Genomic DNA, 288,358 nt, shown 5'->3' with positions numbered 1-288,358 from the left:
ATTGACATAAGGCTTGTAAAAATTATTGTTCATGAAATTAGGAAATCTTTCTCTTCTTTTAATCTCAGTTTCAGCCAATGTCAGGTGTTTGTTCTTCTGTTTTTATTTACATGCAGCGCAGTGTCTAAATAACCAGACAGAAAAATAAAAATGCATGTTGACTTTGTACACATGATTGGTTTGGATTATTTTTAAATCAGATATATTAAAAGTCTACATTTTGTGAATAATATTAAATAATAATACATTTTTCTTCACCATTTTAGACTGTAAGTGATTGGACATTTGTTCACAAATTTGGATACATTGTTACTGTTGCTACATACATACATAACATACTGTTGCTCTTAGGCAAAAATAAACCTATTTGTAGAATCTTGCAACAAGGCGATTCCATTTTAAGAGTATAATTCATTGAAAAATCTAAGATTAATGATTTAATAACCTTAAAGAAACCTTTTGTTTTTCTTGTTCATCTGAGAAATCCTTATAGGTTTTACATGTTATTAATTTACGTTATAATTTAACAAACTATTTCCTCCAAACAGTTCTTATAATTTTTTACATGTCTAGACCTGCTTTAATCCTGCCCTCAGAATATTCAGTGTTGTGTTTCTATCATATTGATAATAAACTATACTGTATAAATATTTAATATTTATGAGATTTCTCATTCTGATCATTGTTTTTAATATGCCTATATAGGCCATTTAGTATGAAAAAAATTGCAATATAATAATAACATAAATAAACAAATTTATGTTTGTCATATATTTGCAGATCTACTAAATCTTTCAATTTTTCCAGAATGTAAGATGTTTTTAAGTCATTCTGGCATTTGACTCTGAAATAAATAAACCTGGAATTAGAATGCCTACAGATACCAATTTACATATAGACATTTTTGTTGTATACAGCACATAACATGTCGTCAGTGTATTATAGTAATATAATATCAATCTCAAAAGAGAACAATGTCTACACTTAATAAACCAATTCAATGCATGGAATATACCAACCTAGTTTAGAATATGCAAACCCTCAAGAGTGTCAGATGATTTTACTGGCCCTCTGATTACAGAATCCATTAAAATAGTAGGTCATTCAGTAAGCAGGAGTTAGGGGAAAAGCACTTATACTCCCACACCTATAATGCATGGCTGCTAAAGCTTTTATCTAAGTGGCTCATCCTCCACAGTCCACATTATTCCAGTGAAAGAGCTGTTAAGTGTGGAATGTGCTGCTCATGACTGTGTCAGACCATACAGAATGAACACAGAAGGAGCAAAGTAAGAAAAGTTTTGCAATAGTTTGTCATAGTCAGGTGTCATTAACTACAGATGGATAAAAGGAAACATTAAATATGCCTGCAGTACAAGCATGGATAAACGGACAGATATATATGAAGAATTAATTATCATTAATGCTTTAGTCCTTGGATATCATTACTTCTGTTACAGTTACTGGATATTGCTGCAGTCAAACAATTAGGCTTTTGCCTGAGATGAAAGCATTAAACGTATCACTGGTAAATAAAATCTATATGAACAGACACAGCAAATAGACAACAAATCTGTTTGATTTTTTTTTTTATATATATCTAAACCCATGGTATAAATTTGGTTTCACTTGTCTGTGTAGCACTTAAAAGTATGTCCCTTAGTGTTTAATGCTTTGTTTTTTTTTGTATTAAATGGAATCATGCCTCAAATGTTTGTAACTTTGGTCAACAACATTGGCAAAATGAACAAATATACATGCATATATTATGTTATTTTTAACTTTGAGATATATGAATCCAACCACTGCATAGCCAAACTGCTTTTCATGCTATATTACAGGGCAGCTGAACACACTTGGAGAAACATGCTAGGAGACCTCTTTCACATGCTAGTCTACAGATGCATATGATTGGTTAGCATTGCTCAGATCATTAGAGCAATTCCATCTGTCCCACTGTAAAGGTGTAATGTAAAGGGTCACGATGCAGCTAAGACTTTCCACACATGGCCTTCCACATTTGTTTAGATGATTTGATTGTTTTGTGTAGTGGTGTAACTATGAGTGAATAATTTAAATGACTAACCTTTGCCATTTAAGAATGTCCTCAAAGGGCTTGGATAAAACTTCCAATTTTCAAGAGACAGTATGATTTTAGCAAAGATCCCAAACATTTTGTCCTATAAAGTCCTTGGTTAAATGCTGCTGAAATGAATCATGAAGGGGCTGTTGCTTGGTTGAGTAGCTTCTTGTTACATCAAATAAGTACATATCTCTTGTGTCTGAATAACTACAATTTATCGTTTTTGGGATTCTGCAAATAAGATTATCACCCAGTGAATTCTCGTCTAGTGCATATGAAACTTGGCTAGAAGCACTGTAATGGCCCAAGGCATTTACCTAAAGGGTATATGAGAATTTGCCATAACTTCTGACTTGCTGCATGAAATGTGTTCTGTTAACACACATCGCCTTAACTACTTCTATTATTTTACCTTTTCAGCCAAAAACCAAAATCTTTGTCCATATTAAATAGATATTTTATAACACTAGATGACTATACATTACCCTCCAGCATTCCAGCTCCCTTATAATGTCCCTTTCTATTCCCTGTCACGATTAGCATATTATACTAATGAGCCTATTATCTTAATGATGCTCCATTTAAAACTGCAAGAAGAACACACACACACACACACACACACACACACACACACACACACACACACACATTTTCACAATTCTTTATTGGTATTTCAAAGTAGTAGGCATTGAAAATAAAATAATACCTTAATTCATTACAATGTTTTATATATATATATATATATATATATATATATATATATATATATATATATATATATATATATATATTGAATGTCTTCTTATGGTTAAACACAACGTCAAAGAAATACAGAAAATAACTTTGAAAATGTCTTATTCACTGTAGATTTGAAATGACATTCCTTAGATATAGTCATAGTATAGTAAAATAGATAAATGTTAGTTTTTAGATTAATCTTGAGCGAAAAATGCAAAGAAGAAAGCAATGCTCCAAAGCTGTAGCGTAATACATAACTAAAATACCTCTGGATATACAGTATATTGGATATCGCTATGGGGATTACGGCACTGTGACCAAAATATAAAGATGCTGTTTATACTACCACTAGGAACTGCAATAGTGCGCTAACAGTCTCAGGGAAAGGGGGCTAAACTACCACACTTCTTCATGCCAAGCTCTCAGAGAAAGTTCTTAGCTCTCACTTTAGGCCTACCTGACATTAACTTAGATCACGATTTAGCCTAATATCGATACACATGTTCATTTTTCAAAAAATAAACAACTATAAAGAAAGGTGCACAGCAAAATCCACAGTGTTCTGTTATCCTGCATGTCCATGCCCATTATCCATATTTGGTTATTCTATCTGGATGCAAATGAGAAATGTAAGATGTAAGCGTTCTATCATAAATCAAATGTTAAATTGCTACACTGTGGGTGTTAACACTGGGGACCTTGCTGAGCAGAGGCTATTGGGAAATACTGTAAATATGTATGAGGAAGTATGATGCAGAAGTCTACACTTAAGTCTAAAAGCCCATGTATTTTAGTTAGTCCTTATTTCAGCTTTAATGCACAGAAATTCCATCTATTTATATCCTCGATTCAGTCATTAGGCCATACCTGACTTTTGGCAACAAATACATCATCAAACATGTCTCCTACTCTTATTTGTATATTACACATGGGTCCAAATCATCCATCAAGATTGACAGTCTAGATGAATTTTGAGCTCTTTGAAGCAGGAGATTAGGCTGCTTCTTGTTTTAGCACTGGGGGGCTATTTATTCACATGGATGAAAGAAGCAGATCTATACAATCCCCAGACACACACAGCCAAACTACCTTATAAACCGTTATAAATCTATTGGCCTTGAAACACGCGTCCATTGTTTGTACCCGGGCTCCTCCCTCCTGAAGCTGAAGAAGACTTAGAACTGTTCATGCGTATAGAAGCGGTTCGGTATCTCCCTCCGTGTAATATAATTATACGAAAACACGGAATGTATTTACAATGTCAGATGATCGGGATGGCAACGCGGTCAATCAAGACACCGCGACGGATTCCAACAGGTGATCTCCGTGCGTCTGACTCGTATGTCTCGTAGTGTCCGCGCACTTTATCTCCGGGATGCCTGCGTCCTCAGCGGCTTCTTGATCCGATCGTCTCGCGTTCACGTCGCTTTTCTGCACCGCCGTGGGTCTCTCCATTACGCAGTGCCTGATCGCCGGTTTGCCTCGCACGGCTTTGGGGCGGCCGCTGTCGCGCTCGTACTCCTCCTGCGCTCTCTGTATCTTGCGCTTCCTCATCTTGCTCTTGTGCAGGTGGAACGTGGCGAGGGAGACCAGGATGGTGCCGGCGATCATCGACAGGAGCACCAAGAGCACCATCGTGGACGAAAACGAGCGGAAGAGCGGATCGGTGGGGTCGGCGCACGTGCCATTGGCGCTCGTCGTGCCATTTGAGGTGCACGGTGGGATCGAAAGCGCCAGGCTTTCGGAGGACCCGGGGCTCATTTAGTCCGATTAAAAAAAAAAGCGTATTTCCCGTCTACAAAAAATAAAAAAAAAAAAGGAAAAAGCAATGAAAAGAAATGATGTGAAGAGAGCTGACGGCGAATTTCCACCCCTTGTGTTTCACCGTAGCTTCAATCTTGCGCTCATTCCTCAAGCACTGAAGGATTTCAAGTCAAGATTCCCTCGGGAGGCAGCCTAAAATAGATCCATTGAAGAATTGAATAAAACGGCTAATGTGCCTAAGGAAAAAAGCAATGAAATTTCAGAATCACTTAGTCGAGAAGAATGGGCGAAAACAACCCATAAAAAGAAATATCCACAGAACATTGAACATTGCCTACATATTGTATTTCTGTCCAACCAGGAGTAGTGGGACTAATAAAACCTCTGCAATAGTGCCCGAACTTTATAATGAATAATAAATAAATCAGGATCCTTAGGCCTGAAGCTTTATTGGTCTGCTATAAATTATAATCATTTCCCTTGGGTAAATGCAATCTTAAATAAAAAACAAACCAAAACAAAAAAAACCCACCCGATTTGGAGGAAGCAGCTTAATTTGTAAATGCGGCATTCCTGCCTGAGACTGAAGTGGTCTCCAGATGAGCTACAGAATGCAAAATGTATCACAATGTACACATCTAACACGAATTTCAATGTGAGCTACGACAACCAACACGGTTTTTTTAATCAGAACATTATATTAGGTAATAGAAAATGCATTTACCTTCCGCAACTGTGAGCCGTTCCCGAGGCGAGGACTGGCCGCGTTTGCAAAATGTGAGAAAGAAATATAAAAGGAAGCGGAAAAAGCGGCCAATCCCGCACAGATCCCGATGACGTATCGATAACCCCAAAAGGGCACAGTATCCAGCAAGCTCATTCATGCGTATTTCTACCACGCATATGCTCCGGCTTTTGCTCAGATCTGCAGAGCAAAGCTTGCAACGAGCTGAAAAAAGAGGAAGACACGACGCGCTTTTGTCGCCACTCGTGTCACGGAAAGCTGCGCCCGATCCGATCCGATCCGATTCGTCCCGTCAGCTGAGTCGGCGAGAACTCAACACTTACACGAGAACAATAGGCGCATTTGAATTTGAGTTAGATTTCCTCTCAGGACTCGACGCGCGAGTGGGAGCTGTTCAGTGCTGAATGCAGGGGAAATGCAAAATCGCTGTGTAAAACAGGGAAATTGGGGTGCGCGTGCAAGTGTTTAGCCCGACACTGATACGGTAGCTGACTGAGTTTCCACTTAATGAAAGGGTGTTCCGAGTTGTCGAGTTCACAGCCTTTGTCAAAATGGCTGAAAATGGCAAATGCATGCGTGCTGAATGAAATCCAGACTGCATAAATTGACTGAACTCATGTGATCCAGTGGTGAAATAAAACGGGGTGTACTACTAAAATACTAAACAAAAACTATTTTTTGGCCCAAAGTTCATGCAAGTGTCTACTTGAATGATAATTGGCAATTCTTTCATTCAGCTTTAGTAATTGCTACAAACTGGTCAGGTTCACAGTGGCACTGGAAGTGCCTACATAGAACACACACACACACACACACACACACACACACACACACACACACACACACACACACACACACACACAATGGTCCAATTTATAGTCGCCAATTCACCTACTGGCATGTTTTATACATTGGGATAAAACCAGAGAACCCAGAGGGAAAATAACACATGGGGAGAACATGCTAAGCACTGCAAAGACGGCGACAAACCAGGGATTTTGGAACTGTAAGGATACAATGTTACCAACTCAATGTTACCACAATGGCACCTACAGAAACTTGGTTTCTGTTTTGTTTGAAAACAAAATAAAATACAAGATTTGTAGCATGCATAGGAACAATAAGTTTATGTGTGTGTCACACATAAAATAAAAAAGATAAAAAAAATAAAATAAACAAGTAATTGCTTCTCCCACCTCACAACCTTAAGGCAATTGAATAATTTGACAGCCCTTTCTCTTCAAAAAAAGAGTTGAACTTTACTTCACACTTGAGATCTGCACCAGCAAGGGCAAATTTGTATGCATCGAAAAGCTCTCACATATCCACCCCATTTACAAGCCTGTGCTCCTAAACCCTGACCTGACTAAAGCAGTAAGGTAGTGATGACTCCAGGGTCTGGAGGCCAATAGCGAAGTGCTGACTGTTTATTGGTGGAGATGAGCTCTTCAGTTTGCACTGTCAATGTTTTAGCACTGATCTCACCATTGCTGAATATAGACCACTATCTGCTACAGTGCTGCACATGTAACAGGTTTTTACAGTACCTGAATTTAATTTACACTAATTTCACAAATTTATCTTCACTGAATTTTTAATACATATTGTTTTGATGGCAATATAAATCATGAATAATGTAATGTAATATGCGTTTATCAGTTTGGTATATCATTTTCAAATAAAAAAGAGCTGAATATTTCTTGGGGATATTTACTGACTTTCATAATCATTTTAATGTTTCTCAGGGACAGTTTTAAATGTACTGATATTCACTCCATGCCAATGTCTTTATTGGTGAATAAAATTAAAAGGGAATGTGCATCTTTTTCTCTGCAATCCATATTTTAAATAGAAATTATAAGATATATTATTAGGGTTGATCTTATATTAATTCTGATCAACATTTGAAAGAAATAAGTCATTTCTTAAGCTCAAGAGATATTTCTTATTTCTTATTAATAGACAAGTGTTGTGAATAATGCCCTTCTTTCACCCACCACAGTAAAATGCAAGGCAGCCCACACACAAGCATACTAACTGTAATGAATCCTTCTAGCATTTAATTGATGCTGGAGTGAAGCTGTGGGGATGTGTGCTCATCCAGCCCCAAGAACATTAGTGAGTTTAGGTGAGGAAGCCTGAGGTGAAGTCAGAGTTCTTGTTTGTCAAGGTGTTCAGTGGAGTTGAGGTCAATATGTGGGTGTGCACTCTGTGCAGTTGGGCTGACCAAACTTAGCAAACCATGTCTTTATAGATCTTGCTTAGGGGCACTGTCATGCTGGGAAAGGTTTAGGCTCTGTAGTTCCAGTGAAGGAAAATTTGCTACAGCATACAAAGAAGTCCTATACAATTACTGTATACTGTAGTTGGATACTTATACACTTCATGGCACAGAAACTCAATGGGTCTGAGAGTCAGGTGTTCGGTTGGCCATATGGGTATATGTGGAAATGCCCTAATACATTTCTGAGCTGAATATGCAGATGGATAAATGATAGATGAGAAACAACTAAAAAATGTCTGAACTGGGTCATATCACAAATTACAATTCTTATAAATCCACAAGAACCTATTAATATTTAGGATGGAAATGATTGATATATACATCACCAAATGTTCTATATAAATGTATATAATAAAATTAACATTCTTTTATAAATCTTACAGACTTAGGGTTTTGCACATCAGACCACCTGCATCAGAAGACTTTGCAGGTACCGTTTAATTATTCTTTTTTTTATTTGAATATGTAGCTTTCACATCTCCTGCAAGTGTGCTCTGCACTACAGCTGCTGTTTCAATGTACATGAAAGCTTTAAATGTGCTCCTAGTAGAACAGTTCTGTTCTGGATATTGTCTGTGTAGCTCATTAGACCTCAGCTATATCTGGTGACGTGTAAATTATGAGCTTGGAAGTCATGTAAAGAACCTAGATTTATTTTTCTTCATATGTTTACACTTTTATACAGTGCAAGTTTGGAAACATCTAGTATTTTATTCTTTTTGAGAGACACATGCATGTCCTTTTATTTATATGCAAAAAACTAGGTCATTTAATGGCATAAAGATTTACTTTGAACCAAAAACTTTATAAATGTACAGATGTTAAACTTTACCTTCATGGAAAAATCTTCCCTTAACATGAATTACATCTTTATAAACTATTTTTATCTGGACAATGTTCAAATATTCAGCTGAAATACTTTGGTATGCCTCTTGTACAATTTGCCAAATATGTTCTTTGCTATATGGATGTTTCCTTCTGACCTTGTGATCCAGTTCATCCAAGAGCAATTCAAAAGAATTTAGATTTGGTGCTTGGCCATTCAAGATAAATAACACTCCAGATGATATATTTGCAACCTGCTAAAATCTTCTCAATTGTTCTCTGTCTTACATAAGTTATACTGTTAAAGCCAAACATGTAAAATTTGAATTTATTGCTTTTTGGATTTGTGCTTTTGCCTTTTACCTTGTTTGTTGCATATGAACAAAAGAAACATAAATGTGTCTCAAAAATGAAGGACTAAATGTTTCAAAGCTTTGACAGAGACTGTAGATGTTAACAGTAATATCAAGAGTAATATACTAGGATTTACCACAAGCTAACATGGCATTTATTAGTGTTTAGTTTAGAAATTAATAGAAGGCAAGTATTATCCTGCGTGCAATAATTAGCTAATCAATAGAGTACATATGATGAGGTGATTGAGCTCTGCCACTTATAATCTAAGTAAAAAAAATGGTTTATGTGATATTTCTTTCTAGCATAGAACTTGTAAGAACAAGGGGTTTCTAAATTTAGAAGCACAGCAAGCACAAAAAGTAATATAAAGAGAAATGAAAATGAAATGTTTTGTGGAAAGTAAACAAGGCAGGAGAGTAAGAAGAATATTGCTAACCGCCAAATACGAAAAAACTAGAGCCAGTTGTAACAATAGAAGAATAGGAGAGCTGTGGTAGGTATCTGTAGACAAAAGTATTATATGGCATTTTGTCAGACAAATTCACCAATTTAAGTCAGGACAGCTTAATACAATGAGAGAAAATGTGACAGAAGCAGAGATGAATGGGACAGAGAGTCAAGGTGAAGCAGGAAGAAAGCTGAGAACAGAAGGCAATGTAGGAAGTACAAGTAAAAAGATGGAAGCTAAAGCAAAATAAAGCAAAAAAGAAAAGAAAAAAGAAACAGAATAAAAAGTGACTGAATAATTGGGAGCACAATGAGAAGAACATAGCAGATGAAGCAGATTTACAATGAGAGGAAAGTGACCAAGGGAGACAGTTTCTGGGCAAAGAAGACAGAATGTGATGAGAGAAAGAGAGAGGGCAAGCATGCAGGAGCAGATCCAAGGTGTACTAAAGTCAGCATAGTGAAGTGACTGACATGTGGGGTTGAAAGAACTGAGCAGAATTTGATGAAGGCAAAGTGTAAGGAAGGAAGAGAAAAGGGTATGACAGATCTCTGAAAATGTGATCAGGTTGATGACTGCAACTGACAAAGTACTAGAAATGTCAGAGAAGAGAGATAGAGGACAGCAATGTGACTAAGCAGACTTATGTGAAACCCAAACCAGGTAAGTAACAGCTCAGCCCTAATGAAAAATGGTTACAAAAAAAAAGGTTACAAAAAATATAACATTCTGAGTCATGTAAGAAGTGGGAAATAAAGAATCATAAGATTAATTTAGATCGTTACAACATTGCAAAAAAAAAAAAAAAAAAAAAAGTTGGAAAAATAATAATAATAATACTAAAACCAACCATCCAAAAGAACAGAAAAAATATATCCAAAACAACAATGAGATTTATGTAAATAAAACATGATGTTTACTAATTTGAGCATTACCTGCATGTACATCAGAATAATTTTTAATATGTGCTTGTACCATACTAGTAGGAATAAAATATTATATATATATATATATATATATATATATATATATATATATATATATATATATATATATATATATATAAACAATTCACATAAGTTTTATTTAATTAAAAGTTTTACATTTTTACTCTTTATCAGGTACAATATAGTCTTACATTAAAGAGAAGAAATTATTTGGTTGGATTTCTTTGCTTTTTACAATTATTAGCTTGATTTGCACTGATTGATAAGTGTATGAAACTCAGACAACCATCAAAGATACAGATATAAGTAATGAGATGGTAAGTCTTATTTTTACACATTTCATTGAAATACTAAGTCATGCAATATATGCATTAGCTGTGGTTTGTTCTAGATTGAGCAGCTTTCTAGTGGCTAACAGGTGATGCATATTAAATGCCACAGGGCCTAACAACCTGCTGCTCATTACAACTTGTATGTGAGGCATTTTTTGAAACAGGTATAGATTAATGTAAATTGAACAGTAAATAAATTATGTAAAGCTTATAAAGGCCTGAATTATATAACAGGAAGCTCCTAAAACTGGCAATTAGAAAGAAAAAAAAATGAAAGCAGTTGTTCACGTATTCAGCATAAAATGGTTTTCATTCTCCAGCCAAATTAAAGGTTACTAAAAAGGTTAATAAAAGGCATGCCACAGTTTAAAGGAGTATTTTCAGCTTTTTAATGTGTATCTCTTATAGGCTCTTTTAGTATTTATGAAGAGCTAAATGTTTAACTCAATTGCTGTATATCAGGCCAATTTCCTACTTTCAAAATGTATATTAATATAATTATAATTAGAATATAAGAAACATTTAAATTTTGTGTTACATGCTGAGTTTTGAGTACAAATTTTATGTCCTCACCTCCTCTTTCTACTTTACAGCAGTAATGAAAACATGCAACATTCATTATCTAGCTTCAGTATAATCACATAAGTTTTTGCTTAGTGTTGCATCAGGGCATTTCTAAGCCAAGTCTAATAGATTTTTCAGGTAATATCTTGCTTCTTGGTCAGCTATTTTTGATATTGATTTTGTGTGCATATGAATATTTCTATTGCATTTAAATCCACATCCTGATTTTCTGGCTTCCCCTGAGACGATTGTTACTAATTACCAGTCGATCAAGATTAAACTGAATTAAAAAATTGAGATACAATGTAAATAATATACCAAATAGTCAACTGGCCTGATAATACTATCAATTAAAGCTCCAGGATTACACTCCAGGGGTCTGAAATTCATTAAACAAACATTTGCTGTAATTTCATATTTGATCATTTATGCAGATACATTTTTAGTCATTTTTAGTCATTTCAGCCGATCCTTGATGAAGTCCCACCTCCCACGGCACAGTTCACTGCTGTCACCCTCACATACTCCTCTGACACACCTAACTTAATCATACAATACCACAGCTCCTCACTTGGCACCCTGTCATACACTTGCTCTAAATCCACAAACACACAATGCAACTCCTTCTGACCTTTTCTATACTTCTCCATCAACATTCTCAAAGCAAATAATGCGTCTGTGGTGCTCTTCCTCGGCATGAAACCATACTGTTTATACAGATTCTTCCTTATAACTTCATGGTGTGGCTGATAAACTTTATTCCCTTGTAGTTGCTGCAGGTCTGCAAATCTCCCTAAAAATCGGTACCAGCACACTCCTTCTTCATTTCTTATGCATCCTTTTACCTTCCAAATTTAGTTAAAAACACTGCTATCTCTCCTAAACCTCTCCATGCTTCTACTGGTATGTCATCTGGTCCAACTGACTCCACTCTTTATCCTCTTAATCATTGCTCTCCCTTCTTCTTCACTAATCCTATCCACTTCCTGCTTCACCATCTCCACATCATCCAACCTTGTCTCGCTCTCATTTTCTTCATTCATCAGCTGCTCAAAATACTCCCTTCACCTTCTCAACGCACTCTCCTCACTAGTCAACACACTTCCATCTGCATCCTTTATATCCCCTACTTGCAGCACATTCTTCCCAGCTCAGTTCCACTGCCTGGCCAACTGGTATAAATCATTTTCTCCTTCCTTATACAGCTCCTCATATGCCTTTTCCCTGGTTTTTGCTACATCCCTCTTTACCTGCTGCCACATCTCTTTGTGCTCCTACCTGCTTTTCTCATCTTTCTGCAGATCCCAATTCTGTTTTGCCAACCTCTTTCTCCTTTTAGATTTCTGCACTTCCTCATTCCACAACCACGTCACTTTGTCTTTTATTCCTAGTTACACCTTCTACCACTTCTACCACGCCGGAATTTTTGTCTCACAACCCATTTGTGGATCATAGGCACTGATGACATTAATCATCAACCTTCAACTTTCAGATTCACGTTCATCACCCTATCAGAAACTCTCTTCACCTCTACTACACTGTTATTGTAATCTTCCTTCAGTATCACCCCTACACCATTTCTCTTTGCATCCACATGATGGTAGAACAGTTTAAATACACCTCCTGGCCTTACTCCCTTTCCATTTGGTCTCTTGACACGCAACTTGTCAACCTTACTCTGCTCCATTGTATTAGCTACCTCTCTTCCTTTATCAGTCATAGCACCAACGTTTAAAGTGCCAACTCTAACCTCCACTCTCCTACACTTCACACCCTGCTGTCGTTGTAGACATTGTCCCCCTCTCTTTCTTCTCCTTTGGCCAACAGTAGATCAGTTATATATATGGATAGTGCTGCCATGATAATAGAAATACTAATCTTCATTAGGATTGTGTTAAGACACAAGAGTGAATTCAGACTGCAGCTGTCTGTCTGAGTGTCTCTTAGCAGCATTTCAAGTTCACAGGTAATTACAAAGCGACTGCTATCTATCTATCTATCTATCTATCTATCTATCTATCTATCTATCTATCTATCTATCTATCTATCTATCTATCTATCTATCTATCTATCTATCTATCTATTGTGATATGACTGAAACCACCTGTCTACTGTCTACAGAACTCTTTAAATCATGCAATCCCAGTAAAAATATACTTTACTAAGGTTAATTTGAACAAAAACAAATGTTGCAGCAGAAAATCCGAAATTCAGTTTAATTGCAGTTGCTTTAAGACTTATGCATGTTTATATTTTAATGATCTTAAAATAGAACACATCACTGGTTAAATAAAGACAAATATTTGACATTTTTCAGTTTATCCTTCTTTGTGAATACATGGTTCAGGCACTAAACTCCCACCATGGTGTCTCATGACACAGAGCTGCAGGAAGACTTCCAGTTTGAGATTGACTCCCAATGGCAAGCCTGTGAAAGAAACACATTAACTGCCTTCATGGTTTTTGCATTTGTTTCCTGCTGGTTCAGAGTGTGTTCTGCATATTGTTACACACATGATTGCCACTGGCCTTATTCAGGTAACCCTACTGGAATCCAGATAATCTTTATTTTTTAATTTATATTTATATTGATGTTTAGTGCCCCTTAATAAATATATTTACAATATTCTGTTTTTAACACATTTCAACTCAGATCTCTTTGCCACTATGTTCACTGCCTTCAGACAAGCTATAAAAATCAATGTGCAAAAACAAGATTATTATATACTTCAGTTTCTTCAAAACTCCTGTCTTTGCAGTCTGGCGTGGTAGATCTGTCAGAAAAAAAAAAACCTGGCCTGTAGCTTACCACAAGCTCTGCCTTGAAAATCAGATCTTTGTATTTCCATAGTAACAGACTAAATGAGTGGTCTGTTTTTCTCCCATAGTGAATTTTTTTTCATCACCTAGATATAAAAGGCAAACATAGATTACAGACTGAGAACCTCAAATAGCTTTTAAATATGAATGCTTGCGGCAACTAATTACCCACATTGAGCTCTAATTTGTCTTTTTATAAAGTACTCTCATCATAAATGCTTTTGGCTTTTATTCCCAGGATGATCTGTGGGCAAAGCAGAAGCAAACATCAATTGGCATTCAATCTATCGACCATTTGTCTTTGCACAAATGTAAATGAAATATTAACCACTGTGCATAATAACTGCAATTCATATAGGTACTATATGTTTCTACTGATAGGGTGACTGAAATAAAAAATGAGGTTACAGACAGAACAAAAAAAGAAAAGCAGAAAGAGGAGGATGGCAGAAAATAAAAGATAGATCAGGGCAGGCTGAAATCCTGAGTGTGTGTGTGTGTGTGTGTGTGTGTGTGTGTGTGTGTGTGTGTGTGTGTTTGTTTGTGGTAGGCTCTTAGGGACCATGCCATTAGGCTGACTCAGTCAGGTTCAGCTCATTAATGTGTGGTCAGTCCCTCTAACTGATAAACACTGCAGGGAAATTAAGTGTACTGACCCACTAATGACAGAAATCTTAATCTTGTGTACAGAACGTGAACTGCTACTGTATACTGTACAGCTGTATACTATATACACCTTAAAAGCAAAAAAAACTACTACTCATCCTCCTCCCACTACTACTGCTACTACTTATCACCTCCAGTAACTGCATTATCCTTGTCAGTGTAGTAGGAATACATCCTGATTAGCAGTCGAAACAAAACCACACCCACACACAGTTTCACACACTCATTCACATTCACATTCATTCATTAGAATAGTCAGTCCATCTACCTGCATCAGCATGGCACAGCAAAACTTACACCCCCAATTCCATGAAAACAGAATGATTTGCAAATCTCATAAATCCATGTTTTATTTCCAATAGAATATAGAAAACATATCAAATGTTTTAACTGAGGAAATGTAAAATGTAAAGGAAAAAATAAGGCAATTTTGAAATTGAAGGCTGCAGCACATATAAAAAAAAGTTGGGACAGGGCAGCAAGAGTGAAAAAAAGCGAGGATTCTTTTAAATTAAACAGATGGAGAATCATTAATCAGTAATTAGCTTAATTTACAGGTCAGTAAGATGATTGGATATAAATAATGTATCTTAGAGAGGCAGAATCTCTCAGAAATAAAGTCTTTTAAATCTGTAAAAGACTGTGTATGCAAATTGTTGATCAATTTCAGAATAATGTTCTTCAAGATAAAATTACAAAACATTTGAATATCTCATCATTTATAGTACATAATATCATTACAAATTCAGAAGAATCTGGAAAAAATGTGTGTACAAGGGACAAGGGTGAAAATCAATAGTGGATGCCTGTGATCTTTGGGCCCTCAGGTGGCACTGCATTTAAAACTGTCATGATTCAATAATGGAAATCACTGCACGGGCTCATTAACACCTCCAGATATCATTGTCTGTAAACACAATTTGCCATATTATCCACAAATGCAGGTTAAATCTCTATCATGCAAAGAAGAAGGCATGTGTAAACAGGATTTAGAAACGTTGTCATACTCTCTGGACCAGAACTTATTTAAAATATACTGAAGCAAAGTGGAAAACTGTTCTGTGGTCAGATGAATGTAAATTTTGATTTCTTTTTGGAAACCATCGACAACACAATTTCCGAATAAAAGTGAAGAAGGAACATCTGGAGTGCTTTTTATCAGCCAGATCCCTGATGATATAGGATTATATTAGTCCCTGTAGAATGGGCAGCTTGCAGATTTGGAAAGGCTCCATCAATTCAACATATAGAGGTTTTAGAGCAACAAATGCGTCCCTTCAGTCTTTTTTAGAGAAGGTCTTGTATATTTAATCAAGACAATGCTAACTGCTTACTGCATCTGTTACAATAGCATGATTTTGTAGTAGAAGAATCCAGATGCTGAACTGGCTCGCCTGCAGTCTACACCTTCCATCATTTAAAACCATCAGGGATCAAAAAACAATGAGACACCCATAACGTTTGAGCAGCTAGAATTCTTTATCAGACACATATGGGACAACATTCTTCTTCCAAAACTTCAGCAACTGGTCTTTTCAGTTTCCAGATGTATACAGACAGAAGACATGATGCTACACACTGGTAAACATGATAACTGGTGAAACATGATAACATGGTAAACATAATAACAGTAATAGTAATCATAACAATATTACACTGTATAATATATAATATGTATATTAGTATAATATTATATTATAATATTAGTATATATGTATTTGTTTAATATAATTTTATTTTATTTTGTTACTACATACACCAAATAATATTTACCCAAAGGATATGCATGTCTTCTCTTTTGGACGATTGATAAAAATAACGACAATTAAATCAATCTTTTTTTTTTAATTAACAATCATTATGCTATTTGTAATAATAAATCAGTTACTAAACCCTGTGTACAAGCTTCATTGATTCTTGATGTAATACCCATTTGCTGGACCAAATCCATTCCTAAGACAAATTACTGTAATGGCATATGCAGCTTAAACAAGATGACACATGGGCTGTCAGTTCCTATTTGGTGCAGTGGAGGATGACCCATCAAGCTGCTTCCTTCATGAGACTAACAACATGTCTCAGTGCCATCTCAATTTTCAACAAAACAACCAATTATATAAATAAACTCTGTTAAAGCTGATCCTATTGGAAAAAAATTAAATGTGTGAAGTATCAGTGTCTTTACTGGCCCAGTGAAATTTCTGTTATTTTTTGCACAACATTGGCAAATAGCACATAAAATCACGTACAGTATATCAACAAAATGTGTTAATGTGTAAGATAGGGAAAGAAAAGTTTGTATGCTGGTGTTTCTTTAGCAGAATTTAAACCCAACTCTTCATTTTAGTGTTATTTACTAGTTTAAGTAGTGCAGTCTCTTCAGTGTAATAGCAAATGAAACAATCTGCAGGTTTGTGCCACATTGCAACATGCAATACTTGACCGTTAAATATGACTCACTATTCAATTTTGGCTTTTAGTAATCCCTGCTCTTACTTCATCTCTCCTACTTCATTTCCTACATTATTTCTCACCAGAATTTGTACCAGATTATTTAATGCAATTTTACGCTACTGGATACAGGATTTAAATAAATACTTGCACTTAAGAACTTGCTGTTCTTGAGGGTCTACCATTAAAAAGCTCTAAACCAAAGAGCTACACTGTCTATCACTTGATTACAAATTATGCAATGTTATTCATGCTGCTGTAATTTGAATGGCTATTATTCATTCAAAGAAGGGCCTTGACTCACGTGAACTTATCTATTTTTTGTAATAATCTAAAGCCACCCAGTGAACTCAGTATTTAAGGTTGTGGTTAATAGCATAACCAATTAAAATAATGCTTAGCATAAATAAAATTAGCACTAGATTTAAGTGTTTGACATGTTTTTTGTCTGTAATTGTACTCTAGATTTTCAGTGCACGCTTCTTGTTTGATTCCTGGCCTACATACACTATTGGAATCAAAATCATCATTAGTGGCCTTACTCTAATAGTGCACTGTTGTAATCACTCATTATACTGTAGGTCTACTCAACCGTTATTGATTCCTGGAACCTCGCTCTTCATGATGCTCAGTTCACGGCCCATGCAAACAAATTATTATCCGCTTTCAGAGTGCGTGCTCAGCTGATGACATTGGGGTAGGGAAATCCATTGATGCGTCATCTGCATTATATTTACAGAAGTTAGCAGACATAAGGCAATTTAAAGAGTCAACCATATTGCTCTGTGGATACAAAAGATCATGTTTAAAAAAAATCTCTTTCCAATTTCCTGTTGTACATATGTAAACTCACAGTTTTCTCTATCACTTTGTAAAATCTTGCTAATCATTTACCTGCATAACATTTCTTATCCATGATGAGTTGTAGAGAGCCTTTGCCTAATCTTTGGTCTACTCTTTGCTTACTCTCTGGTGATGTCTGTTCATGTTTTCACCCTTCCCTCTTATTTTGTATTTTGGACTGTGCATTGGTACTGTCAATGAAGCCTCCCTATTTAAAGATCCTAAATAGCCCCCTCCATCCAGTGTGTTGAAAAGTGAAAAGTGGCAGTGAGAGGCAGTGACTTTTAAATCAGCGTGTGAGTTTCTATGATGGGTTTTATGAAGTAAGCCTAAACCCAATATCATGGGTTTAGAAATATTTTGGTAAATGTTTACATATAGATAAAAAGGATACTGAGAGGCATGGAACATTATTTTTTTGTTGCTTTTCTGGGACCTTTGAGCTTGCTTTTCAAATTTCTTATTTTTTCCTCCACTGCACACAGCTATGCATTTACAGATGTGCTTTGTGTCTTCTCTGGGACAATGCATCTTAAGGCTGTTATGAAGTTAGTGTTATTTTCTCCTTCTCCATCTACAAGGTTTGTATTTCCGCTGAGTATGATCCCTATTGTTGTAAAGAAATTGCATTCCTTAAATGTAGGATTCGATCAGAGAACATAAGTATAGAGAAACAAGTTTATGTAATACAGAGAGAGACTGAAATAAAAGAACTCAATATAAACCTGTAACTCCACAGTATTAAGCAAAATTGGCAGTTAGTATAGTAGAATAGTAATGCCCATACTCTTGTTTGAGATAATCTCAAAACAGTAATGTGTGTGTGTGTGTGTGTGTGTGTGTGTGTGTGTGTGTGTGTGTGTGTGTGTGTGTGTGTGCGTGTGTGAATGCACTTCCTGTTGATTCTAAGCATACAACAACTATATTTTAAATCAGGAATCTAAACAGGCACTACATACTGATTAATACAATGTATGGTTTATTATTACGAAATTTCAGACAAGGCAATCTCTTAACTAAAAATAATCAGTGGCTTTTTTTTTGCTAACTAGATCTATCTAAACAAACATTTACATACCACTGCCTTCCTGCAGTTTTCAGCAGCTAGACAATCAAATTGGCAACAGTGCAGATATATTTACATTTAAATTACCTGCAATTTGCAGAAATGTATGACATCTGTAACAAAGCCAACTTTGTGAAAACCAGATAAACAAAACAAATGAGTTGCAGAATATTTTATGAGAATAGAGCACCATGTCTCTACGTTGTATTATCTTTTGAGCGATTGCCACATCTCACCGAGGTGTAGATGTATGAAAGTAGTTAGCAGCAGCTAATGTGGCATCTAGGTTTCCAATATTTATAATTTTGAGGCTCTGGAATACCAGAAGTGCGCGGCTCTCATAAGTCAGCTCGAAAGTGTCATAAACACAAGAATATGTCAACCAGAACCTGTCACCTGAGTGGTATATTATGCCATCCTGACATTACAATTGATGATCGTAATCTTCATGATCAGGAAAACACACATGATCTCTTAGATTACAGTTTTTCTCAGTTGCTTGGGATTGTTTCTCAGTTCAAAAATGTAAATCTTAAAACTCCTTGTTTAACTTCCATGTCATATTGTGCACGTCATAAAAACAATTCTCGTTGCTTTGATCAAATTGCGAATGCTTTCATTTTCATTTAATTGAGTGTGTACAATTGTCTGCTGTTTCTGACATTATCAGATGTTCACGTCATGTTGATCAAAATATATTATACTGGTTTCACCTAAATAGTCTTAACCCTCAAAACATCTCGGCATCGGTTCATTGCATAAGTCTTTGAATCCAAAATGGTTAAACCAGTTGACATCATTTGTCAAGTTTCTATTAAACTTTTGTTTGGTAAATGTTTCTTGAATTGATTAATTGAATTGTGCAGATGAATCTTGAATTTTATTAATGAAGGCGAGTGAACGGCATCAGATTAGCCAATGATCAATTAGTTCTCTAAAACAGGTCAAAGGTGAGTCTTTTGAACCTTCATTTGGCAACAGAGCAAAACACAATTACAATTTCTGAAAATGGAAAAACAACCAAGAAACGAACACACACTGTTACAGTACAGTAAAAGTGTGAAATCTGTCCGGTCTCTTGCAAACAATATAAATCAAATATGCAATCAAATAAATACATTTGTTCTGCTGAAATAAATAGATGCCGTACAGAAGAAATTCTAATTTGTGCATTTTTAATCATTGTAATCCAAACCGTAATTAATATCAAGAAATACTGAAACTGCACCCTCATACTGATAACATGACTAAACATTTTGATGATCCTTTTGTGAACAATGACAAAAGGACTTCTCATTCTGATGGAAATATAATGTTCATTGAAACAAATACTTACTTTTGAGAGATGTACTAAGTATTTTGAGAAAAGCAGGCTTTTGCAAGAAATGTGTTGTGGTGTTTGTACACATTGTTTTGAGAATGCACTTACTGGTTTGGCAAAATTAAGGATGATTCGAGAAATGCTCTAAAGCAACTGAAAAAACTGTAAAAGAGACAGAAACAGTGGGAAAGGTTATGCTTGGTATTAGTTGGATTAAAAAAATTCACCACATCACATCACTTAAGTGGTACATCACCAAAAGCAAGAAAACAATCCTTCTTTTGTTAACGCATTGGTTTACTGAGTTATTTTGGCCAAAGTGCTGCTTTAGAAGACACTTGAATCGTCTCATTAGAAAGGCTAAACCAAGCCCAATTATTGCTACATTTAGTAGTAATTATTGAGTGTTAAGAGTAAAATGGTGCTTCACAACACCCACATAAGATTCTCTTGACCATCATGTAGAGACTATTGAACACGTAGATGCTTGTGTGTGCTTGCCATTTTTCTTTTGTTTATGAACACAAACATTCAGGCTTAGACACAAATACATCTTGGTCTTTTAATCTAGGGTTGAGGTTAGTTACTGTTACGTTGCAGTCATTACACAGCTCCTGAATGACTGAGTGTCAATGAAAAGTGGACAGTGAAACTGAATCATTTCTTCACTGGATGAGAATGTAATATTTGATAAATATAGATTCAACTACAAGGCCCTAATTTGTCATATGCATTACTGCTTTCATATCAACAGTGTCTCTGAGATGAAACAACAAGGAAACAAAAATCTGTGCCCAAAGTTGCTAAAAGCATAAACCACAAACATATATGCATTTGAAGAAGTGTGTGTTTGTGTGTGCAAAGGTGTGTAGTATCAATAGGGATAGTACATACATGAATATATATATATATATATATATATATATATATATATATATATATATATATATATATATATAAATAACCTTAAATTTTTATTTTGTTAACTAGAATTTCCAAAGGCAATACAGGCAGATATTTTGCTGGCCTTGCAAGATCTAAAGTGAGTCCATTAATAAATGTCAGTGAATAAGGCAACAATAAAAAAAAAAAAAATTTAGTGAAGACGAGCTGTTTGTGTAAATGAATATGATGAACATTGAGGAATTAAAGGGTTCTGTACAATTTCACAAAATGGGATACACAAAATATGTTTATGCTTTTTCTTTTTACCTCCTTCTTCTTCATACTTACTTATGCCATTAGATATTTCATCATGTCAAAGAAGTGGTGCTAGCTTTGCAGGAGCGAGAAAACAGTTAATGAGGAAAGTAAAAGATGGCTACTTAAGCGGCGTACCCTCAGAGGAGGTCAGTATGCTGGCCCTGCGATTGTGATGAGATTTGCACACACACACACACACACACACACACACACACACACACACACATACACACACAGAGGCAGCCTCATTAAAACTGCTTCAGGCCCACTGGGTAGCAGAAGGAAATACACATTGCAAAACTACAAAAAAAAGCAGCCTTTTTTCTATTTTGCAAATAACAGATCTGTAATTGAGTATCATAAAGGAGTGCTGAGGTTCAAAGTAAACTCAGGAAGCAGAGAATGATCATGACACAGGCTTCTCAGGCAAAACACTTCTATTTAAACTAGTGAGGCAGATGAAGCAGACTTTTAATTCCATATTCCAAAAATGAAACTCATAATAATTCATCCAAAACTGTTAAACAGAGTTTCATAGTCCCATGTGGCACAGCAATTTAAAGTATATGCATGGCTGACTCAGTGGAGTTAATCAGCTAAACTTATTATCTCAGTAGAAAGCTTTCTTTTACTGGCATGATTAACAGGATCACAAAAACTCCTCACAGGCAATGTAAGAGTGAAAAACAGATGTAGGGATACAAGAGATGAAAATCTGTAAAGAGAGTTTTTCCCAAGGAGGGTCCTCGAGGAGGGACACCAGGTCCGCGATCCATGGTCTGCCCGGCCAATGAGGTGCTACCAGGAGGAGATGGGCTCCTTCCCGGCAAACTCACTCCAAAACTCAGCAGCGCAATCGGGGGGGAAGGCGTACAGACGCAGCCTCTGCCCCGTCTGCAAGTCGAAGTCTCCTGAGTTGCAAACAGATCCACCTGGGCTCTGTAAAACCTCTGCCATATCTTTCCACCACCTTGAGGTGAAGCCTCCATTCCCCAGGCCTCGGCCCTTGCTTTGAAAGGGCGTCGAAAGGGCTCTCCAATTCAACCGTCCCGGGATATAAACAGCTCTCAGACCACAGGAGGGTCCTTCGCACCAGCTTGTATAAGGGGCGAAAACAGAGACCCCCCTGGTGGTTGATATACGAGACCACCGCAGTAATTGTCAATGTGGACCAACACATGGCGGCCCCTCAGGTCTAGGAGAAAGTATTTCAGACCCAGAAACATGGCCATCATCTCCAGGAAGTTAATGTTCTATGAGAGGTGCAGCCCACTCCACAGCCCCTCGCAGAGCAGCCACTCATGAACGCTCCCCACCCTGTGAGGGATGCATCTGTTGTTAACATCACGCGACGACAAGGAGCTCCCAAGAAGGGGCCCTGGGACAGAAACGTTGGTTCTCTCCACACATCCATGCTCAAAGGGCACGCTGCGAGACTTTGATGGTACGGTGTGGATTGCCCTCCTGGGAGAACCCCTTGTCCCGGAGCCACCACTGGAGGGGTCTCATATGGAGGAGGTCAAGTGGAATAACATTGGACGCTGCCGACATGAGACCCAGCAGCCTGTGGAACTGCTTCACAGTGAGTGACTGGCCTTCTCTTACTCTCCTGACTGCAGTGAGGATAACTTCGATCCGAGCGGGAGACAACCATGCCCGCAACCTGGTTGAGTCTTACACCATGCCCAGGAAGGTGGTTCTCTACCATGGAGAAAGGACACTTTTCTCAGCATTCAGTCTTAACCTCAGCTCCTTCATCCAGGCGAGAATGACATCTCAATGCCGGACCACCCGAAGCGCTGATCGAGCCAATATTAACCAGTCGTCGATGTAATTCAGTATGCGAATGCCCGAAGCCGCAGCGGGGTCAGCGCCGCATTCATGCACTTCGTGAAAGTGTGGGGTGAGAGTGTGAGGCCAAACTGGAGGACCCGTTTTGGTAAGCTTCGCCCCCAAAAGCAAACCTCAGGAACCTCCTGTGTGCGGGAAGGATGGCTATGTGGAAGTATGCATGCTTTAGATCTATCGTAACAAACCAGTCCTTGGACTTGATCTGAGACACGACCTCTTTGAGAGTAAGCATTAACCTGAGCCTCATGAGTGACTGGTTCAAGGAGCGCAGATCTAGGATCGGACGCAAACCGCCATCCTTTTTCAGAACAACGAAGTATGGGCTGTAGTAGCCTGACTCCCTCACTTCCTGACCGAGAGCGCGCACCCCCTGTTCCAGGACCAAAGTCTGCTTGGGTCCCACCGTGGTGGGACACACCCTGTTGAACCAGGAAGGAAAGGACCTGAACTGAATCCAGTAGCCACGCTCTATAGTACGCAGGACCCACTGAGACACATCTGGCAAGCCTTTCCCAGGCTCAGAATGTCCCTCAAATGAACCAGCCTCTCAAGGCTGGCCTCCAACCCTCTGAGAGCAGCTGGAGCATTGCCCTGCAGCCTTTTGAAGCCTCCTGAGATGCGGCAGGTCTCCCCATCCGCAGCCATATTAGGGGTGGAAAAAGAGAGAGAGAGAGTAAGCCGCTGGAGGCAGGGGCCCTTAGGACCTCCCCACAGTGGCTCTTTTTGGGCTTCGCAAAGCCTGGGCGGACCAGGCTGAGGCTGCCGCCGAACAGCCCCATGGGAGCGGCGAGGGAGATACTGCTGGAATGTTGCCGACTTAAACTTGGAGGAGCCATCGGGGAGATCTGACAGGGTGAACCACAAATGCCTTTCTGTGGCTACCAGGGCTGCCATGGACCGAACAACGGCCAATGCCATGTGCTTGGTGGCCCTAAGGGTTAGGCAGCTTCTGCTTTTCAACCAGCCAAGCTAAATCGAGTTTGGACATGGCCCACGTCACGACTTCAAGGAGATCCTCATACAGCACAGGCTGTGAGGAGTCTGCGGGCTTGCTAGCGTCCATCATCTCATCCTCCTCGGAGGGAGAGATGTGGAGCACCGCGCTGCTCGCACCGGGACAGGAAGCAGCCGCAGGGCGTGCTTCCCCGAGAGAGCACTCTCCTTGAAGAGCGCTCTCCGGGAGTGGAGCGTGCGCATAGCAGCTACAATGCGAATAATTGACTCCCTCGAGAGCCGATTGAGCATACTCCACTTCCAAACAAACAACGCATCGGTCATCTGAACGGCGGCAAGGATGGACACACAGCTCGAGTTCCCGAATGGGGAACTGTGGATAAAGCACACTTGATATACAGCATGTAGTACTGAATAGAAAGAGTTGTATAGAATGATGGATAACGAATCCACAATTGTCAAAAATTGAGATTGTCATTTTAAATTATAATGAATTCTGAAAGTTAACATTTAATTCACCAATGAATATAAACCTGATTTATTCAAAAATGTGTGTGACTCACAAATAAAAGCACATGAGTCACACACATTTGTTGCTTAACTGGAATAAGCTACGTTTGATTGTATACTATGTCACTGTCATTGTGGTGTGATTTTCTGTTTTCGGATCATCAGTAACAGTGACAGATGCTGCCCCCGAAGGCTGTCATAACTACTTTTCCTGATAACTCATTCAAATTTAGACAGAGCAAATCTGATGACCTCTTAAAAGTTATATCTTAGCCATACACTCTAGATTCAAAATATTTTTCAAAAGTGTGCTACCAAAAAGTCGTCAAGTCAAGTCAAGAAGCTTTTATTGTCATTTCAACCATATATAGCTGATGCAGTACACAGTGAAATGTGTACTGCGCCCTGGTGCTAAATTTACAACATAAAGCTACATAGAGAAAACACAGAGCTAAGGACTCGTAAGTGTCCTCGCCACATGAAGTGCATAGTGTGCAACCTGGTGCAAACAGTGCAGAGAGACAGTGCAAAGACAACACAAGACAGTGTAAGACAACACAAGACAGTGTAGGACAACACAAGACAGTGTAGGACAAATACACAAAATAGCACCGCCAGTAAACCTACTGTATATAATTGAGTACAGGAGTGTACATGTAATTAAACAAAATGTAAACAAAATTGTTTGTGCCGGGGTTCAAGAATTACACATCAACATAATCTAAAAGTCTAAAAAGATTAGCAGTGTTGACCTTGTATAATTTTGCTGTAAAAAAATAGTTAGAGAATATTTTTCTTCAAGTGAGCATTATAATGATGTTGAGGGTTTTTGTTAACCTTTAACAAGGTATTGCTGTAAATTTTCTTCAATGCTTTGTGATACTTGCTATTTTATTTGTCTAAAAAATATTCCATGACTTCTTCCAATATTAAATTATGACTAAATTATATCCCGTTTTATTTTGTTCTATACCTTTTTCCCTATAATAGTCACCTCTAAGATAATTACACTGTGTTACTGTGTGACTTAAACTGTGCTTATATGTACACTCTCAGGAAACTCATACCAAACACAATAGGTTTCTAGTCTCAGAGGATTTAGTTATGTAACAAAAAATGTTTATAAATTTACTTTGACTCCATTCGTCTCAGCTTGCTCAAATAAAATGCGGAGGCTGACTACAAAATGTGCTACTATTTCAAAATGGGAAAATATATGCATCCAGCACTAACAGAAGGGGTTTTTGCCATGTTTGTATGCAGCAAAAATACGTTTTGATTTCATGTCTCAACTACAGCCAGGCACTCTATGTATAATATAGAGTACACGATGCGGCTTTAAATAAAACAGAAGGACACACTAGAGTTTATTTCAGTAAAAGCATTTCATAAACACATCACTGTTTTCTTGGAGCGTGGGTGGTAAGAAGCAAAAGTGGCATTTTTGGCAGTCTCTAGGCAATTACAAATTGGGAACCAATCACGTTTGAATACAAGCCAGTGGAGATCTTACAAAGTGCATGCTGGCATCTACAGTGCTGGGCTGATTTCAATCTGAAACTGCATGAGCATGTTTAAATGACTCTTAGACAAACACAGAAAGCACAGAGCATGCATGTGCAGATTCAGGCAAAGTGGCATGGTACTGGACGAGCTCCCAGTGCTGCAGAATGGCTTTCAGGTGGGACTATAAAGGTGGCCGTTGCCTTGGAAACCAGCCAGCAAGCAAAGTAATGGCAACTGGCAATTATGTACTGTATATCACACATACAAAGCAAACAGCAAATTATTATGGAGAAATCTAATTCAACATCTTTGGATACCCTGGTTACTATTTAATCCCTTAATAATGTTATTTATATGTAGCCCTCTTTCTATAGCAGACATTGTAATTAAATGTGATGGATGATGTTAAGGCAGTATACGATGTAAAGTTCACATGCAGATATAACCCATAAAAAATAAAGGTGTCTTCTGCCCTGATCATTTAATTCCCTCCCCTTTACAAATACGAAATACTTTATCATCTATCTTATACATAAGAAATTACACTACAGTAAGACTAAATAAAACCAGTTAGCTTTGATGCACCAGAAATAGATATTAAGTATCAAGATTTAATTGATTGTAATACTAAAGATATTTCCATGGTAACAGAGCTTGTGCCTGTTTGGTGTCCATACAGCAATCTGTTTAAATCAACAGTTAATTTTAATGGTTTACTTTTTTTTTTTTTTTTAGCCTTTTTTATTGCCTACCCTCGATTACCATTTGCTTACATTCAAGGCAGATATCAGTATTATTTAACAGAATTATTTGCACTGTGTAAAATCCCTATTGATTTAGGTTACTGAATAATTCCATATAAAACATTTGATGATATTTTAAAATGTGATAAAAAAAAACATACAGTATAAACATGGTCTGCAGACAGACACTGATGATGTGCTAAGAAAGAAATAAAAGAATGACATTAAAACAAAAAACAGCCTAATTAAAGTTGTCAGTCTCTACAAACTTGCAAACGATGTGTTGGATAATGATGCAGAGCTAACAATTGTTCTGGTAAAACAATTTTTTAAAGCATTTTAAACATTATATATAATTACGTATAATTGATGTTGAATGTAACATAACTTATACAATAAAGCTTTTATCCCATCTCACACTGTGGAAATCTATGTATTTAAGTGAGAGAGAGAGAGAGAGAGAGAGAGAGAGAGAGAGAGAGAGAGAGAGAGAGAGAGAGAGAGAGAGAGAGAGAAGTAAAGTCAAGTTAAGTCAACTCAACTGGCTTGTATTGCCCCTCCTTCCATATACATTTACATAAGACAACACAGAACTAATGAAGACATAAGCAGGCATACACCCAAAACTACATAAAGTGCACCTACAGCTTATCCTCCTCATGAGGGAGAGGCATATCTCAATAAACTCAAGGTACAATGCTTATAAACCTAATTTGTTCATTCAAGTAAATCTGGGAGGCACATTAAGTGAACTCTTTCCGGATAATGGGAATTGAATAACAGGAGAGTCAATATTTTTCAATATGCTGCCGAGAAATATCTACTTTCTTTTATTCTGGACAGCCACAGCAGTTTCCTTCAGAGAATTTTGCTGTCTGCTTGTTTCTTTGCCTAGTCCTTGCCTCGTGGGGCCTATAAAAGGTGTCCACTATGTCATGCTTCTACTCACATGGCCTCCACTAGATCTGAAAAAAACTACCCTGGCAGGTAGGAAGCAGAATGGAAGATGTAACTTTGGTTCTATGCCTGTATGGACTTCAAGAGCCACATGGACCACTTCAGTTAAGTATGACATAGCATAAATACATACAGTATATAACCATCATAGACAAGAATCACATATAAACTTCTGTTATGTGGATTATTGATAAACCCCATTCCTTTTTCTAATTCACTTCAGAAACTGCACCATTTTTGTCTCAATGCTGAGAAAATGTAATACTCCACAGTCTTGAAAATTTTTATTACTATGATGACCCCACATAAAACTGTATCTAGACAGCTGGATGCAAATAATTCAGTAGACATGCTAAGCTTCTTTTTTTATTTTTTATTTTAGCTTATAAGACAATATGGAAGATCAAGAGAAGAGTCAAGAGCTCAATGGGCACAGGATTTTATACAATTTACAATTTTAGTCAAAATATAATCTTTCAGCAGTTAAACTGGGACTGATGAGTAATCTAAAACTAAATGGAGAATGTGTTTATTGGTGATTTCCTGCAGCAGTTGTGATTTAAAAAAATAAATGGTTAGTGCTTAGTAGCAGAACAAACACTAAGGAGGTTTAGTTGCCAGGCTAGCCAGCAAATAATAACCTTGCCAGGTGTATCTTTTCATCATCCCAAAAGTCAGATTGAGAAATCTTCTCTCTCATGCCTTGTATCTCCTTTACTATCGCAGTGTCTTGTAATAGCCTTTGCTAAATCGCCTCAGTTCACACTTGACAAAAGAGAGATCGTCTAGAATATTCCATCTGGATTTGAGGGCTTTAAGAGATCAAGTGTTCCCTCACAGCTTCTACTGGTTTCCTTAACTGTCAGACACTAATTTTCGCTCTGTTGTTTCACCTGACTTGGAAGTAGGTTTGTTTATATGCGGTTGTGCCCCAACTGGCCCAATTACTCAAGATGATCTGGTTGGATTGATGCCCTCTACATCCCCTTGGATGCCCCTGAAGTATGAAATGCTGTCAGTGGAGAGAAAATCACCAATGATTATGCTTTACAATAAATCGTTAAAACCTTCGCAAAACTGCATTTCTCCTATAGAATGCCTTTTTCAGAGTTGCTTGATGAACTTGTTAACATGTGCTAAATATGTTTTTAATAAAGTAGTGTATACTTTACATCTGTGAAGTTACAGTGAAGAAAATGATAGTGAGGTGATAATGAGCAGCAACCTAACATGATTGTTAAGACCCTGTTTTTTTTGCGAGGAAAATAAATATTGGAAAGCTTTGCAGCTTTACCAAACCATTTACCATTTACCTTTGCAATTCATTAATGTTAATTAATAAATATCAGCAGGATATATTACTGATATATAATCCCAAGTACTGAATAATGTGCTGATATTAATCAGATTAATTTATGTATGCTCAAGTTGTGCATTTTTATTATCTATTATTATTATTATTATTATTGAATAACTATTTAATAAAAAGCAAAACTGAGTACATAGAATGGGCAAATTTCTAATGAAATAGTGAGTAAGAAAGTACCTGTAGCTTATTGCCATGGAAACCCACAATATAATATATTAGAATTATAAATAAACTACAGGTGAGATTCTGGCATATGAATGTGGGGATTGCACATCCTGTTTAAGATGGAATGCAATATATATATAATTTTTCTTTTACATTTGGAAACCCAGCTAAGGCACCTTTTATTTATAAGCATTATCAAAAATCTCTTGAATATTTATTAAATGTCTCTGCTGTCTTCCTTATAAAATTTGTATTTTTTTTTTTTTTGTGATTAGAGTGTAATTTGGTTAGCTGGGTAATAACTCATGCACTCTGAATGAGCCATTCATTAATCGCTGAAGTAACTAAAATGTACAGGAGGTGTATAATAAATATTTAAATCATATTTAAGTTTGGCTCTGAATGGGAATGTAATTAAAAAAATATATTAAATTAATAATTTAATGAGTTAATGTTAATTTTTTAAAATGTTTTGAGTAGGTCACAATTTCTGCAGATGTAAAAAAAATTATCAGTGAAATAATTACCTACAGCTGGTCGGGTAATCAATTAGTGAAATGTTTGTCAAAGTAATGTCAATGCAAAGTGTTAGAAAATACAAATAAGAATTAAATTAATGGAATGTGATGTAGCCACAACACTGTAGACAAACCATAAGAAACCAATTAATTTTGCTGGTGTTTAGTGTTACCTAAGCAGACTTATATTGACCTGTCTTAAATCAGTTGTGAAAGAGTAATTTACATTCCGCCAGGATCTTCTGGATTTGACAGTCACATGAGTATGAACTTTGAATGTAGAATCAGTTACACTACACATTTTGTTGCAAGATTTTTGTCATATTTGCTTGGCCTACACCTAGCATACACCTCTTTGAATAATATTTGTATCTTATTTAGATTTATTTATTTATGCTATATTTTGTATTTTTGTATTTTATTTGGCTAAGATCCAGAAAGCTATTATTAATAGCACCACAAGGAGAAATGCTTGAAATTAGTCATGGAGGACCAAGGTGTCTCAATAACATGTGGTTGGCAATAAACTGTCCAGTAGCACTCTACAGGGAAGGGAGGGATGTGAAGGTTGTAGATCAGAGCTGGGAGTGGATGTGCTTGAGATTTACAGCAGTTGAGTCCTTCGTGCATGTAGGGCGAGTGGTAATGTGCTGAGCAGTGAAGGACTGAGAGGACATAAATTTAGTGGGACAGTTCTCTGGGTGACAACGGGGAAGAACACAGTCACCTACAGATGAAAAAAAGCCTAGACATAGAAAAACAAGCATTTATATTTTGTTTTTTCTAACAGAGAGACAGACAAGACCCATACAAGAACTATGATTTTAATGTTTCTGCTACAAACTCACTTATGTCCGTCATTTAAAGCCGTAAAGCTATAGTAGATAAATTAGGGCAGAAGGAAAGATGGAAGTTCTTATATACATTGAAAGATTATAAAAAGATCCAGATTACTAAAACTGTAATTCATGTACCTATATGAGTACATTAATAAATGTTTATTTACAAAAGAGTAAGATTGCTCTGTAACATAAAAATAATGTTAATAAAGTATTTACTTATAATAGGGTAACCTCCAAAAAGATCAAATCCTGGTCTAAAAGTATATATGTTATATATAACTTTATAACAGTTCTATGGTTAGACATACAGTAAGTAGATATGTGCTTTTAATTATTATAAATATAGAATAAGAAGAAGAAGAAGAGGAAGAACACAGTCACATTCCCAATTGTAAAATCACATTTGATCACATTGAAACTCATGTTCAAAAGAAAGTATTGTACAGTTGTCATCAATACAGTGATTGTGATCAATCTCAAATAGGGTTTTTTTTTTTTTCAACATCATGGTTTCATATGACTGCTTAGGCTATGAAAAGAGCAAAGAGTGGGTAAACAATCTCTTTGTCCAAATATATCATTCAGCACTGTGGACAGGCCATAACAGCCCAATAAATGTTGCTGGTATTTAGTATTGCCTAAGCAGTCTTATATCCCTTAATTATATGCAAAAGAGTAATTTATCAGAACCTTCTGAATATGACAGTCACATGGTTATAAACTTGGACAAAAAAAACAGTAAGAAATGTAAGAACCAGTTACATTACCATACATTGATTGTGATCACCTTTATTTTCTTGACAATTTCTTGGTTTTATGTGACTGCTTAGGCTATAGAAAGAGCAATGGTGGGAACAAGATCTTTTTGTCCAAATATATCATTTAGCAGAGCGGTACACCACAAAGACCATCATCAACAAGTGGAGTAAATGGGGCACCTCAGTGAGATTTGCAAAAACAAATATCCCTTCAAAATTGATAAATTTAAAAATAAAAATAAAAACAACTAACTAAAAGACCTATAACAGCATTAAAAAGCTGCTGAAATGTCTGGGCTATAGGGTAGGGTGGCTAGATGGAAGATGGACAAAAAACATTCAAGCTTCAATAATTCCAAGAGCATGTGGCAAACATTGCCCCAATGCAGCATTTGTTGAGGGGCCTGCACACATGTGTAATTAGGTTATTGTACATTTTATATATTTTTATTTTTTCAATAAAAAATGTTTCTATTTTTTTCATGAGAATTTCAGTTTTAAAGCCATCTGACCTATCACATCATTCTTGTTTTTTTCTTTTTTACATTGCGTTGTTGCAAATACAGATCAGCTGACAACGCTATAGTTTCTAAATATCACTTATGTAGGCATATTAGTAAATGGTTCTGTGCCAGCCTAAGTGCCTGCTTCATTTTCTCCACTCAGCTTTTCACCTAAAAGCAAACTTCATGATACAAAACTGCAGTGGAAGCTGAAATGCTGGCAAATATTTATTTTGACTCAGGATGACACATTTGTAAATGAGCTATTGGAACTTGCTGAGAACTTAAACCCTACTATAGTGGACATTTGATTCCTCTATTTACTTGCTTACAGGAGAGGCTGGAGAAGAGCCAAGTGATTTTAGCACTGGCCAACAGTTACAAGTAGAATTACTAATCTTCAGAAAACAGCTGTATTTGCTAGGCTTCTACAATCTAAATGGAGTAGTTAAGATCAGAATTCATCAAATAACAATTTCCCACAAGTTCTTACCTCTTGGAAGGCTTGGTTTTGCAATCAGAATCAGAACAGACTGAAAAAAAATCTCTCATCTCTGCTCTGATTATGTGAACACAACAAGAGCATCAATTATACAATAGAATTCAGAATGACTATCGAGTATGGTGGCTCTTAGAAATTGTTGGAATAAGAAATATATATACATTTTGCCTTTTAGAAAGAAACTAATATTTTTTTATAGTGCATTTTAAATTCTAATTTGTGCTCTTGTGTAAAATAGCATATTTAGGTCATTCTCTTTACCTTTGAGACTGTAATGCACAAAAGCATACAGGTGCATTCACATTGACAAGGCAATGCGATTCAGAAAATATCACAAAAGTTGCCTTTGTCTAAGCTTTGTTTATTTAAATGGTATAATAGGTCATTAATCATATTACTTAAAAAATAAAGAATTCATAATTTTGCCAGTTTTTGTCCTTCAGTTATGCATATGCCATGGCTATGACAATATTTAATTAAATTAATGAAACTATTCAGCTTTATATAAAAAAAAAACATTGCTCTAATAAAGAATAAAGAGCAGTGTGTAATAAAGCAAAATCACCTGAGGTATATTTTGCTTAGATATTTCATTACTTGAGTACAACTGATTACAAGTTACTTAAGTATAATCAAATTGTTGGTTCTGGTGAAAATTGCAGTAATAATAACATGAATAGTGTTGTTAATATAATGTTATATATGTTATGTAATATAATTGTACTTAAATGGTTCTTATCTGATATTGCAGTAATCAGTTTTTGAAACTGAAATCACCCAAACTGTTGCACTACAGAAGAGCAATCAATCAGGTGTATATGTAGATATATAGTAGATATATTATCAATGTGTATATGTAGATATATAGTACACACAATAAAATGTTATAATTGTCATGATATTTCAGCACTATCACATGAGCCAGTGTGCTATAATACAAAATATGCACAACTTTAGTTTGGCTATATCCACAAGGCTGCAAGCAATCAGAGCTATGCTGCTATTTAGAAAAACAGCACTCATGTTTGTGAAATATTGCTTAAATATAATTCTTTAACTGATTAGCAAAATGATAATAACCCTAGAATAAAGTAAGTAAAATAAAATCAGTTAGATAAAATGAACAAAATGGAGATATTTTATATCATAATGGGTCTATTTGGAACCTTTTGTATATGGTTATTTAAACAAACATTTAAAATGCAATCACAATTGAGAAAAGGGTTATACTGGTGGAATGTAGAGCTTTCTTGTCTAAAAGCAAATATCAGACAAACAGCACAAGGCCACTTGAGTTTACTTTGCCAGAACACTAACATTTACTGTAATTATAGGGCTGCTAAATCTGTCAAAGTACACACCAAATGCACAGATGTAGGAGTAACTGTTAACAGGCCCTTTGCATCCTGTAATCTTGCACTGTTAATCAGTGTTAGTCTTTCGCAAAGACAAATTAAACCTTCTCCATGTGTTACAGATTTTGTCTTTGTCCCTCTGGGCATCAATAACTAGGACATCCGGAAGAGTCAAACTGCACACTTTGTATTGTACATTGGGGGATATATTGCAGTTGGTATTATTAATATAGTTTTGAATCATTCAATGCTTTCCAAATTTAGAGTGTAAGTTGTCTAGAGTGTAAGTTGTCTATGTAAAATTGTGTATTAAATAACGTTAAGCAATAGAAATGAGAACTCTGAAATGAGTGTATGAATTTTATTCTCCCTCAGATTCATTGTTTGGTCGTGGATAAACTGAATTTCTACTTGTTTCTAGGAGTATCAAATGGTCATCCTGATGTGGGTGTAAGCTCTGAGTTAAAGGCTGTCTGTCAAGCTCTAAGTAACTGTTGCTTGACACATTAGAAGTTGGTGGCAGCAGGAGTTTTGCACTACTAAAAGCTAAGAAAGAGTTTATGAAGTATGACTCAAGCACCAGAGGAAGAGGGAGGCTGCTCAGCACGAGCACAGTAGTGGACTAGAAGCATGGAAAATAACACCCAGTACCAAAGCAACCATTTAAATGCTCCTTAACTTTTTTACACTCCTCCAACTTATGCTCGACTGATCATTTTTAGATCAAGAAAGTAAAAAGAATTGCAAATAGTTTAGAAGGTACTGTGTCCATTTTGCTAACATGCCCAAAGAACCCTGGGCTAAATTTCTGTTAGTATTATATGACAAAAGCTGTTCCAGACCATATAGGTGATATTGTGATAGCATGGCCTATCAATATACAAATTGTTAATTTGTAAATGTATGACAAATTGACAGATTTTGCCTAATGCAACATTGTTGGCACTACAAGCCATCACAAGAAGTTCATTTCATTTGTATACATTCTTCAAGTCTGTAGAAACATACAGGATAGTTAAAGACCCTTCAAAGGTTAGTGAGTAATTTGGTGTTTTGATAGTGATAGTGGTCAAATGGGTTGATATCTGGTGACTGTGAAGGCCTTAGGATATTATTTCATATTTCATACTCTCCAAACATATGTGAAACTTAATGTACAGAAAACTTCATAAATCATAAATACTATAAGAAGTGTTAACCAAATATTTAGGTCATTTTTAAGACATACTCCTTAAAGTTTAATTTTGAGTTATAGTTGGTATTTTAATTTAGGAACTGCAACATTTCTTTGCGGATGTGAAGCAGATTAAAATTAGGTAAAGCAATTACAAGAGCAAACTAGACAAAGCTGAACTTTGACACTGAAATGTTTTTTGTATAACACACTATTATTCCTATAACCACGAGTTTCTGTCTTCTATTCTATTCTTTATTTATATTCAGATTTATTCAAATTAAATACTACTTATGTTTATATCAAATCATTATTTCTGTGACAAAATGTGTCGAATTTATTTTATCAGCCCTGTTTTAGCAACATTATTGCACTTAGATTTGAAAGGAATGGCTAAGCACTTGGAGAACATCCAAGTCTTTGAGCTGTGGCCTTCTAAACAATGTATACCTTGTGAGATAGACAAGATTCTAGATGTTTTACAGAATGTTGTAGCCTCACTAACTGCTGCCTTCTGGGAAAATTTGCTTTGTGATGTCCTTTAAATGGAATAGAGGGAATGCCATTACAAAGTCATTAACAATGAAGAAAACCACCCACTGTTAGCCACTCTATCCCTCCTCTGACTCCCAGCATGCCTACCACAAACAAAATATAAGTGGAAATAACACACAGTTAACAATCCTATATTCTTACCCTCTGAAAAGAAAAATGGTTCTGTAAATCGGTCTTTATAAAGTAAGAAACTCTTAGTTTCCTAAATAAGTTTTGCTTGGAACGTTCCAATTTTAGGCTTCTTCACAGAACCATTTAAGGTTCCCCAGGGAGATACAGTATACACTATACAGTACTTAATGACTGGAACTTTTTGCTTTTTCTGGCTTTTTGCATGCATTTGTTCACATTTTAATAATAACTTGCAGGAATAAATTAAATTGAAATTAGACGTTTTTTGGGTTAACCTAAAAATCAAGTGTTTCAAAGGGAATACAGAAGGTAATGATGTGTAGGTCTTCAACCTACTTTCATCAGATTTTGTAAAAATTGGAACAAATACAAGAAGAAAGAGATTTGTAACTAATTTACAGCAACTAAGAATCCTTATAGAAATAAGAAAGTATATGATTTATTATGTAAGGCACATACATAATATCTTATAATAGATTAGAAGTTCTATGATGACATGTTATAGATCTGTCAAATGCAGCAACATAAACAGCTTTCAATGACATTTGTCATAACAAATATGCTGTCGAAAACATCATAGTTACATCATCATAGTGAAATGAAAGAAAATAGAAATAAAAATAACAGTGAGTTCACTTATATCTATCAATCTTTTTTTTAGTTTAATGTCAATATGTTATGGCTTTGCATATAAATATTAACAACTCATTTTATGTGGCTTGTTCCTGGACACATAAATAGGAAACCTTTATATTATTGATGCATGCATTTTGACCCTGAGGGCATAATTTCACTCTGCTCTCGTCTTCTTTGATTTAAACATGGTGTCCCTGGTTGGAGCCTGAGCTCCAGCTACATGATTGTAGAGTTTCCTATAGCTTCTCTGGTTTTCTTTACAAAAACAACAAAGGAAATAAAACTGGTAAATATAATTTTATATATATTTTTTCTCATTTTTGATTAAAAAGATTAAACAAAGAAAGATTATATGTATATCAGTTATTTACCTACCGTATTTTCCGGACTGTAAAGCGCACCCTTGTATAAGCCGCACCCACTGAATTTTACAAATATTTTTATTTTTAACATAAATAAAATAATTGTGTATAAGCCACAGGTGAGGTGTGTTTTTTCGTTTTCGAAAAAACCAATTAAAGTTACAGCAGTCAAAGACCTTGGCTCATGTGAAAAATATTAACAGGATCACCTTCTTTCACCTTAGAAATATTGCTAAAATTTGAAATATGATGTCATTACGGGATGCAGAAAATCTAGTTCATGCTTTTGTTACATCTAGATTAGACTACTGTAATGCTTTACTGTCTGGGTGTTCGAGTAAGTGCCTTCCAATCAGTGTTTGGGACACAGTCTCAGTGTTTAAGTCGAGGTTGAAAACGTATTTATTTAGTCAAGTCTTTTATCAGTAGATTTTTTTTAGGTAAAGGCCTAAGAAAAATCTGGAGGGATCATGAATATAGAGTGTTTGGTGAACTGGGATATTTGTATGCTGTCATCCCCTCACACTCACACTGATTGGAAGGCTGTTCCATAACTTGGGGCTTTATAAGAGAAAGATCAATACCCCTGCTGTAGTCTTCATTATTTGTGGTACCAACAAATAGCCTGCACCTTTTGATCTAAGTAGGCGTGGGGGATCATATTAGTACGGAAGTTCACTTAGATACTGCGGTGCAAGACTGTTAAGTGCTTTAAAAGTTAGTAGTAGTATTTTATAATAGTAGTATTTTACAACATATTTATTTAGTCAAGTCTTTTATCAGTAGATTTTTCTTAGATAAAGGCCTAAGAAAAATCTGGAGGGATCATGGATATAGAGTGTTTGGTGAACTGGGATATTTGTATGCTGTCATCCCCTCACTCTCACACGTTTATTCAGGTTTGTTGACGGTGGTGGGGTGGGTCGTCTCTTATCCCAGAGATCCCTCATGTTGGTGTTATCTTTTGGTTCTCCGTTTTAGCTATGCTGCCATAGCGAGTCTTGCCGGAGTCCAAACTGCATTAACTACATTAACTTTCATACAACAATAAGGACACCTAATAATCCATATCCCTCTCTCTCTCTCTAGGTTGAGTTAAACATGCTCCTGAGGTTCAAGTGACCACTGTTCCTGCCCCTCTTCCTTTCGTGGATCTTCCCACTTTGCCCAGGCCTGCCTCTGGATAGTGTTCTCTTCAACTGGAGGCCACTCTGTGCAGCTGGGGACGGTTTCTCATCAACGCCTTGGGTGGTTCCATGAAATTCCGAAGTAAGAACGGGAGCTTTGAGGATGGATTTGGACTGTAGTTAATGTCAACAGTCTGCTACACTGACTCAGGACTACAGTTTGCTTCTAATCACCATCACTGTACCCCGCAACATTGAATATCTGCAATTAATGGACAAATGGACAACCCAGATGAGGATGATTCCCTCTTGAGTCTGTTTGCTCTCAAGGTTTATTCCTATGCCATCTTTGGGAGTTTTTCCTTGCCACAGTCAACACCGGCTCACTCATCAGGTACAAACTTACATATAAAGAACATATTCATTTTTTTTAATCACCACATTATCTGAGTAAAGCTGCTTAAAGACAATGTTTATTGTTAAAAGCGCTATACAAATAAAAATAAATTCAATTGAATTGAATAAATCTACCTCACCATAAGCCTAGCCCCTACATTAGAGGTATTTACATGTAATGATAAGAAAACAACTATTAATTTTAGTAACTAGTAATTTTAGTAACTAGTAATTTTCTTAGACCAGGCTGTGACACGTAATGCGATTAATGTGTAGTCACATAAAATACATATCCTAGCTTGTGTTGTAAAACATATGCTAATTAGAGTGCAAAAATGTATTTATGCCAAGTGGGCATACTATCAAACATTGTTTCAGTTGAATGCCACATATCACTAGATAAGTATTGTCTGGCCAATGTTTACTTTAACAACATATCATATATTGTAACATCTTCCGTATATCTATGACATGGATAAAGACTCTCTATATATCGTATTGCCATCCAGAAACACATGCCATGTTTCTAACTTGGATGTCAGCATCATGATGCAGATTCTAGGTCAAATCAGATAAAAATAGCACACACACACGCAATCACACACACACACACACACACACACACACACACACACACACACACACACACACACACACACACGTAAACTAGATAAAGTTTTGAAAACCCATTTATCACATATGAGACTAAATACTGTATTATGTCAAATCTAATGAAAGCTATCTGGTATTTGATGTTAACAGATTTATTTGTGTTATTTATTATATAAAATGATATAGTTTAATGTTGCTTAAAAACCATGCAAGTGTGTTAAAATTGTATTTCTATTTGAAGCCTTGCTTATGTAAACTTTGCTTATAAGCAGTGCAGGTAGAAAATACACATTTCTAAGTTTTGAACAATTCATTTTCCACAATAATATTCAAAAATACATCATTAAGAAGATATATTTTTAACAGCATCCACCACTGTGTATCACTGAATCTATGGTGTATTACTGTTCCCCCGAAATGTATGGTATTATGTTGGTGATTACTTGTCAGGCATAATTAAATGACAATGTAGGTCATGGTACCTGGTGTAAGCGCTTGGGAAAGAACACCAGGACCCAGCACCTTTCTTCTGGTCTAAAGCCTTCGCAGTATGTGAGGTATTACAGTATGCCTTTTATACAGTGTGAGTCCAAGATTCCTATATATATTTCAATATATACTCTATATGTGTGTGCTTTAAATTTGATGGATCATTGGTAAGACCTTTTGTCCTTTGGAACAGAAGGAATGAAAAACAAATGAATTCACCTGGAAATCCCGTCTTGAAGGAAAGTGATGCTACTCTGAAAGCCATTATTGGATTTTCTGATAGAAGCTGGATTTTTCTTTATTGTGTCATCAGCGCTGAGAATGTGGCACAGCAAGAGAAACATTACAACAAACTGAGATGGAGACATGATGGGGTGTTAAAAAAGAGGCAATAAACAGGATAAGAAAAAATGGCCAACAGAGGAAATAGAAGGAAAAAAAACATCTGATAGATTGTAAACAAGGACTGAAATGGGTGATAGTAGATAAGGATGCATGGCAAAGAAAAAAAGATGAAGTGTTAGTGATAGAAAAACCTATACAAATGTTATCTTTTGACAGCAAGTTTGCAGTTTCTTTCCTTTTCAGAAACTGTAATTCTGTGCTGCCAGTGTGGTTATACAAGAAATAATCTATTTGTTATGTTACTATTTATTAATTCTACTATCTATTAATGTTATTATCTATTAAATCCCTCAGAAAGTCAGGTACATATGTATGACGTATGAATTTTCTGCTTCTTTGTGACCTCATGATCATGATCCTCAATGTCTCAGTTTGGCGAATCAGAATCACTTGCATTGGGGTCAACTGGTTAACCACTGTCATGTGATTGTACAGACTTAAAAAGAGGTATATAACCAGGAGACTGCTTTAAATTTAAATTATATCTGGATGATCTAGATGGTGTGAATGTCAGGAGAAAGATCCACCTATAAGCTGCTTTATAACAATATCTATTGTTCAAGGCACTTTTAAATTAAAAACTGAATTGCATTGTTATAGATAAAAACCAACTAAAATCAACGAAATGAAAACCAACAAATCAACAAAAGATAATAACAAACATGAATGCACACTTGCTACACATGTAACCCAAATCTTAATAATTGACAAACCCGATTCCAAAAAAGTTGTGAATAAAAAAGGAATGCAATGATGTGAAAGTTTCAAATTTCAATATTCTATTCAGAATACAACATAGATGACATATCAAAAGTTTAAACTGAGACTGTATAATTTTAAGGGAAAAATAAGTTGATTTTAAATTTCATGGCATCAACACATCTCAAAAAAGTTGGGACAAGTCTGGGGACTGAGGAGAAAAGTTGCTCAAGTTTAGGAATAGAAAGGTTGTCCTATTCTTGTCTAATACATGCTTCTAGTTGCTGAACTGTCTTAGGTCTTCTTTGTCGCATCTTCCTCTTTATGATGCGCCAAATGTTTTCTATGGATGAAAGATCTGGATTGCAGGCTGGCCATTTCAGTACCTTCTTCAATGCAAGGTCTTCCTGAAAGAGACGACGTCTGGATGGGAGCATATGTTGTTCTAGAACTTGGAAATATCTTTCAGCATTGATGGTGCCTTTCCAGATGTGTAAGCTGCCCATGCCACACACACTCATGCAACACCATACCATCAGAGATGCAGGCTTCTGAACTGAGCGCTGATAACAACTTGGGTTGTCCTTATCCTCTTTAGTCCGGATGACATGTCGTCCCAGTTTTCCAAAAAGAACTTCAATTTTGATTCGTCTGACCACAGAACAGTTTTCCACTTTTCCACAGTCCATTTAAAATAAGCCCTGGCCCAGAGAAAACACCTGCGCTTCTGGATCATGTTTAGATATGGCTTCTTTTTTACCTATATTTTAGCCGGCAACAGCGAATGGCACGGTGGATTGTGTTCACCGACAATGTTTTCTGGAAGTATTCCTGAGTCCATGTTGTGAATTCCATTACAGTAGCATTCCTGTATGTGATGCAGTGCCGTTTAAGAGCATCCAGTATGGTTTTCCGGCCTTGACCCTTACGCACAGAAATTGTTCCAGATTCCGTGAATCTTTGGATGATACTATGCACTGTAGATGATGATGATGATTTGCAATTTTTCTCTGAGAAACTCCTTTCTGATATTGCTCCACTATTTTTTGCTGCAGCATTGGGTAATTGGTGATCCTCTGCCCATCTTGACTTCTGAGAGACACTGCCACACTGAGAGGCTCTTTTTATACCCAACCATGTTGCCAATTGACCTAATAAGTTGCAAAATCCAAAATGAGCCAATATTAGGCAAGACATTTCAAAATGTCTCACTTTAAACATTTGATATTCTATTGTAAATATAATGTTTGTGAGATTTGTAAATTATTGCATTCCTTTTTTATTCACAATTTGTACAGTGTCCCAACCTTTTTGGAATTGGGTTTGTAAATGTATTCATGCAAATTGCTCAAAGATTTTAACTGGCATATTTCCACGTTAACCTTTTATATAACATTTAACATGAATAATGTGCCCTTGAACCCAATATTGTCTAAAAACAGAAATTCAAGACTTTAATCATCTTATTTTTACTTACTTTTAGCCTGAGCTGCAGACTGAATGTTTTTTTCTATAATCATTCTATTGGACATGACACCAATTGCCAAATATTAGATTACGTCTACGACTAACTGTGAAAAAATATCTGTTCTTGTAGTGTATGAATGACCTTGTTTGCTTCCAGAGCACCATTAAGTGCCGACTGGGTGATTTTGCAACTAGACAATAATACCAAAATCTTTAGGGTGGAATAAACATCCACATTGCTGAATTAACAAGTCAAGTTTGACACAAATTAACCGAGTTAATTTAGCACCGGGTATTTGTTCTCTGGCCATGGCTCAGAAGGCAGTTTTTCTGGAAGCGTGAGAATATTTCTTGATTAATTGAGTGTACAGAGCTTTGCAGAAATAGGGGATGATACAATCTTCCAACATGATTTGATTCACTGGTGTGGTGAACAAGCATTGTAAATTGATCTGGTAGCAAGCTGTCTGGCATGATGAATAAGATGTGCAGATAGCGTTTTGGATTAATGTTTTAAAAGGAAATGCTTTAAAAGTAATAACTCATTGGGTGTCAGATGTTTGTCGTAATTTACTGCCATTTTCTGTATTTAAGCGATAAAGTTTTTTAAATCACAATGCATTTTTATTCTTACATTTTGTGAAAGCTAATGCGTTTGTAAATACCAAAATTCCATATAAATGATTCTTAATTGTTAGATCTTTATTTTGGGTTTAATGTTGATTGAAGGCATAATTGTATTTTTTATTTAATTAAAAATATATTAATAAATTATCCATCATGCTTTATTTTACTTTATGCAATGTATGTGAAACAAATGACTCCCCTTAAGGTGCTGAGGTGAGGATGAGAAAATTAATGTATTTGTACATTGAAGCACATCCTTCCCAGCTCTGTACCTGCCTGTACCTGCCTGGCTAATCAGTATAAATTCTTTTCTTCTTCCTTAGTGTCCAACATCACATACAGCTCCTCATATGCCTTTTCCTTGGCTTTCACCACATCCCTCTTGACAGGCTACTGCATCTCCTTGTACTCCTGCCTACTTTTCTCATCACTCTGTCAGTCCCAATTCTGTTTTGCCAACCTCTTTCTCCTTATGCTCTCCTGCACTTCCTTATTCCACCACTACATCTCTTTGTCTTTCGTTCTATTTCCAGATGTCTCGCTGTCTCGCTTATCACTTCTGCAGTAGTTGCCCAATCATCCAGCACCTCTTCACCACCACTGAGCCCCTGTTTGACCTCTTTCCTGAACCTCACACTACAGTCTTCCTCCTTTAGTTTCCACCATCTTATTTCTTCTTTAAATAAGTGTTCACCACTGCAATTTCCATCCTTTTAGCAAAATCTACCACCATCTGCTTTTCCACATTCCTCACCTTAATGCCATACCTACCCATCACTTCATCAGCACCTCTGTTTTCTTCACCTACATGCCCATTAAAGTCTGCACCAATTACCAATCGTTCATTCCTAGGTACACCATCTACCCCTTCATCTAACTCACTCCAGAATTTTTCCTTCTCCTTACAAACCACTTGTGGATCATAAGCGTTCATCACCCTATCAGAAACTCTCTTCACCTCCACTACACTCTTACTGTACTCTTCCTTCAGAATCACCCCTACACCATTTCTCTTCTCTTTCCATCCACACCATGATAGAACAGTTTAAACCCACCTCCAATACTCCCTTTCCACTTGGTCTCCTGAACACACAACATATCTACCTTTCTTTTATCCATCATATCAGCTATCTCTCTCCCTTTACCAGTCATAGTACCAACATTTGAAGTACCAACTCTAACCTCCACTCTCTTACACTTCTCCTTTCCCTGCCGTCTCTGTAGACATCTTCCTCCTCTCCTTCTCCTCCTTCGGCCAACAGTAGCCTAATTTCTACTGGTACCCTGTTGGCTAACAATTCCTGTGGCGGTCGTTGGTAACTCGGGCCTCGACCAATCCGGTATGAATTTCTGATGCGTGATGCGCATATTTGATTTGGCACGTTTTATGCTGGATGCCCTTCCTAACACAACCCTTCCTATTTATCGGGGCTTGGGACCGGCACTAAGAGTGCACTGGCTTGTGCAACCCTATTAGCTGGGTTGAAAAGCACTGTCAAACTACTAAACTTAAACTATATTTTTCATTTTTTTCTCTTTTTCATGTCTGCCTGAAATGCTAAACACACAATACTCAAGAGACACACTTAATAAGAATGGCATGTTTCCTGTTACAGACATTTCAGCTCCAGACAGTCGCCTGTATCCACAGCAGAGTGCACACTTCATTTTCATCTCACTTAATTAAAATATATTTTGCTCTCTAGCAGGTCTCTAGAAATAAGGTGAAGGAAAGAGCTCAGGGTTTCTTTATATAACACTGCAAATTATAAATTCTTTCTTGAAATCCTTATAATTTCTTGATAAGTTAAACATTTTGCTGTCAGTAGTTTTGTTAAAATCGCAGAGATTTATAGAAAAGTAAGAAAAATTGCAGGAAAGAACAATCATAATCAGATCTTCTAATATGTGACATTTTGTTCTTTCACACATGAAACCTGTAAAATTTCTCAAAGAAAACTATCTAGAACAGATCACTATTTAGAACTAACTTATGGGGTTATATGGTTTTGTATTTCTTAGTAAATAACTATTTCCACAGGACTCACCAATAACTATCTGCAAAATTGTATTTATAATATCAGTTGTGTGACTGTTTATGGACGACACTGTCAAAATAATATTCAGCTACACTTTTCCATTTAATGTAGACATTTAATGCAATCACCAATTTCATTAGTACCATGTTTACACACAGAGTAGCATCGTTTTAGCCAGAGGCATTTTAGAATATGATATTGAAATCCATGAGCAAATTTATTCACACACAATTTTAAGGGTATTATCCAATTCTCACTGAACAAAAGATCACAGATTCCTGTATTATTAAGTATGTTTTAGTAATATATTACATACATTTCATTTCATGCATAAGAGATGAAATCAGAACTAATTTATTTATTAAATATTACTATATGTTATTTACTAAAATCACATTTAGGAACTCAAAAAAAAAAAAACTTGTTTGAAAAAAGACTTTCAGTTATCATTCCTTTAGTCAATATATTGACTTGAATTAAAAAAGTGATTACGACTTTACTTTTAGAACATATTTCAACTCAATAAAAACACTAAAAACATTTAGTAGAGACCTTGCAGTATTGAAAAAGCAATTCATAAGGTGTTTGGCTGCAAATGGACCATGACTTCAGAGGAAGATCCCATTTTATGCAATAAATTATAAAAATAAATAATTGTAAACAAGCTTGAACAGTCTTAATTAATAGTAATTCAGTGCTCTCCTCTCTCATCTCTTTAATCCTATCATGTTGAGACAAAGGGATATGTGTCACAAATTTTGATGTTTAATATTTCTTTTAGAAACTCACTGCATCAGGAAGACCCAGTGCAAGCCTTTTCTTTTTTCCCTTTTTCGTGTTCTCTCTCTCTCTCTCTCTCTCTCTCTCTCTCTCTCTCTCTCTCTCTCTCTCTCTCTCACACACACACACACACACACACACACACACACACACACACACACACACATACTTATCCTTGTGGGGACCTTTCACTGACATTTTTATTAATGCTGCTAATTACTCTTATCTCTATGCTAAAATGTTAAGCATACTTAACCTCATTTAAGTTTTTTCAATACCATTTGTAGGTTTTTGTAAAAGAAAAATCTCCCCACAAGGTTAAAACATACCTACTCATTTGCTAATGAAGTGCCAGACAAAGGAGACCATATTCAAGTCTAATGAATTGTACCATATCTCTATATGGTATCCATCCACTATAAGTGCTTTCAGTAATAATTACACACCTGGATGTCTTCATATTCTTGATTAAGAGTTGAAAAAACTTCTTGTTGGAAAGGATACAAAAAAATCATGCTGTTCGGAATCATCATGTTACTGATGATTTATTTTTTTATTTTTTTATTTATTTTTTTTTACCAATTAGAGATATTTCCCTGGCAACTGATTGGAAATTAATTAATTAATAAAAAAAAAAAAGTTATTTGTTAAGCAGTGCTTCATCTTGCTTGCTAGTCTTTCTATATTTTCTAATATAGACTGTTAGAAAGGCTTCATTTTATTAACTTTTTCATACAAGCGCTATAACAATTACTACTGCCATGTGTCAGGAGTGTCCCGAGGCATGTTGCACAATGCAACATGGAGAACTATGGAGTTCATTATAGGGCTTAGAAATAATAGCTCAAAGTGTAATCCTTTCCTCTGGGAAAATGAATTATAAAATGCAACAAAAGCACATATCCACAGTCAGACATATCATGGTCTAGGTGCACTATAGACTTGTACAATGTGCCTCACCCTAATGAGAAATCCTTTAAAATGTGTAGTAACTTAAATTTTTGTTTTGTAGTAACTTAAATCTTTGTATAAAATCTAGCATTACATTAACTTATAACAAAGTTATAAAATATATAATAAAAAATAACCACATGCATGGCTTCGGTCTAAGTCAACATAAAAACTTCCTTCTTCTCACATTATAAATGCAGAGCAAGTATAAGGGCCTTTAAAGCAAAGGTTTGTCATGTTTGTTAAAACTAGGACATTCAGTTATGATGTCATTTTGTGGCTCACTGCATTTGCCCAGCTCTTTATGGTATCACAAATAAGTGTGTACCCTCTTCATCTTGCAATGTTGTATAAGATATTAACTCGTTTACATTAAGAGCCAATCCTGGGATGAGACTTATAAATTAATGTAATTATTCAGTCTCATTTCCCTTTTCATATGGTTCATAAAAACTAATTTTTTTTAAACTTTTTCTTTTTAATGAAACTTTGACTGTGCAAATGCAATATGACCAGTTTTTAGATAAACATTTAGCACTCTTTGTCAATGCAACCAGTTCAATGCAAATCAGATTTCTCATCATTGACTTTGCTCAAATTGACTTGTTCATTGCCTGCATTCTGCTTCTACATAAAAGACCTCCCTCAGGCCTGATGGGATGCAGGGTGATGTAAGAGGCTGACAGAAAAAAAATACATGTAAAAGATGACCTAGAAAGTTTGTACACAGATGCAGTATGTGTAAATATTAAAAATCCATTCATTTTGGAGATTTAACACTACTCTATAAATTTGATAGCCAGCTGCAGCTTTTGTTTTGTTGTTTTATTTACTGGATATGAAAGTAAGTTTTAAAGTGGTTTGCAAAACTGACATTAAGTTAAGAGGATGGTGAGAATGTATGATATAATTTGTCATGCCAGTGCATGTAACAATTTCATGTTCCTGAGATTATAGTGCAATAAAATTCATTTAGGACATTTTTAATTAAAGCTAAATTTAAATCATAAACTGTACTGACAAAACCATATGCTATATGTTTAATTGGTTGAATAAATGTATTCACCATCACTCCCCCTGAATTAAGGACTTTAAAAAAGACTACATGATATTTTAAGAATTCCTTATGGAATAGTTTGAGAAAATGGGGCACAATCCACATATGCCTATTTGCACTGTTGCCAAATGTAGCTGTCATAATAATGTACTCTGCAGTTTGCCCAGCATTTTGTCCATGACAGCCACAACTGTTTGCAAAACCACATGCTGACAGCTAAAGAGTCTAAATAGTACAATTAGAATAGCTTTACAGCACAAATAAAAAGTTATGCTGTGACATAAATTGTTAGATTTGTTTTTTTATAAAAACTTTGCAAACTTTGATATAATTACATGACACAGCACAGTATCCTGAAGTGTATTTCCACATTGCTTAAAGATTGTTGATTGACTACTTGTCCTTCACTCCTGGTCGAGTGTAAAACAAGATTTTATTCAATGTTTCCACCAATAATGGCATGGAAAATGGGAATACAGATGTATGGTACTACACAATAATAAGAATATAGCTCTCTCACTTGTTTTTTGATCATGAATTTGAAGTGAATTTGATTTATTAACAACAGGCAGTTGCAGATTTGTATAAAAATCTTTGAAAACTAATTTCCCAAATGCACTATAAAATGTAAAATCTGGTCCTGTTTACACCTAACAATTCTGTCCATCTTAGGTTTGAATTGCATGCTGGTTTTATCACTTGTACAAATGTGTATCTGGTCAGATTAAAATCAGAAAGCATTATTGTATATTGTATGTATAAATATATATATATATATATATATATATATATATATATATATATATATATATATATATATATACACATATATGTATTATTGTATAATATGCAAATCAAATTATGTTTTTCATATGTGTTTTATTGTTTTATAAATACTATGGCTATCACATCAAATTTTATGTATTGTTTTTATGTATACATTTCAACAGACCTTTTGCGAATTATCAACCTTAATAATTTACTATCTATCTATTCACATGCAATATTTAGTTCTATGGTTTAAGATTTAAGGATCAGAGCCACACCAAAATAGTAAAATACTTGCTCATTTCTTTCCGCCAGAGATGCATAATACTGTAAAGTTAAACTAAAAAAAGAACCAAATTAGCTTTTTATAATTAATTCTAGAGTACATGGCTGACCCTGAACATGACAGTGGGGAGGTGTGCAATTTATAATAAAATAAAAGCATTTTACTTTATGGCAGTCTGAAACTGTAACATCTTTATTAACACCAGTATGCCATGATGGCTCAGCTCCTGCTAATTTAGCTCCTGCTGATAAATACAAAAAAAAAAAATAACTTGCACTTTCTAGAGTGTGGATACAAAGAACGTGCCAACAGGATGTCTCACTGGTGTCAGGAATAGATGTTCAAAGCATCTAAAAATACCTCAAGAGCAGGCAATATACCAGTAACAGGCTATAAACTTAATTCTAAAATATTATATATATATATATATATATATATATATATATATATATATATATATATATATATATATATATATATATATATATATATATAAATAAACTTAATCGCACATTTAATAAATACTTTTCAAGTTTTTAATACTCTAATCAATTTGGATGCTTAGTATGCAAATGTATATTTATAATTACTGTATGATTAGTTTATTCTCTTAGTAATCTTCCTCTTATTATTATTATTATTCCGCTTCTTCTTCTTATTATTATTATTATTATGCTCAACATAGTGCATAAATATTAGACATGTTTCAAAGGTCATAGATGTTTTTCAAAGAACTTGTTCATGTCTATTTAAAACATGAGAAAATAACATAAAAATACCAGGTTCCTATTAATTCTCTTTTTTTGAACTGATCAATTTACTTATACAAGCCTGTTTACAATTACTGAAACCACCCTAAACATAAAGCATTAAAAATATCCATCATTTCAAAAATGGTAGACATGTTTTTCAAAGAACTTGTTCAAGTCTATTAAACACATGGAAAAAAGAACATAGAAAAAACACATGTTCCCGTTACTTCTCTTGTTTTGCAGTGGGCCAGTGGCTCAAAAGGACAAGTCTGTTTAATGTTTCAGATGACAGGGCAGCTCTTTTAAAAATACTCTTGTAAATACTCTTTTTACTCTTGTAAATACTCTAAATAAAATAAGATTTCAGAAGTATCTATCTATCTATCTATCTATCTATCTATCTATCTATCTATCTATCTATCTATCTATCTATCTATCTATCTATCTATCTATCTATCTATCTATCTATCTATCTATCTATCTATCTATCTATCAGTCATCTGGTATACATCCACCCAGACACGGAACGTAAGCTTTTGACCTGTATCAGCATGATTTTATGCATTGCTTTACTGACACCTTGGCTGGCTGATTAGATACTGTAACTGTAAGAAGGTCTAGGATGCAGTTGTTCATGTTACAGTGGCTGGTGAGTTTACTGTAACAAATAAATAAAAACACATGAAAAAGAAGACAAATAAAAACACAAGAAATGTATTTCCCACTGTATGAGCGAAACTTTCAAATTGTATATTTGAGAACATTTTATACTTCATTTTAATATAATGCTTTATATATTCAAGTGAACACACAATCAACTGCAGTGGTGTAAAAAGTGTTTGCCTGATTTCTTATTTTTTTGCATGTTTGTCACACTTTAATGATTCAGTTCATCAAACAAATTTAAATATTATAAATGACACAACTGAACACAACATGCAGTTTTTAAATGAAGGTTTTTATTATTGAGGGAAAACTAAATCCAAAACTACATGGCCCTGTGTGAAAAAGTGTTTGCCCCTAAACCTAATAACTGGTTGGGCCACCCTTAGCAGCAACAACTGCAATCAAGCATTTGCAATAACTTGCAATGAGTCTGTTACAGCGCTGTGGAGGAATTTTGGTTAATCATCAATGCAGAATTGTTGTAATCCAGCCACATTTTCGAGCATGAACTGCCTTTTTAATGTCTTGCCACAGCATCTCAATAGGATTCAGGTCAGGAATTTGACTAGGCCACAGTTTTCTTTTTTTTTTTATTCAGCCATTTAGAGGTGGACTTGCTGATGTTTTTGGATCATTGTCCTGCTTCAGAACCCAAGTTTGCTTCAGCTTGAGGTCATGAACAGATGGCCGGACATTCTCCTTCAGGATTTTTGTTAAACAACAGAATTCGTGGGTCCATTTATCACAGTAAGTTTTCCAGGCCCTGAAGCAGCAAAACAGCCCCAGACCATCACATTACCACCACCATATATTACTGTTGGTATGATGTTCTTTTTTTGAAATGCAGTGTTACTTTTACGCCAGACGTAATGGGACACACACCTTCCAAGAAGTTAAACTTTTGTCTCATCAGTCCACAGAGTTTTTTCTCAAAAATTTTGGGGATCATCAAGATGTTTTCCTGCAAAACTGAGATGAGCCTTTATGTTCTTTTTGCTTATCAGCGGTTTTGGTGAGCATTTTTGCTCAGTCCCTTTCTTATGATGGAGTCAAGAATACTGACTGAGGCAAGTGAGGCCTGCAGTTCTTTGGAGGACCTCTTTTGAGGTCTTTTGTGACCTCTTGGATGAGTCGTTGCTGTGCTCTTGGGATAATTTTGGTCGGCCGGCCACTCCTGGGAAGGTTCTTCACTGTTCCATGTTTTTGCCATTTGTGAAAATGGCTCTTACTGTGGTTTGCTGGAGTCCCAAAGCTTTAGTAATGGCTTTATAACCTTTACCAGACTAATAGATCTCAATTACTTTTATAGTTATCTTTTACTAATATTTAAATTAGTTTGATGGTCTGAAACATTAAAGTGTGACAAACATGCAAAACAATAAGAATCAGGAAGGGGCAAACACTTTTTCACACCACTGTAATTAAGCAAACTGACTTAAATTTATACCCATTTATACCCATAAAAGAAGAGCAACTGTCGCCAAAAGCATAAAAGCATATATATATATATATATATATATATATATATATATATATATATATATATATATATATATATATATATAAATGCTTTTGAAAATAAATAAATAAATAAATACATTTTAAAAAATGTGTGTGTGTGTGTGTGTGTGTGTGTGTGTGTATTACTGTTATATATACATTTATTACATGTAAGTTATTTACACACAGAATTAACTGCAAGTCCTTCTAGCAAAAAAATCTGCCAGAAACCACTGGGCAACTGATTACTTCTCCACTAATCTCTGTACAAATGTCAGCCTTTCAGAGCATATTAATTTGTTATAAATGACATTAAAAAAACACAGTGCTGCTTATTTTCCTATTATTGTGCTAGGACTGTACTTTCTAAGGAATAGGTAAAAAAAAAATCTAAATCCTACATTTATAAATTATGTTCTGCAGGATTTTTATGATATTAAAGGAAAGGTATTGCTTAGTGACCATGCAAATGATTTTAAATGAGTCTTAAGATTCATATAATTCTAAATATCTTGTAACTCTTTTCTTAGGGATAATTTTAATTTACATATTCAAGCCCTTAGTAAGCCCTGTGTAGACATCTATAGATTTATTTAAAAAGGTTTCATCTAGAATAAAGTCTGTCATTCATACAACACAAGTGAAGTGACATAGATTTGTGCTGCGTTATGTTAAAGGCAGAATTTGTTATGAATTATATTACGTTTTTATGCAAAAATCTCATGTAACCCGGCTTTGTACCTCAGTGTGTTTTATAACAGCTTCGGTGAATGGCTGGAAGGCTCAAATCTTTTGGATAGCCTATGTGGCAAAGAATGAGAACGAGAGAGAGAGAGAGAGAGAGAGAGAGAGAGAGAGAGAGAGAGAGAGAGAGAGAGATAGAGATAGAGATAGAGAGAGGAAGATAATTTTCGACAGGTATAGACATTATACATTCATGCAATTGACTTCTTCTGTGCTGTTTTTTCCAGTTTTGGAGCAGTCTATATGTTTTTTGCTGTTGGTGTATAAGGAACAGCAACAGCAATGTTCACCAGCATCTCAATGAACAATTTATTATAGGTTTGCATGGAACTGTGTGAGTGTGGTCTTCTTTATAATAGAGACATTTTGAAACTGAGGATGAAGAGGCATCACTGTGTTTAATGTTCAAAATCAGCAAGGGATGTGAGCTGCAGCTTCACCATTTACCCAAGCCCTTTATCCCAGGGTCAGGCAATTGCAGATCATTGAAATCATCTGTCAGCTTTCAAGAACTCGGAAAACTGTAAGGCTTCAAACGCATCATGATTACCTAAGTATAATTGACAGTGTTTTTTTTAAAGGAATAGGTAAGTCTATAAATAAAGAAATGAAAGAGACCTGAGTTTGTACAGCGGCTTGCAGCTAAAATAATGAGCTTGTTAGCTTGCTTGTTTGTTGCAATGTGCAACTGAGAGGCAGGCACTGAGTGAGGCATTTGTACAGGATGTGAGCCAGACAATCCCCTTAAAGTTGGAGGCTGTTTTGCACTGACTGGTTCATTCCCTCATTATGAGAGAGATACAACCTGTGAGATATAACCTGACGCAGTTGTTGGCCTTATTGACTGTACAAGCCCATAGTCAACACATATATCTCTCGTTCAGTTAGGGCCCAAGGGTTTCACTGTCAGATTTAGAAAACCATTCACAAAATGACCACATTACGAATGCAAATGCATGCATTAACTACATGACTATACAAGGTGAAAATCTTGACACAGCAAAAGAAATATTTTAATGCTAAGTCTAAACTATAAATAATTCTGGGAGTTCTATTTTACCCTACAGGGTTTCAGTAAGCAACTAAGACTGAAAAGACATAATGCTTTTTCTTCCATAAAACTTGAATTGATTTACAGGTTTGGGCTGCTTATATGTGCTAGCACTTTGCACTGCACTTTGCACTTTGCACTTAAATGCACTTAATCCCAAAAAAACAAAACAAAATTAATTCCCAAAGAACGTTCTTTAATTGGGTTTGGCCCACAAGCTGACCCACAAAATGAGTATTTTGACATAGTGTGAAACAACACATGCCTCCAGCAGAATCTCAAGTAAAAAACATAAATGCCATCAAAATATTTTAGGCAGACTTGTTTACCTTAATAGAAGCAAGAAAGACATGTGTTAAGCAAATTACCATATATATTAAACAAAGAATTACCAAGAGTATTGTGACTGAAAACAATTTGGTGGTCAAATACAAGTACTGGAATGCAAGCTCAATCAGTTTGTTTTTTTTCCTATAGTGTAAAGACATTTGAGATCAAAAGGTGAACTTGATGAAAGATCAGAATTTTCATGGCTCCTTCATAGCACCATTTGTTGCCCAGGTAAATCCTGTCAAATTGATTCATTAAGATACTGTACATAATTTTTTCTTATTGTATCAATCAGTGTAAACCTCTATGCCACTTACACAACCTCGCCATATGGTAATTTGTGAGTCATACTGAGTTTCTACACGGTGATCAGCTGGCAGCATATCTAGCAAATGCATATCCAATACTTTTAACAGTTTCACAGTTTTGGTCATTTTAGCACTTTCTATGCTCACAGCTTTGGATATATTTTAGCCTACAATAATTAAATGGGTCTGCAGCCAGCCTTATTCAGATTGCCTGTTGACATGTGGCTCACTAAAGCAGTTGCTGTTTCACAGATGATTGATGACATACAAGTCAAACATATGCTGTTGCCACTAAAGTGACAATTCCTCCAGTTCATATGAGTGAATTTTGCAGTAATACAGTGATGGGTGACACAGAACATAACTATTTTCTTCAGTGTGGATCTATGGGTGTAGATATAGATGTAAAGCACATCTAAAGATAAAAGCTGAAAAATAGTGTTTTGTTCAGTTGCAAATATGGCAGACTAAGAACCATCCATACTCTGCATAACATGCCATACATCTGGATAAGGGTTCAGTGTGTTGAGGATTGTTTTTCAGGGTTTTGTCTGCATTACAAATTATTTGCTCACCACTTCTCGCTTAAATCATCTGCTGTGCAGTTTCCAGATGAGCCAATTACACTGCTTGTCAGCAGAGCAGTGCAGAGGCGTGTCCACATACAGCTAATCAGATCACCCCAAAATGGAAAACAAATTATCTGACAACATGTTGCAGTATGCAGAGAAATGATATACGCCAATACAGGAAAGTCTTCCACTGTACTGTAACTAAACTATGATAGATAGATAGATAGATAGATAGATAGATAGATAGATAGATAGATAGATAGATAGATAGATAGATAGATTGATAGATAGATAGATAGATATAGATAGATAGATAGATAGATAGATAGATAGATAGATAGATAGATAGATAGATAGATAGATAGATAGATAGATAGATAGATAGATAGATACAACTTGATTGTCATTGTATAGTACAGTTACGCAGCAACAAAATGCAGTTTGGCATCTACCAGAATTGCAAAATAGTGCAGATAAATATGTAGCTTTATATATAAATGTGTGTGTATATATAAATATTAGGTGTGCTATATAAAATGTAATTAAAAACTCTCAATAATAAAATAAAATGTATTAATCATAACAAATTTCTGTCTCCAGTGTTTGATTACAAGCAATATATTATTGTCAAGTATAATTCAAAATAAAAAATTGTCACATTGTGGAAAGCTTGTAAAATATTGCACGGGTGATTCTTAAAATGTTCATCAGTGGTAATGTTTGAGGCGTATCCTTGTGTATAGGACATTTATGATGATATTTAATCAAATTTATTCTATTTAATTCCAAGTTCATTTGGAGTTTTTTTCTGCTAGCTGTTGAACATTTATGCGATGTTAAACAAATGTAATGTTTCTCATGACAGCACTACACATAGTGAGCTTTTAGTGAATTGCCTATATATAAAAGGCTCCTTGAGAAAATGAATATTAATTAAGCAGTATATTCAATATGAACTGAAGTGAGACATTGTTGCTTAGGCAACCACTACATGCTCAGACACATGCATATAAACCTTTGACCTCGGGGTGTGTTGTGATTTGACGAATCTGTTGCTTGTTCTTTCTGAATATTTTAAATGTTTATTTCCATCTAATTGTTCTTTTACAACCATTTAAATATAATCAGACAAATTGTTCCACATTTGCTGCTCATATTATTACACTTTTTACATTTAATAACAATGACGTACTTCTTGGATTACAGGTCCTGAGTTAGTTCTCTTTCATTATTTAAGAAAGCTTTCCTGTTGTCATGGCAACTCTATCACCCCCACAATTTAAAAAATATTTGAGTCATTCAGATATTCAATGCACATTCATTAAAGTAATGATAAACTTTATTTATATTTATATTATATAATCATTATACTATTATATCATATATTGTATAATATAATCACACATTTAATCATAACATATGAACATAAATAAAATGTTCATAGGCTAAAATAACAATAAGTAAATCCATGCTGCAACAAAAATATGTGTTTACTGACATGCTGTAGCTATAAACACGATTCTATTTTCAGCAGATGTGAGTAGAGTAAAACTGCAGAGGAGGGAGGCGACCTTGGCATTATTAAAGATCTATGGCTTCTGAATGCTGCCTCAGTAGATTTTCTATTCTGCAGTACCACACTTTCTCCCGTAAAGTAGTTCATACAAAATCTATGGTGACTGTAAGATGTTAAACTGAGCCATGTCAGTTTTAAACACCAGACTGAGCAGTTTAATTAAGGGTGATCATAAGCAAACATCCTAGATAATACAGTAGTTTTTTCATACCACAATCATAATAGTACCAATGACACTGAAACGTTATAAAATTTGGTCTTGACAGTGGGTATATCCAAGGAGATCAACGTTTCACTAAATTGAGATCACTGAAATACTCAAATTAGCATCAAAAGGCATTACATGTTCAGAGTCACTGAGATCACATTTTCCCCAATTTGGATGTTTCACCTGACTGGCGGATCAGAATATTTTGGAAAAGAACATCCCATTTGTTTTGAATCAGCAGGTGTAAATGTATTCCTTATCAAGTGGATCTTGAGAACATGTCAGGAAGTTTTATTTCAATAAAAGATTATCTAACTTTATCATACTGTACCTATCACATTCATTGCATTAAATTATGCTATTTATTTTAAAAGAAGGATTTCTTCATTCTTAATAAATTCATTAAAGTAATTTTTCATTTATTGAGAAGCCTTAGATGGGCAAACTTAAACATTTTAAATATCTTAAGGTCTTTTAAATTTTCTTTTTTTAAATTGATTAAGTAGACAATTGAAAATATAAAAAAAGGACAAAGAACTTTAAAAAATCCCAGCTATGGGCTCATACTTTTTCTTAATTTTTAAATCTCAGGTGATAAAGACTTCATAGTCCTAAACATTTAAATATATCTTTTTCACAAATTAGTCTTCAACACATTAGGTTTAGATCCATTATCTACTTTTTTCTACATTCACTTACCTAATCAGGGAGATTATACTGATATCATAATTGGTTCTATCAGCACCACCTGGTGCCATGGATTTTCATCAAAACATAAATTACATACACATAATTACTATTTACAGATACAGAGTACCAGTGTGTTTTTCAGTAAATTTAAACCCTGACAGCAAGAATAGAATTGGCACAAGTATTGATTGATCTAATTAAATTCAGGATGATTCTGGGAGATACACCCCTGAAAGCTTCTGAAAAATCTGCACATGTGTACAGCTGAATATGTAGGCTGTGTGTAAGAAAAATGTCTTTTAGGGTAGTCTGTTGAATTATGTAAAAGCTGAAATTAAGATTGAATTACATTTTCATATTCTCTACAAATAAAAAATGAAGCTCATGCATTTTCCATACTACTTGGCTAGATTAAGCCGAGAAGAAAAATGAATAAAATGAAAATCTTAAACCAATATATGCTTTCATGCATTCACTGTAACAGTTTTGGGGCAGTGTTGAGAAAGTGTGAAACCCCTGATTCAGTGGCTGCAATTTAGCACCCACTAAAAACACAAAAATAAAATAATGAATGTACAACTTTTAAAGTACTGACTACATGATAAGCATGATTTTATTATTATTTTAGCTTCTTTATGAAGATATTGTAAATATTACATAGCAAATGACCTCAAACAAGAAGAAAAAAGCATTTAGACCATAACACTTTTAAAAGATTGTTCGAAATGCATGAAATCCATATGCATCTCTAAAAATCATCCTACTTCTGCATGCTAAAAGAGTTGTTGGTTTTGATTTAGGAAAAAAAGGTTATTTATGTGGGTGTGGGAAGAAGCATCTCAGAGATTAAGCCTGAGATTTCGAATAACTGAATGTGCTGAATTCTTCATGGATGCTGTTTATGGAAACAGAAATGATATTAAACCTTCTCTGAACTCAGCTGCCTAAATAAAGTGGAGAGAAAGGCATGTACTGATGTGCTTGTAGAATCATTATCATTTAGGTAAGACCACATCTAGACTGTGAACATTCTTTCTTTCTTATTTAGCCATTTATTTTAAATCATATTATTCAAGATGTATTACATAGCTATTATAAAAAAACCTAATAGGCAAGGTATGCAGTTATGAGAGTAAAGAATATGGAGTAGTAAGAGGATTCATTATGTTAGCAAATGAGGCAAATAACAAATTTCACTTTCATGCACAGAATTAGTCATTTGTAATAGTCTTTTTGCACATTTATGGTTACTGGAATTGTTTAGGATAAAAAATGTCATGTGAAACCACACATTTTGTTACACAAATTGTTTATTAAGCTGAAAAATATATTGCATCATATGAGAAATCTGAATTATTGAGAATGAAGCTACAGCATACTGATGACTATTGCAAAAATATTTTAGAATCCTAAAAATATTTGCTAGAGAGAAATATCTTTTTATTTGCAATGTGTGTATGCTGTCTTGCATAAATATTAATCCCTACTGCTGTTGAGTTCTTAAATTGTTTTTGGCAGAGCAAGTTACTAATAGACATACGTTATTAGTTAAATGGAGTTTATCTTTGTGTAGATGAAATGTAACATGGTCTTAATATAAATACATATGTTCCTGGAAGGCCCCAGACATTGTTTAAGAACATACAGTATTTAAACTCATTGCATCCTGAAGACCAAATAATCACCAAATAAGACTGGAAAAGTGTTAGTAAGGGATAGTTTAAAAAAAAAAGAAATATAAAACCGACTTTGAACATGCTGCAAAGCAAAATTAAATCTATAATTAAAAACTGGAAAGAATATGGTATGTGTGCCTCTGCTAGAGACGGCAATCTGCCAAATATAAGACACTGGTAATAAGGACATCAGTAAATAAAAGGCCAAGTACAACTCTGATGGATCTGGACAGAGCCATAACTCAGAGAACCTAGAAAGTCTACACATTTCCGCTTTTTTGCAGTAACAAAAAGAATTCCTTTACAGACCATATAGTGCCATATGAAATCTTGTAAAAATTGTGTTTCTTTCATAATTTTGGCTTTTCTTTTGACCAAAATCTATGGAAAAATACATGGAAGCCCAGCATTACTTACATGAGGAAAACAACATGCCCAAAGTAAAATATGTTGGTAGTAGCATCTGTAGCACTTTTCGTGCTTCACTATACATGAAGGCATATATTGCAGGTATTAAAAACCAAAAGAACAACAACAAAAAAAACATTTTGTGCATGAGAGGCTCAATCTTTGTCTTGAATACAAAAATGCTTTACCGTTCATCCTTTGCACCTTAGACTGTTAGACATATTGTCCAAATAAAATTGACCTATTGAAGTCTATTTCAGTTTCAGGTTGAAACTGCACTAAATACAGAAAATTTTAAACGGGGAATATGAATGCAAAGCTTTAAAATGGAATGTAAATAAATGATTATATCCTATAGATTTAATTTTAAGGTAGTGATCATGGAGATTTAAGGCAATAGAATGAGACTTTGTTATCCAAACAGAGCACCAAACGTTTAACATCACATCATATGCATATGTTTTATTGTCTGCTGAACCATGAGCAGTGAGCAAACAAAAGATCAGGACAAGCAAGATGAATAGCTCTAACTTATGCAACTCTCTCACTCTTACTCAAATTCATCGCCTGGGAAAGATCCACAAATTGCAAAAATGAAACTCAATTAAATCCATACTCAAATTTTAAATCTGTTTAGGTTTGCCTCTCTTTGACTTTCCTATCACCATCACTCCCGATCTCTCTCTCTCTCCAATCTTGCTGCGTTTATCAAGTTGCACAGCCTGCAGCTCACGGGCCACTTTAAAACTTAATCTAGCCTGTGCCAATCCTCTATCATCCTTTGCTAATAACCATGCTGTCCTAGACAATGTGCCTGCTCCCCCATGGCACAGACAGATAATATTCTTTCCTTAGCCTTCAGGGAGACAGCCATGGATGAGATGGAGTAGTATACTCTCTCAGTGCCAGGCCATAGAAGAATGATAAGCTGAATGTAGAGCACAGAGCCCAAGTGTGACCATAACAAGTGATCAGATAGATCAGAATAAGTAATAATAATAATAATAATAATAATAATAATAATAATAATAATACCTACTTCTATTAAAAAAGAAAACTTTGTCAGAACACAATGTAATAATATTGTAGGTAGACTATTGGTGACCTGATAAATGTTCATTAATAAATTATTTAGAAGCAAGCAATACATTGTTAGTAGTCATTTTTTAATTCAAATAAAATATGAATAACTATCTCATTAATCACATTTACATTTATGGCATTTAGCAGATGCCCTTCTCCAAAATGACTTACGACTTACATCATTCTCATACAATGCTGTAGTTCATTAGGTCAGGAATTAACAGCACCATCAAACTACAGTACAGTATGAAAAGAAAATGATATAAACATAATGTTAAATCAAGATTAGAATTTTTTTCTTGTCTTTGTTTGAAAACAGCAAGTGACATTTATAACTCCATTCGACCACATGTGTGCGAGGACAAAGAAGAGCTTTAATACATGTCATCTCTATACCTTGGAGATAGTGGATCCAATCATGTTTTGCTAGAGGCTTAATGGAAGCCTAGTGCAAAGGTCAGTGTCATAAGAGCATTAATAATTAAACTAAAGTTTAAAATACATTTATTTGTGGTATTCATATTACGGTAACAAAAACTAATTAAAAAAACATCTAATAAAGATTTAATGAGGATGTAAATTATTTTGAATGTAAATTATTTTCTCTGTCTAGACTAATTAGTAAACTATGTATTACTTACTGCATATATTACCAAACCTCAAATAATACAAATATATAAAAATACAAATTAATAAATATACAAATATATATAAAAAAATCTTGTGTACTGATATATTCTTTCTTGCTATACAGCACAGAAATAATTATTAACATGATACATTCATATCTGCCATACTCATATAATTAATTTGAACGTGAATGTTCATGAGCTTTTACACACTGCTGAGAGAAATCTTAGAATTTTGGTCCTTTTATTTTTTCCTTAGGTACTAGGTTAATATGGAGGCCATCCAATTATGCAAAATAAAATCTCTACTGTATGGGCCAATTTAACATTATTGATATACGCAAAATGTTACTGGGGCACATATACTGATTGTGGCACACCTTTGGCCTAGAATATCCACTGTTGCCCTTTTCTTTTTATTGGCATTTATTCAGTCTGAATAACTCAATAACCAATTATTCTGGTCAACATTGAAGTGGATCCAGAGTCTTTCCATGGACCATTGGTCAGGACATACCTACAGTTACACACTCATTAGGATAAGTAATGCATTCTGAAAACAAGGTGCTTCTGTATAGACACTGTATACAAAATAGAAATTTTTCTGTAGGTGATAAAAAGTCCTGAAACCCTTGTCATGGAGAGTTAATACACAATGCAGAGATAAACATCTTAATTTCCAATGGACATTTATAAAGCATATATTTTATGCTTTATTACTCTGGTTTTACAATCACTACCAAATCTGTTCCAATACTTTTGTTCACATTAAAAATGTTCTTAATTGTTTAACACATTTATATGTAAGTATTTGGACGTAAAACCTAAAATTAAAATGATCTATTGCCTCATTTTCTTCTTTTGATGTCAAACCTAAATGTATAACCTTGTGTGTAGTAAAAACAGAAAGAAATGGAATTGCTGTTCCAATAGGTTTTGAGAGAACTGTACACCATGTTTTATTCTGTTTTAGTGAGTGTAAGGCAGGACCTGTTTTTGCTCCCTGATTTATGATTTTACATTTTGTGTGCTGATGTGAGCATTAAAAGATTTAATAAATCAGCTCAGCAACATTAGCAGTGTCTGCTATTTTACTTACTATTTATTTACAATATACAGTGAGGAAAATAAGTATTTGAACACCCTGCTATTTTGCAAGTTCTCCCACTTAGAAATCATGGAGGGGTCTGAAATTGTCATCGTAGGTGCATGTCCACTGTGAGAGACATAATCTAAAAAGAAAAAATCCAGAAATCACAATATATGATTTTTTAACTATTTATTTGTATGATACAGCTGCAAATAAGTATTTGAACACCTGAGAAAGTCAATGTTAATATTTGGTACAGTAGCCTTTGTTTGCAATTACAGAGGTCAAACGTTTCCTGTAGTTTTTCACCAGGTTTGCACACACTGCAGGAGGGATTTTGGCCCACTCCTCCACACAGATCTTCTCTAGATCAGTCAGGTTTCTGGCCTGTCGCTGAGAAACACGGAGTTTGAGCTTCCTCCAAAGATTCTCTATTGGGTTTAGGTCCGGAGACTGGCTAGGCCACACCAGAACCTTGATATGCTTCTTACAGAGCCACTTCTTGGTTATCCTGGCTGTGTGCTTCGGGTCATTGTCATGTTGGAAGACCCAGCCTCGACCCATCTTCAATGCTCTAACTGAGGGAAGGAGGTTGTTCCCCAAAATCTCGCAATACATGGCCCCGGTCATCCTCTCCTAAATACAGTGCAGTCGCCCTGTCCCACGTGCAGAAAAACACCCCAAAGATGATGCTACCACCCCATGCTTCACAGTAGGGATGGTGTTCTTGGGATGGTACTCATCATTCTTCTTCCTCCAAACACGTTTAGTGGAATTTTGTTCTATTTTGGTCTCATCTGACCACATGACTTTCTCCCATGACTTCTCTGGATCATCCAAATGGTCATTGGCAAACTTAAGACGTGCCTGGACATGTGCTGGTTTAAGCAGGGGAACCTTCCGTGCCATGCATGATTTCAAACCATGACGCCTTAGTGTATTACCAACAGTAACCTTGGAAACGGTGGTCCCAGCTCTTTTCAGGTCATTGACCAGCTCCTTCCGGGTAGTTCTGGGCTGATTTCTTACCTTCCTTAGGATCATTGAGACCCCACGAGGTGAGATCTTGCATGGAGCCCCAGTCTGAGGGAGATTGACAGTCATGTTTAGCTTCTTCCATTTTCTAATGATTGCTCCAACAGTGGACCTTTTTCACCAAGCTGCTTGGCAATTTCCCTGTAGCCCTTTCCAGCCTTGTGGAGGTGTACAATTTTGTCTCTAGTGTCTTTGGACAGCTCTTTGGTCTTGGCCATGTTAGTAGTTGGATTCTTACTGATTGTATGGGGTGGACAGGTGTCTTTATGCAGCTAATGACATCAAACAGGTGCATCTAATTTAGGATAATAAATGTAGTGGAGGTGGACATTTTAAAGGCAGACTAACAGGTCTTTGAGGGTCAGAATTCTAGCTGATAGACAGGTGTTCAAATACTTATTTGCAGCTGTATCATACAAATAAATAGTTTAAAAATCATATATTGTGATTTCTGGATTTTTTTTTTTAGATTATGTCTCTCACAGTGGACATGCACCTACGATGACAATTTCAGACCCCTCCATGATTTCTAAGTGGGAGAACTTGCAAAATAGCAGGGTGTTCAAATACTTATTTTCCTCACTGTATATACATTACACATATAAAGCTTGGATTTCTACAGGACATGTAGTGGGGGGTTTCAGGGCTTTTTATTCAGGCCAATGTGTATACCAAAATATTGAATTTCAAAATTGATGAATCTCATAGACTCTTGTGTAAACATTTAATTGTATTTTAATTGCAATTTTCTTAGTCTAAGTTTCACTTGTAGTCCTTAGTCAATAGTACAAAAACTGTGGTACAGAAATGCACCTGTCAATTGCAGTATTGGCTCCTCACTTCTCTTTAGTGATTTCTTCCATTAAAACCACCTTAACTAATTTTTAAAATGTCATATTTCAAAGGTTTGAGAACTTTCCTGACCCCAAGATTATTCTTGATTGCACCATCCTCCCTTGTCTGTCAAAGTGATCCGTACGCCACATACAAATCCCACTGCAGCATGGAAAATGGAACATTTTTAAGTGAGCAATTTGCTTAAGCATTTAATATTTGCTGAATTACCCACTGTGGTAATAACAATCACTGTTGACAAAGGTTTTCTTATTAGACTTTTTTATATGCAAGTGGCATTACCACTAGGACTGATTGCTAAACAAAAAAAAAATATTTTTTAAATTAATGTAGAAAAATATGACTGTGAAGACTGCTGGCAAACTGCATTTGCTTGAACTATGGGCAATGACAAGGGCAGTAAAAAATATCATTCAACTGTTTTAATAATTCAGAAACTGACAGCTTATCAGTTGTCAGGCAAGAATGTTGCTATAGCCCTGGGTCACATCCACAGCTCAGTGTGCACCAGCTAATCATCTGAAACATGAAGTTTTAATATCTTCATGTTCAAAATTCCACAGTGACAAAATTCAGTAAATATAGGTTTGTGAAGAAACACAAAAGTTCTGATGTTTATAAATTTAAGCACAACATTGTAATGGGTATATTTTAGCTATTATCATTTTTTAAGACTATTCTTAATCAACTAAGTTTACATGAAAAGACTCTAATCATACTCTCAGCACACCATTCCATTAATAGAATAATATTAATAAGTCAAACATTGATTTACATCCATTAAAATGATTATGCGCCCAAAACCTTCTTTTCAACTACTTCAAAAATATCATGCAAATAAGGCCATGGGTGTGGTGACAATTTAGGGTCAGGAGTTTCTTCATCATTTACAACTCTCAAAATGTTCTGCTTGCTGTTGAACTGATGCTGTACTGTATGTTTGTAGTAGATGCCACCAAACGGGAAACAAAACAAATTCAATCAGAAAGTGCCGTCTACTCTGATTGGTGGCTTGCTGTGTGCTTAACCAGTTAAGTTTTAATTAAATTTTATCCAGTAAGAGATTTGACTTTGAAATGTAATGAAGTTAATGTAAAAGGGGAATTTCTATTTCCTAAATGGAAATACTTCAGTAAAATACAGATATGCTAAAAAGCTACTTAAATACAGGACGGAAGTACATTTACTGTCCATCACTGTTATTAACTACTGGTGACAAGACTGTAATTGGTGCTGCTCAAAATTGTGGAATAGTTTAACATTGTCCTCCCCCTACAAAAATCCTTTTTTTACCACTGACTCATCGTGACTGGACAGCTGAAGTGAAAAAGACAAAATGTTTTACCCCTTAATTCTAAACTGTTGTGTTCTTGGCACCCATATGTTCTTCTGCTTGCTGTTGAAGATCTTTCACCACAAATTTTGATGCAGAAATACATTTCTGTACACTGTAGTAATAAAAAGTGATTTTTATTTGAGTTACTACATCCTGCCAGTTCAAACTAATTTTTCTCTGACCTCTCTTATTGACAAGGAATTACCACTCACTCGCTCACTGAATGTTTTTTGTTTTTTACACCCTTCTGTGTAAACTTGTGTATTGTGTATAAAATTCCCAGGAGATCAACAGTTTCTGAAAAGGTCAAACCAGCCTGTCTAGCTCCAGCAACCATAGTTTAAAACCATATTTAGCATAGTGGGTTTTTGCTAAATGTATAAATCATAAAAATTTATTTTCTAATGATTTCTAATTTTTTTCTAATTTTTTGTAATTTTAAATTAGATAAATGTCAATGGGTAAATATAACTGTGCTGCTCTGCTCTGCTATCCAGAACCACACAGGAAAGACTCTTTCTATCTCTTTGTCTATTGATTCTCTTTTTGGCTTAGAAAACAATCCAATTACCATATACGTCTCACTGGAAAATTAACATAGTGCGCTTTTAGTTGTCCTCATGCTGACTTAGAAAGTTAAATGAGGCACTAGGAATACTGAAAGAAAGAAAAAAAGTTAATATAGGCATATCTCTCTTTTATCTTGGTATTCCAGTGCTGGGCTGCCATGATTTCAAGGTGCAATCTCTGTCTTGCTGGCAGAGCCCCTGAATGCACAAGAACAAAGGGGATTTTTCTTGTGGATGATTACATGTCAGTTCATATAAAAAAAGGTATGAAGACCCTTTCATGATTTTAGATCTAAATAGGTATTCAATAGGCAGAGCACACACATGAGAAATTGTAACCTATGCAGCACACATCAATATATTGATAGGGCATGTATTGATGCATCTCATATATATATATATATATATATATATATATATATGCAAAGTTTAAAGGTTTGTGCAGATCTGCCAGGTTAAAGTACATTTATTATTTTCAGTCAGTGAGATTCTCAACCTTTAATCCAGTATAGCAGAGACTGACATTTTAACTCAATACACAACATGTATGGCTTTGGTGAAATTACAAAGTCATGTCTTGTACATACTGAGCATAAATGAATAGAGTTTACATTGAATTCTATCTTAATTTTCTTGTCAATGTAAATTATATATTTGTTGCTTAGCAGGCATTCTCGAGTCATGTTTTTTAAAGTTACGTGCTTTTTAAAGAGTAAAAACAAATGTAGAAATTAATTCTATAATTTATAAGCCTTTATATAATTAAATTACAGCTTAACAGATCAACCATGATATTATTACATGAATATGTATTATGTACCTTTAAGTTATAACATACATTTATTTATGATCTACATGTACATGACAGACCAACTGATGGTTGTCTATAGAGGCAAAGTCCCATTACCAGAAATAGAATAAGCACAAAAAACCTCTAGCTAAATTACCAAATGTGAAGCCACTGTGTTCACATGTGTTGAGTTATATTTAACAAGCTTGTTGCTATGGTCACCATGTTCACCCTGCCCTCCATGGCTGGGTAAAGATGAAGAAAATTAGTGGTCATGAGAGGGTGACCTCACTGAAAGAAAATAGCTCAAAAGAAATATCCAGAACACAAAATCGTAATGATGGTTCTTAATTCAACCTAATATAACGTTAACTTCAGGTGTAGACATGTGTTGTTCACAACAATCGAAAGGTATGCTATGGGAGGGAAGGAAAGATCATTTTCCTTTTGCTTTTTATAGGTCATGTATTCCACAGCTTGTCATTATTTCCTATCTCTGGTAATTGTGTGGCAGTAAAAGTGTTCATTTAGACCTCCTGATGGAATCACACTGTTTTTCTGTACTATTCCCCTGACAGATTGAAACTATTATGCCACAACAGTGATCACCAGGCTCTAATAATTACAATGTGATTATGCCTCTGCTGCTACATGATCTGCCAACATGACAGATATACTCAATTTTGTATACCTAATTCCTGGACATGGTTTAAGCAGTGTCCTGGTGCTTCAAATGGTACTATTGCAAATACATAAACAAGCCACTATGCTAATGAAAATAGAGCATTTTACACTTATATATAAATACAAAGTTCTAATATTAAAATTGAAGCGTGCATGCTTTATTGTAAACAATATTGGTGTGGCTGTAACAGATGCTAAGTATATTATTTGTTTGTCTATAATGTAGAATGCTATGCTTTGAAAAAAAAGTGACTCCATGCTGCAGTAATACAATGTACATATCATATCTCAGTGCAGAGTCAGCTTTAAATTCTTACACATACTGTACATTTTCACCTAGTCAGTCAGTTTATATCTGAGTCCCTAAGCCTGCGTAGGGCAATGAAAGCATGAAATACCTGTCCAAATATATATAAATCTCACTACTGTTGAAAACTATAAAACAGTTCTTAGATACAAACTAGTGATTTATTAAATATCTAGTGAATTATGAATGGATATATAAGTATATACTGTAGGTTTATTTTCTGGTAAAAAACTATTAGACAGAAAAAGTTAGAAAAGAAAAATATAGCAACCACAAAGACTTATTTTTTAAAATCTATGATCATAAAAAAAAAAAAAACACTTCAGTGGTTGCATATATAACTACTGTACTTTGAAACCTGCATAACCTCCTGAGGTGGTGAGGTTTAATTAGACATCTTCTGGTGCCCACGCATTCCCAGCTCTTCCAACCAGCTCAGAGACTTGCACAATAAATGGTTTGTAGATTTTACAGTGCAGAAATATGTATCAAACTGTTTGTGGACTCGCAATACAAAGACTCCAGCCTTAATATTGAGGTTTAAACAATATAGCAACTTAGCAGAGAGCAGAATGAGCAAATGAGGTGGAGTTAGCCTTTAAGAAAATACAATGCAAAAAGTATTTGCATAAAGAAGCTGTCACATGGGGATACAACTAATCTTTAAAATACAGCACTTAAAAATCAATTGATTACATAAAAATTAAGTGCATACTTTATCATAGAATAAGTGACTAGACGATAAAGACGATGTTTGCAATATAAATTCTTTATTAAGATTTTCAAATCTTTTTTCAATTTCAATTTCAATTCTTCATCGCAATAATACGTTTCCTTCTCTTTCATTACTAAAGTCCCACTTTTAATGGCAGGTTTCCATGGTGACAAATAAAAAGTGAGAAGAAATTTTGGGTGCTCTTATTAAAAGTTATAAGATTAATTACTGTTCACACTCCAAGAATGTTAAGTAGCATTTCTATCCATATCAATCAAGTACATACATATTTTCCAACATATGAATACATTGCTAAATGTAACATGCCCTGCCACAAGTGTAGCATTAGATTTCTAAGCCATTAAAATAGAAAAAATTGTGCTGCGTTAGGTACAAAGAAAGAAATTAAGAATACATAATATTTTAAAAGTAGAATGTTACAAGGTGCACTACAAGAGTAAAGCATTAGATTTTGAGAAAAAAATTCAGAATGTTGGATTAACACATAGTATGAGAAGATGGCCTATCACATCACTTGCTTTTAATTTTTTTATTTTTTTAATCAGATTCATCACAATATATTGCATTTAAAAAATACCAGCACATTTGGCCACTTGTTGGCCTGATTGCAAATGCCACTCTTGCTCACACTATTTTACTCTTCATCTTCCTCGTGTACTCTCTGAGTGTTTTTGTGTGGGAAGTTAAATATGTATTTTTCCTTACCTCCTACTTTTAATCTGCTAACACATACGCCTCTGCTTTGGTACACAAAAAACTCTAAGTAGTGGGAGCAAAAATCAGAGCCCACTTTTCTTATGTACAGTTTCTATTATCTTTTGCCGCTTACACATATCCAGCCCCCAGCTACTGTTGCACATGGGGCTTGAGGCACCTCTAGAGGAACCGAAGAAGAGTAGGAGGGCCAAATGAAAGAGTGTTTTGTGTGGGTACAGAGTAGTAATCACTTCAAGACAAATGTGTCAGTAAACAATTGAAATCCTATATCAATCAAGTTGTTAGTATCATAAACCTTTATAAATGCTATATATTTTTTTATTTATAATTTCATACAATACAATGATACAAATATTTAATATTTCTTTTTGCATGACTAAAGATCATGTTGCTAAAAACCTTCATTAATGAATGCCTTATTTCAGAGACTGGTTTCCTTTTTCACACAGCCTGTTGTTAAAAGCTCAATATAGCAATTCACTTCGCTGATAAGAAGAAAGTAACACAATTTATCGATTTCTCATTTTTACTGTTTCACTGACTTGCAGAAGTGCCAGAGGAAAAGAAAAATGTCTTGATTAATGCATTTTGCTTCAAGGGCATCACCAGAAGTGAGAGCAGAGCTTGTGTTTTAAAGTCCTGAAACGGGGAGTTTTTCCTTGTCTTAGTCGCAACCGGCTTGCTCATCAGGGACAAACTTACACTTATCAAGAACATCTTATTCATTTTATAACCGCATTATCTGTGTAAAGCTGCTTTGAGACAATGTTCATTGTTAAAAGCGCTATACAAATAAAAATTTATTGAATTGAATTATACCTCATAAAGCAATAAATAAATAAATAAATAAATTCCATGCTATCTTTTAATACCTGTATATTGCACTGGTGTTGGTCATACGTCCTCAAAGTCTTTTAAATAGATTGAAGGGCTCAAATTATACCAAATGTAATTTTTTTTTTTATTTAGTTTAGTAATTCTCACAAATTTTAAGTGTTTTTTCATCTTTCAAAATGTATGAACATTAAACGTCTTTAAGGCATATATTAAACTAATAGTGTCCACAAATGTGTACATAAAATTATGAAGGAGAGATAAAAGAAAAGAAAAGCAGAAACAAATCTGTTTAAAATAAAAAATATCATCTACTGCTACATTTAAACTTTTCAGCTTAAACTTGCGAACTGTTTGGTATTACAGTAAACGATCTATTCAGTAGACATTATTGTAAAATGTTATTCCTAAGGGAAATATATGGCTGAGAGCAAATAAATTGTGAAGTCAGACATGTTTAACATTTCATGAGGCACTGCAGCCTAGTCTAGCCACCATTCACCTACTTAAAGACTGTGGGCATGGCCTTTTAATTATGCTGCTGAGCTCCCTGCCTGTCACACTGAGAGTGACTACACTGATAGAAGAGATTTTGGCTTTCACCTTCCTGCTTGTATTAGTCTGCGATCCCTCAGGCTAGTCCAGCACTTTGTGTCATATTTTTATGTCCCACTAGTTAATAGGTGAATCCAGATAATGCCTCAGAGACTTTTTGATTTCTTAGATGGCAACACATCATTGTCATGTCCACCACTGATAACTATGAAGTCCTGAAGGAGATAAAGTCTTGACATGCTACCCCTCACAACAAATTAGAGCAAAAATCAATTTCTCTAGTCAATTTAAATTTTCAGATACCCCAGTCAGTTCCAGAACATTGGGTTCAGCAAAGGCTTCCTCGTGTGATGCAGCTTCAATAGTAGATTGCAGTAGGGCTGCTTAATTAAAATAATTTATAATTAGCAATTAGAAAATGTGTCTCAGATAATCATCAAGGAAAATTAGAGGGTGCTCACCCTAATGTGTCACTATAAACTTCAGTAAAATGAGTAAAGTGTGGAAAAGTAATTTTCTGCATTAACTAGGACACTTATTCAGGTCATTCTGTCACCCTATTGAAGCCTAATTCTTTTAAATATAGAGCACAATAGAACAGTCCAGAAAGCATAGAGGATTTAAAGCGATAGTTAGCCGCATTGTGAATTGACATTTGTCTTATGGGGAACTGGACATCCTGTCATAAGACAGGCAAAACTTCCATAGATTACCCTCTTGACAGAACATCATCTTGGTGATTGCTATCAAAATTTCAGGCAACCAAATAAAGGAAAGACATAAGCAGACAATTTTTTATCAAAATTGTAAATTGTAAATGTTTCTACAGACATATATTGTGGTCAGAGGCAACCGGATGATGGCCACAAAAGTAAAGCTGGAAATGTAACAAGAACAATCCAAAAAAACTGTAAATAACTGTAATCATTTATTAGCTGTGTAAAATGATCATATCATTTCTTTGGTTAATTTTTTATTTTGTTAAATGTTTCATTTACATGACAAAGTGGTTTATTTCTTTATATTTTACACACATAAAAATGGCTATTTAAGGGTTAGACTTTCTACTTAAAACCTTAAACCGTTAAGGTTTCCTCAAGAGGCACTAAGTGAGAATGTAAGTCATTATTCATGTTGCATATTGGTTACTTATTGAAAATAAAATATTAATCTCCACAATCTTCTATAATGCAATGTTAGCCTAATGCTTTTAGATATAGCACACACTTTAAATAGCAGGGAGGATTTAACGCTACTGCATCTACAGATAAAGAAATAGAGGTAGGCTGCATTGTGAAATGACGGGTGTATCTTGTGGGGACTTAATTGGATGGCCTGTCATAAGATAGGCAAATCTAACTTCCAAAAATTACCTTTTTGACAGATCATCATTTTGGCAGTTGCTGTTAGACATTTGTGTGAACAAAAAAAGTTACCGATAAAGAGAAGACATAAACAGGTCATAATCCTGAAAGCAAAATTTTTTTTAATCATATGGAGCTTTATATTAGTCATCTACCCTAAAATATTTATAATATGCAAAAAATTATAATGATATAGTATCCAACTGGTAAATACACTGTATTGTAAAGCCACATATTTTAAATGTAGTATATAATTAATTTTATCAGATGACTTGTAATTGGTTTATCTATCTAGCTTTTTATTTTTTATTTTTTTAGCCAAATATACTTCAATGCACATTAAAATGATTCAGCTTTTCCTAGATAGTTCTGGTGCTTTCTTTCTTCTTACTCAACAGAATACAGCGTTTTGTGGTAAGTAAAACCTGGCTTGTGAAAGCATAGTCCATTATAGTGGAGGGAAATCTAATAAAGGCTGCTGCTCAGAGACCTTGCAAACTTAATCTAGTCTGACATGTCCCTCACTGCTTTTTGGACATGCACACAGCATTCTGCCCTTTTCTTGTGTCCAGGTAAATGTTCGACATTGATCTCTCACCGGATATAAAAAAAATGACTTAACTCTTCATATTTTGTGATTAATCAATCTAGAATAAGGAATTGTAGGAAGCTGAATAAGTTACATTTTTGGAGACATTCTGATAACTAAATTTTAGTTGTTTAAATTGCTAGGTATTGTAATAATTTCATGTTTGATCACATAAAAAATGTAATACCACCTTCCATTCTATTTGCCCATAGGTTTGCACTTATGAGCCAATCTTGATATTGAATTTCATGGGTATTTGGACACAAGCCAAGCTAACTGTTGTACTGGAAATGTTAAGACAATGATATGCAGCATAGCAGAGGCAGAGTAGGCAGGTTTCACTGGTTACTGGCACTATGCCACTGAGCTATGCCCTCTGTCTGACAAAACTGTCCAATTCATTTACAGGCACGGTGGCAGTGAAATTAATTAAGCGCTAACCAGTTCCAGAGGGTTATCATTTCCCCAGAGACAAAGGCATTCGATCAGCTATGACCCCAAGTACTATGCAGCATAACCTTGCTGCAACTCTCCGACTGCCTTTAGGTGCGAGACAGATTGCTAACACAGCAGTAGGTGTGAGATTTATCCTTGGAAATCTACCAATTCAGGATGTAAGCGACCTGTTTTGCTCACTGTTGAGTCTGTAAACATGATTTTTCTAAAAATAATCACACCTTGGATATGTAGACTACTTAAAATAGAACTACCAATTATGACAGAAAAAAATTTACATGTCATGATAAGTAGTCACTTGGACAATAGAGAGACTGATTCCTACAGAGAACAGCAATTCTTGTTTCATTAAATATTCATGTGCTGAAGCTTCCTTGCCCAAAGATATTCAAACATGTTGAATAAGCAGTGCATCCGATTCCTCATTAATATCAAATTAAGAGGATGCAATCTTTTTAATAATTTATAATGTTCTAATGAGCATAATAAAAAAATGTTTATATCAATATATGTATCTGTGTAAAACTAGTCAATAAATATTGCAATATACTGCTTCTTTTTATTTCCTCAATCTTCCTCCATTATATATTTTTATTACTTTTTTTCACACAGCACCTGAATAGTAAAATTCCTCTTTAGTATCTCATTAATATATTTTCTGAGCCTTCTTTTTCATTCTTGTTGACCTCATAACTTTATATGTCAACCTTTTCCTCACATATATTGGTTTTCTTTCTTTCAGGCTTAAGTCCCACTACAGTTACTGCTAATGCACTTCTACTCTACACAGCTTCTCCTCTCAAGGATGCATCTCAGGTATGACCTGTTTTATACTTGGCACAGTGTGTGTGAACAGGCTGTTATTGCAGTGTATCAAGGCCACTGAGAGTCCTCAGGTGGCAGAGTCATTTTCTAGGTTGAGGTATTATCAGCAGATAAGTGCTTGGATGGAAGATTTGTCTTCAGAAAAATAGGAGTTTTCAAGGAATGGCAGTCTTGAAAAGAAAAATAATTGCAAGAAGTCATTTTAAAAACTATGGTGACAAGAAATAACTTTAAGATGCTTTAGCTAATTACAAACAAATTTAACAAAGTTTACAATGATGGTAAGTGCAAAAAATGGCATGCTTTGATAGAATTATAATTTAAATGCATACACATTGGTATTATTCAGCAGCAAAACAGCTATAACCGGATTATTCACATTTTATGTACGTTTGCCCTATTTGTCTGGTGTCATCTGAAATGTGTTGAATTACATGGTCCTGAAATGTGTCTTTTTCTCCCTCTAATATTCTGCCAATTGTCTTTCCATTGACCAATGAATTTTCATAAATATTAACTACTGGATAACACAAGCTGTTTTTGGAGGTGCTTTAACCCATCTAGCTATTATAATTCGGCCCCTGTCAGTGTTGCTCAGATCCTAATGTTTGCCCATTTTTCATCTTTCTATTTCCCAAGCCTTATCTCCCACCCCTTGACAGGTGCCAGTGTAACAAGATAATCAGTGTTATTCAAGTTGCCTGTCACTGTTTTTAATGTTATGGCTGAAAATACAGAAAGATGGTATTTCAAATCCTTTCAATTACTATACTGAACTCAGATTTATTTAAGCACTTCCTCAGGCTTTGTTTGCTTAGTAAACTAAAATCTCTTATTGCATTTGCACAAGCCACACACTGACATTAGAAAGTGTATACGTGCAGAAAATTGCTTTCATTATGCCCTACCTTGGTTGTGTTGACATAACTGATCTGCTTGTGTCCCACTGAACTCTTATACAGGAACCCCTTACCTAACAAAGAAAATTACTTTGTTTGGTACTTTCTTAAAAATTACATTACTGCAGGTCTAGCCAGTTTTGCAGACAAATGATCAGGTGTATAAGTGTAAAAAATTAATAGATGCATAATTAATTAGTGATTAACATATTATTAAGCAAGTCATTTTTTTAACAATACATTTTACATTTACCGTCATTTATTTACATTCATTGCAGACATCCTTATTCACTTACATTACATAACTCAGTTACATAGGCCACTCTGTTCAATTTAAGGGACTGTTCTGGTACTGTACACAATTTAAAATAGTCTATTGCTGGTGGTAACATTTGTGAAAGACACTATACCAGGGACACATTGGTTACAATAAAAAAAAACATTTAGTATATTAAATGTTTGGATTTCAATTATAATCAGGGATTCAATTCCAGATCCTTTACTCTATAGTAGTATCACCTAAAACATATGTCCACCAATAATTAGTTATAAATCGTAGAAAGAAATGCATTGGATTGATCGCTATTATTTAGTTTTAACCTTCTTTGCTCTTCAATGTTTTTATTATTAATTATTTATACTATATGCAAATGAGTTGGATTATTATGTACACATGTATTTTTTTTAAGTCTTTACAATGGAAACAAATTGCACATAAAGGATCTGGATCCAGCTATTTACGGTGCAGCTTGGTTACAGTTTTTTAACTTGTAGAATAACCTTTAACACTAACACTGGTATGATCTAAGTGATTTTCTCATCTATTTCTCACCTAGCTCTCAGAAAGGCTGTTCATTTACACTCTTTCCACATCCCACCTTACTGAGGTGTGTTTAGGTGTATAATACATTCAGTGTGAGCTGATATAACAACTAACTCTGAGGTTGGCTTTATCTTTAAATATCAGCCTACGTCTGCTGTAAACAATGGAACCATGTAAGGCATGTAGCTCTGCTGTTTTTGGGTTCAGATTAGTTCTTTTTTATAATGTGTTTCTAAAGTCAAATATATGAATTTAATAGAAAATTCTACATTATCTCTTCACTGCACATTGATAGTTATATTATTAAACATATCAAAAGCCACAGTAAGTGGAGATTGATAGGTGCAAAGGCATAAATATCATCATTATTTAATGCTTTACAGACTTTACAGAAAAAATATATTGTTTAAGGGCAGGCATCAGTAAGAAGTATTCTAAGATGCACTACAGATATAAACAAGGTGCTTGGGTGATCACATTGGTTAATGTGCTCAGATTGCATGAACATGTTTATGCTATTGTTATCTTGTGCTCTCAGTTGAACCTTTAGGTCAATAACTATTAGATTCTTGAAGATGATCTTTGAAGTCTCCTGCTGCAATCCAAAGCATGATTAGTAATTGGTTTTCTAATTAAACAGAAAAAACAACAATCAATGCCAGTCTAGCCAATCAAGCCTGTACTGAAATTATTTTATGTTTGAGGCAAAGATGCAAGTCTTTTGTCTTGGCTTCAGAATGCAGATCTGAGTGCAATGGCAATATTCTTTGCTAAAGTATGCATTGAGGCAAGAGGCCTTGATTTCCCATGATACTAAAGCACTGAATGGAGAAATTACATTAGCTTTTCTCACAGCTCACTAAATCAGTAACACCATTTCATTTCACATCCATCTACTGCTTTCCTCTTGCATGTCTGTGGTAAAATGTGCCTCAATCAAAAGAGCATTGTCTTGAATTTAAAAGGGATGTGTAACATTAGTAGCTAACATTATATGTTAACCTTTGCTGCATGTTGCTTTTTTCCTTTTGAACTGAGGCGCTTTTATGTATCATTGTATGACAGACAAGGGTGACAGAGGACACAAAGTGGATGGATTGTGGATAATGCTAAAGTAAAAAAAGTTATATCCACTCAAAAGAAGCTATGAAGCAGTAGAAACAATACATTACAATAAAAAGTAGAGATATCAAAATAAAAGAAAATGGAATACATTTATGGAACCTAAAAGAATGTATGTTCCAGCCTATCTTTTAAATATCCTCTACGGCCAAACAGATTGGTGCTTAAAAATTATGAAGGAAAAGCAAAGACAAATATGTGTCATTTCCTGCCATCCCATCATTGTTCTTAAATGTCCTTAAAGTATTTTCTGCCTCAGATGGAATAGAGGACTTTTGGCTAGCTTTTATTCTAAATAGAGGTCAGCCCATAACAAAAATGTATTTAGCTCAAGTGCACTATGTCCTCTTCCCTGCTTTACTGGAATACACTCAATTCATCTCTGCCACACACTGTAATCCTTCATGATAATGTTACTAGACACCCGTTTTCAAAGGACTGCCAATTAACTTAATTGAGCCGATGAGAAAAATGCACCAGTTTACTGCTGTTGCCAGGAAATGAGGTGGTCCAAAACAGACACTTTATTTCACTAGCTTTCTCCAGTATCCATAACAACTAATGTTATACAACTATTTTATACATACTGTATAGCGTATACTGACTACAATATTAAATCAAATTACTATCCAAAATCATGCTTTCTGCTTTACTTGCCTTCTTACACATTCAGATCTAAAAATGCCACATGCTATCTTGTTATGTTTAGACAATGTATTTCTGTTGTTTACATTTTTTTTTTAAGATTCAAAAAGTGTTTGCTTGTACTTATTATGTAATTCTAATTGATATAGTATAATAGCATTATTACCTGTGATGCCTACAACCAACACTATACTGTATGGCCAAATTCATGTGGACTGATGAACAATATCAGCTCATTAAACATCCAGTCCCAGATGTAGTCAACCTTTGATTTTATAATAAACTCCTCTGGGAAGGTATTTCCACTTGGTTTTGGAGTGTGCCTTGTGCCCATTCATATAAAAAAAGCATTAATTAGTAGAGGAAGTCTGTTGCGCAGTTAGCTTTCCAATTGATCTTAAAGGTGTTCCGTGGGGTGAGAGATCTTTAAATGTCACTAGAGTTTTTCTTCAACAATCTTGGCAAATTATGTCTTATTTGGCCTCACTTGCACAGAGGCTGTATCATGCTGGAACAATATTTAAATAGTATTTTTATAACCAGCCCTGATGATTTCCTTTATATATACATATACTTGTTTTGAGTTTATTTGCATTGTAATTAGAATTAATGTATTTTAGATGGATTTTGAGGAAGTGGTCAAGAGGAATTTAAACCAGCAGTCAAAAAAATAAAGTAAAGGTAAAGGTAAACACAATGGCAAGACTGCAAAATTACATGGTGAGAGTGTCTGTGCATATGGACAGTCTCAGTCTCGTCTTGTGGTTAGTAACTCACTAACTAGAGCTTGGAAATGGGTATCGGTGGCACATCCCTTTGGTTAAATAAAACATTATGTGCTATATTTGGGTCTAACTTTATTAGCTGCGTTGCGTATTTCATTTGAGTAAGCCAATGAAAATTTAAATTTGCCATTTACCAATTGCCAAATCACAATTTTAACAAAGCATGAAAACTGTGCATACTACTCTCCTAGACCAAAATCACCTCTTATCTGAAGACTGAATACCTCTTATTATATCATTTATGGAAGAATCTACACCATTCAAAATATTTATTAAATATATCTCCACAGAAATGTAACCTCAAAGAAATCAACTTTCTAATTTAGTTTTTTTGGATGTGTACAACCACAGAATACTTTTAGAAGGGAAACATTCTCTTTCTTAACTTTCCTGTACACATTGAAACTCTCTGAGGGCAAACCTATCTCTGTTGTACCTGTTTCTTGTCCACACGGTGTCTGGTACAGAGCATGCAATCGATTGTCCTCAGTTCACAAACTGTGGAGAGAAACAAGACAGAAACCTTTTCAGCAAGAGCAGCAACATGCATCTACCTTGTGTTTTTCTTTACACAATGGCAAATCTGCAAATAGTTCAGTTTCTTTTAAAACACATATTTTATACCTCATATCAAACAACTTCTGCTCTGATAGGCTAAAGGTCAGACAAACTTCTGATTTCTAAATTTATGTTTCTTCAGCATTTTTTGGACAATGTATCATTAATTAACCTAGAGTTCCCTGGAGGTCTAGTGGTTAGGATGCAGCGCTCTCACCGCTGTCGCCCGGGTTCAATCCCCTGTCAGGGAACCAACCCCAGCCATTAGGGTTGCACAAGCCAGTGCACTCTTAGTGCCGGTCCCAAGCCCGGATAAATGGGGAGGGTTGCAATAGGAAGGGCATCCAGCGTAAAAACATGTGCCAAATCACACATGCCAATCATGAATATGGATGATCCGCTGTGGCGACCCCCAATGGGAGAAGCCAAAAGAAATTTTAGCCTTAATTAACCTTGATACATGTTTTACTGGTAAACATATCTATTCTTCATGTTTTTGATGAAGTGTATTAAGTTAATTTCTCTGGGACATCTTGTCTTGACAACTTATTAGAATGGGCATCTTTAGTTTTAACTAATTTTAAAATTATTTTTACAGTGAATTCGTGAGGTGTCTGCCATGTTTGCCCTGCTTCCTAATACTTCTCTTCACAGTCACTGTCAGTCTGCTCAAATATCAAACCTACAGGCCAGCTGCTTTGATTGACAGTCTGTTCAACTCTGGCCATCACTGGATTTAGTTGCAACAGTCCAATTACTGGACCCAGGCCAACCAGAACCTTAATCCCACGGCTGACTGCTCGGGTACTAACATCTCACAAACGTCACCTCGTACCGCAGGCAAAAGACTGATGCAATAGAAAGGACACCTGGAGTCATGGAACAGATCCAAATCATTAGAGCGCACACTTACCTTAACTGGTGTTGTCAACACATGTGGTGGTAAGATGACCTACAATACATGAGTAATACTTTCCTCACCTAAAAAAAACAGAATATTGCTTACTCTAACCTGAAGGTTTCATTGCTGTAACAGTTTGGGAAACTCAAACATATAAAAATAAAAGTTTTTTTTATTTTTGTGTTCTATCCCCTCCTCTCCCTCGACAGAAAAAAATGTACAACACGATGCAATACAGTACTATGCAATAGTCTCAGGTACCTTTTATTGTATGAGTAGCAAATAGCTATTTTAATTTCCCATGTTACAGACATTTTAGGAGAATAGCATAATAAGCAATAGACCACCCAGCCAGTCTGGAATTTCCCTGTGGAGATAAAAGCAAGTGAGTCTGCATTGTTAAACTGTAAGACATTCAAATTTTATTATTTTAAAAGCATATATGCTTTACAGACTATTTTAACATAAGTCATTGCAAAAGGGGGTAAGGCTTGGCAGATCACCTCTCACTGTTTGAAATATCGAATTAGCCCTCAATCCCTAGATTTATAACTACCATTGGAAAATACAGAAATCTTAAACACTAACTGTAAATGTGGAAATGCTTATGAGCTTGAGTAAAATGATATGCTATTCCTAAAATATTTATGCTAGATATAGCTATTAAATAACATAGACTCTAGAATGTCAATACAGTTTGCAGTAGTAGTAGTTACTGCATTATATAAACCCTTAGGACAAAATGGTGCCCTGTCTCAAACAAGCAAAAGTTTGCATATACCGCATTTTCCGGACTATAAGCCGCTACTTTTTTCCCACGCTTTGAAAACAACTGGGCATAAAAAACACACTTCACCTGTGTTCTGAGCTGCACGGCATCGGGAGAAAAGCTTCACCGATGGTGATTTTTAAACGCTCGACGATGCCAAAAGATAAACTCCCGAGAGAAATAGTTGTGAAAGGAAGGAGGAAGACAGTAAACAATGACTTTCTTGGTAGGCTACTGTTTAGATACAAGTTGTGTAATAGACACTGTCTTTCGTTAAAGCCTGTGTAAAGTTCATTAGTTTCAGTGTAGAAACTTATAGACAGGTGCGGCTTATTTATGTTCAAAATAAAAATCTTTGTCAAATTCAGTGGGTGCGTCTTATATTTGGGTGCGCTTAATAGTCCGGAAATTACGGTAAGTGTGCATGGTGCCCTGTCATGGCCATTAAGCAAATAATTCCCCCTTGTGACCAAAATGTCCGTTATTGAAGATTATTGAATAAAGGAACAAACGAATAAAGTAATCAATAAATAAATAAAGTACTCAATTAATGAAAGTGAGTAAATGATCCAAAAAATGGGACATGCTTCAGGTAGAATAGTTCGCTTACACAGCACCTCTCAGGGATGAGAGGGATAAAAGCTAAATGCTGATCTCATACAGCAGCTATATTATTATTATTATTATTATACACGTGAATTTGTTTATGCATATGTGTGAGTGTGTAAGAAACCCTATATCACTTGTGCAAGACTGTCACCACTCTGTCAGTAAATCTTGCCATTCACATGCATATAAATGTAAAGGTTCATTCTTGATCGTTTTTTCCACTCATCCACCTCAAATCCCCATGGGATTCTCCTGTCAAACTACTGACGGCCACTGCATCAGCATAGTTGTGGTGGAACATGCATTTTCCTTTAACACAAAAAAGCAAAGCAGGTCATTCTTGTGTGCTTCTGGTTAGCTGGAGGCTATTTTTATATGCGGTAACTAGATGCTGTCAGTGTATGAAAAGTATTAACTATACCTCTATTATTATTAATTTTTTTTACTATTATCATTTAGCACCTTATCTTCCTTTTTGTGAATGCATCCTAAAAGTTGAAGGTGCCTGCTGCCTATATATTGAGGATTTGGGAAGTTCTGGTTAGTCTTCAAAGTTATAATTCTGCTATTGTACAATACCAAGAAGGTTAGTAGTAGTGATAACATTTCAGATATTCTATTAGTACTTATATGTTGTATGAGTATGGTGACTGAAATTGTGGTATAATGTCAGTTTTACAATAAGGCAAAATATATTTATACCATGACCCAGACATTGCGATTTAGTAGGACATCATCATTAGCAAGTGATTTGCACCAATAGCATCTAAACTATGTGGTCAAATGTTTGTGGACATCTGACTGCTTTTATCAAAACTGTTGCCACAAAATTAGAAGCACTGAATTGTACAGAATGTCCTTATATGCCATAACATTACTATTTCTCTTGACTAGAACCAAGAGGCTCAAACCTGTCCATTATGATCCTGCATGACATTGTCCTTATGCACAAAGAGAAGACATAGAGACAAGGTTTACCAAATTTGGCCTGGAAGAAACTCAAGTGACTTGCACAGAGCCCAGACCTCCACCCTACTGAAACTGTGGGATTAACTGGAATGCTGACTTTGCCTTAGGCCTCATCACCCAATAGCAGACTGACATTACTATTGCTCTAGTGGCTGAAGGGCAAAACCAATAATCCTGTTTCAAAATCTACTTCAATGAATTCACAACAGCAAGGAACAATCTGGAGAATGAGATGTTCAAAACACATAAATATTTTGATGACACAATTTCTTCTTTTTCTAGGCTCCATTATGCACATAATGTCAGCTTCTGTTTAGATATTTGTAAAATGCAAAAACCTACAAAGTACACTTTAAAAACAAATATTCTGCCTGTTAGGGAATATGTTTAATGTATGAGGCCCTTTACCTTTTTGAAAACACCAAAATGAGTTTTTATTCATGCTGGGGGAACAGTGCCTTTTGATTATAAATAAAGTGATGGTGCAATTTCAAATGTGGTCAAACGTGTGTTTTAGAACACCACCACCAAGTGGTGACAGTCTGTAAATGCTAATAATTCTTGTCTGGTACCAAGTGCATGTTCTCTTCAGAAGGATATGTCATCATCTTTAAACATGTCGAAGCTTTATATTATGCTTCCTTTCAACATGCATGCTGCCACAGATTATGCAAGAACATGCAATTACACTAGAAACAAATATAACAAAAATACTATTATTTGTACAGCTTTTCAGGTATACATTTGACATTTATTTATATAACTATAGAATAGTTTTAGATATTTCCTATTTATTATATCAGTACAGGTTTTATGCTGTTTAAGGGGCAGTCTCTGGTTTAGTTGTTTTCTTTGACGTCACATATCCTTGAAAAATGATGGAATGTGTAATGGAACCAAGTCCTGAGGTTTTTGCTGCTTGTTTATTCTGCACCACAGCAGCAGCAACCATGATAAAATCAGACCAATAAGTCATGGCTGGTCACTCGTCAGAGATGTCATTTCAACACGCCTGACAGAGAATTAATCATGCTTACATAAAGCACAACCATGACCAAGAGCTACTGCAGCTATAATTACAGTTTATAAAAGAGTGCATCACAAGAACAAATGGAGAAAGTTAAAGTCTATTCTAAAAAACCTTTAGTTGCTTATTCTACATTCACTCTGGAACAGGGTAAATCTGGACTCATCAGAGCACTACTACTATTTTCACTATTAAACATAGCCATGAGTCATAATGTTGTTTACAACTTGATTTCACCAAATGTTTAAGTGATCGCTGATCACGATCATTCCAGATTTTTTTCTGACCACATTTCTTCCTCGAAGCTGATGGTTCCCCACTGTCCTTCCAGTTTTTAATAATCATTTGTTGGACAGTTCCTAACACAATTTCAGTAGTTTCAGCAATCTGCTTAGATGTTTTCTTTGCTTGATGCATGCCAATAAATTGACCCTTCTGAAAAAAGATTAACATCTTTTCCACGACCACAGGATGTGTCTTCCGACATTTAATTAATGAGAAGCTGCTCACTGCATCAGTTATGCTTAAATAACTTGTTGCCAGCTAAAACATAATCATTCATGCAGTAATTATCTTACCTAATTGCATACTTAAATCCAGGTGGTGACTTTTTTTTTTTTTGGACAGCCAGTGTATTTCAGAGGTATTGGTAACACTTGAAATAAATTTCAATGAATTTGCAAATTTATATCCAGAAATCCAGGAAATAAAAATAGGAAAAAAATATTAAGGACTAAGCACATAGGAATGATGGTGAAGAACCAGGTCGAAAACTTATGTCCTCGAAGCTCCAAATATTAAAAAACGGCATATATGCAGTTCTAACCTTTAATAACAGTAATAAGTCTCAAAACGTTTAGCTTCAGAATAAAAACAAATGATGGAATGACAAGGGCACCATAAGAAACATTCAGGTTGGTTTTTTTAGCATTTGTGAAGATCCATACTCATTATGAATGGGATCTCTTGGGCAAAAATACACTTGGCAAATCAATACCTTGATTATTTAAATAGAAATTAAAACTAAAAGAACACAACTTTGTAATGGTCTTTAACAAAATAGACTAATGCAGAAACAGCGACTACAGGGAGATGCCCACTATTTCATTGCAAACCTGACCAGCATAAACCGCTTACTAATGAATGAATGTTGTAATGTTTAATGGTATAAAAGATTTCAGGACCCAATGTTTCCAAATCGAAATAAACTTTGGCAAACTGAAGACAAACGAATGAATGAAAGATTGGATGATTTAACATCCTGATTGCTATTCGACAGTATGTCATATGTCTCATACACCATGCTGGTATATCGCAATATACACAAACAACAATCAGGCAAAAAAAAAAAAAATAATGTTTTCAAGTTCAAGAATACGGTTTAAAAAGTTTTTAGGTGCAAATCAAGTGCTTTTAAGGCTGTTAGTTAGTCAGTTAATAAAACAAGATATCCCTGTATAACTGCCTATATTGTGTACGTGTTGATATGCAGGACAATTAATACTCATAGCATAACAGCATCAAAAGGTATTATGTCTACTCATACATACATACATACATACATACATACATACAAACTTTAACATTTTATTAGGTTTAACCAAGAGGGAAAAGACAAACAGTATTTATTAGTTTAAAGTCTGTTTTATATAAACACAAAAGCATTCAGTGATTTTGCAGAAGGTCAGCTTTACACAGAGTGCAGTTGAACTGTTCACTAAAAGCCTGTAGTAACACTGGTGCTGCCTCTTCAATCGTGACATCCCGGCCGAGCTCTTGGTTCAGTGAGGTGACTCCTTTTCCCTTAATTCCACATGGCACAATGTGATCAAACCAGCTCATGTCAGTGTTACAGTTCAGTCCCAAACCATGAGAAGTGATGTATCTACCACAGTGAATACCTGAAAATATATAGGCAGATTACAATTATTTGATTAGGTTCGAACTTAATACACTTCTGTGTAAAACAACAGAAAATATAAAATAAAAAATAAAAACACAATTACCAATTGCACATATTTTGTTATTTCCAACCCAGACACCAGTGTCTGGTGAGGTGGAGGCTTCAATTCCAAACTTGCTACACATCGTAATCACAGTTTCTTCCAGTTTATGCACATACCACCTCACACTCTTCTTAAAGCAGCCCAGGTTAAGAATAGGATAACAAACCATCTGTCCTGGCCCATGAAAGGTTATAAGGCCTCCACGATTTGTCCGAAAGAATTCTGCACCCAAATCCTTGAGTCTCTGCTCCTCTTTAGCAGGATACGGGGCTCTCCGAATGCCAGTTGTATAAACAGGATCATGTTCACACAAGAGTAGTGTGTTTGGAGTTTGGCTTGAAGAATCAAAATGTTGTCTGATATATTGTTGCTGGATCTGTAAGGCACTGTGGTAAGCAACTCTTCCCAAGTTCACAATTTTGACTGTGGGTTTTCCAGGCGACATCATGATATTAGACTTGCAGACCTCCACCTTCTGCTGTCTGACCTGATAATATACTGTTTCATAAAAAATAAATGAAAAATTAATTATACGCATTTTTACATCAGGTCTACAACTTTTTTGTTTGTTTTTGCTAATTCAACAGTAAATACTATTTGTCTGTGTGTCCTACATAAAATTCCTAATCAAGAAACATTACCACAATACAGTTAGATACACCATCAGCAAACATGTGTCTGAATGTCAGTTAAAAACCTTTTAACCTTCAGCTTCGCGTCAGCGCGGCCGATATCCCATTGTTTGAAGCTGTTAATGTTTAACAATAGAAAAAACAACTAATAAGGCTGGTAGAATATAGTGTTACTAAACTAATCAGACCACCCACTAAAAACAAGTCATAGTATGTATAGCCATGTATCTTGGCCCTGAGCTTCCACTATCTCTGCAGGTGTGTTGGTGACATGATTGATGGAAAATGTAGCCAATGAGTGCAGGATTCTAATGAGATATATATGTACACACTATTCTGCACAAACAGATGTTTCCACCTTGTGCAAACTAGGCTTTGTTTACAAAAAGACACGAAAAAAAATTTGACAGTCGCAAAAGTTGTTTTATCTGAGATTTGCACAAAACAGCGATGAGGAAAATATTCTCGGGGGAGGAGTAACAACAGTGACCTGGTGATCTTCATGGGGATGGAAAATCTGAGCCTATTTTACATCTGTGAGTTACAATATATCTCCCTTTACAATTGTATGTGATGTTATACGTTTTATGGTCTGTTTGGAGAAATACAGTGTGTGTGTGTGTGTGTGTGTGTGTGTGTGTGTGTGTGTGTGTGTGTGTGTGTGTGTGTATTTTTGGGCACACTCCTGTCCATTCAAATGGATAGACATCAATATGAATAGGCATGACTGAAAAAATTCAATACAGGAAATGTATATCCCAGCACTTAATCTTCTATAACTTATAAGTCCAAAGTGTCTTCTTTCCAAAGATATCCTGTCTGGAACTGTTACCATTTACATTTAGGATGGTCATTTTAAGCTGCGAGTCCAAAAAGCGGGGGTAAAGGATAACGTTAATATTAATTGTTTTGTTTATAGAGCTGTTGTATAAATGCGGTCATTTTCTTACAATTGTGAGGTTATAATGAATATCAGTACAGCTGTGATTACATAAATTCAGTGTAATTAAACTTGTGTAATTATTCACTCAGTCATTCAACAGTCACTCGATTTGAAAAATGTTTACATAACGTAAGGCTTTAATTGTTTACATTCACTGAAGATGTAGAAACTCAACACACTGTAACCGATGCAGAAAATCGCAGGTGAAGCGGTTTGTTAACCAAACACTTGTGTTACCATTTAATTTCACTTCTCGCATTAAATCAAATGTGCTTAAATAAAATCAAAGCAAAAAATACTCAAATGTAATGTTCAGGGAAACAGAGCACTGAGACTGACCCAGCCATGTGTTCAGAACATTAGCGCCACCTAGTGGATAGACAGGCATAAACTTGAAGGTCAAAACTACTGGTCCAAATACTTCTAATCAAATCGCAAACCAGCAATTACAGCCTGTCTGAAACTGGATATTATTGTAATTTCCACTATAAGACATTAAATATTAAAAATATCGTATCATAAATAACATTAGAAGAGAACTTCACAGACGGCGCTTTATTCATCTGCATACAATAAACATTACTCTTAGTTTAATAATAATAAAAAAGATCTTTGAATTGCGTTACCTGCTCTGTTTAATCCATTATCACTTCGTTATATATAAATCCTACTAGTGAAAATACAATTCTTTAAATCAAACGCTCATAAATGAAACAAGTACATAGCGATTTTTGCCAAAGACCCGAAACAAATAGCAAGAGGCAAAATAGCTACTCTATCTCAAACGCAGTTTCCGTACGACTTTTCGTATTAGTTACATTGGGAAAAATCTTTTTAAGCTATCAGAACTGATTTCACTGATTTTGCATACATTTTTTTTTTTTTTTTTTTTTAGTATTGTTACCATAGATTCGCCACTATCGAATGTGCGGGGATGAAATCATCTTCTCGTGGTGTTTTATGGCGGTTTGGCAGAGCAACGAAAGGTGCATTACCGCCACCTACTGATCTGGAGTGTGGAGCGAACACCGAATAGGGAGAAGAAAAAACAAAAAAACAAAAACCCTTTAAAAAAGATTACGGAAATAAATAACTACCTATATTCTGTCTTTAGTCCCTGTATTCTTAAGGTACTCAAATAACAGTTCAAGAGATCTTGATTGCCCATACTCGCATCCCAACAATACCTTCAAAGAGATATTGCCCACTCCTATTAACCCTAATTCGTGGATCAACTGGAACCTGTCCCTTTCATATGCAGGACACTTATACAAAATGTGTCTCACTGTTTCCAGTTCCCCACACTTGTCACATTTACCCGATTCATGCTTACCTATTCTAAAGAGGTCACTGTTTAATGCAGCGTGTCCAATTCTTAGCCGTGTGACGATAACATCCTTCCTCCTATTTCCCAATCTTTTCCTCTCTTTCCCAACAGTCCCCTGGATCAGGAAAAGATGTCTTCCATTTGTCCCACTGTTCCATACTTCCTGCCATCTTTTACCCACTTCAGATGAGATCACTGCCTTGAATTCAGCTCTACTCAACGCTACATTGATGTCTATCAGGGAATGATTCAGTGCGTTCTTTGCTAGCATGTCCACCATTTCATTACCACCCACACCAACATAAGCAGGTGTGACCGGTCACGTTCGATTCTGACCGGTGCTCGTGATCTCTGCGTTGTGTTGTGGAATGACGAGTCTTTACAACTTTGTTGCAGCAGTACTGGAGAGTTTATTGTCACCAACACTCAACAATACTGGATGGAATACAGAAAGAAACAAAAACGTACCTGCTTGGTCAGCTCTACCACCTGCACAAATCTAATTGCAGCCATTAGCTCACTAGCATCACTAAGCCTAGCCAAAGCACATGCTTATTCGGCTCGCTATATTTATCAAATAAGACGTTTAATCCTCCCCATCCATCCACAAATCACTTTACATATCACATATTACATTAATAACACTTAACAATAACATTTGAACATGTTATGAGTAAAATTCAAATGTGTAAAACTTTTTTTTATAAGTAATCCCAGGAGAGCACCGCTAACAGCTTACCTCTCCTCAGTATGCACAGAGTAAACTGAGGAGCAGCACGCGCTTCCAGAATGACGTCATGACATAGCACAGCTCAATCACAAGAAAAAACACTTCCGCCTAAAATAGAACTAATTAATTTACACATGACATAAAACAAACAAATTAAAGCAAATAGAACAAACAGGAAGGATTATTAGTGAAATGCATATATTATCATTGTAAATATACATGAATGAAAATTAACATCAGTCACACAGGCACCCAAAGAAAATTTACCTCCACCCTCAGCTGCCAAATTCTGAACAGACTTTGTAAAATTTCTAATATTAAGTCTTGCCTCGATTCGGATTTACCGCTTCTTAAACTAGTGAGGGCTGCCATCAAATCAGTGCAGATCACCGTTCTTTCTGGTTGGACTTATTCTATCCACTGTAGGTGTAGTAGGTTGAAAAATATATATGTATATATGTTAAAATTAAAGAGAAAAAAGGACACCCCCTTTAAAATTTTGTGTTGTTCATAAATGATGCCTTCAACATTTGTTTATTGATGGGTAAATTCATTGTTACATTCTTTGTTGTGGGTAAAGAAAATGTTGCTGTTATTATTGTTTCCTGTAGAGGGCGTTTAGCGCTGTTTAACTAAGGTACTGCACCGGGCGTTCAGAGTTAATTAAACTTTGCCGGAGCTTACAGCCAGTACTCCTGTCTCACAGCGTTTTATTTATCATTCTACAGAGCCAGGCAGAAGTGGTTAATTCACCTCACCCATTCAGGCTTCCCAGCCCTGATACGGGTAACAATTTCTAGTATGATTGCTAAAAGTTCTGTAGCAAAAACAGACACCTGATCTGAAAGTCTTTTTGCAATCTTTTTCTCAATAGCAGGGATATATACTGCTGCTGCAGTCCTTTCAGATTCTGGGTCTTTAGAGCCGTCCGTAAATACCTGCAGTGCACCATAATATTCTCGAGTGATGTACTGCTGAACTATTAGTTCAATTGGCACATTCTTCCCCGGATTACGCAATAACTTCGTAACTCGTAGATCTATCACAGGGTTATGAAACAACCAAGGTGGAATTGCTGGTGGAGCCACAGAAAGAGCAACTTCATGATTTTTCAGCTCCAACTTATCCACCTCCTTCCTTACTATCCAACCAAAGCTTGTTATTTCCCTGCACTCATATTCCCAACATTCTCTCAAAATCAGTCCAACCGGATGATTTTCCAGATGACCCTTTACACCGTACCAGTACCTCAGTCTGAGCTTGAACCTGCGTAGTTCTAGGGGCAATTCTCCCATTTCCACTTGTAGTGAGGCTATCGGGGATGATCTAAATGCACCACAACAAATCCGCAAAGCCTGATTTTGTACGACCTCAATCTTTTTAAGTAGTGTCCTGCTCGCAGAACTGTATACTAGACATCCATAATCTATGTTTGATCTGATCACAGCACAATAGATTCTTTTCAGGGACTTTCCCCCATCCTATTCCTGACAAGCACCTCAAAACATTCATTCCTTTCCTACATTTGTCTATCAATTTCTGAATATGCGTTCCAAAAGTTAATCTAGAATCCATCCACATTCCTAAAAATCTTACTACCTTAACTTGGTCCAATTTATGACCGTACGCGGGGATGAAATCACTGGCGCGTCTTCTTTATTTCTCTCCCACTTTTGGTGACGTTTTCTTCGCAGGCTTCGTGGTATAGTGCCATCTATTGGTCCGGAGCTTATGTTTCTAAATTATTATGACTAAAAACTTGTATGAAACCAGCGACAGGGATGAGCCTTTGGAGGACAATGCACTAAAAACTTGTGTAAACTGTGAAGCAAAAAAAAAAAACCGATTAAATTGTAAAAGAAATTTCAATCTATAGTAAAATTTAACCTACAAAGTGTATTATTCGACCTGGGTTTTAAAAATGTTTGTAGGAATAAACTAGACTCGGGCTGAACAAGTGAAAGTCTGTAGTTAACAGACAGAACTGAAAGCACGGCGTATACAGTCCCGTTGATGTTAAAGGGGGCAGGACTGGTTTAGTCGCCCAGATGCAAAGGGTGTGTGAATTGTTTAGAACTCCGATGCAAAAAGGCGTGGTTTGTTCGTCCTCTGATGCAAAAGAAGGCGTGGTTTGTTCGTCCTCTGATGCAAAAGAAGGCGTGATTTGTTCGTCCTCTGATGCAAAAGAAGGCGTGATTTGTTCGTCCTCTGATGCAAAAGAAGGCGTGGTTTGTTAGACCTCTGGAGCAAAAGAGGGCGTGGTTAGTTTTCAAAGTGGAATAAGCAGCTGAAAATGGCGGCGGCGGGGTGCGCCGGGTCTGTCAGCGGACTCGGGCCGCGGGCTAAAGCGAGGCCTGAAGCTGTTCCTACTCACCGTCATGTGCGCTGTCTGACCCTGGAGGAAGCTCGGTGTCCGGTTTGTTTGGAGATCCTGCTGGAACCCGTGACTATGCCGTGTAGACACTCGGTTTGCCTGCATTGCTTTAAGCGGACGGTGGAGTGTAGCGGGCTGTGCTGCCCGTTGTGCCGGCTTCGTGTGTCCAGCTGGGCCCGAAATAAACAGTCCCGAGAGAAAAGCCTCGTCAACACCGAGCTGTGGGAACTGGTGCGACAAACTTACCCGGAAAAATGCGGCCAGAGATTAGAGCAGAGGGCCCGAGTGATGGCTTCAGAAGGTGATGTAGATAAACAAGCTTTTTTTTAAAAAATTAAACTAAAAAAGGTAATAGCATAAATGATAAAACTGTTTGTGCGAGAAATACACTCGTCAGCGAAATTACTTTTTGAACACGCAACGTGAAACGGAATGATTTCATTTAGGGCTGAAGAAAAGAATCGACTCCCCAGTTCGTCGAGTCAAATGAAAGAGTCGAATCTGAAGTATCGGGTTAAATTGTTTATCTGTAGTTGTTTTAGGAATGACTGAAATAACGATAATGAACATTCCTTATCGGTTATAATATTAAGACTACTATAATTATGCAATTATTGCTAAATAGTTTTTTTTTATCGTTTTGTGTATTTGTAATAGAGGAACATGGATCATGTTTGTAAACACTCAGCCCACTGTAGTTCAGAGTCGGTTACAGTGCACTGGTGTGTGTGCTGGATGTTTTAGGGTAGATGATCTACCTAGTTTTATGGTCAGACAGATCTAATTAACGTCCCTCACGTTACACGCCGCCTTTTCTCCTCCTGTTTACTGTACACCAGCGCACGCGCTTCCTCAGGGCCATTAAACACAACAGCACAAGAATCTGTCACTTCAGCAGAAACCTGAGCAGAGGCCTGCAGCAGGCTTACAGGCCTCACTGCTGAAATTATACTACTTAGCCTTTCATCTTAATCCTACTTTTAAACTCTATGCAACAACAATGTCAAAATTCATTTTTTTTGCCCACATATGCACACATTCTTAAAGTTACTTGAGCACTATATGCATTTCTGCCCAGTTTAGAAATGCATTTGATTTTAGACTTAAAAAAGCCTTAATTCATTGAATTTTCGTGATTAAATAATAATTCTTTTGGATATGTATGAAATTCTGGGTTTTTTTTTTAAGCATGTCCACAGTAAAATTCATATTTGAATTCTATTTTGTTGAAACTGTATCAAAGTTTGGTGACACATTTTTTGGAATATTTAGTTTGCTAGTTTTTTTTGCGATGCAGTATTGATTCAGAGACATTTCTACACTTTGCAGTAATCAATGTGGTAGACTCTAAGAAATTCAGGCATTCTCTCTGTAATCTGTGTAAAAGTAATGTGTAGGTGTTTTCTACTTGCTTGTCAGCTTTGAAAGCTCTCTTTCTTGCATAATATTCAGATTAGTCTGTGTTTGTGGGGCTGCGTCTTTGGAGAGAATATTTAGGAGGAACATGAAACAACCCCCACAAAAACAACAAACATTTAACACAAAAGACATGGTTGTTGCAATAAGTAAATCAGTGTTATGTCTTCATATCTTTGTGTCACAGAAAGGCTCTAATGTGTTTTATTGTCATGTCTTCCACAGATGTTTTCTGTTCACCTATACAGATATGTAAGCCTGGAGATGATAAACAGAAGAATAAGGTTAGTAGACGTCTGTAATCATAAGCTGTACCTTTGTGTAGCTGAATGGTCTCCTTGTTTTAGTTGATGACAAATATTAGATTAGATACAACTTTATTGTCATTACACATGTACAAGTACAATGTGTTGTGTATATATCATGGATATAAATATCATGGATAGATGAGTGAGTTATAGGTTACATAACATGCATATAAAAACCCACTTAAAAATATCAACAAAGTGACAGTAAAACCATTGTGCTTCCAGGTGATGAATCATGAAGAAACTGAAGAGCGAATGAAAAAAGTTCCTTGCCGTAAAAAGGGGGACTGTGGACTGCAAAATTCTCAGAATACCGTATGTTCTTTTTTTTTTCCTTCTTCCATCATTCATTCTTTCATTAAATAAGAGGTTCTCAAAGGGTGTGGTGTTGTCTCATTTCTCCAGAGTTTTAACCTGAGCCCTAGTTACAATCTGGGAAGAGTTTCTTATTTCCCCGTTATCTTAAATACTAAACGGAGCAGAATGTATAAAAGTCAATATTTTTTGGTATTTAGTAGTTCAACGTTTTTAATAGAGCAGTAAAAATGCTCAGTTGAAAAATCAGTCATGCTCTATTGAAAACAAAAACATTCATACAAATAGTTGTATTTTTCAGTCTTTAGGGGTGTTGTCAGACTCTGAGAATGAAGAACCGATAAGAATGAGAACCAGACATGCATCAGCATTTGTGCGCAGATCAAGGGTTTCCCCAGCTTTATGCAGAAGGTATCAACACAATTCATTACAACATTTCTGCATTATACTACAATGTCTTACATAGTGTGTGGAAATAAATCTTAATATCCCCATGTTTTTTTAGTTCTTACAGTTCGTTCAACATCAATGTACAAAGGAGCCAAAGTTGTACTGATTCTGATGAAGGAGGGAGAAAAGTTGTTCAATCTCACCTTTCTTTACAAGAAAAAGTATGACTGAGCATCTGCAAAATTATTTTAGCACTAATTCTTGTCATGCTGTGATTCAGTTTATGCTATTTATAGGCAGAATTGTATATTTTCAATCTGTGGTGTTCTTATAACAAAAATCCCTATGTTTTTCTTCACTATAGGCTAGTGTCTGTCATAGTTTTAATGCTGGAATACTCCTTTCCTCTGAGAACAGTCGTTCCTTCTCAGCACCGGTTCTTCCCCTTGACAAGCGGCAACACTGGCGTTCCATTTTGGCTTCTCCCCCCTCTTTAGTGCCTCACACTAAACCTGAGCGGTCTGTTAGCCCAGAGAGCAATGACAGCATCTCGGAGGAGCTGAACCACTTCAAGCCCATAGTTTGTTCACCGTGCACACCACCAAAGAGACTCCCTGATGGCCGGTTAATGGAACCCACCATAGTAAAATCCACACCCAGGAACCTGACCCATGGTCTACAGAAAAACACCAGTTATGAAGCTAGCCCTAGCATCCTTCAGAAGTGGAAGCAGGTTGAGCTAGATCGGCAGCGTGTCAAGTTAATGTCCAAGGGGACCATAACCAGTCCAGTGGTAGACGATTACAGCTTTACACGGAGCTCTGAAGAAGACCAAGAGAACAAATCCTGTAACTGTGGTCCCATGGAGAAAGACTTGCCTGGACAACATTGCACTTGTACTGCCAATGCAGACTTTTCTAGAAAGCAGAGGGAAAAGCCTTTACTGCGAAATAAGCGGCAGTTGATTTTTGATCAGTGTATCAAAGATGATTGCTCACAGTCAACAACTGCACCTACACAGATCACACATTGTAATTCTGATACTCATAAGCAATGTGGTGCATGTGAGCCACACTGTTCACCTTCAGGGAGAATGGAAAACTTGAATTCACCCATTCTGGACAAACGTATTGGAGTAAGTCATAATCATGGTAAAGTTGACCTTCAGGACTTAAGGAATGAGCCCACTGTAAGAAATTGTGTACATAAGAGACCTACCTCAAGAAGGGGCAAGAAGAGGAGCCAGAAGACCAAACATTTGGAAGAGACTAAGAGGATAAACTTTCCAAGATAGAAAGCTGTGATAGCTGTGAAATACAGTATAGACAAAATGATTTACATGTTGAACGGATCCATCAGGAAAGAATGGACAGAGAACTGGCACTAAAGCTACAAAGACAGTTTGACAAAGAAGGCCAGGAGCTCGAAAGACATAGGACGAGTTCTGATAAATATCCTCTACGTTCGTGGATTTGTGTAGATAGTAGAGTAGCTCGTAATCCACGCAGGTCAGGAAGGATTTCCAGAAGGATAAAACATTTTAATTAAAGTTTTATTTCAATTTATTGACCTGTTTGTCCTTATTTGTAGGACAGAGAATGTTGATATGTTTGGAATTATCTTACCTAATGGGACAACTAGGTTTATACTTGTCATTTCATTTTTTCCCCATGCTATATCTATATTATACCAAATAACTGCTCTTTTCTTAGATGAAATGATTGCAGAATATTTGCTCTTATATTTTTCCTCTAAACTTGGCACTACCTAATCAACAACCAGACAATTTCTGTAGGACTGATTCTTCTGAGGCATTAAACATAAATACTAAGAAATATGCTGAGTTTGACAGTTCACTCTGAATAATCAAAAGCATGTATTTCTGCCCAATAGTCTCCTACAGTACTTGTCTTAAATAAAATTGATTTGGATGGCACTATGAATGCTTTACATTACTCAACTTGTTACATTTACTTGTAAACAGTGTTCATGTCTTATCTTGCTTGGAAATTCTTTTTTTTTTTTTTTTACTTAATCTCTAAATTTATTTATATTTAAAGATTGCCCCTTGTCAAATTTTACATTTATTTGTCACGTACACAGTATGATGTCTGCACAGGGTTTGCACAGTGTGCATTTTTCGTATCATCTTCTGTTAGAGTTTGACGATTTATTTTACGGTTTTGCAAAGGTTTGGCCAGCTTGAACTTTAAGGAAACATATTGCACTATATGCTTAAATGAGCATACATATAATGCATTAAATCACTGTAGACTTATTTTAAATTTTTTAAGGGTTTATCATCTAATCATATTTCTCTTTTATGCTTATTTTTGGAAACACAGTCTACATTTTTTCAGTACTGTATCAGATCTTAATAATCTTTAAAAAAAATAAAGGTTTGAATATATAATGATGCGGATGTATGCAGAGAGGGTAATAGATAAGCCTTTCAAATGCATTTCCCATGCATGTTTAAATTGCATTTGAAAACCGTGTGAATAATGGGACCAAATGCAAGCATTTTTCTTTTGTCATTTTTCTTCTTTTTGTTTTTGGACAATATTCAAATAATGTGACCTTTTGGGTCATGCAATTATGTTTTTCGGTTCGGTTTAACACTATTACACATTACAATGTTAATGATTAGCAGTCAAGTTCAGGTAAAGTTTGTTGCATATTGAAGTTCACAAATTGACAATTTTACAATTTTTGTTTGCACAAACAACTGATTGTTTCCAGAAAGATGGAAACATATGGACATAAATAAAGAATATTGAGGTAAACAAATTATAAATACCAAATAAAATACTATTTTCTTGCTTATCTGTGTGGGTTTCCTTTGCATTTGCTTGTTAACAACAACAAAGTCCCTAAATAATTTTACAGTTTGGCAGGAATGGTGACCAAAATAACCACTTTTTATAAGTGTGGTGCGCAGAAAAGCATCTCCGGACGCATGAGAAGTCTAACATTGATGTATGTGTTGTAGTAGCAGAAGGCAAAATTAGGTTGCAAATCTCCCTACAGTGAGTGCATGAAAATTCCAGTGTTCAGAGGATTAGCAGTCTGACAACAAAAAAAAGATTTTTCAACTGTACTGTAAGTGGTGGTGTTTTAGTAAATGGCTAATATGTGTAGATATTGGTGCACCTAATGATAGCAGTTGAGCCTATATAGTTTAAAAACAGTGATGTCATACTCATAAAGGAACCCATTAAATACTGTCAACATCTAATGAACAAGAAGACAGTATCCAAAATAATGTGTGAAAAAACAGACAGGAAGTAAAAGCAGTACATTCTTATGTTTCTTGGCGTCGTTTCTTGGCTGTTTAGTCTATTTGAGGGTTAGATTTAGTGCTTTATAAAAAATATGTGAAGGTGTGCATCTTTGAGACCCACTTCCGTGTGTGCTTTTGTGCGTCTTTATATCAGTAAAGTTGCTCACACGGATATGTGATTCCAAACATGCCGAGAACTGTAGAAACTGTAAGGCTACAGAGTCCAACTCTGTCATTTGAGCTTGAGTTTGACGTGTCCGGTCGAAGACAATGTGTACGAAAGCTTGGAGAAGAATGTAAAAAATATAAGCAACCGGAACGGCGCATTTCTGGTAACCTGCTGCAGGCGGAAATCAGGCAGCCCGAGCCACACGCTGTGTGCGTGGCCGACGAGCTTTCAGCCAATCAGAGTGAGCCAGGTCATACAGAGGACCAGGAAGAGAAGATGGCTGCAAAGAATGGAAAGAATGGTCTTCTACAAAAAGTAAGAGTTAATTATCACGTTTCAAAGTTCGCCTGAAAACTTGTTACCGCTTTTAAACGTTGATCTAATCCTAGACATCTTTTTTCTTTTATTACATTGTGTGTTTGTGAGGGCAGAGTGATGTGCAGTGGCCGTGAGCGTGCTAACAGCTAGCGGTTTAAAACGGAAGCGTGTAAGAAAAACATTGGCGTTCTTGAAAATAAACCTTTTTATTTTATCAGCACACACAAAGGAGTCAATCTGACCTGAGTAATTTATAGGCACGTACGCATTAGAACGACATTTGAAGCGTGTAGGAAGGTTTGATCTGTGGGAAAATAATGCCAGATGGCGCGCGCGCGCTTCTCTCTTTAATGAAATAGCGGTTTAACTGTACTCATATAAGCATTATTGGTAGAAAATCCCACACCAGGATTTCTAATTCAATTAAAACTAAAAGATAGAATTTGTGTCTTTGACACTTGAATCTCCTTTTAGAAAAAAAAAGGTAGATGCATGATGCATTTGATAAAATCAGTCATGTCATATGTTCTATGTGATGCCTGGCATTTCATTTAGTATGTTAAAGTGTGTGCTGTTTCGTGGATATAGGTTGGTATAAACGAACTTGAATGATGCATTTTTCATATAATAAATTGTACAACTCTGCTGGAAAATCTCATGTGAATTCTTGCATGATTTCAGTGGAAAATTGATGAAAAACCTGTCAAGATTGACAAATGGGACGGTGCAGCTGTGAAGAATTCTCTTGACGATGCAGCGAAAAAGGCAGGTGCAACTTTTTTTTTTGGAACTGTCTTTGCATTTAATAGTTTCATTCATGCTTGACCTGCTGTCATTTCTTTCTTATAGGTACTCATCGAAAAGTACGGTTACGTCGAGAACTACAACCTTGTAGATGGGCGTCTTTTCATTTGCACCATCTCCTGCCTTTTTGCCATTGTAGCCTTAATTTGGGATTACCTGCACCCTTTCCCAGAGTCTAAACCAGTCCTGGCATGCTGTGTCATTTCATATCCTTCACTGCTTTATCAGATATATTTACAGTGTTACTTATTCACTTTTGGTCCAGCTTTGCAGCTTTTTACATATAATGCTTTTTCATTATATCAGAATTGAAAAGTGCAGTTTTGTTCTGCATTATTTAATTGATTTATCTTTTTTTTTATTTTTTTTTTTTTATAATTTGTCCAGATTCAATACTTTTACTGTTGTTTCCTTAATAATTTCACACATATTTCATAATGATGGGCATTTTAACCTTGTATACCTCGTACAAAGAGAAAAACATCTTTCTTATGGCCGTCCAGAAAGACCCAACTGGAATGGACCCGGATCACACCTGGCAGCTTTCATCAAGTCTTAAAAGGTTTGTCTTACTTTCTTTCTTTCTTTCTTTCTTTCTTTTTTTTTTTTTTGGTCTCGTTCAAGAATTTAGTTGCTTATTTGGGAATGTGTACCAAATGATGAAACTCTTGGAAATCTTTTTACAGGTTTGATGATAAGTACACACTGAAAGCAACCTTTAGAGATGGAAAAACCAAGCAATTTAGGTCGACTGAGTTCACAAAGTCAGTCAGTACATTCTTTGATGGAGAGGGAACATTGGTGATGGACCATTATGAAAAGTGTGTGTCAAAGCTTCATGATACATTGGCGATGGAGAAGAAAACCAAGTAAATTTGAACAGAAACTTATTGTGCCAGCAAAGCCCTACCACACACCGATTTGGGGTGAAGGTGTGATGTAATGTCAAACATTAGCCTTCAGTTACTAAATTTGTTTAACGATTGTCATAACTGTTTTCAATTGGCATCACAGTGTTTCTACCTGAAGGTGCGGTTAGAGTAAATGTCTCAGTTCAGCATTTTTGTGTGAAAGTAAAGTAAAATGTTTTTCACTGGTTTCATTTGGTGATTACCTGATCCTCACGATAGGGAAAATGTAAGAGTTAAATATTGAAATGTTTTTCCTAAGCAGCATCTATTATAGGATGGTTTTGTTCCAGTTTTGACATCCTAGAATTCAATTACAGTGAAAATTATTTTTTTTCTTATTATTTTTTCCCCCTCCCCCTCTCATACAATATATATTGTTTTGCTTAAGAATCATTAAAATGATTGGTGTCAATTTCTTGGATCTTATTTTCCCCCCTAAACATCTGAAAGACTGTTTACTCCAACAGCTGGAGTTAGAATTGTGAATTATTTTCATTTTATTGCTTCACAGGTCAAATAGTGATCATTCTGATATCTATTTAAGTTATATTCATACAAACTGTGTGTGTAGTCTCGATGGGTTTTGTGTGAGAACGTTAAGGTATGAAAGAGCCCAGATTGTGACACACAGCCATGGTTTTAACTTTGTTTATTTTAATCTCAACCAAATAATAATCAAAATTTTTTTTTTAATATATAGTTAGACTTGTACATCTGGATACAGTTTTTATTTGAATGCTAGTTACAGAATAGCTGCAGTCTGTCATTAAATCCACTGCTTTAGGTATTGTTGTGTTGCTGTTTTACAAAAAAGAAAAAAGCGTACAAATTAATAAACATCTCGTCTTTTTATATATATATTTTTTACTGTGCTTTCATTATATCTCTTTACTGTTCATTTTTTAATTAGATTTTATTAGACAGTTTATTAGCTTTATTATTATTAATAAATTATTATAGCATTATTAAAACATTATTTAAAAATTATTTTTTAAAATGTTGTTTACAGCATACCCCAGGATCCACAATTCATTCTAAACTTTAAAAAAATTTGTCATAATATTAACCAGGATTAAGAAACATTCTAAAGAATACTATTTAGCTGTTAGCTTCATCTTATACTCTTGTCTTATTTTTGTAAATTGTTGAGAGATGTCACAAATACAGCGTGACAAGTAGATCTTCCCTCCTTGTACTGGTATACTGTAAAATGGCATTTTCTGTGTGGATGTTGACTGTGTATGTGTGTGCGGGTAACAGTGAGTAGTCTGAAATGCATAAATACCATGCAATGTTTTCTCATAATCCTTAATCCTTAGTTTTCAATGTTTATTGCCACAAACTTGAAAAGTTTTGTTTTGTGGGTTTAGTTATACACATGATTGGTTTATTAATTATTATTCACCTCACCCTGAATTGCCAGCTTTTTTCTGACAACCTTAATACTAAATAAACAAATAAGCATTTCTTATTAAAATAAATTGAATCATGTGATAAAATATTGTTCAGCCTCTGAGACAGAAAAAATATTACTATTACTGAAATGTACTCTAGTTGATAGAAGGTTAATAATCTGGATGTATTTTATTTTAACAAATGCTATTACATTGGCTGTAATTCAACTTATTACTTTATTCACCTAAAATTAATTTTATTCTTTAAAAAAAGATGTTGTATATGTCACACCAGATAGCTTTAAAATGCAATCAGTGGTTGTCATTTGTAACATGCAAAAGTTAGCAGCAGACTGCCATTATGCCAGACTGCTTTCAGAAATGGTTCATGAAACACACAAAAAAACGACAAAAGAAAAAAATAATACAACCTGGTACATAAAATGCAGAGCAAACATTTAATACTTGACAACCCATGAGAAAGAAAACTGGAAAAAGGTGAAAGGGATACAAACAAAGGAAATGTGGGAAAGATGATGAGAATATGATATCGGGACCAAATAATCACATTTTGTTTGGTCATTGTTTTAGCCGGCTTTGTTGCTGAACTATTGTGTGTTGTGAAATACAGGGCTTGAGCTGAGCTGAGCTGCTCCAATTTAATCACAACCAACTGCAAATCTTTGCTTTATTTCAAAATCAGGATAATAACTCTTAAGTCAGTTGTCTAAGACTTTGTCATATGCAGTCTGTAAATCTGTTTTCCTCTGTGATTAAACACTGACATGATTCATTAGGTATAAGCAGAGAAATGTAATGTAAAACAACTAAAAAGGATGTACAGAGGAGTGAATGATGTTTAAGGAATAGTGGTTCCATGTTAAGATCTTAAAGCACAGCATCTGGAAATGAGAAATGGAAAATCTTTTGAGTCGGTTTAGGATACAAATTTAGGTTTAGGGAGAAATTATTAGTAAACCTATTTACTGTAAGTTTAGGAATTGTAAATTGTTTTTAGAAGACATCTTAAACCTTTTAAATACTGAATGTGTAGTACCTGTATCTGCGAGGGCAACCATGGTGTCCCACCATGTATTCTTGGGCATAGCAGTGCTTTCGGCAAAGCCTCGATAGCCACATTTCCAGCTGTGAAAATCTGTATTGAAAGCTGGAAAACAATAATCACACATTTTATGCAAGCAATGTATTAATAAAAACATAAAATTCTTCTAACACAGTCCTAATAAGCATCATCTGATCATTTACTGAATAAAAATGATCGTATGCCTTCACAAGCTGAAAGTAGCAACATCGTGAAGATGATCAATCCCAATGTTTTCATGATCTTTAGCCAAAATGTACAATCTGTGGCATCCTAGTTGTTTCAGGTGTCATTTATACACTATTGCACCCATAAATGGGAGGGGTGGGAGGGGTGGGAGAGGCTTAGTAATAAATCCAGTCCTATATTTTATTTAGAAAATGAAATTTGCAAAGTTGCAGAAAAAAAGAACATGTTTCAATACACACAAAAGTCTTGTGAGTAAAGAGGACAGAAATTAAATATATGTTGATGCATTAACTAATTATAATTAGCCATCCTGGGGCTTCATGTCAATCTGCTCTACAGATTAGACAATATAAATGGTCATTACATATGGTAAAACAATTCTACATAGATTTTACATGATTCTTTTTAAACATCATATACTGTCTGATTTATTTTTTTGCTTAATATTCACTGTTTTTGTGTTAAACTGTTTAAACATTTAGTTTAAATATTTCGTTTCTACTGTTAAACCTAATAAACATGCAGTGGTGCTGCTGTGGTGGACGTGAGGCTTCGTCAGCAAAAAAGTTTCAGATTCCACAGCAACAGCAAAAGAGGCACATGCAGTCCCTTGTGACCAGATACCCCTTACATGTAAACAAGGTTGGAAAACATAATAGTGGTAAAGTGGCAGAGTTAATCATGAATTTTTAGTATGATTTTTTTATATTATAAAAATATATATATTTGGTGCAAATAGGTTGATCAAAAAATACATTAAAAGACCAAGGGTCACTATGTTCCTCATTATTATTATAATTATGGAAATTATTTTGTTATAATAATAATAATATCAACAATAAAAAAGTAGATGATGATGATAATAAAGGGTATATTTAAAAATTAAATAATATATTAAAAATATTAAATATGGTTTTATTCATGTAATGAATACCATTCAGGGTGTCATTCTGCCTCATGCCATATATTCCTGTAATCCACACTGATCCACTACAATGCTGGCTGAAATGAAACAGATATTGAAGTCCAAGAAAGAAAAGAATGAAAGAAGACATTTTTTCATCTATTATCCAATTGCATTTGTAGGTCAGATCATTTTGTTATATATTTTCTTTTAATAATTACTGATAAGAATCTTAGATGTGTGCAATCAAAAGTAAATGCAGTGATACAGAATTTTTTTGGCAAGCAGATAAAGATCGAGCTATGTTTGCATTCATGTTAAAAGGAGGATATAAATTATGAATAGTTTGCAATGTTAGCTTTATACACTCAAAGTTGTCAACCCTCTGGAGATTTTTGTATTTGGTTGATAAAATGCAAAATGATAAATGGGCTAATGATTTTTTGTTTGTTTGTTATGCCAGAAACGCATGTATAGTTATAAGTTAAATTAAAATTCAATAATAAAAAAAAATTCATGTCAGACACGAGCAGAGTTCTTGAGGATGCCATGTGTTTTTTTATTACTGACCTTAACTGCTTTTTTCAAGAAATTCCGCAAGGGGGCGCTTGAATAAATGTACGGATAGCAGCGCCTGCATCTGCCTGCAGGGGAAAGGGTGCACAATTGCATTTGGTGAGGTGTATTTAAAACATGTCTGGGGGTATATCGGTAGAAGAATGCTGAGAATAGTAATAATTTCTATTAAATGTGTTCAGTTATCAGCATGTATCAGAATATAACACTGGATGTACAAGCTAATTAATCAGATGCACAGGTTGCAATCAACCTCCCTGATCATTTCCATATATTGTCTTGCAACAACCTGTAAATGGTTTAGAACAGAAATGCCTAAATAAAGGCATGCAGGCAAAGTTGGCCTGTAGTGATATTTAATTTGGCCTGCCATGCCATAAATGAGAAGAGAGGAAAAAAGGGGGGAAAATATGCTATTTGGAAAAAACTTTTGAAAACTAAGGACCAGCATTTTGACTCTCATTAAAGGTCACTGAATAGTCATTAAACTCTACTGTACAATAAATAGTTTCTCTTTGTATAATTTTAATACAATATTTAATTTTAATACAATATTTATTTAATTTTAATACAATGCAAAATATATTTTTGACCCAGTCAAACTCAATCAAGTTTGATTTTCTTAGCCTTTTATAGGAAAAGGTTTGTGCGCCTCTGGTTTATGCACACAGTGACCATTTTATCACATACACCTGCTCATTTATGCTATCAAATCACTCTGCAGATAGCTCTACAGACCAAGAGCTACAGACAAACATGTTTCACACACGAGACAAAAGGTCACATCTGAGCAACTGATATATCGGCATCTCAATATAATCATGAAATATCATGAATAACACCATAGGTACCGCTGAGGAGTAACATAACTAATCATACTGTATTTCATTTAGCAAAAAGTCATACAGTACAGGATAATGATGAGGAGGAGGAGAATATTATTCACCTCATCCTGAATTGCCAGCTTGGTCCAAAAACCTTAATACTAAATGAACAAATAATGAGCATTTTTATTAAAATAAATGGAATCATGTGATAAAATATTGTTCAGCCAATTACTATTACTGAAATGTACTCTAGTTGATAGAAGGTTAATAGTCTGGATGTATTTTATATTTCATTTTATTAAATGCTATTACATTGGCAGTAATTCAACTTATTACTGTATTCATCTAAAAATGTTGTGTGTCACACCAGCTTTAAAATTCAAGAAGTCTATGTCATTCGTAAAATGCAAAACTTAGCGGAAGACTGCAAGTTTGTAATTTGAGTTTAATAGTGTTAATCTAATCATCACTGCCATTATGCCAGACTGCTTTCAGAACTGGTTCATGAAACACACACATACAAATAAAAGTCAAAAGAAAAGCTAATGCAAACTGGTCTATAAAATGCTGAGCAAATATTTAATACTTTACAACCCATGAGGAAGGAAACTGAAACAGGAGAAAGGGATACAAACAAAGGAAATGTGGGGAAGATGATATTGAGAATATGATATCGGGAAATACAGGGCATGAACTGAGCTGCTCTAATTTAATCACAACCAAATGCAAATCTTTGCTTTATTTCAAAATCAGCATAATAACTCTTAAGTCAGTGGTTTAAGATTTTTTAATGTCATTTGCAGTCTGTAAATCTGGTTTCCTCTGTGATTAAACACTGACATGACTCCTTAGGTATATGCAGAGACAAATGTAATGTAAAACAACAAAAAAGGATGTACAGAAGAGTGAATGCTGTTTTAGGATTAGATTTAGTTTCATGTTAAGATCTCAAAGAACAGCATCTGGAATTTAGGATACAAATTTAGGTTTAGGGAGAAATTATTTATATTTTAGCTTAGGAATTGTACATTTTAAAGATAAAATTGATAAGTCCAGCCGTGAAATTCTGTATTTTAAGATGGAAAACAGAACCATCAACACAGTCCTAATAAGCATAGTCTGATAATTTACTGAATAGAAATTATGTAGATGCATGTAGAAGATGATGATGATGATGATGATGATGATAATAAAATGATGATAATGGTGATGTTGATGATGACAACTACGACGATGATGATTATTATTATTATGACAATAAAGATAATGATGATGATGATGAAGATGATGATAATTATTATGAAGATGATGACGATGATGATTATGACAATCATAATGATTATGACGACGATGATGATGATGATGCCACAACAAACTTTGTCGCTTGCAACAAATGTGTCAACCTCAACCGAGCCATACGAGGTGACGTCATTGCTTTAAGCGCGAGCCTCAGGTTGTAAACAGAGCGCGTGAGAAAGTGAGGGAGAGCGCGCGCGCTGAGGGATCAATGCGCGAGATTTCTTCCCACCCAGCCAGTTACTCAGGGGTGCGCTTGGGAGGAATGGCATATCTCATGGCAGCTTTCTCAGTCAGCAATACTACTGTGACCAACTCGATCATAATGGTAAGAAAAACAACCAGTGTTCATTTCTGTGGCTGTTTATTTGTGGTTAGATCAGACCGTCTGATGGGAACCACTGTAAGATACCTGAACCGGTGAAACAGTAGCTGTTCGATTGTGTCTCTAGCAAATGAACTTAAGTTACCTCCTCTGACACTAGAAATAAAGAACAGCAGTGCACCTTGTAGAAGAAAATGCGAAGGAATTAGTATAGTGTTACAAAATTTATTTATTAAATATATATTATTTTATGATTTAAAGTAATTATACTACAGAATAGGACTTTAACAAGTGTATATAAAAGCTCCCAACATTATTAGTGTCCACTTACACCCTGAAACAATCCATTTGATTAAGTTTATTTTTCATTTCCACTGTAAATGATGTCCACTTAATTGGTATATACTATAAGCAGAAAAAAGACAACACCTCTGCTTTTAGAGATGGCAGTAGATTGTTTTCAAATAAACATCTAAACATGAAATTTATTCGTGCATAAGCAATAGCCTGGATGTTTTCCTTCTGCTGAACCACAGAGAACCTTTGGCTGATAGTAACCCTGTGACCAGAGGGACAGGGATTAGACACCTGCACGTCTCTTTGTGTTTAGCCGTCCACAGTTCCCTGATAGTGTTCAACACGATTACTGCACACACCTGAATCGCAAAACAAAGGAGAATGATTTAAAAAATTGTTTACCCGCTATTAATGGCAAAATTTAAGGCTTCACAAACAATGTGACGCATAATGCTTATGTAGTCATACTGAATATAGGAGAAATATTATAGTTATAGTACAGTACAATTATTTCCTCTGTATAATAGAAGCTGTTTTTCTTTACCTTGTTATTATGTTTCTTTTCTTTACCTTTTCATTATGTTATCTCAGAACGCCAACGGACCTCCTGATCTCATGCTTGACACCAGGACAGTATGTGTTTCCATTGATGATGTAATGACCAATCAGACTGGCAGCCAAGAGACCCCACTGTTACATGCACACCTGAAAAAAGTGGAGAACAGCCTAACAGAGGCACAGCGCTTCTCATACCTGCCACGCAGACCAGCGGTCAATATTGAATTCAAAGACCTCTCATATTCAGTCTGTGAGGGACCATGGTGGAGAAAGAAAGGTATTGTAAGATTTCATGAATAAATTCAAAGGCTTGACTTAACTTTGCCTTAAATCATTAATTGAAAACATCAAATTTTTTCTACATATTAAAACAAATTTTTATTAATAGTTTGAATATTGAATCATTATTTGCATGAACTGAATTTGCACACTGGAATGTGAGTGCAAAAACCTTTCTGTAAAAATTAAGTTGACATCATTCTGACTGTATCAATCAATTTATCATACAACCATCAAACAATACTAGTAATCAACGCTCCATCAGTGGCAAATGCATAATTCTACATGTTAAATTGATAATCTTGACATCACATGTAATACATATTTGTAATGCCAGTTATGAATCAGCTGGAAGAGTAAGATAAAAGTTATTTATTTATTTGTTTTTAAAAAACTCTACGGGGCTTTAAGTGAAAATTTGTTGTCAATTGTCATTTTTTTTGTACAAATCCATAATCCAGTTTGGGTGGTGTGATCTTGCAGTATGTACTAATCAAAAAGCAGTAGTGGACAGGAAATCTTTTTTTTATTTCTCTGTTTAAGTATATTTTTCAAGCATCTGTAGTTTATCAGAGTATTTTCAAACTTTCACTGTTCATTACTTTCACGCATTACATTTTAATGCATAATATAGTACTCTTTTAAAAGTCATTTATTTATTTATTTACTTTGTGAACCACAGAACTTAAAGGTTGAAATGATTATGTTTGCACTTCTTGAAAGTCGAAAGTATGCTCTGATCTTACAATAATCAGCAAGCAAGTTTATTTTTATTTATTTTTTTACTTGAACTACATGAATCCTGTAGCCAACCAAGTATTGCTTGCCTAGCACCTGACCCATACAGTAATTCACCTGCTTTTATACCTGCAGCTTTATGGGCAGCAATGCAAAATAATGGTCTATATATGCTAACGTCTAATATATGCTAATGGTCTTTATATAATAACATATTAGGGAAGCCTGTTGGCATTTTTGCTAGTACACCAACATGCATTGATGCTTAGACTATGACTTTAAAATTATATGTAGTTTGTCATGATTATTTACACCCCTTTCTTATAATCTATTTTTAAACATAACACCTGCAAACAATGGCTGCTTCAGGATGAGGGGTTACAATGATTTAGTTATGGACATATAGGTCACTTGGATGTCTGTTTGTTAGTACATACTGTTTTTTTTTTTTTTATGAAGTAAGTAATGTGGTAAATGTAGCTTACAAAGACATCTAGCAGAGCTGGTTTACAGCCCTAGTGAGTGGCTAAGCAGGAGAGTATACATTGTGGTATAGCACAAAGAAAATCAGGCCATGTTTAAAACATTACAAAAACTGTGAGGTGACAGTGAAGTCTTGGCAAGTATTAGCTAAAATCCTTGAAGTATAGATGAAAATAGTACACAATTTGCCGTATTTTGTTGATATGTATTTTTTCTTGTTCAGATATAGTGTATGTACAAGAGTCATACTATTACTTTGTACACAATCGTGCTGTTTTAAAATATTCATGAATGTGTCCCTGTTACTGGTTAGCTCACAGAACTGGCTATACAGTTTGTCTCCTCTTTACCATTCATCAATTAAATTTGAACTCTTTCTTTCTGAAAGCCAGTGTGAAAGTACTGTCTGCATATTAGGCATGATGCCCCAGAGCAACTATAGAGCTTGTACAAAAACTGTTAGAAATGGAAGCATGATCAACATGTCCTTTCATTGGGTAATGATTCTAGAGTGAATCAGGCTGATCCTGTTGTACTGTAGTTAGAATACACTATGACTATATGTACATAGAACGAAGTGAATAAATGTACATAGAACTATATGGGAATAATATTAATGGGTTCTTGATTTGGTCCAAAACATCTAAGACATCTGTCCTTCACTGGTTCTTCATCCCTAACTGACTGCAACTGTATCCAATGCCTTTAAGCTGTCTAACAAATCTTTGTAATCCATACTTAGTGGAAAGTGAGATCTGGCAACAGTATTGTCAGCGACCCTGATCCATGCTCTCAGCTCAGTTGGTAACTGTCGGTCAACAAACTCTATTAACCCTGGTTATGAGCAAAGAGATTGGACTGGGTTTCTCCAATTAGGATGAAACTATTAGCACATATGGAAATAAGAACAGAACAGATTGATGTGTAGGAAGGCCTTTTTGGTTGCTAGGTAAATTGATGTTTAATTGATTGAAGTGTGATATTTTGTGGCATGTGCCTTTTATAATACAGTCAGATAAAGATTAGTTCTTCAACAAACATTTTGTTTTTTTGCAAATGCAAACATGCTAAATGTTGCTCTAAAATTGCCCCAGGTTTCGGCCTTATGTTCAGGGGGTTAGTACTTCAGATGTATAATGTGATGTTGTTGGATTAAAAAAAGAGATTAATATCAGTAACAAGACTATTAAAGGCCTTATATTCTGTAAGCCTACACTCTGTAAGCCCTCATTCGTCTTTAAAAGTATATTTTCCAAAAATTGCTTTCATGCTTCTGTTAAAGGTACCTAGAAACAAAATGCTCTCAATGGTCACAAAGTTAAGAAATATACAGCACTAAATGTAGCATCCCACCACTGATCCCAACATCTTTGGTCTACATAATCTAGCTTTTTTCAGCACAAGCTGATTCCCCTTGTTTATTTCTGAGAGAAAATGCTGATTTAAGAGCTGGACGTGCTGATCAGTGACACAACAAGCATATGTGACAAATGTTTTCACTTTTTCTATTCATTTGTGAGACTTTGATTTGGGATCACACCTCATTTGGGGCCAGAATGAATAAAAGATTTGATACAGGGAACCAGATGCCATAAATAGCAGAGAAATACCTGTGCCAGTTTTACTTAAACATTAGAATGTCCAGCCAAAGAGTGCAAGTATGTTTAATAACTCATCCAAAAAAGTTTTCATTTACTTTTGTAAACAATAATGTCTATGTAAGTTATGTTGGAATGTTCTGTGTTTTGCAGTGGTATAACACACCTCAATGCTCTAACTATACTATACAATAGTACTATAAAAACACAGACCCTGGTATTGCAGGGGTTTCAGTGTAATTCTTCTTAATGTAGCCCTTCTGCACAAACACCACTCCACTGTTTATTACATATAACATGCTGCTGGTAGCTACTGAGACTGCCCACGTATGTTCTGTTTTACTGCATAGTTGTTATGTATGGTGATGTAAGATTATGAATGTTCAAACCCACCTTCTTTAGCAGGTAGGATTGGAATCCCACACTAAACAGGACAGCGAAGGTCAGAGATATTTGTTCATTGCTTGTAAGGATTGAGAGTGCAAATCCAATTAATTTTGCAGCCACTGAAATCAACTATATTAGCAGTTTGAAATACAGTTTTACAGAAAAAAAATACAGTTTTAATGGCAGAATGTTAATGAGAAGAGTAATAATTTATCATAGCACTATTGGAATTTTTGGGGAGGTTTCCCACCAACTGCATGTCATTTTAATGTTCACTGTATATAGAAATTGAAAATAGTCTATTCATAATGCTACGAGCAACATACATACTGTACATATGCATGCATACATACAATGTACATTTTAAAAACCCATCCAAATACAGAGTACAGAAAATGTACATTTCAGAAAAGTATTTAGAAATGACTCAGCACTCAACACCTTGGATCAAATTCAGACTGCTTTGTTAAATTGGACAAAAGTAACTGGATTAGTAGAACTAGAGGGGGAAATGCAGGGGTCATATGACAAGTGAGAATGAACATTATTCTTTAGGAAAAAAGGCAATCATGCAAAAAATTTAAGAAACACAAAGGGTGTATAACAAATGCTTCCATTCACCACATGCACAAAGAGCCACTTATGTAAGTAGGAAGTGCTAGGTGAATATGTTTTTATTCAGGTAGAGTCAGACATTGGGGGAAAACCAACATTCTGCTGTAATCTCTGGGAAATGATTCTCACAGGTACTCACTGGCCTGTTCTCTTCATTCTTAGGTTACAAGACCTTGCTGAGAGGCATCTCTGGCAACTTTACCAGTGGAGGTCTAGTGGCCATCATGGGGCCCTCAGGAGCAGGAAAGTCAACACTCATGAATATCTTGGCAGGATATAGGTGAACACAACAAATCCATATCTCACACACACATACACACAAGCCTATTCACCATATGCTTTATGTGTTTTATGTATGCAGATGTGGGGAAAATGTTCTCTGCGGCTTTGTGAATATTAGAACAAAGAGCAGCAGAACCATTTTAGCTTTGTAAATTCCCTTTTCTGAATGGATTATCAAGAGTTAATTATATATCTCTGTGTGTGTCATGTGTTTATTTTTTTAAAGGATAAACGTAAAGGAAAATACGTGATCAAAGAATACTTTGTTCTCCACTGCATAGATTAATATCACTGCAAATTTTTATTTCAAATAAAACAAGTTGCGTTTGAGTTTAGATATTATATGGTCCAAAAAATATATGCTTTATCTTTTAGGGAAACAGGCATGAAAGGAAATATCTTGATAAATAGGCAACCCAGAGATCTGAGGTCCTTTAGGAAAGTGTCTTGTTACATTATGCAAGATGACATGCTTCTACCACATATGACAGTCCAGGAGGCCATGATGGTAAGGAGCTACTAAAAGCTTAGTGTGCTTTCTGTGAAAATCTTTGTATGTAGCTGTTTGTCTCACATTTATTGTATATGTGAAGAAAACCAAATCAAAGAACATAGTTTCTTGCAGAATGTCTATATTAAATACTATTTGTGCCACATTAGATTAGATTAGATTAGATTAGATTCAACATGCTGGGTAGCTACCATTTAGCTCTCTATGGTTAAAGATATAAGGGTTGGAGACCTTAATTGGTATTTCACAGAAGCAAGAGAAAGTAAACCATAGTGAACCATAGATTACCAAATCAAATAATGGTTTGTTGTTAAAAAGCCTCTGAAATCTGCCTCAGGTGTCAGCTAATCTGAAACTCCAGGAAAAGGAGGAGGGTAGGAGAGAGATGGTAAGAAATAAAAACTCTTTACACATTAACTGTGTTGTCTGATGGAATTTAGAGCATAGAACTGTAATTGATCATATTGGATTATTTCTGTGATCTCTTTGATTTAGATTTTCTTCCTGTGATTTTGAAGTATAAAATCTAATGTGTAACTATGATTTTTGAAATTAAAATAGTATTGTGAGACTAAATATCAGCATAGTTACAGCACAGCTTGCTGAGTCAAATAAGTGGCCCAAAGCAACTGTTCTACATTCCTAAAGAATGATTTTTCTGTAGGTGAGTGAGATCTTGACAGCACTTGGCTTAATGGAATGTGCTAAAACACGCACATCAAACCTCTCTGGAGGCCAAAGGAAACGCTTGGCCATTGCCTTAGAACTTGTCAACAACCCACCTGTCATGTTTTTTGATGAGCCCACAAGGTGAATTCCCTGAGAAACACTCACTTATAATATGTAATAGCCTTTTATTTTGAAATAGCAAAACAAAAATTACAACAACAATGACCACAGCTTGTTTTTATACAATATATAGACAAAAGTTTGTGGACATCTGACCATAATTTGTATGTGCTTTTTGAACATCCCATTTTACATTTATGACCCATTTGTTATATTAACCTCCACTTATCTGTGAAGATCCACTAGATTTTGGAGTGTAGTTGTAGAGATTTGTGCTCATTTACTTTTACAAGTATAGTTTAGTAAAGTCAGGTACTAATGTAGGATGAGCTCTTCTACTGCAACTGCTGTAACCCATATCTTCAGGTAGCTGGCTTAGGCCTTCTAGTTTAAGTCAAGGAAAATTGTATGCTATTGCATTGTCCAGAGACAATCTATACAATTGTGTGTTTCCAGCTTTGTGTTATCAGTTTGGAGAAGAATCACATATAGCTGGAAAAGTCAGGTGTTCCAATACTTTTGTCCATATATTGTACATGCATGTGTATGTGTGTGTGTTTGTATGCCATGTTCTGTGTAGTTTATGAATGAATACTTCAAAACTGATGACTGATCTTTAGAAATAGAAAAGCTGCTTCTGACTGCTTCTGGCTTTTTCAGTGGACTGGATAGCTCCTCCTGTTTCCAGGTGGTCTCACTGATGAAAGCTCTGGCTCAAGGAGGTCGAACAATTATTTGCACTATTCACCAGCCCAGTGCCAAGGTTTTTGAGCTCTTTGACAAAGTAAGCTATAGAGACTTTGAGAGTAAGTAGTAGATGTGTAGCTTGTAAATGTAGAAGTGAGGTTGTAATAACATAAAACAATATAATAGTATTATTCTATAAGTTAGTATTTTATAAGTTAGTAAATTCCTTTAGCATTTTATCAGTATTGGCAGTTCTGGCTTACTAGGCAAACTGTGAAAAAAATAAGACAGAAGCCTCCCTCACCCCACCTGCCCGATTTCTCCTCCAGTTCTTTAGGCTTCTAAGCAACACAAACAGAAGAGACGATGATAGTAATATAGTACAAGATGCCCATTCTGATAAAGTTAAATGCCTGATGCAGTGACATGAAAAACAACTTTATCTCACAATTTGACAGCTGTTTTTAAATTGTTTTACAGCTTTATGTTCTGAGCCAAGGTCAGTGCATTTATCAGGGAAAAGTATCAAACCTAATCCCGTATCTAAGGGAGCATGGCCTCAACTGCCCTACATATCACAACCCTGCTGATTTCAGTAAGTACAATCTTTAGTGTTGAGGTCATGCCATATTTTAAACAGTGCATGTTGTGTGTGTTCCACATGCTGAAAAAGATGGGTAATAGTATATATGAAATCTTTTCCCTCAGTAATGGAGGTGGCCTCTGGAGACTATGGTAACCATATGCCTCAGTTGGTAAAAGCTGTCAATGAGGGCAAGGGTGAGAAAGATTACAAAAGTGAGATGAATGGTGATGGAGCTCTGAACTCCTTCTTCTGGCATAAACCATCTGATGAGGTACACACAATGCTGTTCCTATAAAATGCAATAAAACTTTTAGTCTGGAAATAATAATCAGTTTAACTAAACAAATGGGCTAATGCAAGCTCATTTAAATAATAATTGTGTTATTTTTTGCTATATGAAAAAAATCTATTTTTTTCTCTAGGACTCCTCTTCCACTGAAGGTTGTCATAGCTTCTCCGCCAGTTGTCAGACCCAGTTCTGTATCCTCTTTAGAAGAACGTTTCTTAGCATCATGAGGGATTCGGTAAACATAATTGCTGATCACTGCATAAATGTAGTAACATAATATTTGAACAAAGACCATTTCATATTGATTCAATATTTAACATTTAATATTGCTAGCTAATAAATCAGGCAATTTAATTAAATAAATAAAAATCAGTCCAGAAACAGAGCCCTAATTATCGTAAACAGAGTGCACAAGGCTATAAACTCAAGCATGCTTTTAGTTATTAAATATACAATAACTGTGCCTGGTGTAAGCCTATATATCTTTGCATTTTTAAAACAATGCCAACATTTTAATATATAAATGAATTCCAACAGTTAAGCTTTCTTTATGTTACCTTCCAACAGGTGAATATACACTATTCACTATATACACTATTGACTAGCTAAGTCAAAACATGCCCTTTTAAATCAACTCTTTATTTCAGCACTCACCAGGAAGATTATACTTGCAAAAGATGATGTTTAATATAAAACATACAGTGCGTTATACTATATCTCTTAATTAACTTATTTTATTAAATAAGCATACCATTTCTTTAAATAGTTATACTTAAACAGATGACATCAGTACAGAAGAGTAGAAGTATACTTATGAGATCAGACTGATTAATCTGTATGTTCAAATAGAGGCTTTATAATATAATATTATATTCTATAATATTATACTTTTCATATTGCAATTTCTATTAATCACTCTTGCATAATATATGAAAAAAATCATACAATATTCTTTTTTTTACTAGGTGTTAACCCACTTGCGCATCACCTCTCATATTGGAATTGGGCTCCTGATAGGGCTTCTGTACCTTGGCATTGGAAATGAGGCCAAGAAAGTCCTCAGCAACTCTGGTTTCCTATTTTTCTCTATGCTCTTCCTTATGTTTGCTGCTCTGATGCCCACTGTGCTAACCTGTGAGTTCATTAAATAGCAAAAACCATCTTTCTTTCTTTCTTTCTTTCTTTCTTTCTTTCTTTCTTTCTTTCTTTCTTTCTTTCTTTCTTTCTTATTTGTTTGTTTGTTTGTTTGTTTAACGGTATATTTCCTTTTAACTTGCATGTCTGAAAACATAGTCATTATCTTTTATTTCAAACAGCATTGATGTTTTTGTATCCTGAGTAATGTTAATTGATATATAATGTATTTTTAAATCTACATATTCTCAATCTGCAAAATTATTTCCTTAACAGTATAATGTATAGTCTCATTCTTGTCTAATAATAATAATAAAATAAAAAAATTATGAAAATATTTTCTTTTGTATTTTCAATCCTAGTCCCTCTGGAGATGGGTGTCTTTTTGAGAGAACACTTAAATTACTGGTACAGCCTGAAGGCGTACTATCTAGCAAAGACTATGGCAGACGTCCCATTCCAGGTATCGTGTCTTAGTTATGTTACTTTTAGAAATGTCTGATAGTTGACAAATAATGGCTATAACATTGCATTTCCTGTAGTTGTTGAAAGGTTGGATAAACTTGACATTTTCATGGTGCAATAAGAACGAAAACAGTGGGCACCATGGCACTAACATGTTATTGAAGCTCAGAGGGGATTTGCAAGGGTCAGAGAAGGGTGCTCCAATTTTGGAAAATCCAGCAGCAGCATTATATAAGCAGGATGTGCTTTTCTCTAAAACCAATATTCACTAATGGGTACAACATTTGTGAACATAAGCTGTTAAATTATTTTTTATACAGCAGTTTATTATTATTATTATTATTATTATTATTATTATTATTGATATTATTATTACTGTTGTTAATACTTATAGTATTAAGAAAAACAAACATGTTTGTGAAGATCTACAAGAATTTGTAACTCTCTAAAACAATGAATTGTAACTACTGTATAAGTGATTTTTACTGATTCTGGCTTATAGATTGTATTCCCAGTGGCATACTGCAGCATTGTTTATTGGATGACCTCTCAACCATCAGACGCTGTTCGTTTTATCCTCTTCTTGGCTTTGGGCACACTGACATCATTGGTGGCACAGTCTTTGGGGCTCTTGATTGGGGCAGCATCTACATCATTGCAGGTGATTCAAAACTTGGATCTCCTTTTATTGACTAATTCTAATTTTATGGTAATTACTGATTTGATAATGCAGTGGGTTTTTTTTTATATTCTATTTTTAGGTGGCCACATTTGTAGGGCCAGTGACTGCCATACCTGTTTTGCTATTTTCAGGATTTTTTGTCAGTTTTGACACCATCCCAAAATACCTCCAGTGGATATCTTACATTTCCTATGTCAGGTAAGAAGTATTGCATTTAGTCTTAGTAATTGTAGTGTAATTATTTTATACATAGTCTTTATTAAGAATATTTTTATTGGAAAAGTAATGTAGTTAGATTTATAATTATTTAACAATATATAGTGAATTACACTAAATATTTTGTTAATCAATAATAGTGTATTAAGGTGATACTGTATCATGGTTTTCTACGATCCAGTACTAGGGTTAGGGTTAGGGTTAGGTGTGTTAAAAATAGTATGAGTTTAATCGCTCGAAGTATCATTGTAAAATGAAAGTCTGTTAATGCATTCATTCATGTAATGAGACTTTTGGCGGTTGTTTATTACAGCTGTTTTGTGGTTTTTACAGGTATGGCTTTGAAGGAGTTATCTTGTCTATCTATGGGCTGGACCGCGAGGACCTACACTGTGACAAAGATGAGACATGCCACTTCCAAAAATCCAAGGCTATTTTAAAGGAGTTAGATGTTGAGAATGCTAAATTGTATATGGACTTCATTGTCCTGGGCATCTTCTTTGTCTCCTTGCGTCTTATTGCCTACTTTGTCCTCCGCTACAAAATCAGTGCAGCGAGGTAGACGACAGGACAGCAATAACTTTAAGAAGATTCTTGTCCTTAGGAATGATGAGCAGAGAGAATGCATTGATTCTTTCTTCAAACTGCAAAAAAGGCTGATATTTATGTGGAGGTCCTTATAGGACAAAAATACACTGAACAGTGTAGACTACTCACCTTTGGTGCACTATTTTGCACACCACCATGGATTTCCATAAGGATTGACAGTGTAAGCACATGTGCATGTGACAATCTACAGTTGGTTTGAACAGTTGGACTCATATCATGTATTTTTGTCATGCTGTGCAAATTGTGTCTAACATTCAGTTTGCTTGTGTATGATGAATGCAACCCTTAATAAATAGGAAACAACAATCATAATTAGTATGTAATTCTCATAAACAGGAAAGGGCTTTACATTTTTAAGAGTTGGACTATTACCTCTATACCTCTAACTTTATAGTGCTGCAATGCTTTTTAGACTTTTTTTAGACATGCTTAATTAATGAATTATGCAATAAAAAAAATCTGTGTATCACATTACACTATTTGTGGACATACATAATTTTTAAATGCACTGGACGCTCAGTTAAATTGTTGATTCTAATCTTAAGTATGCAGGCTCATACACTTTATATACAGTAGCTCGAAGAGATACAAGGTCTTTGTTACTTGGATAGGGGGAACTATGTCTACTGGGATTTTTTTTTTTCCAGGCAGATACCGACTTGTTATGTTTGCTATTTTCAACTTTGGCCTTAGTAACATCCAAAAACAAGACTTAATCTGCCTTGGTTCTAATGTGGCCCAAGTGGGACTGAAAAGTGATTTGTTGTACATTGCATCTAATGCATTATTTTATAGAATTCACAATTATAGCCATGCAATCTTTCATTGCCACTGTTATTCAGTGACTCAAAAACCATTAATATCCTTAGTAAGGCAGTAGTACTTTTATTTAACAATCTTCATAATGGGAATTTGACTACTGTACAACTTTTTAAACAAAGCTCAATTCACCTTGAAAGCTTATCTATTACATTGTGTGCACAATGCACCAGATAGATGGTTAGAGGTCAAGAAATAATCAAATACACAAGATTATATGTTGTGCTCTCAATTTGCTATCTTGAGTTTTTAAGAGAATCAGGATTAGACATTAATTCGACAAAAATATTAGTAATAAATCAGCCTCATAAGGGTGGCCTAAAATATACTGATCCACAAAATATTTCTTGAGTTGCTTGAAAAACTTTTGATATTTATATATTGACATGATTTATTCTGATGTCACTATGTATAGTTTTTTTTTGTTGTTGTTGGTATTTTAAATTATACACCCCTGCTAATATCACAGATAGACTGTATTAACTTGCCATAATAAGTACATGTACATATGTTTTTGTCAGTGTACTGATATTCCACATACATAATGTCCATGTTGTGTTACAGCAAACTGTTTTATAATGTCAAATTATGAATTCGTTTCAGTACTTAAAGCTGTAACAAAATTGGCATTTATTTATCATCGACTTGCCTGTGACACAAATGCATATGAATAAATATAGAGCAACTATGAATATAAGCATATCAGCATATATTTGACCAAAAATATTTTGATGGTTATATTTATTTCACTCTTTAGATAGACACACTATACAATGCATTATAACTATTAATGAATAAAAACAAAGTTGTGGCTAAACAAAACAAATATAAAAAAAAAACATGAATGATTAGCCAGATGTTGACATTCATTTGCATTTTATTAGAAAAAATAATAATATCTGTGTTGCATATGCATATAAAGAAGAAAAGTTTACTGTGGACCTTAATGTGGAAATGTTAATTCAATCATGGATTTGACACATTTTCATGTGAATGTAAAACTATTTTATTTTAATAGGTTTGTCTAGGAGGCATTATCATGTCTGTCTTTTTTCTGTGTATATTGGCTGCATATTATTTTAGATTTTTTTGTTTATTTAGTATTCGAACAAATCACTTCAGGTAAATGGGACAGCATCGTAGAAGTTAATTAATTCTTCAGGGAAAAGCATGTAGCTTTTCTTTGAGGTTTACACTAGAAAGATCAATACGAAATTTCAATTATTAAAAGATTATGTTTTAGTAATAGGATAATTGATCCTCACAAAATATTTCTTGAGTTGCTTGCATAAAAAAGCTGCAAAAAATAAACAAACTTTTAAAAAACATCTTAAAAGGGACAATTTATGAGGTCATGATTCATTCTGACTTAAAAATTATATGTTTAAAGCCATTAGTTTAAATCATGCACCCTTGCTAAGAACACAAATAGTTTATTTTAAATTGGTATTATAATTCAATTGATTTCAATAAATGTTTATTTGTATAGCGCTTTTAACAATAAACGTTGTCTCAAAGCAGGTTTACACAGATAATATGGTGATAAAAAATTAATATGTTCTTTATAAGTAAGTTTGTCCCTGATGAGCGAGCCGGTGGCGACTGTGGCCCAGATGGCATAAGGAAGAAACCTTGAGAGGAACCAGACAATTATAACATATTATACATAAAATAATACATGTTATGAGTTTTCCAGGGTACTGACAATCCACATATAGAATGTCTATGTTATTTCACAGCAAAATATTTCCATCAACCTGCAAATACGTATCTGTTAAAAAAAAAATGTTAGAATATGTGAAATGTTGTATGATTTATAATGCTAGATTTTGTTTTTTGAAATTTTAATACAGAGAACTTCATCAAGACTGACATTTTTATCCTAGTGAGTTTTCTGTGACACAAATGTATAAACATATTATTTGTATCAACATATTTTCTACCAAAAATGTTTTTTAACAGGATATTGCATGTTAATAGCACATTTATTCATTATTTAATATGTGTATAAAGCAATGGCGGGCCGACTGGGCCAGCAAGTCCTACTCCGCTGGTCTAAACTGAAAAACACTGATACTTACAGTACAGACCAAAAGTTTGGACACACCTTCTCATTCAAAGAGTTTCTTTATTTTCATGACTATGAAAATTGTAGAGTCACACTGAAGGCATCAAGGGCTATTTGACCAAGAAGGAGAGTGATGGGGTGCTGCGCCAGATGACCTGGCCTCCACAGTCACCGGACCTGAACCCAATCGAGATGGTTTAGGGGTGAGCTGGACCGCAGAGTGAAGGCAAAAGGGCCAACAAGTGCCAGGCATCTCTCGGGGAACTCCTTCAAGACTGTTGGAAGACCATTTCAGGTGACTACCTCTTGAAACTCATCAAGAGAATGCCAAGAGTGTGCAAAGCAGTAATCAAAGCAAAAGGTGGCTACTTTGAAGAACCTAGAATATGACATTTTTCAGTTGTTTCACACTTTTTTGTTATGTATATAATTCCATATATAATTCCACATGTGTTAATTCATAGTTTTGATGTGTATTACATTTCTAATAGTCTGTTAATTACATGGCTTTTCTTGTTGCAGCAACATACACAAGTGTAAGTTAAGGTTAAAGTTCCAATTCAATCCTTTATCAGCCATCAAAGGTATCTGCCATACCTTCTTCACAGTCAGCACTGCAGGCTCTTGTAGTGTAAAATCCATGTTGCTTGAAGGTTGTTGCTTTAACCATTTAGATTGCAAGTGGCTGATTCTAAGGCCATCTAGCAGGCGTCCAAAAACAGCTGCATGTTCACAGAATTATAGCATTATGGAAAACAATGCATGGAAAAATGAAAGGAAAATCCCAGGGTCATTTTATTAGGTTGATAATAATGCTTCTGCTAGAGATTATGTATGCTGGTGGTGAAAAGAGAATGGTTGAATTGTGTTCATTGGGTTTCTTGCTTTAGTAATGGCATTCATTCTTGTTGCGAGATACCTGTCTCTAATGCAATGCTCTCTTATACTGCGTTTTGTATAATATTGATGGTTTCTATGGCTGTAGCATCATAATGATGGTATGACACCAAGGTTGGACACCACTGAAGGCTTAGGTATGGCATGCATTGGCTGCCAATGGTATAAAGCAACTTCTTTTTATCATTATATGATGATAATGATGATACAATTTTTATTATTATTATTATTATTATTATTATTATTATTATTATTATTATCATTATTATCAATAGTGGTGCTTGAAAAGCATCACTATTGCAATCTTGCAGACTTCGTTAGAAATAATAATTTATTATTATTAGTAGTAGTAGTATTCATTTGTAAACGACTTTAAAAAGAAGACATAGAGAAGAGAATAGAGAATGGAGAAGGCTTTGGTCAGATATCATGTCCCGCATGTGGCCCTGTAGCCGGACACACCCTTGGGCTAAACTGTTTAAACGCAGCTTTCTCGTAAAATCTTCTCGCGATATTACCCGAGAATCTCGAGCCGCAAGCTGCCGGTTCTGTATTTAATTTCAGCTAACGTATTCACGCTTGTTAGATACCGACTGTCGGAATGTTTACCTGAATGATTTCGCATTGCTGAACCCATCTGGCGCTTCTACAGGGTACATTAACATCTATTTCAGCATAAGGGAGGCTGGGAAGACCACCATTCAGTTTCTGATTGTGTTTTTGGTCAGCATGTGGTCAAATAAAGACGTCGACGCTAACGCCAATGATCTGGTGAGCACAGGAGATGACACTTTAGACAAACTGGTTAATCAGTGGATCATCTGGGACCAGGTTGGTGTTGATTTTTTTTATCAGATCACTTCTGATTTCTCTTTTTTCCCCATTACATGTTAATAAGATAAGGGATTTGGGTCTGACTTGGTGGGCATCCTGTATAACGTGTTATAGTTTGCTTATAGTTTAATTTTAATTTTTTATTTTTGTAATGTATTATCAGGAGTTATAGGGATGACACAGCATAATTGGTATAAAAGTGAGTGAAAGGAAGTTTCAGAGCTCCAAAAGAGCTGAAAGAGCTAAAATAAAATGAAGTGCGTGTTGAATTTGTGCTGTCTGCAGCATTTTCTGTATAGTACAGGAAAGTACAATGTGTACCAGTCTAAGGCTTCTAATACACTTTTATTCTTTGTTTGCATACATGCAGTATAAACAAACCCGCTTCATCTTTTATAACGTTTAAATACATTTCGATTTCAGTGAAATTACATCTTCACATGATGATGTAAAGGTCAGCCTTACTAATATAGTGTATGACATCAGTCACTTTCTATTAATGTTCTTTCTCACCAGGGGCCAGGATTTTTATATGGCTTTTGGCTGTTGTTTTATTACAGTAAAAAAAGCTCTGCTTTTGAATTCTGATGGCACATACATGTGCAAAGACTTTCTTTGGGTTTCAATAATTTGAAAAAAAGGTCTGCTTCCTAATCCCCAGCTAAATTCAACAAAATAGGTTATTATTGATATGCACATGGAGGCTATTATTCAGACTTTTAAATTAGTCTGCAGTCTAAATTCTGCTGCATGGGAGTACATCTGCTGCAGCTCATTTGATGTTAAATGAATGCATTCACACACACTGAGTGCAAGATCAAGGTCTAGGTCATCAAGCAAACTATAAGCAATTGCGTAAAGGATTCTTGAAAAAACAGCATTTAACTAGTCATACATTACATACTCGTATTTATTGAAATCAATGAAGTGACAGCACAGGTGTCAGAGTCTACTAGATCTGTCTGCAACTTTCATGCCATAATTTAATGTTACCCCAGACATAACCGATGAATGTACTCGAATCTGCAATTGTGCAGATTATATTGTGACATTAAAATGTATTGTTAAAGGAATGCTCATTAGATGTTTACATAGTCATACACAACTTTTACAGTCTGTTTGAAATGTGTCACATTTTTTTAACTCAAATAAGCTCAAGTTATCTCTTGAATCTCTGTGTCATCTGTCGCCATGTTTCTGTACCTGAGGATTATTGGAGATTTAGTTTCAGATTTTATTCTTAAAATGTGTTTAAGATTTACAGCTAGAAATGTGCTAAATGTTGTATTACTTATTATTATTGGCCTGATATGAATGGAAAGTAAGGGTAATCAATATATAAATATAATCTGATTAAGCACATTTTTATTATTCTGCACCCACCAGGAGGAAAAAGCTAAATTGTTTGTTTAAATTATTATTAACAGATTTGCATGCTGTCCCCATACTACAGGCCGAGTGTCCCACACTCTATCTTTGTGTATAAGTCAGTGTCTGAATAGTTGAGTACTGTATACTGTATTTAGTACTGCAGCCATATTGTGTCATGTTAAATGTCATGTAGACCCATGGTTAGATATGCAATGCAGCTCTTTGAGATGTAGAAGCAGCTGCACATTTTGTCTATTATGGGCTCATATCTCTATTTTCGAAATAAATCTCTGGAGGGGTCCCAAGCATAGACACAATAGTATAGTATCGCAATGCCTTATATCAAACCTTATACAGCCAGAAAATATAAATAATATGCTAACCTCCCACTGCTTTCTGTAACAGTCTCTCTGACTCTCTCTCTATCTCTGTCTGCCACCACATATTTATTTTTCTTGTGGCCTTGCTTTGTTTATACTTGACTTATAGTTTGCATTTCATTTAAGTTACATAAATAGATATTGTGGGAATTTGTCTTAATTATACAATTAGGGCGTTTATGATAATATTATTTCTTATGAGAATATAAAAAAAAAAAAACAGTACATTTTTCCTTAAAGAGAAGTTTTAAAACTAATCTTAGATTGTAGTATCTATTTTTCTGCTGGAGACTAATACACAAACCTGGTCATATTCTTCAAGGTTATATATAACTGATTAAATGTACTGATATTAGATCTGCACTGTTATTTTAACTGTATTTTATTTTTAGCTGGCTGTATTTTATGTTAGCTTTGCTTTGACATTCTTACTGTACAGTCAGTTCATAGTCCCAACATTACTGGCCTTCTGCTCTTAGCTTTATAATAAACAAAGGTTATGTAAAATGTCTTTGTTGCCCACTGTAGGCATAAAGAACTGTAAACAGTTTTCAGGTTAAAATAAGTTCAGTGATTCACTTATCATTGTAGAAAATCCTCTAAACAGCCTACTTTTTTTAGGACCAACTGTTAAATTATATATGTGCTTTTTATGCTTTTGGTAGAATGCAGCCACACAGGCACAGATTAAAAGCCTGGTCCAGGAAGCTCGTGTAGAAGAACTCAGGAGGAGGCTGTGCTCAAGGATGACCTTTGGAACAGCTGGACTAAGAGCAGCTATGGGAGCTGGATTTTCCCGTGTGAATGATCTTACTGTTATCCAGTCAACACAGGTTCGAAATTGACATATAGACTGTGTGTATGTATATATATATATATATATATATATATATATATATATATATATATATATATATATATATATATATATATATATATATATATATATATATATATATATATATATATATATATATATATATATATATATATACATAGCTGATATATGATATATATGTATAATGAGTACACCCCTCACATTTCAGCAACCATTTTGGTATATCTTCTTAAAGAACAATGCTATAGAATGAAACTTAAATATATTTTAGAGTAGTCAATGTGCAGCTTTTATGCAGTACAGATTTACTGCCCTCTAAAAATAACTCAACATAAGTGTCAACAATGGTGCTCACACAAAATATTATCATTGGGTACTGCCTTAATCCTTCTGGGAATGGAATTCACCAGAGCTGCACAGGTTATCATGTTCTGCATCAGAATGTATGTTCTGCATTGGAATCCATGTTTTTTCCCTCACTGAACTGCAGCTCCCCAGTACCAGCAGCACTCATGAAGCCCCAGACCATGATGCTACCATCACCATACTTGACTGTAGGCAAGATGTAATTGTCTTGGTTCTCCTCACCAGGGCATCACCACACATGCTGGACACCATCTAAGCCAAACAAGTTTATCTTAGTCTCATCAGACCACAGGACATGGTTCCAGCAATTCATGCTCTTGAACATGTTGTTGTTGGCAAACTGTTTGTGGGCTTTCTATTGAGCCAGCTTCGGAAGAGGTTTCCTTCTGGGACAAAGGCCATGCAAACCGATTTGTTGCAGTGTAGTGTATGGTCTGAGCACTGACAAGTGGACCTTCCGCTTCTGCAACCTCTAAAGCAATGCGGGCAGCACTCATGCGTCTGTTTTTTGAAGTCAGCTTCTGCACCTGACGCACAGCACGAGGACTCAACTTCTTTGAGTGACCCTTGCGAGACCTGTTCCTGAGTGGAACCCATCTTGGAAAACCTCTGTATGACCCTGGTCACTGTATTGTAACTCAGTTTCAGGGTGTTGCTGATCTTCTGATAGCCTAGGCCATGTTTGTGGAGAGCAACAAATCTAATACTAAATCCTTAGAGGGTTCTTTGCTATGAGGTGCATGTTAAACATCCAGTGGCTCGTATAAGAGAATTGTCCTCAAAGCACCAAATTTTAACCGCTTTAATGCAAGATACTCAAATTTGTTTGGTTCTGTCAAACAGACAAACACATGAACATGATGAATAGGATGTGGCTTTGCATATTTACAGGATGTACAGCTGTTATCACTTAGGGTGTACTCACTTTTGTTGCCAGATATTTACACAATAATGGCTGTATGTTAAGTTATTTTAAGAGGACAGTAAATCTGTACTGCTATACAAGTTGCACATTGACTACACTAAAATATCTGTTTTATTTCTATAGTATTGTCCCTTGAGAAGATGTGAGGGGTGTTCTATATATACATAAATACATAGACACATGCACATATATATGTGTATATATATATATATATATATATATATATATATATATATATATATATATATATATATATATATATATATATATATGCAAACTGTTACTATAGTGTTATTACTTCACTCTTTAAAGGCATAAATAGTTTAATACAAGGAGTTGAATACAGTTCTAGTATTGGTCTGGAGCTTTGGCAGGAAGATAGTCTGGTGATGTCTATAGGTTTCAGACTTCAGTACTTTAGATTTTATGCCTGGCTATATTTTAGCAATATAGCATGCAGTCCAATACAATAGGTTTCTATGCAATGAAAAACTAACGCGCACACACATGCAATATCATTTACAAAAAGTACAGTTTAAGATTACGTAAATCTATTTGATCTAAGCTGTATAATTGCAGTTTCTATTTTTGCATGAGTCATTGCAAAAATTATTAACTATTATTATATAACTATTATTATTTTAGTTTTTATTTTCTGTGTCCACTAATGAAGGATCACTTTTGTTTTTAAATTTGATTAATAGTGTCAATAATTTCAGTGCACTACTGTGTTTTTAAAATGTGGAAAATCTTTGACCTTTACTTTTTTAGCCTGAATATGAATGTTCTTTATATCCATGTCGCATACCTAAAATGTCTTTTTAAATTTCATTATAGGGGATGTATGTATACTTGACTAAATGTTTCCCTGATCTGAGAAGCAGAGGTTTGGTGGTTGGATACGACACACGGGCACAAGAGTACAGTGGCTGCACGAGTGAACGGTAGGCAACTATGCAAACATTCAAACTTTTCTGTTTTTAATTTATAGGTTTTAGTTTATGTTAATTATGTTTTAAATGTTTTATGTTATAGTTATTAATTTGGGCATTATTATATACCTTTTAATGGCCAGAACTCATGACTTAATTCAGGACAGTTTGTTAATGGCAGAGAAGTGAAACTGATCAGTGCAATCAGTGCAATTTCTGACAGCTGGATTTAAAGTATTAAACAGTATGTTATCTTTAGTCAAAGCTGCAATTTCTGATTCTGTGGTTGTGATTGGTGCCTTTAAAGAATATTTCTTACACTATGTTTCTGTGGAACAGACCTTTAAATAACACTTTATAGTATGATGTATTGTGACTGTTTATTTTGATCGCTAGCTAGTGTTAAAATAATGAGCTTATGCACACATAAAAACATTCAATAGCATTACACATGGCAAGGAACCAACATAGGCTGGTCGGACAGCCAGTAAACAAATGTTCCATGTAAGTGATTGGCAATGTGGGGATCAAACACTGCTGGATGTGCAATTCAAAATACACAATTTACAACATAGTTGTGTTCATTTTTTCTTCATTGGTTTCTGTTGTTTTTTTTTTTTTGCAGGCTTGCAAGTTTGACTGCAGCGGTGATGCTCAGCAAGGATATTCCAGTTTATCTGTTTTCAAAATATGTGCCTACACCATTTGTGGTAAGACTGTTTTAATAAGAAATTTGTTTTGATTTGTACCTAAAATGCATAGTCTACTTAATATTTATACTTATTATTTTTACTTTTACTGAATAATTTAACCTTGGCAGCCCTATGCTGTGAAGAAATACGGAGCTGCTGCAGGTATAATGATCACTGCCTCTCACAACAGAAAGGAGGATAATGGATACAAGGTAAACTGTGGTCCTAACTATAATTTTTACTAACCATAATTTTTGAATGTTTTTTAACTTGCTATACTGTATTATTTACTACAAGTATACTTTATTGTTAAAAAGAATACACTGACCAGGCATAAAATAATGACATTATCATTTTATAATGAAGTGAATAACACTGATTAGCTCTTCATCATGGCACCTCTTAGTGGGTGAGATATATTTATACAGCAAGTGAACATTTTGTCTTTCAAGTTTATGTGTTAGAAGCAGAAAAAATGTGCAAGTGTAAGAATTAAAGCGAGTTTGACAATGGCCAAATTGTGATGGCTAGACAACTGGGTCAGAGCATCTCAAAAATTGCAGCTCTTGTGGGGTTTTTCTGGTATACAGTGGTTAGTATCTATTAAAAATGGTCCAAGAAAGGAACAGTGGTGAACCGACGACAGGGTCGTGGGCGGACAAGGCTCGTTGATGCACGTGGGGAGCGAAGGCTGGTCTGATCTAACTGATGAGCTACTATAGCTCAAATTGCTGAAAAGGTTAATGCCATTAATGCTTGACCGGTCACAACTGTTTTGGCAGCCAAAGAAGGACGAACACAATATTAGGCAGGTGGTCATGTTATGCCTGATCAGTGGCCATACATTTATGCCTGGTCAGTGTGTAAATGTTTTTATATATATATATATATATATATATATATATATATATATATATATATATATATATATATATATATATATATATATATAAACTTTGGTATTCCAATTCCTTGCATATTCATGTGTTATAAATGTGTGTGTGGTCAGAGTATAAGGTGTTTTTGTATTTATTCATTTTTTACAGGTATACTGGGAGAATGGAGCACAGATTTCTTCACCACATGATAAGGAGATCCTGCGTTGTATAGAACAAAATGTAGAGCCCTGGCCTGATTCTTGGAATCAAGACCTAATTAAGAGCAGCTCATTAAGGACTGATCCATTGAAAGACATTTGCTGCTGGTACATGGAGGAGCTGAGTACACTCTGCTTCCACAGGTACTTCTTAACACCACTGCTAAAAGAAAAGGAAAGAAAAGGTATTATATGTAGTATGTAGTTATTGATTATTATTTTTATTATTTGTAGAGAGCTCAACACACAGACTCCTTTGAAGTTTGTGCATTCATCCTTCCATGGAGTTGGACATACCTATGTCCAGAAGGCATTTCAGGCATTTGGCTTTCTGCCCCCTATCCCTGTACCAGAACAGATGAATCCAGATCCAAATTTCTCCACTGTCAGCTGCCCTAACCCTGAAGAGGGAGAGTCCATTTTGGTGAGAATATAAAATGAAGATAAGATAAATGTGAAGACAGTTGGGTCTGTTAATAAGTAAGTGCTGTTTCAGTTGGCACAAATATTTATTCAGAAGCATAAATTTCACTATACAGATGTAAACAAGAAACGCCTCAACATCTGTAAAAGGCTTCAGTCTCTACATCTGTAAAATGAAAGAAAAAAACAGGGTGCGCTGTCTGCCGTCTCTGTCATCTCTTTTTACAGACACATAAATAAAACAACCCTAAATGCCTACTTTTAATTAAACCAACTCGCTAAACAAATATTCTGGTCTGATTTCTTCGGTATCACCTTATTAAATGTCCGTGTGGAAACATAGCAATTGTTCCGTTTGGTGTCCTGATTTACATATCAGCTTGATGATTGACTTATTTTAAAATACCATAATTACTTTAATACATTTGCAAGAATAATTAGTTCTTTTTAACATAATAATTATGTTAAGTTTGGTTTCACTAATAAAAAACATACATTTGCATAAAGCATTCATATTCATCCATGCCCATGTTGATTAGAGTATTAAAAACGTGAAAAGTATTAATTTAAGGTACATTAAGTACAGATAAACATTGTGTGATCTAATCGTGAGTTCATTATTGACAATCATGCGATTAATCATGATTAAATATTTTAATTGATTGACAGCCCTAATATTACCAGCATGACACTAAAACAGTTAGTAATAATGACTACTTTTTTACTTGAGTGCATGTCAGAGCCCAAACTTCTTTACTTTAACTTGAGTAAAAAAGGATAGTCGGTACATCTACCCAACTATTTTAAAACATGATCATCTGTACCTACTTAAGTGAATGATGTGTGTACTTTTGACACCTCTGGAACTTCAGCCAGTATAAAATCACAACTCTAAATCCACCAATAAAACTGGCATTGTGCTGCAAATTAGACTGATAGTTAAGCAGGCGTATCTGACACACCAAACCGTTTTTGTACGTTCTGGGCATGCATGAGTTACCAATATCAGCAGGTGGCAGTAATATATATTCCGCATCCAAACGGGGTAACCGGAAAAGCTAGCAAGCATTGTTTCCACCTGCCGCGATCATCACTAACAGATTTGTGCAGTTTTTCCAATTATGTCTGTTGCAAAGACAAAATCAAGAATGACAAGTGCGTTCTAATTTATTTCTCTTGTGCTAATTCGCTAAGTTATATCTCAGAGTTCTCTTTCTTTCCGACGAGCTCAGCTGCTGCTTAACATGCAGAATCGTCAAAAAACTGCTGCCGCCGTCCAGCTAGAGCCAACAGTGCGGAAAAAACAACAAAGATGCCAGACACTTAGCTTGGCGTGTCCTGGGCTTTAAGTTCTTATCATTCCTTTTTTTAATCTAGCTTTATATATTTCATTGGTTGAATATGATGCTGTTTGTGGAGAGAGAATGAGAAGAAGATTTAGAGAGAGAATAAGAATGAGTGTTTGGAGAGAGAATAAGAATGAGTGTTTGGAACTGTATTTTTAGCAAATCTTTAACCAGCTGTAGTTATATAAATGTTTCATTTAAACAATTTTTTGTATCACGTCTTATTAAAATACTATTAGATTTTATGAGAAGGGGGATAAAGAAAATCGTTCAAACATATCAGAATCAAATATCGGCCATCGGATGCCGTGATCTCAAAATATCGTCATTGTCCAGAGAAAAACTCAGATCGGTCGACCTCGAATTATTACAATACACAAACAGTCCAAAATACTAATGATAACATTTTGTACTTTTCCTTCATCTTTTTTTAATATAAAATGATAAATATCTAAATCAGATATTTCATAATGTCCAGTGTCCTTTTCTTCTTCTTCTTTTGGCTGCTCCCGTTAAGGGTTGCCACTGCGAGTCACAAACTGTATAAATATGATGCTACTTCATTGAGCCTTTTTTACCATATTTAGTATTTATAGCACATCTTACAATATCATGTTGAAATAATTCACTTCCAGGAGCTGTCTCTTCGTCTTGCTGAGAGAGAGGGAGCGAGGATTGTGCTGGCAACAGACCCTGATGCTGATCGTTTGGCTGTTGCAGAGCATTGTGACAAGTCAGTCATTCTTGGATTTAGGCATGCAAACAGAAACTTGAGATTTCAACTAATAGATACTATACTTCATTTTCTGCTTCTTAATTCTGCTTTTAATATCTCATTACTAATCCAATCTATCATCTACTTACGCGCATAGTCATGATGGAGCATATCCTTATTTCCAGTGGTGAAAATGAAAGCTACAGTACCGAAAACATTCTATATACTTGCACTTCTAACTGGTCTGGTAAAGACCCACATGGGTGTGATTGGCAGCTGGTCACATACTTTTAGCCATATAGTCAACAAACTAACATTTCCAAATACCAATATTTTTGTGGAGCAGATATAGCTGGAAGGTTTTTACTGGGAATGAGCTGGCTGCATTGCTGGGATGGTGGATGCTATTTAACTGGAAGGAGACTCACCCAGATCCAGCTGAAATTGAGAACGTCTACATGCTTGCCACTGCAGTCTCCTCCAGAATCCTCAAGACCATGGCAGAGATGGAGGGCTTCCAATTTGAGGTTGGTGAAAACTATAAAGTAAAGCTAATGTCAGAGATGGAGAAAACCTTTGTCTTGAGTCCATGTATGATGGGCAGTGGCAGGCCGTGCATTTGGTACCTGGGCCTTCAGTGGTGACTTACTTGACTTAATCCACCTCCTAATACCACCACTATCATGCCGCAATTATAGAAACCATCAATACTGTACAAAAACGCAATATAACACTGGGTGGCATTACAGAGAGAGAGACATTTCACATATGGAGGGTGAATACCATTTTACTAAAGCAAGAAACCCAGTTAAGACTTAAAACCTCTACACTACAACCGCAACTGTGCACTCTATATATATATATATATATATATATATATATATATATATATATATATATATATATATATATATATATATATATATATATATATTAGTGCACAGTTGTGGTTGTAGTGTAGAGGTTTTAAGTCTTAACTGGGAGGTCTATATGAGTTAGCCTTTTTTATGCCTATGGAGGAAGAGAAATTGATTTGGTTTCGGTCATACTTAAAATACATTTTGAAAAAAAAGCTAGACATCTTGAGGAGAGGTCGGCCAACCCTGAAGCTAGCTAGCTTGTCTCAGCCTGGGAAAGTGTTTGTTCTCCACTTCCAGACCAGTGAATACGTGCGGTACCACTGTCTTACAGCCTCTAAAGAGCGGTGCAAATTATGAGTCTGCATCTCTGGTAAATAGGTTTTTTTTATTTTTTTTATTTTAATGTTTTTGTCATGTTATTGTGTATATATATATTAACAAATACAATGAGGAAAAAAAGTATTTGAACACCCTGCTATTTTGCAAGTTCTCCCACTTAGAAATCATGGAGGGGTCTAAAATTGTCATCGTAGGTGCATGTCCACTGTGAGAGACATAATCTAAAAAAAAAAATCCAGAAATCACAATGTATGATTTTTTAACTATTTATTTGTATGATACAGCTGCAAATAAGTATTTGAACACCTGAGAAAGTCAATGTTAATATTTGGTACAGTAGCCTTTGTTTGCAATTACAGAGGTCAAATGTTTCCTGTAGTTTTTCACCAGGTTTGCACACACTGCAGGAGGGATTTTGGCCCACTCCTCCACACAGATCTTCTCTAGATCAGTCAGGTTTCTGTCCTGTCGCTGAGAAACACGGATTTTGACCTCCCTCCAAAGATTCTCTATTGGGTTTAGGTCTGGAGACTGGCTAGGCCACGCCAGAACCTTGATATGCTTCTTACAGAGCCACTCCTTGGTTATTCTGGCTGTGTGGTTCGGGTCATTGTCATGTTGGAAGACCCAGCCTCGGCCCATCTTCAATGCTCTAACTGGGAGAAGGAGGTTGTTCCCCAAAATCTTGCAATACATAGCCCCGGTCATCCTCTCCTTAATACAGTGCAGTCGCCCTGTCCCATATGCAGAAAAACACCCCCAAAGCATGATGCTACCACCCCCATGCTTCACAGTAGGGATGGTGTTCTTGGGATGGTACTCATCATTCTTCTTCCTCCAAACACGTTTAGTGGAATTATGACCCAAAAGTTCTATTTTGGTCTCATCTGACTCCCATGCCTCCTCTGGATCATTCAAATGGTCATTGGCAAACCTAAGACGTGCCTGGACATGTGCTGGTTTAAGCAGGGGAACCTTCCGTGCCATGCATGATTTCAAACCATGACGTCTTAGTGTATTACCAACAGTAACCTTGGAACCTCCCAGCTCTTTTTAGGTCATTGACCAGCTCCTCCCGTGTAGTTCTGGGCTGATTTCTCACCTTCCTTAGGATCACTGAGACCCCAAGAGGTGAGATCTTGCATGGAGCCCCAGTCCGAGGGAGATTGACAGTCATGTTTAGCTTCTTCCATTTTCTAATGATTGCTCAAACAGTGGACCTTTTTTCACTAAGCTGCTTGGCAATTTCCCCGTAGCCCTTTCCAGCCTTGTGGAGGTGTACAATTTTGTCTCTAGTGTCTTTGGACAGCTCTTTGGTCTTGGCCATGTTAGTAGTTGGATTCTTACTGATTGTATGGGGTGGACAGGTGTCTTTATGCAGCTAACGACCTCAAACAGGTGCATCTAATTTAGGATAATAAATGTAGTGGAGGTGGACATTTTAAAGGCAGACTAACAGGTCTTTGAGGGTCACAATTCTAGCTGATAGACAGGTGTTCAAATACTTATTTGCAGCTGTATCATACAAATAAATAGTTTAAAAATCATATATTGGATTTTTTTTTTTTTTTTGGATTATGTCTCTCACAGTGGACATGCACCTACGATGACAATTTCAGACCCCTCCATGATTTCTAAGTGGGAGAACTTGCAAAATAGCGGGGTGTTCAAATACTTATTTTCCTCACTGTACTTTTCCAGGCTAAGACAAGCTAGCTAGCTTCGGGGTTGCTCGACCTCTCCTCACGATGTCTAGCTTTTTTTTCCAAAATGTATTTTAAGTATGACCGAAACCAAATCAATTTCTCTTCCTCCGTAGGCATAAAAAAGGCTAACTCGGATGTATTCACTTGGCTGTACCAGTTTCCCTCTGACCAACCAATGAGAGAACGGAAAAATGCTGACACTATTCTAATATTGGCGAATTTGAAATCTGATTGGTTAAAGAAACAAAGCTATTTCTAAAGTAGACGATGGAAGACTTTAAAGGCCCTGGGCAGATAAGATTGACATGGCAGCAAATAGAGGCTGAAATCTGATTGAACATATAATCTAACATCCAAATACACGTACTGGAATCAGTGCAGCCAAGAGAAACTCTACGAAATGAAGAGAATAAACTGTTGGGAATAAATTAATACAATTTAATGGAACAAATATTAGAATTTAGGTCGTAGATGTAGGTCAGTGCTTCTGATAGGCAAGCAGGGAGGCTTTGCTGGCCCTGACCGCCCACCACTGATGATGGGTAACTTCCACATCCACTGGGGCATATTGCCTTCAGTGTACATATATTTTCATATAAATTTACACCTCGCACAATGCCCTGCATTTGGCTCTGTTTAAATTTCTTGTGTATTCTTGTATTACTCACCATATTACTGCCAATTGTTGTGTTAGTAAGGCACACACTCATAGTTATATAACTGCAATTATATATGTATAGTTCCAACGGTCCAGTTCCAGCATTCTTCGTAATGTTAAAAAAAGGTAAAAAGCTGTGAGAGACTAATTGAATTGCAGTTATTTCAAGAAAACCAAAAATTAAACATATATAGATTAAATACGTATTTGTTAAATGTATGCACTTTTGTCGATTGAAAGGCTGCCTGTGTCCTGTTCCATTTGTCCTGTTTGACGTTTCACCATCTCAGGAAACACTACCAGGCTTCAAATGGATTGGAAATAAAATCCACGAGTTAGCTAAAACAGGAAAGGAGGTCATTTTTTCCTTCGAGGAGTCCATTGGTAAGTAGACATGCAATACTGAAACCAAATACCTATAAAGCCTGAAGTATATTTACCATATTTCACTTGATCATGTAATATCTTTGTTGTTAGTAGTTCAACAGTAAAAGAATATTGATTCACCAACAAACATGGCTTTGTTCCTACAGTCCCTTTGATGTTATTAAAATAATACCAGGGTCAAATGTTAAAAGGATGTACTAAGTATATAATAATAACAAAATAACAAAATCTGTTATAAGTAGTTTTAAGTAAACTAAATATGTTTATCACTGTGGTCTTAACCTGAGAATTTTCGAGCATGTAACTTGTTTAGTACTTTAGTTTCAGTTCCTATATAAATTGCTCTGATCATTTTGAAATTTTAATTGCATGACATGATTGAAATGATTGTTGTTGGGTTAAAATGAATGCTTTAAACAATATTCACACAATTATTTAAATTATGATTATTTTGTATTTTTTAAAATGAGATAATGTTATTTTTTTGGGTATAAAACTTAAGTTAATGTTTCCTGATTATTTAAATATAATAATAATAATAATAATAATAATAATAATAATAATAACTATTATTATTATTATTAATATTATTATTAATATTATTATTATTATATAAACTCTACGGTATCTAGTATCAAATCTCCTGTACACAGTAATCCTATTTACCATGTCTAGTACAAATACCTAATATTGTAAGATATCCTGAGATTTTAAAACTGCTAATTAATTGTTTAGCATGGGGCAGGTTTAAGATTAAGAGCAAGGGCAATGTCTACACACATTCTTGTTACAGTAACCACTCTCACGTGATATAAATGCCCCTGTTTTAATGAAACATTAAGAATTAATAATCACTAGTTGCACCACTAGATGTCAGCATTGAACTACTAATTCTACACTTAGGCAGGCATTTATATTTTTTATGCTGGATGGTGGCTGATCACAAGAGTTGAAGTATTTGACACAGTAACATGTTCTGCCAGTATTACACATCAGACTAATTTCATAAGTTTCTGTATAAAATTGTTGACAAGAAAGAAATAAACATATATGTATTTTAGGTAAAGAATTAATAATTAAATGCTGACATCTGGTATAATGAGGGGAGAAACTTTTGACCCATTGTAAATCGGATATATAAACAAAAGCTGCAAAAGCTGAGCTGTTCTTCAAAACGCCTTTTATACACAAATTAATTTAACAATACAGTAATGAATGGTGACAATTTTTTTGTTTCACTGTCTTTAGTTTGTTTGTCTACAACTGCAATTGTGCTTATTTTACTTAACTTTGCTGTGCTTGTGTTTGGCACCAGGCTTTCTGTGCGGGAAAATGGTCCTTGACAAGGATGGAGTTAGTGCTGCTGTAGTTGTTGCTGAGATGGCAGTGTATTTGCATACAAAGAATATAACACTTAACCAGCAACTTCAAAACATCTATGAAATGTGAGTCTTGCTCCTTTTTTCCAAATGATTTATTTATGTTGAGTTTGCTTTCCAAGAACATGTTTATTGAACTATAGAAAATAATGCAGAACAAATAAAATGCAGTCTACTATACATAATCAGAGTTACCCAATTAATCCTGTTTTTTTTGGGTAATCAAGCAATATGCATGTCTTTAAACATAATTATTAAATCTCTAATCCACTAAGGCAAAGGTTTTGATATGCTATTCATTTTGATTTAAAATGCAAAATGTCCCTATTTGTGTGAACAAACTAACAAACTTTTTTACTGTTTTTGTTCCAGTTATGGCTACCACATTTCCAGAACTTCCTATGTTATCTGCAATGACCCCCCAACTGTGAAAAGAATATTTAAACGTTTGCGCAACTTTGAAAGTGAAGGCGTTTACCCAAAGAAGTGTGGAGGATACAGCATTACACACATCAGAGATGTGACTACAGGTTATGACAGCAGCAAACCTGACAGAAAATGTGTATGTATACTCTTTATATTTTAATGTATGATACAGGGTATGGCGTTTCCTCAAAAATATCTTCAAGATGCACATGAATACAAGATGCACCTTCTAATCCAGTCTGCTTAGATGAATATTTTTAACATACACATGGGTAAGAGGCAATCATCACTGCAGATTAATGCAAATTTTAATTTGATGCATTGTTTGATAATGAAATGTTGTAGCCCTCACAGATCACAATCCAATTAAACACATATTTTCTTTGCATTGTTTTCTACACAAACCTGTCATTTGTAGATCTTAGAAATGGAAGGTCTTATTGTATATATTACAAATACCGAATGTATATTCCTAAAGAAGCATATTAACAGATAATACATTTACAGTTGTTTTTGAGCCATCTATGCTAAACCCAAAATAATAATATATACTTGTAGCACCTGCTATCGCAAAGGTTTTTAGCTGTAATTCTGGTAGTGCCACACAAGTAATCGCTGCATTTATAATATATGTATGTGGGGAGTAGAATATAGGAAAAAGATGTTCAGAACATTGTGTTCAAAGGACTGGTGAGGAGAACCCATGCATTAGAAATGTTGTGAATCTGTGTTTGCATGTCATATTTACTTAGGTTCTACCATTGTCCAAAAGCAGCCAAATGGTCACATTCACATTTCTGAATGGAATCGTTGCCACCCTTAGGACTAGCGGGACAGAGCCTAAAATCAAGTACTACACCGAATTCTGTGCACCACCTGGAAAAAGGTAAATGTCTATAAGGGTCTTCCCAAACTGTGTGCACTGTTATTTTTTCTTCTTTTTTCAGCTTCTCCCATTAGGGGTCACCACAGCAGATCATCCGTCTCCATACCCTCCCCTGTCCTCTACATCTGCCTCTTTCAAACCAACGCACTTTTATTTCTAAAATAAGGAATTTTTCAGACTTAATTTATACACTATATTGCCAAATGTTTGCGGACACCTGGTCATAAGTATGTTTTGTGCTGTTTAAGCATCACATTCCACATTTAGTCACACTTCAGTCCCAATTTGCTCTTAAAATTTTCTTCACTTTTTTTGACAAGATGCTCCACTAGATTTTGAGAGTGTGCTTTTGAAAATGTGTGTTCATCAGCCACAAGGGTGATAGTGAATTCAGGTACTGATGTAGGTGAGGGGACCTGGGGTAAAGTCAGTGTTCCAATTCATCCCAAAGGTGTTTAGTCTGGATGAGATCAGAGCTCCATTGCAGGCCACTCAAAATACTTCAATAAGCCATGTAAACCATATCTTCATGGAGCTCTCTTTGTGCACAGGGGCATTGCCATGCTGGAACAGGTTTGGGTTTCCAAGTTAAAGTTAATGCAGAGTTTTATTATAGCGCATCTAAAGACAATTGTCTTCCTTCAGCTTTGAGGTAACAGTTTGGAAAAGAACCACATATGGCAGGAAAGGTCAGGTGACCCAATACTTTTGTCCACATAGTGTAAATACAGTATATGCAGTTTGCATCTCTGATACAAACTGCCAATTGTTTTCTTATTTTGTTTTATTTATTTATGAATTTTTTTTTGAGGGGGTGAAAGACTTCTCTAACAAACAAACCAATTAAAATAATACATTTTTATTATATTTCAAGAGATATCTCAAGTCTTGAAGAGGATTTAAGTAAGGTGACATCTACTCTGCTGGAGGAGTTCCTGGAACCTGAGAAGAACAATCTGATCCACAGATCAATATAGCTGTGTCATAGCAGGAGCAGTCAAGCAGGCATCTTTGTGGGTTCATTTAATCTTAATGTAATGTTAATGCCTGATATGATATATCTTACTATGAAATGTTGTTCAGCTTTAATTATTTTGTTATTGCAAAGGTCTTAAGAGGTGAACCATTACAGCAACAAGCATGCCTCTTTCCGCTTTATGATTTATGTATCCTGACTACTAGTGTAATTCTCCTTAAATGTCACTTTACTCAGTAAACAAGGCTTTATCTATGTCTTAAAATTAATTATCAACAAGAAACAAATCAGTTTTTTTTAATATGTCAGTTTCTGTGTTCTAAAGTAGTGTCCTTTGGTCATCCCCAACCTTTCACCAGAATGCTGCACTGAAAATTCATTGATTGCTAACATTATACAAACTACTGCATTGCATATTTCTGTTATATAGGTAAATAAACATACAGATGTGATTACATTGTCCCAAATTCTGTTATCAAACGGTCAAAATTAATCTACAGCTAAGGCCAACATTATCCCAGATGCTGTTGGTGACATTTTGGTGAGATTAGTAATTCTTGGACAGGAAAGATCTTAATTTTTTTGTAGAATATAAATTCTTAAACAATTCAGAAAAAGGGAAGGCACCAAAAGATGCTGTGCTTGCAGCTCACATTTTTTGAATTTCACATTTGTTCATTATTTGATTATTTATAATGGTGTTCTCTGAAGTTTTATGTTCTTTGTGTATGTGTGATGAACAGTAGTTCATAAGACTTTTGCTGCTTTCAATGTACTGAATTTTCTTTTGTAGTATTCAGATTGCACTACAGATATCTATTTTTTTTAAATACATATTGCCAAGAGATGTTGATAGGATGAATATTTATTTTGTGTAACTTTACATTACACCTATGGGCAGAAAGCATATGAAAAGAACATGTTATATGAAATACATCACTAAGAAAGAATATTTTCATTATGCTTTTATTCTATAGATGAGTACAAATAAGTTCAACTGTAGTGAATCTCCAAATATATATATAATATAGTCCATTTGTTCCATTCACCAATTACATTTCTGCCTAAGTGAATTGTATTGAATTAAAAATATACAAATCACACTGGAGTCAGTGTTGCTGTTTTCTTTCTTTGTACAAACTCAACTGAAAACTTTCCTAAAACTTTACCTTTACCTGTTCAAACTTTACCTGCTCAAAACTGTTTGTTTTTGTAATTGCTAAATAAATTGTCAAAATAAATCTACAACTAAGACCAAATGCTAAACATAATCAGTATATTGTATTACATTGTTAATATTTACATTTTATTTTATTTATAATATTTTATACACTTTGTTATACAAATGTAAAAAAAAAAAAAAAAGAAAAACTCAGTACGCAAAGTCAGAAGTTTTTCATCTGGAACTATTAACAGTGTTGTAAACATTTTACGCCTGTGTTTGTACATTCTAACACGCCTTATTTAAGATTATTACACTTATTTTTATTCCATATATTAATGTTTTAGAAGGGGCGGCACAACAAGAAATTCTGTACTCAAGATATTGCGCAAAAGTTGTTGTCCCTTACCACTATACAGTAACAAGCACACATTGCATCAAACACAAGGGAAATAGTGAAGTTAGTCAGAGATATTAAATGTGGCAGGCAAGTCTAAAGTTTCTCAGTGTTGTTTCCACACAAGGGCAGTCGATCGTTGGTGGAGTTCCAATTTTTGTCTCATATAAGAAGAAAAGCCAATTGAAAACGAACAATCTCAACACCTTCTGTTGTGTCATAATTTGTGTTATTCCAGGGCTTCACCGCCTGTCCATCTGTATATTTCGAGCCAAGAGGGTGAACCTGAGGAAGGAGATGCTAGTGATGTGAAATTCTTCAAATAAAACCATGTGAAGAATTGTATGTATATATATATATATATATATATATATATATATATATATATATATATACACACATATATACTTTACATTACACCTATGGGCAGAAAGCATATGAAAAGAACATGTTATATGAAATACATCACTAAGAAAGAATATTTTCATTATGCTTTTATTCTATAGATGAGTACAAATAAGTTCAACTGTAGTGAATCTCCAAATATATATATAATATAGTCCATTTGTTCCATTCACCAATTACATTTCTGCCTAAGTGAATTGTATTGAATTAAAAATATACAAATCACACTGGAGTCAGTGTTGCTGTTTTCTTTCTTTGTACAAACTCAACTGAAAACTTTCCTAAAAACTTTACCTTTACCTGTTCAAACTTTACCTGCTCAAAACTGTTTGTTTTTGTAATTGCTAAATAAATTGTCAAAATAAATCTACAACTAAGACCAAATGCTAAACATAATCAGTATATTGTATTACATTGTTAATATTTACATTTTATTTTATTTATAATATTTTATACACTTTGTTATACAAATGTAAAAAAAAAAAAAGAAAAACTCAGTACGCAAAGTCAGAAGTTTTTCATCTGGAACTATTAACAGTGTTGTAAACATTTTACGTCTGTGTTTGTACATTCTAACACGCCTTATTTAAGATTATTACACTTATTTTTATTCCATATATTAATGTTTTAGAAGGGGCGGCACAACAAGAAATTCTGTACTCAAGATATTGCGCAAAAGTTGTTGTCCCTTACCACTATACAGTAACAAGCACACATTGCATCAAACACAAGGGAAATAGTGAAGTTAGTCAGAGATATTAAATGTGGCAGGCAAGTCTAAAGTTTCTCAGTGTTGTTTCCACACAAGGGCAGTCGTATCGTTGGTGGAGTTCCAATTTTTGTCTTATATAAGAAGAAAAGCCAATTGAAAACGAACAATCTCAACACCTTCTGTTGTGTCATAATTTGTGTTATTCCAGGGGCTTCACCGCCCTGTCCATCTGTATATTTCGAGCCAAGAGGGTGAACCTGAGGAAGGAGATGCTAGTGATGTGAAATTCTTCAAATAAAACCATGTGAAGAATTGTATGTATGTATATATATATATATATATATATATATATATATATATACACACACATATATACCTTACATTATACCTATGGGTGGAAAGCATATGAAAAAAAGTATTTATATAAAATACATCATTAAGAAATAATATTTCCTTCATGCTTTTATTTTATAGATAAATATACAAATATATTATATTTGTTCCATTCACCAAATTAAATTTCTCCCTGTGTGAATTGTTTTGAATTAAAGAAATAACTATGCAGTCAGTGTTAGTGTTTTTTTTTTTGTACAAAATCCTTGGAAGCACATTTATGTCAAATCTTTCCTCTCGTGTGGTCAAAATACGTTCTTGTGCACTCCTCTCAAGACAATCTGATTTCTAGACGTAAGAATTTCATTTAACTTTCACTTAGCAAGTGCAGATTGTGTAAGATTATTGTGATTGTTTTAAGATTTGTTAAATGCATGTAAAAAAACGATTCCAAAAAAATTGGGACACTGTACAAATTGTGAATAAAAAAGGAATGCAATAATTTACAAATCTCATAAACATATTTTATATTTCATTCACAATAGAATATAGATAACATATCAAATGTTCAAAGTGAGACATTTTGAAATGTCATGCCAAATATTGGCTAATTTTGGATTTATGTACATATAAGGAACAGCTGGAGGACCAATTTGTAACTTATTAGGTCAATTGGCAACATGATTGGGTATAAAAAGAGCCTCTCAGAGTGGCAGTGTCTCTCAGAAGTCAAGATGGGCAGAGGATCACCAATTCCCCCAATGCTGCTGCAAAAAATAGTGGAGCAATATCAGAAAGGAGTTTGTCAGAGAAAACTTGCAAAGAGTTTGAAGTTATCATCATCTACAGTGCATAATATCATCCAAAGATTCAGAGAATCTGGAACAATCTCTAGGCTTAAGAGTCAAGGTTGGTAAACCATACTGGATGTCCGTGAACTTCGGGCCCTTAGACGGCACTGCATCACATACAGGAATGCAACTGTAATGGAAATCACAACATGGGTTCAGGAATACTTCCAGAAAACATTGTCTGCGGACACAATCCACCATGCCATTCGCCGTTGCCGGCTAAAACTCTATAGGTAAAAAAAGAAGCCATATGTAAACATAATCCAGAAGCACAGGAGTTTTCTCTTGGCTAAGGCTCATTTAAAATGGACTGTGGCAAAGTGGAAAACTGTTCTATGGTCAGACAAATCAAAATTTGAAGTTCTTTTTGGAAAACTGGGACGACATGTCATCCGGACTAAAGAGGGTAAGGACAACCCGAATTGTTATCGGCAGTCAGTTCAGAAGCCTGCATCTCTGATGGTATGGGGCTGCATGGGTGCGTGTGGCATGGGCAGCTTACACATCTGGAAGATGCGATAAAAAAAGACCTAAGACAGTTGAGCAACTAGAAGCCTGTAATAGACAAGAATGGGACAACATTCCTATTCGTAAACTTAAGAAACTTGTCTGTTTAGTCCCCAGACGTTTGCAGACAGTTATAAAAAGGAAGGTATGCCACGCAGTGGTAAACATGGCCTTGTCCCTTCTTTTTTGAGATGTGTTGATGCCATGAAATTAAAAATCAACTTATTTTTCCCATAAAATGATATACAGTGAGGAAAATAAGTATTTGAACACCCTGCTATTTTGCAAGTTCTCCCACTTAGAAATCATTGAGGGGTCTGAAATTGTCATTGTAGGTGCATGTCCACTGTGAGAGACATAATTATAATAACTGAGGGAAGGAGGTTGTTCCTCAAAATCTCGCAATACATGGCCCCGGTCATCCTCTCCTTAATACAGTGCAGTCGCCCTGTCCCATGTGCAGAAAAACACCCCCAAAGCATGATGCTACCACCCCCATGCTTCACAGTAAGGATGGTGTTCTTGGGATGGTACTCATCATTCTTCTTCCTCCAAACACGTTTAGTAGACCCAAAAGTTCTATTTTGGTCTCATCTGACCCATGACTCCTCTGGATCATCCAAATGGTCAGTGGCAAACTTAAGACGTGCCTGGACATGTGCTGGTTTAAGCAGGGGAACCTTTCGTGCCATGCATGATTTCAAACCATGACGTCTTAGTGTATTACCAACAGTAACCTTGGAAACGGTGTAGTTCTGGGCTGATTTCTCACCTTCCTTAGGATCATTGAGACCCCACGAGGTGGGATCTTGCATGGAGCCCCAGTCCGAGGGAGATTGAAAGTCATGTTTAGCTTCTTCCATTTTCTAATGATTGCTTCAACAGTGGACCTTTTTTCACCAAGCTGCTTGGCAATTTCCCCGTAGCCCTTTCCAGCCTTGTGGAGGTGTACAATTGTGTCTCTAGTGTCTTTGGACAGCTCTTTGGTCTTAGCCATGTTAGTAGTTGGATTCTTACTGATTGTATGGGGTGGACAGGTGTTTTTATGCAGCTAATGACCTCAAACAGGTGCATCTAATTTAGGATAATAAATGTAGTGGAGGTGGACATTTTAAAGGCAGACTAACAGGTCTTTGTGGCTCAGAATTCTAGCTGATAGACAGGTGTTCAAATACTTATTTGCAGCTGTATCATACAAATAAATAGTTTAAAAATCATATATTGTGATTTCTGGATTTTTTTTAGATTATGTCTCTCACAGTGGACATGCACCTACGATGACAATTTCAGACCCCTCAATGATTTCTAAGTGGGAGAACTTGCAAAATAGCAGGGTGTTCAAATACTTATTTTCCTCACTGTATTTTCTGAGTTTAAACATTTGATATGTCATCTATGTTGTATTCTGAATAAAATATTGAAATTTGAAATTCCCACATCATTGCAAACTGTTTTTATTCACAATTTGTACAGTGTCCCAGCTTTTTTGAAATCGGTTTGTATATTCACACATCTATTGTAAACCTGATGATTGCACTGATTGTTATTTAGTTTTTAATTTAGATAGTTTGGTATTTACTGTGTTTGATAACTGTAATAATAAGCAAGTTTTGGTGGTAGTTCATAAGGATTTTAGTTAAAGAACACATTCAGATATTGGTATTTTAATTCATGCAGCTGTATTCTTCTTCCGGCTGCTCCCTTTTGGGGTCGGATCATCTGTCTCCTTACTACTCTGTCCTCTACATCTGCCTTTCAAACCAACTACCTGCATCCAGCATTGATAGTGTTATTTTTAATGTTACAATGTTGACAAAATATTGGATTTAAATTCTGTATGATTTCCTTAGTGGTAATGTTTTTTTTTTTCCTTTTTTTTGCAAGATACACACACACACACACACACCCACCCACCCACACACACACATCCTTTAAAGAGATACAGATTAAAGATTTCACTTACCCACTTCGACAACTTTTGGATTTTTTAAAAGTTTTTCGGTAGTTTGATTTCAGATTCTCATGATTAATATCTTCCAGTGTTCAGTAATGACAAAATACAGTCAATAATGTTTTATGTTGCAATAAATTTAGTATGTTGACAAACAGCAAGTAATGATTTTGGTAATGATTTTACTTAGTAACTACTGTGTTACAAGAGAGTTTTTCATGATTTGTCATATTTTAAGACAGAATAGATAATGATGACCATCTTCTTTAGTAGCTCTGGTTTTCAAAATATTTTCATACAAATAAAAAAAAAAACTGTTTATAAAATAATTAACAAGCAAGTTTTAAATTAATTAGACTAAATCAACTGCTTGGAATAAGTGTTTTAAAGCTTATTTTAAGACATTTTGTTCTTTTCTAGCACCTAGATATGTTTTCCTATTTCAATAAATGTTACCAAGTGTAATTATCTTACTGAACTGGCAAATAATTGAACTTGATACTAGTCTGTATCTTCTTAAATTATCCATTTATTTCTCATATTTATACAGTTATTTATTACAGTGTTGGTAATGCTATATAACTAATGTCAAAATGAATATACAATTAGACCAAATGCTGAGCAATAACAGTTTATTGTTTTGCATTGTTAATATTTATTATTTATAACATTTTCAATATAATATTTTAGACACTGGGTTATACAAGTCTTAAAAAACTCAGTAAGCAATGTCAGAGGTATTACTTCTAGCAATAATAGTTTTGTAAACATTTAAGTCTGTGTCTGTACATTCTCACTAATGCATGCCGTATTTGAGCTAGTTTCATTCCATATATTAATGGATTTAGTAGTGGTGGCACAACAAGAAATTCCATACTAAAGAAATTGCGCAAAGCTTGCTGTCCCTGACTACTGCAGTAGCGAGCACACATAGCATCGAACACTAGGGATATAGTGAAGTTAGCCAGGGTTATTAAATGTGGCAGGCAAGTCTGCATAAATTTAACCCACTGTGTCTTTGAACGCAAAGATGCTCTGATGATGTGAAAGTATGAAATAATGATTAGGACAGCTTGAGAAACATGAGAAACTGTTAAAACATATCCATACAGGTTGTTTAAAGTGATATCTATGCAAGACAGCTTTACAATATCCCAGTTCAAACAATAAAGCTTTTCAATTTTGTTTCCACACAAGGGCAGTCGTATAGTTAATACACCGCCAATGGTTGTCTCTAATAAGCTGAAGAGCCAAGCGAAAACAAGCAATTTCACCACCATTTGTTGTGTCATAATGTTGTGATAGTCCAAAGGCTTACAAATGGCTATATATCGATCATAAGCCATAATTGTTAGACAAGTAAATTCACAAAAAGCATAGGAATAAATAATATACATTTGTGACAAACACCCTTTATATGAAATAATATGAGAATCAGAAAAAAGGTCAAAAAGGATTTTAGGATAAAAAGCAGAAGCACCACATATTCCATTTAGATACAAATTGCATATGAGCAGATACATAGGCTCATGAAGTGATTTGTCAAGAACGACTGTAACAATCAGTATCGCATTTACAAACAGAGTTACTATATAAATAACCAGACCAAAGGAAAAGTAAATGTGTTTGTTTGTCCTTGTATCATTTAGCCCATGAAGGATAAAAATGAACTCTCCAGAGGAATTGTCCATTATTTATTAGCACATTTTGGTACAAAATCAGATGCTAAAAAATAAAAGCAAAATTATCTTTACGGTTTCTATGTCTACTACAGAAGATCTCTACATGTTTTAATTTATATGCCTTATCAATTAATAAGTATGCACACATATATACAGAATATTTTCTGAAGCGTGGCATGTGTTGCTTATTATTTATGAAGTGATGAATCTCCCTGAAGGCACAATTTAAAAGTGGTCCATCTGGATTTATGACTTATGTTTGTGAATGTAGAAGGTTACAAAAAAAAAGGATCCCATAGCTATGTTTCCCAGAGTTCCTGAGCTCCCTGAATGGTTATAATGATGAAAACTATTATATTGATGATGTGTATGTTGAGTATCATATGTGCTAATAAATATCACAAACATGTTTCTCAATCATATTCAGGGCCACTTTGTGTAGTAATATCTAGTTGTATTGCCAGATATTCATGCTAAGCTTAACATAATGCTAATAGTTGTACCTAATACTGGGAAGACTATCACCACTGATGGTGATGGTCATGGCACATAACAAAGGATTGATGTAATTGGGCAATAATTATATACTGTATATTCACAGTTGTTTGGCAAAGAAAATACACCCTCCTTGAATTCTATGATTTTGTATATTAGGATGTAATAATCATCATAAAAATCATCTTTAGTTTGTAGCAGGACTTAGAATTAGAAAATACAGCCTCAGATGAAAAACACATGACATATTACATGCCATTATTATTATTATTATTATTATTATTATTATTATTTTTACAGCCTTACTCCTTTCATCGGTATTAAAAGGCTAAGTAGCAGCCAGTTGCTGCAAATCATATGCACTCAATTAGTTGATCATCAGCAAGTGTGACCTCCTCAATAAAAGGCAAAGTTTTAGCAGTCAGCTGGTTTAAGGTTAGCTGACATTTAGGTGTGTGTTAACACAATGGCAAGGAAATACTTCAATATATCAATGATCTTGCTGCTTATTAATCTGCAAAGGGTTATAGGGCCATTTACAAACAACTTAAACCTTAATATTTTATAGTGAGGAAGATCATTCACAGGTGAAAAGCATTTAAGACAGTCTTTTCTAGAAGTGGATGTTCCAGTAAATCCACCTTTTTTCTCTAAAAATAAACATGCCAGCATGGCTTAGGTTTATAAGCTGCATCTTAACAAACTAAAATACTTCTGAAACGATGTCCTTTGGACTAATGAGACCAATGTGAATATGTTTGGCCATAATGCACAAGGCCACGTTTGGCAAAAACTAAAAAGCATATCGGCGCCAATCCCTCATATGCAGAATCAAGCATGGTGATTTGGGTTTGTTTTGTCGCCATATTACCTGGGCAACTTGCAGTCAACGTCCAGACCTCAACTGAACTCAAATGCTGAATGTTAAAAGGGCTGTTCAGAAACATGTGACCACAAGCCTCAATAAGTCCTCTACAATGAGACTGTGTAGAATCATAGACATACAGAAAGCAATTACTTTGTTATTGCTGCTAAAGGTGGTTCTAAAAGATACCAAAATATAAGGTATGTTTTTAGTTTTTCATGTTTGTCTTGATTTTTGTAAAAATAATGACACGGTGTAATATGTTGAAGTGTTGTTCACCTGAGGTTATATTTTAAATTGAAGGAAAAACCTTTACAAATTAAAGTGCAATGACAAAAAAACCAAAAAAACCCTACAGTCTATGACTCGAATCTGTGAGTTATGCACTTTTGCAGCTAAATTAAATGTGTTATGTGATTTATGACAATGATAGAAACCGCAAATGCAGTTTTAGAATTCAGACAGTAAGGAATGAAAGAAAGACAAAACACTTCCCTCTCTCACCAAAAGCAGGGAGGAAACCCACACTCAACAGAAATGGCAGCCACACCCTTAATACTGGTAAACAAGACAACACACTTATGCACATATATTAACAACTGTATAATACAGTTTATAATAAGCTAAGCAAACTTAAAATGGCACAAGGGCAAACCCAAAGTCAGAATGGGTGTAGGCCAATCACGGGTTATCACAAGATATGGAAAAGAATAACAAAAGAATGAAGGGAGCTCATGATTCCCGCTAGCGACCTGACTTTATAGGTTGCCTCCTGTTGATGTCATTTACTGGAGGTGGGTGCGGGAAAGACCTGGACTGGAGTCTCGGGATGGCACTTGCACAAATAAAACACACACCACAAACAAATACAACCCACAAAATACTGAGGGTTGTAACATTAAGATAAAATTTACAGTTACTTTTTTAAAAGCAGGGTAGGGTGGAGTATTCTAGTGTTGTTCAATTAAAAACTTGTTTTTAATTAAAGGAACATCTTTTCAAGTTAAAGTGCAAAAAACTTTTTATTTCCCTGAATTTCCCTGAAGAAGTCTTTTTGCTGTGTTGCTTTCCCTGTGCTCTGCATTGTAGCTCTCTGGCTATGTCCCTGCACCCTGCATAGAAGACAGCGGTTGTTGACATGGTTGTTGACTTTAGGAGATTACAGATCAGCCATTCTCCACTGAACATCGATGGATCCTCTGTAGAGATCTTTAAATTCCTTTAAATTCATCTGGCGAAGAACTTCACCTGGTCACTTAAGACCAGCTCCATCACCAAGAAAGCCATGCAGTGTCTCTACTTCCTGAGAAGGCTAAGGAGAGCCCATCTCCCTCCTCCCATCCTAACCATGTTCTACAGAGGGATCATCACAAGCATCCTAAACAGTTGCATCACAGCCTGGTTTGGGAACTGCACCGCCATGGATCGCAATACCCTGCAGTGGATAGTGAGGACAAGTGAGAAGATCATTGGGGTCTCTCTCCCCTCTATCACGGTCATTTACACTATATGTCTCATCCGCAAAGCCAACAGCATTGAACACCCCTCACACACTCTTCATCAGGCACCTCAACACAGAACTGAAACTTTTTATTTTATTAATCGAAATCGTCTTGCTACATGAAACATCTGTAACACAAAGAATAAATTGACTAAATAGAGCATAATATGTTGTTGTGAGTATACAAATCTTCCTCTGCCACATACATTTTTATTTTCATTAATTTTAAATAATTTCACATATGATAAACAACTGCTAAGTAGGTCATATATAAGAGTCACAATATGTGACATATTGAGAGACTGTGTAACAAATTTTATACTTTAGGTTAAGTGATGGAGCCATAATTATATCAGGCTGTCTGTGCAATAGAGAATTTATATGAAATGATTATTGTAATCAGACAATGAATTGATTAGGTTTTAAAATGATGAATGTTATAAATGTTAAATAGATTTTACACAATATCTTTCTTTCTCTTTAATATTGAAAGGGGAATGAAGTAACCACAAATTATGAAAAATTTTAAGCAGATACTGCCTTCAAAATATCCACAGTACTTCCATCACACCACACCATCAAAAAAGTGAAAGAACACTCTGTACAGATAACAGATTAAAATGTATAAGTAAAAAAAAAAAAAGATTAATGAGAAATTTAGTCAACATCACATCTGACATAATTAATTAGTGAATATTTTATCATCAGTGTAAGACAGTAATCAGTTGAGTGAAAAGATGATTACAAGGATTTGGTTTGCAAAAGGCAGTAAAATTGTCACTTTATCTCAGGTGATAAGACAGTAACTACGGTGAATTATGCAGATAATCAGAAGGATATATCATTGTCCATTGCAAGCCTCTAATTATGCAGTAATCTTTTTCAAATGTAGTTTAAATAATAAATGTTGGGGGACCAGGCTACCTGCATGTTTTTATTCACTTTAAAAGTAACCAGTATTTAAAATGCTTCTGATTCAAATAATTAAAAAAAAATTATATTTGCAGAACACCATACAGTACATATCAGCTGTGTAGCAAAGCTTTAAATCTATGCCTGTATACTTTTACAAGACCTTTTCTTATCTGAGTTAGTTTAAATCCATATATTATTGGGTTTAGGAGAGGAGGGACAACAAGAAACTCAATACTTAACATGTTGCGCAGAGCTTGCAGTCCCTGACTTTTGCCATAACGAGCATACATAGAGTCAAAGATCACAGCAATAGTGAAGTTTGTGAGTGCCATTAAATGTGGAAGGCATGTCTGCATGAATTTTGCCCACTGTGTCTTGGACCTTAAAGAAGCTCTGATAATGGAAATATATGACACAATGATGAACAAAGCTTGAGATACATGATATACCAGTAGAATGTACCCATATACATTATTTACAGTCACATCTGTGCAAGACAGCTTGACAACTTCCCAGTTAGAACAATAAAGCTTGTCAATGACATTACCACATAAGCGAAGTTGAGCAGTGAACATCACCCCAACAAAGGACTCTAATATTGAGCAGAGCCAAGAATAAATTAATAATTTAAAACATTTCCGAAATGTCATAATTGAATGATACTCTAAAGGCTTGCAAATGGATATGTATCTGTCATATGACATGACTGTTAAACACGTGAATTCACAGAAAACATAAGAATAAATAAAGCCTACTTGTGAGAGGCACCCTGCATATGAGATAACATGATATTCTGCTAAAAGGTCAGCAAGGATCTTTGGGTAGAAAGCAGAAGCTCCAAGTATTCCATTAAAAAACATATTGCATATAAATATATACATAGGTTCATGAAGTGTTTTATCAAGAATGACTGTTAAAGTTATTGACAGATTTATAAACAGAGTCATACTATAGACAATTAGACCAAATGCAAAGTAAATATGTTTGTTTGTCCTTGAGTCATTCAATCCATGAATCACAAACATGTACTCTCCCGAGAAATTTTCCATAACTTCTATTTCATATATTATATGAAGACAAGAAACGAACCACAAAGTTTTGAAAAGTCCAATGAACATAATAATAGATCAAAATAATCAAAACGAATCCTCTGAATGGTTCACAACCTTTTTTATGCAAAAGTCTCTGCAAGGATTAAAGCATTCGAAGCATAGTCACTGAGTAAAGTTATGTTGTCTATCCTTTAGTCAGAGTTTCTGATTCTCTATCTTATATATAGTTTTTTTTTCAGCAAGGCACATTCTGTTTACCAATGAGCAGGTGGATTATTTTCCCAAGAGGCAGAGTGTGCTTAATGTGATTCAAACTAGAAGCTCCATTAATAGTGCTGGCAAATGACCAAGTTTATATTAATAAGTACAATGATGTAGAATAATACTGTATAATAACTATTAACTGTAGAATAATACAATAATAATTATAATAATAGCATATATATATATATATATATATATATATATATATATATATATATATATATATATATATATATATTATCCCAAGCAACCATTTTATTATATGTTCTCAAGGGACAATACTATGAAAATGAAAATTGTATATAATTTAATTAATGTGCAGCTTGTATGCAGTGCAGATTTACTGTCCTCTAAAAATATCTCAACATACAGACATTATTGTCTAAATAACTGGCAACAAATGTGAGTACACCCTAAGTGAACATGTCAAACTGTGTCCAAAGTGTCAATATATTGTGTAAACACCATTGTTATCTAGCACTGCCTTAATCCTCCTGGATTAATCCTTTTTATTTCACACTGACAGTTATTGTCTTTCATTGGTTGTTTAAGCAAAAACCCTGTCCATCTTACAGGCAGTTCATTAGAAGTATTTAAGCAGGTCAGCCTGGTAGGCTTGCAAGCCCGCCATGGTGTGCAAACAGCCTCCAGCCTGCTGCTGTATAAGCTATGCCCCCTTAAAGCCGAGAAGGTCCGAAGAGGCTTGGTGGGCAGCACTGAGGTTTTTAGGGATGACGCAGCACCAGAGGACCTGGGGACCTGGGGAATCGTCCCATAGCTGCACTCTTTCAGTCCCACTACATGTCACTGACATAGATATTTTACCTCAGAATGATATCACAGACCATTACCTCATATTGTACACATTACCGGTAGAGCAGATTAGCTGCGTCTCACTATGTTATCGACCTGGTAGGACTAATTCTCCGACCACTAAGGACAGCTTCACGAATAACCCGCCTGATTTATTTCAAAAAACAAAATTGAAGGTTTTTAGAAATGCGAATAAAGACAGTATGATCAGCTACAGACAGGCGCTAAACACTGCTAGAGCTGAGCACCTGAGCAAACTCACAGAAAACAAAAAAACAATCCCAGGTTAGTTTTTAGAACACTGGCTAAATTTACAATAGATCAGGTATCTGAATAAATTATTTCATCACAGTTTAGTAGTGAGGACTTTATGAATTTTTTTCATTCAGTCCCACCTAAAGCTCCACAATTAAATGTATAGGACAGGAAGAGCTGTATTATTTTAATACCAAAGCCAAATCAACATGTCTGTTAGATCCCATTCCAACTAAACTACTGAAAGAAATGTTACATACAGCCGACGAGCCTTTTCTCAATATTATTAACTCCTCACTATCTTTAGGTTCCTAAACCCCTTAAATGGGCATAGATTAAGCCCCTCATTAAGAAACGCAGTTTAAATCCAAATTACAGACCCATTTTAAATCTTCTTTTTATGTCTAAGATTTTAGAAAAGATTGTATCTGCCCATTTATGTTCCTTCTTACAAGAAAACAATATATTTAAAGAGTTTCAGTCAGGTTTTAGGCCACATCATTGCACAGAAATTGCTCTAGTTAAATCACAAATTACCTGTTTTTAGCTTCAGACCTAGGCTACATCTCTCTGTTAGTTTTGCTAGATCTTAGTGCTGCATTTGACACTATAGATCACGACCTTCTCCTGGATCGCTTACAGAATTACATCAGCATTTAGGGACAGGCATTAAGTTGGTTAAAATCATACCTGTCTGATTGTTACTATTTTGTAGATCTAAATAGAGAACTATCAAGCCTAATCCAGGGTAATATGGGGTGCCACAAGGTTCAGCTCTAGGACCCCTGCATTTCACAATTGTATTACATGCTTCCCTTAGGAAATTTTATCAGAAAGCATGGGATCAGCTTCCACTGATATGCTGATGATAAATACACATCATTCACCTTGTTTCTTAAATTCTGTAAAGCTGCTTTGAGACAATGTCCATTGTAAAAAGCACTATAGAAATAAACTTTACTTGACTTGATAAAGTAGAGAGTGACATTGGGACTCAAGAGACATGCCGAATAAGGGCTGCCCGAGGATCTGGACACCTCGGTGTGCAAATCCAGGAAAAAGGGCAGGCCCCAGCACGGAGGCAGTGACCTCGATCGCAGGAAGTGCTCATCCAATTTATTTAGCGGATGCTGGTACTGTTTCTCTGCTGTTGAGCTTGGACACAGCATGAGTAACTACCTCCAAGAGCTCCTCAATTTAGACTGGCTGTGGAGGCACGTCCACAGGTACATCCAAAATGGTGTCTGCCTCAACCCCCTCCTCTGAGGAAGAAAGGTGGAGCACCGCACCCTCTTCACAGGGGGAAGAAACCACCAAAGGGCAGGTTTCTGAACCCTATGAGAAGGTGCTGGAACTGGCAGGTGAGAAAGGAGAAAGGAACAAGCCTGTCTCTATTCCCTCTGCCAATTCCATCTGCAAACCCCATGACCTCAACTGCTGCTTTGCCTCTGCGAAAGCAGGGCCAAAACCTTGATAAGCAGTTGCAAGAGCGCCCTCTGCGAAGAGCAAGGACATGCATCTGCAGTGCAAGCAACTGAGCATTTTCTGCTCACAGACAAGCTACACATGTTTACACCTGTGTGTATCCTTCTGTGGTAATGCGGGAGCTAGGAGAAACACACAGTCTGAAATTCCGCTTGCCTTTACTTACTTGCTTTTCCATTTTTCTTGAAATTTACTGACTTACCGATTCTTACCTGATCTTAGTAATGCGGCAAACAAACACACACAGAGCGCTTCCTGAACAAATAGAAGCTAGCCATCTCCATGACATTTTATAGCTTTCTGGCACTTTTCCGCTGGACTGATTAAATCCGTGGTTCAGAGCGTGGTCACGGAGAGGCATTCTAAAAGCATTATTGACGCAGCTCGAGTTCCTGAAGGAACTAGTAGTAGGTTTTTAATTTATTTAAAGTGACTTAAGTATATATTAAGGTGAAATGCCTAAATTTTATTTTATGCAATAGCGTTCTTCCTGTTTGAAGTAATTTGATTTTTAGCACAATGTACTTTATATATACAGGGAGTGCAGAATTATTAGGCAAGTTGTATTTTTGAGGATTAATTTTATTTGAGGATTAATTTGAACAACAACCATGTTCTCAATGAACACAAAAACTCATTAATATCAAAGCTGAATATTTTTGGAAGTAGTTTTAGTTTTAGCTATTTTAGGGGGATATCTGTGTGTGCAGGTGACTATTACTGTGCATAATTATTAGGCAACTTAACAAAAAACAAATTCATACCCATTTCAATTATTTATTTTTACCAGTGAAACCAATATAACATCTCAACATTCACAAATATACATTTCTGACATTCAAAACCAAACAAAACAAATCAGTGACCAATATAGCCACCTTTCTTTGCAAGGACACTCAAAAGCCTGCCATCCATGGATTCTGTCAGTGTTTTGATCTGTTCACCATCAACATTGCGTGCAGCAGCAACCACAGCCTCCCAGACACTGTTCAGAGAGGTGTACTGTTTTCCTCCTTGTAAATCGCACATTTGATGATGGACCACAGGTTCTCAATGGGGTTCAGATCAGGTGAACAAGGAGGCCATATCATTAGATTTTCTTCTTTATACCCTTTCTTGCCAGCCACGCTGTGGAGTACTTGGACGTGTGTGATGGAGCATTGTCCTGCATGAAAATCATGTTTTTCTTGAAGGATGCAGACTTCTTCCTGTACCACTGCTTGAAGAAGGTGTCTTCCAGAAACTGGCAGTAGGACTGGGAGTTCAGCTTGACTCCATCCTCAACCCGAAAAGGCCCCACAAGCTCATCTTTGATGATACCAGCCCAAACCAGTACTCCACCTCCACCTTGCTGGCGCCTGAGTCGGACTGGAGCTCTCTGCCCTTTACCAATCCAGCCACGGGCCCATCCATCTGGCCCATCAAGACTCACTCTCATTTCATCAGTCCATAAAACCTTAGAAAATCAGTCTTGAGATATTTCTTGGCCCAGTCTTGACGTTTCAGCTTGTGTGTCTTGTTCAGTGGTGGTCGACTTTCTGCCTTTCTTACCTTGGCCATGTCTCTGAGTATTGCACACCTTGTGCTTTTGGGCACCCAGTGATTTTGTAGATCTAAATAGAGAACTATCAAGCCTAATCCAGGGTAATATGGGGTGCCACAAGGTTCAGCTCTAGGACCCCTGCATTTCACAATTGTATTACATGCTTCCTTAGGAAATTTTATCAGAAAGCATGGGATCAGCTTCCACTGATATGCTGATGATAAATACACATCATTCACCTTGTTTCTTAAATTCTGTAAAGCTGCTTTGAGACAATGTCCATTGTAAAAAGCACTATAGAAATAAACTTTACTTGACTTGATAAAGTAGAGAGTGACATTGGGACTCAAGAGACATGCCGAATAAGGGCTGCCGAGGATCTGGACACCTCGGTGTGCAAATCCAGGAAAAGGGCAGGCCCCAGCACGGAGGCAGTGACCTCGATCGCAGGAAGTGCTCATCCAATTTATTTAGCGGATGCTGGTACTGTTTCTCTGCTGTTGAGCTTGGACACAGCATGAGTAACTACCTCCAAGAGCTCCTCAATTTAGACTGGCTGTGGAGGCACGTCCACAGGTACATCCAAAATGGTGTCTGCCTCAACCCCCTCCTCTGAGGAAGAGAGGTGGAGCACCGCACCCTCTTCACAGGGGGAAGAAACCACCAAAGGGCAGGTTTCTGAACCCTATGAGAAGGTGCTGGAACTGGCAGGTGAGAAAGGAGAAAGGAACAAGCCTGTCTCTATTCCCTCTGCCAATTCCATCTGCAAACCCCATGACCTCAACTGCTGCTTTGCCTCTGCGAAAGCAGGGCCAAAACCTTGATAAGCAGTTGCAAGAGCGCCCTCTGCGAAGAGCAAGGACATGCATCTGCAGTGCAAGCAACTGAGCATTTTCTGCTCACAGACAAGCTACACATGTTTACACCTGTGTGTATCCCTCTGTGGTAATGCGGGAGCTAGGAGAAACACACAGTCTGAAATTCCGCTTGCCTTTACTTACTTGCTTTTCCATTTTTCTTGAAATTTACTGACTTACCGATTCTTACCTGATCTTAGTAATGCGGCAAACAAACACACACAGAGCGCTTCCTGAACAAATAGAAGCTAGCCATCTCCATGACATTTTATAGCTTTCTGGCACTTTTCCGCTGGACTGATTAAATCCGTGGTTCAGAGCGTGGTCACGGAGAGGCATTCTAAAAGCATTATTGACGCAGCTCGAGTTCCTGAGGGGGAACTAGTAGTAGGTTTTTAATTTATTTAAAGTGACTTAAGTATATATTAAGGTGAAATGCCTAAATTTTATTTTATGCAATAGCGTTCTTCCTGTTTGAAGTAATTTGATTTTTAGCACAATGTACTTTATATATAGTATAGTATAGTTCTTTTTTGCACATTTTACTGTATAACATATTATATAGTAGATTTACTCGTCGGGCTATTATGTGTTTTGTGAATATGTCCCACACTGTCCTGTTTTGTCTGGTGCATTGTATTTTGTCTTGCACTGTTTGCACTCGGTTGCACATGATGCACTTTATGCGGCTAGCACAACTTACTTTAGTCCTTAGCTCTGTGTTCTTTTATGTAGCTCTATGTTGTGTGATGTAGCTCTATATTGTTTTATGTAGCACCAGGGTTCTGGAGAAACTGTGTACTTTGTCAGCTATATATGATTGTAATGACAATAAAAGCTTCTGGACTTGACTTAAACAGGTGGTCATTTGAATAGGATTATTAGCGCAGAAAACCAGAGAACTGGGTAGAAACAAAAAAGTCATATTCTGGCTACAGATAATACTAAAAACCACTTATTAATTTGTTTACTGATTTTTACAAATTAGTAAATGAAAACTGGAAAATAAAATAAGAAACATTGCTTATTTCAGTAGCAAATAAAGCAAGCAACAAAATATATAGCATTATAGCAGTGCTTCAAAGATTAGTGTTCTTAAATCTAGCTTGTGTGGTGTTATTGTCTGAAACAAGGCAACCAATCTGTCAGGGAGCTCCCTGCTCCTTCTCCCGTGCGTGCCCCGCCCGCACGAAACTCTTCGCCCGACTACTGATGTGGATCACCTGCGGCTCATTCACACACTAATCACCTGCCTATTTAAACCCCTAACTTTCACACACTCACCGTCCGTTATTGTTTCATACATGTGTTTTGTTTCCCTGCTGTGGTTTTCGCGTTACGCTTCCCCGTTTTCGCTCAGCTCCGTGCTTCCCTTCGCGCACCTTGGGATTTATTTTCACGACCCGCCTTGCTCCAGTTAGCGCACCACTGGATATTACCTTTTGCAAGTGTTCTGTGTTGGCATTGCCTTGTATCTGACATTAAACATTGCTTTGTTTCACTTCGGCTTCCGCCTCAGCTTCGGTTCAGGACCTCATCGCCGCTCTCCGGGCAGTGTTTCCTGCCGCCGCTGTTCGTCCCACGCCCCCCGTGAACACCGGCAGCCCCATGGCACTTCCAGCGGCGTTTTCAGGCGAACCGTCGCAGGTGAATCTGTACATCGAGATGCAGCCGCAGCGTTTTTCCACCGCATGAGCAAAGGTAGCGTTTCTCATTTCTCTCCTCTCCGGTAGATCGCTGGCTTGGGCGCAATCGCTGTGGAAAGCCACCAGCCCCGTGATGGGCCCGTACGCCGCGTTTACCGCGCACTTCCTGGAAGTCTTTAGCGCCGCGTCCGGGGTTCTCTCTACGGCTGACCAGCTGCTCAACATACGTCAGGGCAAGGATGACATCGCCCAATACAGCCTCCGTTTCCGCACCCTGGCGGCATCTAGTGGTTGGAGCGAGAATGCACTTCTCGGTGTGTATCGGCTGGGTTTAGCTCCAGACATCAGACAGGCTATGGCCGTGCATGATGACAACGTGGGTTTGGAACTGTTTATCCGAAAGTCGATTGGGCTTTCTCAGCGTCTGGCGGCATGTCATTCACCACCACAGCACGTGAGTACACAACCTGGTGCTGTGGCGGACCCAGACACTGAACTGATGCAATTAGGAGTACAACGGCTATCCCGCAGAGAGAGAAACAACCGCCTAGCTACCGGGAAGTGTCGGTAAGCGGTGAGTACAGTGGATTTCCTTCTGATATTTCACCTTTATCTAAACTCACCGTAACGCTGCTAACCCCATCTTTCTCTCTCTCTCTCTCTCTCTCTCTCTCTCTCTGTACGTGCCCTGGTCGACTCTGGCTCAGCAGGCAACTTCATCTCCCAAGCCTGCCTCGACCGCCTACAGCTCCCCCGAGAGAGGGGCTCCCAGGACTTAGCGGTTCAGACCATCCAGGGGCATCCAGTGGGGAAGGGCTGGGTGAAGTTCTGTGCCCCGGTGATCACCCTACAGGTGGGACTGTTCCATCGGGAGAAAATCCAGTTCATGGTTCTCGACAGTTCCACCGTTAGTGTGATCCTAGGGAGGCCCTGGCTGCAACAACACTCTCCAAGATGCTCCTGGGACCCCTGCGACATCCTGCAATGGAGTCCTCACTGCCACGCCACATGCCTCACCCAGCTCTCAAAACGGGTCCCCCAGGTCACAATAGGAGCAACCAGGGTGGAGGAGGCAACAACAAAGACCCAGGGTGAAATCCCACAGGAGTACCTGGCTTTCAGGGACGTTTTCTGTGCCCAGGCGGCCACGCGTCTTTCCCCGCCCGGCCCTGGGATTGTTGCATCGACCTGCTCCTGGGGGCCAAGCTGCCAAAAGGCCGAATCTATCCTCTGTCCACACCCGAACACCGTGCTATGGAGCAATACATCCAGCAAGCACAAAGCCAGGGTTTCATTGCCGCATCCTCCTCATTGGCCGCTTCAAGCTTTTTCTTTGTGGGGGGAAAAAGGACGGTGGCCTTTGTCCCTGCATTGACTACCGTCAGCTTAACGCCCAGACTGCTCCTCTCCCTTACTCCCTGCTGTTAGTACCAGCAGCCCCGGAGAACCCGAGGGATGCAAGGGTGTTCTCCAAACTCAACCTCAGGAGCACATACAACCTGGTACGCATCAGGAAAGGTGATGAATGGAAGACCGCCTTCGTTACACCTACATTACGAGTATCGGGTCATGCTGTATGGCCTCTCCATCGCGCCGGCGGACTGGCTCGTCCCGGGTACTATCAAGGAGCTCCAACGCTTCCTGGCCTTCTACCGCAGGTTCATTCAGGGTTACAGAAGAATCATGGCTCCCCTCACCTCGCTCCTCAGGGGAGAGGCCTGTAGCCTGAAATGGACCCCAGGGGCCCAGGAGGCCTTCGATGAGCTCAGGAGGCGTTTCTGTTTTGCTCCCATCCTGTGTCACCCGGATCCGCAGAGACCCTTTGTGGTCGAGGTAGACGCCTCGTCAACCGGTGTCGGTGCAACCCTCTCTCAACTGTCTGGGGCCCCTCGACAGCTCCATCCCTGCGCCTACTTCTCCCACAAGCTCTCACGGGTGGAGCAGAACTATGACATTGGTAACAGGGAACTCTTCGCCATCAAGATGGCCCTGGAGAAGTGGCGGCACTGGCTAGAGGGAGCAGAGCACCCTTTTACGGTAATCACCGACCACAAAAACCTCCAGTACCTGAGAGAGGCCCGTAGACTGAATCCCAGACAGGCCCGCTGGGCCCTGTTCTTCACCAGGTTCAAGTTCCAGGTCATCTACCGAGCCAGAGCCCTCAACGGGAAGGCGGACACACTCTCCCGGGTGTTCGGTCCTGAAGAACCCAGTGACCCGGATCCCATACTCCCTTCAGCACTCGTCGTGGGTCCCATCGTCTGGGAGATCGACAGCGAGATCCACAGGGCCTCCTTATGGGAAACCGCCCCCATTGGATGTCCCACGCGGCGTGTCTTTGTCCCTGTGTCTTGCTAGCAGAATCTCATACAGTCAGTACACGAGGTCCCAGGCACGGGCCACCCGGGGGAGAAGCGGACAGTCCAGCTGGTCCAGGCATGGTACTGTTGGCCTAGGATGGCCGAGGAAATCACACGCTACGTTCAGGGCTGTTCCACCTGCGCTATGGCCTGGTGGGCAAGCTGGTGCCGCTGCCCATTCCTAAGCACCCTTGGTCGCATCTGGGGATTGACTTCGTCACAGACCTACCCCAGTCCGGAGGCAACACGTGCGTTCTGGTGCTTCTCGAAGGCCTGCCGCTTCCGGAGAGGCCGAGCTGAGCCGAGGCCGAGGCCGTGATGACATGAGGCCGAGGCCATTTCATCATGTCATCACCAAAGCACCATCATGTTATCATGTTTTTAGGTGCTTTGGTTTGCCGGAGGAGATCGTCTCGGACCGTGACCCGCAGTTCATATCACGGGAATGGAAGGCCTTCTTCCAGCTCTTGGGGGTGTCAGTAAACCTGTCTTCTGGTTACCACCCGCAGTCAAACAACCAGGCGAATAGGAAGATACAGGAGCTGAGCAGGTACCTCTGCACCTACTGCAGCCAGGACCAGGGGAATTGGAGCAGCACGGGTCTTACTCCTTTTCAGTGTGTGCTGGGGTACCAGCCGCCCCTGTTCCTGTGGACAGATGTGCCCAGCGACGTGCCTGCGGTGGACGCCTGTTTTCGGGAGAGCAATCGGGTCTGGGAGTCTGCACACTACACAGGTAGCTTGTGTGGTGTTATTGTCTGAAACAAGGCAACCAATCTGTCAGGGAGCTCCCTGCTCCTTCTCCCGTGCGTGCCCCGCCCGCACGAAACTCTTCGCCCGACTACTGATGTGGATCACCTGCGGCTCATTTACACACTAATCACCTGCCTGTTTAAACCCCTCACTTTCACACACTCACCAGCCGATCTTGTTTCATACAGGTGTTTTGTTTCCCTGCTGTGGTTTTCGCATTACGCTTCCCCGTTTTGTCGCTCAGCTCTGCGCTTCCCTTTGCGCACCTTAGGATTTATCTTCACGACCCGCCTTGCATGCGGTTTGGGACTCTGTGGGCCGCGCTCCAGTTACCGTAGAACTGGATATTACCTATTGCAAGTTCTGTGTTGGCATTGCCTTGTATCTGACATTAAACATTGCTTTGTTTCACTTCGGCTTCCGCCTCAGCTTCTCGCATTACACAATCAACCTTTTTGGGGTTTTTTTACTTTAACTATACCTATGTAAATATTATAATACTTTTGAGTAGATGCAGTTTAGGTCATTTTTGCTGTTTAACAAAGGGAAGTTAGATATAACTGTTTTTAAGGTACAATATAAAAAGTGTATGTATACTGTCAAATTTAACCTGCATTTTTTTGTTTGTTTGTTTGTTTTGTTTTATACTTGTATACATACAAATGTGTGAAAAATGTAAATCTGTTTAATCCTCTTACTACATAAAATATCTGTAACACAGAGAATAAATAGACTAAATAAAGCATAATATGTTGTTGTGATCTTCCCCTGGAACATAAAAAAAACATTAATTTTAATTAACTTCACATATGATAAACAACTGCAAAGTAGGTCATATATAGGTGTTACAATATGTGACATATTTAGAGACTATGTGGTCAATTTTATACCTTGATGGAGCCATAATTTCATCAGGCTGCAATAGAGAATTTATATGAAATTATCATTGTAAGCAGAAGATGAACTGATTAGGTTTTTAAAATTATCTAAAGAGAGTCTAGGTCACAATAACCTTATAAATGTGAAATAGATTTTACACAATAGCTTTCTTTCTCTTTAATATTTTTAAGCAGATTTGAGTTACACAAATTCTAAAGAGTTTAAGCACATACTGCCATCAAAATATCACCTCACACCATTGAAAAGAGAAAAAGTGTACCTAAACACTCTTTACAGATAACAGATTAAAATGTATATAAAAATAAAAAGATTATCGAGAAATTTAGTCAACATGACATCTGACTTAATTAATTAGTGAATATTTCATCATCAGTGTAACAGCAATCAGTTTAGTGAAAAGAAAGTTATAAGAATTTGGTTTGCAAAATGCAGTAAAATTGTCAATATATCTCAGGTGATAAGACAGTAACTACAGTGAATTATGCAGATAATCAGAAGGATATATCATTGTCCATTGCAAGCCTCTAATTATGCAGTAATCTTTTCCAAATGTAATTTAAATAATAAATGTTATTTTTGCACTTTGAAATGAACCAGTATTCAAAATGCTTCTGATTTAAATAATGAGAAAAAAAATTCTATTTGCAGGACACCCAACAGTACATATCAGCTGTGTTGCAAAGCTTTACATCTACGCCAGTATATTTTTAGAAAGGCTTTTCTTATCTGGGTAAGTTTAAATCCATATATTATTGGGTTTAGGAGAGGGGGCACAACAAGAAACTCAATACCTAACATGTTGCGTAGAGCTTGCAGTCCCTGGCTTTTGCCATAACGGGCATACATAAGGTCAAAGAGCAGAGCAATAGTAAAATTCGTAATAATTATTAAATGGGGAAGGCATGTCTGCATGAATTTTGACCACTGCGCCTTGGACTTTAAAGATACTCTAATAATGCAAAGATATGACACAATGATGAACACAGCTTGAAATACATTAAATAATATTACAATGTACCCATACACGTTGTTGGCAGTCACATCTGTGCAAGACAGCTTGACAACTTCCCAGTTCGAGCAGTAAATCTTGTCAATGTCATTACCACATAACAGAAGCCGGGCAGTGAGCATCACCCCAACAGAGGACTCAAGTATTGAGCAGAGCCAAGTGAAAACTAATAATTTGAAACCTTTCTGAAGTGTCATAAGGGAATGATACTCTAAAGGCTTACAAATGGATATGTATCTGTCATATGACATGACTGTTAGACACGTGTATTCACATAAAATATAAGAATAAATTATGCCTACTTGTGAGAGGCACCCTGCATATGAGATAACATGATATTCTGATAAAAGGTCAGCAAGGATCTTTGGATAGAAAGCAGAAGCTCCAAGTATTCCATTAACAAACATATTGCATATAAATATATACATAGGTTCATGAAGTGTTTTATCAAGAATGACTGTTAAAGTTATTAACAGATTTATAAACACAGTCATTATATAAACAATTAGACCAAATACAAAGTAAATATGCTTGTTTGTCCTTGTGTCATTCAATCCATGAAGAACAAATACAAACTGTCCTGAGGAATTTTCCATAACTTATTTTTTTAGTATGAATGAAGACAAAAAACTGACCACAAGCTTTAAAAAGTCCCATAAGCATAGCTTCCAGAATAAAATTAGAAACAAATACACCTATTTATGGTTTATAACCTTTTTTAGAAAAAGTATATGTAAGGTTAAAATGTTACACAGCATGGTCTCCAACTTAAAATTTAAATGTCTATCCTTTAGTCAGAGTTTCTAAACCTCTAACTTATATACAGTCATTTTTCAAGTGAGAAATGTGCTGTTTACCAATAAGCAGGAGGCAATTTTCCCAGGAGGCAGGCTTTGCCATGGAGGATTTAATCTTGGACCACTTTTACCAACGGCCTTAACAAATTAATTTAGTATGAGTGTATCTAAGCATCATAAAGAACAGAACTATACAACTGGGAACCCAAAGGCTTCCACATGACTATATATGACTATATATAAAACAGCCGTGTAACTAGTATTAAATGTGCAGATAGTGTGAAGTAAATGATAAATTCAAAGTAAAAGTGTTTGTCAATGTTTTATTCAGGTAATGAAGCCCAAATATGAACTTATAAAATTTGTTTTTTAAGTTGAGAAGGACTTTTTCAATTAATATTCTACTTGTAGTAAAAATTGTCTAAAAAAATAACCACTACATGGCTCAAAGGTAACATTTGAAAGTGCATAATTTTCTCTATTTTCATATGCATAATCCAACAATTATAAAGGAATAATCAGGTTATAGGTGGCCTTGAAAGTACAAATCATTTTCCATTATCTGCAAAGATAATATTTGGTCAGTAGCCAGTTTAACAAATGCACTGGTAAATGCAGTCAGTCTACCTGAAACCCACATACTTTAAAAGTGTATTTCTCATTATTTTAATTCTATTTTTTTAACAATTGTCTGGAGATGGACACAAGCTGAATCATTCTGGATTGTGGAAAATTCCACAATATTTCCATGACAACAAATCAAAACAGAAAAGTGTGTCAACGCACTTTGTACCGATATCGAATTTAAATGCATAAATAAATGAAGATTAACATACATTTGGTCAACATGACAGATCTGACTAAAAGACATTAATTATATCACATTCATTGTAAGACAGTGATCAATTTAGTGACGAGCCCCTTTGGTATATCAATGCAGTCACTTTTTACACCAGGTGATGAGACAGTAACTGATGTACATTATGTATATTAGTTTCATTGTTACTTTTACTTCTAATTGAGTTGAGAAGAAAAATCTACTTAATTAAGCTAAACATGATGGGCTTTTCCAGGACACTATTTAATTACTATAAACTACATTTTAAGAAATATATAGAACATGTAATATAAAATAGTGAACCTTTTAACCAGGCCATTGCACATATCAGCTGTGTAGCAAAGCTTTACATTTATGCCTGTATATTATTGGGTTTAGGAGAGGAGGCACAATAAGAAACTCAGTGCCTGTCAACCCAGAAGGAAGTGTCTTCTGAAGCTGGCTCATAAGGAAAGCCCAGTAAATAAATAAATAAATAAATAAATAAATGAAAAGATAAACAGAAATTTGGTCAACATGACAGATCTGACTGAAACACTTATTGATTATATTACATTTAGGGTAAGACATTGATCAGGAGCCACTGATAAGAATTTGATCAAATAGTGTGATAGTAAATTATATGAATTATTCATATCAGTTTCATTTTTGCAGATTGTTACTTTTTTACTTCTGATTGGGTTCATTGCGAAAGAGGAATATATTTAATTCAGCTAACCCATTTAAAGGGTTTTTCTAGGACACCACACAGATTAACTGTGTTGCAAAGTTTTACATCTATGCAGGAATGTTTTTACAAGGCCCTTCCTTATCTGAGTTAGTTTAAATCCATATATTATTGGGTTTAGGAGAGGAGGCACAACAAGAAACTCAATACCTAACATGTTGCGCAGAGCTTGCAGTCCCTGGCTTTTGCCATAACGAGCATACATAGAGTCAAAGATCACAGCAATAGTGAAGTTTGTTAGTGCCATTAAATGTGGAAGGCATGTCTGCATGAATTTTGCCCACTGTGTCTTGGACCTTAAAGAAGCTCTGATAATGGAAATATATGACACAATGATGAACACAGCTTGAGATACATGATATACCATTAGAACGTACCCATATACATTATTTACAGTCACATCTGTGCAAGACAGCTTGACAACTTCCCAGTTAGAACAATAAAGCTTGTCAATGACATTACCACATAAGCGAAGTTGAGCAGTGAGCATCACCCCAACAGTGGACTCTAATATTGAGCAGAGCCAAGAAAAATTAATAATTTAAAACATTTCTGAAGTGTCATAATAGAATGATATTCTAAAGGCTTACAAATTGATATGTATCTGTCATATGACATGACTGTTAAACATGTGTATTCACAGAAAACATAAGAATAAATAATATAAGCTTGTGAAAGGCACCCTACATATGAGATAACATGATATTCTGCTAAAAGGTCAGCAAGGATCTTTGGATAGAAAGCAGAAGCTCCAAGTATTCCATTAAAAAACATATTGCATATAAATATATACATAGGTTCATGAAGTGTTTTATCAAGAATGATTGTAATAGTTATTGACAGATTTATAAACAGAGTCATACTATAGACAATTAGACCAAATGCAAAGTAAATATGTTTGTTTGTCCTTGTGTCATTCAATCCATGAATCACAAACATGTACTCTCCCGAGGAATTTTCCATAACTTCTGTCATATTTTATACGAAGACAAAAAATACCTAAAAAGTTATGAATAGTCCAATAAACATAGTTCCCCAGAATAATTCGAAAAACCAAATCCTTTGAATGGTTCACAACCTTTTTTTTTTTGCAAATGTCTCTGCAAGGATTAAAGCATTTAAAGCATATTCACTGGGGAATTATCCTTTAAATCTGTCCTTTAGTCAGAGTTTCTGATTCTCTATCTTATATATACAGTTATTTTTCATCAAGGCACATTCTGTTTACCAATGAGCAGGTGGATTTTTTCCCAAAAGGCAGAGTGTGCTTAATGTGATTCAAATTAGAAGCTCCATTGGCAAATGACCAAGTTTATGTTAATAAATACAATGATTTAACCGTAGAATAATACAATTAAAATAATACTAACACACACACACACACACACACACACACACACACATATACGTGTGTGTGTGCTAGTATTATTTTAATTGTATTATTCTATTATATACAATTTTCATTTCTGTAGTATTGTCCCTTGAGAACATATAATAAAATGGATGCTAAAGATACTGTATATACATACATTATATATATATATATATATATATATATATATATATATATATATATATATATATATATGTGTGTGTGTGTGTACATACACACAGTATCGTTAGCATCCATTTTATTATATGTTCTCAAGGGACAATACTATAAAAATGAAAATTGTATATAATTTATTTAATGTGCAGCTTTTACAGTTCAGTACAGATTTACTGTCCTTTAAAAAGAACTCAATATACAGCCATTATTGTCTAAATAACTACCAACTACAGTGAGTACACCCTAAGTGAACATGTCAAAACTGTGTCTAAAGTATCAGTATTTTGTGTGAGCACCACTGTTATCAAGCACTGCCTTAATCCTCCAGGCAATTGAAAAGAAATTAGCGTAGGCAGCTTTATTTAGCATTCAAATACTATTAGATTTTTATCATGCCCAAACGAAACTTAATTCTTGGAGAGGTTTTCCATACGAACTACGATGCTCGTGGTGCCTCTTCTGATATCAGGGAATAACAGAGATGTTCCTGATCACCTGATCATCATCATCTTTTTTCTGCTTGTGTTCTATACGGTGGTTGTTCAGCCTGGATACATTTATCAGGTAACTAAATATTGAATTCGTTTTGTATTAATATATTATTTAAGGCTGTCAAAATGCAAATTAATTTGAACGGCACTGGTTTTGTTAACACGCGATTAATGCAACATGCATTTCTGTTTAATAATTTGTAATGAAAATATAAATAAAAAAATATTAAAAAGGGCGAAATTAAAAACTTTACACACGTTTATTCACGATGTCTTTTATTTGCTCAGATATAAAAAAAAACGAAATATATACACACCGAATCATTAAACATTTGCTTAACTGATGCGCCAAGTCTCAAATCAGCACCGAATGTCAGGATCTTCCGGGCACACGGGCTGCACTTCCGGTTTCGCGGTGTGCACTTCCGGGTCGGCGGCCATCTTGCAGTTTTTCCCGCGCATTCCGGGATTTAAGGACAAAAAGAATTCAGCTCGGGGTCAGCTTATTTTACAGCCGTGCTAGAACCTGAGATTTATTTTGCAACCCTGACTGCTCCTGTTTCAGATCCCTGTTCTGCGCTGCCTCCCGAGTTACCTGGTTTGGACTCTGGACTTTTTTTTGGTTTGTGTTTTGATCTACCCTTTATTGCTCAGTTTGCCGGTTTATGGATTTTTTGCACTGTTTTGGTTCTCTTCCTGCATTACCCTGTTCGCCTGTGTTAAGACCCTAGACTGTTTTTTTAACTTAGTTTTTGCCTATGCTATATTAAAGCCTATGTCGCCTAACTCCTGTGGCATCCTGCATTTGGGTCTGCACTCACCTAGCCTTGCACCGTGTCCCTTGAGTTCTCCTGACAAAATAATCTGGCTGTGCATATTGTCCCGTGAGATTTCTAACACCGAAATCTGCTATGATGCACACATTTATCCCTTTGGTGGTCGACAAATGCACCAGAGCGTTTTGTGGTATTTTTTCCTCATAATGCAGAAAAAACATTAATACGTCTTGTTTGATCATACAGATAAGAGCAACACATCATTAAAATATGTAAAGGATCTTTTATTTGTACACACTCATTAATACCAACAAAATGCTGTGCTTTGTAAAGTAAAGAAAAGACATGGTGCTTTCTGCCTTTGCTCTCTCCTTTCTTCACAAACACACAAATAAAACACCATGAATCTCAGTCAATATTTGCCTCACAGACCATAATAAATATTTAAATTTTTATAAAACATTTGCAAAAATATTTTTCATGCTCTATGTGGACTTTGGTTTCATGAATAATAAACATGCATTTGCATAAAACATCAATATTTGTTCATGGCCATGTTGAATTAGCATATTAAAAAACTTAAAAGTATTAGTTTAAGGTGCATTTAGAACAGCGTGATTAAATATTTAAATCGGTTGACAGCCCTAACATAATGACCTGGTGTCCAGTTACCAGCATGACACTAAAACAGGTAGTAGTAATAGCTACTTTTTACTTGTACATGTAGTACATGTCAGATCTCAAACTTCTTTACTTTAACTTGGGTAAAAAAAAAAGTGAAGTCAGTACTTTAACTTTTACAAGAGTATTTTTTAAACATGAATATCTGTACTTCTACTCAAGTGAAGGATGTGTGTACTTTTGCCACCTCTGCTTAGCACATCAGTAGAACAAATGTTTAGTAGTTAGAAAAAATAATTTTGTGAAGAAAGAAAGAACATTCTGAATTAATGTGTGTTGCATTTAAGGGTTTAATTCCGCCTCTTTTTATACTCATTTTTTTATATTTTCAATAAAAATGGTTGAACAGAAATGCACACTGCTTTAATCATGCGTTAATAAAATTAGTGCATCAATGAGTTATTAACAATTAATTTTGACAACCCTTACATGATAATTAAATATGTATATAATTAATTATCCTTAATGATGATACATAAGTATAATTTACCAGGATTATGCCTACAAAACAAAAAATTGCATTTGTATTTAAGCCTCATCTTAAAGTTACACTGACAGTCATTGTATTTGGCATTTGGGTCCAAATAGAAGATTAATACAATTATTAAAGACAGTGTGGACTAAAGAATGTCCAAGAGACTTTGACTTGCCTAATTTAAAAATTTAACTATCTTCCAGATAACATTCTGGAGCAAGGGAGTAGAGATGAAATACAGAGTTCTAAGAATTTGATTATGACATCCAGTAAACATTTTTCTTGTTTGCTATATTTTTATTTGTACAATGGCATCTTCATACATCATTTACAATCTGTAACTTTTAAAGAGAATAAAATAGAATATAATGTACATAAAATTGAGCAAAATAAAGTATACCCAAAAACAGAGCAAAAAATATATATCTTTGCAGGCCACATAAAATATAAACTGTACTTAATTGTATTTGATTAAAAAAACTATAAACATCCGCTATGTAAGTTTTGTGTATAAAACTGTCATATCAGGTACTCATACAGACAGAATGTAGTCTGTTTTATATGCCTCTACCCTAAATGGTGAAGGCACAATCATCAGGCTGTCTGTGAATTTTTTGTGTCCGTTGCATAAATGTCTTTAGTTCACTTAGATGCTTGTATGATTTTCTGTATATAAAATGCACTAGTAGAACTAGTAGTAGGTTTTTAATTGTTCTAAAGTGACTTAAGTATACAGTAAGGTAAAATGGATAAAATTGATTTTATGCAATAGCGTTCTTCCTGTTTGAAGTAATTTAATTATTAACACAAAGTACTTGAATAATAGTTCGCAAATTGTTGTTTAATTCTCTTCCTTTTATTTTACCATTAGTTTGTTTAAAAAACATTGCTGTTTTGAATTTCATTCCATTTCTGAAACAAGATTTTACATAATTGAGTGTACATTTTATACATTCATCATAAACTAATTTGAAGTTAACACTATTCAGTGTTTTTCTGCGTGATCAGAGTGCTTTAGAGTGCTTTATGCATTAAAGAGACAACTGAGATAGATGAACATTGTATAACATTTAAGACAGATGCTGTTTTCACACTATAGGTCCGATTCAATCCTAGGTCATCTCTCACCTCCTGCACCTGCCCATCATGGAAATCTTTGTCTCTGAGTTAAAACATCCCCAAACCACACAGAATCTACAAAACTTGTCAACAATAAAGTTCTCCAGGAATCCTCCAAGAGAGTGTGCACAAATGTTATCAGCGTCAAAATATAAGACAACATATAAGCTAACATCTATCTATCTATCTATCTATCTATCTATCTATCTATCTATCTATCTATCTATCTATCTATCTCTCTCTAATATATATAATAATATAATTTTTCTATCTGTCTATTTCTCGCAACCTCTGTGTTCATCTATTTTACTGATTAGATTTCTATCCATCTTTTAAATTGTGTTGTAAACGAAGAAAACAATCCAAAACATTTCTTTCCAAAACCCTTTGCATGATTATATTTTAAAAAAATTAATTTGATACTGTTTATTGGAATTACGAAAAAGTAAAGAATTTGATTTTATAGTTAAATGTTCAGAATTTTTTAGTTGAAAGTTTTTTCATCTTGAAACATTTGTATTCATTAATCCACAACAAAGACAATTAAAACTGCTGGTCATAACATCGTATTGTTGAAATATGAAGCACAATTTTGTGTTTGTGTTGAGAAGAGATGAGGATATCATTAAAAGAGAATCGGCGGAAGGTCCTCAAGGAGTTTTAGCTGGTGTCTTCATTATAGTAACAGTCAGTAAGGCTCATTGTAGCTACTGTAGTATTTACTGCTAGATTGACCCACCAAACCGATGGAAAAAAGATATTTCTCAGAATAGAAACGGCAACATTTAAAAGCGATTGCCGTACCACAAATCTGCAGTCTTGTTAATTAACCGGGAAAATATATTTACTATATTTTGACTGGAAGGAACCACTGATGATGGTTCATAATAGCGAGTAGTTTACAGAATACAAAGCCATGAAAACAAGAATAAAATCTACTGATTTAAATGTTGAGTAATAGTGGTTGAAGATTCAAATATAAATAACAAAGAGGGGAAAAAAAGCAATAAAGCATTTGTGGTGCCCAGTGGCAGAAAGAAAAGATGTGCCGGAGGCTATTAAATACATTAAATGGAAAGTCATGCTGAGTGACAAAAATTAAGAGTGAAATTCATGTCCATGAACATGAATTAATAGATTACATTTGGGACTATATCACGAAATGGCCTAAGACCGGGTTGAGAGTTTTGATGTGATTTGTTGTGATTCTGAAATGAGGCACCAGTAAGATCAGTTTTTAAAACAGGACAGGTGTGATGTTGCTAGACTTTCAGGCTGTTTTATGTTAAATATGTTCTTGGGTCATGAATGTTACACCATTAAAACAGGGGTCTATAAACTGTAACTTGGTAGCTGCCAGTGGCTCTCTGTTTCTGAGAAGTCCAGCAGGCACTCATACAATAGACAAAATGCTAGTAGTTCAAGTGCTGTAATGATGAAACCTCTGTTTAAATAATAAACAAAAAAAGTTTTATAAGACAAGATGTAAAATTTCATGTTTAAAATTTAAATAAAACAGAAAAAGAACATACAGTGTTTTGCTTTCTTATTTTTATAATTTAAATGCTCTAATTAATTGATTTTAATAGATTTTTTATTTAAGATATTAAGTGGTAACATTGGATAAAGCAATTGATATTACAATAAATTTTAAGTTGAATCAACTTAGAATTTAGGCCATTGAACTTTTTAAATGGAATAAATTGGTAATAAAAATGTCTATACAGTGGAACCTCGGGTTACGAATTTAATTCATTGCGGTACTTTATTCGTAACCTGAAAAGTTCGTATCCCGATACAAATTTCCCCATAATAATGAACAGAAACTTCGGTAATTCGTTCTGGACAACCAAAAATATTACTTAAATAAAAATAAAGCCAATATTCACTAATATTATTTACTTTTAACATGTTATATTAAAATCATACCACATAAAAACATACAAAAGAGGAAAACATCTTTACCGGGTACTTTCCCTTTGAGAAGACTCGCTGCAGGAGACGACATTCGTAGAAGGGGAAGGAGGGAGAGTTATTGTTTGGAAGGAGAATCTTATTATATTATATTATTTATATATTATTATATATTATATTATAGAATATTAAAGACAGTGTTAATAACACGAACGCTGAGACAATTGTTGCATTAGAGGGAAAATGAGAGCTGTTTCTTTAAGGCTACTATCAGTTGGTATTGAAGTCCAGAGTGAAATTCATTATGGGTATTGTACTTCGGAAAAGACTGTAACCCTGCTAATCTATCTTCATAAAAACAAGTAAAGTGGTTATGCATCGGCTAATGTTGTCCATCTCATCATTCCACGAGCATCAACTAACGAGTTGTTACGCTTCTGCCGGGAAAAGTTCAAGCGGATAAGTAACACGATGCTCTCGCTAGGGACACAGGACGCTAACTGATGTGACGAGCTGCGTGGATAGAGCAAAAACAACCAACTTGCCTGCGATTTTTTGGTGAGCGACGTTCGTATCCCGATATATTGTTCGTAACCAGGGGCAAAAATTTTGATAAACTGCGATTCGTAACCTGAATTATACGTATGCCGGGGCGTTCGTAACCCGAGGTTCCACTGTATATTATAAAAAATTTTAAGTTAAAAAAACTTTCAACCTTCAAGTTAAAACATACTCAAGTCTTCATTAGTCATTATGTAATTTTTTTAAGACAACAAGTTTCTTCTACTTTTGTAAGTAAATTCAACTTGTCTGGGCTTACAGTCTATACTTCTATGTTCCACATCACATCATCAACACAGAAAAGATTGTTTTTACATTTTGTATAGATAATATATTGAAATGTATAAATATTGAATAAAAGAAGATTCATTAGAAATGTGTTATATTAAAGTCACTTTTACTTCAGAAGAGGAGTAGAAGAGAGTAACTAATGTGGATTATGATGATAATCAAATGGATATTTTTTTTTTTACTTTTGGAGATATTCAAATTAAAATGTTTGACTTTTATATGAGTTAACTGCAAAAGAAATATATTTAAATAAAAAAATATATTTTAAGAAATATACAGAAAATGTAGGGTAAAATATTTAACCATTTTGACCTGGCCACTATATCAGCTGTGTAGCAAAGCTTTAAATCTATGCCTGTATACTTTTACAAGACCTTTTCTTATCTGGGTTAGTTTAAATCCATATATTATTGGGTTTAGGAGAGGAGGGACAACAAGAAATTCAATACCTAGTATGTTGCGCAGAGCTTGCAGTCCCTGGCTTTTGCCATAACGAGCATACATAGAGTCAAAGAGCAGAGCAATAGTAACATTTGTCAGTACAATTAAATGGGGAAGGCATGTCTGCATGAATTTTGCCCACTGTGTCTTGGACTTTAAAGAAGCTCTGATAATGCAAAAATATGACACAATGATGAACAAAGCTTGAGATACATGAAATACTATTAAAACATGTGCATACACGTTGTTGACAGTCACATCTGTGCAAGACAGCTTGACAATCTCCCAGTTAGAACAATAAATCTTGTCAATGACATTACCACATAAGCGGAGTTGAGCAGTGAACACCAGCCCTACGGAGGACTCTAGTATGGAGCAGAGCCAGATTAAAACTAATAATTTTAAAACTTTCTGAAGTGTCATAATGGAATGATACTCTAAAGGCTTGCAAATGGATATGTATCTGTCATATGACATGACTGTTAGACACGTGTATTCACAGAAAACATAAGAATAAATTATGCCTACTTGTGAAAGGCACCCTACATATGAGATAACATATTCTGCTAAAAGGTCAGCAAGGATCTTTGGATAGAAAGCAGAAGCTCCAAGAATTCCATTAACAAACATATTACATATAAATATATACATAGGTTCATGAAGTGTTTTATCAAGAATGACTGTTAAAGTTATTAACAGATTTATAAACACAGTCATTATATAAACAATTAGACCAAATACAAAGTAAATATGCTTGTTTGCCCTTGTGTCATTCAATCCATCAAGAACAAATACAAAGTGTCCTGAGGAATTTTCCATCACTTATTTTTTTAGTATGTATGAAGACAAAAAACTGACCACAAGTTTTAAAAAGTCTCATAAGCATAGCTTCCAGAATAAAATTTAAAACAAATACACCTATTTATGATTTATAACCTTTTTTTGAAAAGGTAAGGTTAAAATGTTACACAGCATGGTCACTAAGTTAAAATTAAAATGTATATCCTTTACCCAGAGTTTCTAAACCTCTAACTTATATACAGTCATTTTTCAATTGAGAAATGTGCTGTTTACCAATAAGCAGGAGGCAATTTTCCCAGAAGGCAGACTTTGCCATGGAGGATTTAATCTTGGACCACTTTTACCAACAGCCTTAACAAATGAATTGGTGATGTTACTAAGAGTGATTATAGGGGTGTAGGCATGTCTGCATATACAGTATTTAAACCTTTATGTCTTGGACTGCAAAGGTATTTTGATTAAATAACTCTATGACTTGTATACACATTTGCTCAGAATCACATTTTTTCCAAGATCAGTAACATCTCCTAATGGTAAAGGTGATAGCCATAACAGCTGCAATTATTGTTTCTAGTTAGACTAAGATTCAGATGAAAAGCAATAAATGTAACACCTGCTGAATAGATACAATGACAAAAAACCCAAAGGCTTCCACATGACTATATATGACTATATAAAACAGCCGTGTAACTAAATGATAAATGATAAATTTATAGTTAAAGTGTTTGTAAATGTTTTATTCAGGCAATGAAGCCCAAATATGAACTTATTAAATTTATTTTTATGTTGCTAAGTTGAGAAGGACTTTTTCAATTAATATTCTACTTGTAGTAAAAAATTGTCTAAAAAAATAACCACTACATGGCTCAAAGGTGACATTTGAAAGTGCATGATTTTCTCTATTTTTATATGCATAATCCAACAATTATGAAGGAATCATCAGGTTATAGGTGGCCTTGAAATTACGAATCATTTTCCATTTTCTGCAAAGATAATATTTGGTCATTAGCCAGTTCAACAAATGCTCTGGTAAATGCAGTCAGTCTACCTGAAACCCACATACGTTAAAAGTGTATTTCTCATTATTTTAATTCTATTTTTTAACAAATGTCTGGAGATGGACACAAGCTGAATCATTCTGGATTTCAGTTAATAACTGGAAAGCAAAAATTCCACAATATTTCCATGACAAGAAATCAAAACAAAAAAGTGTGTCAACGCACTTTGTACCGATATCGAATCAAAATGCATAAATAAATGAAGATTAACATACATTTGGTCAAGATGACAGATCTGACTAAAAGACATTAATTATATCACATTCATTGTAAGACAGTGATCAATTTAGTGACGAGCCCCTTTGGTATATCAATGCAGTCACTTTTTACAACAGGTGATGAGACAGTAACTGATGTACATTATGTATATTAGTTTCATTGGTACTTTTTCTTCTAATTGAGTTAAGAAGAGAAATCTTAATTAAGCTAAACATGATGGGTTTTTCCAGGACACTATTTAATTACTATAAACTACATTTTAAGAAATATATAAAACATGTAATATAAAATAGTGAACCTTTTAACCAGGCCATTGCACATATCAGCTGTGTAGCAAAGCTTTACATTTATGCATGTATATTATTGGGTTTAGGAGAAGATGCACAATAAGAAACTCAGTGCCTGTCGTCCCAGAAGGAAGTCTCTTCTGAAGCTGGCTCATATGAAAAGCCCAGTTTGCTGGAGACAACCTGTTCAAGAGCATGAATTACTGGAACAATGTCCTGTGGTCTGATGAGATAAACTTATTTAGCTCAGATGGTGTTCAACATGTGTGGTGATGCCCTGGTGAGAGTACCAAGAAAATTGTGCCTTGCCTACAGTCAAGCATGGTGGTGGTCAGAGGTGGGAAGTAACAGAGTACAAATACTTCGTTACTGTACTTAAGTAGATTTTCTGGTATCAGTACTTTACTTCACTATTTATTTTTCAGACAACTTTTTACTTTTACTCATTACATTTTTACACAAATATCTGTACTTTTTACTTCTAAAAACCGGCTCGTTACTTTAGTTTTAATCCATTGATTTGGTGAAATATTTTCACTGCGCGCAGATTTCAGCCGAACAACCAATTTCCTGTTACTGCGCGTCTTTTTCAATCTGCTGATGTATAAAGTCCTGACACTCACTCTTTACAAAGATAAGAATAAGCAGGGCAGAAGGCAGTAAGAAGTTTGGGGTTCACGTGGATGAGACAGAGGGAATCAGTGATGTAAACATGACTGAGAACAGATACATTCCTGATCATCATCATCTTTTCTCTGCTTGTGTTCTATATGTGGATCTTCAGCCTGGACACATTCATTCGGTAACAACATTTTTAATTAGTTTTTTATTCATATATATATATATATATATATATATATATATATATATATATATATATATATATATATATATATATATATATATATATATGTATATATATATATATATTTGGCTGTGTGTAAAATTATTGTAAACGGCATTAGATGTTATTAACACGCCATCACTTCAGCGCGCATTTCTGCTTTTACTATTTTTTAAAAAGTATAAATACATAAATTAATACCTAAATATAAAAGAGGCGAAATTAAAACCTCCAGCAAAACATACACTTATTTACGACGTTCCTTCTTTACTTAGATATAAAATAAATAAATAAACTCCACTGAAAAATAATTGTAATCAGTAAACTTTTGTTTTATTTTTGCACAAAGTCTCAAATCAAACACCAAATCCGCCATGTTTTACACAATTTACCCTCTGGGTGGCGTTTTGTGGGGTTTTCCCTCATAATGGCGACACGAACATAAATTACTGTCTTTATTGATCGTACAGATAAAAACAATACATCATTCAAATCTGTAAAATGTCTATGATTTTATATATATATATATATATATATATATATATATATATATATATATATATATATATATATATATATGATCATGTTTGGTCCGGCGTCAGTTTAACAAATGCACTGGTAAATGCAATCTGTCTGCCTGAAACCTATGAACGTCATTTGGATCTATTTAGTAAATTAAAGTAATGATAATCAATATACAGTGAGGAAAATAAGTATTTGAACACCCTGCTATTTTGCAAGTTCTCCCACTAATGAAATCATGAAGGGGTTTGAAATTGTCATTGTAGATGTATGTCCACTGTGAGAGACATAATCTAAAAAAAAATCCAGAAATCACAATATATGATTTTTAAAATCTTTATTTGTATGATACAGCTGCAAATATGTATTTGAACACCTGTCTATCAGCTAGAATTCTGACCCTCATAGACCTGTTAGTCTGCCTTTAAAATGTCCACCTCCACTACATTCATTATCCTAAATTAGATGCACCTGTTTGAGGTCGTTAGCTGCATAAAGACACCTGTCCACCCCACACAATCAGTAAGAATCCAACTACTAACATGGCCAAGACCAAAGAGCTGTCCAAAGACACTAGAGACAAAATTGTACACCTCCACAAGGGTGGAAAGAGCTACGGGGAAATTGCCAAGCAGCTTGGTGAAAAAAGGTCCACTGTTGGAGCAATCATTAGAAAATGGAAGAAGCTTAACATGACTGTCAATCTCCCTTGGACTGGGGCTCCATGCAAGATCTCACCTCCTGGGGTCTCAATGATCCTAAGGAAGGTGAGAAATCAGCCCAGAACTACACAGGAGGAGCTGGTCAATGACCTGAAAAGAGCTGGGACCACCGTTTCCAAGGTTACTGTTGGTAATACACTAAGATGTCATGGTTTGAAATCATGCATGGCACGGAAGGTTCCCCTGCTTAAACCAGCACATGTCCAGGCACGTCTTAAGTTTGCCAATGACCATTTGGATGATCCAGAGGAGTCATGGGAGAAAGTCATGTGGTCAGATGAGACCAAAATAGAACATAATTCCACTAAACGTGTTTGGAGGAAGAAGATTGATGAGTACCATCCCAAGAACACCATCCCTACTGTGAAGCATGGGGGTGGTAGCATCATGCTTTGGGGGTGTTTTTCCGCACGTGGGACAGGGCGACTGCACTGTATTAAGGAGAGGATGACTGGGGCCATGTATTGCGAGATTTTGGGGAAACAACCTCCTTCCCTCAGTTAGAGCATTGAAGATGGGTCGAGGCTTGGTCTTCCAACATGACAATGACCCAAAGCACACAGCCAGGATAACCAAGGAGTGGCTCTGTAAGAAGCATATCAAGGTTCTGGTGTGGCCTAGCCAGTCTCCAGACCTAAACCCAATAGAGAATATTTGGAGGGAGCTCAAACTTCGTGTTTCTCAACGACAGGCCAGAAACCTGACTGATCTAGAGAAGATCTGTGTGGAGAGTGGGCCAAAATCCCTCCTGCAGTGTGTGCAAACTACAGGAAACGTTCGACCTCTGTAATTGCAAACAAAGGCTACTGTACCAAATATTAACATTGACTTTCTCAGGTGTTCAAATACTTATTTGCAGCTGTATCATACAAATAAATAGTTAAAAAATCATAAATTTTGATTTCTGGATTTTCTTTTAGATTATGTCTTGTTTTCATGAATAATAAACATGCATTTGCATAAAACATCAATATTTGTTCATGCCCATGTTGATTAGCGTATTAACAAATTTAAAATTATTAGTTTAAGGTGCATTTAGAACAGCGTGATTAAATATTTAAATCGGTTGACAGCCCTAACATAATGACCTGGTGTCCAGTTACCAGCGTGACACTAAAACAGGTAGTAGTACTTTTTACTTGTACATGTAGTACATGTCAGATCCCAAACTTTACTTTCACTTGGGTAAAAAAAGTAAAGTCAGTATTTTTAAACATGAGTATCTGTACTTCTACTTAAGTAAAGGATGTGTGTACTTTTGCCACCTCTGCTTAGCATATCAGTAGAACAAATGTTTAGTAATTAGAAAAAAAAGATTGTGAAGAAAGAAAGAACATTCTGAAATAATGTGTTGCATTTAAGGTTTTCTATTTTTAATAAAAATGGTTGAACAGAAATGCACACTGCATTAATCATGCGTTAATAAAATTAGTGCATTAATGAGTTATTAACAATTAATTTTGACAACCCTAACATGATAATTAAATATATATATATAATTAATAATCCTTAATAATGATACATAGGCATAATTTATGCCTACAAAACAAAAAATTGCATTTGTATTTAAGCCTCATCTTGAAGTTACACTGACAGTCATTGTCTTTAATTTTCTGTTTAAGCAAAGACCCTGTTCATCTTACAGGCAGTTCATTAGAAGTCCCAATTTTTCAATGCATTACATACTGCATTTGATTCCAAATAAAAGATTAATACAATTATTAAAGACAGTGTGGACTAAAGAATGTCCAAAGACTTTGAAAAAAATAAAATTTAACATTCTGGAGCAAGGGAGTAGAGATGAAATGCAGAGTTCTAAGAATTTGATTATGACATCCAGTAAACATTTTTCTTGTTTGCTATATTTTGATTTGTACATTGGCATCTTCATACATTATTTACAATCTGTAACTTTTAAAGAGAATAAAATAGAATATAATGTACATAAAATAGAGCAAAATAAAGTATATCCAAAACAGAGCAAAAATATACATCTTTGCAGGCCACATAAAAGATAAACTTTACTTAATTGTATTTGATTTCAATAAACAGCTGCTATGTAAGTGTTGTGTATAACACTTTCATATCAGGTACTCATACAGACAGAATGTAGTCTGTTTTATATGCCTCTACCCTAAATGGTGAAGGCACTAATTTATCAGGCTGTCTGTGAATTTTTGTGTCCGTTGCATATGTGTCTTTAGTTCACCTAGATGCTTGTATGATTTTATGCAATAGCATTCTTCCTGTTTGAAGTAATTTAATTATTAACACAAAGTACTTAACTAATAGTTTGCAAATTGTTATTGAATTCTCTTCCTTGTGTTTAGTTATATTTTACCATTAGTTTGTTTAAAAAATATTGCTGTTTTGAATTTTATTCTATTTCTATAACAAGATTTTACATAATTGAGTGTACATTTTTATACATTCCTCATACACTAATTTTAAGTTAACCTCTATGTCCATCTATCTCACTAATTAGATTTCTATCCATCTTTTAAATTGTGTTGTAAACAAAGAAAACAATCCATAAGATTTCTTTCCAAAACCCTTTGCATAATCATATTCCAAAAAAATATTACTGATACTGTTTATTGGAATTACGAAAAAGTAAAGAATTTGATTTTATAGTTAAAAGTTCAGAATGTTATAGTTGAGAGTTCTTTTATCTTGAAACATTTGTATTCATTAATCCACAACAAAAACAATTAAAACTGCTGGTCATAACATCGTATTGTTGAAATATGAAGCACAATTTTGTGTTTATGTGTTGAGAAGAGATGAGGATATCATTAAATGAGAATCGGCGGCAGGTCCTCAAGGAGTTTTAGCTGATGTCTTTACCATAGTGACAGTCAGTAAGGCTCATTGAAGATACTATAGTATATACTGCTAGATTTGACCCACCAAACCGATGGAAAAAAGGTATTTCTCAGAATAGAAACAGCAACATTTAGAAGCGATGGCCGTACCACAAATCTGCAGTCTTGTTAATTACCCAGGAGAATATATTTACTATATTTCTTATATTTTTTACTATAAGAAAAGCAATAAAGCATCTTTGGTGCCCAGTGGCAGAAAGAAAATATGTGCCAGAGGCTATTAAAATACATTAAATGGAAAGTCATGCTGAGTGACACGAATAAAGAGGGACATTAATAGATTACATTTTGTGACTACATCACGAAATGGCCTAAGACTGTGTTGAGAGTTTTAATGTGATCTGTTGTGGTTGTAAGACACTGACTGTAATAATTCACATGGTGAAGCACCAGTAAGATCAGTTCTTAAAATAGCAGAGGTGTGATGTTGCTAGACTTTCAGGCTGTTTAATGTTAAATATCTTCTTAGGTCATGAATGACACAACTTTTTCTGGTTTCAAGTTTGTTACATTATTAAAGCAGGGGTAAATTGGTAGCTGCCAGTGGCTCTCATACAATAGTCAAAATGCTAGTAGTTCTAGTGCTGTATTGATGAAACCTCTGTTTAAATAATAAACAAAAAAAGGTTTATAAGACAAGACGTAAAATTTCATGTTTAAAATGTAAATAAAATTAATATACAGTGTTTTGCTTTCTTATTTTTATAATGTAAATGCTCAAATTTATTGATTTTGATAGAAATAACATTTTACTCACTTTAACTTAAGATATTAAGTGGTGAGATTGGATAACGCAATTGATATTACAATCAATTTTAAGTTGAATCAACTTGTGTTAAGTGCAATGAACTTTAACTTTTTAAATGGAAAAAAATTGACAATAAAAATATATATTATAAAAGATTTTAAGTTAAATAAACTTAGCATTTAAGTTAAACATATTCAATTCTTCATTACTCATTACGTTATTTTTTTAAGACAACAAGTTTCTTCTAATTTTGTAAGTAAATTCAACTTGTCTTGGCTTACAGTCTATACTTCTATGTTCCACATCACATCATCAACACAGAAAAGATTGCTTTTACATTTTGTATAGATACTATATTAAAATGTATGAATAATAAATAAAAGAAGATTCATTAGAAACTTTGTATATTAAAGTCACTTTTACTTCAGAAGAGGAGTAGAAGAGAGTAACTAATGTGGATTATGATGATAATTAAATAGATCGTTTTTCTTTTTAACTTTTGGAGATATTCCGATTAAAATGTTTGACTTTTATATGAGTTAACTGCAAAATAAATATATTTAAATAAAAAAATATATTTTAAGAAATATACAGAAAATGTAGGGTAAAATATTTAACCATTTTGACCTGGCCACTATATCAGCTGTGTAGCAAAGCTTTAAATCTATGCCTGTATACTTTTACAAGACCTTTTCTTATCTGGGTTAGTTTAAATCCATATATTATTGGGTTTAGGAGAGGAGGGACAACAAGAAATTCAATACCTAGTATGTTGCGCAGAGCTTGCAGTCCCTGGCTTTTGCCATAACGAGCATACATAGAGTCAAAGAGCAGAGCAATAGTTACATTTGTGAGTACAATTAAATGGGGAAGGCATGTCTGCATGAATTTTGCCCACTGTGTCTTGGACTTTAAAGCAGCTCTGATAATGCAAAAATATGACACAATGATGAACAAAGCTTGAGATACATGAAATACTATTAAAACATGTGCATACACGTTGTTGACGGTCACATCTGTGCAAGACAGCTTGACAACTTCCCAGTTAGAACAATAAATCTTGTCAATGACATTACCACATAAGCGGAGTTGTGCAGTGAACACCAGCCCTACGGAGGACTCTAGTATGGAGCAGAGCCAGATTAAAACTAATAATTTTAAAACTTTCTGAAGTGTCATAATTGAATGATACTCTAAAGGCTTACAAATGGATATGTATCTGTCATATGACATGACTGTTAAACACGTGTATTCACAGAAAACATAAGAATAAATAATATAAGTTTGTGAGAGGCACCCTGCATATGAGATAACATGATATTCTGCTAAAAGGTCTGCAAGGATTTTTGGATAGAAAGCAGAAGCTCCAAGTATTCCATTAATGAATAAATTACATATAAATATATACATAGGTTCATGAAGTGATTTGTCAAGGAAGACTGTAATAGTTAGTGTCAAATTTATAAACAGAGTCATACTATAAACAATTGCACCAAATGCAAAGTAAATATGTTTGTTTGTCCTTGTGTCATTTAATCCATGAAGCACATACATGAGCTCTCCTGAGGAATTTTCCATCACTTTTCTGAAATAATGAAGACAAGAACTGACAATAAGATTCTGAAAAGTCCTATAAGCATAGTTCTCCAGAATAATAACAAAAATCCTCTGTATGGTTTATAATCTCTTTTGCAAAAGTTTTTCCAAGGTTTAAAGGTTTTACAGTTTAATAACTGAAGTTATTTTGTTTATCCTTTACTTAGAGTCTCTGACTGTCTGATTCTTTGGGGTACCATTCCATTAAGCTTATATATATAGTTATTTTTTCAGTGAGGTGTATTCTGCTTACCATTGAACAGATGGAGAAACTCTCCCAGGAGGCAGAGTTGGCTAGGAGTGATTCAATTGGGAGCCACTTTTGTTTTGTTCTTTGTTTTGGCATCTTTGCAAGTAATCCTGGTGATGAATACATAAATAAATTAATGCCTTTTAGTTACTGCATTTAAAACAGTGTGATAAACCGACATGTGGACTGATTTGGGTATTTTAGATTGAGGATTTTCATCATATACCACAGAATGGTAGCTAATATTTATGTTTAAATCTAGAGTTCAAATAGAAATATAATATATGCAAATACTCTTTTTAATTTAGTAATTTTCTTTATAGGTTTGCCACATGGTCTGAGGTAATTTATTTTAGCTTTTTATTATTTCATGAGAAACACCTTACCAATAGCCACCCTATCCCAAGTGCATATATAAAAAAATACATTGTTGTCACATACAGAGAGAAATTAGTATTTGCCAGATATTCTTGCAGGTTTTTAATGTTTTAATAGGTCTCTAGGTAGCATTCTTGGTAATTTTAATCTTGTCCCTCTATATATTTTAAAGGAACCTCTTGTTATTGGATCACTGTGATGCTTTGTTTTCTCTATTTATTTATGTTGGCCTTTTCTGTATTTTATAGTTCACCAAATGTTTTGGAAATTGTTTTATAGCACCCTTCTAATCAAACTCTTTCAACAATTGAGCTACTATGCATGCATTGTTAGCTCTTTGTAAACCTTGGCCTAATCATTTGGATGAAACCAAGTAGATGTGTAGATGAAGATGTGTCATTGTAACTTTGTATTAATTGTTTGTATTAAAGCATGTTTGAGGTAATGTCATGCATTGGGCTTGCATGGCTGCCGTGAAGGTCCAAATGGCTGAGCTTATGTGTATAATAACCTTTCTTGCTGTAAAAGCCATATGATACATTACCTATAGAAATTGCTAACATTTATTTCCTTGCATTTATATGTAGATAAATTTATATATACAGTTAACATGCATTTTGTATTAGACAATTGCATTTTTAGGCAAATGAAAAATATTGCAATGCATGACTGATAAATGTTTCTTGATACCCAGGTGTGTCCTGTTGGATTGAAATATTTTTTGGTTTTACATTTCAGTTTAACCCTCACTTGCGTTTAAAAAGGAAATGCCAACTTAGAAGTTTCCAATAAGACGCAAACCACTGGCTTAATAAACTAGCAACAGCCCCACAATGCATGGATAAAGGTATCAAGATCCCCCTGAGCAAAAAAAACAGAAATATGGTTGCAAACTCTTCAGAAAACTTATAAGCAGTAACAATCATAATGCCAGATTGACATTCTCAAAAAATGTACAGAGAAGAGTTGCTGGAATAAAGTTCTGAAATAAAAATTAAACTATTCCAAAGAAATGGAAACACCAAAGTTTGGAGAATAAAAAAGTTTACTAATGGTCCAAAACATATTATCTCAGCTTTGAAGCATGGTGATGATAGTGTCATGTCATGGTGGTGATGATAAGGTTTGGGCATGCATTGCTATCTAGAATCACCTTCTTTTCAATAACAGCAATATGAAAACATTATCAATACAAAACAGACTTATGTGAAATACATAAGAATACAAGTAAGATTTAAGACCACCACTTACCTTTTTAAATTCTGAACCCAACCATAAAATAGGCTGTGTGCCTCGAAAGACAGTGACAAACAGTTTAAAGGATAGATCACCTCAAAATTAACCTTCTGCTATGATTTATTACCCTCACATTACTCCTAACACATTTATGGAGTGGGAGGAAGACTTTTCCCACTCTATAAAGGCACCATAAAAACTATACTTGTGGCCATTGTGTACTACTGTGACAAAAAAATATATATATTGTTGTCTGCAACAACTGAAATAACCCATCAAGTGCCTGCTAACAAGCTCATAAATGGAACCACGGTTGCTAGAGCAATTGATATCTGATGTTGGTCCATTTCTTTTCTGTGATTGTGAGAAAGATATGCAGCATAATTTAAATGTATTGTATTTGCTTGTCCTTTTTGAAATAGAGGGTGTATTTTAAAGTATTGTCCTGTCTGGTTTGTTTGTGGGATACAAAATATTTACAAATATTTTATTGTAATTTTATGAGCACAGGGAATAGTACAATCAAAATGATAAAATTAGTAATTTCAGAAGTAAACATGTATTTCTGTACCTGTCTTTTGTCCCAAATAGATACTTCTACTGCAGCTCAACTGTCTGCTAGATTGTTAAAAGATGACAATAAATCTTTTGCATTTGTTTGATGAAAACACTATGCAATAACAGTCAAAACATTTCTATTTTATGCAATAGCAATGTTGAATCTGAAATCTTTCTTCCTTATTTTGGTCAATTTTAGTCCATAAATAAGAGGATTTAAAACAGGGGGCATAAATAGGAAATCCAATGCCATGAAATTTCGCATGAAAAATTTCGCCATGAAAAACTCTGAGGAAAAGATGTGTAACCATATCGACTGTAAAACACATCAAACAACAAAGCAATAGCAATATTAAACAGAGCAAGTAGATGTGGTACACAAGTTTGCATAAATCTAGATTTTCCCTCCTTTGACTGTGTGCAGTTCCTAATCAAGTGAATGTATGAATAAACAATCAGTACTGCATGTCCAAAATAAATAATAATAACTATATATCCAATCACATTGTTTAATGTTGTAGAGGAACAGGCTAGTTTAACAACAGCCAATGTTTCACAGTATAATTTTTCAATATTTGAGCCACATAGGGTTAGTCTTGATGTTAACAAAACTACAATTGCCATTAAAATAATTGGGGGAAACCAACAAAAAATTATACATTTTACAACCGTTTGGTTGTTCATTTCGGAGTGGTATTCTAGTGGTTTACAGATGGCCACACATCTGTCATATGCCATTACTGTCAGAGTTGATTTATCACATAAAACAGATGAATAAATAACATATACCTGAATCAGACAACTAACATATGAAATTTCATGAAACTGGGTCAGTAAGTCATACATGAATTTAGGGTAAAAGCCTGTTGTGCCATAAAGTGCATTGATACACAAATTACACAAAAATATGTACATAGGCTCATGGAGCTGCTTATCTAAGACAACGCATAAAATAACAGTAATGTTGCACAACAAAATACCATGATAAATCAGTGTGGTTACTGAAAATAAAACATATAATTTATATGAAATTATATCATTGTTAGCAGAAGATGAACTGATTAGGTTTTTGAAATTATCTAAAGAGAGTCTAGGTCACAGTAACCTTATAAATGTGAAATAGATTTTACACAATAGCTTTCTTTCTCTTTAATATTTTAAAGGAGATTTGAGTTACACAATTTCTAAAGAGTTTAAGCAGATACTGCCATCAAAATATCACCTCACACCATTAAAAAGAGAAAGAAAAAGTGTACCTAAACACTCTTTACAGATAACAGATTAAAATGTATATATATATATATATATATATATATATATATATATATATATATATATATATATATATATATAAAAGATTATTGAGAAATGTAGTCAACATGACATCTGACTTAATTAATTAGTGAATATTTCATCATCAGTGTAACACAGCAATCAGTTGAGTGAAAAGACAGTAATAAGTATTTGGTTTGTAAAATGCAGTAAAATTGTCAATTTATCTCAGGTGATAAGACAGTAACTACGGTGAATTATGCAGATAATCAGAAGGATATATCATTGTCCATTGCAAGCCTCTTATTATACAGGAATCTTTTCCAAATATAAATAATAAATGTTGGAGGACCAGGCTACCTGCATGTTTTTTTCCACTTTGAAATGAACCAGTATTCAAAATGCTTCTGATTGAAATAATTACAAAAAAATTCTATTTGCAGGACACCAAACAGTACATATCAGCTGTGTTGCAAAGCTTTACATCTACGCCAGTATATTTTTAGAAAGGCTTTTCTTATCTGGGTTAGTTTGAATCCATATATTATTGGGTTTAGGAGAGGAGGCACAACAAGAAACTCAATACCTAACATGTTGCGTAGAGCTTGCAGTCCCTGGCTTTTGCCATAACGGGCATACATAGAGTCAAAGAGCAGAGCAATAGTAAAATTCGTAATAATTATTAAATGGGGAAGGCATGTCTGCATGAATTTTGACCACTGCGCCTTGGACCTTAAAGATACTCTGATAATGCAAAGATATGACACAATGATGAACACAGCTTGAAATACATTAAATAATATTACAATGTACCCATACACGTTGTTGGCAGTCACATCTGTGCAAGACAGCTTGACAACTTCCCAGTTCGAGCAGTAAATCTTGTCAATGTCATTACCACATAACAGAAGCCGGGCAGTGAGCATCACCCCAACAGAGGTCTCAAGTATTGAGCAGAGCCAAGTGAAAACTAATAATTTGAAACCTTTCTGAAGTGTCATAATGGAATGATACTCTAAAGGCTTACAAATGGATATGTATCTGTCATATGACATTACTGTTAAACACGTGTATTCACAGAAAACATAAGAATAAATTATGCCTACTTGTGAGAGGCACCCTACATATGAGATAACATGATATTCTGATAAAAGGTCAGCAAGGATCTTTGGATAGAAAGCAGAAGCTCCAAGTATTCCATTAACAAACATATTGCATACAAATATATACATAGGTTCATGAAGTGTTTTATCAAGAATGACTGTTAAAGTTATTAACAGATTTATAAACATAGTCATTATATAAACAATTAGACCAAATACAAAGTAAATATGCTTGTTTGTCCTTGTGTCATTCAATCCATGAAGAACAAATACAAAGTGTCCTGAGGAATTTTCCATCACTTATTTTTTTAGTATGTATAAAGACAAAAAACTGACCACAAGCTTTAAAAAGTCCCATAAGCATAGCTTCCAGAATAAAATTTGAAACAAATACACCTATTTATGGTTTATAACCTTTTTTTGAAAAAGTATCTGTAAGGTTAAAATGTTACACAGCATGGTCTCCAACTAAAAATTAAAATGTATATCCTTTAGTCAGAGTTTCTAAACCTCTAACTTTTATACAGTCATTTTTCAATTGAGAAATGTACTGTTTACCAATAAGCAGGAGGCAATTTTCCCAGGAGGCAGACTTTGCCATGGAGGATTTAATCTTGGACCACTTTTACCAACGGCCTTAACAAATGAATTTAGTATGAGTGTAGCTAAGCATCATAAAAGAACAGAACGATACCAGTGGGAACCAAATATATATAAAGAGAAACTTATATATTAAATATATTTATACCTTAGGAATTGCACAGAGCTTGCAGTAAATGGTGGTTACTAAGAGTGATTATAGGGGTGTAGGCATGTCTGCATATACAGTATTTAAACCTTAATGTCTTGGACTGCAAAGGTATTTTGATTAAATAACTCTATGACTTATATACACATTTGCTCAGAATCACATTTTTCCCAAGATCAGTAACATCTCCTAATGGGAACCCAGCCATTAGGGGGGCACAAGCCAGTGCACTCTTAGTGCCGGCCGGTACTTTAAATGTTGGTACTATGACGGGTAAAGGGAGAGAGATAGCTGATATGATGGAGAGGAGAAAGGTAGATATGCTGTGTGTTCAGGAGACCAAGTGGAAAGGGAGTAAGGCCAGGAACATTGGAGGTGGATATAAACTATTTTATCATGGTGTGGATGGGAAGAGAAATGGTGTAGGGGTGATTCTGAAGGAAGAGTACAGTAAGAGTGTAGTGGAGGTGAAGAGAGTTTCTGATAGGGTGATGATCGTGAAGGTGGAATTTGAAGGGATGATGATAAATGTCATCAGTGCCTATGCTCCACAAGTTGGCTGTGAGATGGAGGAAAAGGAAAGATTCTGGAGTGAATTAGATGACGTGGTAGATGGTGTACCTAGGAAAGAACGATTGGTGATTGGGGCAGACTTTAATGGGCATGTAGGTGAAGGGAACAGAGGTGATGAGGAGGTGATGGGTAGGTATGGTTTTATGGAGAGGAATGTGGAAGGGCAGATGGTGGTAGATTTTGCTAAAAGGATGGAAATGGCAGTGGTGAACACGTATTTTAAGAAGAAGGAGGATCATAGGGTGACGATAGAAGTGGAGGAAGGTGCACACAGGTGGACTATGTGCTATGCAGGAGATGCAACCTGAAGGAGATTGGAGACTGTAAGGTGTTGGCGGGGACAGTGTAGCTAGACAGCATCGGATGTTGGTCTGTAGGATGGTTTTGGAGGCGAAGAAGAAGAGGAGGAATGTAAGGATTGAAAGAAGAATAAGATGGTGGAAACTGAAGGAGGAAGAGTGTAGTGTGAGGTTCAGGAAGAGGTCAGACAGGGGCTCGGTGGTGGTGAAGAGGTGCGGATGATTGGGGAACTACTGCAGGAGTGATGAGGGAGGCAGCTAGAAAAGTACTTGGTGTGACATCTGGAAATAGAAAGCAAGACAAGGAGACGTGGTGGTGGAATGAGGAAGTGCAGGAGAGCATTAGGGGAAAGAGGTTGGCAAAACAGAAGTGGGATCGACAGAGTGATGAGAAAAGTAGGCAGGAGTACAAGGAGATGCGGCAGCAGGTAAAAGGATGTGGCGAAAGCCAAGGAAAAGGCATATGAGGAGCTGTATAAGAGGTTGGACACTAAGGAAGGAAGGGGAGAGGATGCCTGAGGAATGGAGAAGGAGTGTGCTGGTACCGATCTTTAAGCATAAGGGAGATGTGCAGACCTGCAGTACCTACAGGGGAATTAAGTTGATCAGTCACACCATGAAGTTATGGGAAAGCGTAGTGGAAGCCAGGCTGAGAGAAGAGGTGACCATCTGTGAGCAACAGTATGGTTTCATGCCGAGGAAGAGCACCACAGATGCCTTATTTGCTTTGAGGATGTTGATGGAGAAGTATAGAGAAGGACAGAAGGAATTGCATTGTGTATTTGTGGATTTAGAGAAAGCGTACGACAGAGTGCCGAGAGAGGAGGTGTGGTATTGTATGAGGAAGTCAGGTGTGTCAGAGAAGTATGTTAGGGTGGTGCAGGACATGTATGAGGACAGTGTGACGGCAGTGAAGTGTGCAGTAGGTAAGACAGACTGGTTCAGAGTGAAGGTTGGACTGCATCAAGGATCGGCCCTGAGCCCTTTCCTGTTTGCAGTGGTGATGGACAGGTTGACGGACGAGGTCAGACAGGAGTCTCCTGGACTATGATGTTTGCAGATGATATTGTGATTTGTGGTGAGAGTAGAGAGCAGGTTGAGAAGAGCCTGGAGAGGTGGAGATATGCGCTGGAGAGAAGGGGAATGAAAGTCAGTAGGAGTAAGACAGAGTACATGTGTGTGAATGAGAGGGAGGGCAGTGGAGTGATGCGGTTGCAGGGAGAAGAGGTGGAGAAGGTGGAGGAGTTCAGGTACCTGGGGTCAACAGTGCAAAGTAATGGAGAGTGTGTTAGAGAAGTAAAGAAAAGAGTGCAGGCAGGGTGGAGTGGTGGAGAAGAGTGACAGGAGTGATTTGTGATAGTAGGGTATCTGCAAGAATGAAAGGGAAAGTTTATAGGACTGTGGTGAGACCTGCGATGTTGTATGGATTAGAGACAGTGGCATTGAGTAAAAGGCAGGAGGCAGAGCTGGAGGTAGCAGAGCTGAAGATGTTAAGGTTTTCGTTGGGAGTGACAAGGATGGACAAGATTAGAAATGAGTTTATTAGAGGGACAGCACGTGTAGGATGTTTTGGTGACAAGGTGAGGGAGGCGAGATTGAGTTGGTTTGGACATGTGCAGAGAAGGGACATGAATTATATTGGTAGAAGAATGCTGAAGATGGAGCCACCAGGTAGGAGGAAAAGAGGAAGGCCAAGGAGGAGGTTCATGGATGTGGTGAGGGAAGACATGCAGGTAGTTGGTGTGAAAGAGGCAGATGTAGAAGACAGGGTGGTATGGAGACGGATGATCCGCTGTGGCGACCCCTAATGGGAGCAGCCGAAAGAAGAAGAAGAAGAAGTAACATCTCCTAATGGTAAAGGTGATAGCCATAACAGCTGCAATTATTGTTTCTAGTTAGACTAAGATTTAGATGAAAAGCAATAAATGTAACACCTGCTGAATAGATACAATGACAAAAAACCCAAAGGCTTCCACATGACTATATATGACTATATATATAAAACAGCTGTGTAACTAGTATTAAATGTACAGATAGCGTGAAGTAAATGACAAATTCAAAGAAAAAGTGTTTGTCAATGTTTTATCCAGGTAAAGAAGCCCAAATATGAACTTATAAAATTAGTTTTTAAGTTGAGAAGGACTTTTTCAATTAATATTCTACTTGTAGTAAAAATTGTCAAAAAAAAAAAACACTACTTGGCTCAAAGGTGACATTTGAAAGTGCATAATTTTCTCTATTTTCATATGCATAATCCAACAATTATAAAGAAATAATCAGGTTATAGGTGGCCGTGAAAGTACAAATAATTTTCCATTTTCTGCAAAGATAATATTTGGTCAGTAGCCAGTTTAATGCACTGGTAAATGCACTGGTAAATGCAGTCAGTCTACCTGAAACCCACATATGTTAAAAGTGTATTTCTCATTATTTTAATTCTATTTTTTAACAATTGTCTGGAGATGGACACAAGCTAAATCATTCTGGATTGTGGAAAATTCCACAATATTTCCATGACAACAAATCAAAACAGAAAAGTGTGTCAACACACTTTGTACCGATATCGAATTAAAATGCATAAATAAATGAAGATTAACGTACATTTGGTCAACATGACAGATCTGACTAAAAGACATTAATTATATCACATTCATTGTAAGACAGTGATCAATTTAGTGACGAGCCCCTTTGGTATATCAATGCAGTCACTTTTTACACCAGGTGATGAGACAGTAACTGATGTACATTATGTATATTAGTTTCATTGGTACTTTTTCTTCTAATTGAGTTAAGAAGAGAAATCTTAATTAAGCTAAACATGATGGGTTTTTCCAGGACACTATTTAATTACTATAAACTACATTTTAAGAAATATATAGAACATGTAATATAAAATAGTGAACCTTTTAACCAGGCCATTGCACATATCAGCTGTGTAGCAAAGCTTTACATTTATGCATGTATATTATTGGGTTTAGGAGAAGATGCACAATAAGAAACTCAGTGCCTGTCGTCCCAGAAGGAAGCCTCTTCTGAAGCTGGCTCATAAGAAAGGCCCAGTTTGCTGGAGACAACCTGTTCAAGAGCATGAATTACTGGAACAATGTCCTGTGGTCTGATGAGATAAACTTCTTTAGCTCAGATGGTGTTCAACATATGTGGTGATGCCCTGGTGAGAGTACCAAGAAAATTGTGCCTTGCCTACACTCAAGCATGGTGGTGGTAGCATCATGGTCTGGGGCTGCATGAGTGCTGCTGGTACTGGGGAGCTGTGGTTCATTGAGGGAAACATGTATTTCAATATGTACTGTGACATTTTAAAGCAAAACATGATTCCTTCAGAAACTGGGCCAAATGGCAGTTTTCCAACATAATAACAACCCCAAACACACTGACAAGATGACAACTGCCTTTCTGAGAAAGCTGAAGGTGAAGTTGATGGAGTGGCTAAGTATGTCTCCAGACCTGAATCTTTTTGAGCATGTGGGGCATCCTCAGGCAGAAGGTGGAGAAACACCATTTGTCTAACATCCATCAGCTCTGTGATGTCATTATGGTGCAGTGGAACAGGATCCCAGCAACAACCTGTGCAGCTTTGGGGAATTCCATGCCATCTGAAGTAAGAGCCTGTCTCTGAGCAGACAAATTTGCAGGGTAACTTTTACTCCTTTTCTTGTAGATTAAACATGATATAGCCAACAAATAATACATTGTTAGTAAATAGTTTAGCAAGTTAACATGTAAATACTATTTATATTATAATTTCAAATGCAAAAGTAGTAGCAAGTTAGTTTATTTTACCAAAACTGAAATTATCTTTGCTATCACTCATGGGTAAGAAAGGAGCCCAACAAAGTTTTTGCAGTCAGTCAGCATGTCCTACGAGCTGTTATGTTTAGGAGGATTAAAGCAGTGCTCTATATCTATATCTATATAAATATATATATATATATATATATATATATATATATATATATATATATATATATATATATATATATGATCATGTTTGGTCCGGCGTCAGTTTAACAAATGCACTGGTAATTGCAATCTGTCTGCCTGAAACCTATAGACGTTATTTGGATCTATTTAGTAAATCAAAGTAATGATAACTAATATACATTGAGGAAAATAAGTATTTGAACACCCTGCTATTTTGCAAGTTCTCCCACTAATGAAATCATAAAGGGGTTTGAAATTGTCATTGTAGGTGCATGTCCACTGTGAGAGACATAATCTAGAAAAAAATCCAGAAATCACAATATATGAATTTTAAACTATTTATATGTATGATATAGCTGCAAATAAGTATTTGAACACCTGTCTATCAGCTAGAATTCTGACCCTCAATGACCTCTTAGTCTGCCTTTAAAATATCCACCTCCACTACATTTATTATCCTGAATTAGATGCACCTGTTTGAGGTCGTTAGCTGCATAAAGACACCTGTCCACCCCATACAATCAGTAAGAATCCAACTACTAACATGGCCAAGACCAAAGAGCTGTCCAAAGACACTAGAGACAAAATTGTACACCTCCACAAGGATGGATAGGGCTACGGGGAAATTGCCAAGCAGCTTGGTGAAAAAAGGTCCACTGTTGGATCAATCATTAGAAAATGGAAGAAGCTAAACATGACTGTCAATCTCCCTTGGACTGGGGCTCCATGCAAGATCTCACCTCGTGGGGTCTCAATGATCTTAAGGAAGGTGAGAAATCAGCCCAGAACTACACGGGAGGGGCTGGTCAATGACCTGAAAAGAGCTGGGACCACCCTTTCCAAGGTTACTGTTGGTAATACACTAAGACATCATGGTTTGAAATCATGCATGGCACGGTAGGTTCCCCTGCTTAAACCAGCACATGTCCAGGCACGTCTTAGGTTTGCCAATGACCATTTGGATGATCCAGAGGAGTCATGGGAGAAAGTCATGTGGTCAGATGAGACCAAAATAGAACTTTTGGGTCATAATTCCACTAAACGTGTTTGGAGGAAGAAGAATGATGAGTAGCATCCCAAGAACACCATCCCTACTGTGAAGCATGGGGGTGGTAGCATCATGCTTTGGGGGTGTTTTTCTGCATGTGGGACAGGACGACTGCACTGTATTAAGGAGAGGATGACCGGGGCCATGTATTGCGAGATTTTGGGGATCAACCTCCTTTCCTCAGTTAGAGCATTGAAGATGGGTCGAGGCTGGGTCTTCCAACATGACAATGACCCATAGCACACAGCCAGGATAACCAAGAAGTGGCTCTGTAAGAAGCATATCAAGGTTCTGGTGCGGCCTAGCCAGTCTCCAGACCTAAACCCAATAGAGAATCTTTGGAGGGAGCTCAAAATCCGTGTTTCTCAGTGACAGGCCAGAAACCTGACTGATCTAGAGAAGATCTGTGTGGAGGAGTGGGCCAAAATCCCTCCTGCAGTGTGTGCAAACCTGGTGAAAAACTACAGGTAATGTTTAACCTCTCTAATTGCAAACAAAGGTTACTGTACCAAATATTAACATTGACTTTCTCAGGTGTTCAAATACTTATTTGCAGCTGTATCATTCAAATAAATAGTTAAAAAATCATAAATTTTGATTTCTGGATTTTTTTTTAGATTATGTCTTGGTTTCATGAATAATAAACATGCATTTGCATAAAACATCAATATTTGTTCATGCCCATGTTAATTATTGTATTAAAAAATTTAAAAGTATTAGTTTAAGGTGCATTTAGAACAGCGTAATTAAATATTTAATTCGGTTGACAGCCCTAACATAATGACCTGGTGTCCAGTTACCAGCATGACACTAAAACAGGTAGTAGTAATAGCTACTTTTTACTTGAACATGTAGTACATGTCAGATCCCAAACTTTACTTTAACTTGGGTAAAAAAAGTAAAGTCAGTAAGTAAAGACAGTATTTTTTAAACATGAGTATCTGTACTTCTGCTTAAGTAAAGGATGTGTGTACAGTTTACAAATCTACTGATTAAATGTTGAGTAATGGTGGTTTAAGATTAAAATATGAATGACAAATGAGGGAAGAAAAGCAATAAAGCATCTTTGGTGCCCAGTGGCAGAAAGAAAATATGTGCCAGAGGCTATTAAAATACATTAAATGGAAAGTCATGCTGAGTGACACGAATAAAGAGGGAAATTAAAAGACTGGGTTGAGAGTTTTAATGTGATCTGTTGTGGTTGTAAGACACTGACTGTAATAATTCATATGGTGAAGCACCAGTAAGATCAGTTCTTAAAATAGCAGAGGTGTGATGTTGCTAGACTTTCAGGCTGTTTTATGTTAAATATCTTCTTAGGTCATGAATGTCACAACTTTTTCTGGTTTCAAGTTTGTTACATTATTAAAGCAGGGGTAAATTGGTAGCTGCCAGTGGCTCTCATACAATAGTCAAAATGCTAGTAGTTCTAGTGCTGTATTGATGAAACCTCTGTTTAAATAATAAATAAAAAAAAGGTTTATAAGACATGACGTAAAATTTCATGTTTAAAATTTTAATAAAAATAATATGCAGTGTTTTGCTTTCTTATTTTTACAATGTGAATGCTCTAATTTATTGATTTTAATAGAAATAACATTTTACTCACTGTAACTTAAGATATTAAGTGGTGAGATTGGATAACGCAATTGATATTACAATCAATTTTAAATTGAATCAACTTGGTGTTAAGTGCATTAAACTTTAACTTTTTAAATGGAATAAATTGACAATAAAAATATATATTATAAAAAATTTTAAGTTAAATAAACTTAGCATTCAAGTTAAACATACTCAATTCTTCATTACTCATTACGTAATTTTTTTAAGGCAACAAGATTCTTTCAATTTTGTAAGTAAATTCAACTTGTCTTGGCTTACAGTCTATACTTCTATGTTCCACATCACATCATCAACACAGAAAAGATTGCTTTTACATTTTGTATAGATATCATATTGAAATGTATGAATAATAAATAAAAGAAGATTCATTAGAAATTTTGTATATTAAAGTCACTTTTACTTCAGAAGAGGAGTAGAAGAGAGTAACTGATTAGGATTATGATGATAATCAAATAGATCGTTTCTCTTTTTAACTTTTGGAGATATTCTGATTAAAATGTTTGACTTTTATATGAGTTAACTGCAAAAGAAATATATTTAAATAAAAAAATATATTTTAAGAAATATACAGAAAATGTAGGGTAAAATATTTAACCATTTTGACCTGGCCACTATATCAGCTGTGTAGCAAAGCTTTAAATCTATGCCTGTATACTTTTACAAGAGCTTTTCTTATCTGGGTTAGTTTAAATCCATATATCATTGGGTTTAGGAGAGGAGGGACAACAAGAAATTCAATACCTAGTATGTTGCGCAGAGCTTGCAGTCCCTGGCTTTTGCCATAACGAGCATACATAGAGTCAAAGAGCAGAGCAATAGTTACATTTGTCAGTACAATTAAATGGGGAAGGCATGTCTGCATGAATTTTGCCCATTGTGTCTTGGACTTTAAAGCAGCTCTGATAATGCAAAAATATGACACAATGATGAACAAAGCTTGAGATACATGAAATACTATTAAAACATGTGCATACACGTTGTTGACGGTCACATCTGTGCAAGACAGCTTGACAATCTCCCAGTTAGAACAATAAATCTTGTCAATGACATTACCACATAAGCGGAGTTGAGCAGTGAACACCAGCCCTACGGAGGACTCTAGTATGGAGCAGAGCCAGATTAAAACTAATAATTTTAAAACTTTCTGAAGTGTCATAATGGAATTATACTCCAAAGGCTTACAAATGGATATGTATCTGTCATATGACATGACTGTTAAACACGTGTATTCACAGAAAACATAAGAATAAATAATATAAGCTTGTGAGAGGTACCCTGCATATGAGATAACATGATATTCTGCTAAAAGGTCAGCAAGGATTTTTGGATAGAAAGCAGAAGCTCCAAGTATTCCATTAATGAATAAATTACATATAAATATATACATAGGTTCATGAAGTGATTTGTCAAGGAAGACTGTAATAGTTAGTGTCAAATTTATAAACAGAGTCATACTATAAACAATTGCACCAAATGCAAAGTAAATATGTTTGTTTGTCCTTGTGTCATTTAATCCATGAAGCACATACATGAGCTCTCCTGAGGAATTTTCCATCACTTTTCTGAAATAATGAAGACAAGAACTAACAATAAGATTCTGAAAAGTCCTATAAGCATAGTTCTCCAGAATAATAACAAAAAACCTCTGTATGGTTTATAATCTTTGTGCAAAAGTTTTTGCAAGGTTTAAAGGTTTTACAGTCTGATAACTGAAGTTATTTTGTTTATCCTTTACTTAGAGTCTCTGCCTGTCTGATACTTTTCCATTAAGTACCATTCCATTAAGCTTATATATATATATATATATATATATATATATATATATATATATATATATATATATATATATATATATAGTTCTTTTTTTCAGTGAAGTGTATTCTGCTTACCATTGAACAGATGGAGAAACTCTCCCAGGAAGCAGAGTTGGCTAGGAGTGATTCGATTGGGAGCCACTTTTGTTTTATTCTTTGTTTTGGCATATTTGCAAGTAATCCTGGTGATAAATACACATATAAATTTAATGCCTTTTAGTTACTGCATTTACAGTAAACAGTGTGATGAACCAACATGTGGACTGATTTGGGTATTTTAGATTAAGGATTTTCATCATATACCACAGAATGGTAGCTAATAATTATGTTTAAATCTAGAGTTCTAATAGAAATATAATATATGCAAATACTCTTTTTAATTTAGTAATTTTCTTTATAGGTTTGCCACATGGTCTGAGGTAATTTATTTTAGCTTTTTATTATTTCATGAGAAACACCTTACCAATAGCCACCCTATCCCAAGTGCATATATAAAAAAATACATTGTTGTCACATACAGAGAGAAATTAGTATTTGCCAGATATTCTTGCAGGTTTTTAATGTTTTAATAGGTCTCTAGGTAGCATTCTTGGTAATTTTAATCTTGTCCCTCTATATATTTTAAAGGAACCTCTTGTTATTGGATCACTGTGATGCTTTGTTTTCTCTATTTATTGATGCTGGCCTTTTCTGTATTTTATAGTTCACCAAATGTTTTGGAAATTGTTTTATAGCACTCTTCTAATCAAACTCTTTCAACAATTGAGATACTATGCATGCATTGTTAGCTCTTTGTAAACCTTCATCATTTGGATGAAACCAAGTAGATGTGAAGATGAAGATGTGTCATTGTAACTTTGTATTAATTGTTTGTATTAAAGCATGTTTGAGGTAATGTCATGCATTGGGCTTGCATGGCTGCCGTGAAGGTCCAAATGACTGAGATTGAGCTTATGTGTATAATAACCTTTCTTGCTGTAAAAGCCATATGATACATTACCTATAGAAATTGCTAAAGTTTATTTCCTTGCATTTATATGTAGATAAAGACAGTTAACATGCATTTTGTATTAGACCATTGCATTTTTAGGCAAATGAAAAATGAAATTGCAATTCATGACTGATAAATGTTTCTTGATACCCAGGTGCGTCCTGTTGGATTGAAATATTTTTTGGTTTTACATTTCAGTTTAACCCTTACTTGCTTTTAAAAAGGAAATGCCAACTTAGAAGTTTCAAATAAGAAGCAAACCACTGGCCTAATAAACTAGCAACAGCCCCACAATGCATGGATAAAGGTATCAAGATCCCCCTGAGCAAATAAGACTTTGAAAACAGAAATATGGTTTCAAACTCTTCAGAAAACTTATAAGCAGTAAGAATCATAATGCCAGATTGACATTCTCAAAAAATGTACAGAGAAGAGTTGCTGAAATAAAGTTCTGGAATAAAGATTAAACTATTCCAAAGAAATGGAAACGCCAAAGTTTGGAGAATAAAAAAGTTTACTAATGGTCCAAAACATATTATCTCAGCTTTGAAGCATGGTGATGATAGTGTCATGTCATGGTGATGATGATAAGGTTTGGGCATGCATTGCTATCTAGAATAACCTTCCTTTCAATAACAGCAATATGAAAACATTATCAATACAAAACAGACTTATGTGAAATACATAAGAATACATGTAAGACCACCACTTACTTTTTTAAATTTTGAACCCAGCCATAAAATAGGCTTTGAGCCTCGACAGACAGTGACAAACAGTTTAAGGGATAGATCACCTCAAAATTAACCTTCTGCTATGATTTATTACCCTCACATTACTCCTAACACAAACACTGTTATTTATGGAGTGGGAGGAAGACTTTTCCCACTCTATAAAGGCACCATAAAAACTATACTTGTGGCCATTGTGTACTACTGTGACAAAAAAAAAATATATATATATTGTTATTCTGTTTGTCTGCAACAACTGATATAACCCATCAAGTGCCTGCTAACAAGCTCATAAATGGAACCATGGTTGAGAGAGCAATTGATATCTGATGTTGGTCCATTTCTTTTCTGTGATTGTGAGAAAGATATGCAGCATAATTTAAATGTATTGTATTTGCTTGTCCTTTTTGAAATAGAGGTGTATTTTAAAGTATTATCCTGTCTGGTTTGTTTGTGGGATACAAAATATTTACAAATATTTTATTGTAATTTTATGAGCACAGGGAATAGTACAATCAAAATGATAAAATTAGTAATTTCAGCAGTAAACATGTATTTCTGTACCTGTCTTTTGTCCCAAATAGATACTTCTACTGCAGCTCAACTGTCTGCTAGATATACATAATTACTTACATATATGGTGAATAAAAAAAAAAAAATCAAATGTAATCAGTAGACTTTTTGTCTTCCACAGTGTGCTTGTTAAAATATGACAATAAATCTTTTGCATTTGTTTGATGAAAACACTATGCAATAACAGTCAAAACATTTCTATTTTATGCAATAGCAATGTTGAATCTGAAGATTATCCTTACCACTTTCTTCCTTATTTTGGTCAATTTTAGTCCATAAATAAGAGGATTTAAAACAGGGGGTATAAATAGGAAATCCAATGCCATGAAATTTCGCAAACTCTGAGGAAAAGATGTGTAACCATATCGACTGTAAAACACATCAAACAACAAAGCAATAGCAATATTAAACAGAGCAAGTAGATGTGGTACACAAGTTTGCATAAATCTAGATTTTCCCTCCTTTGACTGTGTGCAGTTCCTAATCAAGTGAATGTATGAATAAACAATCAGTACTGCATGTCCAAAATAAATAATAATAACTATATATCCAATCACATTGTTTAATGTTGTAGAGGAACAGGCCAGTTTAACAACAGCCCATGTTTCACAGTATAATTTTTCAATATTTGAGCCACATAGGGTTAGTCTTGATGTTAACAACACTACAATTGCCATTAAAATAATTGGGGGAAACCAACAAAAAATTATACATTTTACAACCGTTTGGTTGTTCATTTCAGAGTGGTATTCTAGTGGTTTACATATGGCCACATACCTGTCATATGCCATTACTGTCAGAGTTGATATATCACATAAAACAGATGAATAAATAACAAATACCTGAATCAGACAACTAACATATGAAATTTCATGAAACTGGGTCAGTAAGTCATACATGAATTTAGGGTAAAAGCCTGTTGTGCCATAAAGTGCATTGATACACAAATTACACAAAAATATGTACATAGGCTCATGGAGCTGCCTATCTAAGACAATGCATAAAATAACAGTAATGTTGCACAACAAAATAACATGATAAATCAGTGTGGTTACTGAAAATAAAACATATCTATTTTCCATCGTAACATTTAATCCAGACAGGGAGAACACTAAGATGTTGGAAGCATTATCCACTCTTGATTGAGTCTATAATAGAAAAAGTCATTTGTTTCAATTGATGATTACAGCAATATGTTGCACTTATTGGTTATCATGTTTGCCTACATAATAATAATAATAATAGTATTTTTAAATTTCATTTTATTACATAAAGCATGCATTTGTTCTTAGATTTACTTAATGATAAATAGTATAATAGATGGCAAAATAATAAGTAATTATGCCATACCATCTTGTGTCGTTGTGTTTGTTCGAATGCAGAGATGATAAATTGTTTTATATGCAGTCTTGACATCATCCTTACTGACAATTCTCTTAAGACCTCCCCCAAGTGAAAACCATTATTTAATCATAAACACAAAAGATGATGTTTACTGTTACTATTTATGATTCATTTCAAATAAACAAATACATTTAGCTTTTCACAAACAGATTTATCCTTACATTTTCTTTCTCTAAAATCAAGCATCATAACTGATTCAAGTCTTACTTGCAAAATGCTTTCACAACTGTGGTAATTGAATTTATTTTTGGACAATATTACTGCCTGAACAATGCATGCATTAGTTCTCTCAGAGAAATGGTCCTTTTAACAAAATATAGTCAATTATAACAGACAAAATCTGGGTTTACATTTTGTTTTTATTTATTTATTTATTTATTTATTTATTTATTTATTTATTTATTTATTTATTTAGCTTCTATTGCTTCTTTGCCTAATCATGTATGAATTCTGTATCCTGTGTTTTGAATTGTGTCTTTGTCCTTAAGCAAGTGTTTGTGTACATTGTTAAATTGTTAACAAATTAGCCTGTTGAAGATCTGCAGTAATTGTAGGGAGGTGTTCAGCCCCAGGTGCTGAGGGATGATTGTGTTAAATGCTGAACTAAAGTCTATGAACAGCATTTGTATGCCTGACTCTATTGTCTCCTTTCAGGAGCCTCAGTATCTGTGGAGCTGCATGGGAATGGTTTGCTTCCGACCTGTAATGTCGCTCATACCAGGTTACATGGAGGGGGTCCACATCTGCCCCACGCAGACTCTCCACTGGTTTCCCACAAGGCTCGGTACTTGGTCCCCTCCTTTTCTCCCTCTATACCCACTATATTTGTGAAGTCATATCCTCACATGGGTTTTCTTACCACTGCTATGCTGATTAAACTCAATTCATCTTTCTTTCCTTCCCTTAGATACCACAGATTTTGCTCGGATTTCGGCATGCTTGGCTGACATATCTTCATGAATGAGTGCTGATCAACTAAAACTCAACCCTAGCAAAACAGAACTGCTGGTCATCCCAGGTAAATCATCTTCAGGTCAAGATCTCCGAATAACTTTTCATACCTCTCTGCTCTGCCCTTTAGCCACTGCTGAACCTTTGGGTAACTATGGACAATCAACTGTCCTTCTCCTCACATGTTGCTAATGTGGCTCGTTCTTGTCGATTTCTTCTCTACAACATCCGAAGGATTCAACCATTTCTGTCCAAACAGGCTGCCCCGGTGCTTGTTTAAATAAATTCATTTAGGTATCGAACGTATATACTGTATTTCAATGTATATTCAGGGGCACTTCTGAAATATTTTGGAGCACTCTCTTGCACAGGCCGGGATGAGGATCCATCCACTTAATGAGATGAGCATTTCAAAGCTGAAAATAATTAAATCATACCTGAGGTCCACCAGGTCACAAGAGCAGTTACTGATCAGATTTGCTAGGATGATGTAATTGATGACTTTAAAAGAAAGAAAGAAAGAAAGAAAGAAAGAAAGAAAGAAAGGTTTTAGGAAAGTTTATTTTTGGTGAAAAATATATTTGGTTTGTTTGTTATGTGAAGTGCTTTCTTTTTAAAAGATAAAGTAAGTGCAGATTGTTGTTGGTTTTTCTTTTTAGGTGGCAGCGTGTGTTTGTCGGGGTTGGGTCATGGCGTGGTTCACCCATGGTGCCATTCAAGCTAGATTTACCACTGACAGGAGATGAAGGTGGTGCAGTCTTACAAATACAAGGGTATTGACCTAAACTGCAGAATTAGGTGGATATTGTGTGGAATGTATTATACTGGACAGAATTGTGTCCATTGGGTGGACAGAATTGGGTGGAATGTACTATACTGGACATTGCACTTCTTCGTATAGATGCTTTTTCAATGTGTATTGAACAAATATTTTAATTAAACAAATTGTTTTCGGTCACCTCAATTTATTGACTCTATATTTCATTCATTTAAGTCATGCCTGTGTAAAGCATGTGACCATTTTGGTGGCTGTGAAGAAGCATGTAATTGGTGGAAGCTTTCAAAAGATCACACCTTTTCGTGAACAAGACTATTATTTTTAGTCTGAACGAACTGATTATAAAAAAACTGGTCATTGTCATTTATGAATAAAGTTTAGCAGAAGAAATATTAGAAAATAGTTATACTGTCATTTGAGGTAAAACTATTTATTAAATACAAATTAAAAGTCTCCAGTACATTAATAAAACATAACAAACTGGCAATTCCCATTTATTAACATACTGAACAAACTGAGTAAATGAACAAGACTCACTGCTGACTCACTGGTGTTGGTTTGGCAGACAACCACATACAAGTGGTTTATTCAGTTAATAAACTTTCAGTTCTTCAACACAACAATAAAAGAGAAAGAGTACAACCAGTGCATTTGAAAAATGATGTTGTTTCTTACATAATCTGATTCACATAGATGTGCAAAAATGCCTGATGCTTTCATTCAGTAAAAAAAACATGATGTATGTATATATGCAACAGCACCACTGTTCTTTTCTGTCCTTTTTTTAAAAAACACATAATGACTTTTGAACAGACATACTTATTGTGTACTTTGTTTGATTTATTAATAATATACTGAATACAGTGTCTTGTGCATCAATATGTTTTGCTGCTGTAACAACCCAATTTCCGCTCAAATATCTTTAGACATCAAGTCAATCCATGCATTCATCCTTCTGTCTATCCTGCAAATAATTAAAGACAGAAAAATGATTTTTCTACACACTTGTTTGAAGATGTGCCATCTGCAAATCCAGCCATAACTTAATGTACATAATGACAATCTTATAACAATTGGACTAGGTTATATTAATAGACGAGGACCAATTTTTGCCAACACTATTCAGTAAAATTAACCAGTTATTACCATTTATTAATTTGTTTGTTTATTTTTTATTGAAAAGATTTTGCCAAAAACAACTTAACAGACAAGAATACAATTGATTGAATAATACATTAATGGGATAAATTATTCACATAAATTACAATCAGTGATAGACTCAGACTGATAGACTTAGATCAGATCAATTCATATGAATGGTCTAGTCAAAAATATCCTAGAATTCAGACATAATATTACAGACTAATTGGAAAAAGAAACAACAAAAGAAGATAAAATATTTCATGACAACACAAACTATTTTCAGTTTAGACAGCTGTGTCTGAGAAACAATTGCATTACATGCTTGCGTATTTTAGTCAGTTTAAATCCATAAATTAAGGGATTTAAAATAGGAGGTATAAAGAGAATATCCAGTGCCATGAAATTTCGCAGTGCTTGAGGAATTGAATTTGAACCATATCGACTATAAAAAACATCAAACAATAATGCAATAGTGATATTAAACAGTGCCACTAAGTGTGGAACACAAGTCTGCATAAATTTATGTTTGCTCTCTTTTGAATTCCTGCAATTTTTATCAAGTGAATATATGAGAATGCAATCAGTATTGCATGCCCAAAATATGTTAATATAACTATGTATCCAAATACATTATTTACTGTTGTAGTGGAACAGGCCAGTTTAGCAACTGCCCAGGTTTCACAGTAAAGCTTTTCGATTGTTGAGCCACATAGGGTTAGTCTTGAAGCTAATGATACTACAACAGACATGCAAATAAATGGTGGAATCCAACAAAATATTATGCATTTTACAATTTTTTGATTTGTCATTTCTGAGTGGTATTCTAATGGTTTACATATTGCAACATATCTGTCATACGCCATTACTGTTAAAGTTGAATAATCACACAAAGCAGATGAATAAATTACAAAAACCTGAGTAAGACATCCTGCATATGAAATAATGTGAAATGGGGCCAATAGATCATACATAAATTTAGGGTAGAAGCCAGAAGTACCATATAATGTATTTATGCATAAACTGCACAAAAATATGTACATAGGCTCATGAAGTTGCTTATCTGAGGCAATGCAAAAAATAATAGTAATGTTACACAATAATATAAACTGATAAAGCAATGCAGTCAAACAAAAAATCACATATCTTTCTTCCATTGTCATATTTAATCCAGAGAGAGAAAACACTAAAATATTAGAAACATTCTCCATCTGTAATGAAAATAAACAATTATATTAAAGATTAGGCAGATGCTGCACAACTGGTTTTAAACCTTGAAGCATCATTTGCTCTTTCCTGTTAGGCAGTCAGCAGGTAAGGAGGCATACAATTGCAAAGCAAAAAGAGTAAACAACTATTAAAATTTGTAATGCTTTTATAATCTTGACTCTTTTTGCATTTATATTGTAATAATCAGTTAATAACAGCACAATGTTTTGCATATAACTTTCTAGAAATTACACTAAACATTATATACACTTAACATTATTTAATAGAATGTTAAACTATTATTCAGAAAATATTACGAAAAAGTGTTGTCAGGTTGGTTTTAGGTTTTAAACTCTTTTAACATTAGAAAATATTAGGTAGATTTATCTGTCAAAATATATTTTAATATTTTAAATAGTAAATTAGTAAATAACTGTCATACCATCTTTTGTGTCATACCATCTTTTGTCCTTCACTATGCATAGTGCATCTGTTTATAAGCACAATTGCAATGCATCATTACTATTAATTATGTCCAGGTCCCTTTAGACGACTTCTACTTGAAAAACAGAATATTTAGTCAGTCTGTGTATCAAAGATAGGAAAACTGCAGCAAATAGGCTATTGGTGTACTCCACATAGCAGATCATCTGGGTCCACATAGCGGTTGTTCACAATATTGTGTTGTGCATAAGTACAAAGTACAGTTTAATATATCAATTAATGTTGCTTAATATGCTGTTTTATGTAAAAATAATATTTGCTCCACTCACCTTACACTTTAATATAGAATACTATACTAATATTGGGTAGGGCCTCCCTTTGCCCTCAAAACCACATCAATACTTTATGGCAAGTACTTTATTCCACAAGATGTTGGAAAATGTCCAAGTTGCCATAATTGCATCACACCATTCAGGTTAACTTTCCTGTTTGTCTAAATCTCCACAACTTTGTGTTGTGGTGCATTATCTTTCTGGAAGTTTAAAATATAATAAGCAATTCATTACAACAATTTAATAAGCAAATTATGTGCCTCCCATCACCCCCTAAAGTCTCCCATACAAAAAATAGCCACAATTCACCAATTTTCTAGCATGATAATGCACCAAATCACAAAGCAAAAGTTTTCTTAAAGTTTTCTTGTATATATATATATATGTATATATATATATATATATATATATATATATATATATATATATATATATATATATATATATATATATATATATATATATATATATATATATATATATATATATATATATATATATATATATATATATATATATATATATATATATATATATATATATATATATATATATATATATATATATATATATATATATATATATATATATATATATATATACGTATATATATATATATGTAGCATTGCTTTAATCCTCCGGAGCATAAGAGCTCGTAGGACATGCTGACTGACTGCAAAAACTCTGTTAGACACAAACATAAAATAGATCCATTCAGTCCATATAAATAACATTTTCATGGAGCTCACTTTCTGCATTTGTTGAGAACATTTTTTGCGACCACATATGTTTGGAAAATCTTTGGTGAAACAAATTGTTGTGAAAATTTTTTGCAACCACAAATGTTTGGAAAAGTCAGTTTTTCTAATGTTTTTGTCTTGACTTTCACTATTCGCAACAAGTAAAATAATTCTTACTAATTATCTGCAATACAGTATTTAGACCTACATCTAATTTTACAAAACCAGTTAAAAGATTTCAACAGACAGAGAATTAAAAAATTGTAAAAAGAAAAAAAAAAAGTCCTTCTACCCCTTGGAACGTCACTGATTCTTCTTTTGTCATGCAGCATGGTTTAAAATGCTATGAATGCTGTTTTCTGTTTTATTCATGCCATGTAATTTGTTACACAATTTACCATTGTTGTTATACTTTTTTGAAAAATTGTATCGTGCATCATGCAGAAGTTCAAAACTCATTAAGTTAAAATACATGATAAAAATCTAAGTTTCTTTGTTTAGACCCATGCGTGTGTATTTGATAGTGGAATGTTCTTGTTTGTTTTTGCCTGCCTGTTATTTGATACCGGCTACATAATAAGATCTCATGTCATTGCATATGTTTTGTTCTGTTTATATACACTAGAAATGACAATAAAAGCCTCTTGACTTGACTTGACTAGTAGCAATGCCCTCCACACTACTGAAATTCTGACACAAGTATTCATTTTATTAGAACTTTTAATTTCTAAACTTGGTCAAAATTTACAACAACCTTTAAGTTTAACAAAATGTAACAAATGCAAATGTTATGACAATGTAGGATCAAACTGATAATTATAGGTACAATTTACTCATAGATTGCATACAATATACTGGCAAAAGTATTGGGTCACCTGACCTTTCCTGCTATATTTGGTTCTTTTTCAAACTGTTACAACAAAGCTGGAGGCACTCAATTGTAATAATAAAATTTTGCGTTCACTTGAACTTGGAAACCCAAACCTGTTCCAGCATGGCAAAGCTCCTTGAAGATATGATTTACATGCTTTGTGCACCCCAGGCCTCCTCACCTACATCAGTACCTGCCTTTCATAATATCCTTGTGGCTGATGAACACAAATATATCAATAAGCACACTCCAAAATCTAGTGGAACAGCTTCCCAGAAGAGTGGATGGAATTATAAAAGCAAATTGGGACTAAATGTGTAATGCTTTGCTCAAAAATCACATACCATACTTATTACCAGGTGACCCAATACTTTTGGCAATATAGTGTATATTTATTGGATAGTGTAATTATTGGATTACTATTTTTCCTTTAAACACCACTTTAGAAAGCTTTTAGCTATTTGTTATGACACTTTGCTATTAAATATCAGTTAAGTGCCCTGATTTGACTTTGTAATTAATTTTTCATGTTTTCACGCAACCATTTTCTTAATTTTGAAACTGTGCCTATATTTTGTTGCTTTATGCTGTCTATTAGAGAGTTTATGGATACCTTTATCTGTATGCTACTATGCAAACAATAAATGTAATCTGTAAATTAGAAAAAACTAGGTAAATAAATAAGAAGAGAAAACAAATCGGCAAACTATTAAAACATGATTTTAAGTACATTTTTACACTTTGCATGTTTTTATTCACTCAATTCTAATCTCTAAATATGTTCTTACTTTACATATATGAGCCCTTTAATCCTTACAGTTATGAATTTACTGGATGTATTTACTAATGAGTGTTAAATAATAATAATAATAATAATAATAATAATAATAATAATAATAATAATAATTATAATAATAATAATAATTATAATAAAAGAAACCAACCCTATTATTATTTTTCATAAAACATTACCTTATTATGTTTTGAGAACAACAATGACTGAATAGTATTCCCATAACCTGTTTACGTATTTTAGTCAGTTTTAATCCATAAATAATGGGATTTAAAATAGGGGGCATAAAAAGAAAATCCACTGCAAAAAAATTTCTTAAAGCCTGTGGAAAAGAAGTTGAACCATATCGACTGTAAAGAACATCAAATAACAAGGCAATAGTAACATTAAACAACGCCAGCAGGTGTGGCATACAAGTCTGCATGAATTTGTGCTTGCCCTCTGGTGAATTTTTACATTTTTCAATCAATTGAATATATGAGCAAACAATCAACAGTGCATGTCCAAAATACACAAGTATAATTATGTATCCAATTACATTATTCACTGTTGTAGAGGAACATGCTAGTTTAACAACTGCCCAATTTTCACAATATAGCTTTTCAATATTTGAGCCACATAAAGTTAGTCTTGAGGTTAGCAAGATTAAAATACCCATGGAAGAAAATGGTGCAAGCCAACAAAAAAGTATACATTTTATAATTTTGTGGTTTGTCATTTCTGAGTGGTATTTAAGTGGTCTACAAATTGCCACATACCTGTCATATGCCATGACTGTTAAAGTTGAATAGTCACATAAAACAGATGAATAAATAACAAATATTTGAATCAGACATCCTGTATAAGAAATACTATGAATATGGGAGAGCAAATCATACATTAATTTAGGGTAGAATCCAGATGTGCCATAGAGAGCATTTACACATAAATTACACAAAAATATGTACATAGGCTCATGAAGCTGCCTATTTGAAGCAATACAGAAAATAATGGTGATATTACACAGTAAGATAAAATTATAAGCCAATACTGTCAACGAAAAAAACAGATAACTGTATTCTATTGTTCCATCTAAACCAGAGAGGGTGAACATTAAAATGGTTGAAATATTTTCCATTGTGAATAGTTGTCACCACCTTCCTATGTGATAGAATCTGTAAAGGAATAATTTGAATAAGTTTATTCAAAGATCAATCATTCATACACAGATGCTGCAAATGTTTATACCTGTCAAAGTCCCTTTGCCTCTTTGTCTCTAGGCCACAGTCATTTTTGCTGTATGTGAACAGTAATTTTTATCTATGAAGTTTTTGCAAAGGTGTGGCTTTATATGTAATGGGTTTGCTCCATGTCTTAGAGTTCAGATGTCTAATGCTTCTGTGTTGTTTCCAGGCTACTGTACCTTTGAGAATCATTGATAACCTGCATGAACCTGAGCATTGTGCAATTTAATACAATTTTCCTTTTCACATTATAAATAAATTTAAAAAGCTGCCTTGCCCATGAATAGTGCATTCAGCAAGATCTTTTGGTGCCAACACTACTAAACACTATTTATGGGCAAGGCAGCTTTTCAACAATCTTTTAAAGAACTTTATGAATATGATATATTTTAAACCCATAATTTATTCACAATATAACATTGAAAACAAATCAAATGTTTTAACTGAGAAAATGTACCAATCTTAAGAAACAAAAGGTAATTTTGAAACTGATGTCAGCAACACGTTTAAAAAAAGTGGGATTAACAATGAAGAGCTGAAAGGATGTTTTGCATGATTTGGTATAAAAAGAGCATTTTAGAGAACAGAGTCTTTCAGAAGAGAGATAGGCAGAAGTTCACCAAGCTGTGAAAAGCTACATCTACAAATTGACAATCAATTTCAAAATAATGGTTCTCAACATAATTGCAGGGATTTTGAAAAAATATCATCCTCTACAATGCAAAATATCATCAGAAATTTCAGAGAATCTGAGGAAATTTCTTTGAGCAAGGGAAAAGGCCCTTTGTTGGATGCTCATGATCTTCGAGCCCTTAGATGACAGTGCATTAAAAACAGGCATGAAGCTGCAATGGAAATCACTGCATAGGCTCAGAAATACTTCCACATCACTGTCTGTAAACACAGTGTGCTGTGCCTTCCAAAAATGCAAGTTAATGCTTTATCATGCAAAGAAGAAGCCATATATAATCATGATCCAGAAGCTGATATAAAATGATGTGCGGCAAATTGTTTTGTGGTCATGCAAATCAAAATTTGACATTCTTTTTGTCAAGAATGGTCCCCACGTCCGATGGATTATAGAGTAGAGGGACCTTTTGACTTGTTATCAGCTCAGCTCAAAAGCCTGCATCTGTAATGGACTGTTGAGCAGCTAGAATCCTATATTAGGCAACATTGACTCCCCAAACTCCAGCAACTGGTTTCCTCAGTTCCCTGACGGTTGTTTAAAGATGTTGTATGTTGTAAACCTGGGCCTGTCCCAAGTTAAAAATTATTTTTTTTTTTAAATGGTACAATTTTTTATTGAAATCATTTGATATATCATATCAAAATCAAATCAAATCAAATCAAATTTTATTTGTCACATACACACACATCCAGGGTACGACACGCAGTGAAATGCTTTTTACGATGGTCCGGCATGAGGAAATAGAATGGGGTGAAAAATAATACAAAGAAAACACGTGTTTTTGAAGGGGTTTTTGATGGGGGTTTTTGATGGGGCTCGTTTAGCATCATCACCAGCTCCTATTTAAACTTCCACACTCTCACTGTCCGTTATTGTTGGTATATATTGGTTCACGGCAGTCGTTGTTATCGCTCATGCGTATCCTGGTACCTGTCTTCCCACCGGCACTCTCTCAACAGCTGCGCTTTTCTTCCCAAAGCCGCACCGCGCCCCTACTAACACTACGAACACTAGCACCAACTAACAGCAGAGATTCACCAGTATACAATACAACACCTGTAGCAGCTGTAAGCCTTGATTTTTCCGCCACTTCCGCGAGTTCTTCTGCGGCTGCACCGAGATAACCGACGTTAAATGGCACATTTTTCCCCCCTTGTGCTCAAGATATTAGGGTTCGGCGACATAAAAAAAGTCGACATAACCGATAAAAAAGAGAATTTGGCGGTTCCACTTCAAAAACGTCGACTTAATAGGGTTGTCGAGGTAACCGAGGGCGAGATAACCGGGTTCCACTGTATATGAGATGTATATACAAAAAATGCTTATGGCAGTAAGCAGTAAAACATTAAACCACAGTAAAACAACAGTAAACAATTTAAGGGTGGTTTTTGATTGTCCATAAAGTGTCCGTGTGCGGTGTGGTGTGGTGTAAAGTGTCCATTAAGTGTCCGTGTGAGGTGTGGTGTGGTGTAAAGTGTCCATAAAGTGTCCGTGTGAGGTATGGTGTGGTGTAAAGTGTCTGTGTCTGGTATGGTGTGGTGTAAAGTGTCTGTGTGCGGTATGGTGTGGTATAAAATATAAAGTGCACTGTGCTGTGCCAGTCCAGAGATTAAAGTGTTAGTAGTGTGAAATTTTTTATGTTCCATATGAATAAAATATGGGTTTCATTTAAAAATCATTGCATTTTTTTATGAATGGAATTAGAATGGAATCTAGAACCAGTGTCTGCTCAGCAAAAGGCCAAGCGTTCTCCACATTGTGGGGAAACAAATTAATGTCCTCAGCAGGACTGCAAGGCTGAGCAACATTCTTCAAACACACTTTGGCAAAATTTTAGCGAGCCAACGGCCATAAAATTAGCATTGGTTGCCATCCAGGGTCTCAGTTAGTCTGTGTGCTATCTTAAAAAAATACTGGTTGGAGAAAAGAAAGAAATAATTTTTTGTGTCATGTATTTTGATGGGCTGATCTATCCACAATGAGTATCTTTTCTTATTAATGCAATCAATTGTATTACAGTAATCTTACATGGATCACATTTTTCCTCATTTACTGAACTGTTGCTTTTAAATACAAATGCATCTTCAGATTAATTAATGCATGTCTTTCCCCATACTTTGTTACCAAACATTATATATGTTTTACATGTTAAATTATAAATATATTGAAAATAAATAGATACATGCTTATCAGAGCTTCTATTTAATTGTAATGTAAGGTTACAGATAGATTGTTCTTAAAAACAATTCAGATTTTGACATTTTGTCAGAGTTGTTGAAATCAAGTTTTATTCAATTTATTTAAATATTTTATCATTTTTTTTAACATTTAAACCATGCAGTAATTTTTATTGGTGACTTGTCTCTTTTATTTAACAAATCATGTCTTCACAAATCAAACCAGAAAGGGTCAATTAAATCATATGAAAGCCCATGAAATTCCATTATGGATACCACCATTCACAAACATGCTAACACTCATTCATTCTGATAATTTGTCATTGTCAAACATTTGTATTAATTTAAATACAAAAACTTTATCTGAATCAAGAATGTAACAAATGTACTTTATTCACTGATAATAGTGTATTTATTTAAGACTACAAATATTTCCTTATATAAACAAACCATGGTACATTCACTGCATAATAGCAGAACAAATGGTTTAGCTTCCATGTTGAGAAGCAGCTAATTTTTTTGATACTTTTAAATGATGTTGAATTTTTCTGCGAATATCAGGAAAATTAAGACCATAAACAACAGGGTTTAGGACAGGGGGTATAATCAAAAACTCTAATGACAGAATGATAGCTATTACTGGAGGTAAATTTTCAAAACGGGTAAAGCTCATTTCACAGAAGATGGTAATTGAGTAGTTAACAAAACTCACTAAATGAGGAAGGCAAGTATGATAAGCTTTGCTCTTTAACTCTTTTGAAGATTTCTGACAAATCATAAGAATTTTAATATAAGAATACAAAATAAAACTAAATGGTATTAAAACTGTCGTTACTAGCACAATGAAACCATAAATGTTTTCGAAAGCAGCATTTTCACAAGAGAGCTTTGCAATTATCCAGTTATTACAATACAGTTTTTTTAAGTCATTACCACATAATCTTAGCCTAGCAGTGACAATTATCCCAAGACCAACAGAAAGCATTGGATAAATCACAGAAACTGCTACCATAACAAAAAGCACTTTGGGTGTCATGATGCTGTGGTATTGCAATGGCTTACTTATAGCAACATATCTGTCATATGCCATTAATGTTAAGATTGTAAATTCATATGATGCATAGGTATAGATGACAAATGTTTGTATATGACATCCAGAACGAGTGATTGAGTGAGAATATAATAACAAATCAGTTAGTAATCTTGGAAAGAAGCCAGCAGTGCCGTACAGAGAATTAACTGATAAACACGCTATCAAAATGTACATAGGCTGGTGCAATCCAGATTCCACAATTATTACAAAAATTATAATGGCATTAAAGAATAAAATAGTACCATATAGCAGAGATCCTAAAATGAAATAAATGTATCGAAAGTAGCCCATGTTTTCAAACATGGAAAAAAAAAGAAGAGTATCGTTTGCCATTACACTTAAAAACTTTGATGTTACTGTCTTGAACTGAAATGAAGAAGAAGCAAAAAATAATTTAACATTAGAGAAAACATTTGTAGAAACAAACATGTGATTTCTATAACGTAAGCTAAAACATTTTAAATAAATTATAATGAACATCATATTTAAACATGCACGCTTATTAAGGGAAAAAATCATTATTAAACGTAAAAGCTTACTGTACCTCTTTACAATAAACTGCATTAACATTCACAACAAAAGATTCAATGTTAATATGTAAACATTTAACACTTGCCTAAGCTTATATAGTATATGACCTGTCACTAAGGATTTCCCTTGGAGTTAACATAAGTAATTTGATGATTAGCAGTTCCTAATTAGCTGTTAGAATATGATGTGAAAAAGGCTACATGCAACTTAAAAACATACATCAGCCTATTAGGGTGTATTATGATTTTTTCCTTCTGTTGTAGTTCTAAATATGTTTAACAGGTAAGCTATTCAAATAAAGAATATGTCACGATACATTACATTATTGTAACGATTTTATTGAAATAAATATGCTCTCCAAGTAAATTCAAAATGCAAGAGTCAAAATGCATTCTTTGTCAGCAGATATTTTTTTTTATAAAATAAGCTAGAAACAAGCCGAAAAAATATTGCTTCATAAAACAAGGTGGGAAGTTCTTATCAGCTTTGCACATTGTTGTGGAGTAATTGTCATGTTATTCCTGATATATGTATTTGCTCCAGGTTTCGGTAGATGGTGTTGTATGCATTTTACAAATAGTCATACAGATTCTCAGTGAGATTCCTGAACTGGACTTTGACATGTCCACTGTAAAACATTGGCATTTTTAAAATTTAAACATTATTTTAGCCCGTGTTTCTGGGCGCAAGTTTTATTTTCTGTAGTTTGTGGTTCTGGTGAGAAAAAAACATCCCCAGGGAAAGATGCCACTGCTACCATATTTAATTATAGGGACATGTTAATTGAAGTATGTACTGAATTTACACCACACATTACATTATGAAGCTTAAATACAGTATCTCCCTCTTGGCCTTACATTTTCACTGGGTCTCTTCCATGTTGGCTCTTTTGTGCCCAGTAGCTAATTTTATGTGTGCCCAACTGATCTAATATGAAGTGAGGAGCTCATAGTTTGGACATTAAACAGGAGGTTTAATTGCATCAACAGCCAACCTTAGGTAGTTACTTCGGTTGACTATATATCCAGTCCATTCTTCCCCAGCAATGGCAGCCCCAAGGCCTGTCTGAAAAAGATGACTAACTAAATCTGTTCATGGCTAGAAAACTGACATTAAGCATTAGTAAAACCAAGGAGATTTAACAGAAAGTGGTACATTCAGAAAACTGTTTTATGAAACAAATTGTTCCTTCTGGCAGAACACCTAAAATAATTTGTATAATTGTATAATCAGTGGTATAGTGTAAATAAATCAGATAAGTGCATATTCCATTCTTTGTGATGCCTGTTTCTCCTTTTCCATGACTACCTGCTTCTATATAAATGAACATCTAGAAAAAACTTACTCTCCCTCGAATCTTAAATTGTTTATTCTATTCTACTACTCATTTCTAATAAAATATAACAAGCACAGAGACTGGTGAAAATTTACTTTTTTAGAAATTCACATGAAAATCCTAGTCTTTCCGTACAGTTGCAGTTCATGCAGAGCAAATTCAGTCCTATGTAGCTTAATTGGGATCTAAAGAGTGACCATTTATCTAGTTCATAATAAGCAATATTTTAAAATATGCTGCCTATCTTGCTTTGTTTTGTGTAGTGTCCAGCTCAAGTGCAAAAAAACTAAAGGGGACAGAATCACTTATCACCATTACTTTTTAAATATTATTTTAGTGTGTGTGATTTATTAGTATAATGTATTGGTCTTTTTAATTTTTTTTTACTGTTCTGAGTGAAAGAACAGCTTACTTTTTGACAAATGTTTCATGAGCTATAAAATCTAAACTGTTTATTATACAAGTGCAGCACAAGAAACTCATTCAATTTGATAGTTGGAAAATATGCACAAAAGGCATGCAAACCTTAGATTTCAGCATTTTCAGATTTTGCATTTATCAAACAGCCGAAGTCTATACACATTACACAACAATTACACAATGCAAATGTTTTCCTAGTTCATTAATCCCAGATGAGCTCTCTGTCCACCATCTCCCAATTGGTGTCTTACTACAGAGCTTCAATAACCAGGCCAATTTAAGCTAATTGTATTTTCATTTTAATTAGTCCCATTGGTGAGCCCATTAGAACAAACACATTGACCATGACGTATGAAAGACCTAATCAACTATCTAACAGCACAAAAAATGTAGAAAATATGAATGAATCCATCCATCCATCCATCCATCCATCCATCCATCCATCCATCCATCCATCCATCCATCCATCCATCCATCCAGCTATCCATCCATCCAGCCATCCATCAATCTTTATTCTGAGTGGTAGGTGGATTGACTACTTTAAATTGCCCTTTTTTGTGAATAAGTATGCCAATGTGATTACATTAAGGCTGTAGTCCACCTTCATGTCAATGTTCCCAAGATGCTCTTAGTGAAAATGAATAAATCAATAAATAAAAAAGGCCCTTTATGTAAAATATGTCATAAGAACAGCTATAACACATTGTTATTTATCCACCAATATACAAACCCTAACGTTGAGACACTGTACAAATTGTGAATAAAAAAGGAATGCAATAATTTAAAATCTCATAAACTTATATTTTATTCACAATAGAATATAGATAACATATCAAATGTTGAAAGTAAGACATTTTGAAATGTCATGACAAATATAGGCTCTTTTTGGATTTCATGAGAGCTACACATTCCAAAAAAATTTGGGAGGCCTTAAGAGGCCGGAAACATTAAATGTACATATAAGGAACAGCTGGAGGACCAATTTGCAACTTATTAGGTCAATTGGCAACATGATTGGGTATAAAAAGAGTCTCTCAGAAGTCAAGATGGGCAGAGGATCATCAATTCCCCCAATGCTGCAACGAAAAATAGTGGAGCAATATCAGAAAGATGTTTCTCAAAGTAAAATTGCAAAGAGTTTAAAGTTATCATAATCTACAGTGCATTGAATCTTGCTACATTACCTGTATGGTTAGGAAACTTAAAATCAAATCCACTTCATGGTAAATATTCAACATCTTAATATTTATGCTTTTCTAGGCCCCAAAATCTCAATACATAAATGATTTGCCAGCACCACCAGTTAGTCTGAAAATTCCGGTCTTTTTAAATGTATTAATTTTGTTAAGTTTGGCAACAATATTGTGTGTGTTGTGCTTGACAAGTGTTAATGAAATCAATCATATCATTGTAACAACTTCCTGATCCAACCTTGTGAATGAGTTTAGTATCTTCTTTTGTGAAATACATTCTTAAAGGCTTTATAAAACACATAATATACTATATTGTGTGTATTGTTTTGTAATTTTCTTCTATACTTTGAAACTTTAAGAACAATTTGGATGTAATTATAATTAACAGAAAAAAATGACAGGGCATTTAAAACATTGTAAATGACTGTCTTGGGCCCTCTGCCTTCATCAATTAATATTCCTTAAAAACATGTATTGTGTAATGCAAGTTAAGCTCTCTAATATCCCCATGTGACCTAATACTGCAAAGATAAACATATTTTGTTACACACTAAAAACCACCTTAAAACCAAAGTAATCAAAACAACTTAAGCCATTCATCCCTAGAGAACAGTGTACAATATCCCATGGTGTGGGTCCAGACAATTAGAGCTGATAATTGAGTCCCACTGGTCATGCAGTCAACAAACCACAAGTTGTCTTGATTGTGTCAGTCTTTACAATATAAAGGAAATAGCCTTGAATAAAAGTATACAAAATCCAATGGCACAATTTTACATGGATTTCTTTTTTTTTGTGCACTAAAAATTAAAAATGGCTTTTCAGTTTGAATGGACATTCCAGCTTATTTATTATTATTATTATTATTATTATTATTATTATTATTATTATTATTATTATTATTATTATTATTGCAATTTCTTAAAAAGCATATAAACATATTAATAAACATATTTATCATTTCATTTTAAGCAAATGAACATTAGTCCACTACAATGTATTGTTCTCCTGAGACTACATGTTTGTTTTTTAGTTTAGTAGCTCCATAGCAGTGTGAATACTCGGTGGCCAAAACAAGAAAGAACAAATACGTTGGTTGATAAAACCATAGGTATACAGCTATAATTTAAACAGCACATTAGTTTACAATACCTTATAATGCAGCACAAATAAAAAGTGTTATATAATGTAAAAAAATAAAATTTTATTCTTTAAGAACCCTAGTTTAGTTATGTGCACAAAATAAAGATTTGGTATGAAATAATAATTACCATATGTAGCTTATAAACTGAAAGTGTTGCAAATCATTTGACATTCACAATTCTCAATAAGACAATAAGTGTATCTTGTCTAGGGTTGGAAATATTAGAAAGAATATTGTAGTCCAACTGAATACAAGCATCTGTCTCAAACATATTGATTTTACTGACAAAATCTGAATACAGGTACATGAAAAGAATGTCACTTAAACAGAAGAAATAACAGTGACACTATGGCAGCCACACACACTCACTGGATGCATACAAGAGTAATGTTTAATGAATCATTTTGTCCTAGTTTGGACTAGGCCCAAATGACAGAAAATTCTAATTCTGTAGCATCGGATAATATTCTAGAAAAGTGTTTTCTTAAAATTCTGTGGCCTTTTCAGTCTACAAAGGCTATTCAACAGTCCTTAAACTTTTACAAATGCCCCAAATGCCCAAAAACTAAACTTTTTTTAAAAAATATTTTTAACAAATATATAATAATTAAGTAGTTAAATAGTTAACAGTTTATAGAAAGAGTTAAATAGTTAGTACTTTATACAATGTTTTGCCTTTTTCTCACAAACCAAAAACTGTGATCATAAATATAAGAATGTATTCATTATTTATTATCCACTTTATTCTTATGATTGAGTGTAAGGATAAAAAACACCTGGATTTGATACCAATCTATGCACACTATTTCTCTTCTATAATTAATTCAGAAATTGCTAATATGGGTGTTACTTATATAAACTTTTATGCCTTCAGTTAACATGCAGCATTTAACTTTGTTTTGATTAGAGAAAGTATAAACATATCTCATATTAAAAAAGTGACGCAAACAGTCTTGTCAATTAAGGGTCAAACAGGGTGTGTACCATGAATTTACCATGAATTTTGATATGATAGAGTAACTAAAACAGCAATCAGAGTTGAAATCCCTGGACTCTCTGGCAACAACACCCATCACTCTGTCTCACACAATAAATATAGGTGATTTTATCCTGGGGCAACACTTAAAATAACTTCCTGCGTAACTGAATCAAAGGCGAATTGATTCTGTGTATGCTTCTTACAAGCTTTTATTTGTCTTAAGTTTCAAGTAAGTATTTATATCTAAAGCAATAATTTTTATAGATAAAAGATAGATTTGATAGATAATCGATTATAGATAAATCATTTTTTATGCCAAAATTCTGTATTTGTATTCATATTTTTCATTTTACCCGAATTTGTAATTTTGTTTAATTGTTTAAAAATACCTGCCTTTCTCTTTGCAACTCCAGACAAATCTCTGTGCCATTAATTTTGAAGTAATGTGAACTTCTAAACGACAGTTTCAACTTTGATATCCATTTCCTTCATTTAGCTACAGAGATCATCAATTTGAAAGAAACACAATTGCAAAAAGCATACTCAATGCTCTTTTAATACTTATCAGATCACTAAAAACTTTTAACCTGCTGTACAGTCTAATTTTGCAATTATTTATCTTAGATCTACTTCACCTCTCAATATAATTTAGTTTTTACAAAGATAATGGCAAACTCCACACACTTTACTACTATTATACTAACTGGTTACTTTGAGGTAGGGCAGACTAAATACATTTATTTTGCTCTTTTGGTAATATTGTACCTGATTATTATATTAGCAAATTTACTACTCATTGTTGTGATTTGGTTAGAGCGATCCCTGCATGAACCCATGTATATTTTTCTTTGTTGTTTGTCTTTTAATGAATTATATGGAAGTGCTGCATTTTTCCCCTTTATTTTAACCAATTTATTGTCAACATCCAATGAAGTAACAATTGCTTCTTGTTATGTACAAATATATTGTCTGTATACATATGGAGCTATGGAATTTGGAAGTTTAGCAATTATGTCTTATGACAGGTATATCGCTATTTGTTATCCTTTATTATATAGCAGTATCATGACTTGTAACAGAGTTTGCATATTAATTGTACTGGTTTGTGTTCTATCTTTTTTAAAGTTCACCATTAACATTTTTTTAAGTATACGCTTAGAGTTATGTGGAAATGTAATGGAGAAAGTGTGGTGTGACAACTATCTTCTTGTGAAACTTGCTTGCTCTGACACCAGCATGAATAACATTTATGGTATATTTGGTTCCATCACCACTATTGTTCTCCCCTTAATGCTTATTTTATATTCATACATAATGATTATGAGAGTTTGCTTGAACTCTCCTATAGAGACTTTTCAAAAGGCCATGACCACCTGTGCACCACAACTTGTTTCACTTGTAAATTTCTCTGTTGGTTGTTTATTTGAGATTTTCTCAAGCAGATTTGATAAAATACACATGCCTCCTGTTTTGCGTGTTATAATCTCAGTGTATTTTGTGATCTGTCCACCACTCCTAAATCCTATTATGTATGGTATAAGGTTGTCTAAGATAAAAATTGCTTTCAAAAAACATATTTATTTGAAGTAGATTACATTTGCTTTGCTTTTCTGTTGGTAATGTTTTGATTGCTTCCTTAATATTATAAACTGAAAACCTGATTTAAAATAATGTATAATAATACTGAGAAGGAGTCCAAACATTTTCTTTTATCCTACAAAGAAAAGCAAGCAAACAATGAATTGTATATTATTGAATATATAATATTTTTAAGTTGTAATATATTCCATATACTTCCAACTGTCACTAAAATGTCTGATGCAGAATTAAATTATTCAGACCCACTTCATTTTTTTAATTGTGTTATGTTGCAGCCTGATACCACAATCATTCAAGTAGAATTTTTTTTCACTCAGTACCCCATAATGACAAAGTAAAAACATTATTTTTTTTATTTCTATTTTTGAGCATTGCATTCCACATTCCACTCTTCTGGGAAGCTGTTCCACTAGATTTTAGAGTGTGCTTATGCATATTTGTGTTAATCAGCCACAAGGGTGTTATAAAAGGCAAGTGCTGATGTAGGTGAGGAGGCCTGAGGTGCAGTCAGCATTCCAATTCATCCCAAAGGTGTTCAGCTCTATAGTCACTCAAGATCTTCCTTTCCAAAGCATGTAAATCCTATCTTCGAGCTCACTTTGTGCACAGGGGCATTGCCATGCTGGAACAGGTTTAGGATTCCAAGTTCAAGTGAATGCAAAATGTTAATATAGCGCATCTAAAGACGTCCTGTACAATTGAGAGCCTCAGCTTTGTGGTAACAATATACAGATTTTGCGGGAAAGGTCAGGTGACCCAATACTTTTGGCAATATACTGTATGCAATCAATGAGTAAATTATACCTATAATTATCAGTTTGAAGCAACATTGTCATAACATTTGCATTTGTTACATTTTGTTAAACTTGAAAGTTGGTATATAATATTAGACCAGTTCAGAAATTAAAAGTTTTAATAAAATGAATACTTGTGTCAGAATGTCAGTAGTTTGGAGGGCATTGCTACAAATGCGATGACATGAGATCTTATCTCATTTTATGAGCGTACATAGAAACAATAACAGACGCCTGGCACGGGTGAGTGAGTGGTTTATGTGCGTGTGTGTAACGAGAGTCAGGTGTATGCAATCAGTATGATGGCGAGGAGCTCCGTGCGGGCAGGGCACGCACGGGAAAAGAAGCAGGGTGCTCCCTGACACCACCCTCTCCCCCAGGGGCGGCTCTGGATGCCCTGACCCTGCGACGAGGCCGGCGTGGAACTCCGCCAGCAACGCCGGGTCCAGCATGTCCTGTCGGGCCACCCAAGACCGCTCCTCTGAACCGTACCCCTCCCAGTCCACCAGGTACTCGAGGCGACCCCTGCGACTGATCCACGACCTCCGGCTGGGCGGGCCCGCAGGGTCACCTTGAGGGCGAGAAACAGGCGAGACACAAGGCTTCAGTAGGGACACATAAAAGGTGGGGTGTATGCGATACCTTGGTGGCAGCTCCAGCCGGTAGGATACGTCGCTGATGTGGTCAGAGATCCTGAACGGCCCCATGAACCGGGGGCTTAGCTTGCGGCAAGGCAGCTTGAGTTCTCACGTCGACAGCCATACCAGGTCCCCGTGACGGAAACGTGGGGACTCCAGCCGCCGTGCGTCAGCATGTCTGCGGGCATTGCGGAGGGCCCGACGCAGCTGGGTGTGCGCCAACCTCCAGACCTGGTTGCCCTCCCGGAACCAGAAATCCACTGAGGGCACATTGCTCGGTTTGTCCGCCCACGGGAACAAAGGCGGTTGGAACCCAAGCACGAACTGGAAGGGGGTGAGGCCAGTAGAGTCCTGGCGGAGCGATTTCTGCGCATACTCGACCCAAAGTAGGGAACAACACCAATCCCCCTGGTCCTGGCCGCAGTAGGTCCTCAGGTATCGGCTCAACTCCTAGGTCTTACGTTCCGCCTGGCTGTTGGACTGCGGGTGGTACGGACGTGAGGTTCACTGACACCCCCAGGAGCTTGAAAAAAAGGCCCTCCTTACTCGAGACAGAAACTGAGGCCCGTGGTCTGAGACGATCTCCTTCGGTAGGCCGAAGTTCCGGAAAACGTGGTGAAACAGAACTTCCGCTGTCTCGAGGGCGGTAGGCAGACCCTTCAGGGGGACAAAGCGGCAGACCTTTGAGAAGCGGTCCACCACCACCAGGATGCAAGTGTTACCCCCCGACAGCGGCAGGTCGGTCACAAAGTCGATGCCCAGGTGGGACCAGGGGCGCTAAGGAACAGGGTGCGGCATCAGCTTGCCCACGGTCAGGTGGCGTGGGACCTTGGACATGGCGCAGGTGGGACACCCCTGGACGTAACGGGTGACCTCCTCGGCCATCCTCGGCCACCAGTATCGCATTTGAACAAGCTGGACCGTCCGCTTTTCACCTGGGTGGCCAGGGGCCGGTCCCTCGTGGACCGACTGGATGAGTTTGCATTGGCAGGTGGTGGGGACGAACACATGCCCCTCGGGACACCCCTCAGGGGCAGGCTCTTGAAGAGAGCCTGTGTGAATCTCACTGTCGATGTCCCAGACAATGGGCCCTACGACGAGTGCGGGAGGAAGGATGGGCTCTGGATTGCTGGGCTCCTAAGTCCCGAACATCCAGGAGAGGGCATCAGCCTTCCTGTTCAGTGCGCCGGCCCGATAGGTGATATGGCCCAGCGAGCCTGTCTGGGGTTGAGTCTTTGGGCCTCCCGCAGATACTGGAGGTTCTTGTGGTCGGTGGCCACCGTGAACGGGTGTTCGGCTCCCTCCAGCCAGTGTCTCCACTCATCCAAGGCCAGCTTGATGGCCAGGAGCTCACAGTTGCCAATGTCGTAGTTCTGCTCGGTGGCAGAGAGCTTGTGGGAGAAAAAGGCACACGGGTGAAGTTGTGGAGGGGTCCCTGACCGCTGGAAGAGAGCGGCCCCTACACCGGTTGAGGAGGCGTCAACCTTGACTACGAAAGGCTTCCGGGGGTTTGGGTGACATAACACAGGAGCAAGGCAGACGCGTCAGCGGAGCTCGTGGAAAGCCCCCTGGGCCTCTTGGGTCCACCTCAGGGTTTGTGCCTTTCCCTGGAGGAGTGAGGTTAGGGGAGCTGTGACCCTGCTGTAGCCCTGGATGAACTGGTGATAGAAGTTTGCGAAGCCCAGAAAACATTGGAGCTCCTTTAACAATTCCATGACTGGCCAGTTTTTCACTGCCTTTACCTTCCCCTCGACCATCTGGATCCCCTCCGCGCTGATCACGTAGCCCAGGAAGCGGATCCTTTTGCGGTGGAACTCGCACTTCGAGAGGTTCAGATATAGCCGGTGGGAACGAAGTACCTCCAGGAGGTACTGTGGGAGAACCATGGGAGAAGAAGCAGGGTGCTCCCTGACAACTATAAACTGTTTAAATATTATTATGTACATGTGTTTAATAATTTGTTATTATATGTACATGTCTACCTTTGTCAATATACAGCATGAGTGCTCAAGTCTATAGCTTAAATTTCTAATATGTACAAAAAAACCCCGACTAAAATATTGTTTGCTACTGTCTTTTAATTTCTTTTTTAATAATTTTTATACAAAAACAGCAAACAATTATAGAGGTACTCTTACAAGACTTGTTCGCAGTCAAGGTTTAAAAACTTAACTTTAATACTCTCATAACTTTCATCTAAATTTTGCTCTATGTAGTGAAGTGCCAAGAAACATTGAAAATGTTTGTTTTCTCTAGAAGAAAACATGAGACTTTATCACTTCTTTTTGTCCATTTGAAAATGACAGCAGGATATTTTTTCCCTTATGGGTTTTTTTTTGATGAGGGGTGTTTTTCCACCTCCAGGTTTTTCCACGTCCATGCTTCAAGGTTGGGATGGTGTTCTTGGGATTGTACTCTTTCTTCTTCTTTCTCCAAACATTGCGAGTGGAGTTTATAACAAAAAGTTATATTTCGGTCTCATGTGACCACATAACCTTCTCCCATGCTTACTCTGAATCATCCAACTTCAGGACATGGCCTGGACATGAGCAGTGGGATCTTGCGCGCGCTGCAGGATTTTAACCCAAGACCGTGTAGTGTTTTCCCAATTGTTTATTTTCTCATTAAAATCAACTTTTGTTCTAGATCCCTTACCTACAAGTTTCTTCAAACAGATAATTCCAAAAGTACTTGAACCTGGTTAAAAAATTATAAATTCTTCCATTAGCACTGGTTGCAACTAAAACAGCAATCAGAGTTGAAATCCCTGGACTCTCTGGAAAAAAAACACCCATCAATTTGTCTCACACAATAAATATAGGTGATTTTATCCTGGGGCAACACTTAAAATAACTTCCTGCGTAACTGAATCAAAGGCGAATTGATTCTGTATATGCTTCTTACAAACCTTTATTTGTCTTAAGTTTCAAGTAAGTATTTATATCTAAAGCAATAATTTTGATAGATAATAGATAGATTTGATAGATTAAAGTCTGTATTTGTATTCAGATTTTTCATTTTAACCGAATTTGTTATTTTGTTTAATTGTTTAGAAATACCTGCCTTTCTGTTTGCAACTTCAGACAAATCTCTGTGCCATCAATTTTGAAGTAATGTGAACTTCTAAAGAACAGTTTTAACTTTGATATCCATTTCCTTCATTGAGCTACAGAGATCATCAATTTGAAAGAAACACAATTGCAAAAAGCATCATCAATGCTCTTTTAATACTTATCAGATCACTAAAAATTTTCAACCAGCTGTACAGTCTAATTTTGCAATTATTTATCTTAGATCTACTTCACCTCTCAATATAATTTAGTTTTTACAAAGATAATGGCAAACTCCACACACTTTACTACTATTATACTAACTGGTTACTTTGAGGTAGGGCAGACTAAATACATTTATTTTGCTCTTTTGGTAATATTGTACCTGACTATCATATTAGCAAATTCACTACTCATTGTTGTGATTTGGTTAGAGCGATCCCTGCATGAACCCATGTATATTTTTCTTTGTTGTTTGTCTTTTAATGAATTATATGGAAGTGCTGCATTTTTCCCCTTTATTTTAACCAATTTATTGTCAACATCCCATGAAGTAACAATTGCTTCTTGTTATGTACAAATATATTGTCTGTATACATCTGGAGCTATGGAATTTGGAAGTTTAGCAATTATGTCTTATGACAGGTATATCGCTATTTGTTATCCTTTATTATATAGCAGTATCATGACTTGTAACAGAGTTTGCATATTAATTGTACTGGTTTGTGTTCTATCTTTTTTAAAGATCAACATTTTTTTAAGTATTCGCTTAGAGTTATGTGGAAATGTAATGGAGAAAGTGTGGTGTGACAACTATCTTCTTGTAAAACTTGCTTGCTCTGACACCAGCATGAATAACATTTATGGTATATTTGGTTCCATCACCACTATTGTTCTCCCCTTAATGCTTATTTTATATTCATACATAATGATTATGAGAGTTTGCTTAAACTCTCCTAAAGAAACTTTTCAAAAGGCCATGACCACCTGTGCACCACAACTTGTTTCACTTGTAAATTTCTCTGTTGGTTGTTTATTTGAGATTTTCTCAAGCAGATTTGATAAAATACACATGCCTCCTGTTTTGCGTGTTATAATCTCAGTGTATTTTGTGATCTGTCCACCACTTCTAAATCCTATTATGTATGGTATAAGGTTGTCTAAGATAAAAATTGCTTTCAAAAAACATATTTATTTGAAGTAGATTACATTTGCTTTGCTTTTCTGTTGGTAATGTTTTGATTGCTTCCTTAATATTATAAACTGAAAACCTGATTTAAAATAATGTATAATAATACTGAGAAGGAGTCCAAACATTTTCTTTTATCCTACAAAGAAAAGCAAGCAAACAATGAATTGTATATTATTGAATATATAATATTTTAAGTTGTAATATATTCCATATACTTCAACTGTCACTAAAATGTCTGATGCAGAATTAAATTATTCAGACCCACTTCACTTTTTTAATTGTGTTATGTTGCAGCCTGATACTACAATCATTCAAGTAGAATTTTTTTTCACTCAGTACCCCATAATGACAAAGTAAAAACATTATTTTTTTATTTCTATTTTTGAGCATTGCATTCCACATTCCACTCTTCTGGGAAGCTGTTCCACTAGATTTTAGAGTGTGCTTATGCATATTTGTGTTAATCAGCCACAAGGGTGTTATAAAAGGCAAGTGCTGATGTAGGTGAGGAGGCCTGAGGTGCAGTCAGCATTCCAATTCATCCCAAAGGTGTTCAGCTCTATAGTCACTCAAGATCTTCCTTTCCAAAGCATGTAAATCCTATCTTCGAGCTCACTTTATGCACAGGGGCATTGCCATGCTGGAACAGGTTTAGGATTCCAAGTTCAAGTGAATGCAAAATGTTAATATAGCGCATCTAAAGACGTCCTGTACAATTGAGAGCCTCAGCTTTGTGGTAACAATATACAGATTTTGCGGGAAAGGTCAGGTGACCCAATACTTTTGGCAATATACTGTATGCAATCAATGAGTAAATTATACCTATAATTATCAGTTTGAAGCAACATTGTCATAACATTTGCATTTGTTATATTTTGTTAAACTTGAAAGTTGCTATATAATATTGGACCAAGTTCAGAAATTAAAAGTTCTAATAAAATGAATACGTAGTGTGGAGGGCATTGCTACTAATGCAATGACATAAGATCTTATCATGTAGCGGGTATCAGATAACAGGCGGGCAAAAAAAAAACCCAAGAACATTCCACTATCAAATACACAAAGTTCAAGTAGAGGAAACATTTTATTATACCCTAACCCTCGACCCTAACCCTTATATAACCTTAACCCTAGACATCCTATACAATTGAGTGCCTACAGCTTTGTGGTGATAGTTTGGAAAAGAAACACATATGGCAGGTAAGGTCAGGTGACCCAATACTTTTGGCAATTTAGTGTATGTATGCAGAACCTTTGTAACAACACTTAAAAATAAGCTCAGGTGCCTCCCAATCCCCTTGGTTATTGCTCAGATATTTCACTTTGACTGGAGTATACCTGTGGAAAAGTTTATTGATTGGATACAATCTCTACAAAAAGGCCTCACAGCTGACAGGAAACCCATGAAAACCCGCTTAGAGTTTGCTAATAGGCAAAGGAGGACCTTCAAATTGTGTGGAACAAGATTCTCTGGTCTGATGAAATCAAGACTGAATTGCCCACTCCTCTATACAGGTCTTCTCAAGATCTATCAGGTTTTTCCACCTCCAGGTTTTTCAACCTTCATGCTTCAAGGTTGGGATGGTGTTTTTGGGATTGTACTCTTTCTTCTTCCTCCAAACATTGTGAGTGGAGTTTATAGCAAAAAGTTCTATTTTGGTCTCATCTGACCACATGACCTTCTCCCATGCTTACTCTGGATCATCCAACTTCAGGACATGGCCTGGACATGAGCAGTGGGATCTTGCGCGCGCTTATTATAGCATAGAAACAGTGCTGGTTAAAGTGGTAAATGTCCTGCTATTGTCTTCTGGGTTTTGTCTCCTTACTTGTGTTGCTTGACCTTAGTGCAGCCTTTAATATAATTGATCATAATATCCTCCATGCTAGACTAGAAAATGTTGTTGGAATAAAGGGAATAGCTCACTCCTGGCTCAGGTCTTATTTGACTGATCGTTATCAATTTGTTGATGTAAATGGTGAGTTCTCTAAACTATCAGAGGAAGTTTGGTGTTCCACAAGGATCTGTGTTAGGCCCACTGCTTTTTTCCTCATATATGCTGCCTTTGGGTAAAATTATATGGATATATGGTATTAGCTTCCGTTGCTATGCTAACAATATGTTGTATGTCTAAGCAAAACCAGCTGAGAGAGATCAGCTTAACAATGTTGAGGAGTGTGTAAAGGACATGAGACAGTGGACGCTTGATAACTTATGTTTGCTTTACCCGGATAAAATGGAAGTACTTTATCTAGGACCAAATGCAGCTACAAGTAAGCTTTCCACCTACGTATCATCTCTGGATGGTCTTATTGTTTCGGTGTGTACAGCAGACATTATTGTATCGACTCTAGTCTGTCCTTTGAGGCTCATGTCAATAACATTACCAGGATAGCCTTCATTCACCTTAGAAATATTGCTAAAATTAGAAATATGATGTTGAAGGCTGCAGAATAAACAGTTCATGCATTTGTTACATATAGTTTATCCTACTGTAACACTTTACTGCCTGAGTGTTCTAATAAGTAAGATCCACCACACCTACTTAGATCAAAGGGTGCAGGCTATTTGTTGAAACCTTAAATAAAGACTTTTATTAAAGACAGCAGGGGGCAGAGCTTTCTCTTACAAAGCCCCACAGTTATGGAACAGCACAAATCAACAACATTTAACTGTAATAAATATACATTCGCTGCCACCCAGATGAGGATGGGTTCTTTCTTGAGTCTGGTTCCTCTAAAGGTTTTTTCAGAATGCCATCTCAGGGAGCTTTTCCTTGCCACAGTCGCCACTGGCTTGCTCATTTGTGACAAACTTTTTTAGAACACTTATAATGAACAATCTTATACATTCTTAATTACTACATCATCTGTGTAAAGCTGCTTTAAAACAATTTTCACTGTTAAAAGTGCTATACAAATAAAAATAAATTGAATTGAATTATCTGCAGTGAACACGTTTTTTAAAAGGATGCTACTTTTGCAACCAGAAGTGGCTGAAAGTGACACACCCCCTAACTGTAAACTCTATATGGGCTTACATATTTCAGCCTGTGCCATTGTGTAGAACCTGGCATATTAGTGTGAAGGAAAATTCGGAACTGAATCATCCCTCCTCCACACCACTTACTGTCGGCCAGGGAGCATCCGGCCTGCAGTTGACTACCGCACCAACAGAGAGACTAACGGGCCAATGAAGTGTTAACAATTCAGAAGGGACCTTGATCAATGGAAGTGGGCACAATGGCACACTAAATCAGGCTTTGATGATCAGGGCTCTAGTTACACCCTGACAGCTGCTTAGTGACAGTACATCATGGGTGACCCAAAAAGCTCTACATTAAATTAATTTAGGGTAGGTCTACGATAAATTAGAAAAATGCAAAAATGTCTAAAAACACTCCACGTCCACACTATAGTTTTCAGTTGTTTCCCAAAAGTTGCTCATCCACACTGAAATGTTTTAAAATGCTTACAGCCCTGTACTGCGCATGAGCAAATCGTAAGAAGCTTTTACCTGCGTAATTTTTGCCTGCTATCTATTTACTTACAGGCTCTTTACAACATTACAGCAATGACGGAAAAATCCAATATATTTTTGAAAGCCTCTGTTTTCACAGTTTACACTGCAATGTGAAAACAGTTTTTTAAATTTATACAGTTTGGAGAGCATTTTTGATAAAGCTATATTCGACTGACAACTTTGTCTCAGTATGGACGGAAGGCAAAACAGAAACAAAAATATGCATATATGCATTTTATATGAAAATGTATTACTGTGGACATGGCCTTAAGCTACTAATAAAACATTTTGCAAATTGCCTTGTTGTCATGCCAGACAAACACAGGCGGAAACCGAAGTTGCACTTTAATACGTTTCAATAAGTTTGTACTGAGAAGAGCAGGAAAAACACTGAAGGTACCAGGAAGGGAAAGTAATCCAGAATGTATCGGGAGATATGCATTACAGACGTCGTAACGGGAGAGCCAATAGAATCCAGGAAGTCCTTCAGAAAGGTAAGGATAGTAGATCCGTAGAACGCCAGGGAAAGGCTAGATCCACACGGTTCGAGAGAACGGAAAGTTCTACAAAGAGTCCTTGGGTGTTCTGCCAGCATAATCTGAGAGAACGGACAAAGGTTTCTGTCACACATTCACACCTCTACCTTAACAGCCACTTGTGTTTCATTGGTTGGAAGACATTTTTGCACAAGAACTGTGGAAATTTGTTTCTGTAAATAGAACAACATTTTTTTTATTTCAATAATTAGTTTCACACATCACTGATTTTATGTTTCTTTAATATTTTTTTGTATAATTACCTAATGTAAATCAGAAATTTTACACACAAACCTTATAAGTATACACACAATCTTTACATAAAGTTGTCTACTTTTTTGACACATTTAACAGTTATAGACAGTTTATTGTATGTGTTTACAGAAGATAATTATACTGATTCACTCTTAAAAATAAAATAAATTTGCTTTCGGTTATATGTACTTTGCATAATATTGTAATTATACCAAGATTAATTTATTTTAGGTCATCATCTAATTGCTTTATATTTAGGCATTCTGGTGTATAATCAAATTATAAATCAAAACCTATAGAAACATAATGAACTTTAAGGCAAATATCTCCAAAATCAATTATGTTAGAGATTTATGAATAACATCCAGCTTCAAATCATACTCTGCATACCCCTACTTGCTCTCTCTCTCTTTCTCTCTCTCTCTCTCTCTCTCTCTCTCTCTCTCTCTCACACACACACACACACACACACACACACATACACACACACACACACATACACACACTCGCTCACATACTTTTTATTAAAAACAATACAATTATTTTAAATGGTTTTCACTGTTTGAAAATGAAATTCAAGGGCAAAAACTCTTTTATGCAGAAGCTTTATAAAACTTTGACTAATCTTTTCAGTTTTCATTCCATATATAATTGGATGCAGGAGGGGTGGGATCAAAATAAAATGTACAGATATGAATACATTAAGCTCCTTTGGAAGATTATCATTTAATCGATTGTATATTACAGAAAAAAGAGTAGCTGATGAAAAATTTATAAATGTTATTAAATGTGGGAGACAAGTTTTTAAAGCCTTTTTTTTGGCATTTGCTGATGCTTTCAAACTAACAAGTAAGATTTTTACATATGATATAACCACAAATAACAAAGGAAAAACGACAAAGATAATTACCAAAGCTAAACCATACAGGTCTGCAAATATACTCTTAAAACAAGAGAGGCTGACAATTGCCAAGTTATCACAAAACAGCTTGTTTATAGTGTACCTGCACAAAGGCATCCGTGAAGTAAGGTATATTTGGGTACCTATAAGGCAAATTGGAAAAATGTAGGCTAAGCCTAGAAGTAGCTTAACTTTTATTGTTGTCATTATGTTGTGATATTGTAATGGCTTACAAATAGCAACGTATCTATCATATGCCATAACCATTAATATTAAATATGCACATGCTGCATAAATATTTACACAGAATACTTGAAACAGACAGTTGTCAAAGTATATGAATCTCATATTATCAAGAAGGTTGTTCATGATGTTAGGCAGGACAGCTGAGCTTCCTATGAGTCCATTCAATGCCAAATTGAATAGAAATATATACATAGGTTTGTGTAGACTTGTGTCAAGGTAGATCACCAGCATCAGTAATAAATTAGCAAAAAGTGTTGCAAGATAAGTCAATAAACTGACAAAGAAAACAGAATAATTCAGTGGACCAGATGGCCCATAAGCCAAAAAAAATAAGGTTATATTAAAACTGAGCATATTTACAGATGCTGTAAAAAAAGACACAAAGTAGCCATTATAGAATAGTCAAAACAGTTTGTGTCAAATGATACATTCCAACAAATGTCTTAATCTTAAATCTATATAAAGTAACGAAAATAGACATTATTAATACTGTTAATTTTATCACAGAGCATACCTTGACTTAATTAAAACCTTGCAGTCATAAGCTTGACAATTTTCCGAACTGTTCTGAACACCAGAAACCAGTTTATATATAGCTTGCTTTTAACTGTCAGAAATTTCTCTATGGAAGACTAAGCAACAGTTTCCCCTCTGGCATTAATTAAATAATTTTGCACATGTCATTCAAAGGTCATGGAAATTGTGAATAGTTGTGTGGGTGCTTTGTATAAATAAAATATATGTGAACATCTGATGACTGTATTAAAACTTATTTCTCACAGACAGATGAAATTGATGAAAAAGATTGTATTTTTTCCTGAAATTAATTATAGATGCCATTTTAAACCAGAGAGACTTCCTAAAATTTAGGAGCTTATCAGTAAAGGAAGAGTATAATATAAAGCATTAACTAACAATGCAAACTCCTCTGCATATTTTGGCTAGGTAATATTTTGATTATAAGTTTAGGTTTATTTTTTATACAATAGTTGTATTTTTTATATAAATAATGATTGCATATTGGAAAAATGGGAAGGCTACACTGAAGAAAAAATAAATTGGAGAAGACATTAGATTTCAGTTCTGTCAGCCAAGATCAGGAATGTGTATACAGTCAGCACAGGTTAGTGAATCTAGGTGAGGTAAGTCTTCCTCTGTCCAGTTTCAGTTAGTCTGTACCCACTCTAGCATCCCAGGAAGGCATCCCATAACAGCGCATATAATATCGAACCTTGAGGTGACAGCAGAAATTCGCTTCAGGTTCTACTTCTGCCCTCATATCTTACGCAAACTTGACAAAAAAAACTTGAAAGAATTGTTCAGTTTAGGATTTTTATTTGTAATATGCATTAAACTATGTTCCAACAATTAAAACCATGAATATATTGCTTACCTTGAACAGATAGATTGTAATTTGAAATGTTTTTAATTTGTATTTTTTATTTTGTCTTAAAATAATGCATAAAATAGAGAACAATGCAGGACCAAAAAGATTACACTAGATGGTGCTAGAAGTAAGCAGGGATAAGTACAACGTATGTCAGCAATGTTCTTGTTTAAAGCAACAATGTTTCTAATAGCAGTGAAATCAGTTAAGGATATATAGTTGTTTATCAGTTAACCATGGTTTTTGGTAAAACTTGATTTGGTTAAAACAGCTATATCATTATATATTTACTAGTTTATAAAACAACAGAAAATCAATGGAAAAATCTTCAAACATTAATATTATCAACCATACGAACCATAGAGTTCTGTATCAATATAAATCTATAGAGTTTTCTTTATAGTTTACAAAATAATATACTAATAAAAGAAAAAAGCATTATAACTGCATTATAACATTATACCTCAGCCACCTACCCAACTAAGTAATTAAACAGAATGTTTTTGTACAGAGTGTGCATCCACAAAAGGTGAATTTTGTGTAAACATTTTTATTGATTTATTACCAAATGCACTGTGTTTCCTTAAGCATAAAGGTATGGGCATATCATCAGGTTGCAGGGGCCCTATCACTAATGCAGCCTCACTACGGTGTACTGTCTTTTTCTGCTCTATTTGGTAACCCACAATTTCATATATGTAATTGGGTGATGACTTATTTTTATAAGTAAAACCTACTTTGCCACTACAGATGTGAATATACATTAGTTGTTAATATGGCCTGTGGACTTTTAAAACTATACTGATACCATTCTCTGGGAAAATTCATGTGAATCATGTAGCATCGAAGAAACATACATTGTCAATATTTATTGTAAAAGACACACTCTGACTAATGCAAGCCCTTATACAGCAAATAAAAAAGCTTTGAAGTAAGCAGAATATGCTTGTAAGTTCTGAAATTTTTTTTGCTGATTGACAGACATAATTTCTGCTGCCAAAATCAAGCTGTTAGAAATAATGTGCCCAAACTGAAGATCTTAAATGAACACTGAATTATTTTTTTTATCATGGAATCGTAGATAAAAGAAAAAGAATGATACAATGAAGGTGAATATGAATTTGAGCAAAAGCTGGTAGATTGCCAGTATAATATTTGCATGCATATAGAGTTGTATGCATCACACTGGCAGAATGGACAGCAAATTAAAGTGCCTGTTTTCAGCACAATAGTTAGATTTATGTCAAGAGTTAGTGGAAGGGCAGCAGGAACATAGGGTTTCTCGAGAGTATAGGAAAGTGATGAAAGACCTGAGAACAGGTGATGACATTATTAGAGAAGGCTTGGAAAAATTAAGAGAAGGGCTACCTACGCAAAAATAAATTTATTTGTAAATAAATAAATAAAAATAAAGTAGAATGAAATTTGAGTATTATTCTGAATTGTTCTGACACAACATGTTCTCTAGGTACTAAGCACACAAAGGAAGTTAATACATTTTCAGTTTACATGTTGTTCATGGTCATTTCTAATATTTCTTTTAATACAAGAGGTATAAGAAAGCATTTGCAAAGGAAATATTGTGTACCAAAACTAAATGTACTAAATTGTAATTTATTTGGGAGTCTCATGAAGCAGATGTGACCTTCTGGAGGAGTCAGTGGGGAATAAGCTTTGGTTCTCTTTTGGGTAGAAACAGCGGTAGAAAATGTAATGTTCGAGGTAAACAAACAGTCTCTGAAAGTTATGCTACATGTTAATATTAACTTTTTCAATATACTGTAATTGTTTAAGATGTTAATCATTTAATCTTAATAATTAATAGTAAATATAACCAAATGAGGCTTTTCTTGTATACATTTTTTCTGTATTGCAAAAAATTTGCAGGGTTGCAGAATACTGTCATAGGTGAAGGAATAGACAGACGACCTAATTAAAACAATGAAGGAAAATGTGCATTAAAAAACATGTATCAAGAGAGTTCTCTTCCATAATCTCAAGAATATCACATCTATTGTTTGAAATAAACAATTGTTTTGCAGATACAGTATATATTAGTAAATTAAAAAAGTTATAGAATTAATGTTTTAGAATAAAACCATTGAAGTTACTTTTTTGCAATTTTAGAATCACGTTAGCTGAATATCTAGTATATCTTGTAAATAAAGTCTGTTTTTGATAACATTTCTAAACAAAATTTTAATAATACATTACATGATATAATTGAATTGAATAAATTTGATTTCAAATTTAATTAAATTTCCCTAAAGGCCATTTGGGTTCTTGTTTGGTCTCAGGTGTATGGACAGCTAATTATTGCTTACACTGCAAAAGGATGTCCTTGTATGTCTAAATACTAATGGTTAAAAATAAAAGAACAAAGACAAATACAGGAAAATACTATTATTTGACAATATGTATCACACAAAGTTTAACGTAAGTACAGGCAATTAGAGTTTCTGTTTTGAGAAAATGGTTGCAAGGATTAAAGGTTTTAGTCTTTTTTCCAATAAACCAGCATTAGAATATATTTATGCTTTAGATTTTAAAGCATTTTTTAATATTGCTCCAGACAAAGGTGTCTGCTAAATCCCATAAATGTAAATGTAAAGATTAGCAACTATTTTAGGCTCAAAGTCCTATGATTATTACTGCAGGTCATCTCCTGTCATAAAATTAGGGACTTTAAAATAGGGCTTCACACTGCAACAAAATTGCCTCTGTGTCCTAAAATTTCTTTTCAAACAGTATGCAAAATTAATAAGAAATATATTTATAATTATAAATGTTTTAATGCAAAGGTAAGCAAACTTTAAATATTGGACATATAAATATGATCACAATAATTTTTTTAAATATTTAATACTTTTTTTAATATTGCAGTGCCACATGAACATTTTTAATCTGTATTATTTGAGTTGCCAGTGTGAGCACAAGAACAGTAATTTTGTTTCTTTGCTGAAAGCACATCAGGATTACTTAGTATTCTCTGCTCGTGGTAAATGTTGATTATTTATTCACACACTGACGCAACATCCGAAAGTTCTCAGATGTGTACATGTTTCAGATGTTTTGGAAATAAAAAATATTTTTAATTCAGTATTAACAAATTATGACTCAATGAAGGTATTACAAAAGCAGCATCAGAACTTGACAACTGAAACCTTTACTGTAACAATTCTATTTGCATGTATCTTAAATATTTTTAACAGTGCATTTCTTATTTCTTTGGTTCTGACACCGTAGATAATTGGATTTATACATGCTGGGAAAACTATATAAGTGACACCCAGAAAGGTATTAACATCAACTGGAATTTGAATTTGAAGATTTCGTGAGAGAAAAGTAACACTTCCTATCAAATAAAAACACATCATGACAATTAAGTGATTACTACAAGTATGAATTGCTTTTGATCTTTGCTCACCTGCTGCAGCCCTAAGCACTACACACAAGATTTTAACGTAAGAGACAAAAATGACAGATATATCAACTCCAACAAAACAGATAATTACAGCAATCCCAACTGCAGCATTTTTTGCAGTAGAACTGCATGCTAGGCTAACAAGAGCCATGTGATCACAGTAACAATGATGTATGATATTTGATCCACAGAAAGTCAAAGATGCAGCCAAACCAACCAAAGTGCACATTAATGTTCCACTCCTGACCAATGTAAAAAGCAGCAGTTTTCCAAACATTGAGTAGTTCATAATTGTTGTGTAACGAAGTGGATTACAGATTGCTACATAGCGATCAAGAGCCATTGCTAGAAGAATAGTAGACTCTACTGAGGAAAAGAAGTGAGTGAAAAACATTTGTATTAAACACCCAACCAAAGTTATTTCATTTAACTCAAACAAAAAGCTCAAAAGCATTGCTGGGACAATGGCAGTAGGTACAATGATGTCAACCAATGCTAACGCAGACACAAGTATGTACATTGGTGTGTGAAGTGTCTTTGTATTTTTGATTACAAAAAGTATTAAAAAATTCCCAACAACAACTAAAATGTAAGTGAGCAAAAATAGCAGGAAAAGCAAGTGTCTGTATCCAAAAGTCTCTGGGAATCCAACAAAAATAAACGTTGTGTGTGTGAAGTTTACTCCTCTGACTTCCTCAGTCATGGCACTAAAATTCAGACATAATTTCAGTAAAAAATAATTTGCAATTACTTTGATTTCTAGATAACTGTAGATTACTATACAATTAAACTTTCGGTACTTCGGTGCTCACCTTGCCAAGTGTAAACATATAATGCATTTTATTTCTACACTAAGATCATTTCTTTTAGCTAAAACAATTAAAAATGACTAAACTCAAGAATTTGTTAGTACAATCTAGATACTGATAGATACCTGACTCCAGTTTTCTGATCCTTAGTCTTCTTGTTTGCTTGGTCATTCATCTGGAGAACACTGACCAAATGAACTCAGATACATAACCATGTAAATATATACACTTAGGTGACCTTTCAGTCCCATAGGACTAAAAGCCACAACAATAAAAAGTAATAACTAACCAACATGGCTGCACATAAACGATTGTATGTACTGTACATGCAATAGTTGAAAAAAGGTTACAAAAGACACATTAAATTTTAAATGATTCATCATTTAGCATTTAGTATAATATTAAGAATATGTATGCATTATTAAATAATTGTGTTTCAATGTCAATTTTTTTTTTTTTTTATAAAGTGATAAATATGGTGAATATAGTATGTAGTCATGTATGTCCACAACTATCAACCAACTATTGTACAAAACCGTCAGTGAATTAATTGGTGTAATCTATTGATGAGGCATGCCTTGTTTTGCCGTTTTGTTCACATAAATGTAGTGTATAGCTTCTTGTTAAAATGCTAAGCTAATATGCCTTGTTCAAATTGGCATTCTCCCGTGACAGTATGTACTCCAGGCACTGTATTTGTTCCAACCAGGCCCCATATACAAGTTTACTAATTAATCATTACCAGCTTTGCCTTTTTTCCACTAATGAGCACTGGTCCTTAACAATGTTGTGCATAGGTATAGTAATGCCTTTTAGCAGTGGTGGTCATAGTTAATTGACAAGGTTCAAAATATTCTAAAAACAAGTGGGTAATTTCTCAGAATAATACAATATAGTTATTTCTTCTTATGAAAATTCGTAATGCCTGCTAAATAGGCCAAAGATTTATTATTGCTGTTGTTGTCACTGTGCCCGGAACAAAATGCAAGATAATAATTATTCAATAAAATATGGTTACAAATGTTAAATACACCTGAATTAATGTAATTTAGCATTATAATTACATGTTTATTAAACCTGTTTAAATTTGTGATTATTTCAAGCTTTAAATAAGACTTTGAAAAACAAGAAGCAGAGCTGGATAGAAATGACCTCAACAGATTTGAATCTGTTAGTTAAAACAGGTAAAGGTGTTTCTACTAATTACATATCAGATGAGTTTGAATGAGTAATTTTTATTTTTATGTGCTGGCAATTATTAAATATATTGGTTCATATAATTTTTTTGCAATACTATATGTAGCATGCATTTCCCTATTTAAAAATAATAATAAATAAGTCATGACTCAAATAAGTCAGTTCTAAACTGTTAATAAAACAATAACACAAAAGTTAAGAAAGCTACAGGAAAAACTAAAACATGGCCTGCAGATTTTAAGCCATTCCTCTTTTAACTGCCTTTCTCTCAAAGATTTGTTCTCTGGGAGAGAAGAGGGGAAATTATTTATTTTTTGCCCTAACCCAGCCCTTGTACCTAAAGTGGTGAACTCATCTTAAAGATAGCAGCTTTTTACCCCTCTCCATTCTCATATAAAAAAGATTAGAGATGGAATTTGTTAAATCCAGTACAAGCCCTTCATATGCAAGTTGTTTGTGTCTTGGGCCAGTCCTTAAAAACAGAGGCCTATATCAAGTCAGTGGCTGATCAGAGATCCACCTTTCTGTCTGCCTGCTGGAATGGAGCAGTTGATGTTGAAATTACTGCAATTGATCTTTATTTTACTCAGCCATTTACAATATGATTTTGATTTTATTAAAAGTATATAGTGTATATTCAAACAATACACCTTCCTCTTGGTTTATTATAACAACCCTTGCTGCACTGACACTTTAAACTACTCACAGCTATGGATTTTATTGCTCTTATTGACATTGACATTTGCTTCTTGTTTCTGTAGTACTTTATTTGCATCGTATGACATACACATGTATGTGGATGACATTCATGTATTTTGCACCTTATGTCCAGGTGAAACTATTTCATTTTATGGAGTACCGCACATTGTAAACCCCAATTCCAAAAAGTTTTATTCACAAAAAATATAAAATTTTTAGGGAAAAAAACAAGGTAATTTTAAATGTGATAACTGCAAGATGTTAAAAAAAAAAAAAAGTTGGGACAAGGCCATGTTTACCACTATGTAGCATCATGTCTTCTGTCTGTATACATCTGAAAACTGAGGAGACCAGTTGCTAAAGTTTAGGGAGAGGAATGTTGTCCCATATGTGTCTTATAGAGTAGTGGTCCCCAACCCCGGTCCGTGGGTCAATTGGTACCGGGCCGCACAGTAAGTATACATAACTCACATTATTTTCATTTTATTTATTATCTGATTCTGAAAGATGTTTTATTTTGGAAAATTACTGGATTCTCTTCACCACATCTGTCTATGACTCTCCCTTGATTCATGTCATGATGCCTCGGTCACATGTCTTACCTTCATCCGCTACCTTCTTAAAGGGGCTGCTCCGGCCGGTAACACATAATACATTACCGCTAAATTCAAACCCTCAAGCGAGCAAAATAAACAAACACCACCACAGTGGATTCACATTTATTATTATATTTAAATAATATAATTTTATTTTGTTGTATTTATTCTCAACATCTTAAAGGCCGAGCCGTGAAACAATTGTCCGATATTACACCGGTCCTTGAAAATATTGTCTGACATTAATCCGGTCTGTGGCGCAAAAAAGGTTGGCGACCACTGTTATAGAGGATTCTAACTGCTCAACAAATCTGGGTATCCTTCATTGTGTTTTTAATTTAATGATGTGCCAAATGTTTGCAAATGGTGAAGGATTCCTACTACGGAATCATGTAATTGTTATAGATGCAATATTGAGCATTGTCTATTTAAAATATACAAGGCCTTCCCTGATAAAGATGTTTTCTGAATGGAAGCATTTGTGACTCTAAAGCCTGTATATACCTTTCAGCATTGATGGGGCAATTACAAATGTGCAAGCTGCCCATTCCACAGGCACAAATGCACTTCAATACAAACAGAGATGTGGCTTTTTGAACTAAGCGCTGATAACAAGCTGGATGGTTCCTTTACTCTTAACTCTGGAGGATGTGGTGGGTTCCATGGTTTCCAAAAAGAAAATTTCATTTTTAAAGTTGTTGCCCTGTCCTATCTTTTTTTTTATATTGCAGCAATCAAATTCAAAATGACTTATTTTTTTCTTAGAATGGTACATTTCCTCAGTTTAAACATTTAGTATGTTTTCTTTGTTCTACTGTTAATGAAATATGGGTTTATGAGATTTACAAATCATTGCATTCTGTTTTTATTTTACAAGTGTCCCAACTTTTTTTGGAATTAGGGTTGCAAATAGCAGTAACAGCAAGAAAGATCTTCCTGACTACTTGGTTTGACGCAGTCGGAAAATAAGTAAAACCTCAAGTACTTGAATTGGTTTTGCATTTAAGAATGCTGCAATGATTGTAATTTGCTGTCATTGATCCATGTCTTTTCAGAAGCTTTAAAAATTCTAAGTTCTATTTGCTGAAACTTGCTTCTTGCTTGTCTACATTTGTAAAAACAGAAGGATGATGGGGAAATACTTTGTGAATAAACTGTATAGATTATACAATTGTTTCTTTCTGTTACTGTTTAGGATTCAGCTACACAATAATTGAATTAAATTTGGATTGTTTTTCACTGTACTACACTAAGTGCTCCCTGCATTTCCATGTCCTGTGTCACAGTCATGCACGTGTCCTTGAATTAAGGCATTGATGCTGCATTAAAATAATTCTTAAAGCAGTTTATTTATTTATTTGTCAGTAAATGGCAGTATATATATATATATAAATAAATAACTGTCATACAAACATATAATTAAGACATTTATTGGTTTATTATTTTTAAAAACTGTTCTCTTATTTCTTTAGTTCGTACTCCATAAATAATTGGGTTGAAACAACTTGGAATGCATGTGTCCTTGAATTAAGGCATTGATGCTGCATTAAAACAATTCTTAAAGCAGTTTATTTATTTATTTGTCAGTAAATGGCAGTATATATATATATATATATATATATATATATATATATATATATATAAATATAAATATAAATATATATATATATATATATATATATATATATATATATATATATATATATATATATATATATATATATATATATATATAAATAAATAACTGTCATACAAACATATAATTAAGACATTTATTGGTTTATTATTTTTAAAAACTGTTCTCTTATTTCTTTAGTTCGTACTCCATAAATAATTGGGTTGAAACAACTTGGAAAGAGCAAGTACATTGTACTCAAAAAGACACGGTTGGAGGGAGAAAAGTTATTTCGTATTCTGTATGACATAAAAGCAATTAAAGCAAAGGTAGCAGTAACTGTCATGACAATTATGTGTGTAATACAAGTGTTAATAGCCTTTACACTACCTTTGCCAGTTTTTAGAACATAAGACAGTATTATTAAATATGAAACTATGACCAAAAAAACATCAGCTGTTGTTATAAGAAAAACAGCTAGAAGCCCCAATATGTTGTTCATGGAAATATCTCCACAAGCAAGCTGAACCAATGCCATGTGTTCACAAAAACAGTGATCTATTGTATTTGTTGCACAAAAAGATAATTTTCCAGCCCAATACACTATTATCATAATTAAGAGAATGTTTCTAATAACTGGAAAAACTATAAACTTTAGACAGTTGGGCATTTTCATGTATGTATGGTAATAAAGAGGTCGGCATATAGCAAAGAACCGGTCCAAAGCCATCCAGAGCAGTATAGTAGACTGAAAAGTACCAACTACATGAATGCAAAACATTTGCCCCAAACAGCCCAAAAGAGAAATTCCATTCCAGTTAAATAAGAAACTAAGCAGCATATTTGGTACAAAAAATATTGGTAAACACAAGTCTACAACTGCCATAAGACCAATTAGTACACACATAGGAGAGTGCAAAGCCTTCCGAGAAATAATTAAATATATGAGTATAGAGTTTGAAATTGTGGACAATAAAAACAAAAGCAGATAAGGAATGGATAGAATGGGTCGCCATTCACCTAAACCAAGAAATCCATTTAATGTAAAGGTTGTGAATGAAACATTTGGTATATTAACCAACATGATAAAGTTAGGATTTGCAGCAAGAAAAGAAAAGGTTATTGCTCTTTACAAAAATTTCAAATGCTGCAAAATTAGTTATCAAAAAATATAAGTAAGCCTAGCAAGCCAGAGGAAAAACCTGAACATTAAATCGCACTACTGTATTTGAAATGTGCAAGACAAACAAAAACTGCTATATACACCGCTTGTCAAAATTTTGATGAATGAAAATCTCCCTCTGTTGTACAGCTGCTTGCCATGTGTTCTCTTCTGCTTTATGATATGTGATTAAAGCTTCTGCTTGTCTCTGTCTCTATATAGACCCTGTATTACCTGTATTCCCTTGTGGTTCTATTAGAGAAAAACACCTGAATATCGTTCTGTGTGTAACATCATACTGCTTGAAATAACTGTATTGTAAAGTATAAGCCATAGATCTTGGATCTTGGAATTAAAATTGTAAGAGTTAAATAGCAGAGGTGGCAAATGTACACACATCCTTTACTTAGACAGATGTAGAAGTATGGATACTCTGGTAAAAGTTGAAGTACTGACTATACTTTTTAACTCAAATTAAAGTAAATAAGTTTGGTCTCTGACATATACTTAAGTAAAAAGAAGCCATTACTACTACATGTTTAAGTGTCATGATGGTAACTGGACCTCACATCATATTATTATTAGGGCTGTCAATCAGTTTAAATATTTAATCGCTATTAATCGCATGATTGTCAACTCATGATTAATCACAACCGAATCGCACATTTTTATCTGTTCTAAATGTACCTCAAATTAAAAAAAATGTAACACCATGATAACTTTAAACCATTTACAAGAATATTAGTAGGCATTTCAAGCTATGTCATTTCTAACTATGTCATTTTGAGCTATGTCTGTGAGGCAAGTATCCACTGAGATTCAGGTTATTTAATATATGTGTCTGTGAAGAGAGATGACAGATGGCAGAGCGCGCCCCTGTCTGTTTTCTTTATTTTACGAAAGCACAGCATTTTGTTGCTAATATGAGTGTATACAAATAAAAGTAGACTCTTTACCGATTTAAATGATGTATTGCCCTTATCTGTACGAATACAAAGGAGTTTACATTGTGTGCATCATGGATTTTGGTGCTGATTTAAGACTTGGCGCATTAGTAAAACAAATGTTTACTGATTAAAAATATTTTTTTCTGTATATATATATATATGAGTATCTGAGTAAAGAAAGGATGACTTAAAAACAGTACAAAAAATACATAAGCTGGCAAACTGAGCAATAGAGGGCAGAGCAAAAACACAAACAAACAGGCATGGTGGTGAGATAGATCACAGGGACATGAAAAGCTGGTGGGATTATCTTGCAGGGAGTAAATATATTTGTTCTTCTTAACCGGTGACGTGGAAAAAACGACAAGATGGCCAGAAGCACGCACCACAAAACCCGGAAGAAAGTGCCACGGAGAGCCCAAAAGATCCTGGCATTAACTGTAATTAATAGACATGCAGTGCCACCGAGATGAGGATGGGTTCCATCTTGAGTCTGGTTTCTCTCAAGGTTTATTCCTTATGGCATCTCAAGTATTTCCTTGCCACAGTCGCCAATTAGAGACAAACTTAATATTATAAAGAACATTCTTATTCATTCTTTTCACCATATTTTCTGTGTAAAGCTGCTTTGAGACAATTTTCATTGTTAAAAGCGCTATACAAATAAAAATGAATTAAAATAATTTGAATTTGGGATTATAAATAAATTAGATTTTGATTTTGCTGTGTATCACCTTTACTTTTGTGCCTTCTTGGTTTTTGCTTTGCTTGTTTTGCTGCCCCTTCAGACAAAGAAGCACATTATAACCAGATGTTATCTCAACAGTGGATTTAACTCTTTGCCCACTAAAAACACACTCATTGACATTATCAAGCTGTCTTTTTAAGCATTTCTGATAGTGGACACTGGAAATGCAATTGTTTGAATGAAACTGCAGCTTGGGTTTAAATCAGAATTGCTTGATCTGTTGCAACTTGTATTTAAACACACTGGTGTATATGAGCATGTTGAATGTATCCAATTTATTAAGTGAACAATCACTTTATTTAGAATTCACAAATGGGGTGTATTGGTGTTCGTTTGTACAAACAGTACATTAACCATTCTCCAGTATTAAGGCATGAACCAGACCAAATAAGAATAAGGGCAGAAGCTTTGTTACCACAGTGGCAGCTGCACCTGGTAGACCGGTTGAGGTTTCTAAAATAGATAATTTAAAATAGAAAGTCCTGGATGACAAACTAATTCTGTGTCACCATCTGCCATTGTAAAATTTTGTCAACTGCAAGGAATCCTACAGGACAGTGCCAGCTTGCACAGTGGAAGGAACCCTCTATCCAGTGCTCAACCATGATAGATTAAGACTTGGTGATTGTCTCAGCAAGACTGTCTTGCCATAGGAGCAAAACATCTGCTATATGTATAACCTGTATGGCAATTATACTCTCTATGGCAGTATATAATTTATATGGTTATAACCTGTATGCTATGTAATTCTTTGGGTACAGACCTCTTAATAAATACATTCAGGTGTTTTATTTCCAGAAATAGCCAAATGAGAAAGAGAGAGAGGACCTCAGACAAAAGAAATAATTTTACTTCTACTGAAAAGGACTTGAAGAAAGCTTAAAAGGAATGTGGAACAGATAGAAAGCAGACTTTAAAAAGTTGCACGATAGACATTTTATCCCTCTGCTGGCCATTATGGAAATGTTTGAGAGCTATTCATATATGAATGGTTAAAAACATATAATTGTCTGTTACATACCAGCAGCCTTTTTATGAAGAGGATCCTGAAATATAATTTTAGATACAACAAATATTTAGTCTATTTATGCAGAAATGACAAAGGTGATATTGTGTCAAGCATAACTGTCCAGGAGATATTGTTGATTGTAGCTGATGCAACAGCACAAGTATCAACAGCATAATGAGGATCATAGATGATAAGTAATTGCAAAGGTCTGGTCCAAAGTGCACCATGCAAAACCATAACAAACCAGCTATAAAGGCCCACCACTAAGAAATGAATCTTAGCAGCACAAGGCCAAATGAGGGACTTACATGTGCCTGTTATCTGCATTTATCTGAGTTTACTCGTACAATGATATTTGTTAAAAACATCCTTTTCCATAACATTTTTTTATTTTTCATTATGGATGTGATGCATTGAATTTTGTATGTAGGTGAAGACACATAAGGCCAATACAGAATGTACATTGTTTCAAATTGGTGCTCATGCAGCATCACAGGGCAGCACAACACACTTGGAGTAAAGTGCTAAATGCCTTTTACCAGTAAAATTACTTTTAATGATTAAATGTATATACACATGGATGAACTACTATGTTGATGAAATTATATATTTCTTTAAGCTGTGTCAAATTGCATCACATTATTGATCAGCTATATTGCATTTACGTTACATTTTCATCCAAATCATATTTACACGATTGCCCCTGGATTGTTAACTGAAATATTATATACAAATGTACTGTATATAAAACTGCCTTGTGAAAATGTATTTTGTTAAAAATATTATAAAATAAAATGTAGAAAACTTAAGTATGAAATTATATTACAGAAGTTGTATTTACAACAAAATCAAAGTTGGAGAGGTGTGCAACAGTCCATCTCATCCCTTTTTTCTAAAAACACTCAATAATTTAAGGTGAAAATGATTATGACCTCAGCGATTTTATACAAAATGTATTGTATATATACACTAGTGCCATATACAATTCTATAATATACTATTATGCTTTATTAATCTATGCTTATATAACTTTTAATTGTGCATTTACATTTGCTAAATGCAAATATATAACAAAATATATATTCTAGTAGTAATGCTCAGAATAAATTTTGTGCATGTGGAATGACATCATCTACTGTTATCTGATTAAAAATAATTTGAAATATGTCTCACTAAAATAACAAAAATTTTACACCATCCAATGAAAATTACTGTGGTAAGACTTTCATATCGTTCAAATATTTAAGAAACTGTTTTCTTATTTCAGTTGTTCTTATGCCGTAAACAATTGGATTGAAACAACTTGGGAACAGAATATACATAGTGCTTAAAAAGACACGAAAATTGGGAGATAAATTATTTCTTATTCTGTATGACATAAAAGCAATCAAGGCAAATGCTAAATTTACTGTCATGACAATAATATGTGTAATACAAGTGTTGATAGCCTTCAAGTGGGCTTTTCCTGATTTCATGACAGAAATAAATATTATTACATAGGATGCTGTAATAAAAAGAAAATCTGATGTTGGTATTAAAAAAGCAGACACAAGACCAATTAGGTTGTTAACAGAAGTATCTCCACATGCCAACTGAACCAAACCCATATGTTCACAAAAACAGTGATCCATCTCATTAATTTGACAGAAATTCAGTTTCCCAGCCAAAGAGATCATTACGATATTTAAGAATATATTTCTGGTAAGTGGGACAATAATAAACTTGAGAAAGTTCTGAAATTCCATGTATTTGTGATAGTAAAGTGGTCTGCATATTGCAAAGAACCGATCAATTGCCATCCACACCAGTACAGTAGACTGAAATGCACCAAGAATATGTATGCAAAACATTTGTATTAAACAGTTTACTAGAGTAATTTCATTCCAGTTAAATAAAAAGTTGAGCAACAAACTTGGTACAAATAATATTGGCCAACACAAGTCCACAACACCCATGAAACCAATTAGTACATACATTGGAGAGTGCAGAGTTTTCTGAGATGCAATTAAATATATTATAATAGAGTTTGATATAGTAGATAGTAAAAACATAAGAAATAGGGTATGGATAATAGGGATCTCCATTCTCCCAAGGTCAAAAAACCATTTAGCTTAAAAGTTGTATATGAAATATTTTGTGGAAAAAGTTGCATACTGCTAAGTCTTCAAAGATTCTTTCCTGAACCACACACTGAAGACTGAATTGCTGCTGATAATTAATGTTGTCTTAACAAGTTGAAATCTAACCCAGCACCAGTATTATACAAAAATATTATACAAAGTTAAAGATTATACAAATCAATTTATAAATAAATAATTAATAATAGTTATTACTATTCCAAAAGTAAAACACAATTTATTTTACTTCACATGTGCTGTAATAATGAAATATTTGATCATATTAATTGTTAATCAATTAAAGGTGCTTTTGTTTTCAACAGACATGCAATACTGTGTGAAATAGAAAAACAACCATGTTGCAGCAATATATGTCACAAAAAGGTTAGTAAAAATACATACACAGACCATAAGTGTAAAATCATAAAGAAATATTGCTTTTAAATAATATAAATGCCAAAATCCCATGCATGAATCATGAGTCTGTTATCCTTTTTGTTGCCTTTCTTGCACTTGTAAAACCTTAATACGAATCACTGTCTCTATATACCTTGTCTTCTCAGGAGGCTCTGCTTTATTCCTGCAGGCTTTTGCCAGCAGTCATAGAATAACAGAACAGCAAGGCCTGTTTATTCTAATTAAACCCTTACTCGCCACAATTTTAGCTCATTTTCGGAACATTTTCCTCTTTAAAATTTTTTTAATTAAATAATTATAGACAGAATCATCATTATATATCCACTTTCTTTTTGCCCTTTAAAAATCTTTTTCATCCACACTTTATTACTTTATAACCACCAACAATCTGAAACTTTATTTGCATTGTTTATCAGGTATTTATCACTTTTTTCTGTCTAGTTATTGTACTGTCCATGCATCCATTTATCCATCTAGCATTAGTCCCCTGTTTCCATATGGTAAAAATCCTTACAAATGTATCCCTGTCTTAAGTATTTGTCATGGCCAAGATCTCTAAATTCCTCTTTATTTTATGCAACATGGTGCAATGATAGGGGTTTAGGATTCTTGACAGTATGGAGAAGGAACTCTCACATTATGCTAAATCAGAGGTGGGAAGTAACAAAGTACAAATACTTCGTTACTGTACTTAAGTAGATTTTTCTGGTATCAGTACTTTACTCCACGATTAATTTTTTGGACCACTTTTTACTTTCACTCATTACTTTTTTACACAAATATCTGTACTGTCTACTTCTTAAATTTTCCAAACAGGCTTGTTACTTTAGTTTTAATCTATTAATCGATTATGTTTGTAAAGATACACGTGGACCAAGGCAGGAACTTCTTACTTTGCTGATAAGGACTATAAGCCGCTATTTTTTTCCACTCTTTGAACCCCGCAGCTTAAACAATGAAGCGGCTAATTTATGGATTTTTCCTAGGGTTTTCCCAGTTTCACAATCTTCAAGCCAAAAAACTGAGCCCCATAATGAAATTCTTTATATTAAATCAGATGCGCTCCCAATGAATCGGCCCACACCACATCATAAATATGTATGATGTTCCTCTGACGTTTGACCTGCCGCTCACTCGGACTGTCAACAGGAAATGCGAATCATTCGTCATGCTGAAAACAACCGGGCATGAAAAAACGCACCTCACCTGTGGTTTGAGCTGCACGGCATCGAGAAAAGCTTCACCGATGGTGATTTTTAAACGCACGACGATGCCAAAAGAAAAGAAATTGTTGTGAAAGGAAGGAGGAAGACAGTGAACAATGACTTTCTTGGTAGGCTGCTGTTTAGATACAAGCTGTGTTACAGACACTGTCTTTTGTTAAAGCCTGTGTAAAGTTCATTAGTTTCAATGTAGTCATTATAGACAGGTGCGGCTTATTTATAAAAATATTACAAATCTTTGTCAAATTCAGTGGGTGCGGCTTATATTTGGTTGCGTTTAATAGTCCGGAAATTACGGTACCTGGTTTACAATTCATTTAAAAAAGTTGTTTGTTTTAGAAGCAGAAAGTCATGTGTAACAAACTCATTTTCAGATTTGTCTTTACTTTTAACAGCTGTAAGGGAGGATGACTTTTTTGGCAGCAAAAATTATTGCTGTGTCGCTGAGTGCACGGACAACCAGGGCCCCAATATTCTATCAAAAAGACCTGGTAAACCACATTGTAGACCACACTGTAGCCCTCATTCAGTGCCACTTTGAAAGATAGGGTACAGTGAAAGTGCTGCATGAGGTATGGTGATAGACATATCGTAAAATTAAATGAAATTTAAGGATCATAAGTTGCACGTGTAGAAGTATTTAATGAAAATGTTATTATTTAACTATAATTTTCAAGAAGGGACAATTATTTTGGACCAAAACTATGCTAACCAAATCACTTTTGTTGATTATCTACTTACATTCAGAATGCTATTTTACTTTGGAGTCACTACAAGATATAAAAACCGCACTGGAGGAAAGATATACTGGGAAAAGTTCTCCAAGCAGAGCTTTCTTTTTATTTTCTTTCGTTTTCACCCTGGTGCTTTCCTTTCCAGTACTCACGCCAGGGCTCACGCCTTTTATTCTCGCATTTGCCGACAGTCCCTCCCGGATCGACACGTACTTCTTCGGCGTCCACCCGAGTTCATTTGTCGGCCGACACGTCTACCACTGGTGCCCGCCTTCGCTTAATTTCCGTTCGGCGACCCTTCCGTTCGTCTCTCTGGTTGTTGTCTCTCTCTTCTTTATTGGCTTCGCCAGACTGAAACAGAGTGCACTGATTAGTCTCATCAGATGCAGGTGTTTCTTACCGCTCGTTCCGTCCGGCTCCGACTGCCACTGGCTCCCCGCTGGTACAATAACGCTTAAATTGCATTGGTTTTCACATTATTTCACAATATTTATTTTCACTAAACAGCAGAGTTTATTGCAAATATATATATATATATATATATATATATATATATATATATATATATATATATATATATATATATATATATATATATATATATATATTAATGCAATAAACTCTGTTGTTTAGTGAAAAAAAATATATATATATATATATATATATATATATATATATATATATATATATATATATATATATATATATATATATATACAGTGAGGAAAATATGTATTTGAACACCCTGCTATTTTGCAAGTTCTCCCATTAAGAAATCATGGAGGGGTCTGAAATTGTCATCGTAGGTGCATGTCCACTGTGAGAGACATAATCTAAAAAAAAAATTCAGAAATCACAATGTATAATTTTTTAAATATTTATTTGTATGATACAGCTGCAAATAAGTATTTGAACACCTGTCTATCAGCTAGAATTCTGACCCTCAAAGACCTGTTAGTCTGCCTTTAAAATGTCCACCTCCACTACATTTATTATCCTAAATTAGATGCACCTGTTTGAGGTCGTTAGCTGCATAAAAATTGAGCTTGCATCAATTTTACATCCTGAGTACCATGATCATAAGACAAAAATAATACATGCAATAAAAATCCAACAAAAGGAACAAAATAGTCAGATTTTAGAACAATATTTTTCTTAGTAAATTCCAATGTTTTGCTTTAATTCTTTTTATTTGTTTACTCAGTTTAATTTTCTCTATATTCATGCTTCACGTTTTTTGTCCTCATTTCTAAGTCCTTTGCTTATGCTTACAAGAATCATGAAGTTCCCCATTGGGGAACACCGAGGGGGGGGGCTCATAGACGTAGCCGATATGTTGTTTGCTTAGTTTAGAAGCATGCGTAGTCGGCTCTCGAGGGAATTGGCTATTAGCATTTTAGCCATGTGGCTATGCGCTCCCAGCTGCTGGCCGAGCTCCTGTTCCCCGGGCAGAGCGCTCATTCGGTGGTTCCTTCTCTCGGTGCGTGTAACGCAGTGCTCCGTTTTTCTTCCTCCAAGGTGGGAGAAATCTCTCCCTCGCGGCTCGGCCCCGTTTTGCCGAGGCTAGCGGCGCCGGTGGTCGCGTGGCTCGCAGGCCAATCTGGCAGAAGGTGTGGCGTCGGACAAGTCCTCTCCAGCCTCCCCTGCCGGGTTGAGCACCTGCTCTTCGGGGAAGCATGCCTGGTGCCTGCTCCTTCTCCCGGTGCAAGCGGCACGGCATTACATGTCTCTCCCTCCAAGGAGGAAGGGATGGTGGACGCTAGCGAGCCCGTGGACTCCCAAGCTGTGCTGTACGAGGTGCTCTTTGAGGTCATGACACGGCCGTGTCTAAGCTCACTAGCTTGACCAGTCCAGAATCAGAAGCAGCGCACCAAGTCATTCAGTCCTGGGAGACCCGTATGCGGCACATGCTTTTCCCAATGTTCCTCGCTGTGTGCGAATGTAGTTGGGGCTAAGTAATGTGGCTATGGGACGATGCTGCGTGTGGAAGAGACGCTAGCTAGCTATCTCTCCCCAAGCTTTGCATTGCTAAAGGCTTCGGTTTGCCTACAAAGAGCCACTTTGGCTCTAGGCTACGGGTTGCCTCCACATGATGAGTGTGTTGCAGGCATACCAGGCTGGCCTGCTATGAAAGATGGCGAGGGCTTCCTTCTGAGCGCCACGGTGGCCCTCCTGGCCTGATCTGGTGACGCTGTAGGTAAGAGTGATTGCTGGCGGGTTGAGGAGACGTCGTTTCAGTGGTACTTCCTCGCCGCTACAGTGGGCCCTTCAGCATTTCGCTTCCCGTATTTCACAGCTTTCCGAGCACCGCTCCAGCTGCTCTGAGTGGGTCAGAGGCCAACCCTGAGTGGTTGGTTCCCCTGTGGAACATTCTGTCAGTCTGGAGGTCTGCCAGAAGTCTCGGTGGGTCCTGCGTACTGTAAAAAAGGGCTACGCGAATCAGTTCATGTCTTCTCCTCCCCGGTTCAACGGGATGACCCCGCTGCGGCCCCAAGGCATCCGCATTTTAAATTATATTGATGATTGGTTAATATTGGCTCATTCAGAGCACCAGGCAGTTCAGCATCGAGATGTCGTTCTCACCTGCATGAAGGGACTGGGGTTCAGACTGAATGCCGGGAAGAGTGTACTTTCTCCAGTACCGAAAACCACTTTTCTGGGCATGGTGTGGGACTCGGCTAGGTTGCGGGCATGGTTGTCTCCCACCTGAATCGAAGTCATCCTCACTGCAGTCAGGAGGGTAAGAGAAGGCCAGCCACTCACTGTGAAGCAGTTCCAGAGGCTGCTTGGTCTCATGGCGGCAGCTTCCAGTGTAATCCACCCTCCACATGAGACCCCTCCAGTGGTGGCTCTGGGGCAGAGGGTTCTCTTCTCATCCGTATCGTACAATCAAGGTCTTACAGCATGCCCTTTGAATCTTAGATGTATGGAAGGAACCAATGTCTTAGTAGGAGGCCCTGTCTTAGTAACCCCCCCGTCCCGTAACGTTTAAGACGGACGCTTTCCTCAGGGTGGGGAGCAGTCATGAGTGGCCACTCCGCCCAAGGTCTGTGGAGCGGGCTACGTCTTTTGAGGAGGTCGTGTGCCACGAGGAGTTTGTATGCCACATGGTGGCGGCTGTTCACGTCATGGTGTGAGCACCTTGACTTTAACCCGATTAACTGCCCGATTGATTCAGTTCTGGAGTTCTTACAGGAACAGTTTGCCACAGGGTTAACCCCTTTTTTTTTGCGTGCCGCCATCGCGTATATGTCACCCCGCTTGCGGGGCAGTTGCTGGGTAGGCACCTTCTGGTGACACGTTTCCTCCGCAGCGCCCGGAGGCTAAGGCCCGGGACGCGACCCAGAGTGCCTGTCTGGGACTTGGCTGTTGTGTTGGCGGCTCTATCCGAGCCCCCCCTTTGAGCCCTTGGCCGATGTGGCCCTTAGGTACCTGTCTGTCTAGACCACCTTTCTCTTGCAGATTTCCTTCATGAAGAGGATCGGGGATCTGCAGACTCTGTCTGTGGCCCAGTCCCGCCTGGAATTTGCCCCTGGCATGACAAGAGTGTTTCTGTAAACAAAACTGGGTACGTACCTAAGGTGCCTACGGCTCCCACACGACCGGTCGTGTTACAGGCATTCTGCCCTCCTCCGTTTCTAACCCCCACCCAGGAGATACAGAACTGACTGTGTCCACTGCATCCCTGCGGCCAGATTTCACACGTGTTCAGAGCGTGGACAATGCAGTTGCGTTCCCAAAGCGTTTTGATGCAGCGTCTTGTTCCCTCGGGGAACTAGGGTTACATACATAACCTAGAGACGCGTCTCATGCAGGCTATGGACAAGTTTAAAGTCTCTATTGCTCCTCTGATTCTAATCTGACAGCTCTTCTGAAGACAGTCTATTAGTTTTAATAACGTCTTGAGTAGGTGAACCTTGTCTGGTTGGAAGCAGTAGACCAAAGGAGACTTCAATACTGTTGTATTAATTACTGTTATAATAACCAAAAAAACTTGGAAATAAGGACAAAGAATACTGGAGCATGTATGAAAAGTTAATGAAATCACTGATTTTACTTTGTAAAGCTTTGTTTTCAATTATATGACACACATTTGTTAAGTTTTTACAATAATAATGATGTGAAAATGACATAATACAATGTGTTTTCTTAGTCTTTCTCAAGTTGGACTCAGTTGTTTTTACATTTTTTATATTTTTTTATTGATGTTTAAAGACCATCTGTTTCCTTTAATGTGAAGTAAAGTTGTAATGATTCCTCACAGTTCTCTGGCCACTCGTGTTTGTTGCATTCTAACTCTCATTCTAAAGATAATCCTGAATGTTTTTATCACCACATAACTGAGTTGTCAGCCTTAATTCTGGAAAAGCAGATAACATGCTTTCAACTTCAATTGCAAAGAAACAGTCCCTTGATCCTTACCTGCAAAAAAGATTTCTGTGTAAATTTATTTAGCAAATACATTTATAAAATGTAACCTTGTAGTTATAATTGCATATTGTAAACAACATTTTACTATTAGATCAATTATAAAATGCAGTTTTAAAAGATATGATTAGCTAAACTGTGTGGTAGATAATACAGTTCATGTGCTACCCCTCTGGGACACATTGCGAATCTGAAGGGCCTAATCCTGTGCTTATTCCAGAGTGCTAAAATTTATCCAAGTCCACTTGCAGAACATTTTGAAAGCAGAACTGAAGCAGGCACTGGTGTTTGATGCTACCATTGAAGTGACCATCATTTCTGAGATTCCCAAACGGTTCTATCCTGAACTTAGCCCTACAACACAAAAGACCAGATACAATAATCACATCATACAATAATTTATTCTTATAAAATTTTGTGTGACAATTTAATTTAAATAAATGTTAACATGCAGTAAATATTACTATTACACTAATTACTAAGACATAAAACAAACAGTCAGTTTTCAGACTTGGTAAAATGCTCAAGAATATGAAGTCAACACAAAACTTAATTTTCTAAAGCTTTACCACCAAGATTCGATGAGCTGATTGCTAACTGGTGTATATGTGGCATCTTAAACAAGCATAGCAGTTTGTATGGTGATGGCTGAGGGTCCCAATGTACCATTTTCTGTTCCACAGTCCGTTCCTAGTCTGATAGGGGCAACACAAAGGCGTTGTACACAAGTAATGAAGTTGTGTGCAATAACAGCAGGATCATTGTTAGTTGGCCCACACTTAAGCCACAGGACACGTCTCAAAAAATGTCAATGCATCCTGATATAGCGAAACCAAATCGCTTCAGTTTATCATAACCATCCACATGCCACAGATAGTTTGGTCCCATGGACTGATAAGTACGTCAAACAAATCTACGTTGTCTTCTTTGCTCTGTTCCGTTTGGGTAAAGTTATTGTAGCAACTGCATAACATCACATTTAATACACAACTTGTGTTTCTGCTGAAGTGCTAACCACATTGTCCGGTAACCGAACAACTGTCCTGATTCATGCAGTGTTGTTCTTATAGCATTCCTTAGTTAAATGGGGAATAGTTTTGTCATCGTCCTTCAGGTGTGTTTTTAGAGAGCGCAAACTAATCTTTATGTCATGATATGCTGCCGGCATCTTCAAAATCACTGCATATGAATGTCCTTCCTTAAAGTCGCATTAAATGAATTCCATTTTCTCCTTGATTGCCACTGTTTACTTCTGTTATTTTCTTATATGTAAAAGTGTACTAATAAAAAAAAGATTTAAAGTAAACATTGAACTTTACACATGTACAAGAAACCGTTATAAGATTCCTTACTTCCTGTATATCTTGAATGACAGGTGTCTCGTCCAGTGAGCAGTAAGCATTACATTAGCAAACTATACCTTCCTTTTCCTGTTTGCCTGAATTATTGTGTTTTCGGATTTTTATGTTGTTTCTGGATTTGTTCATTGGTTTTTGGATTTGTTCATTTGTTTTTGGATTTGTTGTTTTGTTTTCAAATTTGTTCATTTGTTTTGCACTTCTCGGACATTTCCTGGAGGTAACTTTTCCAAACTGGAAATTATTGATGCTTTTGGACATGCCCTCATGGCCTAGAAAATATAAGAGCAAGTCCTTGCATCCCTTGAGATCACCAGCATACTTCTCTGAGTATGCTTTAAGGGAAGCAGTGTATTTGTTAAAGAGGCTGCTAGTGCCCCAGGTGCAGTGATGCAAGACAGTGCTGGTAGAGCACTGAGTATACTGTAGCAAACTGCTGTTGCTGTTTATTTGTGCTGTTAATGTCTGCCTGCCGCCGACTGCATTTATTTGATGTCAGGTGGCAGATACAAATAGAAATGCAGGTAAACAGCAGCTTTATTATAAAAAATATCAAACAGATCTTAAACATAGCACAAGCTGATATTGACATTCATGTGACAGCATGATCTGTTTACATATTGCATAATACAAATGCAAATATCGATTGTGATGACTATATTATAAAAGTTTACTTTAAGTAAGCTGGATGTCTAACTGCTTATCTAAAATTGAGCAGGTACTAGACACACTGATTTTGACAGTTTACTTCAATAATCAAAAACAAAGTACATACAGAAAGAACCTATAAATATAGTAACAACATCATGAGCATATCATGCTGTCTAAAGACTGAGCGCTCAAGTATCAGAAATATATTAACACAGTACATCTTCTCAACAAAGCAGTGTCCTTCTACTTGATATATGACACCAAGTCCTTTTAAACTGTGAACATATGTGGATTTTTCCACAATCAGGCATAGCAAGGTGACAAAAAGTTTAGTGATTTGCATTAAAGAGACATGCATGTGATCAGAAGTCTTCAGATTTCAGTCTCTTTGGAGAAAGAACCAGCTTATGCACTTCATTTAACTAGAGTTTATTTATATCTGGGTGAAGTAATACCTGCATTTACACCTGATATCTTATAATTGACAACACTTGGATTATAGTTGTTGGGAGAACACAAGCTTAAATATACATACAACAGCCATTGCATTCGATGTCAGTTATAAGCATTTTCATTTGTTTGTTTATACATTTAACCCTTTAAAACTACAACCAAATTTAATAAAAGAAAATTATTGAAAAGTAACTTGGTTGTTTTGAAGGGATATTTAATGTACTATATATTAAATATGCATTATTTTATTAATTATTATTTGTAAAGATATTCAGATGGTTAATTAACTTCAGAAACTGTTCTCTTATTTCTTTGGTTCGTATGCCATAAATAATTGGATTAAAACAGCTTGGAAAAAGCATATACATTGTACTCAGAAAGACACGGCTAGAAGGAGAAAAGTTGTTTCGTATTCTGTATGACATAAAGGCAATTAAAGCAAAAGTCAGACTAACTGTCATGACAATTATATGAGTAATGCAGGTGTTTACAGCTTTTAAGCAGGCCTTGCCAGATCTTAGTATAGAAGAAAGTATTATCACGTACGATATTGTAATCAAAATAAAATCAGCAGTTATTGTAAGAAAAACAGCCAAAAGCCCTAATGCATTGTTAATAGAAATATCTCCACATGCCAGCTGAACCAATGCCATGTGTTCACAAAAACAATGATCTATCTCATTTGTTGCACAAAAAGTCAATTTTCCAGCCCAAGAAACCATTGTGGTAATAAAGAACACATTTCTGATTACTGGAAAAATTATGAATTTTAGAAAATTGGACATTTGCATGTATTTGTGGTAATAAAGAGGTCTACATATAGCAAAAAAACGATCCAGAGCCATCCAAAGCAGTACAGTAGATTGAAATGAACCAACAAAATAAATGCAAAACATTTGCACCAAACAACCTACAAGTGAAATTCCTTTCCAGTTAAATAAGAAACTAAACAACATATTTGGCACACATAATATTGGCAAAAAGAGGTCAACAACTGCCATAAGACCAATTAGAATACACATTGGAGAGTGAAGAGCCCTCTGAGATATAATTAAATATATGATTGTAAGGTTTGCTGTAGAAGACAATGAAAACAAAAGAAAATAGGGGATAGATAGAATGGCCTGCCATTCACCCAAATCATGAAAACCAGTAAATGTAAAAGTTGTAAAGGAAAAATTATGTACAGGAGTTAACATAATTTTGTAATTAAGATCTTGAACTTTCTAAGAATTTAGATCAGTCACCACTTGAATGAATGTCGAACAATATCCAATTTAATTTGTCAATCTTTGAAATTCTGTCAATTTTGTACCAATATTTTCTTGTCAGAATTACCTTGCATAGTGCCTTTAGGCATCAGGAGTATCATAAAGAAAGTTTGCTTTCCAAGTGATATATAAATGTACTGCAATTTCTGGCTAAATATATATGTATTATACATATGTTAACTTAATCATAATATAATTAAATGATTTTCGTAAAATAATTTGATGTTTGGGGAAACTAGTTTAGTTGTTAGTAAAAACATTGCATGTGAGTAATCTGAAAAAGAAAAAAAAGAAATGTTAGCCCAACTGTATGTATATATATTCAAAGATAGACATATAGTGTACTCTGACCTGTGGCACCAAAATCTGCCATATATTCCTCTTTGGACCACTGATGCGTAGATGTGCTATGTCTTATAATTGCTTATGACGTCTCCTGTTTTGCTTCTGGACACTGGAAAAAAAATTGTCTTGGTCTCTGTATACCACTGTTGCTGTCCCATGTGGTTCTGTCCTTTCTTTAGAATCTTGTGAAAAATATGATGGATAAACCCTGTTGATACATATATTGCATTTTATAAAAACATCTGTGCTCTATTTCCTTTACAAAAGTTAACCAAATTTATGAAGGAAAAAAGATAAATTATTTTGCTCTTGTATAAAATTTCAATATAATAGTTTTCTCAGAGTGTCTTAATTTTTTTAATATATATTAACATTTTCATCCTGAAAATTATTATTTTAAAGGATTTCAGGTAGCACTTTTTTGGTAAAAAAAAATAAGTTACTGCTTAAAATGTAAAAATTTTATAATTATCAAAAAAGAAAATGAAAAGGGCAGCATCATTTTAAGTACCTTAAACCAAAACCAAATCTATGTAATTCTCAAAGAAAGCATTGAAATAATATTTCATCGAAAATTGGTATTCATATGGAATCCCAAGGAATATACGCAAAATTTCACAAGAAATATTAACCAACTTAAAAAATAAATAGACTAAAAAGAGTCATTTTATGCAAAAGGTAAATAACTAACCAATACTAATCCAAGAATCTTTGTATTATGTGTTATCTAAGTCTTTCATTACTTTTGCGTTGGTTATATTCATTTTGCATACTCTTGTGTATAGTTTTATACTTTAATTCAGTCTGGTTGCTGATCACTCGATTTTTACATGGTCATGTAAAAACGAAAAATATAAAAACGTGTATTTGCTGTTTGGTTTTCAAAAAAAAAAAAAATGTTTCTTTCAAACATTAGATTTAATTCTGACATATCAGGATAATAATTTTAGAATTGATTGTGATCAACTGAATTAATATCTAAGTAATTAACATACTTAGTGGGTTATAAATAAATCTACTGTATAGTGATATTGCTTTATTAGGGCACAGATTAAGAATATCAACAGTTTAATACTCATTCTAAAACAGTCTTAAATGTTAAGAGAGTAAATTGTTAGAGTTTTATTTGTTGTAGTCTTAGTAGTTTTTAGACATTGTTTGAACTGTTAGTGAATCAGTTGTTTACGGTGGCCGAGAAGTGCAAAACACACCCAAATTGGAAAACAAATTAACACATTAGAATACACTAACAAATCTGAAAACAAAATAACAAATTCAAAAGCAAAATAACAAATCCGAAAGCAAAATAACAAATGCAAAAACAAATTTACAAATCCAGAAACAAAACAACAACACCTGTCATTCAAGATATTTAGTAAGTTAGATAGTTGTTTGGACATCAAGTAGAAGTTCATTCTTCCACCTGGAAGAAAGGAGAAAAGTTTTTAAACATGTCTTCCTTGTACCCATAAAGATTGTGGGACCAGGTTGATCAGTAGTTGGCAGGAGTGATTTCTACATGGGCCTGTTGTAGGTTAGCCCACCCAGGGGCCTATGCAATTTTGTCTTTTGAGGGCCCATAGTTAAACTGTACCAGCAAACACTTTATAGGGCCCAAAAGGGTAAAACAACTGTGGACTCAAGAAAACAATTGACAGATAAACAGATGAAGGGGTTCACGTTCAGTTGTAGCAGCTATATAAAAAATTATATTCATATTGAAAGTCAAGTTTATTTCTTTAGCGCTTTTCACAACAGACATTGTTTTAAAGCAGCTTTACAGAAATCAACAATCAAGGTGAATGGTGTGCATTTATCCCTGATGAGCAAGCCGTGGCGACTGTGGCAAGGAAAAACTCTGTTAGATGTTATGAGGAAGAAACCTTGAGAGGAACCAGATTTAAAAGGGGAACCCATCCTCATTTGGGTGACATCAAGAGTTTGATCATAAATCTTTCAGCAATACAGAACACTGGAGAGTGAGAACTAACATACTGGAGTATAAGATTATAAGTAATGCTCTTTCTACAGTCTTATACAGTCATTATGGTTATAAAACTAGGAGCTACTGAGCTCAACATTTGTGATCATCACAGATCCAGCACCAGCTTCTCCATGCCAGAGCCTTTAAACACTCCAGGAGGTCCAATGTCAAAACTCCACACATGTAGTGGGATCCAATTGGCACTGGTACATCCCTACATGGTACGGGATGTTTGTGAGTTTGGCATCTACTTCGTCAAAGGTCCATGATCTTCATGAGATGGGATGTGACTGGAGCTGGCCAAACCTCAGGATGCCTCGGGATGGGGAGAGAAAGAGAAGCAGTGGAGAGAAATTAGCGTAGCGTGTTCATGATATTTACAGCACAAGTTGATAATGTGCATAACCTAGCCATTAGGGAGGCACAAGCCAGTGCACTCTTAGTGCCGGTCCCAAGCCCGGATAAATTGGGAGGGTTGCGTTAGAAAGGGCATCCAGCGTAAAACATGTGCCAAATCGAATATGCGGATCACAAATAAGAATTTCATAACGGATCGGTCGAGGCCTGGGTTAACTACGACCACCACAGGTATCGTTAGCCGACAGGGTACCGGTGGAAATTGGGCTACTGTTGGCCGAATGAGGAAATGGAGAGGAGGAAGACGTCTACAGAGACAGCAGGGAAAGGAGAAGTGTAGGAGAGCGGAGGTTCGGGTTGGTACTTTAAATGTTGGTACTATGACTGGTAAAGGGAGAGAGATAGCTGATATGATGGAGAGGAGAAAGATAGATATGTTGTGTGTTCAGGAGACCAAGTAGAAAGGGAGTAAGGCCAGGAACATTGGAGGTGGGTTTAAACTGTTCTATCTTGGTGTGGATGGAAAGAGAAATGGTGTAGGGGTTATTCTGAGGGAAGAGTACAGTAAAAGTGTAGTGGAGGTGAAGAGAGTTTCTGATAGGGTGATGAACGTGAAGCTGGAAATTGAAATGATGATGATAAATGTCATTAGTGCCTATGCTCCACAAGTCGGCTGTGAGATATAGGAGAAGGAAAGATTCTGGAGTGAATTAGATGACGTGGTAGATGGTGTACCTAGGAAAGAACGATTGGTGATTGGGGCAGACTTTAATGGGCATGTAGGTGAAGGAAACAGAGGTGATGAGGAGGTGATGGGTAGGTATGGCATTAAGGAGAGGAATGTGGAAGGGCAGATGGTGGTGGATTTTGCTAAAAGGATGGAAATGGCAGTGGTGAATACGTATTTTAAGAAGGATGATCATAGGGTGACCTATAAGAGTGGAGGAAGGTGCACACAGGTGGACTATGTTTTATGCAGGAGATGCAACCTGAAGGAGATTGGAGACTGTAAGGTGTTGGCAGGGACAGTGTAGTTAGACAGCATCGGATGGTGGTCTGTAGGATGGTTTTGGAGGTGAAGAAGAAGAGGAGGATAGCGAGGACTGAAAGAAGAATAAGATGGTGGAAACTAAAGGAGGAAGTGTGTAGTGTGAGGTTCAGGGAAGAGGTCAGACAGGGGCTCAGTGGTGGTGAAGAGGTGTTGGATGATTGGGAAACTACTGCAGGAGTGATGAAGGTGGCAGCTAGAAAAGTACTTGGTGTGACATCTGGAAATAGAAAGGAAGACAAAGAGACGTGGTGGTGGAATGAGGAAGTGCAGGAGAGCATAAGGAGAAAGAGGTTGGCAAAACAGAAGTGGGATCGACAGAGTGATGAGAAAAGTAGGCAGGAGTACAAGGAGATGCGGCAGCAGGTGAAGAGGGATTTGGTGAAAGCCAAGGAAAAGGCATATGAGGAGCTATAAAAGGATTTGTACCGATTGGCCAGACAGAGGGACCGAGCTGGGAAGGATGTACTGCAAGTTAGAGCAATAAAGGATGGAGATGGAAATGTGTTGTCTAGTGAGGAGAGTGTGTTGAGAAGGTGGAGGGAGTATTTTGAGCAGCTGATGAATGAGGAGAGAAGGTTGGATGATGTGGAGTTAGTGAAGCAAGATGTGGATAGGATTAGTAAGGAGTAAGTGAGAGCAGCAATTAAGAGGATGAAGAGTGGAAAGTCGGTTGGACCAGTTGACATACCTGTAGAAGTGTGGAGATGTTTAGGAGAGATGGCAGTGGAGTTTTTACCAGATTGTTTAACAAGATTCTGGAAGGTGAGAGGATGCCTGAGGAATGGAGAAGAAGTGTGCTGGTACCGATCTTTAAGCATAAGGGAGATGTGCAGACCTGCAGTAACTACAGGGGAATTAAGTTGATCAGTCACACCATGAAGTTATGGGAAAGAGTAGTGGAAGCCAGGCTGAGAAAAGAGGTGACCATCTGTGAGCAACAGTATGGTTTCATGCCGAGAAAGAGCACCACAGATGCCTTATTTGCTTTGAGAATGTTGATGGAGAAGCATAGAGAAGGACAGAAGGAATTGCATTGTGTATTTGTGGATTTAGAGAAAGCGTACGACAAAGTGCCAAGAGAGGAGTTGTGGTATTGTATGAGGAAGTCAGGTGTGTCAGAGAAGTATGTGAGGGTGGTGCAGGACATGTATGAGCACAGTGTGACAGCAGTGAAGTGTGCAGTAGGAAAGACAGACTGGTTCAGGGTGAAGGTTGGACTGCATCAAGGATCAGCCCTGAGCCCTTTTCTGTTTGCAGTAGTGATGGGCAGGTTGACGGACGAGGTCAGACAGGAGTCTCCCTGGACTGTGATGTTTGCAGATGATATTGTGATTTGTGGTGAGAGTAGTAAGCAGGTTGAGAAGAGCCTGGAGAGGTGGAGATATGTGCTGGAGAGAAGGGAAATGAAAGTCAGTAGGAGTAAGACCGAGTACATGTGCGTAAATAAAATGAGGGCAGTGGAGTCGTGTGGTTACAGGGAGAAGAGGTGGAGAAGGTAGAGGAGTTCAGGTACCTAGGGTCAACAGTGCAAAGTAATGGAGAGTGTGTTAGAGAAGTGAAGAAAAGAGTGCAGGCAGGGTGGAGTGGGTGGAGAAGAATGACAGGAGTGATTTGTGATAGTAGGGTATCTGCAAGAATGAAAGAGAAAGTTTATAGGACTGTGGTGAGACCTGCGATGTTGTATGGATTAGAGACAGTGGCATTGATTAAAAGACAGGAGGTGGAGCTGGAGGTAGCAGAGCTGAAGATGTTAAGGTTTTCGTTGGGAGTGACGAGGTTGGACAGGATTAGAAATAAGTTTATTAGAGGGACAGCCCATGTAGGATGTTTTGGTGACAAGGTGAGGGAGGACAGGTTGAGATGGTTTGGACATGTGCAGAGGAGGGACATGAGTTATATTGGTAGACGAATGCTGAGGATGGAGCCACCAGGTAGGAGGAAAAGAGGAAGGCCAAGGAGGAGGTTCATGGATGTGGTGAGCGAAGACATGCAGGTAGTTGGTGTGAAAGAGGCAGATGTAGAGGACAGGGTGGTATGGAGACGGATGATCCACTGTGGTGACCCATAATAGGAGCAGCCGAAAGAAGATGAAGAAGAAGAAGAAGACGTTGATAATGTGCATGTGAATCAGATGTTCTGGAGCACAAGGTTATGATGTGAGACGTATGTTATGTGTAGGCTTTGCTAAAAAGATAAGTTTTTAATCTACACTTAAACTGGGAGAGTGTGTCTGAGCCACAAACACTGTCAGGAAGACTATTCCAAAGTTTAGGAGCTAAATGTGAGAATAATCTACGACCTTTAGTGGACTTTGCTATTCTAGGAACTACTAAAAGTCCAGAGTTTTGAGATCTCAGGGAGCGTGACAGATTGTAGCGTGTTAAAAGACTGGATAGATACATGGGATCCAAACCATTTAGGGCTTTATAAGGAAGAAGTAGTAGTTTGTAATCTATTCGAAACTTAACAGGAAGCCAGTGTAGGGATGATAAGATTGGGGTTATATGATCATATTTTCTTGACCTTGTAAGAACTCTTGCTGACGCATTCTGAACTAACTGAAGCTTGTTTATTAATCATGCAAGACATCCACCTAGTAATGCATTACAATAGTCTATTCTGGAGGTCATGAACGCATGGACGAGCTTCTTTGCATCGGATATAGATAACGTTTCTTAGCTTAGAAATATTTCTAAGGTGAAAGAAGTCTGTTTTTGTAACTTTGTTGATATGATTTTTGAAAGACAAGTTGTTGTCTAAAATAACTCCCAGGTCTTTTACCGTTGAACTAGTGGTTACAGAACATCCGTCTAAATGCAGGTTAAGATGCTGGAGCTTCTGTATACTGGTTTTTGGGCCAATGAGCAAAAGCTCTGTCTTATCGGAATTTAATAGTAGAAAGTTATGGGTCATCCAATCTCTTATTTCTTTCTTTTAAAAGTAGATCAACAAACATAATTCTAATGTTGTAGCATTTAGATGTAGCAGTCAGATGATTGAGGAACAAATGTAGATTGCATAATTAGCCAATCAATTTGCTGTATAGGCATATTGGGTCACGAAGGGAGCCTGTGGAAGACTTGAGATAAGTCCATCTGCATGACATTTACAGTCGGTAAGTTGAATGGAGCATTATATTTTGCTAAACTGGTTCATGTCACTTTTCAAAACCATATCAATTTCTATACAGACGCTCCCCACATTACTAAAGAGTTATGTTCAACTCTGAACAAATTTCACTTTGAGGACAGGTTTGTTTGTATCCGCGAAAGTTCATAAAGTGAATGTTCGTAAAGTGGGGAGAATCTGTATATCTGAAGTGATATGTAAACTTTTCTTTGCTACTGTATGTTTTTATACATGAGGTGCCATCGCTAAAGCTAGTGTCTACAAGAAGGCCAGGTATGATCTTTGAAAAGCCATTAGGTTTGCAGAGAGGAAAAACTGGAGCCTGTGGTGTCATTACACCACCGCTGACACCTGTGGAATGTGGAAAGTATTACAGAACATCACAGATTATCAGGGCAAAACCAGTTGTGTTGTCACTGGAAGCTGCATCACACCTGATGAAACAACAATTTCTTTGCCCGTTTCCATGTTTCCAATAATTAACCACCAGTTAACACTGTTAACTATTCCCAGACACCCATTGCACTGACTCCAATAGTGACAAAGAGCTTTGAGAGAATTATCATGTGTCACATCCAGACCATCACTCGAGACAGTCTGGATCCTTTACAGTTGCCATACAGATTGAACAGATCCTCAGAGGACACCATTAGCACCAATACACGCTGCAGGGTGGCTGTGTGGCCTCCCAGAACAACACCAACATCATTAATTGTGATGATTTCTGGCAAAGCACCATAGAAAATAATTTAATTCTTTCCTTTTTAGTAAACACAGCTGTGTTTGCAATTTTCCCAAAGACAGGATTTGGCCATATTAACTCTTTGCATTATAATCCCTTACGGTTTGTGTATGTTATAGTAGATATTGAAGCCTTTTATGTGCTTTGCCATAAAGTGTCGCAAATGCGTCTTGCAATTGCGAGAAAAAAAGTCAGAATTCTGACTGAGTTCATATCTTGCAATTCTGACTTTTTTTTGGCATTACTGATATGTTACTTGTCATGCTAAGCAACATTAAAAAAGGCATATTTTGTTTATGCCTACACAATGATAAAACCAATAATGATATATAAAAAAATAAATACTATTTAATTTAGTTAACACATCTAGATGTAGATATCATAGAATCAAATTAATAATTTGGATCTATTTTCTTATATTTAATGACCTCATTCTGAATTAATAACAAAACAAAATAACTGGCTTTGCCATGTCAATAACTTTTGCACCTTTGGGTTCAGTAATAGCTGCACTACTACCTCATTTGATGACAATTGTGCCAGCAGATGATAAATTTGTTTGGAAAATGGCAAGTTTTAATGAACAAAATGCCAATGTAGCCAGTAGCCATTTTTCTGACCTGTGAGCTCATGTATACAGATGAGAGCACATAACAGCTGTTTTATAGTGTTGCACGGGAAGCAGTTTAATAAGATACCAGTTGGTAGTCATGAAAGAGGGAAGAACTAGCTAGTGGATGGGAAGGCTGCACATGCAAAGTCAAGGTCACCCAGAACTGCAACACCAGTTTAAGTTCTTTTAACTCCATTCCATGAGTGTTACAATCATTCCACATATTACAGTCATTGAATGAAAGCATACAATCTCCGTTATTTGTAAGCATCTCAATTTATTATTTATCAATTACAATTTTTATTTCAAAATTACTTTCAAAATTACAATGCATTTATATATTTGCAAAAAAATATTATATATATATATATATATATATATATATATATATATATATATATATATATATATATATATATATATATATATTGTAATTAATTACCTTGATTTCGGTAATGGTATTTCTAACGTTACATTATTCATTATTTGATTACTTTGGAAAGACCTTAACATGTTTTATACATTTCAAAAACTGTTCTCTTATTTCTTTGGTTCGTACACCATAAATAATTGGATTAAAACAGCTTGGAAAAAGCATATACATTGTACTCAGGAAGACACGGCTGGAGGGAGAAAAGTTGTTTTTTATTCTGTATGACAAAAAGGCAATTAAAGCAACCAGCACACTAACTGTCAAGACAATTATATGAGTAATGCAGGTGTTAAAAGCTTTTAAGAAGGTTTTGCCAGAGCTCAGAACAGAAGAAAGTATTATCACATATGATATTGTAATTAAAATAAAATCAGCAGTCATTGTTAGAAAAATTGCAGAAAGCCCTAATGCATTGTTAATGGAAATATCTCCACATGCCAGCTGAACCAATGCCATGTGTTCACAAAAACAATGATTTATTTCATTTGTTGAACAAAAAGTCAATTTCCCAGCCCAAGACACCATTGTGGTAATTAAGAACACATTTCTGATAACTGGAAAAATGATGAACTTTAGAAAATTAGACATTCTCATGTATTTGTGGTAATTGAGAGGTTTGCATATAGCAAAGAAACGATCCAGAGCCATCCAAAGCAGTATAGTATATTGAAATGTACCAAGACAGTGAATGCAAAACATTTGCACCAAACAGCCTACAAGTGAAATTCCATTCCAGTTAAATAAGAAACTTATCAACATATGAGGCACACAAAATATTGGCAAAAAGAGGTCAACAACTGCCATAAGACCAATTAGAATACACATTGGAGAGTGAAGAGCCTGCTGAGATATAATTAAATATATGAGTGTAAAGTTTGATACAGAAGACAATAAAAACAAAAGAAAGTAGGGAATGGATAGAATGGGCTGCCAGTTGCCCAAATCATGAAAACCAGTAAGTGTAAATGTTCCAAATGAAATATTCTGAACAGGAGTTAACATTGTCTCAAGACTTCAGATCTGTCACATTGTACATAAAGGTATAAAACGTCTGAGTGGATAACAAATTGTAGATTTGCAAACAAAATTTTGTTAGCAATTATTTTTCTTATTATCAGAAACACCTTGCAAGCTGTACCAGTTCCTTCAGGAATTCACCATTATCATAAAACAGTGTATTCTAAATGATATAAGTACACTGCTGTATATTTGCCAAAATTACTAAAAAAAGGACTTTATCCAATAATATATTCACCAAGAATAATGTCCTGTTCACTACTCAATATTTTGTTTACAAGATTTATTTCTTTAGGGAAATCTTTTCACATTCTTGCTAGACATTCTATCTAACATTTTACTGAATAATTCTCAGATGTAAAATTTACCTTGAATAAAAAACACAGAAAAAAATTAACCACACATACTGTTTTGCTTCTGGATCTTTCAAAAACATGTCAGTCTTGGTCTTTATATACTATTCTTATGGCCCCAGGTGGGTCTATCCTTTCTTTTAATCTTGTGAGGAAACAGGATGATTCATGCTTACCCTCCCATCCACACACATACTGCACATACTGTATTTCCTCATCACATCTGTACTTTGTATTCCTCTCAAGTTCAAGTTTTAAGTCTTACAAATTTACTTACAGCACTTGGCAGTTGCTAATTGACCAAAAATTCAGAATAATTATGTTATAAAAAATATATATAAATATATAAATTAGTAATTTGGAAAGGCCAGGACACATGGCTGTATACAGATCACCATGGACTGAAATATTCATGGTGAATTAAGTTGATATGGAATTATTAAGGACAATATATAACACAGAAGTAAATTCACCAAAAAAGCAATATGTCTATGGATGAAAGTGTGCTTATAAAACTTTTATTTATTGGTTAGAAATATAGCAATAGATAAAGGAAAACAAACTATTGTAAAACATATCCACAGAACAATAAACAAATAGTGATCAAGTTGTCAGCATTAAATAGTAAATATCATCACCTGAATATGAAAATTAAAAGAATGTGATAAAGGTTTTGTAAACTCTTGGTTTCTTTTGCTTTTGATCATGTTCATTTGTTTATAATTTTGTTTTTTGAGTTTCCATCCAATTTAGCCTGATGGTTGTTTATCTTTTTTATGTTTTTGATTAGGTATTTGTGTTTGCATTTTGCTGCTTACAGTTTGCAAATAAAATCAGGATTTTTCTATAACTTTACCTTCAGTACTGACAATGACCAATAGGCTTTTCTGAATAAAGTCATTTTTTATAATTTTTGTGATTTTTAACACAGAATGTTTCATGATCACAATTTCTTCATGATCATCTGAGTTATACAAGTCACCTTGTTTGTTTATGCAGAAAGCAGTTTTTTTTTTTCCCCACACTAAATGGGAGATCCTCATAAAGGCCTAAACATATGTATATAATTGTGCAAAATAATAGTAAAGTGTGTTTGTGTGGGGAGGGTTTTGAGTATATATTATAACATTAAAAGAGGGCAGGGGAGTTACCTGGTGTTCCGGGGACCCTAAACAACCCCTTACCCCGTATACAGTGATTTATCACTGCTAAAATGAGCAAAGGTGGAAAGAGTACAGAAAAATCATATTCAAGTAAAAGCACTATTACCTCCCAAAAATGTAGTGTGGGTAGTGTAAAAGTACCTCTTCTAACTACTATGCAAAATATGAGTAAAAAATTGCCATTTTTAAAGTAGTCAAGAGTAGTATGTAGTGAGCATTAGGCTGTGAATTCCACATTATACCTTGCAAATTACGTTACAAAGTAAACAATCTTTCGCTGCAGTGTCGGCACTCATTTATTTATTAATAGCCAGATGTGGATTCATACGCTGGGAGAACAATTTAAAAAAGTGGCCATGCATAATGTACAGTAGCATTTTTCACTACACTGTAGATTAAATTGCTTCTGACAGTAAGACAATAAGCAATGTAAAAGGTTCAGAGGCTTATTAATTCCTTCACAGTAAAAAGTCAGTTTAGGGGAATTCAATTATATGGGAAATAATTTCTTGTAATTAAAAGATAATGTAGAGCCGAGTTAAAACCTGAATGTGTCACACCATAAAGCTTAGGTTTTAGTGTCTACATCAGGTGTCCTACAGATGGCTGGGCTCATATGTATTGCACGTCCAGTGCACTTATGTAGTCACGCAGTTGCAATTCTGTGGAAGGTAGGTACATTAAGTAAAAAAAGATCATTATAATAAGGATCCATTTTAAAGTGTGTTTAATGACAATATACTAAAATTATACAAATACTAAATTAGTCATTTGATACAATGCACTGTGCATTATGTAAATATGTATTTACATTGTACATATATTTACCTGCATGTAATTACATCTTAAATTACTCTGCTAAACCTTACCCATTATACCATAAAACCTGTGCCAACCTTACCCGTATTACACCTAAGTAGCATCAAGTGTATTGCAATACATTAACACATTTAGTATCATTGTACTTTTTTTTGTTGTTGTTTGTTTGTTTTTTCCATACAAGAACATGGACACTTTAATGACAATTACATCACACTGAGTCACTTTAATCTGTACTTCTGTCATACATATCCATCCATCCCTTCTGTTAATTCATGTATGTGTATATACATATATATTTTTGTTATTTTTATTAGTATTTATTTATTCATACTTATAGTCAGATTAAATTTTTTAAATACTTTATACTTATTTTATTTATTTTTACGTTACTTTACTCTTTTATTTTTTATCTTATATTGTATTTCTTTCATGTTAACAAGTTGGATAGTAGTAAAAAACATTTCACTATATGTCATACTCTGTATGAATGTGACAAAAACATTTTTAATTGAACATGACCTTTTTTATATGCACATAGATCTTAGACACCTAATATGAAGTGGGACTGATGTTGATGAATATATTATATTATTAGTCTTACCATTAGTATGTTAGTAGTAGTAGCAAGATCTGAGCACTAACTAGTGTTTTACACCTAAAAGCTACAATCCTTCGTAGGCAAGAAAAAAGAATAAGAAAGATTATGATTTCTTCTATAAAGGTAGAGAATGCAGTCAGGCAAAGCACAACAAGCAAGTAATGCACTGATGTTGCTGATGGCCACAGATCTGTAGTAATTTCAACAGGATAAAATGCACTTTTTAAGAATACATAAATAACATTAATAATATCTGGGAGCATGTTGGTAATTAACATACTTTACATAAGGATATTTTTTCCCAGCCATTCTGATGGCTGGTTCATGTAACTTTTTAAATCTATTACAATTACACATATATGGAATGATATTATAACACTTTGTTGCTCTGTGCTGATTTCTCAGTGAGGTCTTGCCTGAGGATAGGAAGGCTATACATGGTCACCCAGAGCTGCAACCCCAGTTAAAAATCTCTTCACTTCTCTCAAAAAGTGTTAAAATCAATCCATATATCACTGCCATTGAATGCAAGTCTTCAATCTCAGTTATTTTTAAGCATTTAATTGTGTTTATTAGTTTATAAGAAGCTTCATCTTAGTTAACAATTTAAAGTTGAAATGCATTTATATAGTGGCAAAAATAGATTATTGTGTGTTCTTAATAAAATGACTAATTTGTTATACGAGATATATGATTTAATTACATTGGAAAGACCTTTGGAAATATTTGGTTTATAAATTTCAAAAACTGTTCTCTTATTTCTTTGGTTCGTATGCCATAAATAATTGGATTAAAACAGCTTGGAAAAAGCATATACATTGTACTCAGGAAGACACGGCTGGAGGGAGAAAAGTTGTTTCGTATTCTGTATGACAAAAAGGCAATTAAAGCAAAAGTTAAACTAACTGCCATGACAATTATATGAGTAATGCATGTGTGCACAGCCTTTAAGCAGTTTTTGCCAGATCTCAAAACAGAAGAAAGTATTGCGACATATGATATTGTAATAAAAATAAAATCAGCAGTCATTATTAAAAAAACAGCCAAAAGCCCTAAAACATTGTTGATAGAAATATCTCCGCATGCCAGCTGAACCAATGCCATGTGTTCACAAAAACAATGATCTATTTCATTTGTAGAACAAAATGTCAATTTTCCAGCCCAAGAGACCATTGTGGTAATTAAGAACACATTTCTGATAACTGGAAAAATTATGAACTTTAAAAAATTGGTAATTTCCATGCACTTGTGGTAATTGAGAGGTTTGCATATAGCAAAGAAACGATCCAGAGCCATCCAAAGCAGTATAGTAGATTGAAATGTACCAAAACAGTGAATAAAAACATTTGCACCAAACAGTTCACAAGTGAAATTCCTTTCCAGTTAAATAAGAAACTAAACAGCATATTAGGCACACAAAATATTGGCAAAGAGAGGTCAACAACTGCCATAAGACCAATTAGAATACACATTGGAGAGTGAAGAGCCCTCTGAGATATAATTAAATATATGAGTGTAAAGTTTGAAGTAGAAGACAATAATAACATAAAAAGATAGGGAATGGATAGAATGGCTCGCCATTCCCCTAAATCATGAAAACCGGTAAGTGTAAATGTTGTGAATGAAATATTTTGTACAGGAGAAACCATGGTTTCAAGACTTTAGATACGCCACATTATACAAAAAGATGATTTGTATGAATTAATAGTAACAGGATTCAATTAAAGATTATTAGAAATACCTTGCAAGCTGTGCCAGTTCCTTCAGGGAATCATTATTATCATAAAACATTGCATTCTAAATGATATATTTCACTGCAGTGTATTTGCCAAACATACTACAGGAAAAATAGAGCTTCTTCCAATAATATATTCACCAAGAATAATGCCCTGTTCATTACTCAATTTTGTTTTTAAGATAGTTTAGTTGTCTAGAGAAACAAAAACACATTTTCACATTACTCTATTACTTTCTAGACGTTCTAGCTAACGGTTACAGAATAATATACTACAAATGTAATCTTTACAAAGGTAACAAACAATCTGGAATATATTACTTGTTCTACGATCAACAAATAGAAATCCTTGTCTTTTACAGTATTTGGTTGACACATGTATGGTTTTGGTTCTGGACACTCCAAAGACATGTTAGTCTTGGTTTTATATACTATTCCTATGGTCCCAGGTGGGTCTATCCTTTCTTTAGAATCATGTGAGGACACAGGATGATCCACCTTTCCCTCCCATCTACGCACATATTGTAAATTCTCATCACATTTGCATTCTTTATCCCTCTATCCCCTCTAAATTCAAGACTTTAATTTAATTTCAAAACCAGTACCTGGTATAATTGTTAGGCTTTTGCAAATTAGATAATGTAAAATGTTTGTTTTTTTTTACTCTCCACTGCTGCTCTGAATTTTTGGGTCAATTATCCTCCAAAATCTAAAAAACATTAAATTATGGTGATCAAGCAGCCAGCAGTAAAAATTATCAAAGCATCTTAATTTAATGTAGAATTCTAATAAAATAGAGGACATTTTTACAGATTTATTTTGATTGCAATATAATCTCAAGAATTAAATTCATTAAAACTCAGCTATTGCACACAATTGCATTATCTGAATTTGGATAATTAATTAACATTATATGTTACTAAGTTAACCCAATTTTCTCATAATTTCTATTATGGTTGAAAATAAGTACAGATCTTGCCTTGTAAGCAAAGAGATTTATTCAAGATAAACATTTCGGTGTGTATCAAAAGTCTACTTCAGACAGTTTTCTTTCCTTTTCACCTTTTTTGCTTCTTAATATATAGTACAAACATTGTATGTCAATGTATTGTAGAGCTGGAATGTCTTTAAATGTGAAAAAATAGCTTCTTAAAGGTCTTTATTATGTGTCATAACCTGAGAGAACCTATTTATTTTTATTCTAAACACATTTTGTCATTAGTGCTAAAAATGTTCAGGCATTGCATCTCACGTTTTGTTATGACTAGTCAGTTTGGTAGTCTAGTTTCCACTCTATCTGATAGATACATTAACAAGCATATTAAACAAGAATAGGCACTCCCTTAGCTTGCATTTACACCTTGTATTGTTTGAAAACATGTAATATTTCTTCATCAGCTGCATTTGCCACAGATAATGCCAGTGACTACAAGAAGGCCAGGTATGATCTTTAAAAAGTCATTAGGGTTGCCGATAGAGCGAATGCCTGGACACTGGGGTGTCATTGCAATACTGCTGACACCTGAAGAATGTGGCAAGAATTACAGAACATAAGAGACTACTGGGGCAGAACCAGGGACACACACTGATTTACCATTCACAGACTTATCTGGAGTTGTGGACCTTTCTGAAATAAACCCACAGAAATCATTAGGCTTATGAATGGCACCCAAATAATGAGTCTTCCCTTAATCACTGCAGTCACAGATTACCCTCTGTGCCTGAGAGGTGTCTAATACCCCCAACCCTCCTACACACAAAGATACACACAGACACACACACACACACACACACACACTAAAATGCAATATCAACATTGATACCATTTTTTACCTTTGGGTTCAGTAATAGCTGCACTATTACCTTGTCTTGTGCTAACAGATGATAAATCATTCAAATGTTCTTTGACAGATCACAGGATTGAATAATCAAAATACCAATGTAAACTGTGGAAAGGAGTCCAAGAGAGTATAATTGCACCAATAGTAGCCTTTTTTTCCATCTGTGAGCTCACATATACAGAAGAGAGCACATATTAGCTGTTTTATGGTTTTAAATGAATGACAGTTTGATAAAATATAGTGCATGTTAGACTTACCAGTTAGTAGTTGAAATGAAAGAGTGGAAAACTAGCTAGAAGATGGAAAGGCTACAAAAGCAAATTCATAGTCAACCAGAGCAGCGATAACAGTTAAAGTTCCTTTCACTCCTCTCCAAGAGCATTACAATCAATTCACTTATCACAGCCATTAAATGAATATTTTTTTATTAATCAATTACAATTTTCATTTCAATCTACACTTTAAAATTTCAATGTAGTTATATAATTGCAAAACTATATCATTTTGTTTTATTATAAAGTAACTTGATTTTTTAAATGGTATGTATATAATGTGATACATTATGCATATTTGATTACTTTGGAAAGACCTTGACATGTTTAATAATTTTCAAAAGCTGTTCTCTTATTTCTTTGTTCGTACACCATAAATAATTGGATTAAAACAGCTTGGAAAAAGCAGATACATTGTACTCAGGAAGACACGGCTGGAGGGAGAAAAGTTGTTTCTTATTCTGTATGACATAAAAGCAATTAAAGCAAAAGTCAGACTAACTGTCAAGACAATTATATGAGTAATGCAGGTGTTAAAAGCTTTTAAGGCAGTTTTGCCAGATCTCAGAACAGAAGAAAGTATTATCACATATGATATTGTAATTAAAATAAAATCAGCAGTCATTGTTAGAAAAATTAAAGAAAGCCCTAATGCATTGTTAATGGAAAAATCTCCACATGCCAGCTGAACCAATGCCATGTGTTCACAAAAACAATGATTTATTTCATTTGTTGAACAAAAAGTCAGTTTCCCAGCCCAAGAGACCATTGTGGTAAGTAAGATCATATTTCTGATAACTGGAAAAATTATGAATTTTAGAAAATTGGTAATTTTCATGTATTTGTGGTAATTAAGAGGTTTGCATATAGCAAAGAAACGATCCAGAGCCATCCAAAGCAGTACAGTATATTGAAATATACCAAAACAGTGAATGCAATACATTTGCATCAAACAGCCCACAAGTGAAATTCCTTTCCAGTTAAATATGAAATTTAGCAACATATGCGGCACACAACATATTGGCAAAGAGAGGTCAACAACTGCCATAAGACCAATTAGAATACACATTGGAGAGTGAAGAGACCTCTGAGATACAATTAAATATATGAGTGTAATGTTTGATACAAAAGATAATAAAAACAGAAGAAGGTAGGGAATGGATAGAATGGCTCGCCATTCCCCTAAATCATTAAAACCATTAAGTGTAAATGTTCTAAACGAAATATTCTGAACAGGAGTTAACATCGTCTCAAGACTTCAGATCTGCCAAATTATACATAAAGGTATGAACGTCTGAGTGGATAACAAATTGTAGATTTCCAAAAAAGATTCCGGTAACAGTTATGTTGTCTTATCAGAAATAACTTTCAAGCTGTACCAGTACCTTCACGGAATCACCATTATCATAAAATGTTATATTCTAAATTATATATTAATGCATGAATATATTCACCAAGAATAATGTCCTGTTCATTACTAAAAAAACATTTTAAGATAATTCAGTTCTTTAGAAAGTCAAAACACTTTTTCACAAAATAAAAAAAGAATTTACTACAAATTTAATTTTTACAAAGATAAAAAAACAATCTGTGATATATTACTTTTTCTACTATCAACAAATAGAAATCCTTGTCGTCTAATTAGTTTGGTTTTGGTTTTGGACACATTTCAAAAACATGTTAGTCTTGGCTTTATATACTATATATATGGCCCCAGGTGGGTCTATCCTTTCTTTAGAATCATGTGAGGAAATGGGTTGATCCATGCTTACCCTCCCACACAAATATTGTGTTTCCTCATCATATTGACATTCTGTATAGCTCTCAAAATAATATTTCCATAGTTTTGTAGGTATTACAAAGATATTTAGATTTAAATACAATTCAAGACTTAATTTTATTTCAGAATCAGTACCTTGTATTATATTTGAGGTTTTTGCAAATTATGTATTGTGAATGTTTTTTTGTTGTGTAGTTTTTTTAGCTCTCCACTGTTGCTCTGAACCTTTGGGCCAATTATCCTCTGAAATCTAAAATCAATTAAAGTATGGAGTTTATTAAGCCAGCAGTAAAAATAGAGGACATTTTCACAGAATTAAACAATGATTAAAGCTCAGCTAAATACATAAAATAAATGTAAAAAAATAAAATAAATACAAATCTTGGCTTGTGAACAAAGAGATTAATTCAAGATGAACATTTCAGTGCATATTGGAAGTCTACTTCAGATGGTGCCAAGAAATCATAATCTGCAAATAAAAGGCAAATGACATTAGCAGTTTACCAATAAACCAAATACATATATACATAGTGTACTTACAACTAGAAAGGCTCAATTTAGTCATAGAGTAGATTTTACCTGACAGTATTTGTTTAATTTCTTTGGCTGTATTGTTGTTGCTAAATTGTAGCAACATCCCTTCATGCTAATAATTTTATTTGTTAACTGTAATATAAATATTCTGTTAAAAAACACATTCAGGTTGTATTCAAAGGCTATGCTTTCATAATGGCAATGCATGTCAAACTATCCCAGGAAAACTGAACTACTGTTTATTCAAAGTGATGTAATACCATGTCAAGATCTTCTGATCTCCCTGGGCATCTCTCAGATCTCTTCCGATTCTGTCATTGCAAAAAAATTGCTCCCTTCACTGCTTGCCTACAAAAATAAAAATGGACTAGAAACCACCTAACTTTGAAATCATAGAAAAGAAGCTGTTCTCTCTAGAGCACCAGCTTTTAAAATAGCAGATGGACAGCAGCATGGCCAGGAGTTCTCCAAAAAAATAGGCATTAGAAATAGACCATGAATGGCAGTTTTTCAGCTAAAGCAATCATCTCAGGTGATTTATCTAAACATTAAAATTATGTAATGTCAACAAACAACTCTCTGATCTGACTTTTAGTTACTGCAGGGAACCATGGGGTAAACATGGACTATCAACTGTCCTTTTCATTTCACATTGCTTATCTAATTAGTTCTGGTTGATTTTAAAGAAATCATCTATTCCTTTCCACACAGGCCACTCAGGTGCTTGTTCAATCCCTTGTCATTTCAAGACTGAACTATTGTAAAGCTATCCTGGTAGGTCTGCCACTGAAAGACACAGGACCTCCGAACTGATTTAGAACGCTAAATTTATTTTCAACTGATTAGGGTTCTAACATACCACCCCACTGCTGCTCTATCTGATAGATACATGAACAAACATATTTAACAAGAAGAGGCACTCCCTTAGCTTGCATTTACACCTTGTATTGTTTGAAAACATGTAATGTTTTTTTCATGAGCTGCATTTGCCACAGATAATGCGTGTGACTACAAGAAGGCCAGGTTTGATCTTTAAAAAGTCATTAGGATTGCTAAGAGGGAATGCTGGACACTGGGGTGTCATTGAAATACTGTTGATACCTGAAGCATGTGGCAAGTATTACAGAACATCACAGACTACTGGGGCAGATCCAGGGACACACACTGACTCACCATTCACAGACTCATCTGGAGTTGTGGACCTTTTTGAAATAAACCAACAGAAATCCTTAGGCTTATTAATGGCACCCAACCACTGAGTCTTCCCTTAATCACTGCAGACACAGATTACACTCTGTGCCTAAAAGGTCAAGTCAAGTTTATTTGTATAGCGCTTTTCACAACAGACATTGTCTCAAAGCAGCTTTACAGAAATCAACAGTCAAGGTGAATGGTGTGCATTTATCCATGATGAGCAAGCCATAGTAGCTGTGGCAAGGAAAACCTCCCTTAGATGTGATTAGGAAGAAACCTTGTGAGGAACCAGACTCAAAAGGGGAACCCATCCTCATTTAGGTGACATCAAGAGTTTGATCATAAACCTTTCAACAATAAAGAACACTGGAGAGTGAGAACTAACATGAGTACTGGAGTATAAGATTATAAGCAGTGTTGGGGGTAACGCGTTACAAGTAACGTGCGTTACATAATAATATTACTTTTCTGGAGTAACAACTAAAGTAGCGCGTTACTTTATACATTTAAACATTAATATCTGAGTTACTTTTTAAAAAAAGTAATGAGAGTTACTTTTTAGTTAAATTATTTTGCATAAAAAAAAATAAATACTGAATTAAAATGAACGTCGTCACGTAGAATTGCGCACTCCTATGTGCGAGCCATGGGAACAGAAGCTGGTCAGAAGCAGAGATGGCAGACCAGAGCATTACATTACTGTGATGGAAGTATTCTTATTATTTTTAAATAGTCGAGGAAAAGGAAAAAGGAATAATGGTTAAGTGTAGTTTATGATTTGTTAAAAAGCTCTTGTCAACTGCAAAAAAAAATACCACTTAAAAAATTACATTATGCAATGTTGCATATATGGAAATGGAGACAGAAATATAGAAAACATTTGCCTACTTTCCACCACAGATCTTTTGACTGCTCAGAATAAAAGTTTTCCGTGGGAGATACACGTACGATGCCATCACAGCGGAGATAGAGAGCAAATTCACAGCTTATTTGCTCTTTGTGGAAAGATAAACTGCCACGGTCACTGATAATAGCGCAAACTTTGTAAAAGAGTTCAGAATGTTTCAAACTGATGATGAAGCAGACAATGATGTAGACGAGGTCATATTTACTGAACTGTTTTACGTGATGACAGCGAAAGGTATGTTCTCCCTCCACATCACCGGTGTGCAGCCCACACCCTTAACCTTTTATACACGAACGATAGTTACATTTCTGACGGCGAAGGCAGTTTGCAAAGCAGTGTACAGAAGAGCGACTGGAAAGTGTTCAGCCTTGTGGTCAAGATTTAGTCGATCATCTTATTGTTCTCTAAGAAGTTATTAATCATTTTAAACTTTTAAGAAATGTCTTTTGACCTAATATAACTTATTTCTTAATTGCAATTATCTATATTACACCTGTTACACCTGTAAGGCGTGAAAGAGATACAAGTAACGCAAAAGTAACGCAAAAGTAATATAATGCATTACTTTCCATAAAAAGTAACTAAGTAACATAATTACTTACCTTTTTGTGGAGTAACTCAATATTGTAATGCATTACTTTTAAAAGTAACTTTGTCCAACACTGATTATAAGTAATGTTCTTTCTACAGTCTTATACAGTCTTTATGGTCATAAAACTAGGAGCTACTGAGCTCAACATTTGTGATCATCACAGATCCAGCATCAGCTTCTCCATGGGATCCAATTGGCACTGGTACGTCTCTAGATGGTTCGGGATGTTTGCGAGTTCGGCATCTACATCTTCAAAGGTCCATAATCTTCATGAGGTGGGACGTGACTGGAGCTGGCCAAACCTCAGGATGCCTCGGGATGGGGAGAGAAAGAAAAGCAGTGGAGAGAAATTAGCGTAGCTGCTGTTCATGATAATAACAGCACAAGTTGATATTGTGCATGTTGTGCATGTAATCAGATGTCCTGGAGCACAAGGTTATGATGTGAAATGTGTTATGTGTAGGCTTTGCTAAAAAGATATGTTTTTAATCTGCACTTAAACTGGGAGAGGAAGTCTGAGCCCCGAACACTGTCAGGAAGACTTTTCCAGAGTTTAGGAGCTAAATGTGAGAATGATCTACCACCTTTAGTGGACTTTGCTATTCTAGAAATTACTAGAAGCCCAGAGTTTTGAGATCTCAGGGAGCGTGACGGATTGTAGCGTGTTAAAAGACTGGAGAGATACATGGGAGCCAAACCATTTAGGGCTTTATAAGTAAGAAGCAGTAGTTTGTAGTCCACTCAAAACTTAACAGGAAGCCAGTGCAGGGATGATAAGCTTGGGGTTATATGATCATATTTCCTTGACCTTGTAAGAAATGTTGCTGCCGCGTTCTGAACTAACTGAACTAACTAACTGTCTTATCAGAAAATCTCCCTTTTATCAAAATCTCCGTCTTATCAGAATTTAATAGTAGAAAGTAATGGGTCATCCAATCTCTTATTTCTTTAACACACTAAGTTATGCGAGCTAATTGAGCTGTATCGCCTGGTTTTGATGAGATATATAGCTGGGTATCATCAGCTTAACAATGGAAGCTAATTCCATGCCTTCTAATAATATTTCCTAAGGGAAGCATGAATATTGTGAAAAGCAGGGGTCCTAGAACTGAACCTTGTGGCACGCCATGATTTACTAGCATTAGCCTGGATAACTCTCCATTTAAGTCTACGAAATGGTAATGATCGGACAGGTAGGATTTAAACTAGCTTAATGCCTGTCCCTGAATGCCGATGTAATTCTGTAAGCGATCTAGGAGGCACTAGTGAGTAGTTAATAATATTGAGAAGAGGTTTACCAGCTGTATATAACACTTCCTTCAATAAATGAGTTGGAATGGGATCTAACTGACATGTTGATTTAGCTTTGGTAATAACATTATACAGCTCTTCCTGTCCTATACATGTAAAACAGTGGAGTTGTAGGCGAGATAATGTCAGGAGATGCTGTGGGTTGGACCGCCACAATTGTTTTTCTAAAGGTGTCTAATACCCCCAACCCTCCTACACACACCGATACACACAGACACACAGACATTGACACACAGACACACATACTCAGACGCACACACACGCACAGGCGCACACACACACACAGACACACAGAGACACACACACACACACACACACACACACACACACACACACACACACACACACACACACACAGAAATGAAATATCAACATTGACTGCAAATTATCTCGGCACATTTTGCACACACGTATACCCCCAATAAAATGGAATCATCAACATGGACTGAATCAAACTTTGCAAACTATGTAAATGTCTTGGTATGATGTTTACATTGCACATGCACAATTTTTACATGCACACACGTTTGTTTATTGCATTTGCACTATAACTTTATCATCAATTTATATATTTATCAGTGTCTGTGTTCAAAATTAACAACAGGTTGCTTGGTGGATTCACAGCGTAAGAATTTAATTGTATGGTGTAACAAACAGTTTCCTGTACATTGAACAATAACCTCTTAAATTCCTTAGAACATAGAACAAGGCACATTTTGTTCAAATCCACTCATTAATATAAAAAAAATATGCTATAAATAATATAAAACTATTTTTTAATTTGGTTAACACATCTAGATATAGATATGGAATGAAAGTAAGAATTTACTCATATTAGTTTGACATCAAAATTACATTTATTGAATTTATAACAAAAATTAACTGGCCTTGCCATGTCAATACCTTTTTCACCTTTGGGTTCAGTAATAGCTGCACTATTACCTCATCTTGTGCTAACAGATGATAAATCATTCCAATGTTCTTTGACAGATCACAGGATTGAATTATCAAAATACCAATGTACACTGTAAAAGGAGTCCAAGAGAGTATAATTGCACCATTCGTAGCCATTCTTTTCCATCTGTGAGCTCACATATACAGAAGAGAGCACATATTAGCTGTTTTATGGTTTTAATTGAATGACAGTTTGATAAAATATAGTGCATGTTAGACTTACCAGTTAGTAGTTGTCATGAAAGAGAGGAGAACTAGCTAGAAAATGGGAAGGCTACAAAAGCAAATTCATGGTCAACCAGAGCAGCGATAACAGTTAAAGTTCCTTTCACTCCTCTCCAAAAGCATTACAATCAATTCACTTATCACATCCATTAAATGAATATTTTTTTATTAATCAATTACAATTTTCATTTCAATCTACACTTTAAAATTGCAATGTAGTTATATAACTGCAAAACTATATCATTTTGTTTTATTATAAAGTAACTTGATTTTTGTAATGGTATGTCTATAATGTGAGACAATGTGCATATTTGATTACTTTGGAAAGACCGTGACATGTTTAATAATTTTTAAAAACTGTTCTCTTATTTCTTTGGTTCGTACACCATAAATAATTGGATTAAAACAGCTTGGAAAAAGCAGATACATTGTACTCAGGAAGACACGGCTGGAGGGAGAAAAGTTGTTGCTTATTCTGTATGACAAAAAAGCAATTAAAGCAAATGTCAGACTAACTGTAAAGACAATTATATGAGTAATGCAGGTGTTAACAGCTTTAAAGCAGGTTTTGCCAGATCTCAGAACAGAAGAAAGTATTATCACATATGATATTGTAATTAAAATAAAATCAGCAGTCCTTGTTAGAAAGATAACAGAAAGCCCTAATGCATTGTTAATGGAAATATCTCCACATGCCAGCTGAACCAATGCCATGTGTTCACAAAAACAATGATTTATTTCATTTGTTGAACAAAATGTCAATTTCCCAGCCCAAGAGACCATTGTGGTAATTAAGATCATATTTCTGATAACTGGAAAAATGATGAATTTTAGAAAATTGGTCATTTTCATGTATTTGTGGTAATTAAGAGGTTTGCATATAGCAAAAAAACGATCCAGAGCCATCCAAAGCAGTACAGTATATTGAAATATACCAAACAGTGAATGCAAAACATTTGCACCAAACAACCTACAAGTGAAATTTCTGTCCAGTTGAATATGAAATTTAGCAACATGTGAGGCACACAAAATATTGGCAAAGAGAGGTCAACAACTGCCATAAGACCAATTAGAATACACATTGGAGAGTGAAGAGCCCTTTGAGATACAATTAAATATATGAGTGTAATGTTTGATACAGAAGACAATAAAAATAAAAGAAGGTAGGGAATGGATAGAATGGCTCGCCATTCCCCTAAATCATGAAAACCAGTAAGTGTAAATGTTCTAAATGAAATATTCTGAACAAGAGATAACATCATCTTAAGACTTGCCAAATTCTGCCAAATTATTCATAAAGTTATGAACGTCTGAGTGGATAACAAATTGTAGATTTCCAAATTAAATTCTGTTAATGGTTATGTTTTTTATTATTAGAAATAACTTTCAAGCTGTACCTTCAGGGAATCACCATTATCATAAAATGTTGTATTCTAAATTATATATTAATGCATTATTATATTTATCAAGAATAATGTCCTGTTCATTATTAAAATATTTTTTGAACACTTTTTCACAAAATAAAAAAAGAATTTACTACAAATTGAATCTGTACAAAGATAACAAAAAAATCTGTGATATATTACTTTTTCTACTATCAACGAATAGAAATCCTTGTCCTTTAACTAGTTAAAACATGTATCATTTTGTTTTGGACACTTCAAAAACATTTTAGTCTTGGCTTTATATACTATTCCTATGGCCCCAGGTGGGTCTATCCTTTCTTTAGAATCATGTGAGGTAACAGGTTTATCCATGCTTACCCTTCCACACAAATATTGTTTTGGGTCAATTATCCTCTGAAATCTAAAATCCATTAAAGTATGGAGATAATTGAGGCAGCAGTAAAAAATAGAGGACATGTTCACAGAATTAAACAGTGATTAAAATTCAGCTAAATACATAAAATAAATGTAAAAAAAAAATTAAAATACATATATTAACTTGTAAACAAAGAGATTTATTCAAGCTGTAAATTTGTGTGCGTATTGGAAGTCTTCTTCAGATTTTGCCAAAAAAATAATAATCTCCGAATAACAAGCAAATGATATTAGTAGTTTATTAATAAACCAAATACAAATATACATAGTGTAATTACAACTAGTAAGGCTTAATTCAGTTATAGAGTAAATTTTACCTGACAGTGATTGTTTAATTTTTTTGGTTGTATTTTTGATGCTAAATTGTAGCGGCATACCTTCATAATAATAATTTTATTTGTATGTACATCCAAACACGTGCCATACAATCTTCTTTTTTGCATGTTTTTGCATGTGTAAATTGCTGCTAAAACAATGTTAAAATTAAGCAACTTAAATTGTTGAACTGTAATAAAAATAATCTGTTAATAAAACACGTCCATGTTGTATTCAAAGGCTATGCTTTCATAATGGCAATGCATGTCAAACTATCCCAGGAAAACTGAACTACTGTTTATTTAAAGTGATGTAATACCATGTCAGGATCTTATGATCTTCCTGGGCATCTCTCAGATCTCCTCAGATGCCAATGCAACAAAATTGGGGTAAATTGACAAATAATTGTCTAACTTCCATTATATTGCTAAACTGACTTGCTCATACTGATTTCCAATTTTCAACAATTGTAATTTCAGGACTGGATTATTAAAACTAGTTGCTGTTGTACCATTTCACCTACAGTAAGCAACTTATCTTTAACTGATCCCAGAACATCATATTGCTATGCTCCCTTCACTGCTTGTCTACAAAGATAAAAATAGACTAGAAACCACCTAACTTTGAAATCATAGAAAAGAAGCTGTTCTCTCTAGTGCACCAGCTTTTAAAATAGCAGATGGACAGCAGCATGGCCAGGAGTTCTCCAAAAATATAGACAGTAGAAATCAACCATGGATGGCAGCGTATCAGCTAAAGTTTAATCCCAGCAATCATCTCAGGTGATTTATCTACACATCAAGATCACAAAATTCCCAAAGACAATTCTCTGATCTGACTTTTAGTTACTGCAGGGAACCATGGACAATCAACTCTCCTGTTCTTTTCTCATTGCTAATCTAATTTGTTCTGGTTGATTAAAAGGCAACTTCATCTTTTCCTTTTCACACAAACCACTCAGGTGCTTGTTCAATCCATTTTTCATTTTAAGACTGAACTATTGTACAGCTATCCTGGTAGGTCTGCCACTGAAAGACACAGGACCTCCGAACTGATTTAGAATGATGAACTTATTTTGAACTGATTAACGTTCTAATATACCACCCCACTGCTGCTCTATCTAAAAGATACATGAACAAACATATTAAACAAGAATAGGCACTCCCTTAGCTTGCATGTAATATTTTTTCATGAGCTGCATTTGCCACAGATAATGCCAGTGACTACAAGAAGGCCAGGCATTTTCTGTAAAAAGTCATTAGGATTGCTGAGAGGGAATGCTGAAGACTGGGGTGTCATTGCAGTACTGCTGACACCTGAAGCATGTGGCAAGTATTACAAAACATCACAGACTACTGGGGCAGAACCAGGGAAACACACTGACTCACCATTCACAAACTCATCTGGAGTTAACCAACACGAAATCATTAGGCTTGTGAATGGCACCCAAATACTGAGTCTTCCCTTAATCACTGCAAACACAGATTACACTCTGTGCCTGAGAGGTCTCTAATACAGGTGTCACACAGACATTGACACACAGACACACATACGTAAACAGACGCATGCACGCACACACACACAGACACACACACAAACACACAAACACACAAAAATTCAATATCAGTATAGACTGCAGATTATCTCTGCACATTTTGCACACATGTATACCCCCTGTAAAATGGAATCACCAACACGGACTGATTTAAACTTTGCAGACTTTGTACATCTCTTAGTATGATGTCTACATTGCACATGCACACTTTTTACATGCACACACTTCTGTTTATTGCATTCGCAATATAACTCTATTATCAATTTATATATTTATTAATGTCTGTGTTCATAATTAACAACAGGTTGATTGGTGGATTCACAGCATAAGAATTTCATTGTATGGTGTAACAAACAGTTTCCTGTACATTGAACAATAACCTCTTAAATTCCGTATTAAATGTATGTATCTTCTAAAAATATTTTTTATGTATCTTGCCATGCTAAACAACATAGAACAAGGCACATTCTGTTCAAACCCACCCAATGATATAAAAAAAAAAATTATGCTATTAATAATATAGAACTATTTTCTAATTTGGTTAACACATCTCTAGATCTGGAATGAAAGTAAGAATTTGCTCATATTAAATGTTTGACCACAAAACTACATTTATTGAATTTATAACAAAACAAAATAACTGGCCTTGCCATGTCAATACCTTTTTCAACTTTTGGTTCAGTAATAGCTGCACTATTACCTCATCTTGTGCTAACAGATGATAAATCATTCAAATGTTCTTTGACAGATCACAGGATTTAATAATCAAAATACCAATGTACACTGTGAAAAGGAGTCCAAGAGAGTATAACTGTACCATTCGTAGCCATTCTTTTCCATCTGTGAGTTCACATATACAGAAGAGAGCACATATTAGCTGTTTTATGGTTTTAACGGAATGACAGCTTAAAAGATATAGTGCATGTTAGACTTACAAGTTAGTAGTTGTCATGAAAGACAGGAGAACTAGCTAGAAGATGGGAAGGCTACAAAAGCAAATTCATGGTCAACCAGAGCGGCGATAACAGTTAAAGTTCCTTTCACTTCTCTCCAAAAACATTACAATCAATTCACTTATCACAGCCATTAAATGAATATTTTTTTATTAATCAAGTACAATTTTCATTTCAATCTACACTTTAAAATTGCAATGTAGTTATATAATTGCAAAACTATATCATTTAGTTTTATTATAAAGTAACTTGATTTTTGTAATGGTATGTCTATAATGTGAGACAATATGCATATTTAATTACTTTGGAAAGACCTTGACATGTTTAATAATTTTTAAAAACTGTTCTCTTATTTCTTTGGTTCGTACACCATAAATAATTGGATTAAAACAGCTTGGGAAAAGCAGATACATTGTACTCAGGAAGACACGGCTGGAGGGAGAAACGTTGTTTCTTATTCTGTATGACGAAAAAGCAATTAAAAGAAATGTCAGACTAACTGTAAAGACAATTATATGAGTAATGCAGGTGTTAAGAGCTTTAAAGCAGGTTTTGCCAGATCTCAGAACAGAAGAAAGTATTATCAAATATGATATTGTAATTAAAATAAAATCAGCAGTCCTTGATAAAAAAATTGTAGAAAACCCTATTGCACTGTTAATGGAAATATCTTCACATGCCAGCTGAACCAATGCCATGTTTTCACAAAAACAATGATTTATTTCATTTGATGAACAATAATTCAATTTCCCAGCCCAAGAGACCATTGTGGTAATTAAGATTATATTTCTGATAACTGGAAAAATGATGAATTTTAGAAAATTGTTCATTTTCATGTATTTGTGGTAATTAAGCGGTTTGCATATAGCAAAAAAACGATCCAGAGCCATCCAAAGCAATATAGTATATTGAAATATACCAAACCAGTGAATGCAAAACATTTGCACCAAACAGCCTACAAGTGAAATTTCATTCCAGTTAAATATGAAATTTAGCAACATATGAGGCACAAAAAATATTGGCAAAGCGAGGTCAACAACTGCCAAAAGACCAATTAGAATACACATTGGAGAGTGAAGAGACCTCTGAGATATAATTAAATATATGAGTGTAATGTTTGATACAGAAGACAATAAAAATAAAAAAAGGTAGGGAATGGATAGAATGGCTCGCCATTCCCCTAAATCATGAAAACCAGTAAGTGTAAATGTTGTAAATGAAATATTCTGAACAAGAGTTAACATCATTTTAAGATTTCAGATCTGCCAAATTATACATAAAGGTATAAACGTCTGAGTGGATAACAAATTGTAGGTTTTCAAATAAAATTCTGTTAACAGTTATGTTTCTTATATTTAGAAATAACTTTCAAGCTGTACCAGTACCTTCAGGAAATCACCATTATCATAAAATGTTGTATTCTAAATTATATATTAATGCATGAATATATTCACGAAGAATAATGTCCTGTTCATTATTAAAAGATTT

The 288,358-nt window shown here is 35.3% G+C and overlaps 28 protein-coding genes and 3 pseudogenes across 39 annotated transcripts; 6 read left to right on the top strand and 25 right to left on the bottom strand.

Annotated features, from left to right (window-relative positions):
* Positions 1–2,861: 2,861 nt before the first annotated feature.
* On the bottom strand, positions 2,862–5,848 carry si:dkey-35i13.1 (uncharacterized protein C11orf87 homolog). 4 transcript variants are annotated; one of them, XM_046863151.1, is made up of 2 exons: positions 5,310–5,848; positions 2,862–4,821 (listed from the first exon to the last, which is right to left on the bottom strand). In XM_046863151.1, the coding sequence occupies exon 2, from the start codon at positions 4,580–4,582 to the stop codon at positions 4,112–4,114; it is 471 nt and encodes a 156-aa protein (XP_046719107.1). In that variant the 5' UTR covers positions 4,583–4,821; positions 5,310–5,848; the 3' UTR covers positions 2,862–4,111. The 4 variants fall into 4 exon arrangements, with proteins under 4 accessions (XP_046719107.1, XP_046719108.1, XP_046719105.1 ...); XM_046863152.1 differs by having other exon boundaries at positions 2,862–4,777; XM_046863149.1 differs by lacking the exon at positions 5,310–5,848 and adding an exon at positions 5,118–5,156.
* Positions 5,849–84,161: 78,313 nt separating this feature from the next.
* On the bottom strand, positions 84,162–89,944 carry lipt2 (lipoyl(octanoyl) transferase 2). Of its 7 annotated transcripts, XM_046863079.1 has the most exons (5): positions 88,500–89,818; positions 88,242–88,351; positions 87,509–87,937; positions 84,601–85,098; positions 84,162–84,495 (listed from the first exon to the last, which is right to left on the bottom strand). In XM_046863079.1, exons 3-5 carry the CDS (start codon positions 87,780–87,782, stop codon positions 84,260–84,262), a joined length of 1,008 nt encoding a protein of 335 aa, XP_046719035.1. In that variant the 5' UTR covers positions 87,783–87,937; positions 88,242–88,351; positions 88,500–89,818; the 3' UTR covers positions 84,162–84,259. The 7 variants fall into 7 exon arrangements, with proteins under 7 accessions (XP_046719035.1, XP_046719034.1, XP_046719038.1 ...); XM_046863078.1 differs by lacking the exon at positions 88,500–89,818 and having other exon boundaries at positions 88,242–88,487; XM_046863082.1 differs by lacking the exons at positions 87,509–87,937; positions 88,242–88,351; positions 88,500–89,818 and adding an exon at positions 89,832–89,944.
* A 451-nt stretch (positions 89,945–90,395) lies between these two features.
* Positions 90,396–94,600, top strand: rnf169 (ring finger protein 169). The gene is made up of 6 exons (XM_046863077.1): positions 90,396–90,907; positions 92,248–92,306; positions 92,556–92,645; positions 92,947–93,056; positions 93,151–93,256; positions 93,400–94,600. Exons 1-6 carry the CDS (start codon positions 90,526–90,528, stop codon positions 94,327–94,329), a joined length of 1,677 nt encoding a protein of 558 aa, XP_046719033.1. The 5' UTR covers positions 90,396–90,525; the 3' UTR covers positions 94,330–94,600.
* A 1,890-nt stretch (positions 94,601–96,490) lies between these two features.
* Positions 96,491–98,932, top strand: spcs2 (signal peptidase complex subunit 2). The gene is made up of 5 exons (XM_046863446.1): positions 96,491–96,802; positions 97,487–97,570; positions 97,655–97,815; positions 98,037–98,171; positions 98,296–98,932. The coding sequence occupies exons 1-5, from the start codon at positions 96,506–96,508 to the stop codon at positions 98,480–98,482; spliced, it is 864 nt and encodes a 287-aa protein (XP_046719402.1). The 5' UTR covers positions 96,491–96,505; the 3' UTR covers positions 98,483–98,932.
* On the bottom strand, positions 98,873–103,780 carry defbl3 (defensin, beta-like 3). The gene is given in 3 exon segments (XM_046863448.1): positions 98,873–101,038; positions 101,041–101,082; positions 101,202–103,780. Coding segments are annotated over 3 exon segments (186 nt in total). The 5' UTR covers positions 101,257–103,780; the 3' UTR covers positions 98,873–100,949.
* Positions 103,781–104,862: 1,082 nt separating this feature from the next.
* abcg1 (ATP-binding cassette, sub-family G (WHITE), member 1) lies at positions 104,863–118,646 on the top strand. Of its 3 annotated transcripts, none has more exons than XM_046863671.1 (15): positions 104,863–104,927; positions 106,057–106,265; positions 110,251–110,368; positions 110,746–110,878; positions 111,219–111,269; positions 111,546–111,691; positions 112,331–112,454; positions 112,838–112,952; positions 113,066–113,214; positions 113,366–113,467; positions 114,198–114,366; positions 114,729–114,829; positions 115,334–115,492; positions 115,593–115,711; positions 116,063–118,646. In XM_046863671.1, the coding sequence occupies exons 1-15, from the start codon at positions 104,863–104,865 to the stop codon at positions 116,289–116,291; spliced, it is 1,989 nt and encodes a 662-aa protein (XP_046719627.1). In that variant the 3' UTR covers positions 116,292–118,646. The 3 variants fall into 3 exon arrangements, with proteins under 3 accessions (XP_046719627.1, XP_046719626.1, XP_046719625.1); XM_046863670.1 differs by having other exon boundaries at positions 104,907–105,136; positions 106,022–106,265; positions 115,645–115,711; XM_046863669.1 differs by having other exon boundaries at positions 104,908–105,136; positions 106,022–106,265; positions 116,063–118,644.
* Positions 118,647–120,618: 1,972 nt separating this feature from the next.
* On the top strand, positions 120,619–138,774 carry pgm2l1 (phosphoglucomutase 2-like 1). Its single transcript, XM_046863576.1, has 14 exons — positions 120,619–120,953; positions 123,373–123,540; positions 125,674–125,780; positions 126,394–126,478; positions 126,589–126,672; positions 127,507–127,700; positions 127,791–127,980; positions 129,961–130,058; positions 130,387–130,567; positions 133,894–133,987; positions 135,306–135,435; positions 135,742–135,931; positions 136,548–136,681; positions 137,556–138,774. Exons 1-14 carry the CDS (start codon positions 120,852–120,854, stop codon positions 137,656–137,658), a joined length of 1,860 nt encoding a protein of 619 aa, XP_046719532.1. The 5' UTR covers positions 120,619–120,851; the 3' UTR covers positions 137,659–138,774.
* A 5,947-nt stretch (positions 138,775–144,721) lies between these two features.
* LOC124394906 (olfactory receptor 2G3-like) lies at positions 144,722–145,666 on the bottom strand. Its single transcript, XM_046863392.1, has one exon. It carries the CDS (start codon positions 145,664–145,666, stop codon positions 144,722–144,724), a length of 945 nt encoding a protein of 314 aa, XP_046719348.1.
* A 3,877-nt stretch (positions 145,667–149,543) lies between these two features.
* LOC124394905 (olfactory receptor 4K14-like) lies at positions 149,544–150,482 on the bottom strand. The gene has a single exon (XM_046863391.1). It carries the CDS (start codon positions 150,480–150,482, stop codon positions 149,544–149,546), a length of 939 nt encoding a protein of 312 aa, XP_046719347.1.
* Positions 150,483–162,026: 11,544 nt separating this feature from the next.
* On the bottom strand, positions 162,027–162,965 carry LOC124394904 (olfactory receptor 142-like). The gene has a single exon (XM_046863390.1). The coding sequence runs from the start codon at positions 162,963–162,965 to the stop codon at positions 162,027–162,029; it is 939 nt and encodes a 312-aa protein (XP_046719346.1).
* Positions 162,966–164,756: 1,791 nt separating this feature from the next.
* LOC124394903 lies at positions 164,757–167,233 on the bottom strand (annotated as a pseudogene).
* Positions 167,234–172,912: 5,679 nt separating this feature from the next.
* LOC124394901 (olfactory receptor 142-like) lies at positions 172,913–173,848 on the bottom strand. The gene has a single exon (XM_046863387.1). It carries the CDS (start codon positions 173,846–173,848, stop codon positions 172,913–172,915), a length of 936 nt encoding a protein of 311 aa, XP_046719343.1.
* Positions 173,849–181,754: 7,906 nt separating this feature from the next.
* LOC124394900 (olfactory receptor 1030-like) lies at positions 181,755–182,693 on the bottom strand. Its single transcript, XM_046863386.1, has one exon. It carries the CDS (start codon positions 182,691–182,693, stop codon positions 181,755–181,757), a length of 939 nt encoding a protein of 312 aa, XP_046719342.1.
* Positions 182,694–185,275: 2,582 nt separating this feature from the next.
* Positions 185,276–187,805, bottom strand: LOC124394896 (annotated as a pseudogene).
* An 8,552-nt stretch (positions 187,806–196,357) lies between these two features.
* LOC124394895 (olfactory receptor 1030-like) lies at positions 196,358–197,296 on the bottom strand. The gene has a single exon (XM_046863383.1). The coding sequence runs from the start codon at positions 197,294–197,296 to the stop codon at positions 196,358–196,360; it is 939 nt and encodes a 312-aa protein (XP_046719339.1).
* A 2,754-nt stretch (positions 197,297–200,050) lies between these two features.
* LOC124394894 (olfactory receptor 1D2-like) lies at positions 200,051–202,188 on the bottom strand. Its single transcript, XM_046863382.1, has 2 exons — positions 202,111–202,188; positions 200,051–200,995 (listed from the first exon to the last, which is right to left on the bottom strand). Exons 1-2 carry the CDS (start codon positions 202,186–202,188, stop codon positions 200,051–200,053), a joined length of 1,023 nt encoding a protein of 340 aa, XP_046719338.1.
* Positions 202,189–204,402: 2,214 nt separating this feature from the next.
* On the bottom strand, positions 204,403–205,562 carry LOC124394893 (olfactory receptor 52D1-like). Its single transcript, XM_046863381.1, is given in 3 exon segments — positions 204,403–204,674; positions 204,677–205,331; positions 205,551–205,562. Coding segments are annotated over 3 exon segments (939 nt in total).
* A 2,186-nt stretch (positions 205,563–207,748) lies between these two features.
* On the bottom strand, positions 207,749–209,626 carry LOC124394807 (olfactory receptor 52D1-like; the record flags this gene model as incomplete). The annotated part of the gene is made up of 2 exons (XM_046863273.1): positions 208,736–209,626; positions 207,749–207,778 (listed from the first exon to the last, which is right to left on the bottom strand). Coding segments are annotated over exons 1-2 (921 nt in total), but the record flags the coding sequence as incomplete, so codon positions are not given.
* A 3,461-nt stretch (positions 209,627–213,087) lies between these two features.
* LOC124394889 (olfactory receptor 51L1-like) lies at positions 213,088–214,026 on the bottom strand. The gene has a single exon (XM_046863377.1). The coding sequence runs from the start codon at positions 214,024–214,026 to the stop codon at positions 213,088–213,090; it is 939 nt and encodes a 312-aa protein (XP_046719333.1).
* Positions 214,027–219,962: 5,936 nt separating this feature from the next.
* Positions 219,963–220,886, top strand: LOC124394888 (olfactory receptor 1496-like). Its single transcript, XM_046863376.1, has one exon. It carries the CDS (start codon positions 219,963–219,965, stop codon positions 220,884–220,886), a length of 924 nt encoding a protein of 307 aa, XP_046719332.1.
* Positions 220,887–225,663: 4,777 nt separating this feature from the next.
* Positions 225,664–226,581, top strand: LOC124394924 (olfactory receptor 1496-like). Its single transcript, XM_046863418.1, has one exon. The coding sequence runs from the start codon at positions 225,664–225,666 to the stop codon at positions 226,579–226,581; it is 918 nt and encodes a 305-aa protein (XP_046719374.1).
* A 3,866-nt stretch (positions 226,582–230,447) lies between these two features.
* On the bottom strand, positions 230,448–233,309 carry LOC124394886 (olfactory receptor 52K2). Its single transcript, XM_046863375.1, has 3 exons — positions 233,210–233,309; positions 231,443–232,395; positions 230,448–230,690 (listed from the first exon to the last, which is right to left on the bottom strand). Exons 1-3 carry the CDS (start codon positions 233,307–233,309, stop codon positions 230,448–230,450), a joined length of 1,296 nt encoding a protein of 431 aa, XP_046719331.1.
* Positions 233,310–236,560: 3,251 nt separating this feature from the next.
* On the bottom strand, positions 236,561–237,544 carry or55e1 (odorant receptor, family 55, subfamily E, member 1). The gene has a single exon (XM_046863374.1). The coding sequence runs from the start codon at positions 237,542–237,544 to the stop codon at positions 236,561–236,563; it is 984 nt and encodes a 327-aa protein (XP_046719330.1).
* A 4,382-nt stretch (positions 237,545–241,926) lies between these two features.
* Positions 241,927–245,133, bottom strand: LOC124394884 (olfactory receptor 52K1-like; the record flags this gene model as incomplete). The annotated part of the gene is made up of 3 exons (XM_046863373.1): positions 245,124–245,133; positions 244,312–244,366; positions 241,927–242,806 (listed from the first exon to the last, which is right to left on the bottom strand). Coding segments are annotated over exons 1-3 (945 nt in total), but the record flags the coding sequence as incomplete, so codon positions are not given.
* Positions 245,134–246,831: 1,698 nt separating this feature from the next.
* On the bottom strand, positions 246,832–247,775 carry LOC124394883 (olfactory receptor 52K1-like). Its single transcript, XM_046863372.1, is given in 2 exon segments — positions 246,832–247,676; positions 247,679–247,775. Coding segments are annotated over 2 exon segments (942 nt in total).
* Positions 247,776–257,252: 9,477 nt separating this feature from the next.
* Positions 257,253–258,203, bottom strand: LOC124394880 (olfactory receptor 52K1-like). The gene has a single exon (XM_046863368.1). It carries the CDS (start codon positions 258,201–258,203, stop codon positions 257,253–257,255), a length of 951 nt encoding a protein of 316 aa, XP_046719324.1.
* Positions 258,204–266,986: 8,783 nt separating this feature from the next.
* Positions 266,987–267,931, bottom strand: LOC124394852 (olfactory receptor 52K2-like). The gene has a single exon (XM_046863333.1). The coding sequence runs from the start codon at positions 267,929–267,931 to the stop codon at positions 266,987–266,989; it is 945 nt and encodes a 314-aa protein (XP_046719289.1).
* A 3,741-nt stretch (positions 267,932–271,672) lies between these two features.
* Positions 271,673–272,429, bottom strand: LOC124394879 (annotated as a pseudogene).
* Positions 272,430–275,082: 2,653 nt separating this feature from the next.
* LOC124394912 (olfactory receptor 52K1-like) lies at positions 275,083–276,131 on the bottom strand. Its single transcript, XM_046863397.1, has one exon. The coding sequence runs from the start codon at positions 275,974–275,976 to the stop codon at positions 275,083–275,085; it is 894 nt and encodes a 297-aa protein (XP_046719353.1). The 5' UTR covers positions 275,977–276,131.
* Positions 276,132–281,999: 5,868 nt separating this feature from the next.
* LOC124394876 (olfactory receptor 52K1-like) lies at positions 282,000–283,494 on the bottom strand. The gene is given in 2 exon segments (XM_046863365.1): positions 282,000–283,168; positions 283,171–283,494. Coding segments are annotated over 2 exon segments (945 nt in total). The 5' UTR covers positions 283,490–283,494; the 3' UTR covers positions 282,000–282,542.
* Positions 283,495–287,169: 3,675 nt separating this feature from the next.
* LOC124394959 (olfactory receptor 52K1-like) lies at positions 287,170–288,117 on the bottom strand. Its single transcript, XM_046863475.1, has one exon. It carries the CDS (start codon positions 288,115–288,117, stop codon positions 287,170–287,172), a length of 948 nt encoding a protein of 315 aa, XP_046719431.1.
* Between the last annotated feature and the right edge of the window lie 241 nt (positions 288,118–288,358).

The sequence above is a fragment of the Silurus meridionalis genome, chromosome 12, assembly GCF_014805685.1.
Source record: "Silurus meridionalis isolate SWU-2019-XX chromosome 12, ASM1480568v1, whole genome shotgun sequence".
Taxonomy (NCBI): Eukaryota; Metazoa; Chordata; class Actinopteri; order Siluriformes; family Siluridae; genus Silurus; species Silurus meridionalis.
The sequence above is the reverse complement of the archived record's forward strand: the minus strand, read 5'-3'. Positions and strand labels throughout refer to the sequence as shown.

Coding starts and splice junctions, on each gene's coding strand:
- si:dkey-35i13.1 (XM_046863151.1), bottom strand. CDS start 4,582: ATGAGCCCCGGGTCCTCCGAAAGCCTGGCGCTTTCGATCCCACCGTGC.
- lipt2 (XM_046863079.1), bottom strand. CDS start 87,782: ATGGTGGACATGCTAGCAAAGAACGCACTGAATCATTCCCTGATAGAC. Junction 85,099..87,508: donor CAGTGACCTCTTTAGAATAG/GTAAGCATGAAT, acceptor TTTATGAAACAG/TATATTATCAGGTCAGACAG. Junction 84,496..84,600: donor TAACAAAATATGTGCAATTG/GTAATTGTGTTT, acceptor ATATATTTTCAG/GTATTCACTGTGGTAGATAC.
- rnf169 (XM_046863077.1), top strand. CDS start 90,526: ATGGCGGCGGCGGGGTGCGCCGGGTCTGTCAGCGGACTCGGGCCGCGG. Junction 90,908..92,247: donor CCGAGTGATGGCTTCAGAAG/GTGATGTAGATA, acceptor TGTCTTCCACAG/ATGTTTTCTGTTCACCTATA. Junction 92,646..92,946: donor TGCAAAATTCTCAGAATACC/GTATGTTCTTTT, acceptor TGTATTTTTCAG/TCTTTAGGGGTGTTGTCAGA.
- spcs2 (XM_046863446.1), top strand. CDS start 96,506: ATGCCGAGAACTGTAGAAACTGTAAGGCTACAGAGTCCAACTCTGTCA. Junction 96,803..97,486: donor AGAATGGTCTTCTACAAAAA/GTAAGAGTTAAT, acceptor GCATGATTTCAG/TGGAAAATTGATGAAAAACC. Junction 97,816..98,036: donor CTGGCATGCTGTGTCATTTC/ATATCCTTCACT, acceptor ATAATTTCACAC/ATATTTCATAATGATGGGCA.
- abcg1 (XM_046863669.1), top strand. CDS start 105,020: ATGCGCGAGATTTCTTCCCACCCAGCCAGTTACTCAGGGGTGCGCTTG. Junction 106,266..110,250: donor ACCATGGTGGAGAAAGAAAG/GTATTGTAAGAT, acceptor CTTCATTCTTAG/GTTACAAGACCTTGCTGAGA. Junction 114,830..115,333: donor TGGCAGACGTCCCATTCCAG/GTATCGTGTCTT, acceptor TCTGGCTTATAG/ATTGTATTCCCAGTGGCATA.
- pgm2l1 (XM_046863576.1), top strand. CDS start 120,852: ATGTGGTCAAATAAAGACGTCGACGCTAACGCCAATGATCTGGTGAGC. Junction 126,673..127,506: donor AGGAGGATAATGGATACAAG/GTAAACTGTGGT, acceptor CATTTTTTACAG/GTATACTGGGAGAATGGAGC. Junction 130,059..130,386: donor GTTGCAGAGCATTGTGACAA/GTCAGTCATTCT, acceptor TTTGTGGAGCAG/ATATAGCTGGAAGGTTTTTA.
- LOC124394906 (XM_046863392.1), bottom strand. CDS start 145,666: ATGGACAATTCCTCTGGAGAGTTCATTTTTATCCTTCATGGGCTAAAT.
- LOC124394905 (XM_046863391.1), bottom strand. CDS start 150,482: ATGGAAAATTTCTCGGGAGAGTACATGTTTGTGATTCATGGATTGAAT.
- LOC124394904 (XM_046863390.1), bottom strand. CDS start 162,965: ATGGAAAATTCCTCAGGACAGTTTGTATTTGTTCTTCATGGATTGAAT.
- LOC124394901 (XM_046863387.1), bottom strand. CDS start 173,848: ATGGAAAATTCCTCAGGACACTTTGTATTTGTTCTTGATGGATTGAAT.
- LOC124394900 (XM_046863386.1), bottom strand. CDS start 182,693: ATGGAAAATTCCTCAGGAGAGCTCATGTATGTGCTTCATGGATTAAAT.
- LOC124394895 (XM_046863383.1), bottom strand. CDS start 197,296: ATGGAAAATTCCTCAGGAGAGCTCATGTATGTGCTTCATGGATTAAAT.
- LOC124394894 (XM_046863382.1), bottom strand. CDS start 202,188: ATGCCGAAATCCGAGCAAAATCTGTGGTATCTAAGGGAAGGAAAGAAA. Junction 200,996..202,110: donor GTTTAATCAGCATAGCAGTG/GTAAGAAAACCC, acceptor TTTCTATTATAG/ACTCAATCAAGAGTGGATAA.
- LOC124394889 (XM_046863377.1), bottom strand. CDS start 214,026: ATGGCAAACGATACTCTTCTTTTTTTTTCCATGTTTGAAAACATGGGC.
- LOC124394888 (XM_046863376.1), top strand. CDS start 219,963: ATGGCAAACTCCACACACTTTACTACTATTATACTAACTGGTTACTTT.
- LOC124394924 (XM_046863418.1), top strand. CDS start 225,664: ATGGCAAACTCCACACACTTTACTACTATTATACTAACTGGTTACTTT.
- LOC124394886 (XM_046863375.1), bottom strand. CDS start 233,309: ATGAGGGCAGAAGTAGAACCTGAAGCGAATTTCTGCTGTCACCTCAAG. Junction 232,396..233,209: donor TTCCTGGGATGCTAGAGTGG/GTACAGACTAAC, acceptor CTTTTTTTACAG/CATCTGTAAATATGCTCAGT. Junction 230,691..231,442: donor TTGAATTTCATTTTCAAACA/GTGAAAACCATT, acceptor CCGTTCTCTCAG/ATTATGCTGGCAGAACACCC.
- or55e1 (XM_046863374.1), bottom strand. CDS start 237,544: ATGACTGAGGAAGTCAGAGGAGTAAACTTCACACACACAACGTTTATT.
- LOC124394880 (XM_046863368.1), bottom strand. CDS start 258,203: ATGTTAACTCCTGTACATAATTTTTCCTTTACAACTTTTACATTTACT.
- LOC124394852 (XM_046863333.1), bottom strand. CDS start 267,931: ATGTTAACTCCTGTTCAGAATATTTCATTTGGAACATTTACACTTACT.
- LOC124394912 (XM_046863397.1), bottom strand. CDS start 275,976: ATGTTAACTCCTGTTCAGAATATTTCGTTTAGAACATTTACACTTAAT.
- LOC124394959 (XM_046863475.1), bottom strand. CDS start 288,117: ATGATGTTAACTCTTGTTCAGAATATTTCATTTACAACATTTACACTT.